Source organism: Balearica regulorum, chromosome 9, assembly GCF_011004875.1.
Source record: "Balearica regulorum gibbericeps isolate bBalReg1 chromosome 9, bBalReg1.pri, whole genome shotgun sequence".
NCBI lineage: Eukaryota > Metazoa > Chordata > Aves > Gruiformes > Gruidae > Balearica > Balearica regulorum.
Window position 1 is genome coordinate 15,502,250 of NC_046192.1, and position 248,367 is coordinate 15,750,616.

The 248,367-nt window shown below is 45.0% G+C and overlaps 1 protein-coding gene across 4 annotated transcripts; it reads left to right on the plus strand.

The window, feature by feature from the left end:
• Nucleotides 1-10,029: 10,029 nt before the first annotated feature.
• Nucleotides 10,030-236,909, plus strand: FGF12 (fibroblast growth factor 12). Of its 4 annotated transcripts, XM_075761237.1 has the most exons (6): nucleotides 10,030-10,186; nucleotides 10,306-10,465; nucleotides 157,308-157,418; nucleotides 164,635-164,738; nucleotides 227,766-227,964; nucleotides 236,449-236,909. In XM_075761237.1, exons 2-6 carry the CDS (start codon nucleotides 10,453-10,455, stop codon nucleotides 236,565-236,567), a joined length of 546 nt encoding a protein of 181 aa, XP_075617352.1. In that variant the 5' UTR covers nucleotides 10,030-10,186; nucleotides 10,306-10,452; the 3' UTR covers nucleotides 236,568-236,909. The 4 variants fall into 4 exon arrangements, with proteins under 4 accessions (XP_075617352.1, XP_075617353.1, XP_075617355.1 ...); XM_075761238.1 differs by lacking the exon at nucleotides 10,030-10,186 and having other exon boundaries at nucleotides 10,244-10,465; XM_075761240.1 differs by lacking the exons at nucleotides 10,030-10,186; nucleotides 10,306-10,465 and adding an exon at nucleotides 92,288-92,414.
• The last annotated feature ends 11,458 nt before the right edge of the window (nucleotides 236,910-248,367 follow it).

Sequence of the window (248,367 nt, forward strand, 5' to 3'; positions counted from 1 at the left end):
GCGTTTAAATATACGTGTGTGGTAGTGCTGTGTTGCCACTGGCACTGCAAGTGGAGTCTCCTGTTGTTTCTCACTGTTTGTAGGTGCGAAGTCAGTTACTGAGTGGCTTGAGGTGACAGATTCCTGCATTTGTTTTCTTTGAATTTTCACAAAGTGTGTGTGAGGGAACTGATATGTGATGCCAATTTAAACAAATTGGGATGGCAAAGAAAATGATTCAGTCCAGTAAGAAGAACGGATGGTGTTAACCTGCCTGTCAGAGGCAGGACTCCTTGTCTACTGCTACGGGAGGGTTGGGTAAAGTGATCCATGTCCTGATCCTGTCTCTATGAAAGGCTTCTCCAGTGTGGGTTTGGAATGAGGCTGCTCAGGTGTGTGTTTGTGGAAGTGCCTAAAGAGGGGCTGTGTTTACATCATCTAATCTGGTCCAAAAGGCAGTGATATTGACTGTCTGACACCTGGAGCACCAGGTCCTACAGAAAACTGGTACTCAATGTGTACCTCCCTGAATCTCATGTGAATTAAGACCTTATCATGAGAACCACCTAAGCATGTCCACATGGGAAAAAGAACTGCTAAATGCTATGTAAAAAGGCAACTTTCTCCATGTACTCTGTGACCTGACTCTGGCAGTGTCTTATTTGAGGATGACTGGTAGTGCCTTAGGATCTGGGATGTGTGCTAGAGGATAATGGGTGCACTGGGAGCAGCCCCATTCACAGCCAAGTGTCACAACTCACGTAGCACTTTTACCACAGTGCGTATGTGATCTATTGGAAACGCATTTGAGCAATGCTAATATGCTTAGAGCTATAAGATATGTACCCTGTGCAGACCTGCAGCTTTGCAAGGGCTGTTGAAATAAGCCTAGAGTCTAAATATTAACTTTTGGGAAATGCTCGTGCTGTGTACAGTGCAGAGGATGAGGGGGGAACCGAGCTCGACATTTCTCGTTCCAGCCAGGAGAGGGCAGAGGTTCATACGCAACCACGTGTGGCCTCGGGAGCCTGCTGATGCTTAATGATGGCATTTAATCGTCACTGCCACGGGGCTGAGCGCTTACAGCTGAGGTGGTTTCCCCTCCTAGATCATGACATTGGAGGAAGCGTGGGGCAGCTGCGAGACAGGCAGAATGCTCTGCTGTGTCTGGGGAGGGGGTCATCCTAGGGTGGGGATGAGCAGAAGCGAGATGCTGAAAGCAGGGGAAGGAGGAACGAAAAAACCAAGGGAGAGAATGGGTGCTGCAGGAAGGGGAGGAACAGCAGGTGGCAATGGCAAGCCGGGTGCTGGGCAGGGAGATGAGAGCTTTCCTCCATGTGGCAAACATGGCTTGTGTCTGTGTGCAGATGCCAGAATTGCAATGCTTTGTGCGTGTAGGAGGGCTGCAGCTGGGGAACAGGGGAGATGGCATAGCTGGAGCTTGCAGACTGGAGGGCTGCCTTGGGAAGGAGTCTGCATGCACTTGCCTGGGATGTTTCAGGTCAACATGACTCCTACCTGGTACTGTCCCCTTAGAAGTGACACCCTGAGCACCACACTGAGGATGCACTCTTGTTGCTCCCATGACATAGGGAATTTTCAGGATCAAGCAGTAAGTGATTCCAGCAAATGCTTTTAGTTTGGAGTTGTTCGCCAGTTGGTGCTTTCTTGATGCTGGCAGGAAAACATCTTCCCACTGGAAAACAACTCCATTGCTTTTTCCACTTTCTGTTGCTACTGGCTTTTTTTTTTTGCTGCCAGTTGGCTGCACATACCATCACTTGGTGTTTCTGCTGCTCTCAGCCTTGATGTTGCATCTTCTTTCCTTGCTGTCTGTGCTTTTGATTGCTACAGCTGATCCTCTGGCACTCTGAACCTCTTGCCTTCTTGTCCCACTGCAATGTGGAGCTTGTTGATTCCTGGTCCTGTTTGCTCCAGCCTTGGCTTCCTCTGCTCCTGTTACTTGGAGGGTCTCAAACCCTATTGCCATGCTGATTGTGCTGAACTCGTCCAGTTTTGCCACACTGCTGACTAAATAGTTTTACTTCCTGAGCTTGCTTGCTGGAATGAGATTCAGTCACAACTGGCTTCCTGCCACCTTGAGTCAGTCCAAACCTTCCTCCTATGCCTTAATTTCTTTTTCTGACCAAAATCTCATCTGCTTCTTTAAAGTTTAAAAAGAAATGCAAGATGTTATGGTCTCCTTTCTTGTCATTGCCTTCTGGATGTAAGCATAGGCACCTTCTATTTCCAAGACTCCCTGTATCTATTCCTATCCATGCTGTTTTTCTTCCCTTTCAGTCCACCCTCTCTTCTGGCAGCTCTTCCTTACAAAACAAACTTGCTATTCAAGCCCCCACATGTTTCTCTAAATACAGCCCATCTCTGCACCTTGACTTGCAAAGTGCCTTCATCAAAGTCAGCCCTTCTATCTCCTGATGTCCTTACTCTTATCTGGGTTATGTTCCTCCTCTTCCCTTCCTTCCCTAGACTGTTTTCAACAAAGTTGCTTGGAGTGTGCTGTTCTTCCCTTTGGCCTTTTCCAGCCTAAATTTGTGCAAGCATCCCATATCTCTCTGTTCTTGGGCCCTTTCTCTCCTCCCCTTACATGTTATTTGACTGATCTGATCCAAGCAGTGAATTGCCTTTGTGGATGCCTGGTCACCTCCTCTCAGTCTGAGAAGAGGAGGAAACAGGTATATCCTGAAGACTTCTGTGCAGATCCAGCTATCTGCTCAATCAGTCTAGATCAGAGCTCTTCACTTTGCCCTCACCTCCAGTCCATTCTTGCTTCCTGCTTTTCCAGTGACAATGGACATCACCATCAGGCCCTCAACCTGCATGTCACTTATCTTGGATGTGCCACTGGATTCTCAGGTCACACAGTAGTATGCATTAAATAGCTGTAAGGTTCCCTCTCCCATACCACACAAACTCTCCCTGGCATCTTTTCCATTACTGGCACAGTTTCTTTCCCCCTAAATGGGAGTGATCTCAAGTGGCTCCTGTCTATCCAGAATGTTGCTTCCAAGATAGTCTTTTCCCTAGCTCAGGAAAGTATCTCTTGGAGTTGGTGTTTCTGCAAAGCCAACCAGTACTGCAGCAAATACTGTAAAACTGCCCAAGGAGCTGGGTTTTTTTCTTCCCACTGCTCATTCTCTGTGCAGCTGCTCCTCTGACAAGAGAGCAATGTCCCCTTAGCACTCCTTGCTAAAGCTGCTGCTTAGTTTTGGTATTTCAGTTTTGAAATATAACCACTTTGACTAAAACAAATACACTTTTGCCTCATCAGTCAGCTAAGAAAAAGGTTCTAGAAATGCAGGGGAGGAAAAACATTTTTATATGCAGTAGAAAAAGAGATCTTGGGAAAGGGCAATGGTGATTCCATGCTGACCCTCCTGAAGCATGTGGAAATCAGCTTTGGGCATGGCTGGGTAGTAGCAGGGCTGTGCTCCTTGATGTATCCTCACAGCTGGCTGTCATGGCCAGCTCTGGTCTGCATGGCAGATGTGTGCAGCACTGACACAGCTAAAAAGCTCTGCTGTTCCAGGGCTTCTGGGCCAGAGCAGGATCTTGAAGAGCAAGGCTGGAAGATGGGCAGAGAAATATGAGTCTTTCTGATCCCATCTACACAATAAGTTGAGTGCTTTCTGGACTTGGTTCTCAAAGAGACTTCTGAAACTGAACCCAGACAGTTCTCCATGAAGGGAAAACCAACCTTTTAAACTTAACATGTGTTGGACTCTAGAGGAAGAATCTGCACAGGAGCATATGGTTCTTTCAACTCAGTGCTATGCTTGCTGCAGTCCATTTGAACATCTAACTGGCAGCAGGTTACAAATGCTGCCTGTGTTCTCAGTCTTGCTTCATCACTTGCTGAAAGGTCTGCAACAAAAGCAGAGATGGAAAACTGCTGTGGAGTGAACAGGATTTAAGTAACTTGCTGGCAATACTGAATGTAATCCCTGATTCTTCCTTGAATCTCCACTATTTTCTACATTTATATTTACCTGTCACTTGGAAGATGCCACTGCAAAGTTTAGAAAATACTATAGGTTGCTATGTATACTCCACCTACAGCAAGAAGGAGGGTTGTACTCACCAGGTAGAGCTGAGCACCTTCTAAGCAGTCATGCTTTGCAAGCCTTGGATTAAAGGTGTGTGGTTTGGTTGTGCAGATGGGTGATGCAGCTGAGCTCCTCTGCACCTCTTGGCCATGCTGCTAAGGGGAGAGCAAGCAAGAGTCTCCAAATGGTGTTCATTTTCATACTGCTTGGGATGGTTGCAGCCCAAACTTCTGGGATGGATTCAATGAGATCCTATCAATCAAGGAAGGCAAGGCTTAAAGAAATTGCTATTTATATACATAAGTAAAGCAAACAAACCAACCATGCCTTTCTATAAGCACAATCTCAGCAGAGAAGAGTGGAGGCAGGCAGTATCTTGGCAGACTTATAAGCCATTGAAGACTTCCTGTGCCTAATGCCCAGCAGACTTGGGGACAGGTGGCAGGTCAAGTCCATTTCTGGGTGGAAAACAGGGTTCCCTGAGCTTTAAACTAGAGCCATTGTGCATATTGGGGGCCTGACTGCTGCTTTCCTGTTGGTGGCAGACCCCTTGGCCTCCAAGGGAAGTGTTGTTGCAGCTCAACCTGGGTTGTCATGAGTGTTAGTATTCTCACCACATAGTTTATATCCCACTTAAAAGACACTGGAGGAGAAAGTAGCATTACCTCTTTGTACTACAGAGCTGCTGGAAACTGGTGTGAGTTAAAATGGCTTTAGGGGTCAGGCTTTACCAGGCAAGGGAGAACTTAAAATATTCACTTTTAGGATCAAGTTTCTCCTACAAGCATGAAGAGCTGTCTCCTTAGCTTGCAGCCTTTCCTGTCAGGGATGAAGGTGCTCTATGGATGCTGTCTGTTCCTGTGGATTTTGGTTTTGGGGGAAGAACTGAGCCAGATTTTTTCCCTCAATTTCTCCCTGCAAAATGCATGAGTTTGTGCTTAGGTTAAGCATATGAATATTTTTTTGCCTTTACCATGGCTGTTTAAGTGCTTAAGATTTGTCACTGCCTGATGTAATCATCTAGTGTGGAGTTAAATAACTCGACACCTAAGGGTTGGTCTTCCCATCTTTACAGCTGAGAGTGAGCTGGTTTTGTTAGGATTGTCCTCTGCTTCTGTCATTCTCCCTTCACTCCTCTTCCTCTTGTTTTCTATTACATATCTCACTTTTATTTGATTTTTCACTTCTCTATTTTTCACGATATTTGCTAAAAGGAACTCAGGCTCTGAACTGGTCTTGTCAAATGGCTGTCAGTGTTGCTGGTATCAACCAGTACTTATCTGCCTCTTGTATTTGGACAAACTCTGACTTTCAGCTTGAATAATCACAGAAGGATCTAATTCCCTGAGGCATGGGAAAGTTGCACTAGGAATACTCTGATGTTAATGGTCTTGGCTCTGCAGGTTTTATTGCATTTGTTACTTTCTAATGTTCTGGAAAATCATATAATTAAAATGAACAGGGTAAACACAGGTGAGTGGAAAAAAAATGTTGGGGCTGGAGAGGAGATGACTCTTTGTCCAAGGCTCTGCCTGTTGCCTTCCTCAGGAACACTGGAGCAGTCTGGCATGTGCTTAGGATTTTATGGTACTGAATAGCCTTCTTCATGTGCATTTCACAGGACTGGGGTCTGCGGGCAGAGCTCAGTGCTCTAGAAATGGCTCTTACATGGCAGGAATAAGGCGAAGAAATGGCCTCCTGGGCTATGGGTCTTGACAGAGGTCAGTCTGTGATTTCCTGTAATAGCAGATAAAGAATATGAATGTTGCTTGGCCTTGATGGTTGTACAGCAGTGATGAGCTAATAGTTTTTCATTGTAGGAAGTAGGCATAGGCAAATAGGATTTTAAGATAAATAGTCCATTCTCTGTAAGCATTTGAGCACCTGGCTCTTAGGAGGGCTGAGCTGCCAGCAGGAAGCTCCTTCCTGCCTTGTAAAGTGTTTTTGCTTGTGTAAAGCATTCTGAATGCATGTAATTACCTTTTTTAATCAAGTCAAAAAGGGGCTAGTGCTTAAGTAGCTGCATTCAGCAGTTTATTTTCATATTTTCTTTCTATGTGAAAGCCTTAAGCTTTTATAATGGTATAACAACCTGACTTCAGACACCTTCTGCCTTGCTCCCATTTGGCAGAGGAGGTGACAAAGTTATTTATTAAACTGAATAACCAGGAGTCTGTGGTGGGGCTCAGAGGATCTGAGAGCTACCCCTGAAAACACAAAGCATTGTCCTGCAAGGACTGAGTACAGTCTCCAGCTTGCCTGGACTTGAGGAGCTCAGGGTGCTTAGTATCTCACAGAAAACTAAAACTCGGAGTTGGGCTGTTTGGGTATACCAAACAGCTGTTAACTGCCATTAAAGTTGACAATAGTCTTGTTAATGATAAAGGGTTTACATGGATGTTTAAGAACAGTAGCAGAAGAAAGCTGGTGGTACTCTGAGCCCAGTGCTGGTATGCAGAAGGACCTTCCTCTGAGTCTGTCTGAGGATGGTTACCTCTGACTTTCTTCCATAGTAATCTTTTACTTTAGTTGCAAGTAATTGCAAAACTACTCCCTACTTTTGTGACTGTTAGTGCTTTTTCCTTTATTAATATTATGTTGGCTGATTAGTCTCAACAACATTTGATCAATAACTTTATGTATTTAAACTGACTGTGCTTGCTGAAAGGTCATGGCTTGCTCTGGTCTTTATTCCACGCACCAGCTCCTAATACACTTATGCTATGCTTCTAGCAACTACTTGATGTAAGGAAGTGACATCAGCTGATGCAATTATTTTTCTTGTTCATAATCAGAAGCTATGTATATCATCATCAGGGTGATGGATTATGGCTTGTAGAATGTTCTTAGTATTTTACCCTACCTATGTTATTAAAAACTTCTAGTTTGCTAACTCCCTCTTTCCCCCACTGCATTCTTTACTTTTTTAGTAGTTAGAGGTCCTTCCTGCTGCTACTATGTCGTGGCCTACTTTCTTGGAATCTGCTGATTTGGCTTGTACTTCTCTGAGCACAGCTCATGGCATGTGGATATCTTCTGAGCCTGGTGTGGTACGCAGCCGGTTTATTTTCCGTCCTAAAGAAACTTGTTCTGCTGGCTAGCGATGGTAGCTAGCTAATGATGCCCATTGGTTTTTGGGAATAGATACTTCAGAGTCCAGAAGAAAGGACTTCCAGAAGCACTTGGCTGAGTCGTCCTCCCCATTGCAGCTGGTTTCAAGGTTAGACTCACACTGAACATCAAGGTTAGTAGTTATTCCTCCCCCTTGGTTAGAACTCAGTGTAGCTCCTTTTTGATTGAGCTGTTTGTCTTTAAGAAACATTGTCTTGAGCTCTGGGCAGGACAAGTGCCTTTCTGTGACCTGCAGTGAAAGAAGCTCTGTCTCTAGCTGGGAAGTCTTCTGATCTGAGCACTAAAGTTGGCGCCTGGGCAGTTTGGGAACAGGCTGAGACATTGACACCTAGATTCACACTCCCTGGAAATCAAAGTAAAGAACTGAAGCTGGCTTGTGGCCACTTCTGTGTAGAGCTTGGTACAGAAGCTATGTCCCTTGGCCCTTGAGATAGTGCCTCTGTGCTTTGGATGATCACCACCAGAAAATGGCACTGAGTAGATGAAATACCACCACTGGTGGGATTTCTCCCTCCTGGTACATCCAGCCTCATGAAGAAGTGCCCCATGTAGGCATGGCAGCATGTGTGTGGCTACGTGCATGACCTTGCAGGCTGGCTGGTGTCTCTGCCCTCGTGAATGGAGGTTCCCTCTAGAGAAGGAGGCACTGTGCCAGGGTAGCAGATGGGCAGGAGCAGCAGCAGCTGGGAGACCATGTATGATCATCACGTGGGCTTACCGTTTGCAGCAATGTCAAAATGGCCACTTGGCTTTATCATGTCTGTGTTCAGGGTTGCTCCTAAGCCAGCTGCCTCCAGAGGTCGGCTGCAGAAAGGGGTCAGGCAGTGGGCTCTGCCCAGCATTCCCCATCAATGGAGGAAACAGGTTCCTCAGGGACTAGAGGCCTGTGTAATATTGATGGCAATTAGCTTTCCAGGGAGTGCACAGCTTTGAAAGGAGTCTCTTTGTTCCTTGGTCCAGTGTCTGGTATTACAAATAGTGCCTCAAATCATGCTCTCGGTAACTAGTCTGGCTGTACCTTAAAAGTTAGGGTGTTTCTTTGCCCTCACTTCTTCCTGTTGAAAGTTGTTGCTGGCATCCAAGTTCAACATTACTGTTCACTGAGAGTTTGGGTTTTAATCTGTGGGAGTTGATAACTTGAGTCCAAGAGTTTTTTTAGAAGAACTGGCTGAGGAGTTATTGAGTACTCTGGTGTATATTCTGATTGCATTTTGGAACATTAGTAAGAACTAATAGACCTTGAAAGAGTTATTGTTTCATTGCTTTTCAGAAAAAGCACACAGGTTGACCTAGGAGGTCTGGTCAGTTGGGCATTAATGGTGAGTAAAAACATAGCAATGGGGAAATAGTATCCCACTGGTTGATGAAAGAATCTGAAGAAACAATAGTAATTTAATCTGAAGAAACAATAGTAATTTAATCTGACCTTCTAGTCAAATCATAAAGTCTAAGTCTGCTTCATTAGTTCTCTATAGAGCATTTTGACTGAAAGCTCACCTACAATACCTGAATATTCAGTCCTGAAATAAAACAAAACTAGTGTTCATGATAATGTAGGACCTGTAAATGGGTATGAGCCAGTTAATGTGTGAATTTTACATGGTGAGTCTTCATCCAGCTGGGCTGTCTCTAATTTTCAGGGGCATGTTCTTGCACTAATATGGCATCTCTAACTTGCGTGCCCTGCCACCTTGTGGGGTGGTAGCTGAGGTTGGAGCAGGTGTTGTTCAGAACTGCCTGGGCCATGTACTAAGGTGGGATCATGTGCAGAATGTTTCACTTCCATAACCACAGTCAGGGTTGTGCTTTGGGGTGGGGTAGCCTGTAGGCAGTGCCTGCAGGATGGGTTACGGTAGCTTAGAATGAGGAGCATGAGAGCGCCTATGTAACCACGGACTGGTTTGCCAGTGCTGGGTTGCAGGTGGGAGGTGAATGTGAACACCAGGATGTATAAAGAAACAGTGAGAAGAATTATTGTGTTTAGAAACTTAGGTAGTGCTGGGGCTGTCCATCCTCTGCATGTGCAGTTCCCAGCACAGTGGATGCCTTGAGCTGCTTTTTCAGTAGCACAAAGCATAAAATTAAGCACAGAACTGGGTTTTACATTCCCTTTGTACCAAAGTTCAAAAATCTGGAAAAACTTAAGAGCTACAGGAATAATTCCAATGTGGAGAAACTTCCTTACAGGCATGAACTCAAGGAGCTCTTATCCTCTCCAAAGAAGTGACTTGATCCTAGTTTTATCAACTTCCCATTAGCAGGGGACTACTTATTTTTTCAAGCAGTCAAAGGGAGAACAAAATCCAGTGGCTGGATGCAAAAGCAGAAAAGCATAAACTAGCCATGAGGTGGATGTTTTATGAATCAGCATAATTAATCTTGAAGCAACATATCCAGAGAAGGCCTGAACCTGAGACTGGGCATCTCCTAAGAGAGATCCTCTCCATGTCTGCAGGTGTTGTGGGCTCAGCCTGGCTTATATGATACAGGGAGGCTAGGGTGAATGGAGTGATGCCTCTGACCTGACCAGTTGGAGTGTTGCAGTCTGGGGGTTTGCCTCAGACCATGTGCAATGCACCCATCACCCACAGAAATCAGCGGGTGTGTATGCAGCAGCTGGGGTGTGTGTTGCGTTGTGCTGCACAGATGCCATCTCCGCGTACCCGGGAGACGATTTATGTGCGCAGCTCAGGGACTCCAGCAGGACTCCCACAATAAATAAGCGGGCGCTTGTGCCCGCGTTGCATAACCCAGCGCTCCCGCTTGCTGGGCGGTGGGGTGCAGCCTCCCGGGGGAGCGGGGACGGGGCCAGCCCAGCCCGGCCCGGCCGAGCGGCCGCTCCTCCCGCGGAGCCCGCAGCCGGGGGCCCGGCGGTGCTGCGGTGCGGGCCGCGGAGGCGGGGCGCGGGCGGGGCGCGCATGCGGGCGGTGCCAGGCAGCGCGGCGGGCCGCGGAGCCACTCGCCCCCGCAGCACCGCTCTGCCAGGGACAGCTCCCGCCGGCGCCCAGGTAACGCGCTCCCCCCGCGGCCGCGCTCCGCTCCGCGCCGTTTCCTCCGCGCCCCGCGGCGGGGGTGTGTGGGGGCTCGGCGGCTCACGCCGTCTCCCCCGGTGGTTGCTTGCTTGCAGCTTCGAGGCTGTGACGGCGCCGTCCCCACCGCGGAGCAGGCAGCGGCGGCCGGCTCTGCCCGCCGGGCTCTCGGGGCTTTCGGCTGAGGAGGGAGCGCGCCTTCCGGCAACTTCCCGGCAACTTCCCGGCACTCACAAGGCTCCGCGATGGAAGGGAAAGGTGGGTCGGAGCGCGGGGTGTGTGTGTGGGGGGGGGGGGGGAGCGGCGGCGAAAGGACCGCAGTGGCCGGGCTGGGTGCGCGGCACGGGGCCGGAGCAGCCGTGCCGCTGTGGTAGGTACATTGCAGCACCGGCAGGGAAGCGGGCTCGGAGGCGCTTCCCTCCCTGCTCCAGCGGGTGGTATTCGGTCAGTTGCGTGGTAAAGGGTGGTGGGTTGTTTTGGTTTTTTAATTTTTTTTTTATTTTTCCTTTATGGCGAGACAGATGTTAGTTGGTGATTTGTTTTCTTAATGCTACGGATTTGCATAATAAATATGAGGTCTGTCCCGTGTTTTTAGTCAGTCAGTGATGGGGAGGCTTTTAAGAGATGAAAAGCATTTCATAATTAGAATGGGTTTTAAAAAAATCTCAATTTTTTTCTGAAATGAACAGGGCTATAGAGCTCTGCCCTCATTACGTTGCATATTTAACACATCGGAACATCCTGATAGATTGGGAGAAATACGATGAGTATGGTGCTATTGAACTATCCACCCTAGAAAGAGGAAATCATTAAATATTGCCTGCCTAGCTTGTGTGTTTGCATGCAGAGATGTATCTCATCCAAATATACCCCTTAGTGTTGGGCATGTATATTTTGTTTCTATATGTAGCCCTGCATGTTTATTTACCTATCTACCTCTACAATTGCATCAGACATCACACATTCAACTGGTACATGAACTTAAAATCTGTACATGTTAATTGCCAATGAAATATTGATGGTAAGTTAGTCCATGCAGAGGAAAGGCTAGTTGCCATCCTCACCTAACCCTAGCTGCCAGCTCTTCTGTATAACACAAATCTGGTAGCTTTTTAATTGAGAGAGACCAAGGCAGTGGGAGAATATGGACCACATTAATTCAAGGAAAATGATGGTAGTCTTGTATAACACAATACTACATACCTTCAAGGGAGCCGAGCAAGCTATATTTAAACCTCAGGTTTATTTTTATAACTATCTTGTCAATCAGGGCTATAGTTCTCCTGTGTGGGAATATCTGATTATATGCTGATTAAGGAAGGAAGCTATTTCAATCATATGGAGGCAGTATGTCCTATAAAGTACAGTTTCTTGTAGGTGGTGATCAATAGAATTACCAGGGCTTGAGGACAGGTAAGTACCTTGTTGCGGTTTAGCCAGGACATACCTTTTTTAAAAAAGGTGTATCTGCAAAGACTTGACTTAGACTAAAAGCTCACAGCTGTCATGTTAGCGTTGATATATATTTTTTTTGACTATCCACACTGTTTTCGTAGTTAACCTGAGATGGGATATCTTTACCTTTTTGAATGTCCTACTGGTACATGTCCTGATGCGAAACAAATGGACTGACTTTAGTATAACACATGTGCCTTGTCATGCGCTGCACAAGCAGGCAAAAGGCTCTCCATGGAACTTCTGATGGAACTCATGCAGCTGGAGGAGTTGTACAGGGGGCAGAAAGGTAATATCTGCAATAAGAGTCCAGCTAGCTGGTGGCAAAAGCAGCACCTGAGAGGGTCACCTGAATCCCATCTTGTGCAAACACATACCAACTGTTACGATGCAGTTGCTGTCTGAGTTGGCAATGAGCAGACGAACAAGGCAGCCTTTTGGGCTGCTGGTGCTTGGGTTTATTAGTTATGAGACAAGGTTTACAGCACTCCATGTTCCTAGGCTCTTGGCTTTGGTGGAAGGGTTATTGGGGGTGAGACAACCTCAAGTCACTACTTTGTTATCTTTTGCAAAAAAATTCTCAGCAGTTTGCTCTTACTAGAGATTTTCCTTGATGGGGTAGAGGTGAGGAACAAATACTCTTTGGGTTTCCTCTATGCAGAGAAATGGGCTGTTCAGGGCAAACCAGCAGAAATCAAGGTGCTAGAATGGGACAGGTCCAAAGTAAAGATGACCTTAAAGGGAATACACAAGTGACTTTGGCATCTCAATGAGAAGGCGGATGAAGTCTGATCATGGCAGCAGGGATCCAGTTGCAATGGCACTGAAATAATTCTTGAAAATTGCTTGATGTTGCAGTAGCATGAGAAGGCCTATAGTGCACAGATCTAGTAGACTAATTTTGTGTACATGTACACAATGCAGGATGTCTCTCCAGAGGGAAGATATGAGCCAGCCCAAACCCTTTACATCTTCAGCTTTTGTGACTAATCCTAGATGGACTTGCAGCTGCATTGCCTTACTAGGGACTTGTTTACATTCTATTTTCAATACTAGCCAAGCCTCTGCATTGCAAGTCCTGTGTTAAGAGATTGCTGCTTGTATATGGTGTTTCTCAGAAGTCAGCTCTTGTTTTTGAAACGCTTCCTCCTGCAGCCCTTCTCCCACCCCTCAGGTCTTCCTCGGTGTGAATCTTGGAACACTTCAATCTCAGTGTTATGCAGATACTGGGGAAGAGTGCTGTGCTATATTAAGCAACATAAAGTCCGTTTAAGAAAACATACCTTCTAGTCCCTGAATTCAGCTGTCCCTAGTGACTGCTGTGGACATTCCTGCCTAGGATTTGCTAGCTCAGGACAACTTAGTTGTCTGAATGTGGCTGGTGCTGATGCGTTGCTAAGCCTGCAGTCCTTTGCTTAAAAAAAAAAAAAAATAATCTAAAGGCTCATCTCTGGCACTGCTCAAAGCAGCCATAATTGATTGCACTGGTTGGACTCATTCATGAGAATGAGGGGAGAGGACATATGCTAGTTTTGTGCATCGGGGTGCAGGGCTAAGGTCTTTACTGTTGTTAGGACTGCTGCAGTAAGAGTGCAGGCAAGAGGGTCCTGGTGCATACTGAGGGGGTGGTGGTGGTGTAGCCTGTGCCACCTTCTAACAGTCAAACCTGGCTGGAGACAAACATCTCTATCTCCTCCTGACTTCTAAAAGGAAAATAATTGTAGCACTCTATGGATCTGCAATGTTAGCAACACATCTTGGTGGTCTAAAAGTAACATTTGGCCTTATCTAACTTTCAGCTGCTTTGACTTAATCTGTTCTGCGCATTCACTGTCTCCAAACCATTTCCAACAATGAGAAGCTTGAAAGTTGTAGCTGTTCCCAAAGCTCATTAAGGCAATGGGGGAAGGGAGGGCATTGTGGATGAGGACTCTGTTTTGCATCTGCTACCTGATCCCTGTTCTCCGAATCTCGCCACTACAGCAGTTCCTGTAGGCTGCAGCAGTAAGCGATACCACTCCAGGCATCCCAGGAGCTGGGCTTTGCCAAAGCTAACAATAGTTAATGTGGAGGTTAAAGAATACTTGGTTGTTTGCCAGATTCTTCAGTCAGAAAGACACTTAGCAGGGGAAGGAACGTCACACAGTGATGTTCAAACTCAGAGTCTGGGAAAGAAATCAGCCAAGCAAGAGTCAAGCTGCACAATGTGGAACATATCCCTGGGCTTTGGGGCAGAGTGGAGAGGGACTGCAGGCAGGGCTCCCTTCCTCTGAAGGTGCTATACCCTCTTCTGTAGTCCTGAAGACATAGGAAATCCCTTTCTGGCAGTGAGGGAGAAAAGACATATTACTACTATTACCTTATCTGAGGTGGGGAGTGGTGACTTGATGCATCCATATTGCATGGGTGATAGGGTCATACTGCCTGCTGAGCTCTTCTGCAAGGGCCCAGCCAGTTCTTGGTGCTCTCTGTCCTTGGCGGTCAGTGCTGGGGACTGGTGGCCCTGGTGAGGTTTTACCACCTGGGTGCAGGGCAGGCTGCTGCCTAGCACAGGATGTGTGCTGGTAGCTGGGAAATACAGCAGGACTTGCTCTTGCCAGCTGGTCTACTGGGACAGCAAAGATAAAGCATTGTTGGCTACCCCTCTGAGATCTGGAGGTGCTCTTGGCAGTCCTCTGAGCCACGGTCCTGCCTGGTTGGTTAGTAGTGTCAAGTTGGAGAGGCATCCTCCATGCAGTGGGTCTTTGCTCTGGAACACCATCCTTGTGTTCAGAGGGTGGGGTGGTAGTTGCTGGGAGATCTGGCCTTATAGCTCTCTGCTGCTGCTTTGGGACTCTCCAGCAGGGCTTTGAGGAGATGTCTGCAGAGGACACCTCTGCATAGTGACTATCTGAGTCATGTTTTCTTCCAGCATTTATGACTGGAAAGAAGGCTTTTTGCTTTTGCAGGAAAGCTACAATGCTGCTGTTCATAGACATGCAACATTCAGGCTTTTAAGTGAGGTAGAACAGTAGTAAGATCCAGTTTACCTTGGGTACAGAGTTGCCCGTTCTGGGACTGGCAAACAGGTCTGAGCTCTTTGCATCCTGCTGTTTTGTGGATATGTGAATGGGCAGGGTGGTTTAATCTGTCTCACCACTGGTGCTGCTCCGAAGTCTTCTTGGCCAGATTCAGCATGGTGGGCTAGCTTTCTCTGCGCAGCTGTGTGTGCTATGCCTGTAAAGGACAGAATCTTCACCTTGAAGAACTTGTGATCAAAACCCAAGAAGAGCTGATGAATGCTAGAATTGCAGGCAGACTTTGTGGAGAAGGTGAGAGAGGGTGGCAAGTGAGAACATGCAGTTCTGGAGATTACTGTGCACTGTTCCCACCTTCATGGCTTTCTTCAATGATCAAAGAAAAGATCCTGGTGATCCCAGCTGTAGTTCATGTCCTGAAGCTGCTTGGGAAGCTCATGTCAAAACCTATCTCATCAAGCATCTTCCTGACACATTATGTATTTGTTAGAGGTGAGTCTGCCACACACATTACCTGCTTAAACATTTGTGTGTGAAATAATGCAGATTGCTTTGGTAAAGGCTGGGTCACACAAGTCATCTTGGTTACTTCTTTGTAATGGAAATCAAGTTGTGGCATGGTCATTTTTGCTATGAAACTGTTCCTTTTTTGGGGAATATTTGCATCTCTGTCAAGATGGTCAGAGGCTTCTCCAAGAAGTTAGTTTCCTATACACAAGGTAGCTGCATGGTCCCTGTGTCTCATAGTGATGTGCTGTGTGAGATCCAGGACGTGCTACTGAGGCCAACAGTTCTCAAACTGGCTGCTTGGAGTCTGACAGAGAAGCGTGTTTGGGGATGTAAACAAATGGCCTGATTTTTTTTTTTAGTATCTCCCCCTGTGTCCCAGGATGTTCATTTCCATATGGGTACCAGCTTGCTGTATAGCAGGGGAACACTTTGGTTGCCTGACCTTAACACCTTATCCCTGAGACAGGAGTGGGGTGCTGTGAAGATTGCTTTGCTCCTGTGCCTTAAACTCAATCTCTGCTGAAAGACGCAGGAGGAGAGTTAAGGCACTAAGCTAGCACTGCATGCATGCTTTTTCTTTAATGCATTTCAGAAAGCAAGTGAAATATTTGTTGTTTAATGTGACTTCTAATGTAAGAGGAACAGACATGACTGTGTCCTGGGAGGGCTCAAAGATGGTAAGAGCTCAGGTTGCTGTGTGGGACTAGCAGGTGAGCAAACCTTGGCTATGTGCTGCCACCTATAAAAGCAGATAAGAGTCTAATAATACCTTTATTAACCATCAGTTGGTAGCTGCTGAGTACTGTGGGCAGGCATCTGCAATTTCTGGATGAGAGGATGACCCAAGCCTATCCGATGCTGGGGGAAGTAGACATGGTACCCTAGAGCGCATTTGTCCTCTAATGGGCCTCATAATGAGGAGGGAAAGGTGGCAGTGCTTGTATTTCTTCATACCTACAATCCTGCTATGTTATTAAAACAAAGGGGAAAGAGGACCCTAGTGATAGGCTTAAATGTTATAAAAATGGGAGGATGACTTAGTCATGTGGCTATTAAGATATCCAAGAAGCAGACAAACTTCTTCACCCCACTTCCACGAGTTATGTGGGAGCTGTGGAAGTTGCGTTTAGCCTGAATGAAATGCTGGAGTAATTTAAAATTATTTTTTAATGCATTAAGTTGTTCTGCCATACCATTTATATGTATAGTGGCTGGAAGCATAATCTGTGGATACTTTGAGTAATGACCTGCATACAACTGTTTCATCCTTAGTTCATTTAGGGTTCAGAAATTAAAAAACCTTGTTTTTTTTTAAACAGGTTTTTCAAAAGACTTAGCTTACCATTGGATTTTTCTTATCTGCTCTTATCTTTCCCTCTCTATCTACTCAGCTATTCAAATTCTGTTTGAATTGCATTCATTTCTAATATGCCATAAAAATTTATATGCAAAAGCTAGTTATTTAGGGAGAATTGCAGAAACTATTTTAGTCTGTCTTTTGACCTATAAATGAGAACATGATTAATTTTTACGTGCAAACCTTGGTGTTTATTAGCATGGTAAAAGGCATTTTGACAATGAAAAATATTACTGATGGGCATAATTAATGCTTTCACTCAAAGTATAAATATTTTAATAATACTGTTATACTAAAATAATTGAAAAAAGCATTTACTATTTTCCTGTCAGTGATACAAGGAAGCTGCCTTTTTTATAGCTCCTATATCCCTGCTTTTTCTAAGTGTTCTTTATACTCAGTAAGAGTACAAATCATCATGCTAATTCATTGAGTTTCTTCTCCTGGGTCCAAGGTTTGGATGAACCTTATGATTGGATATTTATGCAGGCTAAACATTGAAAGCTATGGCTTTTTTCTTCAGATTGAATTAAACTATTTACGGTGTCGTCATGTTTCAGTAGAGATCTTGTGGCTTGAGATGATGCCCGTTTGCTCAGTAGAGTGCGGAGGGAGCAACACTGTGGTGTGCCTTGAACAACACGGCCGAGGGAGGGCTGTGCATGCATTGGGATGTGTACTTTCCAAAGTAAGGTGTTTCACGTGCTATTTTTAATAGCATGTGCAAAGCAAGAAATCAGGAAAGGATGGGATAGCATTTCCAATTTGGAAAGTTGTTTTTCTTGAGCTGTGATTCTTCCTCTTGTTTCATCCCTCTGTTGGAAGCTGATTTAGATTGGGTTTATCCCCATCAGCCTTCAATAGGTAAGGTTAATCTACTGCATGTAGCTGCTTGGAGGATTTAGGAAGAAAAGCCAGAAGTGCTGAATGTTTTATTGGTATAATGAGGGAAAGTTGCCTTGCTTCTCAGTCACTGAGAATGTATTATTAATGCAAAAACACTTTCCTTGAATTTAATGCTATCCCCAAAAGAGGGTGACAAGCTTCAGGAAGATTGCAGTGTATCTGGTTACTAAATCTCTTATGCCATGCTTATTCCAACATAAAGTGCTGTCACTGATTTTTATTTTTACTCTTCTTTCCAAGTCCAGCCTGCCAAAGGTTATTGGTAGGATAGGCGTGCTCAAGTGTTGTGATAATCCCTACTCAATCAAATGTTGGATTAGAGACCTTGAGGCCTCTTCCAGCTGACATGGGTTTCTGACATAACCCTGCTGAGGAACTTTAAGTCTAAATCTGGTTCTGAATCCTGTATCCTTCCTTGTTCTCCTCCCATTCATATGTTGGTCTATGCTCCCTTCTCCTGTTGAAGTGTTTCTCATTACTTAGGGCATGGAAGAGCTGGATCTGGATGTTGTGGCTGGAATCTGGCTGTGATTTATTGGGGGGGCAGGGAGGAAATTACAGGTGGCTGTGCAGTTTGGAAGATCAAACTTGGATGAAACTCAGCAGTGGAATAAACTTCTGCCTTGAAGTACAGCCCTTGGAGCTTCATCCTTTATTGATGTGCAGTCCTGAATGTGTATTTTGGGGAAGAGCTTTAGTGAGTATAAAACTTGACCTTCAGTTAAGAATATCTTGCAGCAATGGTGCTAGAATGGTAAGAAACAAACACAAACCCCCAAAATATTCCAGATGTCCAGAATTATTTAATTTCATCACAGGCGATATTTTGAGATTCACCTTAGTTTCCTGAAACTTTGTCTAGGAAAAGACATACAGTATGAATTCATTCTTAGTTGAGGACTCTAGCACATGCTGTGCTTGCTATGATGCAAAAGTATCCATTTCACTGTCCCTTTAGAATAACCCCGAGTGGGAAACAGGCGGTAATGCTAACAAAATGAGGAAAAACGTAGAATCCAGCACCTTTTGAGTATATGGAGGGAAAAAAAATTGTGCATAAAGGAAGCTTTGGATTTCCTAATTTGATACTAACAAGCCATTGCAGTATAACTCGGTTGACAGTAGAATAAGCTTCCTCAGCAAGACCTGCTTTCTGTAATATTTCCAGCATATTTGATCTCTTTGAAGGCTGAATCTGAGCTTTGAGATATTTTCTAGCCTTAAATTCATATTCCCTTTTAGTATTGACCAGTACCCCTGCTATTCTGAGATTTGTCAATGCAATTATTTGATAATGTATGGTGTTAGTTAACATGGAGTGTCAGATGTTAATTTTTAAACTTTTTATTCCTATCAGTGTATCCCAGTAGAGAAATTACATACTGTGAATTGTAGCCATTTTGTTGCCATATGAGAAGTGAGGGAGAAATCAGAAGAGAAGTTTAAATATTACTGTCCTGAGTCTCCTCTTCCAGTCAAGATTTTAAATAAAGCCTGTGGAGCTACTCTGGAGTTGTGCTTGTGTAGGCAAATGCATCATTTGGTCATAGGCAAAGGCTAAGTCTTTAATGCCTTACCTAGCTTATTTCTGTTGTGTTTTCATACCAATTATATGGTGTAAGATCTATTTAAGTGCCTTTAGACCTTAATTATTAACTACTTAAGTAGTAAAGGTTTGAAGTCATTTTATATTGGTTCAAGGGAATGTCAAAATAACAAGCAGCTGTAGCTTGTTTACCTTTGACTTTCTTCCTGCTACTGTGAAGGCAGGTATTTTATTGGTTATATAGTTCTGAGGCTTTTGTCTTAGCAACTGCTATTAAAATTGCTATATAGTATCTTCAAAAGTCAGAATATCTAACCCATCTTAAAAATTACTGTTAAGTACACTTATAACAAGTGGCTCTGTGCTGAGACATGTCTCTGCCTTTACCACTGAACATAGCACCAGGTATCAATTACCTGTCAATTTTATTTGTATGATTCATCTCTCAGTAACAGGCATTTCAGGCTTTCCTACCTAAACTGTATTTATAGAGCATTCCCCTCCCAAAAAAAATCACCATCCAGGAATAGCAAGCCTTTGGTGTGTGTTTTTATTTAAAAAAAAAAAAAGCTAGGGTTGAATTTTCCACCTCCTTTGATTAGAAGGTTCCCAGAAATAGTGAGGACAAGCCTGACATACTGAAGCAATGCAAACATGCAGCCGTGGGCAGTATACAGAGACAAAGAACAGAATGTGTTTAAAATCTTAATTATTTATAGTAAGAAAATACTGGGTTTGGTTAAATTGTCCTTTCTGTGGTACCACCGTAAGGTTTATGGCAGCAGAACCAAGTGCAGAATTTAGCCTCGTGTTCTGCTGTCTGTGAAATAGAGAACAAAGTATTGGGGCTGATGCTGAGCTTTGCATGCACGGGGATCTTCTAGTGCAGGCAATGCTCTGTGCTGTTCAAATCAGTCAAATGGTGGGAATTTTGGGATTGATGGCCTGTTATAGACATACTGCTATGCATATGAAAACACATGCAGTTCCTTTTTTATTTAAAGGTTTTCAGGAACACTGAGTCCAGAAGAGTCTCACTGAATCTCAGCACCATTAAAGCTGGCATCACCACCACTGAAATGAGTTTATGCTCATGTGGAGCATGAGTTTATATTCAGTAATCTCAAAGGAAGGACTGGTTCTCAGCTACTTTACTGCTCTTGTCTTCCTCAAGTCATCTTTATTACCCGGAAGCTGCACAGCAATTTGGTCATCCAAACCAAACAAAGCATGTTCCTGAATGAAGCTTTCAATCTTATCTTGAAAGTGGCTGTGGTGGGCAGTTAGCTTGAATATTCCTAATATTGGGAAGGACCGTGTAGGTTGACATGTCCCACTTCTGTGTCTCTCCTGTACCTTCATATCAATTCTGTAAGTTGGACTTGGGCTTGAAGCCCAGCTGGGGCACCCAGGAGGTGTTTAGTGCTTTGCTCTTCTCCCTGGCTCCTCAGACGTGTGAAGGCTTTGTCTCCTGCAGAATACCTGCTTGTGGGCAGCCCTTCATGTCAGGACTTCTGTTGAGGTAGTAGTCAATGGTCTAGCAAAAGGTAATACACAACATCTCTGGGCTGCCTGCTGCCTGTCAGGAACACTGGTGTAAGCATCTGCCTCTTCTCCCTCCTGTTAGCAAAGGAGCTGCCTAAATCAGGTTTGCTATTTTGCAGAAAATCCCATTTCTTTATTTTTTTTGTACTGTATTGTATTGAACCCAATATTTTTTACCATTTGGGCCACTCAAGGGCTTCCTGGACTCTGCACTACTGATAGAATGGAATATTTTCAGTTGGAAGGGACCTACCATGATCATCTAGTCCAACAGCTGTCCTCTCTGGAGATATTCAAAACCCACCTGGATGCCATCCTGTGCAACATGGTCTAAATGATTGTGCTCTAGCAGGGGGTTTGAACTAGATTAGATGATCTCTAGAGGTCTCTTCTAACCCCTGCCAATCTGTGAATCTGTAAACTGCCTGACCACTTCAGGGCTGACCAAAAGGTAAAACACATTAAGGGCACTGTCCAGATGGGTCCTGCCTGCGATCAATGAGAGTTCGTCAACACCTGAGGTATTATGAACAAGACAACTGAGATTAGAGACTCGGTTTTTCTGCTAAACAGTTTCAGTGTGGGCTGTTTTTGTAAGAAGGTATCACAATACTCTTACTGATCTGAGGCACTGTGGATTTCATGTGAAGCTTTTAAGGCCTTTCCAGGTGGAGGTGCATATGGACCATAAAGCTTTATAATTGTTTTTAGTTCTTTTATTATTTCCCTAATCAACCTTACAGCTCTTCTATTTGTTGAAGTATGGAGGTTAAATTGATGGGGGAAATGTTGTTTTCCAGCTTGCCATTTTAACTTCCTTTGTAAAAAAGAAACAGTACTGTTGGCCAGGAAAAGCATGCATATTTTTCTTAAAGACTGTATTCCAGTCTTAAGTAACATGTTTTAAATTGAATTTGTTTTGAATTATTTCATTTAAAAATAATTAAAGAACAAAACACACTTTAAACAGAACAAACAGTAATGCTTCATTTAAAACTCTACAGTTTGTATTTTATCATGGATTTTTCCCAGGACAGTTCAACAGAACTGGTGATGAAATTGCGAGTGTTACAACTGACTATATCAAGTATTTCTGTGCAGAAGATATCAGTGGCAAATGTTCTGCCCATACTTTGCCAATGGTTATTGGCTTGAATGCCTTGCTAAGGCCATGTGAAATTTAGTTCCATGAAGATGGCTGATCTAGCCTCACCTGGATGGATTATCTTGTAGCTTACCAAAAAAACATCACTCAAACCAGATTGTGTTGTATTGGTTTGTGAACCACATGGTTTTCACCCCATGTCCCAGAATAGCCCCAGTTGGCACCACGAGCTATGAACTATGTATATTTATAGTGATGCTGCAGGGTACCAGAAATAGTGACCAAGGTGGCTATTGGCCAATGGCTGCTGAATGCCCTGAGTCTAATGAATTGAAAAGCTCATGTACCTCCTTGAGGGGGAAAATGCAATCAATCATCTCTAATTATGACCCTGGATGATGATAGAGTAATCCAGAAATAGGAAATCATGGGCAGTGGATTCCCTTGATATAAAACAAAACTGGATGGGTCTGGTATTGGATCCTTCCTTTTCACTGAAAGACCTTTTGGACTGTTGGTTCTGTTCCTGGAGAGGCTAGTTACAACTATATGAGGCAATAAATCAGCTCTTACTCTTCTGGAAAAGAAACCCCTTGGCTCTGAGCTCAGCCCCTGTTGGCAAAAAAAGTGTGGGGATGGAGAGCCAGAGCTTGACACAGCTGTACCAAGTCCAAGACACCAGCTTGAAAATCACCTGGGTTCAGCCCCTTATGTCTGTACTCTGCAGTGGGAGAAGGGCTACAGAAACCTCTGGTTAATAGAGTTACTGTGCATGGGGACTGTGGCTCTGTACTTTATGTGAAATGGGAGGTTGGCTGGTGCCTGGGCAGTGTATGTTTATGTGCACACTTTGGGGTTGAGGCATGTCTTCGTTACCTTACGTAGGAATTGTATTAGGAACCAATGTGGTTTTAGTGTCTTACCCTCATTTGAGACCTTGCGTGGGTAGCATTTGCAATTTGGGAGCGTTTGGATCTGGATATTGATGTTGCGTTGGCTAGAGAGCTTAAGGGGCTTTGGAAGGAGGTCTTGTGGTGATAAGGAAATGGATGATATGGAACAGCAGGGCTCCTGGATTAAGTCCTACCTCTGAATTTTCATGGGTTGAAATTACTTTTAAACCCTCTGTGCTGCTGAATGGTATGAAGATTGATAAGGTAACACAGCCCTGAAACCAGGGCACTGATGTTCTGTTTTCTCTTGCTAATCCAAAAGGTTTGCAGCCATTTTACTGTGAAAGCATCTGTTTACTTCTAGCTTAGTGGGGTGCTGTTAGCTTTCCTCTCTTCCTTTTTCTGAAGTTCATAGCTCAAAGATGCTCTCTGAAACATCTCAGATGAGTTTAACTGGAGAGATACATCTCATGCCAACTGCTATCATGACTAGCAAAGTTACTTTACCAGTTATTTTTTAGATGATGGATGCTAATAGTTTTTCAGCACTTCAGCAACAAATAGAGCAGCAGTGTTTAATAACAGAAAGTAAGAGTGTAGTGTCAGGCCTGGAGACACTGTACTGCTGCAGCATCCTAAATGGTGGTCAAAGATTGTAGAAGGAAGAAAGTACACCTGATCTGTTTGACTGGATAGGCAAGGACATTAGGAAACCTCCGTTCTGTTTTTTCTTTCAGGTGATTGCTACTGTAAGGTGTTGTCTTGTTCTGTGCTTTTTTCCTCTTAGCTGTTGTCAGGCCTGTATGTTTAGTCAGTAGTTTGATGTGGATATATGGTAATGTCCCTCCGGTGCCTCAAAGGCCCTAATCTTGTTCCTAGTAAAGATGGTGATGCAGGAGGAACTGGGGAAAAAATAGAGGTTTGAGAACTATTTCTGTGACAGTGTGCTGCATGCTATAGACTGATCTGTGTGCTGTATCCCAGAGGGACATCCTTATAGAAACAAAGATGAAGGGACTGAAGTAGCAGTCCACGTAACTGTTCCTTTTTTGTTACAATTGCTAATCACTGGCACTTCATAATTTCTTTTTCTCCTCCTGTGCTGTCAACTCCAATACCCTCTTTGCAGTCTCACATTCATTGGGATCGCAGAAGATTGGGATTCTATGACTGCTTTATAGTTGGTTTGAGAGACCCAGCAGATAGAAATTACCTTGAATGGTAAATGAAGTTACAAGTGCATGTGACTGAATGCCAGTGTGCATCACTGCCCTCTTCACATTTTATCCTGCATATGTAACGTTTCTGTTAGCGATAACTGAAGGACTTGTATATCCTGCAAAATGGTTCAAACAAATGAACTAGACTTCTGTCTAAAAGATAGTCCTAATACTTTTCCTGCTGATAAGGCCTGATTGATAGGTACTTTCTGGTGGGATCTAAGTCCTTCAGTATAAGAGACATTTCACTTACATAAAACATTCCATACCTCTAAATATCAGTGAATCTTTATAGAGCTATGAAATGTTATTAATCTCACATATAATCTGACTCTTAATTTTAAAATCTACAGATGTCTTATAAAATTATTATAGTAACCTTATTTTAAAGTTCAAAATAGTGTAGTTGGTTTAGAGTAATAGTCTGTAAAGTTTCTATGCACAGTACATCTCATTTCTCATGCAGAAAAAGATCTTCAAAGACAAATATTTGCAGTAATAGAAAAGGCAACATGGAGAAATGGTGTCAAATAACATTATTTGTATAATTGTTTCCTTTCTTTTCCTTGTGGATCTTCACTGGAGGAAAATAGCCGGGGCTGTGTGTGGATGTGTGTGGCTAGTTTTAATCCCCTTTCTATGAGGGGAGGGGATTGGGAATTTTGAATAGCAGGGTTTAGAAGAGTTGTGCTGCTTTAATGTTTGAGGTCTCTAAGGTACTAGTTGGCTTGGCTTTGTGGGTGGTGGATGCATTTGAGAGATCAATGGGTCCATGTTGCCAAACCCTGCTGAGGGCACACCACTAATTAGAGATACTCACATAAAAGTGTGCATCCACCATTGAGGACCAAGGGACCCTACTCAATAAGTATCTATATCAGTGGGTGTTTTTCCTGCATTTGCCTTATCATGTTCCTTTTCACTTCTGCTGTGATACCTGTGCTGGCACACCTACCTGTGCCAGTCAGTGGAACTGGCACATCTCAGCCTCTTACGTGTCTGTATTTAAGCTGCTGGTGCTTAAGCAAAGATGCCTGTAATGCTCTATATGTGATATTGTCTGTTTGAATAATGTAGCTATTTTGCCAATACAGGATAGAGCGCCAAGAAATCAAAATCCTGTTCTGAAAATCTTCCATTTTGTTCTCTTGCAAAGGCCAGCCAGGAACAAGCAGTGTGAACTCCTTATGGTGTTAGAGTGCTTTTGGGGTAATGCAGCTCACCTTGTATATTCAGCAACTGTCACAGCAGCCAATTAGAAATATTGGCAAAGGCAAAGCCTTTCAGGCCTGATATAGACTTGAATAACTCTTTGAAGACAAATCTCCTGAGAAGTTTGAGTGTTTCAATATTAACTTTTGTCCAGATGAAGAAAAAAATAGAATGGGAAATTTGTGGGACATGGAAGAAGTCCGTTCAGCAACATTGAATTGCTTTTGTTTTGATACTTCTGCTCAAAACCAGGTCAACATGTCAAGGATGTTCAGGTGACACATGTTCATATGACATTTGATTATTTTTTGCCAAAAGAGTCCAAAAGCTTCATTGTCCTTCAGTATTTTCCTTTGAGACATGGCTTCTGGAGCTGAGTCTGGTAGCTGGACTCCACTCTTTCCTCCCCTCAAGTCAGTGAAATGCCAGCCTCTGTAATGTACACTAAGTTGTTACATAGCTCTCTGTGTTCATAGCTCTTTACATTCATGGCTATCGGGCTACAAAAAGGAAGCCAAGAGTGCTAGGGCAACTCTAATTCTAGCATAGTTAGCAATAAAACACCTTTTCCATGATAGAACTAGAACATCAGAAAATTCACATCGTTAATAAAAGACAGGGGCACTCCTTATTGCAATGTGGAAGATGTAGTTCTCCAGGGAGTTTTCTTCAAGAAGAAAATGGGGCTATGGGCCACAAGTTTGAAGCAGCATTTTTAGTAGGGAAAGGCAGCTGAACTTATTAAAAATACTCTTCAACTATTTTGGGTTAGTTGAACATGGCAGAACATTCTTATTTGGCCCTGTATGATACTTCACTGCAGTTACCCTGATGAGATGGTCTCAGTGTGAAAATGTTTGGTTTTTTTTGCATAATGGGGAGAAAAAAAATCCAAAAGAGTCTCAATGCTGGTAATGAAGGAATCCTGGGGGCTTGTTGAGTGAGCATCTGTGGACCTGGTTCATAAGCAGATGATTCCTCTCTCTGAGTGAGGATGATATTGTTGCCCTTCTTCGGCATAAAGAAATAGTAGGAAGGTCAGCTTGGAACAGCAGTAAGTCAGCACAGTATTTATGCCCACTTCTAGCTCTTGTAATTCCTGAGGTTTAGGGGCTTTGAGGAAATGGGATGCTTCCTGCTGTTGACCCAGGTATGTATTTATCTCAGTCTATACGTAGAGAGATTAGAAGATTTTTTTGCAGACCTAAGAGAAAGCTAGGTCTTTAAGGTGTTTGCTTTCTTGTTCCACCTGCCAGCATCTTACCCATCTTCACAGGACTACTGTGGTCCTTATAAACTGGAGTTCAGTGCCCTACCTGCAAAGCTTTTGACTGCCTCCAAGCATCAGCTTCCCCGAAGGAGTAATGCTGACACAGAAGAGTGCGCTGAGGACAAAATGATGCATTTGTTCGGGGTTGCGAGCATGGGGGTTGTGCTCTCAGAGACATAACCCTGCCTTCAAAGCCGGCTTTTGAACTGCAACTTCAAAAACAAGTTACCTGCTGGAAAATCAGGGAGTCCAGGGGAACAGTTACATAATTCAAACTTAAATGTGTATTTTTCACAGATGGGTGTGAGCTGCCCAGCAATTGAGGTGAGTGCATGTTCTTTAGGATGTGTCTTTCAGTAGGTAGGACCTGGGATCCCAAGAAATTCATAGAAATGGAAACCTACAGAATTAACTATATGTAGGTGACACTGCTGTCTTATGGAAAAGGATATATCAAAATACATAGTATTTATTACTGTAGCCTACACATATAAGGATATACTTTGTAAAAAGATAATATAGCTTTCCTGGTCCCCCAGTTTTTATGAAGTGTAGCAATTTAGTAATTTGTTAGAAAGCCTGGACTTCATTCAGAAAATAACAGATACATCTGGGTGGGTTTGCTTTCTGCTTTTACTCTAAATTCAAACTGTTCACTCAGTAGTTCGGCATCTCATGGTTGATTGCTCTGTATGGAAGATGGATGTTTCTTGAAGATCTGTGTGTAGTGTTCACAATATCAGCTGTTGTCTAATCTCTGCTCAGATAGTATTGAAAAGCAGCAAACAAGTGGGAAGACACTTCTCAACATTTGAAGAAAAAGGCTCAAGATAAGGACTGTTTTATAATCTGTACTTTCTTCAAAAAGCAATGCATGCCAGAAGAAATGATTTGTTAAGTTTATATAAATCTGTCCTGCCTAGTTATCTTCAGACATTGCACCCAGGTGACAGACTGTTTCTTGTAAAGTCTAAAAAAACAAAAAAACCTGTTTGAGTGTTAAATTCAGTCTGGAAACTAGTCAGAAGCTCAGGGTGGACATGAGAATTTTTTGTAGTATATTCCCTGCATGGACTGTTGGTAGGTTGGCAGGATGATGGAGTATTAGTTTAAGCCCTGGATGCTTTCTTTGTGGTGGTATCTTAAAACCAAAGGGTAGTGCTCCACTCTGAGTGTGGGTGGTGGTCCTTGTTGCACAGGGACAGATGAAAACAAACAGGTTTATTCTGGACTACAAACTGAGGTACCTGAGTCAGTGCAGAGCTCCAGGGTGCTCCTGCTGCTGTAGAACTAGTCATGCATATGACATGGTCCCAAAGCTGGTGCAACCTCCCTTTTTTTCTAGGCTTTTGCCTGCCTTTTCCCAGCCCAGAGTCTTGTGAAACAGTGGTCTGTGTTTAGCTGCTGTGGAGACGTATTGCACTGTGGCAGCCCCCTGTTGCTCATGGGAGTACCTGGTTGGAAGCCTCTCCAGCAAAGGCTGGGGTGTGCAGATGGAGATGGGGGTGCTGGTTGGGTTTTGGAGTTGTCTCACTCTTGGTTGGGTGGGAGAACTGGATCCAGGGTTATGCTGTGGAGGCCTTGCCTCCTCCCAGATCTGCAGTCCTGGTGAGACAAACCATGGCTGCTGTGCAGAGCAGTGGGAGAAAAGCTATCAAAAGTGTCAGCTCTGTGATATGTGCTGTGCTACAGTGGAGTCCTGCTTCCATTGCTGTCTTGCCTCATGCCAGTGCTATTTCTGGAAAGCTATTTAACCATGTAGGGACTGACTTAATCTCCTACCTCATGCGAACAACAGAAAAGAGGGTGCTAGCACTCCAACCACTGGACACTAGCATTACAGATTAGCTTGCCTTTGCACTTCATCCTTGTACTTATTTTTGAATATGAAACACTATGTATAGCTATTTATAGATTTGCCAAGCCTTTTCTGAAGCTCAACTGACAAGACATTAATGGATGTTTGTCATCAAGAAATCCCTTCCTCTGCTGGTTACTTGGGTTTATTGATTTATTTTGAACCACTGCTTTTTAGCATATTACGTGGAAGGATTATATTGAAAAGTATCTGGTAGATCTAGAAGTTCTCTCAGTCTTTGCATAGCCATTTGAGGGAACAAGCTTGACAACCCCAGCCATCACTCATCTGTAGGCCATCCTGCGTGCTAGTGTGTCAGGGGATAGCAGGGGTGCCCAGTGGAGTGGGGGACACAGACATTTTGTTTCCTTATCTGTCTAGTCCAAGGCAGTTTCTCCCCAGCTCGGGCTTTATCAAAGTGTGGGAACAGCTTGGCTTGTTTTGGGAGAGCCAGAGCCCTTTGGATGTTCCAGAGGGACCTGAAAGTTACTGACCAAAACCAAACTGAGTTGAGGGTTGTAATCAGTAGGAGAAGGGACATTTCCTTTTACTGTCTATGAGAACCTGCAGGCCCTCACAGAGCAGCAGTGCTCATAAGTCTCTGCGCATGTGGCTTTCCCACTCTCTCTGCCTAAGAGAGGAAAAGAAACTCCAGCTTATATGTCTGAGTGTCCTAAGGAATTTCCAATGAGCTGTTAAAATGTACTTGGGTTTGAATGCACAGAGAAGAGAGATCAAGTTTTGTTTGCAAGGGGCAGAAATCACTGCATTTTCTTATTTCAGGGATTTGAGGGTGAGAAGGTCAAGCAGGTGAGATTTAATGGCACACAAGTCATTGAAGTTAATGGTAGGCTGGAAAAATTAAAAAAAAACAAAACAAAACCCATGTATTTGATGTGCACCTTGAGCAGCTCACAAGTTGCTCTTGGATGCATTTGGCTAGCAGAGTTTTAGCAAAGACTTTCTGACCATTTGAATCCCTACCCTGAGTGCGTATTGCCTATAAGTCTTGTATGCACACATCTTGAATCCTTCTCAGGTGCCTTAGAGGAGCTAAATGAACGATGTACAACTTTGAGGAGAGTAGTGCTAAGTATTTAGGAATAACCCTTGCTAAGGCAAATATATTTTAAGTAGAGTCTCAAAGGTCTGCCTCAGCAAGCACCTTACCTAAGATAATCTGATGGGCAGGTGCTGAGCTCCACTAACATTTTCGTGTGGATATGATGAGACTGCTTAGGTCTGCTGCAATATGAAGTAGAGCGTGGTCAAAGAAATTACAAAATCATTGTTTGTCCAACAGAACATGCATCTCTGAAACCTTATTTTCCAGCTAAGCACTTTGGAGTTTTAATGTGGATCTGAAAATTGTCTTGGCATTGTATGTGTATTTATGCTTTTGCACCCCACATTCTCATTTGTCAAATAGATTAGTGTCCCACAGGTGACTCTTTGGAAAGTGAAGTCATCCCTGAGTGTTCAAAACCAGCCAAAGATGCCCTGAAATATAGGAGAAATCTGTCCTCATTGTTCTTGGATGCTTCTGAGTTTCCTCTCCTCAAACCTCTTTTTGTGTTCTTCTGGAAAGTCCCAGGGACTAGGGTACAGCATTATTGATGGTGACAGCTTGGCTCTTTTCAGAAGGGAAAATAATATTTTAATTGATTTGTTAATTGCAGATCAGAGTCAGACACTGTCTGTGGAAAAGTAATTGGCTTATCTTGATCTGATTCTCTGTTCCAGCATTCATTAGCTGCTGGTACTCCATGTTACGCAATGAGACAGTAGCTTTGAGGAATGAAACTGGGAGGGGTGCATGGGCAGTGCCTATTGCGGATGGAGTACATGGTACCTGCTCTGGCAAGAGGGGATGGACTTCAGTCTCTGCTGGCTGCTGCTCAGGCTTTGCCAGCAATGGATTCACATGTTGCCAAGGTGTTTAGAGGAGTTTGATTACCAGGGATAGGTGTTGCTAAGCCTGTGCAGCTCTGATTAAACAGCTGATGTCAGGACAGGCAGTCACTGCACAGCTGTAGAGAGGAATACAGAAGGAGGATGGGGAAACATGATCAACTGATTTGCTGGTTTGAACTCCCAAAATCAGCCTGAAATCTTTTCTTTTTCTGCTCTGAAAGAATAAACTTGCCTGGGAATTAACATGGTTGTGATGCTATTCCAGCACCTCAAGTTGGATTGAGGCTGTGATGTTCTGTGCCCTGGAGAGTCACTGCCTCAGAAATCTGCCAGAGCTCTGCAGCTGCCACTTCCACATTGTATTGGTGTCCTTGACCTCATCAGTGTTTCAGTTTGAAGCAGCATGGGCTTTTGATTGTAAACCATTTCACTTTCAGGACAGCATGAAGGAAACTGCATTATGCTTTGCTTGGAGGAGAGAGAGGACCGTGGCTTTGTGCGTGTATATTTTTGCAGCACACTGAGCCCAAACCTTCTAACTTAATGGGACAGATTTGCAAATTCACACCTGCAAATTCCACCTTCCCAGGGTTTTTGTGTGCAAGCTCTTTATTCAGGCCCCAGAGAGCAGCCTGCACCTGCTTCATCTTGCTTGTGAGACAGGCAGCTCAGATCAATTGACAGTTTGCTCTCTGGTTAAAAATGCCTCATCTTGCAGCACTGGCCCCCTTTAGGGAGTAGTGAGACTTGCCCAAGTGAGCAAGGGCCAGAAACACAGCCCTGTCTATTCATACGCTTACTGCAAATACTGTCACAGCACAAGTGCAATAGAACATGTATAAAGCGCTGCTGCTAAGCCCACAGATCTCCAAGCTGTCAAGAAAAGCTTTTTTTTGCTGGTGCCTGTGTGTAAAATATCAAGGAGCTGTAGCACACAGCTGCCTGTAAGTCTGGCCTTGTTTCTGCTTCTTCCTAACAGTGGTTTGTGCATTGCATTTTTTCCCTGAGATGGGAAGCTCAGGCTCCCATAACCATGGAAACCTGGTTTGTCTTCCCTAATAGCTTCAGCTATACTCAACATCTGTCTGCCTGGGAAAAGGAAGGCAGCAAGCCGCAGGTTAGCTGGGTGTACCTCTGGGGATGCTCAAACCCTTGAGCAGCTCCAGCAGGCTCCTGGCCCACCAGAACAAAGCAGCAAAGCTGGGGTAATGCTTGAGGGACTCTTAGAGATATGCCAGGCAGGAGGAGGATGAGGGAGTAAAGGAGGGCTATCCAGAGGCAGGAAAGTGTTATGAAGCTGAATAAGAAAATGTTGCATTTTGGCTGTCTTGCTCTGTGCATGGTGGCTTGATATGCTGGGTGTGTGAAGCTTTCTGTTGTGATTTTTAGTTAATGCTTCAAAAAAGCTATTTTCCATTTTAAGTTAACAACCTTTTAAACAGCTTGTAGCAGAGAAGGAAATCTGGGTATAAGCTGGTGAGCATAAATGAGCTTTGAGGTGGTAAGAGCCTCTCTTTGGTAACTGCATGTCTCTATACAGCCCCTCAATTATTGGAAGAATGATTGTTGATAAATGTCTCATGGCTCTAACTTGATGTTAGCAGTGTTGCCAGACTGGTTAACATGGAGAAGAGTGTTTGAGAGGCTTAAACTAATTCAAGAGGGTATTTTCTGCTGCATTTCTGCATAGACATGCATGCATCTATGGGCTGCAAATTAAACTTTCCTTTTTGACTTTGACAGATATGTCAAAAGCTAAGCACAGTCCTGGACTCCAGGCTTCCAGGAGAAGCCGTGCAGACTGCCAGAAAGGCATTGCAGGAGCTGGCAAGGCTGTACCCCTTTCCTGATGTGCCTGCTCCCATGCCCCTGTTACATACAGGGGCAGCCCTGGTGTGCAAGCTTTTGGAAATGCATGGAGAAGTGCTTTCCTGCACCAGGGAGGTGTTTGGTGCAGTGACCTGTGCCAGGGCGCTCTGTAAACTGGAGGCGGAAGCAGAAGTAGAAGCAATCTTGTCCACTGTCAATTCACAACCTCAATGTGTCCAGCTGTGAAATGGAGGTGATAATATTGTGGATGCTTTAAGGCTTAGTTAGTGCTTATGAAACGTTCTGAACTTTTAGATGGTACCTGCTGTAGAGGGCACTTATGGTCCCCAAGTGTCTTTGGTGACACAGCAGGTGCATGAAAACACTGCATATGGTATACAGAAGTGCTGGAATTGCTCAGAAGTTAAAATCGGGTGTTTCTAAATGAAATCTATAATATTAATCTGATAGCTATCAGCTGGAGGTGTCATGAGCATGAAGAAAAAGAAAATAGCAGGTAAACTGGTAAAATCCAGGGTTGAGATTAGTGCCTGAACAATAAAATCTACTTGGGAAATGCTTCGTACCCCTACTTAATATAGCTGTTGATATTCTATGTCTGAGCACAGAGCCACTGATGCATGTGATGGGTCCACATTTCTTTGTGGACATGACAAGCATAAATCTTTCTCCATAGCAGCCTGGTAGGAGGCTTTTCATGCCAGTTGCTGCAGTATTAGACTGGACCAAATCAAGGAGCCAGTACTCCAAGCTTGCCCTCTCAGTAGGGACTCTGGCTAGCACAGCCATGCAAGCTGTAGCCTTGTAATAACAATATGCTTCATAGAAACAGTTTTTAGTTTTCTGGCTCCTTGAGTATTCGAGCAGAGAAACAAATGCCTGTCTCTTGTCTGCAAAATCCAAGTAAAGATCGGAACAGATCCTGCCTGTGTGCGTCCACATACACAGCAACTGCTGTAGGTTATTTTACTGGCAGTTAGAAATCAATGTGGCTTTTTCCCCATAGCTTTTTTGGTATTGTAGATGCTTTCCCACTCCTTGTTTACACAGAATGAAATGATCTTTGATCGGGATACCTGGATCCACATCTGTTCAGAGTACTAATCTCTATTTCCAACCTGGACCTGAGGAACCTTTTCCTCAAGTAAATTTAATCATGATTGCTTCTTCTAATTAAGCTTCAATTAAAAGGCATTTTATGACCAACCCCCCCTTTTTAATGTAAGAGCCAGCTGGGAGCACTCTTTCCCTGTAGGAGCTCTTGGGAGCCAGCAGTTCCAGCTGTTGGCTGTCAGATGCCAGAAGTGCACCAGAAGTACTGAGCTGTTTGTGCTCCCCACCACTGCAGGAAGGTACCCTGAATTGCTCTGGGTTTGCATTTATTTTGTCCTCTTGTAAGATTTCTCTGGTAGTACCAAACAGCAGCTCTGTTTAGTGACTGTGGACTAGAATATACATACTTTGTGCATGCTTATTAATTTTGCCACAACAGCAGCCATTTACTACAATGTCTCTGCAACCAGTGTGATGTAGTGATGGCAAATGTTACCTGAACTGTCTCTGGTAATGTCTCTGTCATTAACCTAATTACAGCAATGTTGCAAATAATGCCTTTTTTGCTCTAAGTTGACTCTGGTGTTTAAAGTAACACAAAAAGTTCAAAGCTAATAATCTCTGTATCAACATTGCAGAGTTGAGATTGCAGCTCTAATGATAATCAGTTGATCTAGCATAGACATTGGTGTGTGTGAGAGAAATAACGCCACCTGGAAGTAGACACAATGTTAGACCTTTTCTGAGTTGTGCTAGAAAACATCTATTTTTCTAAGTCTGTATTTAAGTCAAGATTTGTACAATGACTTTGAGTTGGGTCTTAACAATGGAGATGAGATAATGAGTGGAAGTGCATTCATGATGTACAAGTCAGCATCAGGAACCAGGCAGGTGATTCTTGTAGATCCATTGAATTGAAGTTGCCAGAGGTGACTTTGGTTTGTTGGGGCTAGTGATAGGTGCTGGTTTGGTCTTCTGAATTGCATTTTCCTGGTGACCCATTTCTTGCCAACCCAAGTCTATTTATGGATCACATGGTGAATGAGTGACTACTGTTTGGGCTACATTTCTGGAGCTGATGATCCCAAATGAATGTGAATGCAGAAATGACAAATTCTGTAGCTGCTGAGGAGAATATCTGATGATGACTGCAGCTGTGGTCCAGGCTCCACTTACTATTAATATTTTTGCACAAGTAAGAGATCTGCAAAGAAGTTATAGTTAAGGTTGGCAGGTTGGCAATTGAGTAGGGAAGGAGAACAAGCTGCTGAAGCGGTTTCAGAAGACCCTGGTAATAATCTTGCCTCTTCACCTATTTACTCTGACTTTAGTCAAGTCTTGTCCCTTCACTATGCTTTTGATGTGCAGTCAGGTTTTTTAATTTGTGTTGAGACTGTAAATGCTTGACAGGCACTACCCCTCTTTGTGTCTGTTTTTGATACTAGTGCTTCCAGTCCAGATTCCAATCATTCCTTCAGGGTACTGCTGAGATGGAAATGATCTAGTCGCAGTTATGATATACCAAGGAGCTGAATGTGACCATCTAGGGAAAGTATCGCCCCTTCAGGGGACATCTCTTTAGAGAGGGTGTTAATGACTTACATGTTTCTGTAATGTCTAGTAACAAGCTCTGTAAAGCTGAGGGCAATCTGGAGGCAGCGGGTTGATTTTATTAATGCATGAAAGAGAACATAAAAACCAATAAGGAACTGGGCAAAGCTGGACACCTGTATCTTCCAAAACTGGTGCAGGACTTAGACCTCTTCTACTCTAGTAGACTGAGGCCAGGTAGAGGTGGCTGTGGCTCATTCAAAGCAGCTCGAAGCAACAGCGGTTTGTAAAGGTCTGTATGTGGCTCAGCTCCTCCTTGCAGATGTGCTGTGCCTCCCTTCAGTGTCTTTAGAGCTGCAGCACACTATTACACTGTGGTATCCTGAACTCACTGGCCAAATATTTGCTATCTTGAATTACTGCTTCCTAAATCATCCAAAGAAATTTTGGTGTATAGATGCTAAAGCAGGTGTGTCACATCTAAGCCTAAAGCATGCAGGTGAAGCCACATGCAAGAAGTGTAAACCTGATACTGTCCACATTAGTGATGACTGCAGAGAGCCAAGCAGGTATGTAGGTTTACTTGCACAAAAGCTAGCACTGATCTCAGGCTAATGGGATCAAAACACAGCTTTTCTTAAATATGTACAATCCAGAGATGCTGTACTATGCTCTGTATTGCAGGATAAATGAGATTACTGCAGTGGCTTCTTTTGGACTCTCAAGCTAAGAAGTGATGATCAGTTTGGTGTGTCACAGGCTTTCCTGCTAGGGGAGGATGTGTACTTACTATGTCAACATGCTATCTTAAAAGAGCATCCTTGAGTTGCTAGCAGACCTTTAGCTGGATTCATGATCTGGCTTTTCAAATGATCAGTCTTGATTTCAGAAGATTCAGTGACAGACAACTTAGCTTGTACAACACAAGGCAAGGAGAAAAATGTGAGAGCTGCTCTGCTTTTGCTCTTGGCTCTCAGTTCCCCCAGAGGTTGGAGCTCAGCTGGGTCTGAAGCTGCACCTGTCCCAGGAGTGAGATACCACTGACGGGCTGCTTGCCACTGGCATGGGTGCACGGCTCCTGCAGCACGGTAGGGTCGCATGTGCCACAGGGTCTGTGCTCAGCAGATGCAAAAAGCTGCTTGTCTGAGCAGATGAAGTCAGGGAGTGAACCAAATGGGTCTGAGTTGTGATGCCAAACTGTTGGCTGTTGTGAGGTTTGAATTTTGGATTTGGTTCCAAATGTAGAGATGCTTTTTTAAGAAGCAAGTCTGAACTAACCTTTTTTTAAACTACCACACATGTCTCCATAGGGTTACACAGGGCAGCAGTGACAGAAGTAACCTGGGTGTGAAAATGTGCAATGGAAAGGTGGCAAAGTATGGGCAGGAATCTTCTAGTAGGTGGGAACTGTAGTGCCTCTTTTTAGAAGTGAAGTTGAAGATGCTTTGAAAGGTAATGGTTTTGATAAATGATTACACACTATTTTAAATGCAATTAAAAGCCATATGAAGAGTCTCAATTTAAGGCATCCTCAATCACCAGTCACTTCTGGAAAGTAATGTTTCATCTCATTAGTAGTGCATACAGAGCTAGAGCTATACAACTGAGTCTGGAAAAAGGCCTGATAAAAATCTCTATTGCTTCCACCCTAAATCCAAAAAAGCCAGAAAAATGTCTAAAATTAAAAGGTTCCTCAGCTGACCAGACTGCTTGTGTGTTCTTTAAAATAATAGATTCTTTCCATCTCTTCCTCTGGCAGATGTCTCACTATATGCTGTCAGTACCTCCCTTGCTTTACTCTAAAATGCTTAATATTGGAGAACCAAACTCCCATTTTCCTGTTTGAGAAGGCTCCTACAGCACTTGAAGTTAATAAAAGTGAAGAGGATGTAAACTTGAGCCTGTACAGCTTCCACAGCTGGATAAAAGCTTAGGGTCTATGAATTTTGAAGTATATTTTGTTTGTGTGTTTTAGAGCTTCTAATAGTTATGTTGCCCAAAGCAAAACAGACCCTGAAAGCCCTGGATTTCCATGGTTAGTGTGGGGGCTTCTGCTCAGAGCAGCACCTAGAGGTGACAAGCATCCTGTGCAGAAAGGAGGTCTGTCTCATGTTCTGTCCAGCCCTGTGGGATGTGATAAGGTGTTGTGAGACCTGCATGGATCTCAGAGTCAGTGGAGGGTAGAGTGGGCTCTAGACTGCAGCCCTGCTGATTCAGACCCTCATGAGTTTAATTGGAGTCACTTCTTCTGGCCAGGTTGGGAGTAGGGGTTGATGATTACTCCAAAATAGAGGGAAAAGGATCAGCTCCAGCTGATCCAGTGCAGCCTTCCTCTTCCATGATGAGCTGAGAGTTATGCTGTTTCAGATGACTAACAGGCTCATGTGGACTGATTGCAGAAGCTGAGGCTCATGTGAGCATCCAGTGAGGATGCTCCAGTTTTGTTATTTATGTCTGGTGCTTTGGAAACATCTTTGTGTGTCTCAGCTACTATGGAGTCTTATCAAGGAGACAGATTTAAGCCTAAAAATTCAAGGGCTCTAGAGACTGAAGTCAACCTCTAAGGGAAATGCAGTTTTCCTCAGCTTAAAATAACTTTATAATGTCCTTTAATCTCCAAGGTACCTTTCAAGGCTCGGCCTGGGTTGCATTTTGACTTGTGCAGAGCAAAGCTCCTGTGAGGAAGGAGGGCCAGGAAATTCAGGGAAGGCAGTTTGGGGCAGGCAGGGGAGGGGAAGAAAAGGGGTAAATCCCGATAAGGGTGACAAACAGTTTCACCTTCAGGAGTGATGAACTGTGGGAGAGTTGGCTGCATTGAGGGTCTGGCAGAGCTTCAGCATGCGCACGTGGGGATGGATCAGCTGAGAGAAAATGACTGCATTTATTCAATGAATTTACATGAGGTGCCTGCGTTGCCAGAAAGGGACGGGCTCCCTCCCCCTCCAAAACATCAGTGGCTCCATGCAGGAACAGTAGGAGTGGAGCAGCAGGCTCAGCAGAGGGATGGGGCTGAGAATTTGTCAGCAGAGCCTTTCCTGTGCAGGCTGCTGCATGAGGCACCCACATGCAGCAAGGAGTTCAACTTCCCCCTGCTGTTCCTGGGGCCTGGCTCTTATAAACTGAATAAATAAATGGTTACGCATAGCCAGCCTGCTGCTGGCTGCTCTATAAGTTGCTTCTGCCTCTAGCTGAACTCTCTCCCCTTCTTCCCCAAGCTCCCATCTTTAGAAATCCACTCACAGCTTCTTGCACATCTGATTTGAAGTATCAGCTTCTGCTCCATAGTTGAGTTTCCCTTAGAAATCAGTGCCTATGTGCAGGGTGTAGGACAGGAAGTGTTGACTTGCAAGAAGTGTAAGGGATAGAAGAGGAGGAATAGGTCTGTACTGCAAAAGTTGGAGCCACAAATGCTTTCATAGCATGTGGTAAGAGAACTGGGGCTTGAGGTAGGAAGTCCCAAGGCACCTTGTGCGTCTTCTAGGTGCTCTTAAAGTATACCGCACTCTGCAAAACAAACTCTGCTTGGTTCTGTGCTCTTATTCCTGGCCCTAAGGAAATGTCCTGCCACAAACCTATGGCACACAGGAGTCAGCTTGTTAAGAAAACATGCTGCAGAGGTTAAATCACTTATTCCTTAACCCTGCTGAGCTATTAACAAGGTGACTGTTATAGGCTGCCCAGGCCTGTGAATGGGATGTGTTTATCCTAAAGGGTCCCCCAGGGGCTGCTCTCAGCAAAGCCTATTGAGGCAGAAACAACTGGTCCATGCTGGGAACTAGTGGGGCTCCTGCAGTTTCCAGAACAAAAGAACACTTGAAGGAAAGCCATCTCCCTCAATCCTTCTAAAAAAAAAATTACATAATAAACAATGAATATTTAATCTTAAAATAGGATTTCCTTAAATAAGGATTAGATTCTTCACTTTATGCCTGATTATAGCTGTTGCCTTGGTACATGGTCCAAGGTCCTGCAGGATGGGAGCTGAGCTGAAGCACCATGGGGTTTGGGCTCCATGCAAATGTGCAGTTCTATGCCAATAGTCATATTTTGTGGGAGATGCTGAGGGATGAGGTACTGTGATAAATACTAGCTTGTCAGGGGAATGCTGGCCAGCCCATGGTACAGCAGAGATGCTTCAGTCTTAAACTTTCATTCCTGAGAGCTGCAAGAGTGACAGAGCCTGTCCCCAGAGGTGTGCCACAGTTCCCACCTTGGAGTGATGCTCCTGCTGTAGGGGCCTCATGGGACACACAGAGGGGCTCATGTAAAGTCTGTGCTATAAAAATAATTCCCTGGCTGCTCAGAATTAATTCCTGTTTTAGCTAGAAAGTTGTATCTGACTAGCAAAAAAATAATCCCATCATGTTTTTAATGTGTGATGGACAGCTTTTACTGCTCTGTCTCCAGCCTTACTGACAGGTAGCAGTACTGGTAATACCATCAACATCAGCATTAACTGATAGTTAACCATCATAACCATGTATTGGATTGGGCCTGAGTTAGTCTGGTTTTGTATTGCCTCTTGTTAGACTGGATTTGCTAAAGGACAGAGCTCTCTGATAGAATTTCTGTTCCTTACGTAGGTACTTGGAAACTGTGATCAGATTGTCCTATTAACCTTCTCCCTTCGTTAAGGAGAACAGATGGTGCTTCTGGAGCCTTTCTCTAAGCTGAGCTTTTGGTCCTTTAATCATCCTCTTGATGGTTCTTTGCACTGGATCCAGTTTTTCAATATCCTTCTTGAATTGCAAGCATTAAAACTTATAATTTTGACAGTATTAATGTCTAATGCCACACTGATTTTTTTCCATTTGGGCATCCCCCATCCAAAGCCTCTCTGAGCTCTTTTGACCACAGGACCATTCCAGCACAGTGTGCTTAGCTGCTATTTTTCCATGTTGACCAGGAAGTTCCTGCTAAAATCAATGGCTTTACGGGATGCTGTTCCCATCATTTGTGTTGCTGTGTGTGTCAGTACTGAAGTCTGTACTGTGTTCTTTGGTGCAGCTTATTCAGCCATGCAGACCTGTTGATCTCTTCTCAGTTATTTAGCAGTCTCACACTGTTTGTCGTCTTCAGGTTTGATAAGTAATGATTTTAGGCTCTCTTCCACTCATTAATGTAGGTGTTTACACCACAGGGCCGAAGATCAGCCTCTGCCAAGTCTTCAGGAGGAACATACATGTATACATGTGACTAGTCACCACTGCTTCAGATTATTTGCATCTGTTAATGCATGCCACCTTATTTCCTCATCTTAATCAAATCATCATGTAGTGTGAAGCTACTGTATGGAAAATCAACAAAATTTTAATGAATACAATAATAAAGTATAAAACAACAATTAAACTTTTACTTAAGTCAGTAATGTCTGTTCTGGATATTACTGTCTGTTCCAGTTTAATACAGATTAACTTTATCACTTAGGAGATTGTTTGTTAGGATTTTCTATTTACTTCCTAAAAAAGTTGGCACATCAGCAGGTTTTGTTCCAGCCTTTGCAACTTCTGTGTGCCCAAGATATGTTTAAAATTGATACCAATAATAGAGTATTTCAGGATGTTCTTTTAAAACTGTGCGAGTCATCCAAACCTGCTGAATTTAGGTTCTGCTTAATTAGCTGTGCTTTAAGGTTCTGCTTAGCTGGTAGTCCAGTAGGGTGCACAGAATTGATGCTATAACACGCATACACCACCTAACCACTGCCCCTGTGCAATGAAAAGTGCTAAAAATATCCTGTAGTTTTGACCCCTACCATGTGGAAATGATTGAAATAGCATTGGAGTAATCTTTAGTTACCTCAAAACCCCTCAATATAGTTTGTAATTTTACTAGCTAGATTCACCCCTGTGCCTTTATTTATAAACTTATTGTTCCTAGCTTTTGGCTCCTTGTCATCACCTTTCCCTTTCTCCAGGGTGATGTGTGTTTAATCCTGTGCCTCTAAGTGGCTTAGTGTTGGACACAGCACTTTTGAGTTAGTATGTTATCATCTGGATGGTGGTGTTAACATTTGGAGGGCATTTTGGTAACAGTTTTTCCATGCTGAATTCCACTGCAATATCTCAGTTTTTATTCTTACCTATTCTTGCTGATGGTTAAAGAACATGAGTAAAGTCTCAACTTTATCTTTTTCTGAGGTATCATTTACTCAAGGACAGGAAATACTGAGATTTGTTCCATTTCTTTTCTATTTACCATTCCCAAATAGGTTAAACTCACCGATTTCTCCATATTCCTGTTGTGTGACTGTCTGCCAGGATGCAGCATGGTTGCGTAGTGGAGCTCTCAGAAATGAGCAATCCTTGCTCCTCTGATGTGTTGTAGTCTTGCTTCTGCTGTGTACACAGATAAAATAAATTAACCTAACAGGAGACATGCAGAGAGGAAACAGATCCTGGGGTTTATTTGCTTCAGTATTGGTTTGTGTGGGTTTTCTTTTCCTTGGGTTTCAATGTTTTGCTGTTGGTTTCTCACTTGGCTGGTCAAACCCAGAAGAAAAGATCTTTCTTTTGTGAAGACATACATCCCACTTCTAACAGTTGGTGGAGCATTACTGCATAAAGTCAATGTCCTCTGTGCCCCACAGGGTCCCTGGTTGAACACTTGTGAACTGAGAAGGATACTTTTGAAGAATAGCAAGGAGTTGTCTTCCAGTGAATTGTTCAGATCTGGCTGTATACAGTGAAGCACTGCTAGTAGTCCCTTGGGATATTTGCCAGCCAACTTCAGATGCCCTGAAATTTGCATCTTGTCTTGGATCTGGGAGGACAGCAAGCTGTCCTGTTGTTCTCTTGCCTCCCTGAAGAACACCCTTCCATCCAATGTTCAAAAACTGTCAGTGTAGAGGGCTCGTGGGGATGAAAATCCCTCCCAAATGCATGCGTTATGAAAGGCACCATTCATAGCTAAAACCAGAATTTTTAACGCTTTCATGAGGACAGAATAGTGTATTCTTCTGAAAATGTGGAGCCTTGAACTCACCTGTATGCATAAGTTAGCATGGCACATGGTGCAAAAATTGGCTAATCCATAGCATTGACTAAGTGCTCTGCCTTTGGGGGCAGAGAGTGAATGCAAAGCAATTCAGGCAAGCTCAGCTTGCTTTCAGTGAAAGCTGAACTACTTTGAGTTGTCTTGTATTGGGCTTAAGCTCAAGATTTCCTCACCTTGGTGTAAGCAGTGTTCCTTGATTATCTTGCTGCTTTGCTGTGGCTTATTTGTCAGTCTTACTCTTTGGGAAAAGAAGGAATTCTTTAATGGTTTGTGGACCACTCTATGGGATTCTTATAACAAGAGTCAGCTGATTTGTAGAAACAACTAGAGAAAACATTTTTAAAAGGCTTCCTTTGAGAAAGCAGTGTCTAAGTTATGAATGACCTTGATATCAAAACAATAGATACATCACATGGCTTCTAAGTTAGCCTTTCTGAAATCTCATCTGTACTCTGCTTTTGAAGTAGTTCTTTCAAGGATTATCTCCTCCACCTTCGGCCTCTTCACTTCATAATTGAAAGTTTATACGGCAGCCATGTGATTTCAATATGGGGAGTTTGCAAATGACATCTTGAATTCTCTCCCTGTGCTGTGGGAATGAAGATGCGTGGTGTTACACCAGATAACTGTGCAAAGAGTGTTAATGTGGAACAGTGCTGTTGCCAGATGGAATGAGTGCTCAAAATCACATGGGATTTTTCCCCTATTGTTTTGACCTTCCTACCTGAATTGGGTGGAATTGAGATGAGCTCAGTTATTAGGCCTATCTGCTTTTAACCTGCTTGGTGTTGCAGAAGGCTAGCTGTAAGTCTAAATGTCCCAGGCTCGGAAATTTCAGTGCTTGCATGTGGTGAGTGGTAGGTCTCTGTGGGGTGGTTAGTTCTGTATTATTGGTACGTATGCTTTCAACAGGCACTCTGCTGTAATGTAGCTTTTAATCAGTAAATATATATGGAATGAAATATGGCCCTTGTCGATGCTGCTAATAAGGTGCACTTGCAAGTCAGAACCCTTGAGAGTAACTGTAGGTGTCACCAAGCACTTGCTGTATGTGCAAAAGGAAAGATGTCCTTTGGAAAATACAGCTCAGATTGTGGGTGGTTAGGAACTGATGCTTTAAATCATGGTCTAGTGCAAGTGGAAGTCATAAACGGTGTTTTTCTTTCCTCTTGCTCTTTACTGTTTTTTCTGTGTTGTAAGTCTGCTTTATCTGTATGTGCCCTAGACATTCAAAGCAGTAATGGAGAGGGTAGCTACAACTGTTCTGTCTCCTAGCCATGGACTGGAGGTACTGAATCTTTATTAGAGAAGTGTGGCAGGATATTTTCTTTCCCTGAATAGCATCATGCACAGTAGTATGCTGTTGGAATCTCTTACCAAAGACATAGCTGCAAGCTCTAGCCTTTACGTAGCAAAAACAAGACTTTAAAGATTCTTTGGAGGTCTTGTTTGTTATTGATGATGACGCCTCTGGTGTATGATGATTTCTGTGAGATGGCTACATTCTGCTTCAGAGAAAGTACCCTGTGCCCATGAGCAAGTCTGTCCCTGGCATGCTCTTAGCAGTGGGGTGTGAATTCATTCCAGGGTAGATGTTATTTAAATCATCTCAGAAGTGACTTATGGTGAATGATCTTGAGTCAACATCACCTTCAAGAACTGTATTTTCCCCATGCTTAATGTTATGTTTGAGATCAGACTTTTAGGATGTTTCCAGCTGGAGCTGAGCACTGCCTCTGTGAGCAGGGCAGAGGCAGAGTGGTGGTATGTGCAGGACATGTCCGGGGGCCAGAAGCAGGAACGATGGCTGTTCCTGGGGTTCTGTCTCAAAGCTGCTGTGTGCTTGGTGTCAAAAGCTGCCCAACATTGAGGTCCAAAGGACTCTGTTGCTGGAGTAGCTATCAGGTCCAAAGATGTCTCCTGTCAGCAGAGTGGCTGACTTTGGGGGTGACGCAGGTCTGTAATCCTATGGATAGAGCGGATGTCTCTGAGCGTCACCAGCGCTCTCACTGCAGACCTGTTCCAACTATGACCTGGAAACTTTACTCCTGCATTTTGTCTCTGCTCTGCTTCTAAATCATTGATACTACAGGGTGATGTTGGAGTTGAGATCCTGGTCTGAGATTTTTCTGGGAAATGGCTCAGGAAGGAAATTCAGATGTACCCCTGAGCTCCTCCACAGAGGGATGTGGGGCTCACCTGTGGGAGGTGATCTGGTGGTGGCTGCATCTGTCCCAGGGCAGCTGTGTTGACAAGGGAGATGTGGATGGGGTTAATGAACACTGTGGATCCTTGAATTCCCTGAGTGTTGTTAAATAGAAATAATTGGCTTAGGAAACCCTGAAAAGTAGAATGATCAGTGAATATGAGAATATTAGGGGCAAGTAGCTAATACTTATGGTGTGCACCTAGATACCTTTTCCCTGGCTCTCTGCTAATACCCTGTAGGAGATGGGATACTGGTCTATGCAGCCCATTGTTATGTTGAGAATGGAGAAATCTAAACAGATGTTTGTGGCAGTTCACACTTTCACTTAGACTTAATGTTCCTCATGTAATCATTAAATCAAATACCATGATGCTAACTCTATATTTTTAAGTATACCAATATCTCAGTTCCTTCTTAGTACTTCTCCTCTTTTGTTCAGAAAGACAGTTCTTAGTGTAAAAGATAAATGTATTTGTTCTCATTGTTAATAAACATCTAGCTATGTTCAATGACAAGACAATAAATCAGTGCAGCAACATGCTGAATAATCTGAGGTTACTTCTCAGATAGGTGATGCTGCAGTTCACTATGGACCAAGCACGAGTTCCTCGTGGGTGTATTGTTTTCTGCTGTCCAGCTCAGTAAAAATTAATTAGAGAAGATAAAGAGAACTTTTTTGCAAGCTACACATGCTGTGAGCAGAGATGAATGGAAAAAAGATTTTGAAAATACCTGAGTCCTCACTTTGGAAAAGTGGAAAAATGATGTTAGTTAATTCATCCCTGGTGGGATTCTGCTGCTATGGAGTTAATCATAAGACAGATTTGTCCTTAGTGTGATATTTCTGTAATAGCACTAACTTGCTTATTTAGTGCATAAAAAGGTTTTACAGCTTAGCTATTAAAGAGGTGAGAACCAACCTGGCTGTGCTATGGAAGAGATGTGCTAATGTGATTTCTGTGTGAAATGATCCCAGACACTGTGCTCCATGAAAATATTTTAAAGTTTTGAAACAGTTTGTAGTTTTAGGATTTGAGAGGAAAAGGTGAAATTTTTTCACCTAAGTTCCCCTTTCTTTCCTTTTTTTGCTTTTCACTTGAAATAGACTGTAGAAAAAATTAAACTTACTTGCTTTGACAGACAAATCTCTCTTTGTAATAGACTTTTTCTTGTTGTTTGGAGTAATTACATTTATTTTTGTCTCCAGGCTAAGAATATTCTCCTGCTGCCATCACAGTAGATGAATGTAGGTCCTGGAGTATGTGTCTGGTTTTTTCAGCTTTTTCCCTATGGGCAGACTAAGCATCAATAGGCCTTTCCTCCCCTGTGCTACTCTGATCCATACACAGGTAATGATATCTAGGGCTCACCTCCCTTATAAACTGGAGCTTCTCTCTTCACAGAGAAGAATCCAGAGAATTACTCGTAGTAGGGAAATAAATTCTGTGGGGAGTTTCATGTCTGATTTCTTTTCAGCTGTGCAAATTGTTATCCTAGCAAAATTGAAGTGAATATAATTTGTTCTTAAAAACAATTACTTTAATTATTTTTTGCTGTGCTGCACTCTGCTGATGGCATATGTGGCCAGTGGGACCTCCTTAAAATATGTATGCTCTTAATATCAGCTAAAAAAGAAAGATCTCAGCTGGAAAAAGTTAATGTAATGTAAAAAATTGGATTATTTTTTTCCATCTGACCTTGCCTCTATTTAGTTATCTCTGCTTTTGATGTTGAAATTTACAGATTAATAATTGTAGCTGCTTGAGCAAAGTCAGGGCAGATAACAATTACTGACTGCAAACAAATCTCTTCTGCTCTGCCTTTCCCTTGGTTGGAGTGCAGTGTCTACAGCACTGCTATAACTGTACACACAATTACTCACTTTCCTAATAACTCAGGGAAAACTAATTACTTTTCAGGGCTGTTTGCTGCCAAAGGAGAGTTTTCAGCTATCTCCTGTAGCTGAGGTCTACAGGGTATGTTTACACCGCATCATCATGATGTCAGACCCCAGTTCATTTTAGCAGAGCTGTCTCTGGTGGCAGCAACAGCCCAGCCCAAGCAGTGCAGAGGTGTGGTTAGGGCTACACGTGTTTCCCAGGCTGGCTTTGCAGTTTGTGCTGAATTTGACTCAGTCCTGGCTAACCTGCTGTCCGTGCCTGAGCGTGGTGCTTTGGAGCTAGCTTGTCTTGCTCTGTGATAATCACAGTCAGGCTTTTGGTGCCGTGCAAGCCCATGTCCTTGCTGAGTTGTGCAGTACAGCACGCTGTGACAGTACTGGTGATGTCAAGCCTGCCTCATCCTCAGAGGTGTGTGCTTTGTCGTCATTGAGCTCTCAACTCATCTCTGCTGGGCTAAGTTTGGCAAATACTCTTGATTCAGGAATGCTATGAGATGGTCCAGTTTGTAGAAATAAGTCACTATTGCAGGTGCTGGCATGCTGTGGTTGAGCTATGTGTGGATAGTGTTTAGGGATTGAAGTCCAGAGATACTGCAGTTATTGAGGCCGAGTAAGAGCTATAAAGGTCAAGTTTGTCAGACCCATAACAGCTAATTGCATGTGACTGTAGGCATGACGTCTGGAAGGTGTTGTTTCAGACAGTCCTTGCAGTGTGCAGCATGTTTCCAGAGTACATGCTGTTCCTGGAAACTAAACTTGAAACTGGCTTTGCCTTTAGGGTTTTGTAGTAGAACAGCCTGTTACAGCATAACTACGTGAATTTTGGACTTGAAGACTCTTAATCATCTCAAATCTAATCAGTGCTGTAATTTTCTGAAAACTCAAGATTCAGTTTGGAGCAGAAGCAAAGTCATCTTAGGATCTAAATCTGTTGGAGAAGGTGGATCCTTAAGCTAGAAGGCTGATAGTCCTTGCCATTGCTGACAGCAATTGAAGAGCTGTTCCCCATGCTAAACTGTTTTTGTTTTGCATTTGTAGGTTTGAGGGTGCTTTTAACCCAGAGCACTGCTCACCAGATCAAAAGCATGATTGGGAAATTAGATGTTTAATTATTGTCTCATTAGATATATGGATCTACTGTACAGACCCTCCCTCCCCTGCCTGCAAAGTTGTTTGTAAACCTCAAACCTTCAAATATAGGGGTCCTCTGGCTACTTAAGACATTTTTAAGAATTAAAGATCAACTGATTTGCCTGTGCAATTTGCAGCCCAGCTGTCTGTTCAAGGCTAGTGATGTTTGAGAGCTCAGTGCCCTATCCAAGCAGGAGTGAAATGCTCTCTGAGTAAGGGGACTTCTCAGTCTTTCATGCCTGCCTCATCTCATCTCTCCCTGGATTTCCATGACTCTGAAATATCTGATAAATTGTGGAGCTGTGAAGATGTAGGTGCAAATAACTGTAGTGCTCTTTGAGAACCTTTCCTGTGGAGTGGTAGTGAAAAGCAGTTATATGGTTATTGCTCCTTTGTGTACACCAGTTAGTTACCACTACACCACAGATAGCTGCAGTGCTGCTATAATTAGCTGATGACATGGTGAGTGCTGGTGAAATAAACTTTCCTTGGGAATACACAAGCTACTTAGCCAAACACATGCTGCCTTTTAAAAGACATCGTTAAAGGGGCTTACTTAGTCACAACTAGCACTATTTTACATGTTCTGTATGTTAAAGGATTTCCATTTTCTAATCTAGTGATATAGCAAATGAACCACCTCACTAATAGAGCAGAAGTGAGTTAAAGCAGTGAATTTAAAATATCCTTTAAAATTATTTTTGTCTTAAGTCATTCCAGGAGCTGGATTTTGCCATATGCTCATATTCCTGTTCCCACCAGCAGCCTGTTCGATCTCACATAGATGTGGCTTTGCATCACATCATATTCTGTCACCACATATGACCCTTCTCTGTACTCAGTCCTATCATTGACTTCAATGTTGCTTATTCTTCTTGCAAGGGTGAATGGCTCAACATGAAGGAAGCCTTGGGGATGGGGACAAAACCTGAACAGAAGGTTGCCCCCTCTCTTCAGCTACTGCCAGCCAAGCCATTAGAGGAAATACAATGATTATTCTCTGTTCCTCTATTTGCTCTGACTTTGCCTGCACTATTTCAGCACAGCTGATCCCTGTGCTGGGTGTGCAGCCCTGCTCTGCCTGCATCTTGCCTGATGCTGCTGGCTGTGCGGGGTTTTGGGGCTGTGGAAATGACTGGGCTTTGCTGGAGGGAGGCATGGGTGCTGGCACAGGGACAGCGTGTCACCTGTGGAAGGCTGGGGGTTCAGGAGGATAGAAAGGTAATGTCAGCCCTGAGGATCACAGCACTGTGCTCTGCAGGGCCTGGGAGGATTCCCCATAGTCCTGCACTGTCCACCTTGCTCATCTGAAATGGGCCCTGGCATGAGCAGCAGCAGCCCTGCTGCCCCTTGACTGGGTCTGAGGGCAGAAGTGAGCTTGGGCATGAAATTTGGGTGGGAAATCCCAGAAGTGCTCATAGGGCAGTTAGCATAGCTACCTGCACCTGAAAAATACTTGATATTCACTTTGATCTACTTCAAAGTCTGTTTCTTATTGAAGAGATAAACATGTAAAAAACATTGCCATCCTGGTCAGAGGTCCCTTATCGTATGCAATCAGGAGATAACACTACACATGGGATAGAATCCCATTTCTGTCAGGAGCTGCTCAGTTCTCAGGTCTGTATTACCACCCCTGTTTCTGTAGCTTCTGCAAGCCCCAGTGGAGGCAGGAACTGTGGGATGCAGAGGTGCTTGTGTTGGCAGGCTGGTAAAACACTTGAGTTAAACACTTGTTCCTTTGTATGGTCCAGGAGAATCTCTAATTTAAATGCTGGTGGCTGCAGAAAAGACGCTAATGAAGCGAACCTAGCAGCCTCATTTACCCATATGAAATCATTACCAGTGGATAATTCGTTCTCCTGGAAAATACAATAATAGTAATGTAATATACAGAACACAATACTACCTTCTAATAAGTCTGACAGGCAGATTGCAGTGTCTATTTAGACTGCATTAGCCAGCCAGCAATTTCAAATGCTTTTATCTGCAGACCCTTGTTGTTCAACTCCTGCTCTTTGCTGGTTGAACTAAACTAATTAAAGAAAAATGTACTATAGCTGAAAAGTCCAAAAAAGCTAAAAACAACCTTTCTAAACAAAATAACCCTCCCAAATGAACAGCTTTCAGTTGCTTTTGCAGAAATGAAAGTTGCTTTGTTTTTCTTTGGAATGGACAGGGCAATTATGTTTAATTTTGTCCAGGATCTTGGGTTCATAAATGTGGACCTTTATTGCAGACTACAAGCACTCAAAAAGACTTGTATTACCTGGCTTTTTTTTGCTCTTAGAACATGAGGTGACAGGTCTGTTGAGGCAAATGGTACTAGCCATTTAGTGGATAATATATGGACTGTAGCCTCTGAGCACCAGCACTTCTGATGTGTGTTTAAAGCTCATCATGGCTGAAGCTTGCAGTGCCTGAGGGCTGCCTTGATAGAATACTTAGAGCATGTAACTTACGGAGGGCTCTCCTGCTTCTCCTTTGATGTGCATGCAAAATGCTACCCCTCTGCTTAGGCTGATGCAAGCTGCCAGGCAGAGAAGGTTCGGGTGCTGGAGTGCTGCAGCAAACACATAAGGGGTTTTGTGAAGAGTGTGTTGCCGGTGGAAGTAATGCCAGTTGTTGGAGAGCTGTATTTACAGGCTGCCAATCAGTTTGAAGCCTTTATGACTATGGGAGATAAATAAGTTGTAGACCCTGAGGCTTTCCTCTCCTCACTTGCATGGCTTCCCAGGGAGCAGATATGGGTAAGAAGCATGGGTAGGGTTGGAGTCTGTGCACCGAATTGCTCAGCAGAAGTGCCATCCTGATCAACCTATTTGTGAAAGAAGGTGGTGGTCTCGCTGGTGCACCCACAGCCCTAGAGGAGTCCTTTCTGTGTCCTGTGCTAGCCCATGGGTTGGAAGACAACCCAAAAATCCTAATCTCATCTATTTACATAAAGATTGTGATTGCTTGTTTCATTTTTGGATATCTTGATCTGAGGAGCAGCTTATCTTTCTGAAGCACTGAGCTTGTGCTTTTTGTCTGTCCAGATTGCAAATATCGCACGTAGCTAGGGCTGTCCTGATGCATTCACTGTTAATCTGGGTTAAACCATTGCAGAGAAACTTGGGCAGGCTTGGGCTTTCCCTTGGTGTGTTTGAATTTGACTCGAGTAGCCTGTTCTGATCATCTCAATGGTGAAAATTGGTCCCGAGCGGGAAAACTTTTTGTCTGTGCGTGTAATGTAAAGCCAATAACTGGTAACTATCTTGAGCAACACTTGAAGCTGAAATTCAGAAGCTGGAGTATTCAGCCTGTTCACTCTACAGCCCGAGTTTGAAAGATGCATACCTGTTTGGCGTTCGAAGAAATACTGGCACAATGTGCTGTTGAATGCTGGCCCACTTCAATTACTGACAGAAAGATAAAACACATTTTGCTCTTGGCTGGCTTCCTTGCTTGCTGATGCTAATAACATCACGAGCTCAGCATTTCAGGGGTCATCTTGAGCGAAGCAGAGAGCTGAACCCCCCCAGTCCTGCCTTCCCGCTGCTGTTGCTGCTGCAGGGAAACATTGCTGGGTCAGAGACCAGCATTTGCACTTCAGCAAAGCAAGTGCCAGGTGACTGTAAGGGCTACTGTGCAGTGGGAGTCATGATCCAAAGCAGGGTGGCGGTGGTTCTCCTTCTGACTGGCAGGTTTCTCCATGCACATCTCACCTTTTTGTTTTGTGCTTGTGCTAAGGTCAGTCTGAAAACCTGCAGGACTGCAGCTTTTACAGCCACTTTGTACACCTTTGTAGGATACAAGGCTGAGGAATGCATGGTCATGTATGTGTATGTACATCTTTCTTGTCCTTTAGGAAGTTTTGTAGTCTTTTCATCATTCTGTAGCACCCCAGGGAGCCTCTGTCTCTGCCAATTAATTTGCTGTGGTTATTTCAATTTTGTTCACAACCTGCTTGACAAACTCTTTAAAGCTAGACTCTTCACATGGGAGAGGGGGAACATGAAGCTGGTCTGGATCACAAGTAATAGTAGGAGACATAACGCTTAGCCATAAAAACTGCACACATGCCTATAAGCTGAGGCATGGAAAACTCAAGTGCTTCCTCAGCTGCCTGCCACTGTGAATGATAAAGATGATGGAAATAAACTTAAACTTGTTCATTAGTGTGAAAATCAAACAACTGCAAAGCCAGCTTTTACTCTACCTTAGAGTGATTTTGCTGCAACTACTTAATGCCAATTATTGTCCCATATGAAAAAGTGGGACATCCCACATCCTCTGCATGTCATTGTCCCACACATGATTTCCAGCCCAATCATGGGAACTTGTGCTTTTAGCACTTGATAATGGAGATTATTTTTTTCTGGATACCCAAGCAAGATGGAAGAGAAGGGGCAACACATGTGGCGTAACCAGTGGGGAAGAATTCATTCCTGCTGAAGTATGGTGATAATTCTGAAAACATCTTTGTTTTCATTTCACAACAAAAAGTGTCTAAATGTTCAACTGAATCTGTCCACTGTCTCCCTTTTGTCCCTGAAAGAGGAACCTTGAATAAAGAATTACTCAGGAATTCAGTATCTATGTTGCTTCTAGCTGCTGGATGAGCCTGCAGGTAGCAGAGAGCTGAGGATGAGAGCTGCTGTGCAGTGCTCCGACTTACCTTGGAGAGGCTGCTTCCTCTCTCCCTGCTCACACTGTCAGGCAGGCTTTGACTCATGGATGTTAATTAACCCAAAATTGGTTTTTTTTAATCTTCCACCATGGAATTGTTCTTTCTCAGCATTTAGACTTCTGTGTGGAGTTGGTTTGTTTATCCCCTATCGCCCCAGAGTGGAGAATTTTAATTGTAAGCACCAAATATCTCTTCCCCCACCCCACATATGGCCTTTTATTAGCCTGCTGCTGTAGATCAGTAATTAGCTACACAAATGATGTCTGCAATCATGTTTTCTACCTGGGGAGGTTATGGTAGGCACAGGATGGCAGTGATTCAGCCAGTCCATATACAAACATCATATTGCCAGCTCTGCTCCTGCTAATGCTCCATCTCCTGGCAACTTCCTTTAAGGGTGCTGCATAATTGCTCTGCTGGAAACATTTTCATTAATAATGGAATTTAACTTCTTAACATGCTATTTACTAGATTTCCTCTTTTTAGGTTGACATTAACTATAGTGTTCCAGGGGGGTTTTCTGTGCACACAAATGTAACTGTGTGCAGAACTTGGTCCTGTCACCCAGGGTGATGATTCCCAGGGCCCCCAGTGAACTTGCCAGCTGATCTGAGGCAAGGCACTTGGATCCTGCAAATCTAATTTCTGCAAAAAGACTTCATGTTGTTGAATTTAAGTGTTGAAAAAAGCTGCTCTGGGAAAGGGTGGATGTCTTGTACCTCAGTTTCCTCTAGTTTTAGTCCAGTTGATAAAATAATCTGTTGTCTGAAAGTTTTGACACTTCAAGCTAATCATAGTGATTTAAAATTATATCACCTCTGAGGATTCACTATTATACAAAGATCAGCAAGCATGTCTCCCACAAAGAAAAGCTGGTTTGATAAAGTTTTCCCTTGCAGACCTGAGGAATGGTGAGGATGACCTGTGAATCCAAGGGGACCTTGTGTCCCTTCCTGGGAGAGCAGCAGTAGGGGACTGTCCATATCTCAGCTCCTTCACTCAGTCCCTCAAGGGGAGTCAGTGTTTATCAGAGAGCTAAGAGCCGTATCAGCTATGCTTATCAGAAAAGGGATTTTGACTGGTTTTAAACTCCTTAAATTTATTAAAATATGTTTTCTTTCTCCTGGTTGTAAATTAAGGTGATGCTTTCAAGACTTTTTAATTTGGGTTGTAACAAGGCTCATTGTACCTGGCAATGATGAATAAAGGGTTTGACTGGAGCATATGCTAATGCACAGAAGACAATGACACTTAAAATAAATGCCCCCAAAGTGCCATGTTTGGCAGCGACTGCAGGAGAAATGTAGTTAAATGATGCAGCGTTGCCACTGTGCTTATGAGGGACAACAGCATCTTCTGGCTGGTTCAAGGATTTAATTCTGCTGAGCTCCAGCAGTTGTGTGGGCAGTGACCTGCAATCAGTGTCTTGCAGCCACTGATTTGAGCCAAGAGGCTCGTTGTGAATCTCCCTGCAAAAGGCTGTGAATGCAAGCTACCTGCAGCACCAGATGAAGGGACTCTGGAGCTCTGGGGGCTCAGTGGCTTTGAAACCTGGGCTGGAATTTTATTATTTCTTTAAGGTTTCCAGGCTGAATGTGGTCAAGGTGCTGAGTGTCTACAGCTAGAATACAGATCGCATCTCTGCCCCTGCTACAGGATACTACTTACCAAAAGGTGACCCTGTGTGTGTATTTGTATGTGTGCTGTGTAGCTTAAATCATTTGGATGGAAGAGCAAAGTGCCATTTGCACTAAGACACAGCTTTTGCAGTAGCTGGGTGATTATACCACAGAGCTATTTAAGCATAGCAAATGACACTTCTTTTGCAAGATTGCTCTCTTTCTTCTTTTTTCCTCTTATGTCTTCTGCCTTAACCTGTAACTGAAACAAAAAACAAATATGTTGTCATTTGCAAGAGTTTTGGTAGTAGCAGTACGATGCCCTGGAAAGGCACATGTAGTAAAAGCTTGAGGAGTTGTACACTTATTGATTAGTAAAAGCTTATTTCTTGCTTGTGGGCACAAGTTTTGTTACACCAACTCATTAATAAGCTTAAAGAAAGCCAACAAAGTTTTCTAGCAAGCATAGTGCTGTTTTGAAATGAAACAAGGTTGGGGGATGCACAGACAATTAATTCATGTAGTAAGCAGCCTGTAAATTTCACCAGAAGGCTTGTGCTTCCTAGTGCTCTTTTCATTTTAGGAGACCAAAAAAAACCTCTAAACACCTGAAAGCACAGGTAAAGTCTGTCACCTCGTGTTTCCAGAAAGTGGTTAACACAGGACAGGGCAGCCCAAGATAGAGAGCAGCACTGATTCAAGTGTGTAGGAGTGGTCACCTTCTGCTCAGAGAAGCACATGGGCCTTGCAGGCTTCCTGGCTAGTGCATCTGGGGAAACATCTGGGCACCGGAGCTGTGGGGCTAGAAGCTGAGCCAGGGAGAGGGCTGCGCTGGATATCTTGGGGGTCCATGCTATGCAGCAGCTCCATCGTGGTTGGTTTTGCCCTTGCATAATTGTGTGTTTGCGCTTGCAGCGTGACTGAGGCACATGTTGGGCTGGACATGGGCAGGCAGCTCTGCTGTGGTGTTGGAGCAGCTCCAGCATGCCCATGGGAAGTGGCATATGGGACAGCATGTTGTTGGATGCTCTCACACAGGGTGCTGTGGCTGGGCCAGGGTCCCATCCTCCCAGGGAAATAAACATTGCAAACTGCATGCTGCGGCTTAAACAGAGCCTGCTCAGAGCTTGTGTTCACTGGTGTAGTCAAGCTTTTAACCAGACTGTGCAGGGGCATGTGTGAGGGTGCTGAGATCCAACTACACTTCTCAAGCAAGCATATTGTCATGGTTTAACCCCAGCTGGCAACTGAGCACCATGCAGCTGCTCACTTGCTACCCCCCAGTGGGATGGGGGGGAGAATCAGAAGGGTAAAAGTGAGAAAACTCATGGGTTGAGATAAAGACAGTTTAAGTAAAGCAAAAGCCACGCAAGCAAAGCAAACCAAGGAATTCATTCCCCACTTCCATCAGCAGGCAGGTGTTCGGCCATCTCCAGGAAAGCAGGGCTCCATCATGCATAACAGGTACTTAGGGAGACAAAATACCATAAATCTGAATGTTTCCTCCTTCCATCTTCCCCCAGCTTTATATGCTGAGCATGATGCCATATGGTATGGAATATCCCTTTGGTGAGTTGGGGTCAGCTGTCCCAGCTGCATCCCCTCCCCAACTCCTTGTGCACCCCCAGCCTCCTCGCTGGTGGGGTGGGGTGAGAAGCAGAAAAGGCCTTGGCTCTGTGTAAGCACTGCTCAGCAGCAACAACACAAACATCTAAAACATATCCTCATGCTAGCTACTATGAAGCAAATAACTCTATCGCAGCCAAAACCAGCACACACATCCAAGCCTTGTGGCAGGAGCAAGAAGTGTGGCAATGTTTCTTCACCACGGTTGCAGATGCTGTGGGAAGCTGGGTCGGAGAAATATCTGCATGTCTGTGCTGGGGAGCCCTTTTGCTTAAAGGAGTCAGGGGTGAATTTTTACCTGAAATGTCTACAGATATAAATTTACAGAGTTAGGGAAACAATTAGTATCATTACCTTAAAGAACTACTATGCTGTGGTTGGGAGTAATGGCAATTTAGGATATTGTCAATAATAGAAAATAAAATTAAAAAAAAATAAAAAACCCAACCTGGCTGGTAGAGGGATTTTGGTTTCCAAACCTCAGTTGAAGGTGTTTGCACCATGTCTCTAGTTGCTCCACATTCTGGGAGGGCTTATTAAACCAGCACAGTGCTGCAGGAGGTCTGGCAGACGGGTCAGATCACCCTGGACCAGTTAACTCAGGCCAAAAGTCACAACAGTTGTGACAAACCCTGCCAGACCTGAACTAGCCTCCTGGGAGGAATCAGAGGTGCTGGTGTCATCTGTCTGCAGCCTGGGGAGCCTGCCCGTGGCAGCGGTTGGGTTCTCCCCATACATAGGTGTATAGGTGTGCAAACACCGAGGAGGCAGAGGTGCTATTGCTTAAGGTGATCTAGAAAAAGAGACTTTTTTCCACTTTTCTGAAAATAGATCTTCCCTAAACAAACTCATAGTTTAAAGCACACCTGACAACCAGCCTGGTTTTTTCAGTGCACTGGGAATTAATGCTGAGTTGAAGGCTTGGTTTGCTTTCAGTAGTTGTTTTCTCATTAGAATTGTGCTAGGGAAACACACTGTCAGTTCAACAGGGAGAGAAATTAGACTAATCCTTTGGGAATTTTCTCATTTTTACTCCAAGATACTGCTTTATTAATGAAACAGAGGAAAATAAGGGATTCCAGAATTTTTTACAAAAATGCTGATAAAATGAGCTTGTAACAACTTTTACTTTGAAGAACTGATATGAATTTACCACGATATTTGTTCAATAGTCTTGATTTTTTGATCTGTGTGGGAAAGGTAACACATTATGGACCTATCTCAAGGCTAGAAACCTGAGCTGGAAAATCACCTTTAAGACAAAACTAATTTGTTCCCCAAGTTACAGCTTCCCACCCACCAGGGCTAATTAATAGCAGAAACATGAAGATGTGTTTGTACTTGCCCACCCAGTTGCCTGTCACCTGTAGGTATGACACCTGCTGTCAGACAGTTGCTGTAAGCTAAAATCTCTGGTTTTCCTCGTGCTGTTTCTAGTGCATAGCTTTAAGCAGGCTTCAATGTCGACTTACGTGTTTAAAAGCTTTTGCTGTAATTTATCTTCAGTTGTATTAATTGACAAAGTTCTTTGGGCTCTTGCTAGTCTTTTGCTGAGCCTGGGCTGCATAAGAAGGAAATGAATGTCACTGCTTTCTCTAGGACAGCAGGACTTTGCGAGCTCATAGTTGAACTGAGACGTCCCTTGAGATTGCCTTACAGGCAGAAAAAGTCCTACAGGCTGCATATTAAACTTCCTATTTTTAACTTTATGTCAAGTTTGGAGAGCATAGCAAAACAACCCGACTTTCCCCTGAGGATTCAAGTAGAAATATCAGTCTGTCATTTCAGTTCACTACTTGGGGATTATTAATTACTGCTGAGGACAATTAATAATTTTAAAGACATTTTCTTGAGAAGGACAGGGACAAATATAAAAGTCGATGGCTGACCCCACACGAGGCCAAGCTAAGGCACTGTGATATGTTAAATATAATAGTTATTTGCTGCCCCGAGCCTTGGTGATTCAGAGTGCCTTTGGTGGTGTTTGGTGGCTTGGTCCTGTCATTGATGGATGAAACCATAACTCATTTGGGATGGAGGTTTTCTGACCAGTTTGTTCAGTAGTGGTTCCTGATTTCGGGTGAGCGTGGGGAAAGCTCAGCCTGTGACGGGAACCAGCAGGGCTCAACACTGTATGAATGACTTGTTCCTGCCGTGCTGCGTGGCCAGTTGAGGATGAACGGGCCTTGTGCCTCCTGGCTTTCTTCTCTGTCAGGCCAGCACCACGCACCTATCTAGGAGGAGGTGTGAGCAGCAGAGGTTGGCTGAGTGTCCTTTCCTATAGGTGTGATTGGCTCCGAACTGAAAGATCTGAGTGCTTAAACCTGTCTGATACCAGCTGCTGCTCTCCTGCCTGTCATCCCAGCTCATACTGATGGCTAGATGCTCTGTGCATTGCAGATCCAGCCTCCTAATGATATAGTAAAAAAAGAGCTTGATATGAACTGATGTTCCCCAAGTTTAACTGTTCTCTCTGTGGTCTTAGCAGACCTCATTGCCATGATGTTTATCCCCACCTTTATGAAAACAAGGGAGTTGATTCTTTTCAGACACCAACCTTGAGAGACCCAGGCCCCTTCCCCGCACCACCTCTGAATGTATGTTTGATCTTGGCAAAAGCATCTTTGCACTGGTTTAACAGAGGATTTACCCAAGGGTGATGTAAAACTGGGAGTATCAAGAGCTACGGTATACATAGAGGAGAATGGAGAAAAGGAAAAGGTCAGTGAAGCCAAACAGTATAAAGACTTGTTTTGTTAAAGCAATGTTATACTTTATATAATTTTTAAACCATTAGCCCAGATGAGCACTGGTCTGATCCAGTAGTGCATCTACAGTGTTTCAGTGCATGGCCCAGCTTGTTGCTCCCAGCCGTCCATGTTGTGAGCTCATCCCAAGTCTCCTACTGAGGAAAAACATCATGTCTCTCGAGTGAGAGAAACCAGGTGCCTGTGGCACTTACCCAATAGGCCTGCCGTGCCTGTGGGTGCTTCTTTCCCTCCTTAGACCATGGTGCAGGTGTTAACATAAAACCGCAAGTCTCTCAACAAGTGTAATAACAGAACTTCTGTAGGTATGCACAGGGCAATTATATGTATTGATTTCCAATAAACAGATGTTTCAGAGCTAAGTGGAACGTATTTTGGAAACAGATCAAGTATGCTTTATAAATAAATCATAGCTGTGATGGTATGAGACTATCTTTATGAATAAATTGGACTGCCTGGGGTCAAGCACACTTTTTTTAGGTCTTTGTAAATATGACAGAGAAAAGTCAGTTTTATATCTATACTGTAACTTGTCTAGAAAAGTGGGGCAGACTCTACAGTGGGAAGGGTCACCAGCAAGTTGCTAGTTGGAAAGAAAGTAGTTGGACAACATTGCCCTGACTTTTTTTTTTCAGAGAAATTTCTCTCTGGAGTTAACAGGCAATACTTTAGTTTCTCACCAGAAGTCCCACAGGCTATGTCAGTGGTCAGATAAGCTTCTTTATCAATTCACTCTGTGCCCAGTTAACCTGGTTTTGTCCTAGTCTGGCTTGTCTTAAGGAGAATTGAAATAGAGCTGTCTGATGGCTTAAATGTTTTCTGCAAGTGAAGACTGTTGTGCAGCGAGATCAATTGCAATGGATATTTGGGGTTTTGAGACCCAGGTGTTTGGAATTGTTTCCTGAGGAAGCACAGAGAATAAATGTAGTGTGAAAGCATGTCTCCAAGCAGAAGATCCCTCATCTCGCAAGCACTTAAGTAGAAAATATGGTATCCTCTCTCTCCTGGGGAGTTCTTGGTAGACCAGAGTGGTGCTTTAGCATCTGACCTGAGTTAGAGGTGAAGTGCTCCATGGGCAAGGACAGTGTCAGATCGGGGTCTTTGCTTCGTTCATGCATCAGAAGGCTGGTGCAGCTCTTTGTGCTGCAGATGACTTCCTTAGCCATGGCTGCTGTGCTGCTGCCTGCCTGTGTTTTGCCCAGGGCCTACAAATACCGTGAACTTGATGCAGCAACATTTTTTTTCCCTGCACAAGATTGAGGACAGATGAACTTCTACATAAGTAAAGTTTACTCCTGCATGCATGCAAGCCCCAGTGCTGGCTCTTACTTGAAGCTGGCAGGTTTTGGTTCTAGCCTTCCATTAATCAAATTTCTGAGTTCCTGGTTTGTTCTTTTTCCTGTCAAACTTTCACTGAGCTAAATGGGCATTTAGCAAGAGTAAATCTGTAAGAAACCCTAATACAGAGCAGCTGTTACTATTTTGAGAGAAACATCAATGTGAATTTTCCCTCAAGGTATGTGTTTCAAAGCAGAGAAAAAGTTTTGACAGCAGCTGGCCTATAGGTGGGAAACTGAATTGTGCTTTAAGAGAGGGGACTGATTAAAATCCCCCTCTGCCTTAACAACCTGCTATTGTACCAGACAAGGAGAGGCAAAGACCTCCTCGGCCAGTTGGTCTGGCTTCCTCCCATTGCGGAAAACCACCTTGTACAGCACATTCATGAACTTCAAGTGCCCTCTTAAAAGCCGTATTTCTGCTGGGAAACTTTCAGAGCCTCCCTGTGCTGATCAAACCTCTCCAATTTCTAGGTTATGTGTATTCTTGGCCATGTTTATCTGTACTGGGCTCCAATGCTGTCCTATAAATACCTCAGGGATGATCGTATTCCCTCTTGTATTTGGTTTTCCTAGGTTTAAATGGGCCAAGCTGCTTTAGTCTTTGTCGCACACAGCTCCGTTCGTCGGCCGATCCTGCTGACCCCGCTCTGTACCTGTTCCAGATGGACTTCATCTCACTCGAATGCTGTAATGCAAGCGAGCCGCTTTCTTTAAATATAAAAATCTTTCAGGTTGACAAGCTTAAAGATCAACATCTTGTCTGGCATAAGGTCGGAGTCTGCAAAGTCAGCATTTGGACTTAAATAGTTTTTCATTTTTCACACATTTAAAAAAATGCAGTATACACACTAAACAGATGATGCTCAGCAGGGCACTGTATAAGCTGCTTTCTGTTGTGTATTGCTCTCAGTGATGGATGAAAATTAGGCTTCAAGAGTCACTGGCAACCTTTCTTCTGGATGCTGTGTACCCAGATCTATGGCAGGGGAGGTTTTTTGGTGATTTCATTTTCAATTCTTGTGCCAGCACTTCTTAAAGTGCCTGTTTAGCTCTGCCAACCTCCAGAGAGGCTGAGGAAATGTAGAAACATTTGGATCCAAATAACTTGAAGGGTTTATGAAGTTCACACCCAGCTATGAGCCTGGCAAGTGCCAACTAATGGAAGCTATCACACTAGCTAAAACTTATGGTTGGTTTTCTCCGTTCTCTCTCTGACGGTATCCCAGGGCCAATGCTTCACAGGGATCTGTCACACAGCAGGAGCAGATCAATGTTTCTGTAGGAAAAGCTTCTTCCCAACCTCTGATAACTGGCTTATTCCCTAAAGAGGGAGTGTTATATTCCTCATAAAATGTGTCATCTAGTACCTGTGGATGTTTTTTTTTATTATAAATAGATGATCCTTTGTGGATTTGTCTTTTCCAATATAAGGTACTTTTACAGTAAGTTTCAAAGGGTTTTATAGCTGAATTGTGCAAGGAGAAAATATTGCGAATTTTGGAAATGCTGGGATCCAGTTAAGTCAGACTTCTTTTTATGAATTGCATGGAAAACACAGTACTATGCAACCCATTCAGTGAAGGTTGAGATTTTTGTAATACAAGTTTTTCTCTGGTCTTCTAATAGACAGTAGGAATTACATGAATTTATTAAGGCTTGTATTAATACTCTTAGTTCCACTTTGTTACTGAACCTTAAATTAAGCTCAAATAATTGGTAGAATAAAAGATTACCAGGAACATGGGAGTTAAATGATTTCTGATACTTTTTTTGGAATGAGTATGGATGTGAATGAAGCAGCAGAGCAGCAGTTTTGAGGTGACTGGTTCCTGAAGCTGGTGTAACTGTGCTGTTAATTAACATTTTTGCAGTGCTTTGAAAATGTAAATTGCTCCAGGAATGTTAAGTATTATTATTATGGCGGTCTTGAAAAGTAATAACTTAATCTATGAAATTATGAGTCCATTCTTCGGAATTACAAGTGGGACCATGATGTGGCTGCTAGAGTAGCAAACTGCAATTCGGAACACTGGGTTCAGCTCTTGGGGCTTTATAGTGGGGTCTGTCTGAGGTCAGCTCATGGCTGTTGGCTGCTCAATGATGAGTGACCTGGAAGAAGGGTAAGGAAGATGAGGACAGGTCATTCATGGAGAGCCATCAAGTTGCTTGTTGAATTAGCACAAGCAAATGGTATGTAAAGTGTTACTTGTAAAAGCAGGTATTTGGGTACAGAGAATTGAGAGGGTGGCCTATTTCTGAGAAGCAGCAAGTCTGAAAAAGTGCAGGGCCACTGACTAGTCACCTGAACCTGAGCTCTCAGGATTTACTCGGAGCAACTCCTTGTTCCCATCCATCGTGCCCACACTTACGGGTGCGATAGGGGTGTAACTGCTTCCCCAGCAGTGAAGATCCAGCCTGGGCAGCTCCTTGCTGATAACTGAGTACAGACAAATGCTGTCTGTGGGAGAGCACAGAAGTTTGGAGAAATAGTAAGGTGATTATGTTTTGCCTGAAATTAGCACTGGTGTGATCTCTTGTAAAATACCTGAGGCAGTTTCTGATACCTGTAATCAAAAAAAGATATTGGGGGTGGGGGAGCACATCAGAGAATAGCATGAGAATGACCAGAAAATGTGTCTTATTATAATGAGAGACTCCAGGAATTTGATTAATCAACATGTGATTTGATCTATTTAGTGTCTAGATGGAGAACAGCTCTGTAATGTACAGCAAGATCCAGTGATTGGAAATGAAAGGTGGGCACATTCTGACCAGAAATAAATTGAAGTTTAACTGTGAAGATAATTAGCCATGGGAACAGTATCTGATACTGAGGATTATGGTGAACTCTCTGTCACTAGGAGTGTTAAAATCAAGATTGAATGCTTTTCCGCTCCAGCTTTCATGGAAATTGATTCAGGACTATGTCTTGGTCTGTGTTACGTAGAATACCCAAACAGACAATAATAGCCGCCTTATTCATTCCCTGTGTGACTTTGGGCAGGTTTAGTGGCGATGTTGCGATTCTGAATACTATTAATGAAGTCCCAGCTCTAGGGGTGTTCAAAGGCAAAATTATGACTGAATTTCCCAGGGCCAAGCTTTCCCTTATGCTGACTTTTAAGAGTGTTGAACAGTCCAAAGCCTATTCATTTCAACTGTAGGTTGCTCAGCAGCTGTGAAAATACAGCAGTCAGGTGGGAAAGTGAGTGTCCCCAGAACTAGGGGGCAAGAAGAGCCATATCTTCAAATTTTGCCTTATCCTTGCTGTGAGGATGAGGTTAGTGTCCTGTGAAACAGGAGTTAATATTGACCATTATCTCCCAAGGACACGTATGTCACCTAATGAGCTTTTGGAACAAGTCTTGCGGAAAGGTGCATGCAGTTAAACCTGTCCCCCCTGGTGCTGCCAGGCGCCTGACGCTCACTGTGCTGCCTGACGCAGAGCGGCTGAGCTGACCTACCGTCTGCCCAGAAAACACGAGGTCTGTCTTGCAAAAAAAAAAAGTCAGGATTTAGTGTGTGTCTGTATCTGAAACTTTTCAAACTCCTTTGTGTAAAACCCAGAGGAGAGGCTGTGCAGGTGATGCATCCAAGTGCTGCTCCGAGCTGGGCAGAGCAGGACTCTAAACAGGCAGTGCTGCAGGAGGAAACTTGAGCATCACCTCTCTGTTTTTTGTTGGTTTTGTTTTATTTTGGGGGTTTTTCTTGTTGTTTTTTTAACAGCAATTCTATTGAAACAGTGTTTTCCAACAGGAACATTTTTACCTAAGCAGTTCTTGGTAAGAGCAGAATGCTCCCTGGCCAAGAAGGACCCTTTGAGGTATGCTGCCTCTCACAGGGATGGAGATGGTTTGATGCAGGTCAGCTAGATGGGGATGGAAAGGTTGTTCCTTGCATTAGTGTGCATCTTCTCCAGTGTCTAGGGAGAGGATAAAGGGGATTTGTGTTCTTGAGGTTTCCTTGATTTGCCTGAAATCATCTCTGTCATCAGGGTATCTGCTAAGTGGGGGATGTTGCTTTTACTGCTCTCTGGTGGGGTGCAGCAAAGAACTAGTCACCAGAAGATGACAGTATCAAAACAAGACCGCTTGTGCACAAAATACTTATATTTGCATACAAACTATCTAACCCATTATTAATAGATACATCTTGCATATAAGGGGTAACTAAGCATAGCTAGTTACTCCAAATGAACAGGCATCAAAATTTGACCTATCCAAAGTCACACATTGAAGCAGGAAGCAAAAGCCAAGAATAGATTCAAGGTCCTGAACTTCCCCAACCTCTAGAATGGGAGCCAAATTTCATCTTTCACTTGTAATTATGGTCAAAGCCTGGGCTGGAAATGAGAAACACTGATTTCTGTTTCTGCTCTGCAGTAGATTTACCATATGACCTTGGAGAGAAATATGTCCTTCTGTGTCTCAGTTTACCTTCCCACTAATGGAGATAATTGTACTAGTATGCAGTAAGCTTTAATGGACTTCGTTCCTGCACCTACTGATGTTAATGGCTCTCCTTGCAATGGGAAGATGAGATGTACCATTTTTAGAGTGTCTGGATGAAAGGATGTTGTAGAAGTGAGACAGATATTATTTGTTTTAACATATGGACCCAAATAATAGCCACAAATGCTTGAGTTGATTGCTCACATGGATAGTAAGGGATAACAATTCAGTCTTGGGAACAACAGCTGCCTCAACCCTCCTTGTGCTGCTGCTGTGTGAACACATGGTCTTACCTGGCCCAGGTGCTACTGAAGCACTGGGAAGCTTAGGAGGGGATTTGTAAGAAATCCAAGACCCAAATCTGTCAATAATTCACTGAGCCAGGTGAGTGCTACACTGTGATGCTAATGTGTGGTTGTAGTGAAAAAATACAGTGTGCGGAGAGTTCCTGGCTGTGCAGGGCTCTGCCTTGAGCCTTATTTTCCTCTTTAGGAAAACCAGCCTGTGCATTCCTCCAAGCTAGTTGTTTTTCAAGTATACAGAAATGGGACAACTACTTGCAAATATAAAGGTGACACAGACTCACCATGGTTTATAATGCTGAGCTAGAAAAGTTAGCAGTCCCAGAACCATGGAAATGAGTGCAGCACCACTTACTGCTCTGCATTCCCTTCTCAGCATTGCGGTGGTCTGGGTGGCTCTTCCAAAAAAACTAAGCTAATGTTGCAAAGCGTGTGTGATGTGTTTCCTGGTAACTGGTGTCACCAAGTGGAATATTTCTGGCATGCATAACAATGTTTCTCTGTTCTTCTGTTAGTAGATGAGGTCTAAGCACTACTATCAGTTTATACCTTTTGTGCTGATTCTTTGTTTCCCAGGCCAAGGGGAAATAAATCACCATTCCATCTGCTGACCAACCAAAAAAATCTGTTCAAGTAAATGATCCCACAAAGACTCTTTCTGTACCTCTTACTTTGAAGTTTCTCAGAACCTGATTTAGTAGTCCATATTTTGAAGTATCTAGGTTGGTCAGGTTTGTGTGTTGATATTTCTTCAATACTAGCACTGGGATACCTGGAGCGATCACTTATTGATGAATACTTGGTTTCCATGCACAGTGTGGGACTGTGGTTGCCTGATGGAGACGTGCAACTACATCCAAACCTGCATTGTTGCTGTAGTTTGTCAGTAACTGCCATAGGTTCCTCTGAGATTTTGCCAGGTGAACAGTTGCATGCTAAAGATTTAAGTCTCCAAAGTTCTTATGTCAGGTCACAGCAACAATGCTCTCCATTCCTCCTATCCAGGAGCAAGGGCAGGATCGTTTGCTTGCCATTATGAAGCTTTACACATTCGCGTGCACCCTCACCACCACTTTTTTGATTATAAAATGATTTTCTCATAAAAGTGCCCTTGATCTCCAGCCTGAGACTCTGATGCATATTTATAACCCTTCCTCTGTACTTTCTTGTCACTTGACTTTACCAAATCCCAGTCCTTGTCTGAGCTGACAATATAAAGCACAAGCTGCAGCCCGAGTGGGGATGAGGGCTGGAAGGACTCTCTTGCTTTGAATTACTCTGTTCTACTTTGAGCTCTACATGTGTAAGGGGCATCATTTTGCTGCCTGCTAATGAAGACATCCAGTGGGATGTAATCTGTGCTTAGTCAAATCCCTCCAAGACACCTGGTTGACTTCCACTGCACAGCTAGCTGAGGTCCTCTGTGGGCAAGCAGTAAGCGGCAAAATCCCCCGACAGAGTTCCTCTGCCCCCAGATCCTTTCCAGATATATATCCCTATGACACTGCAAAGCAGAGGCCAACTCTTAGCCAGTGTTAACTGTCACAGCTCTGTCACCTGATTCAGTTTGCCCTCACCAAGGATTTGTGCCTTGCTGTTCAGCAACAGCCAAGAGAAATCGGGATTTGTCAGACAGCTCCCAATCTCTGGAGCCATACCGGGGAAATCGGGCATCAGAATTCTTGCACCTCAGCACAAGCTGTATGCGAAGCCTGCATGCAATCTCTGAGGCTCAGGCCATGGCAGTGAGGGTCCTGACAGCCTCACAGCTGGTTTCCTCTTTTTCCCTGAGAAGCAAAGCACAAAGCAGGATGGTGTTGCATCGCCAAGCCCTGGGGGTTATAATTCAGCAATTCAGTCCACCATGCACCGTAATCCTGGGGACTATTAAGACAGCGCAGCAAGTTAGGGGAAAGGCTGTTGGGAAGAGCTGTAAAACGGCAGTGTGTTTTACACTCTGTCCTTGGATGTGAGTCATGGAGATCTCCATATGCTGAGAGTAACGAGCGTTTGTATTCAGATGATTTTCCAAGCTCTGTTGTTGAATGCTGGGGAAGAAAAAGTATTTGCTGTTGTTTTTCCAGGCAGGAACAAACTGCAGGGTGGTCTATTGAGCTGCTATCTGAAAGCTGCTCTTAGAGATGCATTTATTGGGCTCTTTTGCTTGTTCTGTGCTTGCACAGAGGCAGAGCTCTCCGTGCTTTCTTCCACCCACTGTTGGTGCGAGACAAAACACAATTCTCTGCACAGGTCTCAGCAAAAGGTCTAGTTACGGTTGGACAGGTGGGTGCCTACCTGCCGGTCTTTATAACAGATACTTCTGGTGTCTGCTAGACATGAAGCATGTTCAGACACAGAGAAACACTACCTGCCTTCAAGGCTGTTTGCTTTTGGAGTTTTGTTGGTGGGTTTTTTGTGTTTGGTGGGTTGGTTTTTGTTTTTGTTGGGTTTGTTGTTGTTTTGTGTTGTTTTTTTTTAAGCTGCAAAATAAGCATTTGCTGTGGCTTAGTGAAGGACAAGTCATGGCTCTATCTGACCTGTCAGGGTCCTGGCATCCTGTCTTCTGGGGATGAGAGAAAAAGTCCCTTGTGAGCTGTGCTGCAGAGCTGTCAGCCAGGAGTTGCTGCATGGGTGTCTTCTCCTCTGCTTCTTTGTATTGCACTGTGATAGTGCCCCAGTAGAGTTTCTCTTCCTGGCAAGCCTTCTCAAGAAGTGCTGAAAGAGCAGGGAGGTCTCTGAAGGCATGGAAGGCCCTTTGTGTCGTAGGCTTTATCCATTGACTCAACATGTCTTTTGATGATGCTGTGACAATTCAGGTCTGGCACTGAATGGGATGCACCAGTTGGTGCCGTGGGTCAGCTGTTGACTGCTGGCTGAGAGCACAGCTAAGGCCACTCTACTGAATTCACCGGCTGTATCAGTTAAATGACTGTATGCTTCATCAGAAGCTGCTGCTTTATGAAAGCCATAGAAGCTATCATCTCCACTGGGAAGACTTATTTCTACAGGAGAAGCTCAGAGCAGGTGTGAATTTTAAAGAAGTGGGGTCATCTTTAGTTAAGTGCCCTCAGCATCAATCAGTCACCAATATTTCAGCTCCCCTCCCTGGTGCCTTTGGAGGCATCCGACATCCATCAAATAAAGCAGCCTCCAGATGGCCCCAACATATGGTCCATGTCTCAGAATAGCTGAAGTCTAAATGCTTGCCTCCTTGGGAAGCTGTGGCCCCTTGCTGAGTATCGGCATCCAAGGGAGATGCCTGCTGCTTTAATCAATGTGTGTTCTGTTTTTTTCTGCTTTGTCATAGTCATAATAATAAGCAAGTCTCGCTTCGGCATCCTTAGCTGCAAGAACCTTTCTGTGCTTGAAATACTAAATGCCTGTCAGTCCCTTTGTTTCCTCTTGTCTTTTCCCTCATCGCTAGGACCCTACTGATCTTCTCAATCCTGACAGCACTAATTACCCTTCTCTTCCCTCCTGCTATTGCTGCCTTTCCTTCCTTCTTCTAATCTCTTATTTGTATAAATCACCAAGGGTGAAGGAAGAGTAAATATCAATAAAGCAATTCAAGGTGCTTGTGATGTTTCTAAGGGCTGCCCAGGCTCCTACCTGGGGAATGGCAATTAGTGATGGTAGTTATTGGTCTGTCCCACTTTGCACGGAAGTTTGTCTTGGTCTGTCATCTCTTCATTCCTTTGTCCTCGCTCTGCTTAGCGCTGTGAAACAGCAAAGCAATTTCTGAGCCTCCCGGGATATGCCTTCAAAACTTGTGGTCCTTTAAATCTTCTTCCTGCTGTTGATACTGTAGTCCTACCATGCCTACGAGTGACACAGTGTAAGTGCTAGGAGCTGGGCAGGACCCATGCAAAAGTGGTGTTACAGCCTTTAGTCGCTGTTTTCCTTGTCCCTACTGAAACCTGTTGGTGAGGGAAAGTCTCCAGAGGATGATGTGCTTCTGTAACTTCTGCTCCCTGTTAAAGTAGCAAGTCATTTAAAAATAAGTTAAATTATTGGAGCTGGATGGAAAAAAGTGCCTGCACAAAAACTTCAGATGGAAACCTTCCACTAATTCTGTAAATATATTTATAAGATGAAAATATGCCATTCCTCTAAAAGTGACATGTGACTAAGCGTGTGATGGTGTTGCCACATTTAGGATATTGTAAGTAGTTATGATTTGTACCTATTTGTTTTGTGTGTTGAAGTATTTGTCCAAGACTTACCTAAATAAAAATTTTGGTAAAAATTCCCATTGATGAAAAGGCCTGTCTCCGCAAATACAAAAACTGCGGATGAGTTGTTACGGCAGTGGTAGATGTTTGTCATTCTGCAAGGTTCATAAACTTTACGAAGTTTATCTTGTGAGCAATGTAACTTTGTGTTGCAGATGTTAAAGGCTGAACAACTTGCCTGGGACTCCAGCCTCCAGGTCCCTAATGCCATTGACCCGCTGAGCTCTGCACAGGATCATTATTGCAAAACTGCATCCACGTACCCTCCAGACTCTGAGATTGCAATTCAAATGGTGCAATCTACTGGTATGAGACCTAGCCTTGTGTGCTTGTCTGTGTAATCTATGGCCCAATACATTTAGCCTGTGGCATCCACTCAGAAGACCATTGTTTTTTATCTAGCTTGGCAGTAGTTCTCTGCCCTGTGTTTGAAAATCAAGGCAGATGCTCCCCAGACTGTAGCTTTGATTTAAGTTTTTGAAAGTGGAGATGAGAATGAGATTCTGCAATGCAGGAAGGAGTTACTGGTACCATGGTTTCTCTTTCACTTTTTGTGAACCTTCATGCTTTGTGGAGCTCAAAATTGAAAGAAAGAAGTCTCGCTTTCTCCAGCCCAAGCTAGTCTTGGCTGCACAGAGGTGTGGATTGACAGTCCTGGGGCTTCATGTCCCACCACTGTGACACCGAACTGACAGCAGGTGATGTGCAGCCTGTGTCTGGGCTATCTCTTGGGATGAGACCTTTCTTTAATCTGCATGTTTGCTGATGCTTGTCCTCTCTGCTGCACCTGCCAGCAGGGATTCCTGTTATTACCCACTGCGTTGATAGGTTAAATTGGATATATCAAGTTTGTTACCTAAGTCACCAAAAAGCCATCACATAGCAACAGCTGCCCAGCATGACCTTACAACTGCCCCCACCTCACCACTTCCCTTCCCCAGAGGTAGCAACACATACACGCGTGCTGTGGAATGGTTCCTTTGTGTGCAGATGACAGCATATTCATGTCTCTTGTAAATTATTTACAAGTTTTAATCCTTATGTGCAGGTGGTATAGGGCCTCATATTGTGCCAGTATTGGGATTACACTAATGAATTTAGGCTTAAAGTTAGAAAAGAGTTTGTGATGAGTAAAAGAGCAACATTCTGGAACGGCTTTCAATAGGAGTAGTAGCCTGCCTGGTTTTTTTCAGATGTCTTTTAAGCATTTATGGTGAGCCTATATGAAGTGATGATTCATGCTAGTGGGTGTGTGGGGACAGGGCACTTGATGTTTTGGGGCTGTAGCAGTTGTCTGTGGGCCTCATTCAACGTCATATTTGCAATGGCTTTACTTACTTTCTCTTTCTGAAATGGAACTTCAGTTATCTGTGATCACTTTGTCCAGCTCAGAGTAACCATGTCTCTGATGCAGTCACTGGAGTGGCTCTGTGCAGAGCAGCAGGGCTAGAGCCTGGCACAGCGCTGTGCAGACATTGCCGTTTGGCTTTGGAGATGCTTTTGTACCTGGAAGCATCCCAGTGATGTGTGTGTGAGCAGGAGGCACTAAGCTGTGTGGGCCTGTGCTGATGGTCACCTTTGTGCTATAGACACCTGGGCAGGTTTGGCTTCAAGGAGCCCCTCCTTGGCTGTGTGGGCAGGCAGGACTGGCAGGGTGGCTGCTGAAGCAGACCAGGAAAGTGTCTGGGATGTCTCTGCATCCCAATCCCATATTTTCCCTCTACCTGAATCCCCCCTCACTTCCCCCTGCTGCTCCCAAATACTCCATCCCTTCCCCCTCCTTCTCTTGCAGCTCAGTCACACCTCTCTACCCCGCACCTCCCTACCCCATACCTCACTGCCAGCAGCAGAGTTGTGTAGGTAGCTCCTTTAAAATGTGTTGGTGCCCCCTCATCAGTGAGCAGTGGGAACTGCAGTAAGCATGGGCACCTTCCTTGCACCTCATCATACCGGTTCTGCTTCATCATTGAAGGCAGATGCCTTTTATAATTGATGCTGATAATGGTCATAAGACACGTCGTTTACAAGATGTGAGGTGGTAGCTAGCAGAGGGAGAGAAAAATCTTTCTAACCAATATGGTTATATCAGCACTAGTTTGATGCCAAGGCTGGCTATTGGTTAAATTGGGACCCCACTTTGTGTGCTTATGTCTACTGGAAGAAAAAAAAAAATCTTAGTGTTATTTCTATGCTCTTTCTATATGCAAAGCATACAGCATAAAAAACATTTCTAGGTGTAATATTTTGCACTGACTGTGGTGCTATACTAAGACAAGTCAATTCATTCTGTCTCCACTGAGAAGTAGAAAGAAAATCTCCACGTCTGTCATGCTCCATCAGCTTTCCTAATCACTTTGAACATGTCTTTCTGAAGATGCCATCCCTGTTGTCTCACGTGCCAAATAATTTATACTGTGTCTTGAAGACCACTGATGGTATACGGGTGTAAGGGAGTGTGTTACATTTCCAGAAGACACTTAGGAAGGTTTCAAAGGTGGTAATCTCCTTATTTCTGTGGTTATTCTCTGTGCATTTATTGGTGGGTTGATGGGTATGAATAAAAGCTTGTGGTTTTTCATTGAGGCCTTGTTGGGTCTGTTCATGAAGATGATGCATTATGAAAGAGTAGCCTTTGTTCTTTTACATTCACCCTTGAATAAGAAAACATAAGAAAGTTGTTTGTACGAGCAAATACTGGAAAAGATAATGTTCTGGAAAACCTTATGAGGTAAAGCTGGGACCTGGGGAGAAGGGGTGGTGGGAGGTGTGGAGGGACTTCTGACACAGCTTATTCATGTAGGTGTGGGGTCTGGGACCAATTTCCCTGTGAACACAGTGCAACCACAAAGTGCTTTTCCATGGATGCTCTGGGTTGGTTTTATGCCCACCATGTGGTGTGCCAGACTGGCTCAGTATTCCTGGGTGGTCAGAGGTTAAACTGTAACTCACGCTTTAAGTGATGCAGAGCCTTTTGCCTGCGTTTGAGACCGCGTAAAGATGTATGGATGTAGCCAGTGTGTGTTTTTGTCAAATTTTGGATTTAGGACTTTTTCTGCCCCACTTTCTCTTTAAAATCTTCATTTACAAAGCTTCATTTTACAGTTTTTACCAGTTAGAAAGTTATATTAAAAACAGCTAGAAAAAGAAGAGACTGTGAACTCTCAGCACACCTGAGATGGCATATGCTAGGGATACTGACCAATTTAAGACAAAAAAAATTTAATGTGTTAGAAGAACTTTTTGAGTGTGATCCATCTCAGCCTGTGGCTTCTCCACTGCATGATGTGAATGCACTTGAGGACTGGTGCTGAAAACACGCTCGCAGCATGATGTTACTGTGGAACCTGGAGTCATTGCATACTCAACTCGGTATGTGGATAGAATGGTGAATTGGACTTTTTTTTTCCTTATGATGTTTTATATCTTCATTAAAAATACATAAGTACCTAATAGCTGTAAATGGCAAATGTGTGAATCAGAAGCTTATAGATACTATATTTTGAGGATACTCCATTTCTTATGCAGCAATTAATCTGAAATACCATAAGAAAATCTATATTATCTCCTTTCTGAGAATCTGCAAGTAGGGCTTTGAACAAAAATAGAGTTTTAGTGGAGGCAAGTATCAGTTCTCCAGGTAATCTGACAAACCTTTCCTGTTATGCCACGTGGTCTGCAAATGCTCTTTTCCCACACAGTTTTTCTTAGTGGGAAATGTGAACTTTTTTCCCCAAGTAGTCAGCCACACTACTGCACTTCTTCAAAACTGGGAGGGGGAAGGGGGGAAAAATCAATGGCATCTTTTTCTAGAGAATGTCATAATGAAACAAGTTGTGTGCAGAGGAAAAAAATGTTCAACCCATGCTTGCCTACAGGTATGGCAGAGTGCAGGCAGACTAGGGACACATCCTTATTTCTCAGCTTGTGCAGTCCCCAGACTGGCATCCTGGAGCTCCAGCCCTGAGACATGGGCTGTGCTCTGCTCTTTGTGGATACCAGCTAGACCATGTCGGAAATGCTGGACTAGTAATGATTACAGAAAGGAGATTCCTCTCTGGGAAACTATTTCAGGCATTGCAAGGTCTCTCATTTCTTGTGACTGCAGAAGCCCACCAGCAACATCTATACAGGTATGATAGAAGCCAGAAGGGACCAAACTGAGTGGAGAAGCAGGAGTGGCGGTGGTTGTTCACCTGTGGTGAAATGGCAGGAGCAAATGGGTAAAACCCCACCAAGCCACGTAAACACAGCGCTTTGTGCTTATGTACCAACTTCTCCCCCCAAAGGTCTGTAAGCCATGTATGACACTCACCAGTTCTCTTGACGCACTCACAAGGTTACCTTACGTGGTCCCCAAAGCAGAGGTGTGTATGCATCTGTGAACACAAGCGATGGAAAATACCTCTTAGGAGAAGAGGGCACTTGCCCAGCCTCAACTCCCAGCTAATCTCTGCACCACTACTCTGGTAGGTGAGAAACAAACCCTGTCTTTCCTGAACAGCTCTCTGGGGCTGAATATCCAATAAACTGAAAACTCATTGAAACACATAGCTTTGTTTTGTTTTTTCTTGAACCGTAACTGAGTCTGAACTGCTGTTTTCAGACTCTGTTGAACTCTGTCTGCAGCAACATGAGTCAAAACTGAATCTAGAACTGCAGCAAGACATCATAAGCTGGTGATAAGAGTTTTACTTGGAGAATCTTTATTAGTACAGTGATGCAAAGGTGTAAAGACCAAAAGAATTGAATGAGCTGTCTTCTTGCTGTGTGTTATTTTGGGATTTTTCTGGTCAGATAACTTCCATTGTGATGGGATCTCAGAAGTTTTACAGGAGGGAACTCATATCTTCCTAAAGAGCTTACAGTGTAAGGCTCTAGTCCTCAGGACTTGTCCATACCTGCTAGCCCATGTGGGCTGAGCTGCTTCATTGCAGGCTTTAGCTCTGTGTGTTTCCAGGATGGGGTCTAAGGGCTGAATGGGGAACGTACAATGTTGTATAGGCAGTGCTGTGTGTTTTATCACAGTCATTTTTTCTGTACTGAGGCTTCTTCTCAACCCTCTCTGTCTAAAATCTTGTGGCCTTAGCCACCCAGGCAGGCTCCATGTGAACATGTGCAATCTAGCCACTGTTAGCAAGCTTTTGCTTTTATTAGCCTTTGGTCCAGATTTTGTATAGTTCTCACTTTTTCAGATCTGAAAATAAATGCCTTTGTCTTCCTTCTGTGCATCTTCTGTCTGTGTAAACTTGGATTTAACTCCTTTTCTTCTTCTGATTTGGTCATCTTCCCCTGCACTGCCTTATCTATATTTGCCTACTATTGATTTTTCCACTTTGACTCTGCAAGAATTAAAAGGAGTTTAGGGGGAAAAAAGGCTCCTAGAGTGGATGTTTGAGTGAGAAGCCACAGCTAACTGTGTTTATTAGGATATGATGTATATCCCAGGCAAGGGGTAACGTCATCTCCCTGTACTCCTAGAAAGCCAATATGTCCAAGCTTGAGCTATAAAATTGCCAGTCAGTTGCACAACAACACATCCTTGATCCTCTATAGAAAGGGAGTGTTTTGCCAAGAGAGGGCATCTGTTGGGCAAGAAGGACTTATTAATGAACAAGCACCTTCTGGCCTCTGTCCCTGCCTTCAGGGCTTGACGCAATGTCCTGTAGAAGTCAGTAGCAGCAAGGCTGGAAAAGGACTCTGGACCTCCTGACTGTTGTTCCCTGAGCTGCCAGGGCTCCTTTCCATCACTGTTGTAATTCTATGTTTGTGCAGACATGTCAGTGTGGGGAAGGTCATTACCTTAATTTCTTTCAATTGTTACATAAAAGACTGTCAATAAGGAGCTGTAACTACTCAGGAGTTTTAATTATGACCTGACATGATGTTATTGTCCTGGCCTTGCACACCTCTGTGGGTGTATTTCTGAAGGAGGTGGCTTTTGTTGCTCCAAGCTGACGACTCCTCCCTAGAAGTCGTTCCCTCTATCAAGGTGACATTCAGGAATGACAGTGTGACATGTCACTGAGGAGGAGGAGAAGTGCTTGACTGGGAACTGTGACTTTGATGTGGTTTCCCCATATCACCACAGTCTTTTTTCCAAAGGCCATATTAGTGATACTCCATTTTTTTCCTGTGGCATCATTCCCCGTAAAAATCCTCTTGATCATGAAGAGAAGTTGTATCCTCCTACGCCACTCAGCAGCCATAAAAATTGGTGATGTGCAGCTTCCTTATTGCAGGTGCATTACTAATCCAGGACTCCAGATCCAGGGAAACAACTGCATCAATAAACACCTGAACTGCAAAGAGGATGAATGAGGGGCTGAGAATGGCACATGGAGCCCCGTGCTTTGGTTAGCTAGTAGCATCTGTCTCTGTTCTCTTTCCCCTCACTAAGCAGAGGTCCAAATCACATGTAAAATGTGATGCAAAGTAGTATCTGCACTTCCCCTGTCTTGGACTGCTCGGTCTCTCAGGTTGTGTAAGTCAGGACATTCTTCCCAGAAGTTGCATAGAGCTGCTGTCTGTATTCACACAATAACTTTAATGGGGCTCCCCATGGTTTGGAAAGTAGACAGTTAAGACATGGGTTGAACATCTCAAGTTAAGATGAACTGGCAGGAGTACTACAGATAGTGTCCTAACAAGACAGTAGCCAGGAGAGGACTTGGAGGGCTGCCCATCTCTCAAAAAAGGAAAACTTTTGTTTGTGTGTTTTGCAGGCTAGACAAGGGAGAGAGTTACCTTGAGTGGGTGTACTTAATCTGGTGTAGCAAAAATTAAACAGGTAGTAGCTTCCCACAGATGGGGCAGTGCCAGTGACAAGAATCAGCATTCAGTGAGATCAATGCAGTGCGACTGTCATGCGAATGTATAGCAATGAAATGCAGCCTTCCTTTTTTAAACAGGTTCTGCAGCTTGTTTTGCCAAGTGTTTGTTATGTTTGGACTGTCAACAGCTTTCTTGTGTGTTATGAAGCACCCAAGATTACTGGGGCAAAAATGAAGAAAAGGAGTGATTTTGTAGTTGGAACCATGCACACCGAACAGTTAATTTGAGGAAGGGTCTTGTTTAGCTTATTGTCTTGTCCCACAATGTCTCAGAATGAAGGTCAGGGAGAACTTGGTTGAGTGATTTCTAATAACAGATTAATTTATATTAAACATCCAGATATATTGGATGGGCAGTGGGGAATCTCAAACGGAGGTGTCCATGCTCTGACTGTCCTATCAGGGATGCTCAGTGCTTCCAAAATATGTTGTCCCCTTGAGGTGTCCTGACCTCAGCTACAAGAAAATGAAAAGATCCTCATATATTGGATACTTTCCTTAAAAAGGTCTATAAATGGATCTTGCCCAGAGTGTGTGCTGCTTCATGTTTGTAATTCATGCAGAAGATGTAATGGAGTGAGCTGCTGGACTGGATTTAGATGATGCTAGAAATTTTTTAGAGCGCTACAAGAAGGTGATGCTTCTGATGTCTTTAGCTTTGGTGTCTGCTTCAGGGAGCCTATGAGCAAATATGTGTCTCTACTATTGATGGGGCAGAACTGATAATCAAGTTATCTATAGGGGTAGAAGCTTTTCCCTAGGACTGGAAGTCTGCAAGAGCCTTCCCTCTACCTCCCATTGCTTCCTGACAATGTGGCAAAGGGCTGCGGTGCGGCACAGCACCTGGGTAGAGCAAGGAGGGTACTCCCATTTGAGGTACAGTTTGCAGAAAATGTATTTAATGACTTCCATCCATCTGTAATAGTCACTGAAAGCAGCTGCACCGAACAGATATACCTTGACAATCAGTGCAAAGTGTCAGCAGCACTACAATGTTAATCTACTGGGGAGACATACCTGTATTAAACGAGTAGGATAGATAAGGGAAGGTTAGTTTGTCTTATTTTTTAGCAGTGGGCAGATATGAAAGAATTCCTGATTTAGGGGCTTGAAGGTTTCTATGAACTTAAGTCTAAGTGAACGGAAATTTTCAACTCTGCAAGTGCAGCTGGATGAATAATTTGTAGTGAATAATATATCTGGCTTTCACCGCATTTGGGATTGACAGCAAACACATCACAATTTTAATTATTGGGAATGATTTGCTGAAATATTCAGGAGCTATATTTGGTTCCTGCAGACTATGCATGAAAAAGTTAGCTATTTAAAATCCAGACTCTTCTTCCTTTTTTCTTTCTTTCTCCCCTGAGCCCCTGGCTGGTCTCCTTGCTCCATACAAGCTTCTCCAAACAGGGCAACAGGAATCCTTGCATCCTGGCTTGAGAATGTAACATAGAGGAACCTTAAAATAATGTAGTAATAAAAAAAGAAAGTTATTGCAAGTCTTCCTACCCTAACACTCAACAGAAAGCATGCGAGAGTTATCCAGGAAGGGGTTGGTTCATGGGCTTCTTGAGGCACTTAAGGAGCTGAGGGTTTTCCTTGTAACTGGTGTGGGAATCTACAAGGTGGGGAATGGAGACTTTTGGAGAGGTGAGGAAAGCGTTACAAAAATGTTACGTGTGTCTCCCTCTCCTGTACTTGTCATAGCTTAGTAACAGTCAAAACCTCAGGACTGGCCATCAACAATTCAGGCTGGGTGTTATTTGGATGTTGCATAAGCAAGACTGTCGGGGTAATCCTGACTCCTAATGTAGGGAGTTACTGACATGGCTGGTTTCCCCAATCTGCTGGAAACAGCTATTTGTGCTCCTCACCCTTTTCCCCTCCTTGCATCTCCCCATCGTGTGGTACCATACCATCGTACTGGTGTGCCACCCTGGCATGATATTTTATGCTGCCCACTGCTGCAAGGGAGAGTTGGCCTGGGGGATCATGCAGGCACTATGAGGAAAATTAGGGAGAAACAAACTTCTTCCCAAGGAGCAGGGCAGAAATAATGGGAAATATAAATTTTCCTTCTCATCTGTAAAGAAACGAAGGCAGCATTTTGAAAATGGAATGGATAGGCATGAATAAATACACAACTTTCCAGAAGAACTGAAATAGCAACCAGAAAGTAAGGAGGGAGATGCAGGTACAGATTGCACTGGTTTGCCTGGGCTTCTGTTAGCTGCTCTCTAAAATGTTTTGCTACCCTCTGGTGGCTTTCTGAGGATTTGTGCGGTCTAGTTTTCATTCCTTGTACAGTCCCCTGCCAACTTTTTGAGATGCACTGAGAATCCCAGATCTGCTGATGGAGATTTTTATTTTCTCTGATTCCAAAGCAGCAGTATGATGATAATGGAAAGGCAGTTTTGGTTGTGGGTTTTTTCCACTTTCTTTCCCTATTGTTCATAAGAAGTCTCTTTTGGTGCAGAGTTATAATCACAAAGACAGCTTGGTTGGGAGGTTAAAATGAAAGCATAACAACTTTGTACCTAGGTTGGCTTTGTAGTGGGGCTGTTCAGTGTTTGGGAATGACACAGGCTTCGCAACCCTGCAGAATGCAAACCAGTGTCCTCTACTTATCTGCAGAGGACACAAAGCAAGTACCAGTGAAGCCAGTAATAGCAAAACTCCCATGATCTCCAGGAGCCCAGAATAGGTTCTATTCAGCCTGGTGCAGGGGCGATGCTCAAACCTCCGTCATCTTTTCACTCTGCCTTGGTCTCCATCATTCAGTCACTTCTTTTTTCCCTTTTTCATCTTCCCTGCTCATTAATTGATTCTACATTGTGGCTTCATAGCAGAGGAGCTGTAGGTGGGGATTTAAAGGGCAGTGGTTTGACAGATTTTACAAGAAACTCCTCCCAGGCATTAATTCCTGGGTTATGGGGTCAGAGAGGCTCTTGTGATCTTCTCAGTCTGACCTCCTGCAGAGAGCAAGTCACAGGACTGCCCTCAATTGACTTCTGCTTGAAGTGTGCAGCACTGAATATAGAAACCATCCTTGCTTGGTTTAAAATTTTCCAGCGATGGAAGATTCACCTTGTTAAATTGTTCCAATGCTTTATCACCTTCAACATTAAATACTTCTGCACTTTACTTTGTTTAGTTTCAGCTTCCAGCCTCGGGTTTTCTTCTTACTTTGTGGATTTGAGAAGCCATGTGTTGCCGAAACTGTGTCCTGCGTAGGGACTCATGGGCTTGACTGAGTTGCCAACCAGGTGGAGCTCTGAGAGGCACCTTGGTTGTAAGAAATGAAAAGTTGTTAATGTTATGGACGGAGTTGTGAGGTGTGATGTGAAAGCACAAACTCATTGCACAGAAGGCACAAAAAAAAAGCAATATGATGACACTGCTGGAGGGAGTGTGTGCTTCTCCTGAATGCATGTCAGCACTGGATATTTCTAGCGTTCACATACTTAAAACATAGAGTTAGTAAGGGAGAATTTATACAGGTTTTCAAATGAGATCTAATTGCAAAAAGTTCTGCAGAGGCTGAATTTCACAAGAGATACATTATATTTGTATATATCTCTATATAGAGAGAGAAATGAAAAAGCATTTGTTGTTTTGGGTGCTTTTTTTTTTTGTAAGTTAGCTGTGCTGAGGTCCTTTGGGATGTAGGCTGCTACATTCAGCAGAATGATTGTTGTTAGCGTCTTATGCTGTTCCAATTCACGATACGTTTTAAAACCAGCTCCATCCGTCTTACAACCTGGCAGAGGTTGGGAGTGGAGAGCAGCCAGTGCCTTTTGTGCTGGTGACAGGATTAGCCTACAAATGCCATGAGAGAAAGACTGCAGGTGTAGTGGGGCAGCAAGCACAGCTAGAAGGCCACCTTAAATGAAAAAAAAACCAACATTTTTTTGTGGTTCAGGCAGGGGAAAGGGCTGCAGTAGATTTGGATTACCTCAACCACAGAATAGGCTGTGACAGCAGATGACCCAACTCTTTCTGTGGTTTGACCTCCATCAAGCCAAACTTGCTGTTTTTAAAGCCACTCAAAACCCCACAGATGATGAAAAGGCAGTAAGTGTGGACACATTGGATATGCTTTTAGGTTTCAAAGTCTTGTCTCTTCTTGGCAGGCTGTCTGAGCCCAGCATGTGGGACCAGAAGTCCTGAGTGCAAAGGCACTTGTAATATAGTTCCTTTCATGATCTTGTGGGCTGCTTGTGTCAGGCTCTACGAGCTGCTTATTTCAGTCCTGCTGCAGTATCCCTGCTTGTGAAGAGGGGACAGAAATGCCAACTTCAGTGTCACTGCCAAGGTGTACTGTAAGGATTTGTTAACATACATAGCTGCTATAGGAACAGCTCTGCTCTTGATGTTCAGCATCTCCAATCCATCTACTGGCATTGATGCTTTCTAAATCAAAGAAATGTTTTGAGCTGATGCCAGTAGTCATGGGTATGTCTTACACAATCTTTTGCAGTCAGATGCAAACTTGTTTGGGCTGTGTTTTGGACTGGCTGGACTCAGTCTAGTTCAAGACTACAGGCTGTGTAATTGCCTGGGTGTCTGAGCTGATAAATCCAGTCTCCCAGCAGACCTAAACAGCAAAGTGTAGTGCTTTGCTGACATGGTTACAACACTTTGGGACTGGAGACAGTTTACATCCATCCTGCTCAGGGAAACTTCTCACCTGCCAAAAAAAGGGAGCATAGACCCTTCTGAAAAGAGAGCATATGTGCCAGCCTTTGAAACCCCTGTACCCTCTTCCTGGGTTCAGTGACCAAGTAGATGGCAGAGAATGTGAAACTGAGAAGGCTTCAACTGAGGCATTTTACACTTCAAAATAACTTTTTACTTCCAACTTCCACCTTGATCCTGTCAGACCACAGTTAGTTCTGGAGGAAGATAAGATGCGAACTGACAGCCCAAAGTAAGGCAATAAGGGAGATGCCAGGGATGTGTATGAAGACCTCTGCAGCGAGGACCCCAGACTGCTTCATGCTCCTTGTCTATGTAGTAACAGGAGATTTTTCTGCAGGAAATTGGGATTCCTGCAGGATCAGCAGGAAAGCGCTTTGCAAGTTGGGGATGAGGGTTTATCTGTGATCACTGGGAATTCCTGGAAGCTATTGCATTGCTATGCACAGAGCCCCTTTTTGTGCAAGGTAACCTTTTCCACAGCTGCTTATATAAGAGGGCATCAAAAACAGAGGTGTGAAAAGCCAGAAAAAGAAGCATTGCATCACCTACCACTCCAAAAGGAGAGGGAAAGAGACAAAGGGAAAAGAGGGCTCTGTGTCCTTGAAAGCCAGTCTTTCCCATCAGTTTTGGAAACAAAACTGACAATGGTTAGGAAAGAACAATCCCATCTAAAAGCTTCGTTGGTGGGGTTTGGCTCCTCAGTACGGAGGAAAAAAATGCACTCTTAAAGCTATGTTCCTCCCAGCTTTCCAGGGCACTGCACCCTCAGTCTGTGAGTGCATCAGACAACTTTCCCAAAAAGGCACTTTGGGGATGTAGCCTACATCTCTGGAAGGAACTGAATGGGGAACATGTCTCTGCTAATGAAAGCTGCAGCCAGAAATAAGAGTTCTGGAGGTTGAAAACTAGGTTAAAAGCAGCCAGCAACGGAAAGCAGCTGAAGATGGAGTGGGTTAAAGAGCTCTCAAGTGTTAGACAGTGGATGGTTTTGCTTCACTCCCCAGTCCTGGGTAGTGCAGTCCTGGCAGACTGACAGGGCTTCTGAGGTGAGTTGTCACAAGATGCTTCAGCTTGTTGGGTTTTTTTCCCCTTAGGTTTTTATTTTTAGTTGAATTCTCCCACTTAACGCATGCTACAGTGACCCCTACTGCTGCCAGCAGTCAAGGGCCCATCTCAGTGCGATTATTAAACTATGGGAAAGCGTTGCCTGTAGTCTGATAAACAGATAGTATAATTTATAACCCTTAACTATGCAGAAGTCTGCTGCTCAAGCCTACACGACCAAAGGGGGAAACTTCTGTAAACCCTTGTGATGCTTAAGCTGTGGTCATAGTGTTTCTGTAAAGAATAAGAATCAGCCAAAACCCTAACAATGTATCTTTTCTCCCCTTTTCAAGTAAGACTGGAGAGGAAATGCTGATCTGTTGGACCTCCTACACTATAAAAATGCTGTACTGCACCACATGCAGAAACAGCATCCTTGTTGCTCCTGCCTCATCCCAGCCACGAGAGCCCTCTCCCATTTTTCAAGAGCAGTTGTAGGGTGGAAAGATCCTGACAGCAGTACTAGCATGAAAGGATATTCAAGGCTACTGCCCTTGCAAAAGTGGATGGCAGCTGCTCTACCTTCTGTAACTTCTTGTCATGCGTTAATGGAAGAGCCTTATACTGGTCTACATGTAGCATGTTGTGTCTGCGTTAACTGCCTTGACCCTGTCTGAACCATCACCTGTTTATTTAATCTCACTCTTTTCAGCATTTTTCTGGTGGATGAATGAGCTCTTAACAGAGACATGGAATTAAAAGACATCATGAAGGAATATGAAACATGCAATGTGGAATAAAAGGAAGTTGGAATATTAAATATAAATAGCAGGTCTGGGTGAAGTGCAGTGCAAACACAGCTGCTGTGCGGCAGGCTGGCCGAGTCACCACGTGCCCATCTCCATCAATCCTAGTCAGTGTAAACACCCCTGAGAGAAATGATAACTGTCCTTGGCAGATAATCCTGCATGAAACCTCTCTTGGTGAGAATGGCACTAAGGAAGAAATCATGAGGTACCAGAGACATCACCCAATGGTTTCTACAAGGCAAGAACCTAACTGGAAAAGCAAGCTGGGGAAAAGCAGAAGAAAGAAACTTTAATATGAGATTATCCAGGCACTGCATCCCTGACAGACCAGTGCAGGCTTTTCCTTATTACTTGTTCCCCAGGAATTGCTTTGTTCTAGTTTTAGCTGCTCAGAGACTATCCCACAGGCTGGAGCAGACGTCAGCTCAGAGATTGTTCCTGATTATTAATTTACTCTGTCTTAATGTAGGCCCATTACCAGGCGCTTCCCCCAGTGGTGTGCAAGTAAAGCTGGTGTCTGTTCTGCCTCTCATCAAAGGCAGCTGCCTATTTTACCTGGAGACCAGGCGCTGTCATGTTTTCTGTGCTTGCTGAGAAAAGTTCTTTTGGTCTGGATAACCAGGCAGAGAGGCAGCTCCAAGGCTCTCCCACCTGAGAGCCCAGAGGTGCTCTGCCACGGGGCATGGGGGTGCCTGAGCACCGGGAGGCATCCATGGGTCTCCCTGTGAGTGGTGCCTGCACCTCTGTGTGAACAGCCTGACTCACGGCCACGCTGCGTCCTGCACGGTCTGCGGACTCTGGTGGGAAACACCCTTATCCCCTGCTGCCTGAGTCAGCGATGGCACGGGTCTGGGGAAAGGCAGACGAATTACTGCAGCTGCATGGAGGCCCAAGAGTCCCACTTATGCACTCTTTCAGAAGTTATTTTGGGCGATGTGTCCCCTGAGAGCATCATCCTGAGAACAATCCTTCTCCTTTTGTCTGCTTTCCCCCATGTAGTTTGCTTTTGGCATTAACCATCTTGGACATTTGTGGTTTTGCCTGACAGCTCTCGCTGTAACCAGGAGGGTGACTTGAAGGAGCAGGGTGAGGAGTAAGGCTTTCCTCTGCCATGCCTTGCTCTCGCTTGCCATCACTGCTGTTCAAGGAATGTAGCAAATAAAAATGGGGAGCCAGGCTCTTGGTATCAGACTCTGCTTCCTGCAGCACTGCACACTATACAGTCAATCTCTGCAGAGCTGAACCTGAGTGCTTTTGTACACTGCTGAGTGATGCTGGATTCCTTATGGTTTCATTATAGCTTGACAGTGGGCACAAGGGAATGAAAAATAGATGATGTGACCATGATGCTTGCTGTAACTCAGCAGGGAAAAAGGAAAGACGCCTCCCTGGGAACCTGCATTTCCATTCCTCACGCCTTCAAACATCATGTGCTGCCTCATAGCGTACCTGGTACTGCCCTCAGGAGCTTGTGGCTCTGCCATCATGAAAAGCAAAGAGTTAAACTTGTGTTTTACAACAAGCTGCTCCCATGAGACTTAAGTAAGGTTGAGCTGAGACCGTGACAGAGGGAAGCAGCAGAAACTGTGGCTTGGGCAGTAGGTCCTCTGTTTTTCCTCGCAAAACAACTGTTTCTTCCCTCTCCCTGGCACAGCAGTCCCAGTCCAGACCCATGAGAACCTTCTGGAGATAGGCAAGGATTGCTCTATAGCAGGAGAACGTGGAGCTGGTATTCCCTAGGTCTGAGTTATCCTGCTAAATCTGTGCATGTAAGCTGGGTGAGAAGGGGAGTGGGGGGTGGAGATCCCTTGTGGGAGCCAGGATAACAATGAAGGAATCAAAGTGATGGAGAAAGGGCTAGTCAAGCCTGAGTGTTGGGATTTGAATGTGGGGCTGGCCTTCTGAATAACTAGGTAGAGCCTCATGGTTTCTTCCACTGCTCCCAGGGAGGTATGTAATATCCGAGGAGGGATTATGTGAACCCCAGTACTGCATAGTTTCAGGTTGTCTCTGTGTTGGGGGTTAAGCAAATGCCAGATGGAAGGAAATCATTTTGGCAGTAGTCTGGGGATGGTTATGTGACATGTGAAAGCTTGCTCAGGTGATTTTTGCTTTAATTGACTATTTCTTTAGCAAAACTACTGTTTTGCTGCTGAATTGTAAGAGGCGGCTGTTTGGGAATGGGAGTGATGGCTGTGGTTCCACTCATTCATGAGCGCAGAGTATACCTGGTAGGACCACTTGTGCAGGGACAGAAATGGTGTGTGGGGCCTGACTCAGGACGACTCAAGTCTGCACTCACGGTTTTTGATTCTGCGGGGACTTTCTTGTTTGGTTACAAAGCACTGGACACACTTCTTAAAATTTTGTGCTGCCATTGTGTGGCACTTGTTTGGACAATGACTGTGGCTGTCCTGATGTAAACAGGCAGAAGGCTAATGCAGGACTGGCTGGAGGTCAAACATGTCCTGCAGCAGAGTTGATGCAGTGGCTCTGCCAATAGTCTCAGCAGATAACATGCTGTGGTGACTTTTCTTGAGTAGCTGGAGAAGGTGCATTGGCCACATGCCATTCACAAGCTAAGGTGAGAATTAGAAAAGGTGTGTTTTAGTGACTCATAAATAGCTTAGCACATGCTGACAGAGCAGCAGCTCAGCTTTATCGTTCCAGCTTTGAATCCCTAAAGTGCCTGTAAAAAAAAAAAATCAGTGTCTGAAACTTATGGGCTAAATTCAGACCTCATGAAGTAGTATCAATTTATGGCAGGTCTGAATCTGGCCCTCGCTCTCTAACGTTATTGGTAAATCCTCTGCAGCTACTTCTTTCTGCTCCATCCCTTCCTTGGTCCATTACTGCTGCTGCAGTTACAGCTTTAGCTTGTGCTGAGTTGCACTGTGTGCTGTGCCAGGTCCATCACATGTGCCTTGTGTATGGTCCAGGTTTGGAACTTTGCTTGTGGGAAGTGGACAGCCACTGCAGGGATTGACCTTCAAGGCCTTTGGTAATGCCTTGTGCATGTTTTCCTGCTGATAAAGTAATATCTTGCTGATTTATCTGCTTGCACACAGAATTGTTTCCTTCCCATGTTTTATTTCCCTCTTGAAATTCCACCCATTGGTGATTCATCTTTTGTGATTTCCTCTTTCTTGCTGTGTTCCACAGCAATCTTCACTAGAATGATGCTTTATCTTTCATTTGAACACTCTTCATTCCTCCCCAATTTTGCCAGATTATGCATGTTTTGAGATGGGACTTGCTGGAATTTGTCTTCCAGCATAAGTGAAATATCTTTATCTGTTGAGGAAAGAAGGATTTTTACCTTCTCATAGAGGAGCAGAACTTCTCAGGGGCTGATAATCAGCCTAAGCCACTATCGGGGCTGGCACTGTTCTGTTTTCAGCAGAAGCAGAGCAAGACCATTACTGAGTATGTCACCAGTCAGCAATGATTCCTGTCTCTGGGAGCCAGCCGTGTTACCTGTCACGGTGTGATTATTGCAAACTGGTGTTGCTACCTCTTAGAAGATTTGGGGCCTTTCTTAAATCCCCAGGCCATTATGTAAGAATCACAACTTGGCATATTTAGATATTTTCTGGTTCTGATGGCTGCAGAGAAAAGCTAACACCAGAAACCTTAAAAGAAACCTCGGATTCAATGCAAGAAAGAACCCCAAACATGTTACTTAGATTTGTTTTTACTTTCATAGCAGAGGATGGAGGAGATGGGTCTGCCTTGTAGTTGGCAATGTCTGAGTCTGGTAATATTGACTACCTTCACTGTTTGTCCTGAAACTATGAGCAGCAAAAAAAATCTCTATCCTGTGAAGCCAGTTTGATACATCGTGCCTGTGGTGCCGTGTCACTGTGCATCGGGCCAGGGCTGCAGCAGCAGTGTGGAAGGTAAAGGTCTTGTAAATCCAGTCTTCAATTCTCTTGAAACATGAACTTTACATATATAGTTACACTATAACTACTCTATAATATTATTAATGCCTAGCTTTTGTCATTTTTTTGCCTTCAGAACCAACAGGGACAAATCTGTGTATGGGTCTGGTAAAGACCCTGCTGCTGTAGCAATGCTATGCTGGAGGAGCTGGGAGTTACAGGCTCCAGAATAGCACTCTTGCCAGTGGAATTTGTGTTTCAAACGTGTCCTCATGTGCCCTTCAGTTACAGTGGCCAGTTACTGAGTGAGGGTCTGAACCGTAGTGCCCCAGCAGTAGCTTTACTGTGATCCAAGGAGCTGTGAATTAGAGCAGAAAGCATTTCTTGTACCATCGTTCCCCAGGCAGGGACTTAAGCAGGCAAGTACTTGCTTGTCTTGATGAGACGGTGCCACACGTGTTGTATTAGCATGCCAGAATAAATACACTTCAGATCTGGATGACAGTAAAAGGCTCTGTAAGTGTCACTGGAAGTAGGCAGGTGGGGAGGTTTGTTCTTCCACAGAAGCTGCTCCCAACCTCAGATGCACTCTTGAACATTAGGAGTGAATTTGCTGGAAGGGAAAAGGGGTTGGCTTCTTCCAGAGGTGGTCTACCATACTTGTCCTCAGAAAAATCTCCTTTATTAAGCCTCACAACTTTTTCCTGTGAGATGGATGGATTAATTGCACTATTAGATGAGGAAAGCTAGTTGTTCATGTTTCATGCAGCGAATTGGAGGGAAGCCAAGAGCCAAATTCCTGGTCGAATTTGGAAGATGTACCGGTTCTAGCGTTGGCTTTGCCTCGGCAGCTGCCTGCTGAAAGCAAAGGAGCAGAGGTGCTGTCTGATGGGCAGTGCCTGGCAACCCCACTGGCCAGGGAGCTCACTTGCCTGCCCACATCAAAAGCCTGGCACAACTGCAAGCTGTTGCCTTCTAAGCTTGGGTCATGCCTCAGGCAAAGCCATTGTTGCCTACCATAGATTAATAACCTAAATTACCAGGGCACCGTGGGGCGGATCTTCCCCCCGCTGGCTGCATTATGCCCCTTTAATCTGTTTTTGTCTCTCATGACCTCTGAGGCTGGAGGGATCAGCAGACAGGGGAGATCTTCTGCCTTCTGGCATGGTTTTCCCTTGTGAGGGGCTGCTGAGACTGATCAGGTGTAAAACAGCAAGCAGAGCTGGCAGAGGAATCACATCCACTGTGGAGGTGCCTCTGGAAGATGATTTTGCTACTCTCAGGTGCAAAGGACAAATGTGGCAACATCGGTGGGTTTGCCCTGAAATTCAGCCACCTGCAAAAAATCACAGCCCCCACCCCATGGGGGTCTGGCAGCCAGGTTTGGCCATCTGGGGAAGCTCTTACAGAGGAGATCATGCCTACCAAATCTCTGGGTATCCCCTGAGCATCTGAGTAAAAATGATGTAGATGAAGTCATGCACTTGAATTTCTAAAATGCTTCCCTCACTGGGTGTTTCCTTTAAAGAAAAAAGGTCAGGTCTTATAAGCAGGAAAATTGTCAGTGGAGAGGGATGGGACTGTGCAGTCTAGCATGCTCCCATAATGGTCTTGAGGAGCAAGGGGATGGAGAGGAGACAGAGTTTGCTGAGCAGAACAAAGTCATTTGGAATAAGAAAAACAGTGCACAGGAAAGAGTTGCAGAAGAATCTCCTGATACCAAGTGTCTGGTAAACTAATGGTAGTATAAACTGAGGAATGCAGGGTAATGCATCCATAGATAAAAACAACAACAAAAAAATATTTATGGTCACTCCTGGTAAAGGGTGCTACTGGACCCATTTTCTCTTTGGATATAAGACCTCAGAGACAGTGTGGATCTCCTTGAAAGTGCTAGCTCAGCAGAGGCAAGCAGAAATTATTGGGAAAGGTACAGTGAGCAAATAAGACCTATCATCCTGCCATGCTAGAAATCCCTGGTGCATCCGCACCTTGAGTACTGTGTGTAGCTCTAGTTACCCTGTCTCAAAAAAGAGGTGATAGAACTAGAAAGGCACAGGAAACAGCGACAAGGTCAGCAGAGCGTGCAGAATAGCTGCTGCCTGCAGAGCGATGGAACAGATTTGGCGTTTTTAAGTGTCTTCAGAAATGAAATAATTGAGGAGGGAAATACGACAGAGGCGGATAAAACCATGACTGTCACGGAGAACATAAAATTACCATTTCACAATATAACTGCTAAGGTGAGCATTAAATGGAACTACTGAGAAGCAGTTTTAAACTAATAAAAGCATTTCCTGGCACATGATTAACCTGTAGAACTTCTTGTCAAAAGATAGTGAGGAGACCAACAGTATTACTGGCTTCAAAAACCAATTATAAAAATTTGTTGTGGAGAAATCCATCAAGGGTTCTTAAATATATTGCAAGACATCCTGTGGATGAGGAAATTGCAAAGCTGCAGGGCACTGAAAGTGAGTGGAAGCAGCAATGTATAGGCTGCCCCTTTTTCCAAAGTGTCTGTTCTGAGCTGCTGGTACTACTACCAAAATAGGTTTGGAGAAGTCCTAGAAGTTCCAGCTTCTGAGGAAGCGTCACTGTGCTGAAAAATATCCAGAACAACCACTTCTCACTAATTCACGTTGGAGATATTTGATATGCGAAACCTTCTTTACATGTAATATTAGATTTCTTCTTAATATTTGGAAATGAAGCTACTAACTACTCATTACTATGAGCTTTTTATGTGTCTGGGGATAAGCTTATTAAATGATCAAGGCTATGGGACATCTTTTTCTCATGAATCTGCTTCAGTGAGCTGAGAGGAGACTTGAGATCTTACAAAGTCTCTCCACCAGGAGCTGGACTTTAAGTGGTTTCTGTTCCCTCTTGTTCATATGGTAGCACTGCATTTTGACCACAGAAAAGCAACCAAGGAATTGGTCTTTCTTGTCTGATGTGCAAAATCAAGCTATGTCTTTTTTTTTTTTGTCTCATCTTCCACTTGGTGTCAGAAGATGTGTGATATACTGTTCTGTGGTGGAGTTTCCAGCACAATAGCTGCAATCTTTGCCTTACAATGAGTGCAATTTTATACTGATTAGGAAGAGGCTAATCCTCTCATTAAATCACCAGAACGAGGACTGACAGATGATTCCCTACTTGGCTACAAATTTATTGTGTGACCTTCAGCAAACCCCTGAACTTTGTGCTGCAGCTCCCACTGGCTCTGGTCTGAGCGTTCTGTGCTTTGGTGAACCTGGATGCAGCAGAAGCTATACATGTCTCTGAAGCAGACCCTGCCATCCCTCTTTGTCAGCAGTGCTCTGCTTCATGAAGAAGGGGCAAAGAGTAAGCAGAAATACTCAGAAAGCACGGTGATCACAGTGGGGTATTTGTTTGCACTCAAAAGGGCTATATTTTTTGGCCTATTCCAGGGTAGACTTTGCTCAAATGGTTCCTGCGAAGAAAGGTGCTGAGAAGTGGTTATTTGCCATCACCAAGGAATATATCATCACTGATCACAAGGAGATCCATGGAGTGAGTGTCAAGAAATAAGCACCAGGTGCTTCCGTAGGAGTGTTGTAAATTTACCAAGAGGGGCAAGGTCTGAGATCTGCATCAGCACAGCCTGAACAAAGCTATCGAGGCTAATGGGCCATTTCTCTCCATATCTGACTGTGTTTGGCCAGAAAATATAACAAGGGCAAAGACTTACAAAAAAACCCAAAACAACCCACAACTCACCTGCACAGGGTGTTTATCTGTGTACCAGTTGAAATATTCCAAGTACTACAGGTAGGCAATACGAGTGAAAACAGAAGCAGAATGGACCCAGTGCCTTGAAAGATTATTGCCTGCTTTTGTATGAACACAAGGAGATTACCTGTCCTGACTAGTCTCTTCTTTGAGCTTTTGTAGATTTTCTTTCTTTTTTTGGCTTTTGTAACTGATGAACTCATGCACATTATGCTATTTTAATACCTAGCAAAGAGCCTTGTCTGCTAAATCACCTTATTTTTCTCTGATCAGAGCACAGTGCATTCCTCTTTTTAGTAGAAGGTATTAATTTAAATTCCATAATCCCAAACATATTCTCGTTTCTGTTCTGTGCTTCAGAAGGCCAATGGCATTTTAATTTAATAAAGGAGAAACACACATGACACTGTGTTCCCTGTAACTGTCTTCTGACCTCAATGAGTCTTTCACAGTTTTCTTTGTGTTCCAGCAAATGCAATCTCTGCTTTTATTCAGGAACACTATAATTTCTAATACCCATGTTCTACTGATTGGGAAAAATTTAAATATCTGTAGCATTTTCACAGTAACTTTTGAGATGTTATTTGCATTATTATTTAGTAGTGTGAGCCCATCGAGGGAGCCATAGCAAGATTTATGTGCCACTTATGTTCCATTGAAATATTATTTGTGTACATGCTGTCCCTTTGCAGAGAAATAAATTTTATTTTGGTTTACCTTGTTTTTGGATTAAAATGAGTTAACTCATCTAGCAATATCTTGATTTATGTCAGCTCCATTTATCTTTCCAAGTTCCATAAGCTTTGTTTACTGGGTTAAGATTTACCTAATTGGGTACATGATATTACTGAGTATTTTGTGGCATGTAAACACTTGAGTCATATGCATCACAGTTCCTAAAGAATCATCCTTTGCCATTTTTATGCTTCCATTTTGCTGTTTAAACTTACTTAAACCTACCCAGTTTGCAAGAACATGTGCTTGTTGCGGTCCTCATGGCCCTTCTTTGGAAATGTCAGGTAACACTCACTCATTCAGTCCTAGCAGGTTAAGCCTGCATCATCGGGCTGCAAGGTGATGGGAACCCCCACAAAGAAATGGGGATTATTTTATTAGTGTTTTTGTGGGTTATTCTGAGTAGATTTTCCAAGAACAACTGTGTTAATTTAATGAACCAGAGGTCTCAAAATTCAGCTATCTGTTCCATTCTCATTTTTTTCCTTCTTACAAACATCTGTATTGTCTGATACACTTGTCCTTGCATGTCCAAGTGATAATGCCTGCCTGTTCCTATACTAGCTTAATATGTAGAACATCTAAGTGCACCTCCTTCCTGATACCTGGTGCTGCACTTCAGTGCTGGCATTTCTAAATCAGAGCCCCCTCATTTACAGCTCCATGTTGGCTGCTGAGCAAAGAGGGCACCTTGACTTCAGATCTCACTGTACTGTCCTTGATCTGCCACATCCACAATTGTTCTCATCTCAGACATGCTGCTGATGCATTTGCAGAAAGAGGACTATTATATTTTGTGCTATTATAGAAGTACCCAAGAACCACCAGTTGTGTTTTAGGGCTTCACTATGCAAACTACTTCTGGCTCTGTTCTGGAGGGGCTACAAGCTTGGTTGCTGATCGGTATTAACAGAACAGAAGGACAACCATGGGTGAAGAGGAGAGGTAACAGCTGTAGTCTGTCTCATCTGCCCTGATATTGCACAGTAGTCTTCTGTGATTGCTGTGGAGGAGGTATTGCTGAGGACTGTAGCTGAACGATGATCCTGGGTAAGTGTGGACATGTACAGAGGAGGGAGGAGGGCAGTTTCATTTAGCTTTTTGTTGTGACTTCCTGCATGTGCAAGGTCCTGTGTAAAATAGCTTATGAATTAAGACATACAGAGTGATGATTTTCAGCATGAGTCACAGCAGACAACAAAAACTGAGTTTAGCATGGATCCCAGGGATTAGTTTATTAATACCTTGCATCCTTTTGACAGTCCTGAACTGTATGTTACTGGCTTTGCTTCTAGCTAAGTGCTGTCTTCAGTGTACTAAGTAGGGCTGACTGGAAAATAAGAGCTTCTATTTCATGAAGCATTTGTCATTTTAAACATTTTTCTTTTTCCTATTCTAGAGGAAAACTGAAACTTTAGGGTGTTTACTTGAGGGTATGAAAGACTAGGTGCTCTCACAAATATTGATTTTGCCACAAATCCTCAATAGACTCTCACTAGAACAGTGTTTCTTTTGCTATGGCTGGTTTATGCACCTTGGTATTCTGCTCTCTATGTATTTTATAGCTTTTACTAATCTATTGTAATGGGATTCCAGCAAATGTGTCGCATCCTGTGTCATGCTCGCTGTACCTCATTCTTTTTGTTTTGACTTGAGAGACATCCTAGCAAGTGTTTAACAACAAAGCCTGTATCCCCACTCTCACGGGAGTACATTCTAAAAAACTTCCATCTTGTGCTCGTTTGAGAAGCCTGCACACTTTTGCCAGGTGCCAGGAGAAGCAAGAGCTTTGAAAGGTTGTGTTTGAGTAGGTAACCCTGCTTAAGCACAAGGTAATCTAGGTAGAAATTCACCCTGGTGCAAGGTTGGGATTTGTCTCGGAGGCATCTGCCTTTCAGTGGATTATTAGTCTACTCAGGTGCAAGAGATCATTTGAGAGGTTTTTGTATGTACTATTTCCTCTGAGGAGCTTTCTGGCTTTGTGTGATGGGTTTTGCACTGGGTAAATTAATGAATTGAGAAAATCTTTCCCCAACCTTCCTTGCATATGAAATACCGACCCTACCTTTCTGCGCAGCACAAAGCTGAGCCTGGACCTAAGTCTGCAAGAAGTGTAAATAAGGAACCTTGCTCGTTTAAAGCGTGTGGTTATAGGAACACGCCTGCTTCTAGGCACACGCTCCTACTGGTGATTTAAGACAAGAGGTGTGTCGTCTTCCCAGCCACGTTGCAAGTCCCGTGGTTTCTGCCCGGCCGGGAGCCCCGGAAAGGCCGCGTTCCGTGCCCCCTACACGTGGTGCCCTAGCTGGCTGGGATCACGGCGGCTCACCGAGCCTGCCCTGCCCCGGAGAGCAGGGGCGCGGGGCCGCCTTCCTCCCTTCTTCTCCACCGCGACTCGGACAACTTCAGCGCGGCGGAGCTGTGCGGGGACCGACCACTCCACGGCGGCGGGGAGGAGCTGCGGGAGCAACGGCGAGAGCCTCCGCCCGCCCCCCGCCCGCCAGCCGAGCGGCGCGGCCGATCCTGCCGGCAGTGAGGGGGAGCGGGGTCCCGGCGGCGGGTCCCCGCCCCGGCAGGGGGCTGTGCCGGCAGGGGGCAGGGCTGGGAGCCGGCCGCTCGTGTTTCTGGGGCTTGACGTCCTTCCAGCTAGCCCGACCCCCTTCCCGGCAAAGCCTGCCCTTCCCCAGCGGAGAAGTCCCGAGAAGTGGCGGCGGGGTCCCCCACCCTTCCCCCGGGCGCGGCGGGGCCGCGGCGATGGGCCGGGAAGTTTGGCGGCGAGGGGGGCCGGCGCCCCGCCGCTGAGAGCCGGCCGCTCCGGAGCCGGTCCCTTTTCCGAGGAGCGGGAGGGCGCCACAAAGTGAAATCCATGAGGATTCTCGGGCTTCTCCTGGAGAAAGGCTCGCATATGCTGCAGTGTCTCTGTGGAAGGCGCCTGAGATCCAGCCACAGCCCAGGTGGGGAGCGCGCGTCCTTGTCCCCGCCGCCCTCGCCTCCCCGCCCGGGCGCCGCTCGGCCCGGGCTGGCCCCGTTTCCTCGCCTTCCTCCCCCCACCCGCCGCCGCCTCGCCTGCGCCGCGCACAGGTGGCCGGGAGGGACCGGGCGCTGTCCGCGGTGCTGACCCCGCCGGGCATTCCCCCCCCCGCCCCGATCCCGGGTGCACATCAACCGGGGATCCCCCAAACCCGGGGCCCATCCGCCCCCAGGTTCCCCACCCGTGGCATTATCCCCAATCTGAACCCCTGTCTACCTGAGGCCTCCATCCCACCTGTGTTCCCTGCCCAGGTTCTACACCCCAGCTGCAGCCCCCAGTCGAACAGAACCTCCACACAGGTTCCTCTACCCTAAGCGGATCTCTACCTCGTACGTGGCCCTCACTAGTGTCCCCCATCCTACCTGCAAACCACAAGGAAACACGCCTCCCCCCCACCTTCTCTGTTCTCCACACGAGACCTCTGTATCTCTCATCCTGCCTGAGACCCCCAACCATGTTCTCCGTTACCACCTGGGCAGGGTAAGGATGACTTTCCCCAGAGTGCGTACGGCCCTGTGTGACTCTAGGGTTGAGGTTGGGCCCGCTGTAAGAGCTCCCTTTATCCTGTGTTTGTAGTAGTAACGTTGTAATGTTTTTCTGGTGGAGGGTGTTAAATGCATTCTTAAGTGGGGATGCTCCTAGAAGCAAAGGGAAATCCTGAGCTGCTCCTGATGGGGCCTGGGAGACTCCCAGCACCTATCTTGGTTCCCAGCCTGTTGGAGAGGGAGCATTGCTCTAGGCTGCACCAGAATGGGGAGTGCAGTGGGGTAAAGGGCTGAAGGATGCGTTTGATCTTAAGCTGAATCTGAGCGCTTTTTGAAGAGGGGAATAAGTGCATAAGTGCCTTGGCTTGGTGTGGCACTGCCTCTGAGTTTTAGGGTGATCTTACTGGAGCTTTTTAAGTGATGTCTCTGCAATTTCTTTTGTACTACATGTATTTTACGAGTCTGACTTTCCCTTTATACAACGCTAGGTAAACATCATGTTTTTACTAAGATCTGCAGAAGTTACAGCACTAACTTTACTACTTTGAGCTTGGCTGGGTTTTAGCTACTTACTTGGCTTTTGACTAGATCTACTTATCAAACCCTGACCGTTGTGTTCCTTGTGCACCGGATGCTTACAGGGATGTCTTTTAGAGTATTGCTTGCTAATGCTTGTGTTGTTTCCTCACGTGAGATCTTGGTCCTAGAGGAGAAAAATTTCTATGCCTCCTGGTATTGTCCATTGAAGAGAAAGGCTGTGCTTGGGGGAACGCTGTTACTGAGGTAGCCTGGATTCCCTTTTGGCCCTGCTAAGGAGAATTTGTTAATGGTTATAGCTCTGTTTATGCCTCAGTGTCCCCTTCCTTCCCACGAGACTCACGTGTGCAAGTTGTTGTCTGTGACTGGCTCATGGCAGTAGGAGACGTGCTGGACGTCGTTGAGAGAATAGGCTTGGCTCCCTTGAAAGTATTTTCTGCCCTGCTTTCAGGAAAGATATGATCATACTAAACAGAACAAATTGTGGCTGTGCTTGGAAGTGTTACGTACAGTTGTCTTTTCAGTGAAAAGCTATACTGGAGTTTTCTTCATAGTGCTATGTGTGAAAGTGTGTTTTGTGTCATTTAGAAACCTGGGGCAGTAAAGAGTACAATAACTTAGTGGTAAAAATGGGGTGGTGCTCAGGTCATAGGGCGTGCTAGGGTGTAACTTCAGTGAACCAGAAGCTGACGATAGTGTCTAATAGTCACTCTACTGAGCTGGTTTGGCTTTACTGATGGATCCTGTGCTCCAGTATGCTTGATGTACGTGTGGTGATGGAATCTTTCCTGATCTCTCCCGCTCTGACATTGTGTAGTCTTTGTATTTCGTAATGTGGTGCTTTAAGGAAGCAGTCCATGGGAATGATCTCCTGTGCTACCACGGGCCTGAGCACTCCAGATGTGGTCTGTTGCTTTGAATCAGGCTGCTAAAATACATTCCTCCTCCTTGGCTGCGTTTGTTCCTTTTCCAGTAAGATTGGGCTTTATGTTCTTGAAGAACATGTAACACAAATGAAAGCTTCCACCTATAAAGGTGTCACTGTGGGTTAGGCCTGCTGGAGGAGAGATCTCCTTGCTACTTCTTTGAAAGGTAAGCATGCTTTAGAAGATAGGCGTATACTTCTGCAGCAGCCCCGAAGGTGTAGTGCTGTGCCCAGGTTGGCACTGTGGGGGCTATGCCAGTCAGAGATATAAACCAACAAAAGGATTATATATTACAGGAGAGGAAGGACCATGGTAACATGGGCCACAACAACAGTGGCATAAAGTGCTGAGCTACTTACATATCCTTGATCCTCTGATCTGAAGAGTTATCCTGATAGCAGGTGATTTACACCAAACTATTTGGTACTTGGTCAATCTGTCATTCAACTTAAGTGTACTAAGCCCTTTGCTTTCCTACCTATGTTTTCTTTAATGCAAACTAGTCACAAGGATGCAAGCACGTTTAAAGTCAGATTCATACTCGTGTGTTGTGCTGACTCAGAGCCTTAAACCACTCCTGATTCTGACAGAAACTGATGCGTGATACTTCAAAGAAAAACAAAGATAGTTGTAGAGTACTGTGCAGCTCTGTTGTGATGCTAGCAAAAATATTACCAAGATTTTTGTTATTGCTATGCTAAGACCTCCCACATTTTTACTCTTGGCTAACTCTAGCCTGTTGGGGTTTTATGCTCCACTTCTGAGGTCTGCTGACACTTATCTTAGTCTGTACAGGGGCAAACTTCTTTGGTTGTTTGAGCAGCACCTTGCAAAATGGGGTTTAATGGGTCTCTAAGGCACCACAAAAATGCAAGTAATTTGTAGCAATACAGAGCAAGAGATTTATTGATAGTCCTTTATGTATTTCTTTGAAAGTATTTTAGCACGGCAATGTCCTCCTGTATCATCTTCTAGGTGCTTCAATTGTTGTCTTAGTTTCAGAATTTGTAAGCTGACTGAGGGTATTGCATGTGCAGAAGTATTTCCCTTCTGGGTGGTGCAATCATAATTAATTTTGTTATGTATTTTTTAGTGAATTTATTGTCTCCGCTAACACCTTTTTCCTCTTTGCTTGGGAGGTGTGGTTTGCTAGTCCAGATTTTGTTTTTTTGCTTTTGGCTTGCTAATCAACATTATGAAACAGACAGCTACTATACTGTTAAGTTCAAGGTAAAGATCAGATAATGATTGTATTGTTGATATAACTGTGAATGGAGTTGCAAAAAAAAACCTTTCAGGTGACCTGTACTTGATTTGCAGCTACTTTGATGCAAAAGGCTGTAGACTACATTTAGAGCAGCATGGAGATTTCTGCTAGTGAGTGTTTCAGTTCTTCTCTGTAAAGACTTCTTAACTGGCTGTGTAAGTGGTTCTGTCTAATGCCTGTTCTGCCCTTGGCTCCTGAAGAGACTCTCCTATCAGCATCATCGCTGAAACCACAGAAGTTTCTCACATCATCATATTGACTAGCAACAACATTGGCCGCAACACATTTTCAGCTTTGTTTTCAGTAGTACAGGCCTGGTTGTATCCAGAGACTGACCTATTCCCAAACATTGAGATAAGACTACCTCTCAGTTTAAATCACTATTTTGCAAATCAATGCCTTCAGTAAAAATTAAGCTCCTATTGAAAGTAAACCCTGAGCTTGGCTTCACTGTGACTGTCACACTGGTAATTTGGAGATGCTCCTGGAAATATGCTGATTGATGCTGGCTTTGTGGCAAATTAAAATGATGCCTGGCACAGTAGGTCTTCGTGTTTCTCTAGGCTTCACAGCACTAAGTTTGATGTTTGGGGCAATAGGAACAAGCACTCTGCCTAGGTAGGCAGGGCCAGATTGTGGCTCTGTTATTAACCTGTCCGTTACCACCAATACATATCTTAGCTTTTGTCCTGAGACTATCCAAGGCATGGTCATTACATGTCTGCAGTGTCTGCACGTGCAAGACATCTCATCTGCAGATGTAAATGGAATCATACACATAAGATGTATAATTGCATAATCAAGATTAACATTTGGCTTATGAGCACAACAGGGATTCTTTGTTTTGCTTGTGCAGTGATCCGTGCATTTGTGTACGCTTTCCTTATGCTAGTTTTAGAAAACTTTCCCACTGCTGTTTTTTCAAGTAGACAGCAGGTTATAGTGTATAGCCCATACTGTACGGTCAGCTTCAAGTTAGTGGAAGCAATAGCTCTGTGTACGTAAGTGACAGATAGTAAAACTTGTAATTCCTTGCTGAGTTTAGAGACCACCGAGAGCCCTTCTGGTCCGTGGCAGTTCGGAGCATGGTGTGTGCATTGTTGGTGGGAGATGGGAAAGGTGGCTTAATGCCACTGAACTGGAGATGGGAACAGGTGACACGGCTGAGAAGCTGTGGTGTTGCACTGGGGGTCATCAGCACTTTTTCCTTCCTGCACCAGGTCCCTTGCCTGCTGTTTTCTGCAGAGTGCGTCAGTGTCCCTGCATACATTTTGCTCAGGCTCTCTGTTCCTGTTGTGGGTCTTTGGAAAAGTAACGCTTGTGGACCAGTGAAAATTAAGTACCCGTGCTGTTCCAGGATAATGCCTATTGTTGACACTCATATGCTAGCAGAAAGAATACCTTTGTCTGATTTAGTTTAATTCACCTGGGAAATGAATTAAGCAAAACTCTGAAAAATCTTTTTTATTTTGTAATAGGAGCACTCCTCTAGGGTATTATTCAAGAATAGCTTATAGCATTTTAAATCCACACTTTCCTTTACTCTGAAGTAACCCTCTTGTGTAGACATATGCTAAGCATCTCTCCTGGAAGCCCAGAGTGCTTGTACGTCTTTGTTAAAAAAAAAACCAAACAAATAAACAAAAACCAACAAAAAAAAACCCCAAAACCCTATTTTGGCTGAGCTAGAAATGATGGATTTGATAGAGTTTGCATTTGGTGCAGTTGTTTTGTTTCTATTATACAGAACTTCAGAAATACAGATTATCATGAGCTTAAAGTTATACGCATATAACATTTTGAAGTGCCTGCAGCCGGTTCTGTGTAGTTACGTGAAGGAAAGTCTTTGATATTGTGCAGGATTTTATTCTTCAGTTTGCAATAAAATATTTCAGAAATCTTCAAAAGCAAATGCAGGTCTAGAGACTTCCTAGGTGTAAGGTAGTTTGGCAATTGCATAGTTGTCAGCCAGATGTCTGGGCTTACAGAGCTGGGAGTCTGGAATTGTGGGATTTTCATCCAGTCTTCTGAGTCTTGAAACTTGTCTGGGTCCTACTAGAGCATCACTGATATCAAATTGTATTTGTGAAACGCTTTACTTGCAGTGAATGAGCAAAATGAGCTTCACTGGAATTTTTTTAAGTAGTTGTATCAGGACGATAAATAGATCTCAGAAGTAGAGGTTGGCTGGTTTATGGTACTTTTCACCTGGAGGTTTACATGGTTTTGCAAAGAGATAAAGTTTAACTTCCTTCACTTCCCAAACTAAACCAAGGAAGAAGGAAGAGTTTGTCTCAATTTAAACACCATGTGCAATTGTGACACATTATAAACTGTAAGTCTGAGTGGGAAATGTTAACCAAGAATTTAATGAAAGATTTTTCTAGCTTTTCCATCTTTTTTTTTTTAATAACTGTATACAAAAAATACGGTCTTTCGTGTTATTGTTTTTCCATTTGAAAAGTAACAAAAGAATCCAGGTTCATAAGCAGATATTCAAAGCTGATGACTTTGAAAGCAAACGCTTTCAGCTTAAGAGCTCTGTGAAGATCGTTAGGTCACGTCCACTCAAAGACCAAGGAGTATTTCCGGAGGTAGGTCTCAGTTCAGCGAACTGTCGAAGTGCACATTTAACTCTACGCATGCACCCAGTCCCATTTTAAGATGATCATGTGCTTGAACGCTTACCAGAATCATTTTTTTAGATGAGTGGCTTTCAACCTTTTTTTTAACATGCATCATCCCTAAAATTGTTCTTGTTTTCCCTGTCCAACAGATCATTGATGGCAGGCTTGTTTTCTGTTTTCAGCAGACTCCTCTGGAGGTATTCTCAGCCATCAGTTCCCAGTTGAAAAGCCCTGTTCATTAAAGAAACTTTGATTCTACTGCTTTGTTTGTGAGAATGATCTACTAGCTTACTGAACTTTGTCTCCAAACCAGTCCACTGATCCCACAGCCCTTTCTGCCACTTTCCAAAAGTAATCTGTTCCTTTTTTACCAAACTGATGCTAGTTGTAAACATTTTAAGCCAGGTGGTACAGATATCATCAAAAGTTCAGCAGGCTCTGAAAGCTAGATGAGATTGCTTATGCGATGGTAGTACATAAAGCTTTCAATTGTCTGAATAGATGTTTGCTTAAAAGGCCTTTAAATAGATTCTTCCCCTTGGAGGAAAAGAGATGTGTAACATTTAATAATAAAAATAGCGTTCCTTCCCATAGCCTGAAATGGCATGGAAGGAGGTAATCATGTTTTGTATGGCAAAGCATTTTTCTAAATGGCATGTTTATGCTTTTCTAGTATTGTGGCTGCGATTGGCTGCTGGGCCTATTTGCATGTGCTAAATTGCAGTCCTGGAGATCTGTGAAAACAACCCAGCAAAGCCAGTCTCAGCTGGGAGCATGGAAGCTGCTGCTAATTTTGTGATGAGCCACCCACAGGCCCAGCGTGAGTCATTATCATTGTTTTGTTTTCCAGAATTTGGCACCAAATGCTTCCAGGATCCAAAGTGTGGATTGTCTCTGGAATTGTATTTATTCCCTCATAGCTTTGCTTGTTTCAGATAAGAGGAAAGAATAGGAAAAAAAATCCATTCTAAAAAACATGAAATAATCAATTGTTTCCTTATTAGTGTCCTCTTCCTGCTTTAACGTGCATTCCCAGCCATTTGTTCACTCGAAAGCTCACTTGTATAGCCCGGCAATCGCGCTGCTCAGTCCTAATCAGCTTGCTTTGTGCCACTGAGGGGATGGGTCGGCAACGGTAAGTACGGTGAGATGAAGCGACTTGACTGAAGTCATTGCTTCGCTCTGGCAGAGCTGAGACGGGGAATTTCTGCTCTCCGTTCTTGTATGTGTCCCGCTAGTTTCTCAGCAAGTCTTTTTATAAAGTCACAGCTGAGCCTGGGACCAGCTGGGGCATCCCGTTTGCTGTAGGTCAGGAGTCTTTCATCTGAGAAACACACTGGCCTCATCCCCAGGGTCACAGGCCTGATACCCACTTGCTGAGGTTGCTGGTCCTCCTTGGAGATAGGACAAGGGGTTGAGAAGTCAGGAAAATCCCCTGCCCTGTGCTGGGATTGTGACAAATGTAGTCAATTTTGTCCCAGTTTATAGCCCTTCTTCCGAGTTCCTTCTCAAACAGACTTTGTTGGTGTGCCAGTGAGTGTGCAAGTGTACCTGCAGGCACCGTGGGCAGGATGCAGAGGAAATGCTGGGTCCTTCAGGGGAAAGGTCCAGGAGCAGGAACATGTGTTGGGGGGCATACAGGAGCCTAGAGAAGTGTTTTAAATGCAAAACTTGGATACACAGTGGGTGGGAGGGCTACATGAGCATGGGATTGGAATGAGGAGTTGAGAGCACTGAGGAGGAGGGATGGAGAAGGGGGACTTATAATGAAACGGGCTTAACAAATGTAGCTAGACGTGCTGGGCGTTCTTTGTGGATGAAAGTACCCAACACAGTGCTCCCTGCTCTGCCTTAGTCTAGTGACTTTTCAGAATGGGTAAGTCTGCCGGCATGACCCAGGGTGCGCTAGGAGGGAGGGACGGGTCATAGCAGTCTTCCTTACGGGGCTTGGGGTGGAGCTGGATGTACTCAGAGCATTCAAACTGGAAAAGCACTGGGATCAAAAGTGTCTGTGACACTCCCACAATGACACTTCTCAAGCGTCTGTATGATGTTGGTTTGTCTACAAATGACCACTGGAAAGATATTGCTAAGTCCTCCGTGCTGCAAATTCCTTCTCAAGTTCTGGATTTCCTCTTCTGTTGCGATGTGAAATGAAAACCAAACAAAATAATGATTATATTGCTGATAGGACCAGGCGGCCAACATGCTGTCACTGGTTTTCTGAGTTCTTGTGACTTACTGTTGCCATTGCTTATTTTCTGTGCTTGTTTTTTAATTGTGGAGACAGCAACTTTTTATTTTCTACGTGAATAGCCCTGACACAATGGGGTCTGTTCTCTTGCAGGAGCATGCAGACCGTGAACTTGTTTATAAACAAAATCTAATCACAGTCAGAGCATCTTTAAGTGCATCTGACCCTATGTGGAATCACAGCAGTGAAATTCAAGTACAAACCCTGACAGTCTGGGGGCACCTTCCTCTGCCCCGGTGCACGGTGCTCCCCTTGCTCCCAGCTCTGTGTGCCCAGGCCGTTTACTTACCCGCTGCTTGAATGTAGAAACAGCTTAGGGTTATTCCAGGTGGTGTGTTGGGGAGGCTGGAGGGACTCTTAGGTGTTGCCTTTGAAAGCTTGAATTCCCCAGGTATTTATGTTCTGTGTAAGGTATAATCTGTGTAAATATTTGGTTGGTTGGTCAGACAAATATGTATATAAATATTAATGTACAGCTCAACATCCTGTGGCTGTGTTCAGGTGTTCCTCTCCAGTAACTAGGATTTACTTTTTTTATGGAATCGGTAAAGAAACTCGGTTTGCTTTTTCCTCTGTTTCTGCATTTGCTGGAGTTTCTGTGATGAATCCTTTACCGTTCTCATCCTTAACCTGAAGAGGCAATTCTGGGGCTATAATTCATGTCTCCCAGCCGCTTGCAGGCTGCTCAGCAAGTGAAATGTTCCTTCCCTGCCTCCACCTCGCCTGGTAAATGGCTGACGCGCATCTTACAACATCTTGCTGGAGATCTGTTACTGCCCTGCAGCTCATTCATAGCACCTCGACCAGGAAGGTGATATGACTAGTTTTTTAGGGTTGGTTTGTTGGGGGTTTTTTTAGGTTAGAAAAGGTGAATTGGAACAATTAATTTTTTTCAGAGGGTTTGTCAAGGATGGATAAGGAGCACAGTTAAGTGGGAGCACGTCCTTCTCTGAGGAAACACTTTTGTGAATGAATTTCACACTTGTTTGACATTCCCGGCAAGTGGTGGGTCTTGCCTAGAGCACTCCAGTGAGACCCTCCCTCCTGCCCACCCACAGCCCCTGCCCTGTGGGTCAATACTTCTCTGTCTAACACACTGGCTGCCAAGGCAAGCTCTCCCCTCCAACCTCCCGGAGAAGGTCAGGAAACACAGTTTCTATATGATAGTCTGCTAAGTATATAAATACTCAGAAAAGAGCCTTTTCTTTGTTACTAGTGAAAAAACACACAAACAACTGGTGAGCTCGCTCAGGTGAGCTCCAAATTCAGTGCAAGTCTCAGACCCACCAACTTTTCCCCACTGCTTTGTTGCTCCCAGGCTGCAGAAGGGGAGGACAGCACAGTGCTGAGGAGGAGAGAAAGGCGTCGCGTCTCTATTATTTATGGGAATGTTCATTTGGCTGGTAAAACACTGCTATGATTAAATGTTAGAGAGGAAAAATGTGCTTGCTTACTGAGTGAGCACATGTTGCCCCGTTAACTGCCAAGGGACAGTCTTCTGTTATGGCATTTTTATAATTTCTCTTTAAGCCTGGAGATCGGGAGCCAGCATGTCTTACTCCCTATTTCAGCCTCACTTTATCCACAGCACTGTTGTGTTACAGAGCCACATCTTCACCGGGTTTGATATAGACTGGAGAGCATTATATGGCAAAAAAGAAGCCTCTCTGACAAAAGTCACCAAAAAAAAAAAAAAAAAAGACTTATGGAGTGTATCAATTAACGGAAAAATATGAGAGCAATTAAACTGGGCCAGAATGAAGTGTCCATCTAGCCCAGTTCTTTCTCCATCCACATTAAACAGATAGAAAAAAGGTAAGAAAACAGCAATATGATATAACCCCCAAATGCTCTCCTAGCTGCTAGCTATTTTCAGCTTAGGAAATTTTCTGGGTCAGACATAGTTCAATGTACTTAGAAATTCTCAATGGATTTCTCTTCTATGTACTTGACCAGACACCCCATGAGTTCACGTACATTTTTAGCATCAGTGTCCTGCAGAAAGGATTTCCCCAGACCTGTTGCAGGAAGAAGCCCCCCCTTTCCTTTGTTTTAATCTTGGTTCCTACTAGCTTGGGTTGATGCTTTCCTGAGAGCTAGTACAGAACGAGCTGGTGAAGAACTGATCCTCTCCTCTCCTGCCACTTTTGATTTCGTGGACCTCAAGCCTACCCCTCCTAAGCTGTCTCTCTCACAGTCTAAAGAGCCTTTGATCTTCTTTGTTGTCTTTCTCTAAACCATTCCCACTTCTAGTAAGTGTTTGTTGCAGTGAGAGGAGCACAACAGCACGCACAAACTATTGCTTGAACATTGGAGGGCTAGATGGGAAAAATTAACTGAAACCTCCTCTTGTGTGTCTTTGTAATTTTTTTTCCTTGAAATGATTTTCTGATTCTTGTACATGGAAGGGAAATAGTCCTGGGTTTACTGGTGCCTCAGGTTTGCTGTTCATGTTCTTCCCTGTGATTTCTCCCCTCTCTGTGGCTGTCAGCTGCATGCCCAGCTCTCCAACAGAGGCTGAACTAGAGCTGAAGGAGAAAGTGGTTGCACTGTCAAACAGCCCATCCCTGTATTACGCTTCCATCAAAATCTCAAGCAGACATCTCACACAAACCAGTTTGCCATGGAGGAGAAATGAATCCTAGATAAATCCAAGTCTCCGCAATTACCTAAGTTCAGTGTGTGCTCCAGAGCAAGAAGTCCCTTTTTGAAGAGCAGAAGGACCTGAGGCAGACTAGCCTCCATGGCATGCCATGTGCAGTGGCACTCCCCATGCTCACCTGGCAGTGCCTGCTGACAAAAGCAGCTCTTCCAGTTGTTTCCTGGGGCAGACATCTCGCTTATTCATCCCCTTATTTGCCTCAAGCACCAAGAAAAACAAGGCAAGATGTCTATCTGCTTTGCTTTCATTTACGATAGACCAGATGGGACCGCACTCCCATCCATTGGAGCTTCCAAACAGTAGGGTCAGTTCAGCTGGAGAGGTGGTAGTTGTCTTGTGGGCTGCAGAAAGGAGAGTAGGCTGGTGAATAGGCTGTCAAGGCCAAATGATGAGTTTTTGTGTGTGTCAGTCCCTACAAGCCTGTGATTAAACTGATACCTCAAGCCGTGTGTGGACACGGCCTCAGTCAGCTGTTTAGTCACGTCAGGAGATGAGGATGGCTGTGCTGAAAGCCGTGTGTGTGACGAAGCGTGAGGGATCACCTTGAGACATGGTTTCATCTTTTGGGTGCTTTGAAGTCCATTCTGCCTGACGAGCTGCAGTGGCGGTTGGCTGCCCACAGACCAGAGCAAGAGCGGGGAAGCTGTTTCCATGCTGATGTGAGATGGTGGGGCGAGGGGCGAGATGTTGCCCCTCCTGTGCAGATCTCTGCAGCTGACCCAGGCTTGCCCCACAGCCAGAGGAGAGGAACCAGAGTATCTGGGATACAACTGAGCTCCTCTGTAGTATGCATCTCCTGTGTGGTGAGATGAGCTGCAGCTTAAACCCCATTGATTGTATTGACAAGATCTCCGCTGAGCGTAAGGGAAGCCAGGGCGAGTTGCTCAGTCTGACATTTAGGCTGTGGGTGTCTACACGTAACTCCACCTCCACGCCTCCTTCTGCCTTGTTACCCATCTGTATGATGGAGACGATACTGCCTTCTTTGCAAGGTAGCTGTGGGACTCACCCAGGACCTGTATGGACCACTAAAGAACTGTAAGTTTCGAAGTAGTTTACTATTGCTCTCTCTGGACACTGGAACTGGGGAATGGGTTAGGATTTTAGGTATTTTGCAGAATGTGCACCATGAGAATTTTAGACTACAGTTGTGCTGGTTTTGGCTGGGATAGAGTTAATTTTGTATTAATTTCACAGATTTGGATTTGTGCTGAAAACAGTAATGATAATATAGAGATGTTTTTGTTGCTGAGCAGTGCTTACACAGAGCTAAGGCCTTTTCTGCTTCTCACCCCACCAGCGAAGAGGCTGGGGGTGCACAAGGAGTTGGGAGGGGATGCAGCTGGGACAGCTGACCCCAACTCACCAAAGGGGTATCCCATACCATATGGCATCATGTTCAGCATATAAAGCTGGGGGAAGAAGAAGGAAGTGAGAGAAGTTCAGAGTGATGCCGTTTGTCTTCCCAAGTACCTGTTATGCGTGATGGAGCCCGGCTTTCCTGGAGATGGCTGAACACCTGCCTGCTGATGGAAGTGGGGAATGAATTCCTTGGTTTGCTTTACTTATTAAACTGTCTTTATGTTAACCCATGAATTTTATCACTTTTACTCTTCTCATTCTCTCCCCCACCCCACTGCGGGGGGAATGAGCAAGTGAGCAGCTGTGTGGTGCTCAGTTGCCGGATGGGGTTAAACCATGACAACAGTTGAGATTCCTCATTTGTGGTTTAAGAGGTATTTGAGACTCCCAGCCATTCAGTAAGCGTCCATTTAAAGCCCATGCATTATAAATTTCTCATGTAAAAGTATTTAAAGTTCACTAGGAGCGCAGCTTGCCAGGGAGAATACGTTGGCTGCCTTTAAGAGAAACAAAGACAATTGCTTTTTAAGGGTTGTGTGACCTATAAGCCAAGGCCTGCAGGGTTAGCAAGTGGCCAGCCAGCAGCTGGGATAGCGCAGGGATGGACGTGAGGATAACAAATGCCCTGTCCTTCTATCCCTCCAAAGAGAGCCTTGCTCAGTGAACGTTTCTATCTAACACTGAATCAGCAACAGCACCGATTTTGAAGTGCTCAGAGTTACGGCTTCTGCACGCTAAATGTTAATGGAGATGTCCCAGGAGGTAGATTTCAGAGAAAACAGGGTTTTCTCTGATGTTTGGGGCTTGCTTATTCTCTCTACATCACCTGCAGCAGCATGCTAACGCATAGGCAAAGTGGGCTGTGACCTCAATCAGCTAGTTAATTTTAAGCCCGTGCTTAAGTGATTTGCTAAAACTGTGCTTATTCAGAGAAGGAAAGCAGACTGTATTTTCATTGCTCAAGCTAGGTGAATTATAACATGTAAGTGATTTTAATGATGAAAGGGTAAATTATGCTTTGAAACAATTATTTAAATTTCCATAAAGAATATTAGTAGCAGTCAGGATGTCAGATGGTAGATAGTCATGTTTATATTTTGATAATAGTCCCTTCAAAGTTACTTGAAACACTTTATTGTGCATTTACATTTTTATCTCTGTATTTTTAAGATAAGAGGAGCTCATTAAACCAAAGTCTTTTTGCGGCTTGTGTCAATAGAAAACGTTCTTTTAAATGTTCAGAAGGAATTGTTTACAGAAGCATGGGAAAGATAGGGAAGAGATCGTTTTCCTTTCGTGTTCAGTATATTCTTTGTCCTTTTGCTTTTTGATGACTAAGCTGTTCTGTATTTGCAATTGAAAACTGTTGATTGGAAACTCTTGTGAGAGTAACACAAATGGGGCTTGATTTTGAAAAATGCATTCATGATTGTTTGCCTAATTTGTGTGTGCAATTAGTGTGATTGCCACTGGAAATGGCCATCTGAGAACAGACTTTTGGCGATTTCTCTCTTTTTCTGATCTGTTTTCTCTTTCTTCTTCTTAAGGTGCCAGCTTCTATGATGTCTAAATATTACTCCTGGAAGTTTAATTTGGTAATATGTTTATTGATCTCCTTTCATCTCTTACCTCCCCACTTTCAGATGTTTGTTAAAAGACTGAGGATGATTATTCCCTTCTGCTTTCTTCTCAAGTCCACTTGACGCAACATGAGAGCTTTCTTCATCCAAGTGGTTGATCTTGCAATTTAGAGAGTCAGGTCCCCTTGGGGTCTCAATAGATTCTTAAATGGCCATAGTAATATTTAAGCAGTTTCCAAGCATGCATAAAGGATTATGTCTGTCATCTGTCAAGTCTCTTACTCCCTCCAGAGGAGACTTGTGCATACAGGGGACATTTATTGGTGACAACGTGGGATTTTTTTGCATGTTTTGTTTTAAACATGTGATGAATTAAGAAGGTAAGATAGATGAGTCTCCAGAGTATTCTCTTCAGAGCGGCTGAGAAACCTGGTTTAGAACAGGGATTTGCAGGGCATGTTCAATCTTTGAGCTGACTTGGAGGTTGTTCTTGTAGGAGCATGGTACCGAGGCTGCAGTTCCTCAGTGGCTTCACTGTTGTGTAACGGAGAGGGACAAGCCATACTCCCATCATCTGTGGGAACATACTCTCATTTCCTCCCTAAGCTGATGCTGGTGCTGGGTGGTAAGCCAGAGCAGGCAACTAACTTTTTTTTTTTTTTTTTTTTTAATTATGTGGGTTTGAAGTGATGGGGTGCTGCACCCCTCCTGGTGACATTTGCCTCATGTTCATTGCTCCTGAAATTTTCTCCGCCCTGAGATACAACTAACTCAAATCTAAAGATTAGGTGGTCTCGGACCTATAGTTGCAGAGGTGGGAGAGCCATGGCAGTGCCGCAGAAGACAAATATCCCCTGGATCATTAATCACAGGATGGAGAGCACACTGGCTGATTGCTTATTGGCTGTGGTCTTTCATTAAGAGTAAACTCAATTTTCCCAGTATTGAAAGCTGCCTGATGGAGGGGCCGTGCTGTGTGACACGCACTGAACTGCTGGAAGCAGAGACTCAGATGTAACCATACGTCAAGAATGATACCAGCAATGTATTTTCTTCTTTTCCTCTGTGCTTGCTCCCCTTCTTGAGAAGAAGCAACTTCTAGGGATGAGATGTTAAATATGCCAGTCCTGGCCTGTCTGCTAGCTAGGAAATGCTGGGATGTTAACGTACTTTAAGTGGGGGAAGCTGGTGCTTGTTTGTCCTTGCTCATCTTGGCCTGAGTTGGGACTGATTTAGTTACAGAAATACATTACCATTGCCAAAAAGTCCCCCAAGCCAAACGAAACCTTTGTTTTCTTCCTGCCTAGTCCTTCTGATCCTTCCCAAAGCATGTATATATTTCCCATTTATTGTGCTGGGAGGAAGAACTTTGGAAAGAAACAAGCAGAGCAATTTTTGCCAGGGAGCATCAGTTTCTGCTGGCCCCAGCAGTGCTCTTCCCCCTGCCTTGTCCAACCAAGGGCCCTCTCCATCAGCACGGCTTGCTCAAGCTTCTTCCCTCCTCATTCCGAGAGCTGCTCCAGCACCTTCCAAACGTATAATTATAGACACGAAAAAATAAACTTGCTCTTATTCAGTGCCTGATGAAATGGTGACTCAGGCATTTTCATTTTGCATTGGAAATGCAAGTTCTCTCACATTCAGAGTGCTCACAAGCATGCCATCTGAATCTTAAAAGGAGCTGTGTCTGCCCACTGGAAAGGCAAAACGGTTACAAATGCAAAAGGCCACGTGGAGGCTTTCATAAGTAACTTCATTTGACCACACGATGAAGTAAACCAAGGTCACTTACCTGTCTCTGCACTTACCCTGCAATGTCGTTATCTCAGCAAGACTGTACCTAGCAGTGGGCTGTGGCGATTTTATCGTCATGCACGTAGCCGTTCCTGATAGTCAGGATAAATATCCTGCCCTTGATATCAGACAGCCTGCGGTGGGTTTTTCCAGGCATAGCCCTGCTAAGGGGATCTATATTTTGCCAGCTATACAGGAAAGCAAAGCAACTCGGTGTGTGCAGGGAAATGTTGAGACTCTCGGCCCCTTGCTTTACTCACTAGACAGTGCTTGTGCAGTGCCATTGCCTTGGCAGGAGGGAGCACAGCCTGAGGCATGGGAGGGCTGAAGAGCATCTACACTCCTGGGTGATCTTCTGGGCAGTGGGAGTCCATTAAGTCCTAACAGTGCAACATCATGCTTCAAAGAGAGATGCCATATAAAGCAGAAAAGCAGGAAGGAAAAGTTTTGGAGAAGGCAACTCCTGGCTTGTCCCTGCAGACACCCTCATCCAGGCTTCTGAAGGATTTACTTAAGGCAAACCTGCATGCAACTCGTGGGGCTTCATATAGGACTGCCCGTGTGCAGCTGTGTGATCTTTTGATGCATTGGCAATCAGGTTAAACACACAGGAACAAATGAGAGGATTGAACCAGGCCAGCCTGACAACTAGGAGCTCTCTGGCCACTGGGGCTCCAGGTCCAGCCTGGGGTTTGAGACAAATACTGGAGCAAAGATACCCGACCAGGTTTAGGGCGGCCCTTGTGAACAGGGTGATGAACAGGGTTCCTAAAATAAAGATTTTTCTGTGCTGTGTCAGGAGAGCACTGGTATACAGGATGGAAGCAAGGTACTTGCTGAAAGGCATAAATTTTTCTAACTAGCTTCCGTTGAGTTATTTTTAAGCTCAGGGCAGGCAGTGCCATGAATCCCATCCCATTAAGGCTGGAGGAGTGGTAGCCAGCAAGACGGGCTCTCTGGAGTGTGAGTCCCTTCTTCCTCCTGCCCACGTGCCAGGTGTCATGCAAAGTCAGTCCCCAGGCTGTGACAAGGGCGAAAGGATAAGAGGGACAGCAACTGAAGCAGCCGTGCCCTATCTCTGCCAGGCTTTGGGAGGGAGGACTTGAAAGTCCTCCTGGTAAGCTGGGTAGACACAGCATGTTGTTTGATTTTGGTTTAGAATGAATTCATTAAATAGTGTTTTATTGTGCATGTCTAGAGCAGTCAGAATTGTAGGATAAGTACATAGAACAAGTGCTGCGTTAAGGAAAGAGGCAACGGATGTACAAATAGATGGTTTTGCCCTTACTTCTACCTGAAGGTCTCTGAGGACTTTGCTGGAATCAATTATTTCTTATACCCCTTCTGGACATGAAGCTTTTCTATATTTTCATATAATTCAGAAAACAAATGAGGCAAAATCCAGGTCCATACCTGCTTCTCCTCTGTCTTGTGCCCAAACCTAGCACTTCCAGGCAGCTTTTCACAGGAATATATTGAACCAAACCCAGATTGTTGGCTAGTCCCTCTTTCTCCAAGCATTTACACTTGCATCAAATGCTGATGTAGCTGAGTAAACAGGACTCCTTATGGGAAGGCCTGTAACATCTTTGAACATGAGCCAAAATCCTTTAATCATAAAGAGATAATCCACTAAGTAATTTGAACCCAGCAGTCTGTAGGGCATGGGGGGATGCTTTCTGGCTTTGCTCCCAAAGATTCAAAAAGTTCGCTAGAAATCACTGCCCTAGTGAAGGAAACAAAGGGGAAAGCCAGTAGAAAAAGACATTTGGATTTGGGTTTGTTTGTTTGTTGTTTTTTTTTTTTATGATAACATAACTTGCTAAGTAAAAATAAAAAAATTTAAAAATCTTATTTTGTTCTTTTTTTTAGTGTGTTGGGGAAAAGTTGCTATTTCTTGTAGAAAGAAGGACCTTTCCACTTGATATTTCCTACATCTAATTCTCCTCTGACAAAATGTTGGTGCATTTTTACTGGTGAAAAAGTCTTCTCCTAAATGTTCAAGGATGTGGAAGCAGTGATGCTTTACAAATCACGCTCTGTCATGAAATGCGTGCATGTATTTGTGCATGCCTTCCCACTGCCTGGGGTGAGCTCTCACCAGCTGTGTTGTGAGCCCAGCAGCATTAGCAGAAATGCCTCCTCAGCCCGGGCAGGGAGGGGATATGTTTTAGAAGGAGCCCAGGGTATCTGTCGTACGGTCCAGTCCAGGTTAATGGCACGCAGGTGATCTGCCACTGTGGCTTGTGTGATATGGAGTTGCAATAAATCTGTTGCTTTGGCTGTAGCGATCAACCACAGTTCCCTCCTTGTTTCTGGGAAGTTGTTTGAGGCTCATAGCCTGTGATCCAGCAGCAGGTGGGAAGTCCTTGGTCCCTCTACAGATCTCAGGTGGTCATGCGGGCTTATCCTATGCAGCAATTCAAAGGAGGTTTCTGCCTTTTACAGGGCCTAGAAGGAAATTTTGCAGGTAGCCTTGCAGGAAAACTACATTGCAGCAGGACTGCTATGTCCTTTGAATGGCATACAGGGTGGAGGAGAGGCTTGTCAGTGGCCCAGTAGCAGGATGTTTGCCAGACCTACGGTTCTTGGCAACCAAGTAGAGTCCCTTGAACTGCTAACAAGAGGCTCATAATGGGAGAAGGGATGGAGACTTGGGATGGTGCTGTGGTGGAGCAGGGCCTCCCTTGACCCTGAGCATTGCTGTGGTCCCAATAGGGGAGCAGGGCACAACAGGGACCTAAGGGCTACCTGGAAGCAGTCACGCCTCTTGGTTACAAGACCTTGCTATTTCCCTCTGTCAGAAGGGTGGAGGCAGTTGTGGTGGTCATACCTCTCTCTGTTGAAGGCTTTTTGTGTTATGCTGCTTTGGGCGATCTTAGGTCAGCAGTGACAGCCGCCTCCTGTCCCTGAGACCTAACAAGCCCCTCATGGTCCGTGGAGTACAGCATAGGAAAGGTCTCAACGTTCGGATCTGGCTTGCCTTCCTCAAGCCCACTGCTGCGAGCAACCTGCTCAGCACCACATACTGCCTGCTGCCTCTTGGATCTTGCTGGCATCTTCCTCCTTAAAGCAATGAGCTGTGCTCCTGGGGCTGTGTGGGCTGTCCCACAGGGCGCAGAGCTGGGACCTCTAGCCTAGGACTTTTGTGAGTAACGTCTCACTATGATGCAGTCTCCTGGAGTGCCCATTAGCAACTGCTGGACTCGCTCCTCTCCTCATCTTTCTTGTAGTAGTAGTCCTTTATTTTTTTCCTTTAGGATGCTTGCACTGAATTTGGGGATGTGCAGAGCAGAGGTTTGCATAATTAGCTTTAATCGAGCTAGGTCCAGCAGCAATAGCAGTGTTGATGTGTTCATCACGTAAGCACGTACTCAGAGCAGCCAGTGTGCTGGTACAAGTTACGCTGTAGCTCAAGCATTTTATTTTCTCTGCTGTTTTTATTATCCAGGATAAATGGATTATAGTTAATGTGCCTGCCAGTACCTCAAATACACCTTCAGTGCACTAACACTCCACCTCTGACCAACGTCCATGGGACTTTCCAGTTATATCCTGTAAGAAGCACCAGGATTACTCTTGTCTTGGACCATAGTTAGTATTCTTCAAGTTAATGTGCTCATCCCCAAAACAGAAAAATTTTGAGCAACCAGCTATTTTCAGTCAAGCCCCTGACGTGCCCAGCTTCTACCACTTGAAGGGCATGTCAGATATTTTCACCTCTGTGATAGAAAAGCATGGGCAAATTATTTTCTAAAAAATACTCCTAACTTTGTGACTACTGTTTCTTCTGTACTGGATTTCAATTTCTACTTATTCTTGAAACTAGTAAGAGGTACATATCTGCTAGATAGTTTTTCAAACTATAACCTACTTTAGATGCATGTATGTGCCTTTTATTTTAATGATAACCCTCAGCAAGCTGGAAATTAGTTATGGATGATAGCTATTCCTGGAGGCATTCATAGCCTCAAAATATCAGCCCATGTTTCTGTCTTGTATTTACTTGGGTTTTTGTCTGTACTGTATTATTCATACAGTGAAGCAAAATAAGGAACTGAAAAGGGCATTTTTATGTAATTTGTGATACCTGTTAAAGTGCTTTGTGTGCTTATCTGAATGAATCAGTTGTGCAAAATTCTGTGCTCTTTCTGCTTTTTTCTGACACTGGGCAAATAACTACATCATCAGTGTAAGGAACCAAAGTAAAACGTGGGGAGTAGAGATGTAGATGGGGAATATCTGTTATGAATTCCTGATGGTCAGGAAAGAGGAGCCCATCAAGCTGGTTTTGAAGAATGACCTGTCAGAGCCAGACTGAACTTGAATGTGTCCTGGTATATTTCCATAATGAAGCAAAAAATCCTGCAGCGAGGCAGGCTGATGGAATCCTGCCGACGGCTCGCCCAGCCCGCTCGGGAGCAGCCTCCGCACCTCCCGTCTGCAAACTGGGGCTGATCAGGGGTGGGAGCAGCCACGGCTTTAAAATGTTCCTTGCCATATGTTACAGTGCTACTTGTGCTTGCCAGCCTAACCTGCGGCTGCACATGACACAAACAAAATCCGAGTCCAAAAGGTACATGCCGGGCAGAACGTGGAATCCTTTTCTGTCTGCTCTCCAAAACACTCGCCGCACTTTCTGCCTCCGTGGTTTCCAGTTTTTCATCACCTGCAGGTCACTGGTGTTTTCTAAAGTCTGGAAAGAAAAAGAAACAGCCACCTTCGGATTGCTGGGTGTGCTGTGGCCGCCGGCACCCCGCGGGCCTCCTCTGGGCATTAACGCCAATGTCACCCCCATCATTACCCAGCCGGGAGGCAGCTGCTGGCAGGGGCAGCCGCTTTCTGCAGGGCAGGGCTGGGGCTTCTCAGTGCACAGATGCTTTCCACGAACATAGACTTAATTAAGAGGCAAACTTGCTGCCTGCTCTGCAGCATGGATATCTAGGCTCCTTTCGGACAGGTATTTGCTTTGCTGGGCACTTACGCTTCTTAAGGGGTCGAAAGCACTGGTGGTTGGTTGTGCAGCTGCGCTTCAAACCCCGCGTGTCAGGTGCTGTTAGCATGCAGAGCTGCCAGCTTCATTAAGGTAATTGTGCCCCAGGCCTTTCCCTCATTCTCCTGGTTTAACGAGGAGCCAGAGCATCCCCTTGATGCCTCCCTGTGGCTGCTGGGCCAAACGGCTTCAGGGAGCTGCAGGCGGGTGGGAGCTGGAGCGGGTTTGCCCTCTGCCCCTACACCCGCTGGGGCTGGGGAGGGTGTTGCTGCTGTCACCGACAAAGCCAAACACTGCGAAGGTGAAGGTGAACCCCTAAAAGGATGTTTTGCTGCTTAAACCAATAGCTTGGCTTCTGAAGATGCAAAGAAATTTGTTGGTCTCTCTTAAAAAACGCTCACCCCTATTAGAAAGCTGCACAGGTTTGTTCTTGCACCGTGGGGACAGGAACCCCTCGTCAGTCCTTCCCTAAGCCTTGGTCTCTCAATCAGCAGCCAAATCCTCGGCGGACCTGGCAGCGCTGCGGCGGCCCTGGGAAGGATAAATGGGCCATGCACTCTGCGGCGCGTTGGTGGCACGGCGGCAGGGACAGATTAACCCTCTTTTGCAGAGCTGGTGCTGGAATTGCAGCTGGCGGGTGGCCGAGACCCCGCTCCTCCTGGGGAGAGACAGCCTGAAAATGGGCACGTGGCTCGGAGAGCTCCAAATACCCGTGCTTAAACAGAAGTCGCTTAATGTATCTGCCAAGCCCAGCCTGTTTTCTTTCTCTCTGCACCTGTCACAGGAATGCCTTTTCCACAGGGAAATGCGTTTTCTGTGCCCCGTTTGTGATGGATGTGACATCTTTAGTGAAAATGAACATTTTTCCTGCAGCATTTTCAGGCTTCAGGGTTCCAAGAGGAGATAACGAATAGGGATTTCAACCTGCAGCCCCAGGATCTCTCACTAAGGGATTTCAGGGAACACCTGCAGAAATGCACATCTGTGCCCCGATCACGGAGCTGTGTTCTTGTGCCCAGCAGGTTTCCAACATTTTCATTCATTAAAGATGATCCAGGATGATGACAATTAATTATTCACTAAGAGTCATTTTGAATTTTCACTGACTGCAAGAAGGTGCCTGTGGGACCACAGGAAAACTGGCATGGCAGCGAGAAACGGGCTCGGTCCATGCCGGCACGCAGAGTCAGAGCCCCCGAGAGCCTGCCAGGTCAGCAGCTCCTGCCAGGCCAGTACCCCACTCCCCGAGGGGCAGGCAGGCGCTGGGGGGGCTGAAGCACCGTGCCAGCCTGCCATGAGCTTGCAGAGGTGGTGACAGCTGAAGATGGTCCCGCTGGGGACCCCAGGAGCCTACTTGGGTTGCTGGGCTGTGTTGGAAAAAGCAGAGCTGTCCTGGACTCACGATTTTCTAGCTGTGCAGGCACCCAGAGGGACCAGGGGCTTACTGCATTGCAAGGATGCGTTCTTCCCCGCTGTGAGACAGAAACCACCGGCTCAGGTACTGTAAGGTGAGAGGAGGAGAGGGAAGCCCACAGCCAGCTTGTATTAAAGGATGTGATAAAGACTCCACAGTGGCTCGTACTGAGTTTTAGGCACGCTGGTTTGTGTACTGTGCGCGTTCCAGCTGCTGAGGGTGATACCAGCCTGCAAGGCTATGCTGAGCTGCAGGCTGCGTGCTGGGTTGTCTCCGGGGTTGCGCCAGATTTCACAGCATGAGAAATGTGAGCAGGGCTTGGCTTGCTCCTGGCAGCCCCCCTGTAAGCCCAGGGTGCCTCCCCAGATGTCAGCGTTAGTAGGAGCAGCATTTGCACCTCCTTTGCTTTCGGTGGGGCATCCGGTGCTAGAGCCAAGGTCCTGCTCAAGCAAAAGTGGCTTCACTTACTGCTGCTCACATTGGTGTAACAGGCATTTTTGCAATTACTTAGCACCAAGAAAAGTGGAAGAATCTTATGAAATGAAACTATCTGATGGAACCCCTGATTACTTCCCTTAGTATAAAGCTAATAAGGTAGAGCACTAGTGGTGTTCTTTTTGGGTCATTTTATTCCAAATAGCGTTAGTGCTCTTACACCTGTCCTGTACCCAGGGCTGTGTTGCAAATACACAGGAGGCTGTTCTGGCTGTTCTTACACCTTGTTCAAAACAAAACCTACTGGAAAAATTGCTAAGAGGAGAGCTCAGTGTTGGCCCAATGAGACTTTGTAGCATCCTGCGTGTACTTATTATTTGCTGTGATCAATGACGCTGCAAAGGCTGTGTCCCAGGGTAGGAAATGCCTAATTGTATAAACAGTCTATACTGGGAAGGAAAATAGTACCCAGGAGAGAAAGCAGTGTTGCATTAGAAATAATGGGCTCTATCAGTGTGATTTTGTTGGGCAAGGTAACCTCAAAGATTTATTTAAATAGGCCAGAGATGTGAGTGACTGCTACATTCTCACTTTGCAATAGGTTTGCCAGTTAGAGAGCAGCTAGCAGTAAAGCCATTGCTTTTTACAGCATAAGTTCATTTAAAGCGTGGCTCTGCAGTACTTGTTCTGTGGTGAGCTAAAGCAATACCCAGCACATTTCTCTGTGTAGGAGAAATCGGCATTCAGATAGGAATAGCTGCATTTGTGGCTCCTCTCTGTTCACTTTCTGCAAATTTTGAAGATCTCCTGAAGAACAAATATAGAATAGATCTGTTTCCTGAGAAAAAAACTTTGAATATTTACCCCTGTGATCTATTCTAAGTTCTTGCTGCGGAGTCAGGATGTGGGACCAAGAGGACTGTGGAAATTTCCTTTTCCCAGGCAAGCAACTAGCCAGTACAGCACAAACCCATTTTATTCCGTTAAAATAGAATATAGTGCTTGACATTAATGCTGCTGTGGAAAGCTGTATGCAGCCTCTTTCCTACATTAATTTCCTATTTTACAGGACAAATTACAAATGCTGGGCTTGCATGACTGGCAGAGCAAGAACTGCTCAAGGCAACATAAACAAATAGCTATGAATAACAGAGTGAGCGGGGACTTTCACAACTTGCTTGCAGACAAATAAGCAAGCAATACAGCTAAGGCCAAGCTAGTTAGTTAATGTGTTTGGGGGTTTTTTGGTAATCTATGCACCTACATTACCCTGCAGATTGTAATACCTAGAGCTGATGTGGTAGTACATCTGTGTGAGCAGTGTCCCTTACTGCTTGGCAGTATACCCAGAGGTACTCCCCAGATTTTGCTGGACATATATTCAGACAGCTAAAGTGCAGAATCTAAGTTTCCCAGCTCTCACCATTTGTATAGAATGACTATGCTAAAACAGATGGTAAAGGGGGAAAAGCTGCCTCCCTTGTGAATTTTGTGTATGAAACAACTGCGGCTCCAGACTTGGGCAGCAGCCTCCTGCTTCTGAGTGAGTCCTGGCTTGCAGCGACTGGGACCAGGCAGGAGGGAAGGAGTGCGTAAGAAACTGTTGCGTACCACTTCTGTGATAGAAAAAAAACACTGAATCCTGTATGGTCCCTCTGATTAGCTGTAAAACAAGGCCAAAGTGTTTAATGTTGCCCGCTCCGAGGCTCTGGTCAGCTTCTGACTTGGCTGCCTACGGCTTGCTCGACAATCCCCATCTCCTTCGCTGTGCTGTCCCCTGGCCGGTCTGGCAGGGACATTGCAGGGTGTAGCTCTGTGCTGTTCAACGGGTGAGTTGGTCCACCCTGTTGCTGGTTGCATTTTCAGTGGGGAGTGAAGGTGACCTTGGTCCATACTCAGTTTTCTGGAGTTTGTAAAGCAGAGAAAGATCTGTGGAGGCAAGTAGGCGTTTCCAGTGTAAGTTACAGACCTTTGCATTTAGCAGCAAGCAATTCTAGCTTAGAATTTGGACTCGGATTCTCAGGGTATGGAGTACAAGGGCTGCGTGCTGCAAAGGGGAGAGGCACTTTAACCTAGTGCTGGGAGAACAACAGATCTGGAGTTCTGTGCAATGCCAAAAAGTTTGGAGGGAAAGAATGAGATTTGGAACAGTCCAAAATTCCAACAGAAAGAAACATGCTCTGTTTCTAACTTGTTAAAAATACTTTGAATAAGGCACCCTGAATAAAAGAATAGGCAAGTGTTTGACTTGCAGAGAAAAACATTTCCATTGCTTTCAGTCTTCCAAGTTTTTTTTCAAACTAGCACTGTAAAATGGCACAAATTCACCAAATATTCTGGTCAGACTACACGCAGATGTCTTTTTTTAAATGTGGAGTTGATAAGACATGTCATTTCATTGACCTGTCGCCTGCTGCACAGGGCACCTGTGCTTCTGTGGCAGAGCTGCCAAGAGCACAAAGCCTCAAAAGCCACCTGTTAGATGAAGGGAGAAGTCCTGCTAAGAGCAGTGCAAAGCTGTAACGCTTAAACAGGAGCAAGTGGGGACCCCAGGCAGGCAGAAGAGCCAGGGCATTGCTGGAGAAACTCTTGCCTTAGAAAATGGCCTAGGATAGATGGGTTCATCTGCGCAAGGTCTCCGGTGGGTTGCAGATGGGTTGCTGGGCAGCTGCTGAGCAGTGCCGTGGGTGAGTTGGTGTGTGTGTGTTTGTGAGCAGTGCCGTGGGTGAGTTGGTGTGTGTGTGTTTGTGTGCCCGTGTCCCTGTGAGCACCAGGTGGCAGTGCTGTCGCAGGGAGAGCCGCTGCGGTGGCAGCAGCTCCCCGGGCTCTCGGGGAACGGCCCGGCTTCCCCGGCAAAGACCCTCAGCCCCCTCCTTTGAAGGTGCTGAGCATCCCTCCTTTCACTGATTTCCAGGGCATGTGTATTTTCCAAATTTGACCCGAAACTGTTTATTTCAAGTTTCTGTTCAACAGAAAGCCCCCAGTTCGCAGGGCTTGAGTCCGACCAGTTTTATCTGGGATGTGGCAAAGGTGCCGATTTGCTGCACGCAGCGAACCGGGGCTGCAAATTCTGCTCGGTGGAAAGCGGGGTGATGAGCTGCCTCGGCTCTGCCCCGGCTGGCCCTGTGGGGCTGGAGCAGATCCCTCATTTCCCTCACTCCTCTTGAACGTAGGCATTTAGAGGAACATCTCCTGGCTGCCAGCAGCCCCATCTCCCTCCAGCTGACCCTACAGCAAGTCTGGGCTCCTGGTAAAATCTCCCAGGGCAGCTCTGCTGCCTGCATGAGACCCAGCTCCTTCCTGCAGAGCAAGCAGGCAGCGGAGGGGTGCCTGGGCCCAGCAACTGTGCTGGGACATTGCTCAAAGGGTGAATGCTGTCAAGCTCCTCGTACGGCTTGTGTGAGGTGTGTGGAAGTCCCTGTTTAAATGAATAAAAGTCTTCCAGACAGTTGTAAAAAACCTTCCGCTGCGTTTACACTCTAGTTGAGTGTGTGTGTGTTCTGTTTTTGTTTCTTTTTTTTATCTTTTCTATTTTATTTTTTTCTCCTTGTCTTCCCCCCCTTCCCCCCCCTTCCCCCCCCTTCCCCCCCTTCCCCCCCCTTCCCCCCCTTCCCCCTTTCCTCCCCTTTCCTCCCGTTTCCTCCCATTTCCTCCCATTTCCCCTTTTTCCCCCCTTTTCCCCCCTTTTCCCCCCTTTTCCCCCCTTTTCCCCCCTTTTCCCCCCCTTTTCCCCCTTTTCCCCCTTTTTCCCCCCTTTTTTCCCCCCTTTTTTCCCCCCTTTTTTCCCCCTTTTTTCCCCCTTCCCCCCTTCCCCCCTTCCTCCCTTTCCCCCCTTCCCCCCTTTTCCCCCCTTCCCCCCCTTTCCCCCCCTTCCCCCCCCTTCCCCCCCCTTTCCCCCCCTTTCCCCCCCTTTCTCCCCTTTCCCCCCTTTCCCCCCCTTCCCCCTCCCCCCTTTTTCCCCTGCTTCCCCCCCTTTTCCCCCCTTTCCCCCCCTTTCCCCCTCTTCCCCACCCCTTTTCCCCCCTCCTTTTTTCTTTATTTCCCTTTTTTCCTCTTCTCTTTTCCTCTTCCTTTTTGTTTTTCCTCCCCCCCCCCCCCCCCCCCCCCCCCCCCCGCGCCTTGAGACGGGGCGGGCCAAGCGACTCTCCTGGAGCCGAGATGCTCTCCTTCCGTCCGCGGTGAATACGCGGCTGCGGAGCGGCAGTGGCGACCAGCGGCGGCTCAGCCGCCGCTGGGCGGCACTGCCGCTCCGCAGCCGCCCGCAGCTCCCCCCCCCCCCGCTCCTATGATACCGGTAGATTATTTTTTTTATATATATATATACTGTTTATATATGCTGTTTGATAATTGGTGCAGTTTTTGCAAGCGTTTGCGGAGGTTAGAAATGATAGAACGAAGGAAAAGATGGGAGAGGGATACTTCAAAAAGGACGTGGTTTAAAAATCAAAATCACGAGTTGGGTGGCTTTCCCAGGTAAATTCAGGGGTGCATGCAGCTATCTGGACTTGATGTAAATTGGTAGTGATTTTTTTTTTTTTTTTATCCTAATTTTCTGGGAAAGCTTTGGCTTAGATGTGGTGGTGACTAGGATGCTCCCAAACAAAAAGCAGTGTTGGATTTAGAGGCCAAATGAGATCTTTTCCCAATTTTAGAAAAAATACATAAAACTGTAACCTGAGATCATCATCTAATTGCATTTCAAATTTTTCCATGAGCAACAACTTCCAAGATACTTTGCAATATTCCCCCTCCCAAAAAAAAAACCCAAAACATTGGAAAGTTTAAAAAATTTGGGGTTTTCCTCAAAATTAATCTTTTGATGGTTAAATCATGTGGAATAGAAACAAGATTAATTTCAAGCAAAATAAAGTAGTTCTGTAAACCCAATATTGTTTTCCAATTTTTTTAATTCATTGTAGGAAAAAAAGATGACTCAGCGCAATGCTATGTATTTTTCTGATTTTTCACTCTCCTCACATGCACAAAAAAAAATAACAACCCTGAAAAATTTCTGCAATTCCCCGACACCCATGAACAGTGTCACTTAGTAGTCAAAATGATTTTGTTGGTGCAACCCCAAGGCCCGCAGAGGTTTGGGTGGGATTAGCAGGTCCTCGGTGGCTGTTGGGGCACAGGGTCAAGTGTGCCCCAAGCCTTGCTTGGCATCTCCATCTTCTTCCCAGCTTCTGGGCTGCTGAGCTCATGTGTCACGGTACTGGGTGTAGAGGGACTGTGGGGCTAAAAAATGAAGTCCTGGTGAAGCAAGGTGGCAACCTTGTCAATTATAGCAGTGGCACGGAAATCCTGCGAGCTGTGTAAATACGCTGGAAGAACTGGTGAGGGGAGGAGAGCGTGGCTGGTGGGGCCAAGGCTCCTCTGCAGCAATGGTGCCAAGCCCTCTCCTTATGGCCTTGCAGGGGGAGGTAAGATATGACAGGGTGACAGCTCATGGTGGAGAGGAGCTGAGCTTTCAAAAGGGGGGCCCCTTACTGAAAGCTCCAGCTGTGTAAGTGTGGGGAAAGTGGGGGCTTCTCCGTCAGCACCCCTTGTCTGCACTGCTTGAAAAATCCCAGCCTGAAATCCATTTGACCCCCCAGGAAAGTATCTTTGCAAGCTTTCCTATGGTAATGGCTCACAAAGGCAGTATCATCGTCCTCATTTTATGGGTAGGAGGAATTTGAAGCATGGGGAGGAGGGTATACACCTGTGGTCACTCTGTAGGTTGGTGGTGGATGTGGGAGTCGAAGGGAAGCCTGTCAACTTGGTGCTTTGCTCTTGGCATTGAGGATGATCTGCAATTTTTGTGTCTCAAATGCTTCAGTGCTGTGCTTGTGAATCAGGCAGAAAGACTGCTTTAAAAACAGGCAGTCTAGTTTTAGAGCTGGCATAATCATAATTCCTACGCCACTAGAAGGGCGGGGGGGAGGAGCAGATAAAAATCAGAAAATTAGAATTTATTACAATAAAAGTCAAAGTGCTAGAAGCCAAAACTGTCATTGTAATGCGAGCTCTATTTTGATAGTGTCCTATTACATCGTATAAGAGGTTGAACACGCGTAAGAATATCTTGGTTGGTAATTATCTGATTTGTGATATGTAGCTAATGTGTATTTGTTGTTCTGCCGTACATTATGCAGCAGCAATTCATTTCTAAACAACATTAACTGGCAATATAGCAGTTCAGTGCAGAAATTACGGGCATAAACATAAGTTTTACTTAGGCTGAGTAGTAGCTAAGTTGAGAGACCAGCAATCCTGGTCAGGGGAGATGATCTGGGGTGAAGAGCTGAGGGTATGTCTCTTCCTAACTCACTTTACCAACGGAATCCCACCATCACCCCAGCATCGCCCCGGCCAGTTGATACTGGGTATCCCCAAAGCATCTGGCAAGCAGAAAAGACACATGTGAGTATCAGCTGGCCAGGGGACCCCACACGTGGGAGCTGACAGCTTCCCTGTTCTGGACTGAGTTTGTAGAAAGTGGTGTCTCTGCAGACTGCACCAATCAATAGCAAAGATCCGCAGGAGTGGCTTTCAAATTAGATAAGCTTTGGAGCTGATGTCTGAATGATAGTAACAATATAAACACTTGACTGAATGCCCTCCTGTCATTGCGTCCCTAACAACACTTACATAAGGCCGTTTGTATTTTATGGGATCTTATTTTCTTTCGCTTTATTTAACAACGCCACTAAATAAAAGCACTCAATAATTGCTGTTGCTTACTTTAATTCATCAATTAAATGAGCAAGGCTATTAGGATAGATATATTTTAAGATGGAACAATTAGCAAAGGTTAAAGGGACAGCGCTCATTAAAAAAACCTACTGAGTGCGCATCAAACGTCTCCCCATTCTTTTAAAGACCAAAAGTATTGGTGCTACAGATGACAGAAAGGGTCTCTTGGCTGTGTTATTGCAGGCTGTGTCACACCGTCTTTTCACAGTGCCCACTGCTCCTATTGGAAGTGTCTTACTCCTCTGATCGCTAGAAACCATGTCTAATTCCTAGTCTAAATTTATTCTTGGCCAGTTTCTACCCATTTGTTCTTGTGCCAGCATTGTCCTTCAGCTTATCTGTCCTCTGGCTGCTGTAATTTATGCCCTGTTTACATTTCTTTCTGCCTGGGCAATGAAGATCTATGAAACATGTCCATTCTGCTTTAGTTTGTAGCCAGTTTCACTTTCTTAATTGCTCCGGTGCCAGGGTTTCAAGCAACACAAGGGAGCATCCTTTGTTTTAAAAAGAAAAGCTTTCATTCAAGCTGTACAATATTGTGGGTATATTTTCTGTTTGATTGTTCATGAATGCTCCGTGTTTAAAATTTTTTTTCTTCACAAAATTGAGAAGCTGGGCCAAATTCAAGCTGACAGAGTCCATGTGAAATGGTTGAATAAATAAAAACAGAAAGAAGACTTTTCAGGCCCTACATCGTGCCAGGGGTCAAGAAAGAAAAGTGAGAGGATTGCATTAGTTGCTGGAGCCATCCAAGTGCAAGTAATAAGGCTGGGAGTAGCATGTGGCCTTTTCTAGAACGAATGCTCGGTGCCTGCTCCTTACGTCAACTGGGGCTTTTTTGAAGGGGAACTTTGCAGGAGTCAGTCTGGCATGTTTAATTGGGACGAGAGCTGGTGCGCGCTGCGCAGGAATCTCTTGCACACCCCGCATTCAGCACGGAGCGTGGGTAGTGCAAGGGGCTGAGGCTGGAGCTTGCGGGGGGATCCCTGGAGCATCAGTGAGATCTGGAAGTCTAGCTCGTTTATGTCCATTTTGATAAACACAGCTCACATTTTTTGTCTCATGACAGTTAAGACTTGCTGATGAATAAACAAGGACCTGAAAGTTGTTGAAGGTAATGAAGTGTCTATGAAATATACTCCTCCACAAGGACATTCATGTTGCGTATGCTCCTTTTACTGCTACTGTCTTCAAGCTTCTTTACCTGCATCTTTGATGAGGAGGCAGACACTGCCCTGGTAGCTACAGATCTTCACACTTAATTTCCTAAGTGCTTGCATTTGTCATGAGGAAGTTACTCTATTTCTCAGTCACTTCATTGTCAAATCAGTCTTTTCATGTGAGGGCAACTTCTTGCACCTCACTTTTTACAGCATTTGAGGAGGGCTGGAGTAGGTATTAGAGACACCAGTTTCTAGAAGTGTCTGCTGTAGTGGACTGGAGAAATATTTGGCTCTTAACACTGAGAAGAGAACATGTATCGTTGGCTTTCTTTAAGAAACAGAAAGATCCTAAAAGCCAAGCAAATGGGAGACAAGGCTTGCAAGAGTCTTACGAAGTCAGGGAAAAGAGAGAGAACATTCTTGGAGCCAGGTCACAACTAACCTGCCCACACCACTGACAGGACGCATAAGCCAACTTTCCTCAGGGCTGGAACTGCCCATCACATTTTGCTTCAGTTTCTTTGGATGGGGAGGTTTTCCAGGAATTCAGGGCCTCTGGAGCTGCTGAAGATGGAGGCATCAGCAGGACCCACTTCTGCTGAGGAAAAAGGACCTCAAGAGCTAGGTGTCTTCACAAAAATAATCTTGCGCATACTGTTTCCTGGTGCAGAGGATCTGAGATTGTCAGACAATCAGGATTTCAGCCCCTTTACTGCCCTGGCCCTCTTTCAACTCTGAAGGATGCTCTTTGGGCAGAAAATCCAAACATGCCTCTGCAGCTAATGGATGGGTGGTCATCTCTGTGTGGAGTGCTGATGATCTCTGTTGTCATATTGCCACCTGTACCCAGTACAAAGCCATGTTCTCCTTAATTACTGACAAAAATCTCTCTTCAGAAGCCTCCCAATAATTACTCAAGTACCCACTTAAGTGGCTTTTAATTTAGGCTCCCCACCCCCACACTCGTACATTTTCCAATTGCCAAGCGCAGCTAGTCTTATGTAGAAGCTTCTGCCAGAAGAAAATGCAAATAACTTGCCCCCTGGTTTATACTACCTTTTGAACTTTGGTGAGCCCATAGTATCTCAGAAGATGGTATTTTCAACAGGCTAGAGCAGGAGCATTCAATCATAATGAAAGATGAAAGCTGTTATTGTGAGTTTCCCTGCATCCAACAACACTTGGCAACGCTACAGCACCTTTTGGAGTTGGAGTGCTGCTGGCTGCCTTGCCAGCTCGACTCATTACCAGAGGCTGCCCCTTGCCCCTGCACTGGGGTGGGAGTGTCGCACAGCAGACAGCTGCCCCAGGAGTGCCCGTGGGCTCCTGTAAATGCCGTGGGGCAGGTGGCAAGGATGAGCCATAGCCATCGTGATGAGTGCCAGAGCAGGGGGCAGCTGACACTGTCTCTAGGGTGGAGGGGACGGAGCATTCCCAACTTTGCAGCCGCCTTTGTGGAGGTAGAAAGGAGAACTCGGGGGATCCTGTCCTGTCATCCCGAAGGACCTGGCTGCATTCAAAAGGGAATGCTTTAGGACATTACTTTGATGGGTAAGCAGGGTCCGTGCCTGTTTCTCCATGCCTGATGGAAGGCATTGCTCTCTCCCCTTATTTCTTCTCTTTTACAGGGGTAGTCTCTGGACACTGAATTCAATCAATGACTTGTCTGTAGCAGGCTCCAACAGCCCTTTAACTGAATAATATTTTTTGTGTTACGTGATGGAATAAGACCAAAGAGACACTAACTCTTTCCCTGACGTGGGAAAAGAAACATGCATATGAAGGGGAGGAGAGGCAAGCATGGCCAGAGAGGAGGAAAGAAATCACACTGTACAGGAATTCCTTGTCCAAGACAAGAGCTGTAGAGAGGTCATGAATAAAGGAAGCAAGGAAACAGGGTTGCCCGTGTCCAAAAGCTATTCTTGGAAAGCCCCAGAAGAGTCCTACAAAGTGGTTAGAGCAGCTTTTGCAGCTTCTGCTTTAAGCATTTCTAGAGTTCAGCAGTCTGAGGGCAGAAAAGGCCAAAACTAATTTGCTTCATGGAGACACCTATGATACAAGTTGGGAGGCTGTGATGGGTGCCTGTAGAAGCAGCAGCCAAATAATCGGTAGTGGTTGTGTTTTCCTTTGGAAAATGCCACTTTACCAAAATTGTGGGAGGGAGAAAGGAAATAGTCATTTCAGAAGAGCCCATTGCAGAGGGATTTACAGACCCAGTTTCATGCCCCTGCTCTGTCCAGTGCAAAAGAGAGACTTGAGTCTTGATCTTGAAAGTGGTGAGACCACCAGTTCTACCAGAGCAGTGAGCTTTCTTGCTCTTGTGGCATTTCATAGTGAGCTCCAAAAGGTCTCATTTTCATTCCTTATAGGGAAGAAACGTAACTTTGAACCCAAGATTTTCTGCAAAGTGGATTTCTGTTCATCTTAGCTGTAATACTGACTGACACCAGGTGACTCTCAGAAGTCAGGCTGAAGGGACTATTTGTGACTGCACCGTCTGGTCTCCTGCTTCAGGAGTCAGGACTACACAGAGCAAGCCCAGTTAAGTCCCCTGTGACAGGCATATCAATAGGGCAAGAAGCTTCTAGATAAGCAGGGTTTGGACTAGATGCTAGGAAGAGCCTTTCTCAGCTGAGGGTGGTGCAGAGCTGCATTCCCAAGGCAGCTGTGGGATTTCCACTGCTGCAGGTCCCTAGGCAGGGGTCGGACCAACCTTGTCAGTGATGATGAAGGTACTGCTGGCACAGTACAGTGGTGACCTCTCCAGGGTCCTTTGTGCCCTGTGCGCTATGATGTCAGCTCATCTATTTTTGAAAGAGGTTGGCTCTTAGGGTGAAATGATAGAGGATCCATCACAAGTCCTGCCATATTGTTCTCTTGATGAATTACCTTTGCTATTAACAATAAACATGAGCCTTGCCTTGACTGATAGCTTCCAGATCTCATTCTGACTTTGCTGGATTGAAAGAGCCCCTCCTTTTGAAAATGTTCTTACTGAGAGGTGAGAGATTTATCGGTCAGGGCTAAGTCTCCACTGTCATTCTCTTGGATACAAAGAATCTCAACCATTTTTCTTCTGTGGCCAGATTTCCAGCAACAGCGAACTATCAGTGGCCACAGTACTAACAGCCTAAATACAGCTGAGTACCAAAATAATTTTCACAGAGTGACCCTATGCAAATCCCCCGTAGATGTGTTTATTACTGCAATAAAGAGACTTAACTGCTCAAGTCTCTTGCTATACCCAGATTCTTTGCAGATCTCAGGTCCTCTCGGAGCTACATTCTGATCCCTGCCACTTCTGAAGTGGCAACCAGACTTTGCCTTTTGTGGGACTGGTGTTTGCTACGTTGGGTACAAATGTGGCAGAGCATTTCTGCGTCTGCTCCCTATTGCTCCACACGTGCACCCAAGGGTAGTTTGGGCTCTCCTAGCTGCAGTCCTGTGGAGAAAGCTCCTGTTCAGCTGTATCTCTCTCATGATTCCCAATTTCCAGTCACTGCTGTCTGGGGAAGAAAAAAAAAAAATAAAGCCCAATCTTGAAGTAATACAGGCTGCACAATTTATCCTCAGAGGTTTGATCTGGCTGCATTAAAATGAAACTTGTTTCTGTGAACTCAGTTTCCATGTCAGTTCAGTTTAGTCTCTTCACCAGACCTGCTGCAATCATTAATTACTACTGCATTAGTCTTTGTATCCTTGGCAAACTTAGATTTGCTTCCAGACCATTGATATCTTTATTGGTGTGTGGATTGCAGTAGGTGTGAGACTCCAGGGAAAGAAGACATGGGATTTCATTCTGCTGAGGAGATAGTAAAGTTGATTTATTGCTGGGGAGATAGAAAAGTTGATTTATTGCTGGGGAGGGAAATAAATTACAATGCAAATAGCAAGAGATGTGTTCAGAGGCCAGGGGTATGTGAGGGAAGTGATGTATTCACCTGGATCCTTTTTACATAGCACTTTAGGTCAGCAGGGGATGAGGGAGTCTTCAAACCTTGTCCTAGCTGTGTGACAGCTGTAATCTCTTATTTACATTTAATGTTGAGTATGCCCTCGTAGTGCGTGGGAGAAATAAGCAGGTTTGGTTAAATAAGATGCAATCTGGATGCATGTAACTTCAGAAGCATCCTGAGGGCAGGATTAACGTCCCAGCACTCCCGCTCTGCAGAGCTCGATGGCAGTGCGAGTACCAGGTTTGGTCAGAGTCACTGCATTTCCCACGAGCTCTGTAAACTGCGGAGTCTTTGTGTGGTGAGAGAGCAACCGGCTGCCCCTTTGAAGCATTGCACTTCTGACCCGGCAGGATTTGAGATACGACCTGGCTCAGGATGCAAGTACTGGGCTTCTTATGGATTTGGAGGATGGATGAAGGGACAAGCAAAGTTTGGGGTCAGGGAATTTTCCAAGGCTTCTTTAGGACTGGCAGAATCCATTGTGTGCAGATAGATTTATGGGTCTGGAGGGAGTTTGTTATTTCTCCTTGACAGTTTCTCTCCTTTCTTCCTCCTCTTGGCCTATGCCAGTGTGACATAATGTGCGTTAAGGAGGTTGATGTCTCCAAGCCTTCACTTGCTGGGGAGCAGGCGATCCCACATCCCTGCTGGAGGAACGCGATAGGGGTTTCATTCTCCCTCCCTTCTTTTTATCGTTCTCAATCACATAATCGGGCTGTTTTGCCTCAGCCAAGATCTAATCAGGAAGGATCTGTTTGACTTTCAGCAAAGTCAGCTTGATGGAAACTTAAAATTGAAAGGCTTTTCCCAACATGCTTGAAAACAGTTTTGGTTGGAATCAGTGCCTGGCTGCATGGTTACAACATAAGGAAGTTTCGCGGCGTGAGCAGCTTTCCTTCCTCCTAGGGAAGGGGGCAAATCATGGGCAGCCCCTTAGACCTCCTGAGCCCCGGGGGTTTGGAGGCCCTTCTTCTGAAACTGCACTGTGGGGTCACACTCCCCTCTCCACCCAGACCACATCACCTTCAGGCAGGTGAGATATAAAGCCAGACACAACCAGTTCAGTGTCCCTAGGAACTGGGCACCTCTTGCATTGTTGAAAGTGTAGGCACAAATCGGCTACAGGCTGTCATTAAATAGGATTCAAGGACAGCAATGGGGATGGCTGACCTCTCCTAGGGAGGGGAAGGTTGTGGGAGTTGTCTTGTTCGTGAAAGTGCAGCTACCCTGAGGTCTGAGGACTAGGTCTCTGCGTCAGACAAAGAAGGGCACGATGTGTGTGTACAATCGGGGTTGTTCTGTGGTGGCTATTTCACCTATTTCGGCCTCAAGCTCCTGCTCTGCGTTAAAAGCACGAGGATGTGGTCTTTTCCTCTTTCTTGCCTGCTGTGAATGCAGATGTAACCTGGGATGAAATTTCAAGTCCGTGCTCTCCCTCCCCCTTCCAGTTCTTTGCAGTTCCTGTGGCTTAGGGCCTTTAGATGGGTGACCATGGGTGAAAAAGTCCCTAAGGGGGTGGATGGAGGGAGTTGCTGGATGTTGGGAGGAGACGAGTGAGGAAGAAGAGGCAGAGGGAGGAAGGGAGGGAGGCAGATGCCAGCAGCTATAGTACAGGCAAGAAGATACGCTTAGGTGGATGCTTCTAAGCCTGGAGCAGCTGGTTGGCTGTGTGTCCCTCACTCAGGAAGAGAGGGCTCTTAGCTCTGCCTTGCACAAGGTTATCTGCAAGTAGAGTACCTATCCTTTCATTGCTTCTTGATTGGAGACCCTTCAGTGAGGCGTCCTCCCTGCATTGCCTCAATGACTGAAGTGCTGTGTGGGAGCTGTCACCGAGCAGGTGTTTGCAGGCCCTTTCCCTTGGACTCCTGCCACTAATGAAGTCGTAACTGAAGCACATCACTGCAAGGACAGCAATGTTTCATGCCTTTATCCCACTGGGGAAGGCAATGGCAGAAGAGCTGATGAACAGGGCTGTTGGGGTGGGAGCAGCTTTGAGATGAGCCCATCTTGATCAAGCCCCAGGTCTTGCTCTGGCATGTGGGACAGGCACTGACCTGTCTGCAGGGAGGTCTCTCTTCATATGTGGGAACAGTTTCAGATGCCCTTCTGCTACTACTCCTTTTCAGGCTTCATTTCAGGGAGACATCCTTTGCAGCAAGGTGTAGGCAGCAGAATCAACCCTGGATAGTGTCCCTTCCTGCCATTTTCAGCAGATGCTTCCAGAACCCAAGGGATAAAGTCTATTCAGCCATACAGGAGGCTTCTTGAAGAAAAAGGCATCATGGAATTTTCATTCCTAGACAGTCGCTGTTGCCTTCAGTGAAGCAAAGCTTTCTTCTGTTCCCCTGCCTCCACTGGCTATAGGCAACAAGTCACTGAGGAGGAACAAAACCTGTTAAGTAGAAGTCCTCTCTTATAAAGGAAAAAATATGTATGAACATATAAAATCTGAGTAGAATTTTTTTTCTGGGCTCCAGTTGGTTTTGTTGTGTTGGTGCTACTTGTGGCCCAGTTTTTGGAGCAGTGGCTTCATTTAGCAATCTGCGTACCTGCTTACCTGCCACTCGCTTTAAGACACAGACAAGCCCAACTTCTCCCCAGGCTAGAGCTGTATTTAAATACACCAGGTAGGCTAATGAATATTCCTCGTGATGAGTTGCAAATTTTGTTTTAATTGAATCTTTGAAGCCAAAAAAGGGTGTGAGGGGCCCATTAAATAAATTATTTTAATATAGCAATCAGATGATGCAGGCTTTTCGGAGTTTATTAAAGGGCCTAGTCAGCTCAGAGCTCAGCTGTGCAAGAAAAGCCCAGAAAGCCAGCCAGTTTTCCTATTCTGCTGCTCTTTTAGGGCCAGATCTCTCTCCCCAAACAGCGTATTTTTAAGTGGCCATGTGAATTCTTATTAGGTATCCAAACATACATATAAAACCATGCATTGTAAACAGAATTACCCTGCGCACAAAACGAGCAAAATACTGTAAGGTCTTTTCTTTATCAGGTTACCCAGGCATGTTTTTTAAAAAAGTCCACCCACGCAGAGAGACTGGGGAATGCCAAAGCTGCATGAATTTTAATTATGCTAGACATGCAACAAGGGGCTACCTTGTAAAGAATAAAGTTAATAAAACACGGATATGGGCTTAATTCTGCTTAATAAGCAGCCCTGGCAATGCACATTTTAGATGTAATTTACACAGCGTGGAAATTGGGTACAATTCTTAAGAGGTGTCTGCGTGCAGACTTCCAAACTCAATAGTGCCTTCCTATTGGAAGAGATTTGTTGCTATGCTGCTGTAAAATGGTGAATTAGGCCATTCATAATTATTGGCCAGAGATGGGCGTCTTTCTTTTCCCCATTCAACTATAGCGATACGCATATACATTTTAAAGCGGTATTAAATTTAAATCTCTTCCTTAACTTTCACGCATGCATTTTCAGTAGCTATGCAGCAAAAACCTGCATACACTTCTATCTGTAGTTAGCTCCGTGTGTACAGAATTAGGAGAGCAGAGATATGCCTAATGACTGAATCTACAGAACACAGCCCAGGGCTTTTGAAGGCTCTGTGAAAAATAAACAGGATATTCTGTTAGCAACCCTGCGGGAATTATTGCACTTCACTAAGGAAAGATGCCAATAACCTCCGTTTTGACCTAGATAGATCATTCTGTTTAGGAAGGTAAGGGAATGCAATTCTAGATCTCTTCTCTGTTCAAGCCACCAAAGCCCTGGCCTTCATTTTAAACCTCAGCACTGAGGACAGAGGAGTTTATTTATGAAGTGAACAAAACCTCAGAAATGACAGCATCTTGAAACGTTTAGATTGGCCTCCTTCCATAGCGAGTGTCTCATGTATAGGCTGCTGCATGCTTAGGGTGGGGTGGGGATATTTAATCAGCATTGTGAGTCTGATTCTTCAACAGCCATGGGGGGTCTGACCCTCTGCCTGCTCCTGTGTGCAGGGTGGGGCCTTTCTCCATCCACAAACTGCAGGAGGAGCATTGACAAGTCTCTCCAGCATGATCAAAACACTGTCTTGCTTGTTCATTTTATGAATCAGTGCTATTCTTTCCTTCCTTCTTCAAAGTGCGCACCGTGCAGCTTTCCAGAATGGCACTGGAGGTGAGGAGGGAGCCCAGGGGAGAAGAGGCAGGGGAGAAAAATTGCCTTAATAATTATATGATATAGGGATATTAATATAACATATTATATTATATTAGTTTTTAAAAATGTGCCTGAAGGAAAAATGCCATATTGGCCCAGTTTGATCAAACAATTCAGCTTCCATTGGCAGCAGCGAGGGGTGAATGCAGCCCCTGGGTTCAGGACGGGGTAGATCGTATGGAATAGTGTAGGCTGCACTACCCTCAGAGAGGAATAGCTGATACAGATGAAAATGGGAGATGTTTTGAGCCCTATTTACCCAGACGGAAGTTGAAGGCGAGAACTTCCACTGGCAGAAGCCAAAGCACATGGAGGCTTTTCTGTTTCACTTGGCAGCCCACCTAAGGTAACGTTTCATCTGCAAGAATGACGGTGCAGGAGCATGACGAGGTTGGCCTTCAATTTCGCAGTTCAAGACTGCTCTAGGCTTGCTTGATGTTTATAAAAGCTTGGGCTCTTCAGAAAATTTTGTGATGTCAGGGCATGATCCAGAGTGGTGCAGAGCAGATGCACATGGCAGTAATGTCACCAGGAGTTCATGGCGCTGTGCCTGCATTCAGAACCAAACCCCGTGCACTCCTTGGACATCTATAAATAACAACAGACCTGTGTGTTAGCAAATGCAACATTATATTCAGTTTCACAAACTCTGCTTTAAATTAATTCCATCACTGCAGAAGCAGAGACACCTGGGAGAAGCATTTCCCGTCAGTTGCAGGAGCTCTTTTCAGATCCACAAATCACCAGAAAAAAAAACCCAACCCAAAACTGTGACCAACTTTATCACTGATTAGGATCATTTTTAAGTGCAGAGCTGCTACTCCTAGTTTACAGCTACACAAGAAAACAAATTAGCTGCATGTCAAAATAACTGAAACTTAGCTAATATGGGGGGGGGGGGGGGAATAAAACAGCATTCTTTCACCAGAGATTTGAACACTACAGTCAAAAAAGTATCTTTATATATAAAGGGAAAACCTCTTTCTTGGGAAGATGTCAGATTTGCTCACATCCTTTGAAGATGAAGCTTTGGATAATTCACTGGCAGTTCAGACAGTGATTCTCTGTCTGCAAACAGCTTTCTTTAGGCCATGCCTGTACCTTGTACTGCAACGTTCTTTGATGTCAAGTGAAATAATCCAGCAGAGAAAATTAAAATATGAAGCACTTTAGTTACAGGAAATGGAAGAAAAATCTTTATTGATTGGGACAGTGAAATCTGCTCAAAAAAGTTGGCAGCAGTTAAAAAGAGATCAACAGCCAAACATTTATATCTCCCAAATGGTTTTGAACATCTTCTTGCCCTGTTCTCTCCAGGAGAACCTGATTCCACCTCATTTTGCCATGCACAGGGATTAAGAGTGAAAATCAGGAAGTAATGCCAGAGTTTAGTTAATCGTTATGGATGTAGGTGGGTGGTTGCTTCAGTTGCCTTTTTTTATAGTAGTTTAGAGCTGAAGTTCTTGCTGTGAAGTAGTTACAAACATTGTTTTGCTGGAGTTGGTAATTCCCAGAGGGGCACCCCAATTGGTTTAAAATGCCCTCTTCAGCTGGGTAGATGCGTCACCCCTACAACTTTGGGACTGGGTTAGTCTCTTGCTGCCACTGGTACTCGCCAAGGTATAGCTGAGGCAGGTCTCCTCTTCCCAGCCGAGATCCCCTCTCCCTGCACCCTCCTCCACGTACCTTGCTCATCACCTCCTGCACGCAACTCGTTAGCTGTTAACTTGAACCTGAAATCTGGAGAGCACCATTCTTACGGCAGCAACGGCAGTTACTCAACTGGATAACCAGAGACATATTTCTGCATCTTAAATTTTGTCCGGTGCAGTTTTGCGGCTGTAGATGTGAGGGAGCCCGCCCAGCTCCTGCGGGCTGGCCGGGGCAGGGCACCTGCTGATAAACCGGTGGTCTGCCTTCGGACCTGCCTGGTGGTACCCACCACTGCAGTCGGCTCCCCAGACGAGGCACCGACACCCCCCCGGCAGCGCAGCCCTTGGGGTGCCGGGGGCTGTCGCCCTGTCTCTGCTGGCAGAGAGAAGCGGGGAAAGCCATGGAGATGCTCGGCTGCTGAGGCTGGGTGCTCGGGCATCCACAGCAATGGCCGAGGAGGTGGCCGCGGTGGCTGCACAAGTCGCAGGCGGCTCGTCGGAGGGGACGGGCGGGGCTGCGGCTCCGGGGAAGCCCGGTTCCCCGCGGGGGGCGGCGGGCCGGCCCGGGGGCTGCCCGGGCGGAGGGGCAGAGCCGCCGCGGAGCTGCAGTTGCCTCGCTCTGCCTGCGCGATTATTCTCATCCAAACCTCGATCACGTAGGATTGCGTAGAGGAGGGCGAGCGGGAGCAGCTGCAATTCTCCCCGAGCCCGGAGCCCAGCTCCCGCCCGGCACCGACCCGCCCGGCCGCCGCGGTGCTGCGGGGCTCCCGGCCGCCTTGGCAGCAGCCCCGCGCGGCGTGGGCGTCCGAGGGGGCTTCCCCGGCCCCTCCTTCCCCTCTCCTCCCCCCGGCCTCGCGTCGGCCGCCCCTCCCGGCTCCCGGGCCGGGCCGGAGGATGCGGACGAGCGGCGGGCGCGGCTCGGCTCCTCCTCGCCCCGTCGCCGTCGGGCGGCACCGCGGAGCATCCTGAGCTCCGCACGGAGCAGCAGAGCAGCCGCACCCCCCCGCCCTCCTCCTCCTCCTCCACCTCCTCCTCCTCTTCCCTGCCTCGCATCGCTCCTCCCGCCGCCGTTTCCGCCGCGGCAGCCGAGCCCGGGGCCGCCCCGGTGCCGAGCGCTCCGCGGCTTCCCGCCGGGCCGGACGATGTGGGTTGCTGCCGTCGGGGAGAGCTGCTGCCGGGGCAGAGGCGGCGAGCAGGGCTGGGAGAGCTGCGCCAGCCATGGCGCTGTGAGTCCGGGGCGCCGAGCTGCGGCGATGTGAGCTCGCACCCGCGGCGGGGCGCTTCTTTTTTTTTTTTTTTATATATATATATTTAATTTTATTGTATCGCCTCTTTTTTGTTTGTTTGCTGGCCTGGTGCTTTTTCTCGTGGCTGCTTTTTCCTTCCCCTCCCGCCCTCTCTGTGAGCGGAGTGGGGAGGGGGGGAAAAGAGGAAGAGGAGGAGTGCAAACAGAAATGCAGCGCGGCTCGCCCTGAGCCCGGCCGCGGGAGCGGAGCGGAGCCGCGTCCATGTGCGCGTACTGCCGCGCCGCTCCTCCGAGCCACCGCGCTGGGGCCGGGGCTGGCCGCGGGCCGGGGGGGCTCTGACTCGTCCCACGGCCCCTCGCCGGAGGGTGGCCGAAGGGAGGAAGCGCCGCCGCCTGCGCCCGGGCAGAGAGGAGCGGCACTGCGCCGCAGGGACCCGCGGATCCTCCGCGGCCCCCCCACCCCCCACCCCCTCTTTGGACACAGCTGCCGCCGGCGGACCTTTGCAAGCGGGGCAGCCGCCTCCCGGATTTACAAGGCGCGGGGACGCTGCCAGCCCGGCCGGGGGTCTCTCGCCGACGGCCGCCTGCGCTGGGATTTGCGCTCCCCGGGGACAGACCCATGGGCGGCGGGGTCCGGCGGCCAGCCATGGTTGTTAGCCCGGGCGCCCTGCTCCGCCTGGCCGGCTGAGCCCTCCCCGGCGCAGGGACTTGGGGCTGCAGCGCGTTAAGCGGGGCGTCCCCGTCCCCCGTCCCCGCGGGGCGCGGCGGCGGCTCGGCCCCAGCGCGCCCGGGCGGCGCCCCCCGGAGCGGAGCGGCGTGGGGGGCCCATGAGCGGCGATGGCAGCGGCTATCGCCAGCTCGTTGATCCGGCAGAAGCGGCAGGCGAGGGAGTCCAACAGCGACCGGGTGTCCGCCTCCAAGCGCCGCTCCAGCCCCAGCAAGGACGGGCGCTCCCTCTGCGAGAGGCACGTCCTGGGGGTCTTCAGCAAAGTGCGCTTCTGCAGCGGCAGGAAAAGGCCGGTGAGGAGGAGACCGGGTGAGTACGGCGGTCCGGGGCCGTGGGGACCCGCTCCGCGGGGTGGGGCAGCCCGGGACCCTCCGGGATGGCTGCTCCGGGGGGGCCGGCCGGCTCCGGGGCTCTCTCGGCACCGCCGGGTGCCGTCTGGGGACAGGCTTGCGCCGCGCTCAACTTTCGCCTGGGTCCTGGCGGCTCTCCTTCCCCGGGCTGGTGGGATGGGTGGGCACCGACCTGCCGCCAGCATCCCTCCGTCACTGTCCGAAGCGTGAGTGAAGTGGGTGCTCCGTCAGGAGAGACCCGGCGGCTTAATCCGTGCTAGTTTAACCCAGAATTGTATTTTTCCACCTCCCTGTAGGTACGCTTTTTAAACAGTCTCCTGTTATTTTCTGCATAGTGACAAGGAAATCGATAAACTGAGGATCAATTAGAATTGTGGCCATTTGATAACTAGATCCATCAAGTGCTACTTCTCGAGCAGAGTTGCATAGGGAATTTCATTAGCTCAGAAAGCTTTCCAGATGGCAGCTGCACGACTGTTACACCTAACAGTGAGCTTGCATGGACCCAGAAATGCATTTCAGGGTAGCCTTTTTTTTTTTTTCCCTTTCTTTCCTTTATTTTTGTGTGTGTGTGTGCTTAGTCTTGGTTCCTTGTGGAAAACTTTAGCCCAAGTGTATGTGTTGCTCGCATTTCCACGATGAAGTCCCACCACCTACAGTTTCAGTTTTGAGCAGTGCTTTGTGCTCTCAGCTGCCCTTGGTAGGCGTGAGAACTCGGCACCTGTCAAGAGTAGCCCCTCTGTGATTTCTCAGTGGAATAGTATTTACCTCTTCCTTTAGTTTTTTCACTGCTATAAATCACCCCTAAGGCAAGAAAACAGCAATTGGTTTGAGAAGCTGCTGTGAACATGTGCTTTTCTCAGGTGTCTGTTAGTATCATGGTTAAAAATGAGCTATACTCATTTACTCAGTTCTTGGTGGTGTGCCATCAACCTGTGTAATCCTCCCATGTTTCCCATATCCGTTAATATTTTGCCTGTTGATTAGTCTCTTCATGAAGCACCTTCTCCACTTCTGAAGTCTGTCAATCGTGACTCTACAGCAAGGTGTCAGAGCTAGCTGAGGGCTGCTCTTCTGGTCTTCAGATTGAGGTACGTGACCTGTACTCGAGTGAGGAACAAAAAGAAATAGGGGGAAAGCCTCTCACCATAGAAGGCTGCTTACTGCTTACTGTTGTCAAGAAAGGGGAAGGAATAATTACTCTGTTAAATTGCTGTCAGTGCCCCTGATTCACAGGCTGTGGGGCAGGGACTATATTTAGCTAGCAAAATGCTTCAAGACTTGCAGATGCACGGGGTTAGGCTGTGAAAACCAGACACTTTAATGGTCTGTTTTGAAGCAGTTACCAAAAGGCGATGCAAAATACCTGAAATACAGCATAACTTGAAATATTCAAAAGGAAAAAAGTTGCCTTTTTTTGTCTTATCAAGTTACAATGAGTGGTAGCTTGCTGGACCATCCTATATATTAGTTATCCTATGAGCACAGACGAAAAGATGGCTCTTGCCCAAAAAGTGTGGTCATTTTGTCTCAGGAATCACTCTTTGTAGGATCAAGAGTGGGACCTGGGAGTCTCACTGATGAAATCTTTTCCCATTCCTCTCTACATCTCCATCTGCTATTGAATGAGATCCTTCAAGGACTAAAAGGACTGGGAAATCTTGACCTGTTACCTAAATTTCAAGATGCTTTGTCTCATTAAAGTTTGAGTGACTTTTGGAGCAGGGTGTGGTTGGTGAGGCTTTTTGTTGGTCCTACCATAGCGCTCCCAGCTGCACGGGTCCAATTCTGCTTCCTTTGGACTCACTAAATTCCTGTGAAGAATTGATGAATTCTAAGAATTCCCTCAACTTGCATGGACTTTCATGCTGAGGAAGGTGTTGAATAACTTACAGACCAGAGTGATTTAAGGAAGAATTTTTATTGACTTAGGAGAAGGATCAGTGCTACTCAGTGCTGTAAAAATAGAGCTGTTCAGTCTTTAGAGCTGTCAGTCAATCACTCGTAACCAGTACTGTATTCATTTTATAAAATTAAAGAAGCAAAGGAATTAAGTTGCTCTGAAAGAAATTGAAGCGTTCCTAGGCTATGGACTGCGTCTGCTTTAGTTCCCTCTGTCCATCTTTTAAATAGAGATTTATTTCACTGGTGCATCCTATTCCTGGACTGAGGTGTGCCGCTTAGAAGGCGGCATGCCACTGGGTTTGCTGCTACTCAGATTGTTTATTCAGGGAGTGTATTGTGCCCAGATAACTTATTCATTGCAGAGTTGCTCTTCTGCGTAGAAAATGACATGCAAATGAATTGAAACTGGTTTAAAGAAATGTGCAGTGACCCACAACCCCAGTGATTATGTGTACTTAATGATACGCTGGCTCAGTAGTTTGCAAGTCAGTGAATGGAACGTGAGAAACATCCATGTTCAAAAGGGGTACAATCCCATTTGCAAATGGTACAGTGCTAGGGGAACTATCTTTACCTTTTAAATCATGACCTTGTTTTATGTCTATGAGGAGCAACTATCAAAATACTTCACATTTACAGATTGATTTTCTTCTGTAGTACTCAACAAGCTCTACCAAATGGAGAGGATTATCACCATCTGACAGAAGGAGAGACCAAGGCACGCAGCAGTTACCTGACACAGAGACCTAATTCCTGATGCTCGTTCCAGAACGCCGCGCTTTGGGCCCCCCACTGCCAGCGGGCTTACGATGTGGCGATGGTGGAGCTGTAGCAACTAACACCATTACAGAAACATAACTCTGATGGTGGTTCACGTTCCCTTTGCTCTTTGTTTTGTAAAAGCAACCGCGTGAGCTTACGTCAATTAAGTGGTTTTAATATGTGCTGTAGCTAAAATAGTAAAGATGTGCGTGAGCAGAGTTACTTTGCAGTGGTTGGCACCTTGTACTCCACTTCGCAGCGTGTATGAAGTGAGAGTGGAATACTCCTGCTTTCTTATGGGAAGGGAGTATTCGCACCCGGGAGCAGTTCAGGCTCACTCGGCAGTGGGCACGAGTATTCCGCAGGTTTTGGCAAGCTATGGAGAACCAGGTCTGTGCAGAGACATCTTGTATAATCAAAGCTATGAGCTCCTAGGGAAAATAGACTGCAGAAGTATCTCATTTGTCGGTTGCAATAGGCACCATGTTGTAAAATGAGCACTTGTTTCATCTGCCTTTTCGATGGGCAAAGGCAGCTCTCTCACATGCATGCTCTATGTTCTTTTATATCTCTTGCCTGTGTTTGGTTTTAAAATATGACTTATCAGTTTAAGACAGGCCAAATAAGGATGCTGAGTGCTGTGGACTAAGCTGAAAATTTGGACACATGGACTTAATCCTGTTATCGTGAATTAATACAGGTCATTGGCCACAATTGTGTAGGTGCCAAGCAAATATGTGTATAGTGAACAGCACCTGTACAATTGTATGTATAAAGTACAGCTAGGAAAGATTAAATTATATATTTTGCTCTGACCTAGTAATTTGATAGATGATTCAAAAGAAATTGCTGTATGGCATGACTTTTTGGTGCAGGTTCAAGAGATGGATCCTTCGATCAGAGAATGATCGATCCAAGAGGTGAATGCAGAAGACTAGACAAAGCAGCTCTCTGAACATGACCTCTGCCAACAAATGGTTGAACCAAGTAGTTGCATCCCCTTTGCAGCTTCTTCATCCTCTCTTCAGCTGTTTTGTAACAGGCTGGAAGTCCTGGGCTGGTGGGTCCAGCTTCTTTGTGAAAGCTGTGGCCGTTGCTTCACTGACCGTCTTCTCAGGCAGAGCTCACCCTGGAGAGCTGGGGTGGAGTTGGCCTTCCATCGTGCCGTGGCCACCAAACGGCCAGGCTGAGGCATCTGGGGGCCTGGCACAAAGGGAAACAGGCTGGAACATCAGGCACAGCATCCTTGGGGGTGGGTGGGGACTTCATCTAGGTGAAGCCCACTGAAAAGGTGTCATTACTTGGGGAAATCACACTTGAATTCAGGCAGCTTTGGGTCAGGCAGTGCCAGGCACAGTGTAGCATTGTCTCTGTCCCTTCAGGCGTTGCTTCTGTAGATGAGTTTACAGCTCAGAATGTGGAGCTCAGCCTCAAACAGGTTTTTTACCCCAGGAAAAAGAAAAAAATTCTGTGTTGGGTTTTTTGTTGTTGTTGTTTGTTTGTTTTTTCCTCTGTCTGATATATATTTTGTGCTCCTCTAGGGAAAGGATGCTTTTCCTTAAGGAGATCTAAAAGCTTCTTCCAAAGCGAAGGAAACGGCTCAGACATAGACAAAAGATCAGTAACTTAAAACATGTTTGCCCTTTGTGGTATTTCTCATTTTGAATAATAAATGGAGATTTGGAATTTAAAATATATGTATGTAGATATTTTTGCAGCAGTATAAGTAAAGTATAAGAGCAACTTTAGTTGAAGGACACAGAAGGACTTTGTTCATTCGGAGATTCATTTAAAACATTTGAGAAGTCTGTCATCTCTGTAAGCTGTTAAATTCCCCGAGTTAAATCCTGAAGTCCTTTCTGATTTCATGCAGGGTGAAAATGATGATTGAAGCTCATGGAAAAAGAACCACCTTTTTAGCTCTCTGTTCAATTTGTCGTAGTCCTTGCCTGCTTTTATGGAGTGGTTCATTTCAGAACAGCTGTAGTACCTGCCTAACCTGTGGAATTTGGCCCCTCCGTTGCTACAGTGTCCTGATGCCGGCTACATTATCTCAGCGCATAGCTGCTGTTTGCAGCAGGGTTCAGGCTGGATCCCAGCACTTTTCCATAGCGTGTGTATGCGTGTCTGGGTGTGTGCCCGGCCAAGGGGGTTCCATCGCATTCTTCTGCCTGCTCCTCTGCAGTATTTGGTGCTGTGCCCCATCTCTGAGGAGTGGCTGGAAGTAATGGAAATGCCTGGATATCCTGGTATCGCCTTGCCAGCAAGAGCTGTTGGAAGTACTGAGATGAGGGCGTGTATGCCCAGTGCCAGCCAAACGTGAGCCCAGATGACATCAAGGGGAAGGGGCACAGCCTTGAGGATGCGTGTCCTCCTTGTTTGGGGCAGTCTGTCGGTGAGGTCTGCCGCTGGTGCCGTAAGCTCCTTCTGTGCCCGCTGGTGCTAATGAATGCTGAAATAATCAGGAGGGGGGGAAAAGGCTCCCTCCTGCTCGTGACAGCTTGGCAGATGGGTTTCGTTTTATCAAATTGATCCCTGGGGGTGGTATTGCACATGTTCGTGACTTGCAGATGTGGTGACTGTCACGGTGTGTCTGTGCTCAGTTACTGTGGGGGGGATCAGATAGCAGCCCTGCGTTCTCCGGCTCTAAAATCTGGTGAAGAACTGGAGGCTCCTGGCTTACTCCAGAGCACGGAAAACTCAGCGGCCAGCCTGCTTTACAACACAGCTTGCGGGTGAGCATGTCAGTCAGTAAGCCACTTTGTACTAGTTCTGGACTGGCTGATGCAAAAAAAAAAAAAAAAAATCCCTGGAAGTCATCCAAGCTCCTAGAGGGATGGATATCTTCTCTCCCCATGGCCTCAGGGGTAGCTGTGCTTGTGGGAGCAGTGAAAATCATTAGCCAGCAGAGGAGGCTCACCATTAGAGCAATACAAATGATTGATTCCTCCGTCACCAGCCAAATGGAAAAAGAGGTTCATGAGTGATTATTTTCCCTCCCCATAAAATAAAAGATCCATATAAATCAGTTTATCATTGACTGATATAACTGGGTTTTTTTGGGAAAAAAAGGTGCAATTTCATTTGGGGGATTTTTATATGTGTATATTTCTTTAACTTTCAAGTATACTTCCAAATGAAATGTTGTTTTGAAATAAAAACCTAAAAGCTTGAGTTCCAAAAATACCAAAATAAAGATAAGATCTCCTTCCCTCCTTCCCTGCTTTGTTGCTTTGCTGCATTCAGAATAGTTTCTGCTGCAAGCAGAATAATTTCAGTTGACCAGATACTGCATATTTTAACAGATATCTATTACCAAAAAAATTTACCAGCTTGACTGGGGCAGTATGGAGAGCAGAGCTGCCACAGGAGCTGAAGAGATTGTAAGAATCTCAGTCCTGTGAGAGACAAACAGGATCATGAGTCTCACTATGTTGAGGACCAAGTGCAGACTCCTTTGGGCTTATCTTCTTTCTTTCTCCTCCCCAAATGGGCACACCATGAACTGCCAGATAGCGCCATGGCTAGGTAGGCGTTTGTTCCATCCCTCTGGCATTCGTTCCATTTGATACATCCCTCTGAACAGTCATGTGCATATTATTTCTGGGAGTTTCCTACTCCCGCACAGTTGAAGCCAAGCTGTGATTTATTATTATTAAAATCAAAGCAAGAATTTTAACAAGCAAAACATGTAAGAGATTGACATCCCTTTCCTATTTGCAAGCTCCATGGCTTGGCAGAAGGTGACCAAGAGTACAGAAGAGAAGGTCAGGGAAAGCAGCTCCGAATAACTAGCCTTTAAATACGCGTACGTTTCCATGTGCTCAGTGTGCTGTCATAGCATCACTGCCATGGCTGCGTCATTGTTGTGCCTTAATCTTGGAAGTCTCCTGTAAAGTGACCTGTACCAAAATCATCTACTCTGTACCTGGGCTGCACTCATGCAGTCTATCAGGGAATGGTACATTTATACTCTGTTTCCCTGTTTAGTACATAGTTCGTCTCTATTCTCTAGCTAACACAATATTCTTCATATTAATCCCTTATCCTTTCTGAGCATAAAGCAAACTACTACATCTATTGTTTTACCTTTACCCTGTTCTGACACATGGCAGAATCCTGAAATAACTGGGCTTTTCCGGAGGCTGGTTTTACTTTGCATCTTTATTAAATGCAGTAGTAGAGCCACAGCCATGCTTTGAGCCCCATACCCAGCAAACACCACTAGCGGAGGCTCCTGGAATTAATAATTTTTGAAGGGGGGTGTTGTATTTTGAGGGGAGTCAGTGTGGACACTGAATTTTTGCAGCACGGTTGCAGGACTGTAGGGCTACAGCATCCTGACTGTACTGTCTCTGAAAATAGCAGCTACGACACATTTTTAAAATGGTAAACCAGAAGGCAGCTTTCTAGAGAGCTGTGGAACACGACTGTGGTACTCACTGTTCAGGCAGACCACTCTGGCTTTTCCAGCCCCCACGCTGCAGCATAGACAAATATCTGCTGTGTTCCAAGTACTGAATTTGGGCTCTCCGAAACCCTGATGGAGCTTATATGGCTGCTGAGAAAATTCAGCTGATGTGCCCTGACACCTGTCGGACACCTCTGCTGTCCCGTGCTCGTTCTAGGATGTCCTGGCTAAAGGTGACAGAGGGACAAAGCCACAGGCTTGGAGGCAGGGTGGCAGCATGAGCCCTGAGCCCGTCTTGTCCTCAGGGATGAGCTGCTGGCTGGTTCCTGGCGTGATGGGGAAAGCTGGCTCCATGAAGCAGCTCCGGGCATTTCTGCTCTCTGCCCTTTCCCCGTGGAGCGAGCTGAGCTGTGAGATGAGGATTAATGCTGGAAACAGCATCATCACTAAATGGGGCTTTATAGCTCTGTTCTTGCATCTGCTCTGTGGCTTTGGGTTTGTCCCTTTTCCCCAATATCACAGGGAGATGACTGTGCCACTGTGCCGGGGGTCCCTCTAAGGAGATGCCATACGGGGTTGTGCTGCTCCTGGCAGAGCTCTAAATTTGGAGGAGTATTGAGCTCTTGTGCAGACCCTGGTTTGGGTTAGGGCAGGGGGAGGTAGCAAGAGCAGCTGCTCGCTCTTCTCATCAGCATGTGTGTCTGTCGTACCTGAAGTTGTACGTGGGAGGAAGGGGGGATTTTGTCCGAGGGACACGTCCTTCAGAGTCTGCCTTGCATTAGTGCCCCCTTCTCCTTCAGCGTGACTGAGCACAAGAATGAACTCTATTTTGGATGGTTCTTGGCACTGTCATGTTCCCAAAGAGAAACGCTCAGCTGGGGACCTGTGGCATTTCTCTGGCCAGAAGGTGGGCAGCTCTGGCGAAAGGAGAGGAGCGGTTACGCTCCTGCCTGCCTGCGCTCCCTGTTTTTCTTTCTGGGGCCTTTTCAGTGCGATGGTTCATGTTTGGAGTGCTTGACTCCATTGCCAGATGTCAGAAAAGGGGAGATGTGAAATGGCTGGTTGCCTCCAATGGCGGAGGCTGGATTTGAGGATGAAGATCCAGGGCTAGATACACCTGCTATGGAGCACAGAGCTTCTCCCCCATCCTGCAGAAGCATCCATGGAGCATGCTGTGCAGAGGTCTTTCCTTGTGACACTCCTGTCTCACTCTCCCTCCAGCAGCATGCTCTGTTAAGGGGATGTGTTACATCCAGTGGATGGCTACAGGCTGTGAACTGGCAAAATATCCACAGAGAGGCAATATAATTCTGTTACTGGTTCCTCTTTCCCAGCTGAAAGCTGATTGCGGTCATAATAAAGATAAAAAAAAACCCCAAATGTTAATTTTTTTTAAAGCATTGTGGATTGAAATGAAGGAAGAAAAGAGCCAGGTCTTGGGGTTAATAGAACATGCTCACTTAATTGATATTTATCTAGAACAGCATAGTTTGCAGTCCCCTCCCCTTGCTGGCTGCACAGATAGTTTCTTGGCTTAGCAGTTACCACCCCTATTGCCCGAGCTGCCGAATAAATACATTTCCTTCATTCCCCAAAGCAAAACTGTTTGCAAAAGGTCAAGCAGTATGGGACTGCTGCAAGTGAAGCCAGGCCGTAAAAAGTCTGTCCGCATCTTCCAGAAAATTGAAAAGCAGTAAAAATTAGCAAAAAGACACAGTGGTTTTGGCTTCCAGGATCAAGCTCAGGATTGGGAAGCACATGGTGGTTGCTGAAGGATGCTCCCTGGGGACTTGGGAGCTCCTGGGCTGCAGGAGATGTGACAGGATCACAAATTGGCAGGCGAGGGGCTTGGCCCACCTGCTCCCCAGCCGGTCCTTTCCCTGGCACAGCTCCTGTAACCGGATCCGGGTCTGAATTGCTGGCTGCCGGCACCCTCCGCCCCACTTATCGATCTGCAGCCGTTCGTATGGGCATCCTCTGGTAACCGACATCGCGCTCGTGTGGGGATTTTCTGTGACGGTGGCTAAAAGGGCTGGCAGAGCGTGCGTTATAACCACCAGCTCTCTGCTGGCTTTTTATAGTTTGGTTTTATGCTCTGCAGTATGGGGTCTGCCTGCTGGCTAACACACAGCATCCTTATTTAAAAATTTATAAACATTTGGTTTGGCTTTTATTTAATTTCCTTGTGTGCCACTCCTACCTTCTCTGCTTCCTTAAGCATTTCTTCTACAATTTTTCCTTCTGATCTTTCAAAAACACAGTTCTACATTCTTAAAATAAATTTTAGGTTTTAGAGCTAGAGCCCAATAGTGGCTCCTGAACGATTAGAAACAACCAGGTGAAGCTTAAGAGCTCCTGAGCCCTCAGGCAGCGAGTGGCTCCTGGGCACTTGGAGGAGCAGGAGCTGTGTTCCGAGACCTGTTGGAGAGGCAGATTTTCTGTTTTCGCTCCAGCTGCACTGTGTCATCCTGAGCACATGCATCCCTAGGGAGGGAGCACGCTGTTCACAGTTCTCTCCCGAGACGGCAACAGGGCGACCAGTGAACCTGTCTGTCTTGCTGGAGTCCTTGGGCCCCCCCCCCCCATTGGGAACGAGGTGTTTGTACTGAGATATGAACCATGAAACACCATCCTTATTTAAAACAGAGCTTCAGACGGAATGAGGTGGATGATGACTTTCTCACAGTGTGAGTGTTTTCATTAGGTTGAAGGAAACTTCTGGCTCAGATGGAAAATTAAATTCTGTAGGTTAAAAAAAAGGTGTATTTTCACAAAGCAAAAGAAAAGAAGAAAGAACTTTGAGTCGCATGGTGGGTTTTGGCCATCTTTAGCATGGTCTTGCTCTTTGAAGTGTAATGTTGTTTCAAACCAGAGTGGCACAAGCAGCACATTTTCTTTATGCATTTAAGTGTTGTATAAGATTTGTCGAAATTTAGTAATATCATAATTTTGGGTCAAAAATGCTTGTAAATGGCTATGGGAAGGCTTAAGATGCATTAGTGCAACAAGCAAAAAAAATCTTATAATACAACCCAACTGATTCAAGCTTTAATTTTCCCACATCACAGGCTTATTACCTATTAAATAAAAAAGTCTCAGACCTTTCATCCCTTTGGAAAAATGCTGAGGGAGTGCATGAGGAAGACTAGCAAAAGGGGACGTTATTGCCTGGTGTTATTGAATACTTGCAGAGTGACACTGGGACCCAAATTTTACCCTGAGTTGCCATCTAGTGATTACCCAGGGCTGTTGTGTGGGCTGGTGTTGGCAGGACCAGGTACCCTCCCCAAGACTGATAGCGTCTTAAGTGATTAATTTCTGCTCAGTGCTTGTCTGTAGCATGTTCTGTCCATTTTCTATTTTAATGAGTTTACTTTTCTAGGCATGCTGAACCGGGTGGAAGAGTGATGTCATTGTTTCCATAGCGTGTTTCACTTGTGTGAGGGACTTCTGGGTGTTTCTGCAGTATTTCAGGGCTGTTGGATTGATGGCGGGAAGTGGAGAGATTTAGTGTCTGAGAATAGCACAAATCACAGCGCCGTGGCAGGCGTGAACAGCAGGGATGGCTTCTGCTCTGCTCGTGTGAGGACTATTAGTGGTCTGGTGCCCTGCGTGGGGCATTTCAAGGTGAGGGGAGCTGGGCACAGTGTCATGGAGCCCTTCAGCAAACTTGGGGTGCAGAAGTGTGATAATGTCACCAAGTCGTGGTCTCCTAGAAGCAAGGCTGAAGGGACCCCCAAGGTTGACTAGTCCAACCACAGCCCTGCACTGACACCAGACATACATCCCCCAAACAGGTGTTTCTTTAACCTGTTTTTTACATCCTCACATGGAGCAAATTCTAGGTAGAAAGAATTTCGTAATATCCAAACGAAATCTTTGCAGGAAACCAGGAAGAAATCTGCTTAATTTACAATGAAGAAGTTTTATGTTGCACATTGGAGTCAACAAAACAAAACACAGCTTTTCTAACTGTACAAGCAGCAAAGCGCTGCCACAAGATTGCCCAGGATTTCTGACCCATCAAACAACTCCTTAGGACACGTCTGGGTGATGCAGGCATGGGGAGAGGGCAGGGTTATTTTTCCATTTCTCCCTCCTGCTAGCTCCAGGCAGTAAAGCCCAGCGAGCAGCATCTTAGACATTGTCCTCTGAGCCTGCCTTCCCATGTCCCTTGGGGATAGCGTAGCTGTGGCCCCTTCTTTGCTGATGTGAGCTTTGGGCTCCATCATCCCTCAACCCAAAAGCTCTGCAGGGTGGGGGTACTCGTTTGCTAAATTTTCGTGCAGCAGTAGAGCTCCCCGTGCTGGCGTGGGCAAGATGTGGATTTTACTCCTGATGTTTCCCCTTTGTGGACACCGCTTGGGTGCTGGCACAGCCCATGGGGGCCAGGGAGAAGCCCCTCATGAAGGGACGGATGCGTGGTTGGTTCATGGAGTCACGTTTGCATCCAAATGAAATATGCTCTGATTGTGGGCTCACACATAATATTTATGCTATCCTCTGTTTCGCTCTGGGTGAATATGCTGTAATTTTGGCTAATTACACAATATGTCAGGAATAATTGCAGGGTGTTCCTCAAAATAAATAATGTATCTTGTGTGCTCTGCTATTCATACTTGTGAGCATGCTTTAACCTTCAGTAGCCAAGGCATTGACTGTGCTGGAAAATGACAGCTTAGGAGCTTTAGCTACAACTTCTTTTCCATTAAACTTCTCATTTTTTTTAATTCCCTTAACTGAAAAAGTTCGCCCTGCTAAAATTCTGGAGCAGCCCTACATCTCTCCTTTATGCTTTCCCTTTCTGTCAGGCTGTGGTTTTCTCCTCATCAGAGCTCAAGTCAACACAGGTGTAGAAGATTGCTCTTTAAAGGGAAATGTTTTGAAATTTTGACTACTGGTAAAACACATTGGATCAACAGAGCAGCACAGACCATGTCCTGGGGGAGGCAAAGACAAACCCAGGAGTGTAGCTGTATGAAGAATTGATTTTTTAGCTCTCTGGTCAAATAAAAGAGGTTTGTGGGGAGGAGGGGATTCAGATCCAATGCAATATTTCAGTCTACTTAAAATGAAACTTTGGCTTTCATCTCCAGCTCTTTTAACATATTTTTTTTTTCATTAAATTTCCAAACAAAACATTGTCTCAAAAGAGAAAATCAAAACTTTTACCCTTTTAAGATCTCATTTTTGCCCCCTGTTAATAAGATGGAGTTTGTGTACAGCTTCAGCTACTCTTACTCTGAATTTTTAAACAAAGTATTTTGCTAGACAATTTCACTCAGAGGTAGTCAGCAATTCTGTGCCAATTCTGGTCCTCTTCCACTGGCCAACCCATTGCTTTCACCTGTGGTGGTCTTTGAAGACCTTTTTTGGCCCTGTAGTGCTGGAGATGGCTGTCTCATCCTTAGGTTGTGTGCAGGGACTGCTCAGAGCGGGTGGCTCACGTGTCACGTACAGTAGTTTGGCATTTACCTTCTAGGAAAACCCATCCAAGACTTTGGACCTCTTTGTCCCACAAATGCCTTGGACCTCAGGTGGCTTTGGCACATGGGGTCAGGAGCTTGAAGAGTGAGTGAGCTGCAGGGTGACTTAGGGAAGTCCTAACATCCATATGCTCCTAGGAAAAGGAGGGTCTGGGGGAAACATGTAGTAGTGGCTCCAAGTTGCACCCCCACCATTTTCAATACTTTATATGACTCCTTTCTCTGCCCCTTACTGCAGACTTGTACTAGTATCCGTGTAAAGCTGATTCCCTGGATATGGGAGAGCCTGCCTGAACGCCAGTCTCATGCAACCACATCATTTCCACCTACTCTACAAGTGAGAAATAGACTCTCCTGGAGGGACTCATCTTTGTAAGAGCAAAGCAGGCATAGTGCAGACCTTGGCACGTGTCTGCTCCTTGGTAGAGGGGTGCAGGCAGGCAGCTGTGCTCAGTGCTGGAGGGCTAATTACTATTGCTCCTTGCAGGCATCAGCACAGGAAAGGAAATCACTTCTCTGGATGCTCTTTATGCCTACAAGGTGCCATTCTGCTCTAGTGGCTCACTGATGGTGACAGGAGGCGATTGCTTTGATGGGTGCTGTCATTGGCTTGAGCCCATCATCCCTCTGAGTTAGGGAAATGTCATTTTCAGAAGCTTGTCCTTCAAATGCAGAGGCCATCCCTGTCAGCACAGCCTGTTATTTCATGTAACGCATCCTAGAAACACCAGTTGTCTCTCTGTAGTTATTAGCCCTGGGTGGAGATTTGCACTGGAGATGAGTAAATAAATGAGTATGCCATGCAGCCCTATTGTCCCAAAGTGATTTTCTTCTCAAAATAAAATCCCTGTAATTGGAGGGTGACACTAACACTGTAATCACGTTGATCTGGAGCTGGGCATGACTTTCATTCTGCATCATTGGGAAAGGAGCTGGCATCAATGTTTGGTGCGCCCCGAGTCACAGACCTTGGGAATAAATTTCTTAACATCAGTCAGTCAGTCTGTTTACATCTTTCCATCCTACTCACAGGCTGGCTGATGTGCCTGTGTGTTAAGCTGAATGGCTGTACCTAAACTGAAGGGGTTCATGGCAGCTTTGCAAAGTGAGGCTGGATGCCTGGCGCTGCTACAGAGCCCCTCCTGATGCTTGGACAGCTGCCCTTGCCCACCGTGATGTGACCTCTGTGCAGGCAGCCTGAGGAGGCATCCAAGTGCAAATGCCCACCATCGCTGCTCACCTCCCTCTGCTCTGGAGTTCATTTGCCCTCTCCCTGCCTGTTCCTTGGGATGCTGCAGGCTGCATTTCCCAGTCCTCCCAGGCCACCTGTTCGTAGGCTTCCTTGAGGCGGAGCATGTCCTACTCCAAACAATTTTGCTGAGTTTAGCCACAGAAGCTGTGTAAAACATTTTGTGGGGCTGGGAAACATCCTCCTTGCCTCTGCCTGCGTGCTTTTCTGTACTCAGTGACTCCTGTGGGAGCGGAAAATGCTCAGCATTTTGCAGCAGGATTTCCTACCTCCGCACCCGAGTGACACAGTTGGAGTGTCCTCCAGCATCCTAGTGTGTGGCTCAGGAGGCTTCGACCTCCTTTGTGCATGACTCATTGCAGGTGCAGTCACAGACACCCGTGCGCAGCGTCTGCTAAAGGCTCACGCTCCGCTGTGGTCGCAGCTTGGAAGAGTTGGGCAAGGCGTTCGGCGGGGGGAAACGCAGCACTTGTCTTCAAGGGCAGCAGCTCCTGGCACAGCTGCAAGTGCTATTATTCCTGAGCTTCCCAGTTTGGGTGGATTCAGTGAATCGTTGTAGCAAGTTGAGCTATTAAACTTATGCCGACAGTGATGCATTTAATTGGAGACAGGCACTTACTTCATCTTAACTCCAGACACCCTGGCGAACTTAGCAGCTTCTGGATGGGAAAAAAACCCAACGTTTTTCTCCCTCAGCTTTTCATCTTCTCTTTCTCCCTGAGTTCTGTGCTGATGCCTGTCACCATAGTAATCTGCATGGAGCTCACTGATGCCTTTTCATGCTGAGTTAATACAAGCCTTCATTAATACTTCCAAAGGAGGGATTTCAGTGCCCTTCTCTATCTGCATGTGTTTGCATTACTTGGCTTACCGAGTATTCTGGAACCCATCCTTTTCAGGGGAGGGGAATGGCGATTTCTGTGGTGGCACTTTAAACGTGGAGTTAATCTAAGTAAATTAGGAGCAGTTTACACTCTGACTTGAATGCTGGTTTTGGTGCGTTAAGGATTTGAGTGCTGGTTGGTTGAGTCATAAATCAACCTCCCATTATGACAGCTGCAGCCTGAATGGGGGAAAATAAGAATAATGGAATGTGTAAATTCCAGGCTAAAATGTTTAATTGCAATAAACAAATGTTTAAAGAACGTTTAGGTGAAATATGCTCCTTAGATGTATTACAGGTCCTGTGTTTGCAGTCATATCCTCAGCAAAACTGTTGCACAGGCACAGAAGAGAGTCAGCAGTATGCACAGCCATGGTTCAGGTCAGGGCTGGAGATACTTTCTCCCTTTGCCGAACCAATTCCTTAGCAGGTACCAGAGGGGCTGTTTCGGGAGCCTGCCGCTGGCGTCTCTGGCAGCTGTGCTGTGCTAAGGCGAGGCAGAGATGTTGAGTCAGAGCGTGTCCTGCTGCAGAAAAAGAGAGCAAACAAACGGACAAGTCTCCTGTCGAAATTACACAGTGGGTACCTTCCTTCTACCTCATTGCAGGTTGCTGAGTATAAAATGGCTGCTTGCCATCTGAGCTAGCAGAGTCCTCTGTTGTTTGACAGCTCGTTGCACAGAGAACGGTAACCCTTCAGAGTTTATGCTATAACAACACAGAGTGCTGCTAGCACCCAGCACAGTAACTTCTGGAGTGGATTTAAAAGCAGTTCTGCACCAGCAACCTCAAGCAGAAGCCTGCCTGCCAACCAGAACGTCACTATGAGTTGCAAGAATCCTTGGAGCCAGTGGCTCAAATCCCTGAAAGGTCACTAAGCCCTTCATCTTTTCAAGGGATCACTGAAAAGCAGTCCCTCTGACTGGTCCCACTCTCATGAGACCCCACCTGGAGTACTGCGTCCAGCTCTGGGGTCCCCAGTACAGGAGAGACATGGAGCTGTTGGAGAGAGTCCAGAGGAGGCCATGAAGCTGATCAGGGGGCTGGAGCACCTCTCCTGTGAGGACAGGCTGAGAGAGTTGGGGTTGTTCAGCCTGGAGAAAAGAAGGCTCCAGGGAGATCTAATTGCAGCTTACCAGTACCTGAAGGGGCCTACAGGAAAGATGGGGATGGACTGTTTATCAGGGAGTGTAGTGACAGGGCAAGGGGTAATGGGTTTAAGCTGAAGGAGGGTTGATTTAGATTAGGTGTTAGAAAGAAATTCTTTGCTGTTAGAGTGATGAGACACTGGAACAGGTTGCCCAGAGAGGTTGTGGATGCCCCATCCCTGGAAGTGTTCAAGGCCAGGTTGGATGGGGCTTTGGGCAACGTGGTCTAGTGGAGGGTGTCCCTGCCCATGGCAGGGGGGTTGGAACTGGATGATCTTTGAGGTCCCTTCCAACCCAAACCGTGCTGTGATTCTGTGACATCCCTACCATTAACTTGAAGAATTCAGATTAAGGTGACTTCTGTGAGTAGGGTCTTGTTGAGTCCCTTTAGGCTTCCCAGGCCAAGGTAAAGTGGGGTCTGGCTGCAGCCTCAGGTAATCATATAGCTGTAATGAGAGGCATTCTGTGAATTGCAAAAAATGAGGCCATAGCAGACTGCCTTCCACGATGGAGTCTCATCTGGAAATCAGTGTCGTGCCCTATTCCTTGGTCCTCCAGAGCTCAGCATTTGGATTGGATTGAGCCACCTTACAGCACTTGGTGGAGTATAGGACTCCTCACCATGAGGTTTATGCTGCTGCATGTGGCGGGATCGTGTTTGTGCTGCTGCTTTGCTGATGGGAGTAAACAAGAGTTAGTGCCCTCAGTGGGGCTTTGCTACATGCAGTGTTGGTGCCTAACCTCATAGCTTTTCTGCATTAAGGGGCATTATCCTGCTTGTGTGTTCTCCATTTTGCAGTTAGTGAGGTGAGTTCTGTATTCACCTTAAATAGCAGAACTAAAAGAAAAGGTCATTAAAGAGCCAGTGATATTTCTGATAAGAAACATTTCTGCCAGGATCCCTGCCAGAACTCTTGCTCTTTTCCCCATAGCACACAGCAAATAACCTTCAGCAATGCCTGTGGCTTGGGGGTGAGGGATGTGACTCTGTGGGGTAGCTGATTTGAGCATGATCCCCTGGCCTTCTGTGAGCATGCCCCTAGAGATCCAACAAAGTTATGTGTGAACACTCTATACCTATGATGTCCTTAGCAAGCCCCAGGAGAGTGAAAATCACTGTATAGCTGTACAATAAGGCAGGAAGCATAGCAGCTAATGGTGAACAGAGATGACTTTAAGGGTCAGCAGCAGGACAGCTGAAATGAATAATAGCAGCATCACGTTACCATTTGGGTAGAGACAAGGAGATTAGCAATCAGATCATGACTTAGTTAGCCTCAGCTGTGTCAAAGGGCTCAGAAAGTTAAAAGCAGGGCAGGCAGAGGTGATAAGTTTGGCCTGTGGAAAGAGAAGCAAGCAGGATGCCCTTCAGGGGATGTGCAGTCAATTGGTCACTGGATGACTGTTCGAAGAAGGGTCATCAGCTGAGAACTGGGTCTTCAATTTGGGGAAAACCCCTAGCCTGGCAGATGCTGCAGGCCAGGAACAGAGCCATGGCTCAGCTCTTGCTCCCTATTGCTTTTATCAGTCTGTTCTGCACAGTGACTGATGCTTCATGGGGGTGATCTTCTCCTGCATCATCTGGGAGCACCACATGTGAAGGATTTCAGCTCCCTGTGTCAAGACAAGGAGAGGGTATGCTGTGCTTTCTCCAGCACCCCTGGCCCTCAACAGCTGTGTGTGAGCAACCAGGACAAGATCTTTAAAGTAAGCATGCTAAAACATAACATTATTGCTGATAAAATAAGGGTAAAAATATCCCTTTGCATGTTGCGTGGGAATCCTAATAGCATGGGGTCTGCACTGGGAATATGCACTGTGTGGAAATCTCTTGTGTTTAGTTGGTACTTTGGGATCAAGGCAGTTGTAACATCTTTCTTAAATCTGTTCTGAAGTACTTAACTTCATGTTTAGGGAGATGCTAAGTTGGTGCTGAAGTCTTGTCCACATTAGTTCAGTTCCATTTCTGCAGGGAAAGCTGCTCCTACAGCAAAACAGAGGAGCCCGAGTGGGAGGAATAGGTTTATTCCAAGTGCGTTATGCAGTGTTGCTCCTTTAAAAGCAGGAGGGTCTGAGTCCCTAATGCTGTACAAGAATGAAGTTAGAGTGTAGGTTTGACTTTGATTCCTGGTGAATTCTGTGAATTATAGAAAGGAAGTGTTCATGGCAGGTTTTTGCTCATCTGTGCTGCACTCTTTTTTTCTTTTTTTATGGTTTGTTTTGTTCTCTTATTGATTGTAGCAAGGAACAGTATCATTGAGGGAGCTTTAGACAAATAGAAGTATCAAGGTTGTGGGGTTTTATTTTAATTCCCCCCCCCCCGCAAGTGCTCCAGTAAGCACTCAGGATATTGCCTGCTGGAAAAGGTTGTTCTCATCTTTTTTTTTTTTTTTTTTTTTGTTACTAAACTGTGAAAAGTTCTCAGTCTATTTCATTGTCTTCTGCCTTCTGTTCTGACTTACTGGGGTGTCCCACCATCCTTAATTGACAAGGAGACCTGCTGGTTTTGAAATTTTTCTACAAACAGGTTTTCAGCCTGATTGCTGCAGCATAAGGGAGAGCAATGCTGGAAGACTGTGATGAAATTGCTCTGTAGATGGAAAGAAGTGATGTTAAAATACATGATATGACAAAAGTAGGGAAACTCTTAAGTCATGTGCAGTTTTGCCTCTGGGCTAGAAGAAAAAATCTTGTCCTGTGATTATATAGTTCCCTCTTCAGGTAATAACTTTGAGCTTTGGGAGAAAGATAGGTAAATCCTTGTTAAAAGCTGCCTTCACCTAAAATTTTGTTTGTAGGCCTCCCAGCCACATCATTTGCTGTATGAATGAAAAATCCCAATATCCCACTTCATGCCCAGACATAAGACAGGAGATTCCCTGGTAGGAAGCAGTTCTTCTGCTGGCCGTTGTCACCAACGTAGCTGATTGTGTTCGAGTTGGTCCCTTTGTGGGGAGATGCAGATGGTTTCAGGACCCTATGGACGTGGCCTGGCTTCCTTGTTGATTTTTGGGATGCAAAGGGAGCCCAGTTCAGGTGTAGAGATTGCTGTACTAGGTGAGACAAATCACCCATTGCCCAGACAACTCCCTAACTCTCCTGGGCTGTGCTCTGTGTTGGAGAAGAGCTCTGTGCTGGCTGTGTATGTCTCTATACTTGCTTTTGTATTTAGTTCAGATAAGCACCCAAAGGTGTAGCTGCTCACCAGCACTTTTCTCCTGTAGAAAAAGACCTAAGGAAATGCAAAAAACCAGGCAAGGAGAGATCTGTATGTCTCAAAAGTGTTTTCTGACCCTCTGGTGTCTGGAAAAGGCATTAGTTTGCTGGCACTGCTTCTTAAATGTGTCTGGGGAGCAGGGGTGCTCCTGCAGAAGAGGATCTGTGCAGTCTGAAGAGACAGGAACACTGTTGCTGTCAGACTGTGTTAGGGCCAGAGGAACGTGGTGGGTTTCTGTATGGCTTAGAGTGCTCTGCTTCACTCCCCTTGAGTTTTGCTTTGAGTTTGGGCGTGAGCCTCAAACTTCAGCAAAACCAGGTCAAGTCAGAAAAAAAGCACATGTAAAATAAGATTTCTCCTCCAACCTGTTGCTAGGCAGACATTGACTCAGAAAAGCCTGGGATTATGAAGAGGGCAGTTGTTAAAGCTTGAATTAGACCTGACTGTGTGTGTCAGATCAGTAACAAAAAAGGGATGCTGGGGCTTTACCCTGTGTTTTGCTATGGTGACACTTTGCCTTCTAGTGCAACAGCATATGCATCTATAACATGGATGCAGGAGGACCTCAGGGGATCTTGGGTGCTGTTTGGCTAAACTCTAAAAATGATATGAAGCTACTAATGAGAACAGATTTGCTCTATATTTCACTCAATAGGCTCGTTGTGGTTTTGCCCCAGCTGGCAGCTAAGCACCACACAGCTGCTTGCTCACTCCTCCCCCACCAAGGGGAGGATGGGGAGGAGAATGGGAAAAAGCCTGTGGGTTGAGTTAAAGACAGCTTAATGCGGTAGTAATAGTGGTAGTAATAGTGGTGATACACAAATGCAACTGCTCATCACATGCAGAAGGGAAAAAAAGCAGCCACCTGATGCCCAGTCTGTTTCTAAGCAGCAATCCTGCCTCCCTTCCCAGTTATATACAGAGCACAAGGTTCTCTGGCAGGGAATATCCCTCTGGCCAGTCTGGGTCAGCTGTCCTGGCTGTGCTCTCCCAGCTTCTTCTGCACCTGGCAGGGTGTGGGAAGCTGAAAAGTCTTTGAGTTAGTGTAGAAACTACAAGTACTTAGCAACAACTAAAAACATCAGTGTGTTATCAACATTGTTATCATCCTAAACCCAAAACACAGCACTAAACCAGCTACTAGAAAGAAAATTAACTCTGTCTCAGTCAAAATCAGGACAAGGCTATCTAGTAAAATTGGGAGAGGTTTTCATGTCCTTACAAAATCATTTGCATGACCAAAGTATAGTTTGCACCCTGCAGAAGGAAAGGGCCTTCTATTCTATAGCTGAATCATCTTCTGAAGAAAGGGAAAAAGGACCACAGGGTTGCTTTTAATCTTCACTTATCTCCACTCCTCTTATCCTAGAGGGGCTTTAAGACAAGATCTCCCCCCTTCCCCACCACACAGAAAGCCTCAGGCTGCAGGAGCATCTTCTAAATCTCTCCTGCTGGGAGCTCTTCCATTTTGTGCAAAGTACTTAAACATTAAAATTTAACCAGAGAGTAAAAATGAGGCTAAGACTCATTCAGGGACTCAAACGTAGGTCTTGTATGAGAGCGTGCCTATTAGTGCCTTTACTATTGTGGTATTAGATAAAAGGGAGGAAGGGGACAGGCTCGAGGAGGGTGGTGCAGTCAGCTGTGCCTGAGAATACAGCTTTTCATTTCCTCTAGCTTTGATGTGCTTGTTAGAAAAGCAAGTTAAGTCAAGCTTCTGCATTCAACAAAGTAGATATTTCATTTTAGTAGGAAGAAAGCAAAACACTTAGCTTAATCTAAGTCTCAATTTGACATACTGGCTTGACCAATGTCAGCTTTTATAGATGGCCAGTATAATTGTACTTATTTGCTGTCCTGGAGTTGTCTTGCTGGGAGAAAGCCTGCCTGCAGCCTACAACACTTTGGTTGCTATGAAATCACTTTTTTAAGGCAGCATAGAAACCAGCTGATACTGATTTATTCAGTGGCTTTTGTAGCTATGAAATAGTACCTGAGTCTCCCCTGGCTGGTGGAGGGGTTGCCGAAGCTGAAATCCTTTGCACCCGCAGCCTGTCTGCATCCCAGGTCCCCGCTTGCTGCGGGGGGCGTGGGGGGGTTGCCTGTGCAGAAGCGCAGGCGGAGAGTGCCGTCCTCAGATGGAAGTTGTGCAGCGCGGTGCAAAATCGTTAGAGACGGGGGCTCCTAATGGAAACACTTAACGCACAACGTGACTGGAGTTATATAATGACTATGGCTTATTAAACAGCCTCACTAGAGGCATGAAAGACAGGAGGCTGACGAGATTTTGGTATGCTACATTGGATTTTTTCCTGTCTATTGAGCCAGCAATAACTAGGTGTTATTTATTTACTTTTGGTGGGTGGTCACATAAAACTACAAACTCCTGTCATACAAGGAAGATCTTTGCTGTCCAGCCGGTGTGTCTGTTGGTGTGTAGCCAGCTAGCTTGCTTTCCAGAAGCAATGCCTGTGACAAATTGAGACTCGCGTGATTAAAATTGAATTTATTTTTGACTGCTTAATTTGTGTTTGATTGGTTGGGAGACAGGCAGTAATGCTGCAGACCTCTGTCATGTGAAGTTCAAATTATTTCTGCTTTTTTTGTGTTTTCCTTTTCTTCAGCACAGGTATAAAATGTTGTAGAGGCAATAGGGAAGCCCCTAGCCAGTCCATGGCTGGCTCTAGATGCGCAGGGGCTGGGAGGGACCCTGCTAGAGGCAAAGAGTGATTCTCATCTACCAGAGTATGTGGCACGTGTTTTGGGAGGGAGGAACTTGCAGGATTTCAAAAAAGAGGCGTTTTAAGATGCCCATAAATGCTTCAGAGGTCATTTTTGGAGGTGTCTTGCATCTGTTCCTTTCAGGATTTTGCTCCCTGAGTCCCACACAATTGGACTCATGCAGCCTGATTCAGCATTCAGTTACTTTGGTTTTACACCACTATAATACCAGTGATTGAAATAGATAGTCATTGGCATAAAACTGGAACTGCACGATAGTGAATCAACCATACAGAACACAAGCTAGTTGGCTTCACAGGCAGAGTAAGAAACAATAAGCAAATTCTTTGCAACACTGCTAGCAAATATTCTTCTGAACGAGTGCCATATTCGGAATACATAAGCTGTCTAAAGACTTTCATTTGGTAGGTAACTTTCAGTGAAGCGAATGTTCCATAAAACTGTTACTTTCTGCTGCACCAACTGTGCATTGCATTTTACCTGCTCATCTAATCTCAACTTTATTTGCCTGTATGTCTATGTATATATTAATGTTTTACAACTATGCTTGAAAGGAATTACAGAAAGCTGTCTTATCTGCCAAGCACTTCTACATTTACTCAGGGCTTAATGGAGGCCAAGCAAATTGGGTCTCTTGCTACTTGGTGTATCTAATAATAATAATTATTTTTTTTGCAGAACCCCAGCTGAAAGGAATTGTGACAAGGTTATTCAGCCAGCAGGAATACTTCCTGCAGATGCACCCAGATGGTACAATTGATGGGACCAAGGACGAAAACAGTGACTACAGTAAGAAAAATTAGCCTGTTTTGCAACCCAATTACAATCAAATGCATCACCTAGTGGGTCTCACTTGTGCAGCTTTATTTTTGAAAAGATCAGATTAGGAAGAAGCCAGCTGTTTTCTGCACATTTTTTCTATCTAGCCTTCCCCTTTAAATCTTGCCTGTATAGTTTCATATGTTTCCTCTCTGATCATCTTCCCTCCTGCCCCGATTCTGTAACTGCCATCTGGGGGGGGGGGGGGAGAATAAAACCCATGATTTGAATTGCTGCCAGAAGAGAAAGGAGATTATATTTATACACATGCCACGTGGGTAAAGGATATGGGGAATTCTCTCTCCAAGGAGAAGATGGGAAAAATGTTTTCACTATTTTTTCCAGAAAAATTCAGCAAGCATCATGAATTTCCATGCTACAGAAAACCAGCTGTTCACTAAACCCTAATGTAAAGGATGAGGGGATTGAATGACCTTTCCAAAGGAGGTCATCTTCCAAAACTCTGTTCAAAGGGCTCGGGTTCACGCTGTCCTCTATTGGACAGCAAAGTGTAACAGAGCCATGCAGGTTTAAAAATGATGCTCGTGTGCAGGAGCCATATTGGTTTAAAGAAACATAAAGCAGCAGCCAATCTTCCTTTTGCCAAAGTAGTTTTGTTAATACCAAAGCTCCTCTAAAGGTGCACAACATTTTCTACAGCATCTTTTCATTTCATAGGTGTCAAGTTGATGCTTCTGAGTGGGCAGTAATAAGCTCAGATCCTAGGTGCTACAAACTGCATCAACAGAGTAGACTCAAGTCTTGATTTGTCATCCTGTGTTGGTTTGAAGCTCCCTGTGCCACTGCTGAAGGGACATCGTATCTAGCCTGTCCAGCATGGAGAGTGTCTTCCCAGTCATTACTAGAGGTGAACAGAAGTTCGTTTGTGTGGTAGGATTGATGGGAGAAAACTTCATGTACTTTGTGAAGGGAGGAACCTACTTAATTTAGAGACAAATCCTGCTCAAACTCCTAGCTGGGTCAAAGACATTGCTCCTTCAGGAAGGCAGAGCTTGGGCCGCAGGTGGGGGGTGTCTGCAGTGGTGCAGCACACATAGGCATTGATACAAGGGTGCAAGGTGGTTACAGCCCCATATCTGTGGTGTTTGCCCCATCCCCAAGAAGCTGGCAGAGTGCTCTGGCAGGAGCATTGTGCGTGTTGTGGGGCTGCTCTGCTGCAACCAGCTCAGGGCTGGGGTCCATGCATGAGAGAGGAGCTTTGGGAAGATGGCAACTGAAATAGCAAAGCCCTTGTGAAGTGACCCAGGAGGCTGCATTCACCAGAAACTTGGCCTGTAGCAGATGTGAGTGTCAGTTTTTAGCCCCCTTTTTCATATGCTGGCATTGAACAAATTAAATACCACAAATTGCAATGACACAGCTTCTAATTTATGTTGGAGCAGGAGAATCTGTGGATCTCCACACATACTTTTAGTCTGAGAGACTGAGCAGGTGTCCTCTACAAGAAGAGTCTGGCCCTGTGATTTTCTCAGGCAGACACCAACACATGGGATAAGTTCAATTTAGAGGGTGAGTAATGACCCAGTCTTGGGTCATATTAGGTGTTTTTTCTTAAAGAAGACATAGGGTGTTCTCAATCTGCTGAAAATCCCACTGGAGGCCTATTTGTCAATGACATGGGAAGAGCTGCTAGAGATGACAGGGATTCATTACCCTCATCTATCAGTGAGGACTGAACAACAAAGTAATGGGCTTAAATGGAAGAAGGGATGAATTTAGGTAAACAGCAGAGAAGAATAAAATGTAAGAGCAGTTCTGCAATATTTCAGGCTGGCAGGGGAGTTGAAGGAAGCTGCTGGTGGCTGCACCTTGGTAGGTGCAGGGGAACCTCCTGAGTCCTTATGACTGGGGTTGGGCCCCAGTTGCCCAAACAGCTCTTATTTATGTATCCCATTAGAAATGTTAGAGCTCGGCTTGGCAAGGTGCTGAGTACTTGTGAGCCACTTCCACTCAGTCATCTTAATTGGAAATAAATGGGCTGAAGGGCATTTCTAGAGTGTAAATTTATCTGGTGAGATGGCAGCCCTGCCTTGGCAGCCTGGTGGGACAGGAGGCATCTAGCTGAAGTGTGCCAAGCCACTTGCTCAAAGTTATGGGCTATGTTGGGAAGTTTTTAGTGAAGTTTTTGAAAAGATTGAAGCTAAAGAATTCCCCATCCCCTGACCTCAGAGGATATAAAAAGAGGAAAAAATCCAACATGATAATACTTGGCTTCTGAAAATGAAATTAAGAATATGCTTTATTCAGTTCTGTTTAACTTTTTACCACATGTTCTCCTTTGTATATCTTCAGTTTGAGTCAACATTTAATATTATATGAAGCTTCCAGTCATAGCTTCAAAATAAAATCACATTTTTTCACTTTGGAAATGCCATAATAAAACATACTGACTATTTTTTTCCTTTTCTATTCCTCCAAACATCTCAATTTTTGACCAGAAAAAAGTAAAAATTCACTTGTCTAAGTAAACAGCTTACAGATTTACTTCACTGATATTTTATGATTTAAAATACTTCTCCAGAAGTCTCCTGACCAGCTAGTCAGAAGTCTGTGCAGTATTGCTTTGCAAGAGCAAAACTCATCAAAGACTAGATAAATAATATTTCCCTGTCCCCGGAGAGGGGTTGGTTAACTTACATCCACTGGCAGAGAAGGGCAATCTTGATGGCCACCTCAGCATCCTTCCCACCCTGGATGACCATCTCTTCTCCATGCAGAAGCCATCTTAGCACAGTTAAATATGCGGTGAACACTGTGTTCCATACATTGCTCTGTGTTCTGTAGCCGCACACTGATTGTTCAAATTAGTGTTATGAAAGGAAGCTTAATTTTCATGGAATACATTAGGTTGGTTTACACTGGCAAAATAAACTTTTAAAATGAGACACGACATGTCCCTCAGATATGTCTGATGCAATTAAAAGTTCTAATAAAAATCCAGTTATTTATATAAGAGGAACTGCTAATATTTAAGCAATTTTTAAATTAATTATCTGGTGCCCATTTTATGTGTGTTCTTGAGAGGCTGATGGCATTTATTTTCCACCTCCTCTCACTTAAAGAAAAAAAGCCCAGAAGCCAAGTTCTAATGGCATTTGAATGGGCATGAAGCCAACTTCCTGCGAAACAGCGCTTGGGACATCTGTTCCTTATACCATGCAGTTAAAGACACACCATCTTAATGTAAGCAAGAAGACAGATTCTCTGCCTGCTTGCATTGGATTATATGAAGAATTTTATTTTAATCGGATGTGTTTTCTTGGTATACGAGGCCCTTGTTTGTGTTCTTACTAATGTTATATATGAACCTGAATTTGGGCCAGTATCTTTTCCTTCTAACTCTAGTCATCTCAAATGGTCTTTCAGAGCTGACTGTTGCTGTCAGTGCTTGCATCATTATTGCTCTTCCCTGGGCTAAGCAGAGTAATGCCCCTTCTTACAGAGAACAACTGGACTTCTTTGTTTGCCAGCATAATCCTGCTGAATGTCTGAAAAGCTTCAGCAAATGGATGGTACATAAAGGATATGCACTGACCAGGTGGAAACAGTCCACCATATCTAGGATATTGCTTGGGGCTTTCCAGCCAGAAATGCAAAAAGATTAAGGCTGTGGAAACCTTCTGGTGGTCCCCAGTCCAACAACCTGCTTGGAGCTGGGTTATCTTCAGCTGCACAGAACCTTGTCTAGTTGTTTCAAATGTCTTCAGGAATGAGATATTCCATAGCTTCGTAACTTCTCTGCTTCCAGTGCTGCACTATTATCATTGTACAGAATTCTCTTTATATCCAGTCATAATTTCTTTCTGAGGCTTTTTTCTAGTGCCTCTTGTCCTTTCATTGTGATCCTCCGAAAAGAGTTTGTATCTGGCTTTCCATTCTTTGAGCTAAGCAAACCCAGTTCCCTCAGTTTCTTCTCTCGTACATGTTGCACCACAATCTCTCGATCATCTTAGCAGCCTTCCTCACCCCCTTTAGGATCTTAAACCTCCCCATCTTGTGGTACACAGAGGCTGCTGTTGCCTATTGCATCCTCCGTTAGTTCTTCCTTATTCATGTGCAGCACAAATGTCTTGCTCTGGAACAAATCACCTGGTATAAATTAGTTTAGTTCCTCTGACTTAACTACTGTTTAAATTAGCTGAGCATATGGACCACATCTTATGTATGGCATGTCTTGCTTTGCTCTTCCATTTCTGTAAATAAGTTAGCCCAGACCCATAGCTAAGTATATGTTGAGATTTTAAAAACATGTTATGCAGCTGGTAAACTGCCATAATGCAACAGCGAACAGCATGCTCAACGGGTGTTGCTACCATGGTCTGCAGCAGGGTCCCGGGGAGCCTGGGAATTGCTAGTGCAACACAGAAACAACCCTGTTGTGCTCTGTGCTTTCTTAGCATGTATAGGTGGAAAGAGAGAGACTGAGAGACCTGTGGGTGTTTCCAGGTGGAACTTCTCACCCACTAATTCTGGGTATTATCACCTTCCTGCCTAATGAATGCTTTGAATGGTCTGTCACAAGTTTTCTGTGCAAGACAAATTGGCTGTAGGGAATGAATGATGATGCCCATTTTGTTTCATTATTAACAGTAAGATGCTCCGTTTTTCAGTGGGGGAAAAATTAGGGAAGGGGAATTGCTTGTAAATAGACTTAATTGCAGAGCATTTTAGACTTTCATAGTAGTGAGAAAGTGAGAGAAATACAAGCTTACTTTGGTTAGTGAGCTTTTCAATAGTAGAACTGCACTATAATGCAGCTCTCTAATACTGAGTAGCTGCACTGGGATGTGGTTTCATCTGGGGACACTGTCAGAGTAGCACCATCCTTGACTCCAGTTGTTGACAGACCAATACCCAGGCTGGACTTCATTTGCCATATACATCTGTTGACATCCTCCCATGAAATCACAAATACAGGCACTGGCTTTGGTAAGACAGGCTTTGATATTTTACTGAATATGGTGCTTAAAAATATGAAAATGGGCTGAGAGTAGGTTTCTTTTCACCAGACTCAAAGAGCCTCCCTTTTAGGCAGCTCACAAAAGGGAGTTATCCAATCTTCTTTGGGAATTGAGTGAGGAAAAAAAGGGCATTCATGTGAAACTGGGACTTGTGAATCGCTTTTTGGAGACAACCTGGAAACCAGCTTAGCCAAGGCACCTGTTGGATATCTTGAGCAAAGTGGCTTTCTGTCTCCTGTGCTTTTTTCAGGTTTTACTTCTGAAAAGGTATCCACCTCTGACCTTTAAGCAAATCCACCAAGAGTTCAGGTTGAATGTAACTGGTTTCCCATTACATTTCACACACCCTTTGGGCTCTGCTTTTTCATTTAGAAATTGTGAAAATCCTGGGACTTTGGTACAGACTTTGTAGTCTGAACCACTGGCTGCAAAGAAAGAATCAAGACAGTTTTGTTTTGGTTTTTCTTTTTTTTTTTTACCTCTCCTTTCTCTCCATGTTAGCTATACTTTTTTTTTCTTTGGAAAGGAATCTAAACCCTCCCCTCTGCAGTAATTCACAAGCTGTACATGAAGGAGGTTCTTGGTAAGCATCTTGTGATTAAGTTGAATCCATACATTACCTGGCATGTGCTAACCAGTCTCTTTGGGGCGTGGGTTGATGTTGAGCTGGACTTGGATTCCCTCCTGTCATACTAGGATTAACACTAGCCTGGCCTGAGGAGCTATGGCATTTTGAATAGGTCATCTCAGCAAAAGCTGCTTTATCCTTCAGGGCTGATGTTAAATCAGCAGTGGTTTATCTATCAGGGAGGGAGAGGCTGGGAGATGGTGCAGTGAGAAGGACTGTTTCTCCCACAACTGTTATGTGAAGGCCCTTTGTGCTGTGCTTGCTCCAATGTGATGTGTCAGGCATAAAGCTTTGTAAATGATCTATAAAATGAATCAGCTAGAGGATGATGTCCTTAACAGTCAGCTGGAAAATATGAATGCTTCACTCTCTGCTCTGTCCACTTAGGCTTTTTTCTGCACTCTGCTAATTAACAGGTCTCTCCTGAGCTAATTTGAACACCCTAAAGCTCTTGAGAAGTTTGAAGTAGGCTTATGCAAATGAGTGTGTTAAAAAGCCATGAGAAATGCTTGATGAATGTGGAAGTCTAACCTCGTGACTAGGGAATCAGAAAAAAATTTCTTGTTTCAGGGCAGTTGTGTGGGAAGAGACCTTGAGTGAAGTATTTCCATTGTGTCTGCACCCGTGTTTCTGCCGAACCCTGTGTCCATCTCCATATCCTGAGCAGCTGAAGCACAAGGGGTCCTACAACATCTGGACACTCTCATCCTATAAATCTCAGTGGAAGCAAAGTCATGTGAATGCATCAGTACTCAGTCTATCAATGGTTAAAGTCCTCTCCTCTTTGAGCCCATTCTGTTAGAAATGTAGCAAAAGCCTGATAGTATGTTTATGTATATGCTCATGGGAAATCTCCTTCAATGAGATACAGGGTCTACTTGGAATCAAGCAATAAATTAATTGTGAGGAAGTGGTTGCAATCAGTAAGATTGCAGTAGAATTGAGTATTGAAAGGTCTTGTCCTCTTCCATCCTATCTAGTTCTGCTTCTGAATGAGGAGCATTGCTCTGGTCCTGGAGTGGAGCACTATCTTTTCTTGAGGTTCTTCATTCTTTTAACAGCAGGGATCACAGGGGCAGACACACAGTCAAGTTAATTTTCATCCTTCTGGCCGTGGTTGCTGTCTGTATACTCTTTTAGCATATGGCAAATGCAAGTGTGACTAGACTCAAATCTGTTTCAGGATCAACTAAACTAAGTTGTGTTGTTGTGTTTGCCATGGGCAAAGACGTGTATGTGTGCAGTTACCACAGCTCAGCTGGCCCGTGGAAAGCCGTTGAGATGCGCTAGCTTGAGTGTACATCTGAGCCCTTGGCATTGCAAAGGCAGTGATCAGACAGACTGATGGGTGCCTTAAGGCTTCTGGGAGGCAGCCAAATTCAGTACTTTTTGAAATTTGCTTTCACCATTAGCCCCACAGCTGCAGATCTTTCCTGTAGCCAGAAGCAGGACTTTTGATTCTTGTTCAGTATCTTTTAAGAGTCAGGAGTGGGGTGGGCTGGCCCTGGGGCAAAAAGCAGCTGCAGCTGTGCAGGGTGATGTTTCCATAACCTTTGCTTTTCTTTTTCTTCTGCAGCCCTTTTCAATTTAATTCCTGTGGGTCTTCGCGTGGTGGCAATCCAAGGGGTGAAGGCAGGTCTGTACGTTGCCATGAACGCTGAGGGATATCTCTACAGCTCAGTAAGTACTTTGCGCTTTTGGGTTCCTGGAGCGGTTTGGTTTTGAAGGTGGAGAGGGAAGAGGCTGCGCTGGGACTTGCAACTTTTTCTGAAAATGGTCACATATCGGCAAACCTTTAAAAGCAAGAACGGGGCGGGGGGGGGGGGGAGCTGCTGCAAGGCCATGCAACATTCACTTTAAAGTCTCTCTGCAGAGATTTGTGGCAATATTTCCTGACCTGTGAAGATACACTTTGTGTTCCTTTGAATGTAGGTCACATTGTAGAGGAGGTTGTGTGGTTGGCTGGTTATATTCTGGTTTCGCATTTGTGAAATGCCATGGACTGAATGGAATTGCTTCTGAATTGTGCCCGGATAACTGATCATAGGTGGTGCCCCAATGGGTCATGCTCTGCTTTTGACGGCAGTGTAAATCCACAGTAATACACTGACTTCATTAAAATGGTTCTGGACTATTCTGTTGGCAGAGTGCTTCAGCGGAGCAGAATTTCCCTGTATTTGTGTGGTCTTTTTAATGCACGTAAAAGATAAGTGAGGCATTTTTTACTGACTAATTCCCCTATAACTTTCTTAGATGGCATGAAAGGGCATGAGGTTATTCATAAGATTCTCATTTGAAGTAAGTAATTGATTTTCACAGTGAATAATTGATTCAGTGATTTATTAAATATGGCAGCCCTTTGCCAGAATTTTTTTATGCTTCAAATAACTTTGCTCTAGTTCTACATAGTCAAAGTGATAGTTAATAATGCACTTCTCATTTCTGTAGTTATGATATCTTTAAAGTGTATAACTGAGATTCTAATCTCATCTGCTTTTGTGTAAATTTACAGTGCAGTGATTCTGCTCTTGTCGAGGCATTTACTTTGCTTTAAAAGCGTACGTGAGAGTGGAGATAGGACCACTAAAAGGACAACAGTTTGAATTGCTCTTACACATTTTTTTCTGAACTCTTACCATCCATCTTTGTTCCCGGTCAGTTTTAAACTGCTCACGTGGTTGCAATTTCCTGCTTTCCCTCAGGAGGTAGCAAAGTTTTGTCTCCCCAGTGGCTCAGGGTAGAAAATGGCAAGTGGATGTGTTAGTATGCCTGATGAGATAGGTTTCAAAACTGGCTGCTTGTCAAGAAGAGACAGAGAGATCAATCTGGACCTCTGTGGATGCCAGACGCTTCCTGTTCTTTCATAGTCCAGTAACCATAAATGACTGCTTCTAAATAAATTACATTGGTTTACTAACAATGAAAACTTCCTCTCTTTGTAAAGCTATCGGAGTCCTAAAGGTAGTACCAAGTATGGTGCGGTACTGCGTTATTGTGCGTGCTTCCCTCCAGGCACATAGTTGGGGGGGTCAGGACTGACATTTTGCCCTGTGTTTGTGCAGTGCTGGGCATAAAGGGTCCTGGCCTGCTGCTGAGGCTCCTTGTACCACTGGTGGCCCATAAATGAGGACTGCAGGAAAGCAGTGTGTGTCAGCTACATCCAGCTGGGGCGGAGGGGGATGTGTCTTTTTGGAGCAATGAGGGGTCAGCATTTTCTGCAAGGGAGGGAAAGGCATGGGGCTCAGGTAAAAGAAGAGATGGAGAGTTGGAAGCATGATGTTTGACAGCTGAGAGATTAGAGATGGTGCAGAGGAAAAGTATCTCTTCCTAGCAGTAGTGAGGTGATACAAATGGTGGGAGGGACATACCAAGAGATGGTGGGTAGCAGGAGGACCAGGAGTCCAGGAAACACATCTGCTAGTCATATGAAGTGTCCTAAAAGGCACCAGATCATACATATATTCAAATGAGGGTGGTTTAATGGGGCCTGCTTATTCCCAGCAGGTGTGCCTGTCTTAAGTAGGAAGGTTAATCAGGGAAGGCATCATGATGGCCAGTGGCTAACGAAGTGGACCTCATTACATGCCATGACTTGATGGCAGTCAGCTCTGTCTGAACTAATAAGAGTTAAACTGTTCATTTCATCAACGTGATCCAAGGTTTCTGCTTGCAGTAAATGGATGCTACTGGCCCATCTCTATGGGAGATGGAACTCACTGGACAGTATTTTCTTCTTGTATTGACTAGTGGCTTTGTCTCTGTCTTACAGCAGTAAATCAATGAATTCACTGTGCTTTGGAGCAGACCCCAAGGCAAGAAAAAAGAAAATTTGTGGATGAAGCCTGTTAGGAGCAGGGAGCGTGGGTCAAGCCACTCATAACATCAGACAAGGGATGAGACCAGAGTCCTAGAAGAGAACTCAATATGACTGAAGAGCTCAGCCTGTTCAAGCAGTCTTTTTGGGATGCTGCAGCTTGCTTTGTGGGGCCAGGATCCCACTCCAAGCCAGCATTTGGCATGGCTGTGCCAGCCTCGAAGGCTGTGCTGGGGAATTGCTTTGGCAGGACTTGACAGTCTGTTCCTCTCTGGGGCAAGCAGGGCCCCTGGCCGTGCTGCCTGGACCTGATTGCTGCCCACACCAAAGGACACATAGTCCCTGTTCCTTTGCTTAGCAGACCCTAAACTACAGCTTTGCTCTGTCTTGGGCCAGTTTCCTTTGGTGCTGTGGATGTACCTTTCTTTTTCACTAGTCTTTTCTGAGGGATTTCTGAAAAAAATGGGTCAATATTCCCCATAGGTATTGCTCACTCATGCAGATCCATTGATAAATGAACTTTTTTCTGCTGCTTGTGTGCCTCCCCCACTGTCTGTCCCTGGCCTAGCCCTGCTAGGATTTCTTGTAACACCCTCAAGCCCAGGACTGCTTTCAGATAAAGTGCAACTGCCTAGGGAAATGGTGATTTTGTTGCTTTTTTGTGGTTTTTTTTTTCTCCTCTTGAGCCCAGATTGTGGCTGTAACTGAACACATCATCACTATGGGTTTGTTTTGTTTGGTGGGGTTGTTTTTGGTGATATTTAATCTGTGTGCGTCAGCTGAGACCTTGGCTGACAACCTCTGCCCTGGATAAAACCAGAGGCTATTATCAGCCTGGTCTCTGAGATGGTTTGTGCCAGCTCCTTCTGAGTTTGGGCCAATGGGCTCTTGAATGAATGGGTTTAGAATAACCAGCCCTTGGAAAAAGTCTTTCTTGTGCTGATTAGCAGAAAAGCAGGGCTGAGTGGGGTCCTCTAAAGCCAAACTTGGTAAGAACGCACTTTGCAGAAACACACAAGACCCTCCTATGTGCTCAGCCACATTGATACCTTAAACAATGAGTTTCCTCATCTCTTCCCTTCAGTTAGGGATGGTGTGGGGTTACGTTGCTGGGTTGAAGCCAGCCATAGATGCCTAGCCAGCTTCAGAGGCCTAAATGCTCTAGATGCCAAAGCCTCTTTGCTTGGGAAGCAGCTGTCTGACTTTTGTGTGTTGTTTACTTACGCTTGATACCTGATTATTTTTTTCCCTAGACTAGCTTATTGCTTCTCTGAGGTCTGCTGGGGAATTGGGTGCTTAGTAAGCAAGAAAATCACATCTTGGTCTGAGGCACCTGGCTTTGCAGACAGTAGGATGCAAAACACTGTCTTCATAGCAAACTTGCAGAGTCATTGGTGTGCTCCCATTTGAGATTTCTTGTAATGTAGAGCAGCTGTAAATTCCCTAATGGTGCACAAAGGTTTTTATCAGCACCTGTTCTGGGGAGAGACATGCCTCTCCTGAGGATCCACTGTTAGCATTTTATGCCAAAGTAAAAATATACAGAATGAATGAAGGGCAGCGGGTGTTACTTGTACTATCTTAATGCTTGGGAAGCTGAGACCGAAGGCTGGTTGTTGCAGAGGAGAGGGAAACACAGAATAAAGAGATACGTCCTGCTCCAGTGAATTTACAGCCGAATTGTAACAGGAGAAGACAGAGAACATGCTCTCCTGTCTCTGTCTGGAGTTAATAGTTCCACCACCAAATTAATTCCTACTCCTGAATAACCTTTCTCTGTGAAGTTTCTCTCATCAGTGCCCAGCTTTCTCTCCATTACCCCTGCTGCAACGACTCACAGGAATGTAGGGAAGGGAGTGCCTGTGAAGTGTTTTGCCTGAGAGGCAGATGCTCATCATGGGGCTGTAGAGCCTCTGCAGGCCCACCCAATCACTCCAAGTATGCTGAAATTACAGCTCTCAATACGATGATATGTATAATTCAGTGGTGTTACAGCTGGGATTGGTTTTGCCCCAAGTGCATAACACTTCTCTTCTAAACATACTGCTCTCGGATATTCCTTGTTGTTTAACTCAGAGTTCTAATTATTTTTGAAATGGCAAATTGTGATACATAATTTATTGGAAAGACTGAGAAAACCCTAGCAGAGATATAGAATACAGTGGGGAAAAAAATGGGTCGCTTACAAGAGCTCAGTATGGTTTTACAGTATAAACCTGTGAGTTTGAAATGCTGAAATTAGAGCTTGAATCACTTCAAAGATTCCTGCTAATAAGGGGATGATTATGCACAATAAAAAAACCTAAACAGCATTGAAAAAACCCAAGTCACATTAAGAGCTCAGTGTTTCTTTGCATTTTCTTTTTCTCTGCTTTTTTCTGCTCTATCATTTTGCATAATAAACATGTCTTGAATAATAATAAACAAGCATCTGGGGAAGTATGTATATTAACTGTATTTTTTAACCTGCTTGCAATGCTATAACTATTTTGCTACAACTCCTCTAGGGTTGCTGTGCTCTTATTTACATCATTTCAAGGTCAGGAATCAATAATGCTGTATTCTCTCCCCTTATAGGCTCGGGGGGTTAAACCTGCTCCTGCCAATGTTGTTTCTCTAATTCGTATTTGATCTCCAGTGGTGCTAGTTGATTCGGTCAGAAATACAGATAGGCCAGGCAAGTATCCTGGACTTCTCCCTTTTGCAAATTCTGCAAGCAAGCACACTTGCTGGGGGGATTCCCTAGTTTACATGCCTCATTAGGGAGCCAGGTCAGTGGAGAGAGAGAGAAATGTCTCCAAAGGCAAAGCACAGCAGGAGCCCAATGTAATGTGCTTTTAATTTCCCTCCAGAGTATCTACTTTTCTTCACTGGCTGTTTAAAGGGGCTCTCTGAATGAAGGCATTAACTGGGAGATGTAAAACTCCTCCTGTCCCCTGGCTTATTCATAAATATGGAGGAAACAAAATGGATGCTCAGGGAAGCAGCTGTGCTGAGGAGAGCCAGCCCCTGGGAGCAGATTCCTGCCTTCCATCGAATGTTCCTAAAATACAGCTCCTGGCAGGCACCCTGTAGCATGGAAACTAGTAAACACAGCTATCAATAGCAAAGTGGTCCCTTGTCCCTTGGTGAGGTGCTGCCACCCACGTTGCTCTGCTTGGCTCTCAGGAGCTCTTCAATGGTCCAGCTTTCCTTTCATCCCAGCAGAGCGAGCTCCCCTGTCCTGTGTGACACCAATGCAAGTTGGGCAGGACCGGTGCTGGCCCACACTGGTTCAAGCGTTATTCAGGATGTTTTAAGAGCTAGAAATGGGTACAACCTCACTTGGCACGAATGCCTGGACTGGTTGTCAGATGAGGAGAGCTGGGACAGTGCAATACTGTGGCCTTTTTTTTTTTTGGGGGCAGGTTTCCCATCTGGCATCCTGTTGAGGGACCTGAAATTTCCTAGCACAGTACCACGGTGGGGGTCCCATGGGGAGGGTGTTGCTCTGTGCCTTGTATCGACATCTGGAATGAGTTAGGTCAGGCTTAGCTTTTTGACTATTCAAGCAAGAGATGGTTCAGAGTAATCAGTAACAGCAGGACCAAATCCTGTTTTCATAGCTAGCTGTTCCTTGTCTTACATGATAGCAGTGCAAATTATGAAGAATAAGTATGCTTCAATAAGAAATGCCTTCTCTTAGCCTTGGTTGTGCTGGATATTTAGGAATGTGCTATGTTCCACCTAACACCATCTGGAGGAGCAGGGATGGGACGTTCCCCTTTGCGAGCAGTGGTCTGTCAGTGTTGGGATGCGTTATGATCTTTTGCTGAAATTTCATTTTGGAAGACAATCGGGGAGAATGCTCCAGTGGTGCTGACTCATCTCATTTTGACACTTCCCCAAAGAAATGTTAGATTGCCATTTTGAAAGAACTTCAGAGTTTTTTTATATTGCTTTACCACTCCTAATAAAATCAGAACAAAATGTTGAGATTTTGGTTAAGCATTTTCATCCAACATGATTTCCTTGAAGTGTGGAAGGGGGAGGAGGTAAAACACTGGCAGGGGGAGGGGTTTCCCTAAATTGTGAGGGAGGCAAGAGTAGAAATTGCTGAGATGAATCAGTCGTAGCTGCCATCTTTTGCACAGCATTCCTTCTGTTGATTTCCTTGTGGCCAACATAGACCTAACCTTAGATAAGCAGATAGACAAAGTCTTTAGAGCAGGTACTAAGCAGCAAGTAGCATTGCGTAGAGCTGGCCCATTTTCCTCTTGTGCATTGTGTGATCAATTAACCACTGTAGGGGAAATGATGAGGGGTTGAAGCAGAATGGTTGATGGCAATACAATGTTTGAGTTGGATTTTGGAAGAAAACTTTAGGAAATGTCTAGATTGAGGTTGGGACAGTGTGCAGGAAAGCCCCTAGTTAGCAGAGAAGACATGCAAGTGGAGTGCTCATCCCAGCAGACAAGAACCAAAAGCTGACTGTCACAATGTCGCTCTGGAGAGGCAGTCACAACAGAAGTTCCTTTCATCGCCTTCCCTTTGCATCCTCTTGGCTGGGGGATGCAGGACTGGCCAGTACCTGAGCTCTGCTCCTCTCCCTAGGCTGATATTTTGCTTTTCCTTAAACTCTCTAGCCTGCTTTGCTTGTTTTTAATACCATTTATCCAGTATCTGTTTTCCATAAAGGAAACCCAGACAAAACTCCAGAACATCAAGGGTGACAGTGGGACTATTAACATTTTATTTTGTAGTGGAGGGAGAACAAATATTGTCCTTCATGGCTCCAGGACTCTGATATGAATAGAAACGAGCAAGGATGTGTTTGGCTGAGGTCAGGTGTATGTTAATAAAGCGATTCGGATCTCCTTTCTGATAAGACCAAACTCAAATATAGAATGGATAAAACTAGTGAATGGTGTGTCTCTGCCAAACAGTGACTAATGGCTCTGGAGGCAAAAGCAGGAGATATGACAGTCATAGGCTAAGAAAACCATGAAAAAAAACTTTACTAACTATGTGCATGTAATTTTAACTGGGAGCCAAGTGATAGAAAACTTTAAAAATGGGGAACACTGAACTGGAAGGTGGTTTTCCAGGGTAAAGGAAGAGAGGTTCAAAGTACCTGGGCTATTTCAAGCCACACTGGCTGAATCAGTGGGGAATGTAGTGTACTGCAGTAGAAAGGCCTGGATGGGAGCCTGAACCATCTCTGCTTTGCTGTGAAAGGGTACTGTCCTGACTAAGCACTTGCAAAGCAAAATAATTTCTGAAGTCTCTGAATCACTGAGTTCAGGTCCCACAGCTTTTTGTTACCAAAGTCCCAAGATACAGGACTGGCTTTTGGCACCTATAGTTACATGGCATGGTGTCTCACAGGAGCCTCCTGAAATTGGAGGAGTAGGAGTGCTCGGCGAGAGTTACGAACCTGGCCTGAAATGTGCTCATACAAGATATAGTTCAGCAAAACACCTTGATGAAACTGTACCTCGATGCTTTGCTGAATCTGTGCTTCCCCCACCGGTCTCCCCTGCTGCAGGGATGTGGGCCCTGGGGATTACTGGCCACTTTCAGTTGCCTCTTCTGGCATCTTTTCTGAAAGAGCCACTCCTTACTGTGAGGAAAACTCCAAGTCTACCCAACTTGTCTTGCTGTGAATTCACCTGTGAAACTGTGAGTGGGGTGGAAAGGATCTGTTTGTACTACTGGCAGCCAGTCATTGCTGTGATGTGTTGCATGCTGACAGCGTGCTCAGCTCTGCAGAGTGTGTGGGATGGCCAGCGTGCTTGTGCCAAGGAGCCTGTAATCTGTGCGTGAGTGGGGAGGAGCGGAGGGCACCTTGCCAGCAGCATTGTCCAAAGGCATCCTGGCAGCAGGGCAGGCAGGACGCGGCTTTGGACCTACTCCAGGGCCTCCTGAACCATGCCTGGTCTTTGCATCTGGCCTTATGGTATACGAGGTGCACCAGAGGCTCTGCAAGGCCTGTCTTCTGTACGTGCTGGCTGAGGCTGAGCCCAGTGCTGGCCTTGTGACGGGGTTTAGAGAGCAGCCAAAAAGCAGCCTGCATAAAAGGCAGAGCCCGTCCATTCTTCATCACCTGCTGCGTCTGCCGACACAGGGGCTGTCTTCGTTTTAAGAATGTGCCTGGCCCTCATGGAAGGCTGAAAACGTCAGCTCCGAGGGGCAATGGCTGAGTGGTTTGGATCTGCTGGTTGTTTACTACTGAAGTATTTTATTATCCAACTTGTAAATTTTGATTGAATAAGTATCTACTGTAAGACCTTTTGGTTTTTTTTCTGGAATGGTACAGGAGGCTCTAGGATAAAGCCCAGAGTTTTGAGATGCTGCCACCCAACACTATGGAGACAAGCAGGTTCTTTAGTCATACTCAGCAGAGTGGTGACGCGATGGTGTCATCATTGCAATAAAAGCTTTATTTTAACCTGGACCCTCTGCCAAGCGCATTGGTTTAACAAATATCGGAAAGCCTCTGCAGAGCAGGTTGCTTTAGGTGTTGACTGCGTGAGCTCAAACGTGCGCACAAAGCTCCCTCAGTGCTCAGGGGCCACAGCAGGCCCCAGGGGATCTCCGGCCCTGGGCTTGTGGCCCTGCCTCACAGCAGCCGCCATCACCCCAGTCCACATCCTGCCCTGGAAGTCGTGACTGGCAGGGGTGATGTGTGTGCTTACGTGCCCCTGTTTGCAAAGCTGGTGATTCTGATTGGCCCGGGACCCCTTTAAAGGAAAAGTGGGTGCTGACCAACCTGCCCACAGCTAATGGCCGCCTGCTGCACAAGATGGCGTAGCAGGGGAGGAAGTGGAGGGTGGCACGGTCACAGATGCAGGATTATGAGAAAATGGGAGGTTTTGAGAATTCTGGTAGTAATGTCATGGCCTCTTCTGTGTCATGAATAGGATGAGGAAAACCTTGCTTTGCTGGAGGCTGAGCCCAGGTGGGATGTTTCAGAGCAGAGTTTGGAGTTGTGGCCTGGCCATTATTTTCCAAGCTTACATGAAACCACCTCCATTGCACCAGCAGTTGCCTGTAGACTTCTTATAGCACTAGAAAACCAAGTATTTCTGGTTGGAGTGGTACCCCTTAGTCCCTATATGGTATCATCGCCTTTCTGCCTGCAATTAGGTTGCATGCTTGATCTTTTGTGACTAATTTCACTTGCAGTTTTGCTGTTCTTTAGTTACACCTTCCAACAGCTCCTGCTACTCACCTTGTTGCTGCCATCCTTTTTCCTCTTCCTTAACCACTTTTTATTAATCTCATATCAGTGTGTTTCAGACAACATATCCAGATCAAAAGATTCATCTTAGTGGGTGGACGCTACATAGACTTATGCCTGTGGCCTCCCCTATAGCTTTTACTTGATTAAAAAGAGGACCTTATTTCCTGCTGATGAACTACAGATTGCATCTTTTGTTGTGTGGAGGTGACTACTTTTCTGTGGAAAAACCTGACAAGCCCTGAAACTTTTAAATGACATTAAACGTCCCTCTCTGAAATCAATAAATCCCTCGCATGCACACACGAGTCACAGAGTAATTTGGTGGTTTGACATCTCAGCCATCAAGAAGGCAGTAAAGAGAATACGAGTGTCCTGCCATCTCTGACATACCAATGGCGTCCAAGGTGCAGAGGAGCTGTGCTTTGGGAGCAATGGTAGCCTTTCATGCAGCTCTTTTCTGCAAGTTAGCCAAATCCCAGAAAGTTGAAAGTATTTTAATATTCACAATGTGCTCTCTAATCCTCCAAATACATAGCTAGGCACCAGCCCCATGCTAAAAGCTTTCTGAAATGTGAACACCCTCTTGACATAAATAAGACATGGCATGATGATGGTAAGTCTTCCTATCTCCTCACCACTTTCCTCCTGAGAAGACCAAAGGATTGACTTCTCTTTATAAGAAGCTTCCTTGGTCAGCTCATGCGAAGGCTGCACATCAAATGCATTATTGATAACAGCACTTGGGAGATACATGCACACATTACAGACTCCCAGATGCTGTCTGGAGCACTGCAGAGGAATTACTACAGCTGGACAAAGATTGCTCCTCTCTAAAACCTCTGAGATAGAAATCAGCATGAACCTCCTGCATAGCCTTTTCTCTTCCACCACTAAATCATTGTAGGCATGAAATAGAAGAGAGGAAAATAGAACCTCAGGGATGTTGAACAAGGCAGGTGAGGAGGCACCAAGAATGATAACAGCCAACTTTTTAGGCACATGCAAAGTGAGATGAGGAACAAGGCTTAGTGTAATTCCGACATTCCCACAAGCATGGTGGCCATGCTGGGCTTTTGTTTCCCCCAGCAGGAATCTCTCCAAGCAAGCAGGAGCCAAGAAGGGCAGTTCTTGGTATCCGTGTTGCAGTACTGAAAGCCTGTGCACCTGTGCCAGACAACATGTGCCTTTTAAAGCGACTTGTTTGCTGTTCCTGGTGGGTTGAGGAGTCACCATATCGTCCCATATTGCTCTAAGTTGGTTCGTGTGCACTGGAAAGAAGTGCTCCCCTTCCTCCTGAGGCTGGATAACTACTGTTAGCAGAGCTGGGCCAGCTGATGGTTTTGAGTTTTGGACTGTTCTCAGTGCCAAGGAGAACCACCCATCTGCAGTTGGGGAATGCCATTTATTTCCTGTAGCCCCTTCTCTTCTGCACTGTGCCTGTTCCCACATCAGGCACAGAGAGCCCTTTGCTTTCCAGTAGGACAGAGCAGAATCTGGCTGGAGGAAGGACCTTTGGCAGTGATCCAGCCAGCTCAGAAGAGTTCTGTGCAGGTGTGCAAACAGCCAACTCCAGTTGGGATCCATAATGTTGGTTGTCGTCTTCCTAGTTCCCAGAGGAAAAAAGCTCGTAGATGTTGTATTTGCTTGTCCAAAGCAACTTCCATCTTCTTGCACCTCTTACTGCTGCTGTGGGCATTTTGGCTGGGCAAAACCCTTCCTTTTCCTCCTTGCCTCTCCTGACATGCTCAGGGAGCTGTAGCTGAACAGTACTGGCTGTGCTGTCTCGAGTGATGCCCTATGTCTTTCTTAGCTCCTGCCTATCTATATCTGTGCAGAGGCTTAGCAGGATCTTATTCGTAGAGGATGTCTATGGATGTCCTGTAGAAACCTGGTGTGAAAGGCGTCTAAAATGCCACTGCCATCCAGTGCTTCTCAACTTGTAGATCTGTCTGGGAACTCACATGCTTTTTTTCTGGCTTAGCATGGAAGAAACTTGGAGACCTTGTGTAGGGACTTCCCTTCTTCCTTCTTTTCCCCGTCCTCAAGTGCAATGTGGTGTTCTGCCCTACCAAGCAGTCTGGAGGCATTGAACCTGAAGGCAGACATGGTGTCTCCAGCTGGAGAAAGTGGAGGATCACTGCAGGAGTCACATCTTTTGTTTAGAGGGGGAAAATAAGCACCTCTAGGAGCAATCCACAGCTTGGCCAACCCAGTCCTGTTACACTCAAGATTGTTTCCAGTTTAAACCCTGTCACCTGGTTTATGATTTACATTTACTGCCTATAGCAGAATTTACCTGTGCATGCTGGGGAATCCTGCCATACATCGTGGTGAGCAGGAAGAGAACAAAGCAAAGGGAAAGACTCTAGAAGTACTTGAGGTGAAGCCAGAAGCAGAGTAGTCTGGTGATAACTGTCAGTGTTGGACTAGGAGGAGGAGCGAGAGCTCATGCTGAACACCAGCTTTTGATGGGAGGCCAGGCAAGAGAGGTGCGGTGCCACTTTAATCTCTGATGGGAGTACCACACAAATACTGTCAACGTAATGCAGGACCCAGCCTGTGGCTTTCATGTGTCTGGTAGAGTGCCGTTAAAATGCAGGTTTTTTGCCTAAAGCTACATGCCATGATTGGCCTTCAGGGATGTGCTGGTCTGAAGGTGTCTGGGTCATCTGGATCATTGGCAATGGGAGGAATTAACTTAGCTGGGGCTGCAGAAGCCAATGATGTGGGCCCCCAAAAGAATCTGTTATCGCTTATCTGTGAGTTGCTCCTGGGCTTTCCCACGCTCTCAGATAATTTTCCACTCGTGCTGGGAAGCTTCATCACGTAGTTAAGGAAACTGAGCATAGAGGAGTGATGTGACATGCCCAAGGTCATGTGTGGAGACCGGAATAGACCTTCTGTTCTTCTTGATCCTAATTCTTTGCCTTGATCACAAGCTTTCTTTTGTATCACTATGATTATTCGGGAAACCTGTGCATCAGCAGCAGCGCAACTTGTTTGTGTAGTATCTTGTGGCTGAGCAAATCAGTTTGCTTTGAAAGCTGTGTGCTGTGTAGGCAGGGCTTGCTTTTCCCTCTCTGTCTTCCCATTTCACTTCTTTTCTGGCTCCTCAGCATTTATGTCCCTAGCAATCTTCATTGAGGATAATGGGAGGCAGGCAAAAGAACCACAGGAGAGTCGTACTCTGCCAGCCATCTTCCCTTGCACATCTTAATACCATATGTCAAGTCCAGTTGCTCAGGGCTCCACAGATATCTCTTTTTCAGCCACCCAGGGAGCTGGGGCTGTTTACGGTGTTGGCTTCACAAGATGGCAGGTGGAGAATTGGAAACAGCTCCTGGGAAGTTTGGGATTGCAGCAGTGCTCTTTAAGGAAGCACTTGTAATGTGCTGATGCCCTCAGGAGCTGAACAGCCAGGTCTCGCAAGAAAACCATTTGCAGTAACAAAATCAGGCATGGATTTTCAGACATTTTAAAGCCCTGCTTTGGGCACCCTGTACGTCCCCTTGCTCTGGCTGAGCTAAATGTAAGAGTAGCCCTTGTGGGTCTGTTTAACTCGGTGTCCAGCTCTAATAGGTGCTACTCACAGTGACAGCTAGGAGAAACCAGTAACAGAGGCAGTAGCTTTGCAAGCTGTCTGACCACTGAGAAAACATCTGCTTAGGCTGTGCAGAAATACTTGTTTTTTTCAGAGCTAGATTGGGTTCCAGAAACCATCCAGGTGGATTGCTGGGTAGTCTGTCCAGCAGCGATTGTGCTTCAGTAGTGCTTTCTAGCCCTGGTATGGTACCATGTACTGTGTCTTCCTCTCTCCAGGGCATCTTGTGCCATCCAGGCATGACCAAGGACTAAATGAGAGCTGTGGGCCAAACTCTGCACCGGCAGTTTTGTTTGGAGGTGAACTGGTTGTGACTCAACAGAAAATAGTTTGTTCCATAGTTTTTTTCCTAGTGATGGAAGCATGGCCATAAAGCATCACATCGCAAAGCAACGGTGGAAGGAATGGTACAATTTCTGTGGTACTGAGCGATATTTCAGTTTCTGACTTCTCTGGCACTGGGTTATATCTAGAGCAAAGCAATTGATATTTATGTAGTCAGAAAACTGAGGTGAGTGTATTTACACCAGCATACCTGAGACTGTGGTCTGCTCAGTCATTTGGGTAATGTCCAGTCAATGTGTGCATGCTCATACTGCTACCTATATAGGAAATCAATTCCTGAGGCATAGGAATATGAATTTTGTTAATAGTGTTTTAGTATTTTAGTGAACAAATGGTAATCTCTTAGAAATTGTGCCTGCTTTGGAAATTGGAAATCGCCATGTCTTTCTGTGAAGTCATAGCAAGACCTGCTTTTCTACCAGAAAGCTCAAAGTGGTTTCCAGAAAAAGTAGAGAATTATCTGCTTGCTTACACGAGAAAACAGAGATGTAGAAAAGGGAAAGATACCTGTTGGTCACGCCTCTCTTTGGTTTGTAACTCCTTAGTTGTAAAAGCAGGCAAAGCACTGAGATTCCCATAGCCTGTTTCTTGCGTGGTACTGGCTAATTTCAAGTGTTTTTTCAGATTTTTCTACACCTCCATGAAAGTATTGGCCACTGGATTCTGAGTGTGAATGTCTCAAACTTTTTACTCTGCAACAACCTCTATTTTTGTAAGGAGCTCTGAGAGATGATTTATTAAAATATTTTAATTACAGTTTCTTGCATCTCCAAGAGTTTCTTGCAAAGAAGTTTTTTGTGAAAGTTTATTATTCAAATTTGGAGGGATGGAAAGAAATCAATTTCCTCCTTCAAAGCTAGCTTTTTTCACCTACTCTATTTGCTTATCACTCTCTGCCTTGCCAGGATTATTCTAATCAGATTTCACATATAAAAAAATAATAACATAAAAATAATTCTCCTCTTTCGAGTATTTGGGAGGCTTAAATAAATTAAGACATCGTTCAGATTCTGCTCCCTGGTGCAGCTGTGAATACAATGGAGGGTACCTGGTGTGGCTGGGGAAAGAATTGTGTCTGATGTGTGTCTTTTATCTTTGGAGAGAGGCCAGAAGGGAGGATCAAAATCAGCCTTGTCCCTGGGGTTGTTTGGTTAAAACCGTGTTTCTGGGTAGCTGGGATGCAGACCTGCAAGGTGTGTGGACACAGCCCAAACTAATGGGAGCAAATGGCAGAGAAGAGAGACTTGCGTGGCTACAAGTTGTGCTGCAGGAAACTGCTCTAGCAACCAGACCGGCTAGGCTGGTGCTCCGCCACCACCTCTTTCACTGAGCTGTTTCAGAGGGGAACCAAATGTCCGAATTGCTCGAGTGGTTTTGCAAATCTGTCCTCAGCCTAATGCACCAAAATAACAGCCTGCAGCGAGGCCAGCACAGCTTCTCTGCATACAGCTTATTTCTGATTTGGCAGCTGTTTGAGAACCTTATTTGCTGTACATGTCAAGACTGATAGCGCTCCTGTGGGGGGCTATGACCTTGACCAGCCTTTTATTCTTTCTCAGTAAGCTCATTACAAGCTCCTAAATCGTCATCAAGGTTTTGCCATGAGCTACAATAGAAGTGTCATTCTGTAAATACTGCCGCAAGGAGATAGATTCGCCTTTCAGCGTGAAGTCTGGGCTTGTGGACATGGTGGAGGAAGGCCACTCTGATACTAATTCTGGCTCCCTGTATTACAATCCAAGTGTTTCTATTGAGTTTGACAGAAAAAACCCTCTGTATTCTGTAGGTGGGATCTTCTTGATAGTGGTTGAAAGATGAATGTGGATGTGTGTTCAAACTCAGACAGGAAAAAGACAATACATAAAACATAAAAAAATAAATCGCAGACAAAAAAAAAAAAAAGGTTAAGTGTCCCTCTGCAGATGGAAGGCAATTCTTGTATTTAGGATGACAGCAGGGCAGTTTGTAGGGTTCAGCTCCCTGCTCTGCCACAAATGCCTTGCCTTGACTGCAGGATTCAGTTCAGTTGTCTAAACCTAGACATACATCTCCCTCTGCAATGTGCCAGCATATCCTGCCTGACCTCCAGCAGACCATGGATCTCCCTTAGGTCCTGTGTCCCACCTGCCAGCCCTGTGCATGTCTTACATTCCCCAGGACATCTTAGATGGCACTAGAAACTTATGTTTAGGTAACTAGATCAAGCCCTTAATTTCTCTGCCTCAGCTGCTCATCTATATGGTGCAGATAAGATTTCTCTCCTACTCCCACAGAGACAGTGTGGAGATAAGTGCATTGGTGATTGACAGGCACTTGGATGCTGTGTTGAGGGCACTGTGTAAGAACTTGAATAGATAAGAGAGTGACTACTTGATGGCATGAGGGTTTTTTGCATTGTTTTTTACCTCAAAAGATTTTCTCCTTCACACGTCCTTTTCCTATCAGGTTGTTAGTGCTGTGAAAGAGAGATGAGCTCACATGAGCCTCTCACACCTGAAGCCTTCCCAGGTTGACATTGCTCCAGATCTAGCTGCATTTCTCTCTGAGCCCAGGCATCCTGGCCCTGTTTGACCTATTTGCCCCACGTTACTCAACCAAAGAAGTGTGCGTATACCTCAGCAGCATTTGGAGGCAGCTTCCATTTGGGATGTCTCTATTACTCATTTAAAAAAAAAATGCAAAAGGAAGCTCTCAGTTTTCAGGTCTGCCAAGTTGGATTGGCGCAGGGAAGTAGGGAAATCACTGTTTGACTTCAAAATGGAATAAATTGGCCTGGCACCACCTGAGAGAATAAACCCAGAATCTAGCTATCTTATTTTTCAGCTAAATCACGGTTCTGGCACCTAGTTACTTCATTGCCAGTGGTGCTGTAAATACTTGCAGCTCCCTGTGGTTTCAGCGGGATTTCAAAGTAATCACCATCCCTGCAGTTCTTTCCCTTTTTATTTACAGACTTCAAAAGCTGAGTTTTATGCTCATTATTTAGGACTCTGTTTCCTGACATCCATTTGGAGACTGTCCGAAAGAAATTTTCTATAGCCAAGAGATCTTTTCAAAGTTTTCTCTAAGGGAACTGAATACTGGAAGTCTCTGCAACATGAGAGACCAAACTAGCATAGGTTCTTGAGATAGTCACAGCTATAGACCCCATTGAAATCTAGGGCAGGGTATTAGGTCATCTCCTTCCTCAGGTTTCCCCTGAAAAAAATCAAACCATTGTTCTCTGCAGCAGAGGACTCCCATGCGCAGTGGGAGAGGTGAGTGCCTTGAGGGCAGCAAGAAGAAGCTGTGAAGACCTCCATGCTCTGCAGTGCAAACTTTAGCCACGCAACTCTCAGAGAAGAAACTGAGTAACCATGTACATTTTTCCAAAGACCTTGTGAGAGAGTCTGCAACGTGCAGTTTTTAGGTCATTACGTCCTTTTATTTATCTTCACTTTCACAGTGCCCCCTTTCTTTGTGCCTGTAGTCATCAGTCACATGTTCAAATACTTGGGTATAATCTGCTCTCAGTAGTGTCACTTCATATTGTAAAATTCTTTATGGTTAACAGTTTCTCAGTCTCTGTGAACAATACATTGATGTAATTATCAACAACATACTTCCCCTCCTGCAACTCTTGAATCTCGAGTCATTGAAACCTCCAGAAAGTGAGCAAAAGCCACCAGAGACCTTCTGAGTGTATTTGTAAGTCACTGGTGTTGCATAGATTCTCCATTCACTTTTATCCTTTAGGTTTTTACAGAAAACATGCTTAAGAGAAGGCCATGATGGCCATTGCTCCAATTTCTCCCATATATTGCTAGCACTTGGAGTCAGGAGCCCTTCATGTCCACCCAATTCTTGCTGGATATTGCTCTGGGTGGTTCAGTGGCCTTATGCAGTAGTTAAGTCATCAAGGACATGAGCACATCCTTTATTCAATGGGAAAGGTCTTGTGTCTCCAGTTACTCCTCTACTCAAGTACTTGGCTGAACCGAGGAACTATTTTCCTCCAGAAGATCCTGGGGGAATAGCTTTTGATCTAGACCTCAGGGCACCTCTTGTGTCCTGCAAAACTTGGCAGCATCCATCTGGTGAAAATATCCCTCTCTGCATCTTTCTAACTCATCTCTCTGTAGGAGCCATCTGTCTGTCTAATCTTCCCAAGCACTATTGGATGGCTGTGCTTAAGAGTTTGACCATCCAAATAGAGTCCTCTAATGATGAAGCAGACAATGCAATGATTGCTAGTGCATGGTGAGCTCTGTGCAGCCTTCCTACAGCTGCCTTCTCGCACTCTTTCACCACTCGAATCTGCAGTGTAATTTTTAAAATTAACATCCTAGTTGCCCCTAATCTTGTGATTATAATGCAAATATTGACCACTTTTCCTTTGAAAAATTTGTGGAGGAAGGAAGGAGGAATGCCTCAGTGGAACTACATTGTCAGCTGTACAAAGCTAAATCCACATTCACTAGGACAAAGATGACTTTACATACTCAGAATGGGTAATTGCATAGCAAAGAACACAGTGTGCATGCTAGGTAGGTAAATTGTAATACTCTGAGGCTATTGTAACGATAGTGTTGAGGGGACAAATCAGATTTACATATTTGAAAAAGTGCGTTTACATATGATTCTTGTTCATTTAGATAAATCAGCTAATATATTAGCTTAATACATGGTGGAGACAATAGTCTGACTCTTCAACTATATATATTCAGAGAAAAATAAAGATTTGGAAACTATTCTTTCAGGAAATAGGGGGATTATCCACAAATCCAATAAAAATCTGCAGTTTTTATTTCCCCTGTTACTGTATTTTGTGGCTTGAAAGCATTTGAAATTATGCTATTTCCTGATTAGATACCTTTTTAGAATTCCCTATCAGCTTTTTTTTTTTTTTTGAGACTTTTCTAGTTTCTAGGTAATAAAAGCCATTGAATAGTTCTTTAGTGTGTGACTGTGGAGTCAGCAGAAAATAACTGTCCAGGCTGCAAAGAAGAATTTGTTTAACCTAGTCTTTAGATTATGGTGAATAAATGAGGAGGAGAAATGTGCTCCTGCATGTTTTCAGCCTTCAACAATTCAATAATCATGCCTTTTTCAACCTCACCTGACTGAAATACACACTCCTAAGGAAGTTATGACATTCAGGTTTTTTCGTGTTTGGGTTTTTTTTAGAGGATCTTTGTTGCCCAGAGCAACAGTATCTCAGTAACTTTGTCAGTCCCTTTTCTGCTTAGGACATCCCATCACCTTTGGTATTGGAATACCTGCAGATTTCTTTGAGAACGCAGTTGCAATATAGAAAGTGTGATTGAACCAGCCGGTTTGGCTTTCTGTGGAAAGCAAGCTGTGAGGCCTCTGTCAAACTTGGTTGACTCATTTTTACCTGGAGCAATATTTTAATGAAGCGACTGGGCCAGGACTGGAGGGTTTTCATCCATCCTTTAAGGAGGATGGTGTATGCTGAGTGACTGCTTGTATTCTCACAGCAGTTTGGAAGGTGCCTGGAAAGTTTCATGTGATGTGACAGAACAGAGCAAATAGGAGACTAATTAGAGGTAGGCAGTGAGGCAAAGCAGGTCCGAGAGTCAGTGGAAGTGTCATGTATGTTTGCGTGCAGAAAAGAGGAAGAGAAGGAGGAGAAAGGTTCAAGCCTCAAGGTGAGTCCTTGGAAACGCAACCCCACTGAGAGTTTCAGAGGAGGATAAGCCTCATTCTCTGAGTATCCCTGCCAACATTTTCCAGGACGACATTAGCAAGTTTAAAAGAGAGAAAAGGAGTATTCTTCACATCATATGTGATGGCTGTTAAAGACAAGAATACCACAGAGTGCTAGAGATTCAGGGCTGTAGGCTGTGTTCCTACACTCTTCACTAGTACATCCATTACCAATCACAGCCAGCAAAAAAATACTCATCTAGATGGACCTCTGGCAGAATGGAACCTGTGTTCAAGAGGGTCTAGGAACAGAGGGGTAGAAAAGGATGCTGTGAATGTACCTTTACTGTTCTATAACCTCCAAGTACCCCTCAAAAACAGTGATGGGGTATCCGCAAAGCTGTCTCTGACAGAAGGGCTCATGACTAGGACCATTTGAAAGCAAGACAGCAGTTAGAGGAAGTTCATGCAAGTCCACCAATGGCACATGGGATGTCTGTGGGAAGACCTGAGCATTTACTTAGCATCACGATGAAAATTTGTCAGTATCCTGCCTTAACTGTCAGACCTTCCTTCCTCTCTATCTCATCATGTTTCATACAGGCTTTTCTCTCAACAACATGTATACTGAGGGGATTAGCCTACAGGCCTGGGAAACAACAGAGTAAACTTTTTTGTCAAAGCTGGATTTTTCAGCTGGGTCCAGGGCTGGAGGCAATGGGTACAAACTGAAATACAGGAGGTTCTGTCTGAACGTCAGAAAACGCTCTTTTACTGTGAGGGTGACTGAGCACAGGGACAAATTGCCCAGGGAGATTGTGGAGTTTCCCTTCTTGGAGAGATTATCTTCATCTTTGATTTCTGGCTTCCCCGGTAAGCTTTGCAATCTTTGCAGATGGCTCTGGAAATGGTTTGTAAGATTCAGCTGAAGTGGCTCTCTGGCTATGGAAGCTAATCAAGGACCACAGAGTAGAATAAAGCTATGGAATATCTTTAGATGGCTTTAAAGTGCAAATGCAAATACGTTGCCAAAATTAGACCCAGTGAAACAAGTGCAGCAGCAGAGCAACCTGGTGCAATAAGCTAGTGCATAAATATCCCAGCAGAAAGGTTCAGAGCCATCTGCAAAGACCACTAAAACTTACCATGAGGCCAGAAATCAAAGAGAGAGGTAATATTCAGTATTCAATGTCTCAGAAGCATACGGGCATCTTTCCACATTATGCTACATGAATGTCTTTTGTATTGCAGTGTCAGCTTTTAGGTGATAAAAAAAAGAGGGAGGCACAGCAGTTTTAATAGAGAGCTCAGATCTAGACTGAAGCTATTAACTTGCTGAAAGTCCTGGTTGTTCTGAAGAAGCAATCTGGTTACCATTAAAACAACAACAATAAAATAATCTCCCTCCCCCAAAAATTTTGCATATTTGCATTTGTGTTAATAGTTTCCTTTTTCTGCACCTTAACCTGCCTTTTTTCCAAGAGGTAAGAAAAAAGTGGCAGGAAGGACGCTTTAATAGGAATGGTGGAGAAGACTTGGGTAAGGGAAAGTGGATGGCGGAGGAGATTCGTTATGTGATGCAAAACCTATCACCTCCATGTCCAGATTCCTCTCTGTCCAATTCAATACCACCCTAATAAATCTCCACCTCTTGGCTAGTGTCCACATCCAGGCGGTATCATTAGTCACTGGTGACAATTACTGTTAGTCATTATTGCATGTATAGAAATTCGGTCTGAACGGGCTGGCTGAGATGGGAGAGAAACCAGTCTCTGTGCGAAGAAGTGTTTGCTTGCCAGCGATGTGTGGTCTAGGAGTTGGTGCGTCTGACTGTTGCCCAACGCTATCCATGCTGCATTTCCACATCTTGGACAATATTTGCTGTTCTTGTGTAACCAAGTTTTAATGAAAAACATGTCGCTTCCCTTAGTGTGCACCAGACACTCCAGAAGCTCTGAGATGATCCTGCAATCATTGGTAATAGAAATGTTGCCACTTAATTTGCACTGTTGTTTCAGAACGAGGAGATAACCTTCCCAATGATCTTTCTTTAAAGGGCGCTCATTTGTGGCTGTTAGTCAGCGAGAACCCAGGGAGATTATCTTGTTCGGTTTGGAAACTGCAGTGTTAATTAAAAGGTCTCCAGAAACCATCTGTGAGTTTTTATTACAATTTGAGATTTGTTCCCACTGATTCCTGTAGTGGGGGGAGAGCAGGGGGTTACATGCTGATGGCTTGTAATTCCGTCCCCATTTGTGTATTGATCGCTATGGGCACATTCGCAGTTATTCGAAGTTATTAAGGTCAGTAGTGCCGTCTCACTGTTTTCCCTCTATGGCATTTTCCCCCAGTCACCCAAGTTCTCCCTGTAAGGATGTTTCCTGCTGCTATGTATCTGACATTTCCGCAACTGTGAGTTTATTCAGCAAAATTCCTCCAGACATGCTGTCATGGATTGTTCCAAGCCACAATCCAACAGGACAGAAGGTGCCTGAGTTAACTTCAGCAGTGAAATTATACAGCAGAAGGCATTATTAAAAGTGGATCTTTAGTCCAATAAATCCTCCTTTATGAGTCAGAGAAGGAAGGAAGGAAGGAATTCAGAGAAGGGCAACAGAAACAGTTACGGGGCTGAGGGTTGGGTTAGAAAGGATGTGTTAAGAGAGGGAAAAGTATCAGCATTTGATAAGGGAGAATATTGAGTATGTAATGTGCTGTACCGACTTAGAATGGGGATGTTTTCAGGAAACCGGCAATGAACATAAAACATTGCAAGAGTTACATAGGAAGTTCCAGCCTGGTGATAGGAGTGCAGTAGTTCAGTGATTTTTAACTCTGCAAAATGGAGATTTCCAAGTGTGTAGTGAATATAGGTGCAGGTATGTGATTTAAATCACTGTCTTTGCACTGCTAGGGATGTGACTTTTGACGTAGCCCGTAACCAAGGGTGGGAAGGGCAGGGGTTGCTAGTACCCTCCCTTTTGGTACCTGTGTGCAAGGGACATTTTTGTTCCAACAGAAGAAAAATCCGTCTCATTTGCAAAGGATAACAAGTAATTTGGGAGCCGAAGAAAGCTTTTCTTTTCCAATGAGTGTGTGTTAATTAACTGTCTGTCTCACAAATGAACTATTAGTAGAAGGTGCTTAAGTAAAATGCCCTGAAGCTGCCACTTTGCTTCTTAACCATCTTCTCTGGAAAATGATGTTGGGATCTGCCGTGAAGCCCAGTCACAGAACTGAGGAGAGCCTGCAGCAGTCCTCCTGCAAGAAGGATGCTGGCAGCCTTTCCATCCTAGCTGTTACATCTCTTGGCAGCTTTTCATTTCAGTGATGAGAGTATTCTTTTAACCCACCTTTTATACCTGTTGGGTTTTCCTGGGAGCACCTTCTCTGGTTTCCGCTGCATATATTGTAGGCTGCTGGATTTTGGATTCATTGTGCATGTCTAGTGTAGGTGCATCTGATCTTAAAAACTACTAGTTAAAGGAGTTTCTAGACTTCTGGCTCTGAGGTGATGCTGATGTTTTCCCAGCACGTGCTGGGAACAGCACGTGCCATCATCCTGACTTTTGACAATTGGGCTCCAGTGCGGCAGGAACGTGGCTGTTCTCCTTTTGCTCTATTTGTGACTGAAGGTCATGAACACTTCCATGTGCTGGCTCTCTGGCCTCCATTTACAACTTTGGATTAGGATTTTTTTACTCTTCTCCTTAGTTATTGCGTGCTACTTACCTCCCATGCCACTTCTTGTGAAAGCATCATGCTGACTGAGGCAGTGGGGTCTGCTCTGCGAACATCCCCTCCTTCCCTTTGGGGGACAGGGCTTCTCTGTTTGCGGCGCATGGGAAACGTGAAAAAGGCAGCAGGGATGCAGGCAAGGATTTGTCCCAGCTTGTCAGCTACCCATCAGAACAGATGTGAGCAGTGTGTTTTAGTCTGATGTTTCGGCACCTCCTTTCTTCATCTCCCTGGGAAGGCAGAAAGGACAACCCCAGCTCTATTTTCACCAGGGGAAGGTGAGAATTACTCACCGCAGTGCTGTGCGAGTCAGTCTGGATTTGTATTGGCGTGATTGAAGTGTGCTCATGATAACATCGGGGAAGAAGGGGAGTCTGAATTGCTTCGCTTCCACCGTAGGGTGGCCATACCGTGGAGCAGGTGCCCTTGCCCTGAGCCTCAGAGCTGGTTTCCATCAGCAGCAGGAGCAGGCAGGGATTTCTGGTGTGGGGTGGGAACCTCTCCCTGTGCTCCTGGCAGGACTGTTTGGTTCCAGTGTTAGCAGCCGAAGGCACCAATAATACTACCATGTACAGAACTTTGCAAGGGCACAATAGCTTGCACAATTTAATTATTTTAATTTGAATTAGCAGGGAAAATAATTCCTTCTTTCAACAGGAATAAGCAGGATATGGACTGTCAGAATTTTTTTAAATGAGCACTGCTGAAGGCAGAGGTGCAGAGATATGTAGTCAGCCTGCTTTAATGAGATTTGCTGTAATTCTGTGATGAAATTATTCTAGGTTAAACTCAATCATAAAAAAATGTGTTTCATTGTATTAAGGCATATTTGAGACTCAAAAATCTCATTCATAGTATTGGTGAGATAAAAACTATCAGAAATTATGTCATTTTGAGAGATTTTAATTCTCCAAATAGATGTTGGAGAACAAATACTGCTCCTAATGCTGGGCCCAGATATACCAGAATGTGATAATTCATGGATTTCTTTTTCAAATAGTTATTAAACTAAGAAAAAGCAATGCAGATTTGCAAAATATTGATATTATTCTAGAAGACTTAGATATAGAAAGCGACCTTCAGCTGAGAGATCATGAGTTGTTTCAATTTAAATTAAATGGAAGGCTAAACATTCAACTGTAACTAAGATTTATTATTTCATAAAAGTGAAGGAAACTAGTTATAGAGGCAAACTAGGCTCTGGAGCTCTGGACTTGAATGCAAAAGTGGCTTGGATTTTTTTTTTTTTCCTCTGACAGAGAGGAAAAAAACTGTAGAATTAATATACCAGACAAAGGAAAAATCTCATAGGGAAAGTCACTTAGTCTAACAGATTAAAAAAAAAAACAAACAAAACCACAAACACCAAGAAACCTAAAAAAGGGGATATTTGGTGCAGGCAGGAAGTCCACAAAAATGCAAAATGTGGTGCAGCGAATAAAGCTATTGCTCTGTGGTCAGAAAGCATAGGGGACAAATCAGAATTACAAATATGAAGAGGATGAAGAGAAATGAGACAAAAAAAAAAAAAAAAAAGAGAGAGAGCAAGAGGAAGAAGAAGAAAAAAAAGAAAACAGATAGTAAAATGCTGTTAGCCATTAAAACCAAAGCAAGAAAGTGGCATGATTTGCAGTGAGGAGCCAGCAGGGATTGAAGGTGATTTAAAGAGATCCCCAAATATGTGAACAGAAGGGATAGCACTCTTCATTGCTTAGCAGGGAGGGTGCTGCCAGAGAGGATGGAGAAAGCTACTTCCTAGAAAGAAGAATGAAGCAACTGCATCTAAGGAGGAAACGGTGCCCCAGACTGCTGAAGGATTTGACATACCAAATCGCGAGTCTGTTGGCAAACAGTTTTACAAAGGCTATGTGGAAATGTACTTTATACTGAGGAGTGCAGGAATTTTATTTAAAAATCGGCAGAATAAGCATTATGGGCATACACAGGCTCATCCTTTTGAGTTCAGTGTTATCCGAAAAGGGAAGAATCATTTAAAACAGTGGAGATAATGAGATAAAATGTAACCTGCATTTAATAAAGGTAGATTGTGCAGATCACTCTGTTACTGGTCTTTGTAAAATAACTGACTTATCATCTGATTTATCTGGATTTCAGCAGAGCATTGGCTATCATGTCACACGTGTTACTAGTCCGTTTGGGAAATGCAAGATTAGCAGAAGAGAGGATTCCAAAGGGTGTGGAGATGACAGCAGGTTGTGCGGCAAGGGTGAGTCTGGCCTGGCTGCAAACCTGCTGAAGTTTGGGTGAGGGAAGCACGTGGTGAAACTGGATCTGGGAGATGCTGTCACTGCAATGAGCAGCTGGAATATCACATAGGAAGAACAGAGTAATTCTGGGACACTGGAGTTACAGAAACAGCAGTTTCACAAAAAGTTGTTGTATTAAGTGGATATTAGAGAATTTGGCCAAGGAATAATAGTTGTGCTCTGAGTTACTAAGTTTGCTGGAAACAACAGCTTAAACCTTGGCTGTATTATTTACATCAGGCAATTGTAAATCATTAGTGAAATGCAACTCGGAAAATGCCAAATGACGGTGCAAGTTGTAATAGGCACAGATTACCCACAGAGAGCTAAGGGCATACTGAAATGCTAAAGAAATCAGCACGGAGACCCAGTCTAACTTGTGCATGCATTTCTGATTAATTGTATTTAAAAAGCTTGAGCAGAACAAGTTCAGAGGTCTTTTCATATGATTCAACTGATTCGTTTAGTCCTTAGCAAAATGGAAGATGAAAATGCATTATAATTACTATATAAATTAACACCAGGGGGTAAATACCAGCAATGTTTATGCTGAAGGCCAAAGCTGGCACAGGAACAAATGGTCACTGCCTGGCAGTGAATCCAACCCAATAACTCATTTAAAAGTGAAACTTGACGGACTTATGAAAGGGATGATGAGATATTGCCAGAAACTGGATGTTGTGAAACCAGGAGGGTACTTTCTAGTAATCTTCCTCTGTCTTGGAACAGCAATTTTTTATAGCTAAAAGTCCAATTATGGTGAGATTGTTTTTTAAATGGAAGTAATTCATAAATGACATTGAGGAGCAAATTACAAATGGCGAAAGCCCTATAAGTATTCCCTTGGAAAATTGCAGAAGTGCTTATAAATGCACCTTTGTAGGATGCTGCCTGTGAATTGGAAGATGCAAAAGGAAGGGAATTATAAAACATGGGTCATGGTGCTACCAAAGGATGTTGCAATGTAAGCCTCTGTAAATGGTTGAAGTTGTTTTCCTGTTGTTAAACATATGTATCACTGAGGGACTTTCCCGGCCACACTTTGCTGAGAGATGCAGATGTTTATGATGTTTTCATCTCACTTGTGGCTCGGTGATTAATATTCTGCAAGTTGCTGAGCTTATGGATACCAGCGATTTCCTGCTCTACTTAATGTACTTAAGTCAGCCTGGTTTGTTTTTCTTCCTCTTGCTAATATCCACCTGGTGAGTTAATTGTGTAGGAAAGCAGCCAGTGAAGACAGAAAATACAGAAAACATGACATCAAGCTCAGCTGGGAGTATTCTGCAGTTCAGACTTACGTGCATTAGAGAAGGGAGTAAGAGGCTGGATAGCAAAGTTTGCTCTGCCAGAGGAAGCTGTTTCTAGTGATGTTCCCTTGGTACAGTCCTGAATTGTGAGCAGGAGTGATGGGCTCTGTCCTGATTTGACTGCAGGGAAGGGCAAGCCATGCATGGATTGTGGCCTTCCTCCCCAGAATCTTGTATAAGGGATGAGTCTCATTCTTGAAAGTGAATAGATACTAATTTAAAAAAATTGTCCCTCTCTTCCTCAATATCTGTTGCCATTCTGTGAATTGATGGGAATTCAGGCTGTTCCTTGGTTTACCAGACATGGAAAAAGATTTTACAAGACTAGATTAAAACCAAAATGCTGGAGGAGAAGCATGTGACACTGTTCACTTCTTGTTGGGTAACTCAATATCAGGGTAAGGTGGACCCTCATCTACTGAGAGTGTTGAGACTTGTGTCTCCAAGCAGATCATGGGAAACAGCAGCAGTTGGGAGTGCTGGATCCAGTATTTTGGTTGCACACCTCCACTTTGTGTAAATAAGTATCCAGGGTTTTGAACAAAGGCCTCAGGACTCATGGCAGAGTGGCGTAACCACGGGGCAGTATGCTGTATTGAGGCTGTGCTGTATGGTGTCTCCTGGGGAAGGTGTTCCAGTTCATAGAAAGCATCAGTGGATAGACTAAGAGAGACAGTGGTCTTCCCCTCCAACCCAGCCCTGCTTTCTTCCAGGTCTGGTTTCTTTCATCCTAGCAGCCTCTGTACTAATTCTTCCTTCGTGTTACCCTCTGGAATTGGATAATATCAGTAGCTCCCTTTATTGATCCCTGCCCAGTCGGTCCCAGTTTACCTCTTGCCTTCCTCTTTTTCCCACATTTCCCTTTGTGTCTCTTTCTGCTTGCTGGTCCAACTTTCTCTCATTTGTATTCAAATTGGCCAACTCCTCCATTTTGTCAGGATCCAGCAGAGAAGATAGATGAAAAGAAATCTTTCTGCTGTCAGTTCAGAGCAGTCCTGGCACAGCCTGTAACCATCCAGATTTAAAATTGCCAGGAATTTGTTCACTGGAATGTATTCAGTTTGGACAGAATCAGTAGGAAATAACAGCTCTTGAACTATAGCACATCTCCCCTGTACTCATGTGTGAACTGCTCGTTTTCACAGATCATCAGCTTAGCTAAAGCTTGGGTGAATATTCTTTACTCCGAAGGATGAGGGATGTTTCTGCAAGAAAACTTCACCAGAATTAACGTATTTTTTTCTTACTATTTTTTTTTTTCCTGGAAATGTATGAGCTGTCATAGCTGAAAGTTTCCAGGTGAATTCATCTTGAAATAGTTGAAATTATCAATCAAATGGTTAAAACTTGGCAAAGTTGTAAGCATTTGAAAACAGGGGGTTATCATGGGATTTGTCAGACGACCTTAATAATAGTTCCACCTACAAGAGTGAAATTCGGTAATGCAATGTAATTCTGAGGCATCAGCACTGCACGGATGAACACCGTTAGATAAATGGGAACTACGAGAGTGCAGAACACTAGTACCCTGGCACTTAAGGCTGTGGTTCGACTTTTATATTTGTAAGGGTTATATGAGCATAACAGCAAAGTGGAAAACAGCTTGTTAACTCCTAAGATGCGAGTGTAGCAAAACCCATGCTGCGGGCAGTTCCCAGCACTGCATCACTCCTTAGCCTCGTCGCCTGTCCCACGTTTCCACCTCGCGGCTCAGGTTTGAGCGAGATTTGTGGCAGTGCCAAACTGATGGATTGCCATCCCATTTTCTAAAGTGCCCTCCCTGACAGCACAGGCTGTGCCAACAAATCTGACCGAGAAAGTCCAGGATAGCAACTCCAGGCCATTTATCAATTCAATTTGAGGCTTGCAAGGTAGAATTTCTCACTTCTCCCAGTGTCAATACTGAAAGTACAAGATACCCATCCCCAGCAGGTTTTCTCCTTATGTACCTTTCTCCTTTGCTCAAGTGTAATGAACAGATTAATCCTGGAGCCTTAGTGTCAGTTTAGCCTATCTTTGCTGAATAGACAGAAGAGAAAACACATGAGACAAAGGGAGTATATGCCTCCTAGTTGTGCTCACCCTCTCTGGCTCATTTTCTTGACAGTTTATTTTGTTGCCCTTGATCTGTCCTGTTACAGAAAATATTCACTCAATATGAATTTGGTTTCTGTGTTCCAACAGGGCGCATCTGAAAATGTGAAAATAGAAAAGTGATGGTGACTCTAGCAAAGAAAAAGGACTTTACAAGTTTCTACTAGCTGGGGAGCTGCCCAGGGCTGTAGGGAGGTTGTTTGAGACTCTTCTCAGATTTGTCAAGTCCAGTTTCTGCTTATGAGCTGAACTAAGAAAGACCTGCTCTGTGGACTACTCAGTTCCACGTAGCAAGATACTATGAAAGCTCTTTGAGCTTTAAGGCGTTCTCTAACGGCTAGAGATCAGGATGAGACCACATACAGGGTACTTCCCTTTCTGATTGCTATCAGAGACCTTGGCTGTGGCCAGCTCCCATATTTTCCAAAATGTTCTGCAAGGAGGAGATTCCATGAGTCATCCTGGTCATGGTGATGAGCCGAGCCCGCACAAAAGTGTCAGAAGTACTGTACTGTGACATTAGCTTATGACTTTCTTCTTGCTGCAGGGAACCAGCGTTGCAGTGGGACAATGTTAGTGGGAAATGTGGGGTTGTTTTGACTCGTTCTCCTCATTAAATGGGCAGAATTGTGCAGTGTGGTTCAGGGAGTTCAGTCCAGGCTCTCCTTCAGCCGGTCTCCTCTTTAGAAACATTGCTGCCTAGACAAACTAGACAGCTTCTGCATATGTCTAATGGTTTGGGAATGCAGGCAGTTGTCATGGTTATGGATGCTGCAGAAGAACCAAAATAGATGTATAGAAAGACGGTGATAGAAGTTGGCACAGATCCTGTCTTTTCTGTACATGAGCTGACAGGATGTAACATGGAGGAACCACCTGTGTCCTGGCTCCCTCCTGCTCCCTCAAAGACAGGGCTGGCCACATGGTTGGCCTTGACAGCTGCAGACGGCAAAAGAAGCCGAGCTGTCTGAAAAAGGAGAAGTCATCTCAGTGAAAATTTCTGGTGAGAAAATAGACAAGTGAAGATGTTAATTTGTTAGAAAAAACACATTTCTTGAGTTTTAGATTGCAAGGAATGAAAAATATCAGTGTCTGAGAGTGTCAAACTTTCTCTTTCCTTCAGTTATTTCTCTTCTCCCTCTTAGAGGGAAATATCAAGACATAACACTGCCTTTCCTCTTCTCAAACTGGTTGCCAAATGCTATTTGGTTTTGGCAATATCATTTTTAATGATTCTCATAATCACAAAACATTTCCTTGAGCTTTTCTATACAAATGCATCAAAACTCAAAGGTGAGGGGAGTTCCGCTGAAGACGGTGAGCTGCTCCTCAGTGGATGGTTGCTTCAGGTGGCCAGCTGAGTGCAGAGGGGAAGCAGGGCACCTCCTTGGCTCCTGCTGCAAAGGTCCATCAAGCCCCTGGAGAAACCAGCCCAACCTGTGCACCACTTTGTGCATCATGTGTAAACCACTGCAGGCTGTGAATCTTGGCCACAAGCCTCTGAGAACTAATGGGCAGAGTGGTTTGCCTTTGCAGCAGGAAGGTAGGTAAGCAGCCGAGAGATTGCATGAGTCCATCTTCTCCTCCGGGTTTGCAATTGCACCTGGAAGGCAAGGGAAGCTGGAAGATGGAAAGCAAAGGCACTGGAAGGAGGTGGTGGAGAGCTTTAGTCAGTGGTGGTACAGGGTTTTGGACAGAGCCTTGGTTGAACTCTGCACCCAGGTCCTCACAGGATCCCAAACAACAAGAATTTTGATTGAATTCAGGCTGCTGGCATCAGGTCCTGCTGTATCATGCCTTACTCCAGTACTTTTCCTCTGTCCTCTTTCTGCTACAAAGCCTAAAACTGCCTGGACATTTGCTTGTAACACCACAGGATAAAGGGTTAAAGCAGAGGGGTTATGCTGAATGCTTTTTAACCCAGTTCTCCCTTTTGAAAGCCTCTTATAGTAGGGTTTTAAATTGGTTTCGGGACAGAGCCTGAATGTGATAAGATGTTAGTTAACACGATGGGATAATCAAGTCACTTTGATTTCTCCCCAGGCAAACCTCTCTGCAGTCTATTAAAATGAAATATGATGCCACTGCCATTTCCCTCAGCTTTAGTCAAGGAGATCCTTGTTTTAATTCAGCACAAGATTGCCCCACAGGCTCCGATTTCTACTATCCATATTGATGTTTGTAATTTATTGCCCTTTTACAATACACACTAAAAGGATGTTGTATTTGCCAGGCTGGCTTTTGAGAACTTCATCTCTGAACCAGTCTGTACAGGATACACCGAAATTGTTCTCTGTCGTTAATGTACTGTGTCATACAGTATTAACACAGGCTCCATTCGTCTTTTAGGCAGCCTTGGGTTTAGTAAGGGACACAAATAGAATATAGCATATTCACAGAATATAGTCATATTATCCTGGGTATGATTAAAACAGAGGGGCCCTCTTGTCCCAGCTTGTATAAATGTTCAACGTGTTTCTGATTAGCTGGCACTTCACCCGCAAATATAAATGACCTGAGGAGGTACAAAGAACCAGATCATAGATGATAGTATGTGTTACTGTCATGTTTCATCCAGCAGAGATGCAGTTTATTAAAAAGTGTATAATTTATGAGGCATGTTGGTACGAAAGATGCTGCAAAATTGCAAAACTGTGTTTTAAACTGCCAGTTTAAGCAAGCCCATGAGAACTGGAACTATCTGAAGGTTACAGGCATGGATGCCACGTGAAGCCGTGCTCAGGTCAGAGTAGGTGATGCAGGCAGCTATTTCCACTCTTTCATCTAATATATTTTCTGCTTGGGAATTCTGAGTTTCATAGAACTAGACTTTTTCAAAGGGAGAATGACAAATCGACAAGATGTTATAATTTTTCAATTAGATGAATTGAAACAAAAAATTCATTTTGGCATTGATATGTCATAACATTATGATTTGATTGAAAATGTCCTTTCTGCTGTGACTGATTCTACTTTCATTTCTCCCTTTCCTGATTTTTTTTTTTTTTAAAAACTGGTTAATACATCAATATCTTGTCCTGCTCTGAACCAAGAACATTCCAGACATTCCCAGAAAAAGAAACTTTTCCTAGCAAGGCTGGTGGTTTATTCCCACTGTCATGTACGTGGTTGTTCAGCCTGCAGCCTCCCATGTTGTGTTACATTCTGGTGGTTACATATCTCACCGTTTTGTTTCTTTTGGAGAGCAAAACAGTGGCAAAATTTGGTCCTGCCACATCCCTGAAACCAAAGTAGTATTGTGACTAAATACTGTGCAGCGTTTTATATTTCTTAAAGTGAAAGAATAAAGTGAAAAAAAGGTAAAAGCAAAATTGCTGGATGGAAAAAGAGCTGTTGAACTAATTCAAACGAGATTCCTTTGGGGCATGGCTGAGGATTTATAGTCGGATCTCATTGTATCTCAGTTTATTTGAGATACTTTAGTGAAGAATCAAGGAGATGCATGAAACCCCTTCATCTTTCCTATCCATCTCCTCTTACTCTTGCCCATCTCAAAGGCTTGGCTTATTAGAAAAATACAATAAAAGACTAATTGCAAAGAATGGGGGATTTTAATGACTTCATTAACATATAAAGAATTAGTGTCAGAAAGCAGAATTAGCTGAATGTTTTTTCTGGGTTTTCATATCAAGGAAATGTAAGTTTAAGCAATGCAGTCTGGAATACTCTTTGGGATTACTTTCCACTCCGTTCCCTAGCAGCTCATCCTCATTCATTTCAAGACTCTTTTTTTCTCATGAAAATTCAAGTATGATGGGAACTTTTAATGTTTTCTTTGTGCTTGTGGCAAAAAGCTGGCCATTTTTATCTGCAGATCCTGTTGTCAGATGACATCAGGAAGGGATAGTGCTTGTGTACTGAGAGCCTGAAGTCAAGGCTGAGGAGGAAATGCTGAAATACATGTTGACTGTTCTGGAGGAGCAAGGTTGTCTTCCCTAGATGTGGCCATTGCTGGTACCTAGAGAGGCAGATAGACACATCCTGAAGACTGGCCTCAATAAAACTGTTGCAGTTCATCTTTCGTCACCCTGTGAGCAGTACCTGGCTTAAATTTCCAAAGTACTATGGAGCGCCCCACCAGTTGCAAAATTACGCATTATTTTAAATTGTCTTTCTCTATTGCAAAAGCTGTTGTAATAGACTTTCCTCTCATCAGCATGGGGCTCTGTCCCCGTCCAGGGTAAAACCAAGTGGCAGACTGATGTGCTGTCCCAGCTGCAGGACACTTGCTGTGTCCTGATGTGGTGGGCCAATGCCACCCCATTGATCCTTCTTGCTGAACCTGGAGGGCAGCCAGCTCCCCTCCCTGCCTCAGTGCAGGACAAGCTGTTGTTTGGGTCTGGTGTCTCTTTGTACCATATGTAAAACACCATACATGGTAATACCACTGCCTCAATAACAGTAAATTCCTGTAATTCCTGTAGAGGTCCCAGGAGGCTTTTTACTGCTCCTGGAAGGGGCTGCTGCAGTCCCTGTACTTAGTTCCAGTGATAGAGCCCCTAGGACAGGACGTGTGTTTTCTCCCTGCTTTGTCATCTTGGCAGCAACTCTGGTTGCTCCATTCCTTCTCGTCCACTGCTAGCTGAGAATCCCGATTTTCCATTAAAACTACTTTCCTGTTTAAAATACAAGATTAAAAAGAAGCCATAAAGAGCCTAGAACTCCCACTTGGTCAGATGCAGTGGAAATGGGAGTTGTTTTACATAAAATATAAAAGTGAATGGATGAAATGGAAGGGAGAAAAGCCTCAGTGACCTCAAATGGGTAACAGAAGTCATTTTGGATGGTCAGTGATTTAATTTTCTTCCTGAGGCTTGATACAGCCACTGGATTTAGAGTCTCCTTGTCTGGAGAGACATTCAGAGCAGAGGGAGTGGATCAGACTGTTACGAACTTTCAAAAGAAGGAGCGCAAGGAACTGGTTTCAGTTTGGGTGATATGTGGAAAAAAAATCTTGCCAAGTACCCCAAATAGACTTACTAAGGACCCACAATGTCTGTCCTCCTGCTGTCTCTCTTCTCATACTCCACTTGCCCTTCACACTGCCTCTGTCCCCCAGCGTGGTGGCGTGGTGGCCTCCCATGGGACTATTGTATTTTTGGCACAGTGCTGCAAGTGGGAAGAGCCCTCCAGCTTCTCCCTACAATGTGAGCTTTGCCTACACTTCTGAGAGATGGGAATTAAAATTTCACTGGACCACATTTCCCCACCTTCCAGAACTCAAGCAGCCATCTTGCATACATCCATTTGTATTCAGTTCTTGCTCCTGGATTTGAAATATCTGTGGGGGATGAAAGCTGAGATTTTGGAGAATGTAAAGGCATTTTTAAAAAGTTGCCATTCCATTTTAGTGTTATTGATCTGATCTAAACTGAGAGATGTTGTGGTTCTGCGGAGCTGTTGCTATATAGAACTTGTATAGCCCTCATTTGTAAAATGTGAACGTGGACCCAGATGCTGAACTCCCAGATTTCTGCAGCACTTTGACCCAGCTGTGCAGTGCACATTTTTGCAGGACCCTCTTGCAGCCACCGATGAAGTTCTGTTGATTTCAGATGGACAATATTGATTTAGATTCATCATGCATTTCAAGAATGGTTTCCAATCCTGATACATTCTGGGTTGGTTTTAAATTATCCAAGCTTATAAAGAAAAAATGTCTTAAACCCAAAGATATTTATTTAGTTGTACATCAAGAAGAATAGTTTTTCATCCTGTGTTAAGATTTCTCCCGATACATACATAATAAAGCTCAGCAAAACAAAACAGTATCTCTTTTCATGTGTGCTGATTCATCACTGACACGAACGTTGTTCCCCTTTTTGCCAAGGGAGTAGATGGCTCAGACTTTGATCTTCAGAGTGACTGGGGACGGAGTAGCCCTCAGATATCCATAATCTCTCTCTTTTTCAGCCTTATCTGCATTGAGAGAAGGGTCTTGCAGGTTTTTTCTATATCAAAATGCCTGTTAAGCTTGGTTGAAGGTTTTGATTTCCCTCCCACTTCTAGAGGTCTTCCTACTCTGTGGTGGATCTACATGTATCCACACATGGGTGTTCCATGTCAGGATGAAAATAGGCATATGTAAATTCTTCAAGAATGTTAACCACAAGTCTAAGAAGAGTCAGGTGGTTTCTCTTCTGATCTCCTTACCTGGACTACAGCTCATGTGGCTGATGGTGACTATGGGTTACCCATTAGCCACCACAGTGGTTTAGCCAGGCAGAAATGAGTAAGACATCTTGAACATCCAGGAACAGGAGTGTGGCTTGTCTCCAAGTTGGGAATACGGACATAAGGTGCTTCAGTATCACCTCTGATGAGGCATTAAAGTGTCCTAGGAACAAATGGTGGGGAAGGATATACACCATGTTCCTCATGTCTGCCCTTCTACAATTACAAATAACTATGTCATTGACTTTTATTAAATACAGATTCACAGAATATCCACCCTGAGTCCCACAAAATGCTTCTCTAAAAAGCTTATACTTAAAGGACATAATATGAAATGCCAAAGGTCACAATAGCAGTGTTAATTTTATGACTACAGAGGATAGAAATGAGACATCACGTTCGAACTTTGCATAAAGATACGATATTTATATATAAATGGAGATCAAAGCTCAGAACATTTTGACTGAATATTATTTAGTGGCTCTTGTTCTCTCCCAAACAGGATGTTCCAAACACAGACAGATCCTTTATCTAGAAGAGAATACATCCATCAGAGAATCCACTTGCCCGCCTCTTCTGTTGATAAAATGTGTAATTCCTCAGTCATCATTCACACGTACTATTACATTGATTTCTTTGTCTGTAGTTGATGAAAATGGCTCCATTCAGGCTAAATTTGAGAGGAGGAACAAGGGTATGCATGTGAGGGGGAACAGAACTGAGCTCATATAGTGAGCCATAAACCACATTAATGCCCAGAATTTTCTAGCAATACAGCTAAACTATGTATGTGTGGACCAAAATGATGCTAATAGTTTAGTTAATTAAACCATTGCCAGCCTCCTGTTGTTATAATACCTATTAATCCCTAATACTAAAATAGCTGAATGTACCCAGACACTGCAAACAGCTTTATGAATTGAGAATTAATTAACCCTCAACCCACCCTATATAGCTAGGAGGAAATTATCACTTCATCTGTTCTGTATCACCCATGTCCTGAGTCGTGGTCCTCTGCACTGTCAGTGGACAGGACACCATTCATCACCTGTTGCTGACAGGTACATGAAAGCGTAAGTAAAACTGGTATGTTTTGTACTGGGAAAGCCCTTAATAGGTGTTCCCAGTAGCTGTTGGCTAGGTGAAAAAAAGAGTAAGGAAAAGTAACCAAAAGTATCGTCTGAACTAACAGTTTGTGTTGAAGAGGAGCTGCGTGGCACACAGGTACAATCCTTTGGGACTAAATGATGTCCAGTGGTTGCTCTCATGGTCAGGACTGGTTTTGTCTCCATTTTTCTTGCCCCATCTTCCAGGCAGTAGGTCAGGTTAAGTCTTTGCCTGGAGCATCTCTACTATCCGCAATCTAGTGTGGGCTGTCCTTGTCTGTCGCTGAGCCACTTGCCAGACTTCAGTAAGCAAAGCGATAAGGGGTGGCTGGAAAATCATTCTGTTCCACGGAGCTCTCGGTGCCACACAGTCACGAGAGCTTGGGAACAGTGTGGGGAAAGTGGATGAGATTGGGGTGTCCGTTCTTTGCTGGAGCACTCAAACCCAGGGAGGGTACAGAGGTGCAGACCCACACCTCAGACCTCCCACTGGAACTCTGTACAAGGCACAGATATTTTGATTTTGATGAAGCACTTTTCAATGGTAGAAGTTTCTTTTAAGCTTTGGGGGTTTTTTTAGGCAATGTTCTGCTTTGCTTATTTGTCATTCATTAGCTCCACTGAACAAAAGCCTGAGAAAATGAGATGTGTATGCACGTTGGAGATTATTGTGTGGTCAAAGTCAGTCATACAACTCCCTTTCTTGAGCAGGCAGGGCTGGCTATAGCCATGGTAGGGGTGGGCATGGGGACAGGAGCGTGGATGTACAAGTGAGGAGTGTGCACTGTGGGGGCTTGCCAGGTGTGACCTCCCTCCTTGCCAAGTTAATCCAGCCCTGCTGTCTCCAAACTGGAGAGCCCATCTGGGGAGCTGCCCCTTGGCCTGTCTCACCAGCAGATGGAAAGACTGAAAAGGGAGAGAGGATCCTCCTTGCAAAGCCCCCGTGGAGCTCCAGGGGAGGGGGAAGAGGAGAGGGTTTAAGGCACTGGGAAGGAACAAGGTGCCCTGCCAGCACATGTGGATGTTCTCCTGGGACGATTTGGGAAGATTTTCCATAGGTGACAACCAGCTACCTGTGCAGGCTGTGGTTCTCAAACCCTTCCTATCAGTTCTCAGACAGGAGAGATCACAGCCAGTTCATTTGATGTTTGAATCAAATGAGGCTACATTCCATAAAGCAAATCCAGGGAGCATCGTAGGCCCCCTTCTGCTGCTGCTGCTGCCTGTGGGTTTGTTGTCAAGGTTGTTTAACAACCTTGACAAATGTTCTTAATAAGTGACAGGCTGCCTTGGCAGGGTTTCCATGCACATCAAACGTGCTGCTTGAGGTTGATCCAGCCGTCCCGCTCCTGCTTGGGAGGGATGGGAGAAACTCCTCAGGCAGAGCCTCGTGTTTTGCGGGATAGGGGCCACCCTGCGGTGGGAATGTCCACGTGGAGCTGTGGAAGTCATGGACGCAAATGGCAGTTCTGATGGGGTGGTAACATTTCTTTGCTTATTTATATTTTTTAATCCTCGCAGCTGCAATGTGTCAGGGCAGACCTGCCAGTGTCATTTTCCGTCCTTGGTCAGTGTGTGACATTTTTTATGATGGCCCTTTATAGGCCACATTATCTTCCCTTCTATTACTTAAAAATCTATTACCTTTTTATGCATCAGTTCAATCTCCTTTTCTGCAGTGAACTGCTTTGTGATAGGACATGGAGGTTCAAAAATGCTGCGGCTGTGGATTTGGCTTCCCCAGGAGCTGAATTGATGCAATGACTTTTTATTTAAGCCAACCTTTAAATTTTGAGGCTACAGAGGAAATTTTCCTTGAGGCAAGTTGTGCCATTACTGCCATGGTGGGAGCTCTTGCACACTCTCTGAAGCAGCTTGTGCTGCTCAGAGAGGGGATGTTTTATTGGACACCCCCCCAGTCCATTCTGATGTGGCAACTCCTACATATAGTAAGAGAACTTGCATGCAATAAATGAAAACTGTGGCTGGAGTTGCCTGTGTTCAATACAGATGTTAACTGGGACTCGCTGATGGCTAATAAAAATAGGGAAATACAGTCTGAAGAAGTCCTTGATGATTTTGACAGTTTGTGCCCTTTTAGACATGGGAAAGATTTTCTGGTCTGTCAGGATCAATATTGAGCTGAGCTCTGCACAACTGGTTGCACTGTTGTTCATTAGCACAGCACCCAGAGGCAGTGATTTGAAATTACTATGTCACTAGATTTTTGCAAGTATTTTTTCCTTCCTTCCCTGCCCTTGGTTCAGTAACCAATATCCTCTTGGTCTCAGCAGAACGCAAATATTAGTTGCAGATAGTGGTAAAAATCATCAAAAGCTCAAAGGGCATGCTTTTCCCTCTCTCCTGCCCTGACAGTCGGTGTCTGGAATTAGACACTGTTGTCCCAGCCGAGGGCTGAGACTGCTGGAGGATGAGAAACAGGATCCCTGCTCTCCTCTCTGATTGCAGAGCCCTTGGATTGCAGCTCTGCAGTCTTATGTTTAATAATGTAATTTCTCTACTATGTAAGTCTGCAAGACTTATGCTGAACAGAGGCATTGTAGTATGTATTTGCCTGTGTAAATACACATTTTCATGCACTTACAGGTTAAATTTTTAGTGGTCGAAGTTGGTGTAATCATTTCATTGGATTTACAGCCGTCATGACTAGTAGATAGTTGTCACTGTGTGAGCGTCTGTGTAGCACATGCATGTATCCATATATGTTTCCCTGGCTCACGTGGAGCCTGTCCACCTGTATGCCAGTGATAGTTCCTATTTCAATCTCAAACAAGGATTTAGCAGCTGTGGCAGAGCAGCAGTGAGGATTCCTGTTACTGAGAATTAAATTACTTTTCAGAATAAGCTGCAGTGGAACAGTCCCCAGCACCCTGTGAAGCAGTGGCATGCATAATTAAAAACCAAACTACTCGTGTCAAATAAATGAACAGAGCATGTCTTGTCAGCTTCATCCTTTGCCTTTTTATTTTTTGTTATTGTGTGCCAACCTTTGCTTTGGAGTTCGCAAAACTCAATCATTTCTGGTTCCTCTTGCATCATTAGTATGGCAAACACAGCAAGAACCAGCTTTCTTGTGATAATAAAAAAACAAAGCACAGCAACTGCCAGACTAGGTCAAACCTGTATTCCCATCTCATCCTGTAGCTTGCTCATTCAGAGTAGACAAAAAAAAATTTTTCCATCAGATAGGATTGAGATAATCTGCCAACCCTTCCCCGTTTGAGTGCTGTCAGGTAATTTAGCTCCCCATCGTGCTCCCTGGCCCAGTTTCCCCAGTTATTCACACTGAATGGATGGCAGCTCACTCCCAAGCTCCTTTTTGGAGTGAACCACCTGGTTCCTCCAGGGCTGTGGGGATGGCAACCATTCCCCAGGAGGCAGTACGGAGGAGAGAGCAGGCCAGGTTTGGTTTCTTCCAATCCTTGTACAGTCCTCCAAAATTATCCTGGCAGATCTTGTATCCTCTTACATCTCCACAAGCTATAACCCAGGGCAGGCAACGCTCTGTCCTGTGCTCTAAAAACATCACCACTGGGCTTCAGCATGACCCTCTCATTATTTCAAGGGCTTTGAACTGAAGAAACGTGCAGCAAATAACGATTGTGTGACAGAGCCACAGGATCATCTTGTACAGCCCAGACCATTGGGCCAGGGGCTGTGCAGACGCAGCAGTGTGCCTTTTGCAGGGGGTTGCCACAGCAGTTTGGACACGAGCCCTTCTCTACAGATCTGGGTGGACTGGGTACATCCAGCATCCTGCCTGCTACCCAGGCTTGAACGCTCACCCAGATTTCTTCTACATAGCTCTCAAGAACATGGCATCTCTCTCCTGTGTCCAGTCCTTCTCCTCACCACATGTGTGCCTTCAGCCCTAGAAGAAGGTGAAACTTGGGTCCAGGAGAGAGAAAAGTGCAAATACAGGAATCTTAGGTGCTGGGTGGGGGAGAATCCAAACTGATCAGCGGTCCAGCATGTCCCCTAAAATTGCTCAGAATCTCACGGAAATTTCTCTTATCCTGAAAATCAATAAAAGCCAATTAACTAGACGTTACAAAGGTTCCTTGCTGATAAGCCAAACAGACACTTGGCTTCTTCCATTCACCTGCCAGGCTCATTAACAAAATCTGAACCAGTTCCAGGGACCTGCTTGCTGCTTCCCCTCTGGGCTTGCCCTTCCTCCCAGCTCTCATAGCCCACCTCTATCAAACAGAGCACTTTGGGCAAATCACTTAGCTAGGCAGCTTTCAAACCTGTTCTCAAAGGAGAGCTGAGTTGTGAAGATTTAACTGAAGATGGGTTAGAAAAAAGCCAGAGGAAGCAAGGACACAGAGGGGCTGTTCCAAGGGGAAATAGTTATTAAGCAGCTGGAGAATACAGCAAAGAAGGCTCTGTATAAAGAATTAGCTGCATGACAGTCCATCCACTTTTTATAGACTTACCTTGATTTTTTTCACACTCCAGTACCATTATTAACTGCCTGAACCCATATTTCTGAGCAGAAAAGATTTATGTATAAGTTTGAAAAGCCCAGGCCTTACTCTACTCTCAGTCCCATTGCATCGACACAGTGACTGCAGTCAGGACGCAGGGTGATGAGCTCTGCTTGCTTCTTCCAGGACTGTGATCTTACATTAGTATAAAGCACATGAGATGCTACAGCAGATCGTTTCAAACCAGTGCAACTGCTTTCTTTGGCAGAGCAGCTAATTGACCTAACAGACAAAAGGGCAGGAACGGGGATGTGATGCACTATGATATTAGTAAGCCTTCTGAGAACTTTCCACAAGGGACTCCTATCTGGGCAAAAGGTGGGCTGGATTAAATTAATATAAGGTGGGAGGACACATACTTGCAAAAATCACCCTCAGTGCATAGCAATGTTTTGCAGTTAAATGGGGAACAGACTCTAAGGAGTCTTGAGCAGTTTGGCTTGAGTCTGGTTCAAGCCAATGTTTTCATTAGCAGTGCATGTGATAGGAGACCATACTCATAGAAAAATGTGTGGATTGGGCCAAATTGGGATTCACTTTGGAGGTTTATAGTCAGAATTCAAGTATCACCTTGATACATTGGAGTAGTCCAAAATCAATAGAGTAGAATTCAGTAAAGATTAGTTTCTCATGAGTTACACTCTGGAAGTAAAACCTAAGTGCACAGATAGAGAATGAAAAATATTGAAAGCAGGAATGCTGCAGGAAAGAAACAGGAACTTACAGCGGACCACAAATTGAACATGAATTAAGGTTGCGTGGGAGGCTTATAAAAAAGGGCACCTTTCAGTCTGGCTCTGAATGGATGCCGTTGGGGAGGGGTTGTTATTCTGCTCCTCAGGTGAAGGACTGGAGCCAGTTCTGAGCACTGTGCTTAAGAAAACCAGAGGAAAAATGTAAAAAAAAAGAAGGAAAGGAGAACAAAAGAGGTCCAGGGGAAAACAGTAGGATTTAGAGGGGAAAAATATGAAATATTTGGAGGATGGACTGCATTTATTTTGTTTTTTCTTAGAAGAGAGAAGGCCAAGTATGGCACAGAGGTGTGAAGGATGACAGGCAAGAGAGCAGCATTCACAGACACAGAAATTGTTCTTAGGATGGTTGTGACCAATTGTTCTGTGTGACCATTGTGGGAATGGCAAAAAACAACAGGTTTAATTCTCAACAACAAAGGAAGGAAGAACTTCAGTAGCTAGGGGAGCACTGGACCAAGTAGTTAGGAATATTGTGCATGTTTAAGACCACGTTAGGCAAATATCTGTAAGGATTGGTTTTGGTATATTTGCTCCTGCCTCGGAGCAGATAGACAGATTTGAGGTCTCTAGAGATACTTCCTGGCCCTGCATTCAGTGATTTATATGACAGCAGTATTTTCACATTAAAATGATGTTTGACTGCTCAAGTATCTTCTAAGCAAAGACATTTGGAATCATATTCTGTCCTCATCTGTACATCTGCAGTCACTGAATTAATTTCCATGTATGCATAGCGGGCTGTAGACACAGGCACGTCGCTGACCCGGGATGGCGAGCTGTAGACAGTCTGTGTATTTTAACTCTATTCAATTCCTCTTCTTCCACTTTTTGAGACCTGTTTGATTACCAATGGCATTACAAGTCATTGAGCACTGTTAATAACCCCAGTTAATCACAGAAGCACATTTTCCCTTGAAAGAGTTCAAATGGTGAGAGCGAGCACAGCCAAGTTTAATGCCTCCGCTGCAGAGGTGATGTGCTCCTGGCCATGGCTGCCGGGCTTTGCTGCAGGGCCATCAGGACCAGGCAAAAAAGAGCTGCAAATGCTTAGTGCCTCTGCGAGATGGCTCTTCTGTAGACTGTTTGGCTGCTCAGATGAGGCTGCAGATTTTTATATGGTTTTGGACCACGATAATAATTATGATCCAGTTTTGCACGCAGAAATGTGTTTACTGAATGGTTTTTGTTGCATTAGAATTCAAGCCTCTTCCCACATCCTGTCGTTATTAATAAGCCCTGTGTATGTAACATATCAGACCCACTTGTAAGTCTTTAATAGCACTAGCAGTTTGATTACTTATAGATCTTTATGTGTCTTCTACATTACAACACAGATTTCCAATAGTATTTTGATGTGGAAAGATGCTTACGGAAGCTTTGTGGGATTTACAGATGTGCTTAAATGACTTAGGTGCCTAATTCCCTTTGACGCTCAGTGGGAGCTAGGTGCTAAAGCTGTTTCATAGCCTTAGTAAATGAACTACATGTCAAAACTGCTAAATACCTGCCTTGGGAGATGGGCATCCAAGCATGTACTGTATTCTGGTACGGTCTGTCTCTGATAGTAATTAAAGTAGGGAAGACTGATGCTTTTAGGTCTAAAAATCCAGGGCCAGATTTCCACATGTGGTTATGCACTGTGATATTACCTATACAGATCTGAAACCATTAAACCTGGGACTTGTTACTGAACTGATGACAAAATTCAAGGAACCACTCAAAATCAATTAATTTTAATGCCAAGGGCCTCTGACCCTCAAACCTGAATCCACATCTGGCACAGAAAATGTCATGGATTGGTTCTAGGCCAAACTTAAAAAGGTATGAGCTGCTCTGCAAAGTAGCTATGGAGCAAAGGAAAAGAAAATATTATGTAAAAACTGAGGTGATTAATATTCATGCTGGTGCTAAGGAGTGACATTTTGATTCCCTAACACCAGTATTAGCATTTTGCTTTTTGTCAGCAAACCTGAATTGATTTTTGGCTCAGTTTTGCCCTTTGAGGTAAATCCATGGTAATAAAGTTGTACTTTCACAGCTTACTGAGTGTGTATGCATGTGTTAGAAAAAGGTAGCTGTTTTGATGTAAAATGAGAATCTATATAAAAAGTAATGTAGCAAGAAACCTTTTTAGTAATAGCCATTTCTGTTAGCCACTGGTTTGTATTTTCATGGTAGCTGGATAGCCTGGGGCCAGGAACATGCAGGATAAGGAAAAGTCCATCTTCCCAAATTCAGATGGAAACTCTAACAGGTAGAGGGACTGTGGAAGGACCAGCGGGATGCTCGGACAGGCAGCTCCATCCTGCAGGAAACGCCAGCTGCAGGGGCTGTGCCTGGAGCACCTGCGGGGCCGTCACAGCACAGAGGTCCCTGGAGTAATTACTTGGGAGCCACGGTTGTGAGAGGTTATTTGCCCTGCTGTTGAGGTTATTTGTCTCGGTTTAAAGACCTGCACAGTGAAAATATCATTATTGGCAAAGGATCTCAGAAGAATGAGTACCTTGCAGTGCAGCTGAGCATTCACTGCCTGCTGATCAGTTGCGGGACCTTTACGCTCTGATTAGAAGCTGAGTGTGACACTTTTTGTTTTCAGAAACTCCCAATTTAAATTAATCAAGCACAGGAGCACACTCTGGCTGGCAGAACACTCAGGAAATCAGCTGGGAGCCAGGGTTGATATCTCCAGCTCTCATCTTGTTTCACTCTTATTGCCATTGCTTGGTGACTCTTGATTTGAAAAATATTGGCTTAGCAGAAATGGGCTTGTCACCTATCCAAATAGCCAATCTCCGATACTCTGAATGTCTAAAGGATTTTCACTAGGTGTGACTGAAGGGTTCATCAATAATATAGAAACAGCATTTAAAATACAGAGGAAAGTTTTGTCAAGGGATCTTCAAGGTCAAGGGAGACCAGAAAAGTTTTACCCATCCATAGGTAGTGTATTTGTCTTCTTTGAAGGCATATAAAAATGCAATTAGCATTATACCTGTATTGACAGAACAGCAGGGATATCCTGCTGTCATCCACAGCCAGCCACAATGTCCCTGTCAGAAGTAGAGGACTTCTAAGAATGACCTCCAGTGTGTTCACCTAACACAATCAGACCAAGGTGGACATTCAGAATCTGATGAGGTCCTTGATGTTTCCTTCCAAGATGGAAACAATCACTTAGGTACCCAGGGTTAGTTTAATACATGTCAGTGTTTTTTCCAGTCCCACACCATCAATAAAATACTCAGACTTTGGGAATCATTGTCCTAAATACCCCCTTACTTACAAGAGAGATAACTCTGACATCGTAAATTCCCTGGAGAGTCTGGTCCCTGGTTCCTGTGCCCACAAGTGTTGAAGCGACACACACACTGCAATGAAATTCTTGCAGACAGACCAAACCGCAACACTTACTTTCTCTCAATGAGTATATGAATGTGGACAAAATCAAACCTAAAAAGCTCAAACCGTGTAACCCCTTGGCACCAAACTTGCTGTCTGTGCAGAGCGCCTCTATTAAAAATGTGCCTTTCTCCTGGAGCTGTCAGGTCCCCTGCTTTGTCACAGAGCCACCCTGGTGTGACGGGACATGGAGACTGCGGCTCTGCCAGCCACACTGCTTTCTCTGTTGCCTTTTCCATCCACCATCCATATCCATACCAGACCCTGCCCAGATTCTTTTTTAAGATTTTTTTTTTGTGGCACATGGCTGTATCAGTTTTAATAAAGGGAGGACAGGTGGGAAGCAAGGACCTGAATGCATCTACTGGACCCTGAGCTGGGTTAGGACTTTGCTTTCTCTTGCTTTCTCTCACCAGTGGCGATGTTGCCTTTGCTGAGGCCAAGGTTTAGTAGTCTCAGTGTGGTTGTCCTGGGAAGTCTGTTGTTTGCATAAGGTGGGAATTGTTGAGCAAGAGTTACTGAAATCCTCTCTTAAATACAGGGATAAACAGAAGAGAGGACATGCTTCTGTCTGCTTGCGGTGGTCCAGGACATGATGGACCCAGAGCTGGGGGGCGATGATTATATGAAAGCAGTTTCCTACTCGAGAAAAAAATGCTTTTGCTACTCCATGTGTACCAGTGCCATGGGGTAGTGGATATAAGTCCACACTGCCAAATCAATGGGATTATCTTTTTTTTTTTTTTTCTTTTTCTTTTTTCCCAGAGGAGGCAGTGTTTTTGAGGTTCATTAGTGTTTTGATTTCCAATTATTTTTTCCATGTCAGCATGGGGCTGCCCGCAGTGCACTCCCAGCTCTGGGATTGCCATCAGTGCGTGCTGCAGAGGAGAGCAGCCAGGCCATAGCAAGGGAGCTCTGCTCTCCTGCTCTTTCCTTTCCTCCTAAGAGTGGAGACACCCTCCTTGCACTGGGGCCATTATGTGCAAACCCCATTCAGTCCTGGTGATGCACTCAGGGTCTGAATTTCTGAGTATGGTGGCTCCTGACTGTTGATCACTGCATGCTGCCTCTTACTCTTCTTTCCTTGGAAACAGCTTTTTCATGGAAATTAACTTGTTTGGCCAAAGATTCTCATTGTTGTCTTTTGGATTATTTTCAACAGAGTAAGTTGACAGCAACAGCAATAAACTGTCACGTGTTTGGGCAGGAGAAGCATCTCTGCACCACTTACCAGCTGTTGCGAGGGTTGCATGTGGTGTGGAGGAGTTGGGGGTAGACCCAGGGGTTCCTGGCTGCAGGAGTGCAGCCGTGGGACAGGATGCTCCTTTTCCACACCAGAATTTCCCCCAGGCAGAAGCAGAGAGGTTTGGCCGTTGCTGAGGTTTCATCTAGGGTAGCAAATCTCCAGAAATCCCACGCACGCAGCTGCTGCGCATGTGTAGGTGGCACAATATATACGACTCAGCCTGGTGTATCTAAAATGCAGAATGTGTTGAACTCATCCAGCCTTTTTATGCAGCGCCTGTACAGTACTGATGCACTAGGACACACTGAATATATACGTTTGCTGCGTGTGTTTCTATTTCCCGCAGGGGAGCGACGGGACTGGATAAGCCTTAGCACAGTGTGGCAAGCACTCCCACGTCCCACGAGGTGTAGGGATGGCATGTCTGCGGGGCCACCCTGCTCACCTGCGGGTGGGCCAGGGCTGCAGGAAGGATCCCCCAGGAGGATCTCTGCTGGCTCTCAGGGTGGTTTGAGAAGTGCAGAGCCTGAATATCTGCTTCTTCAGTCTCTTTCCCAAATTCCTGCCAATAGAACTAAGGGGAGGTGATGATGGCTGCTTTTGTACCAAGGGCTTCATGTATGAGAGCAAGAGGGGGACGGGAAACCCCTGTGCCATCCTGTGGTGGACACGAGGTGCCCTCTTAGCCCGGGCTGGACCAGTTCACAGCTCCTAGCTCCAGTGTGGTCCCGTGTGATTAGGCTGCCAGCCAAGGGGCCTCTGTCTGTCACTGCTCTGTGCTGTGATGCAGGATTGCAGCAGAGAGAGGGTAATAGATGTGCTGAAATCAGTTGCATGAAACTTATTTCACACGTGCAGCACTTGGACATTTCTTGCTGACTGCCAGGGCTGAGGCTCTCTGTGTTGGGATGAGATCTTGACGGTGACCTTGGTCCTGTTACTTTCTTGCTCCATCATGCCAGCAAAGTTTCCTGTGAGAGAACAATATATCCCTTTCTCGTTACACTTTAAAAGCCTTTTTCCTGTCTCACTTTTCTGCACCATGGAAATGACCAAAGAGGAGTTGTTTCTTACAGTCAATTGAAGGTGAAACAGAAGGGGGTTTGTGTCTGAGTGTTTATAGAGTACAGCACAGGGCGTGTGACCTGTGCCTGAAGGACCCAACGGAGCAGCTGAATTTCTGGGTGATCTCATTTTTTAAAACTGTGGCTCAAGAACAGAAGGTTGCTGTGGTGAAATAAAGTACCAGGGAATAAAGAAGGAGGAATCAGAAGTGGGAAAAAAATAATGTAAGTTATGAATTGAAGGAAGGGGAAGAAGTTGGTGTGATGCCCATATTGTGAGACTGAAGAGACAAGTTGTTTGGGGATTTTAGAGCAAACTGGTATCCTGAAAAGCATGGGAGAGAGCACATCCCTTTCCCAGTCCAAACAGCCCTAAGAAGAAACACCCTGCAGGGTCATCCTTGAAAGGGCTATTGTCGGATATGATGAAGATGAAATCACTGTGCTCCCCTGCTGTCCCCAGCACAGTTCTCCTGAAAGTGCACTCAGTGCAGTTGTTCTGCATGACCTGTGAATGCGACACATCTCCCCAGTGCCCTGTCCCTGAGTGCACACCTTTAGCTTTCAAATGGCTTCTGGAGCTGCGGGATTGCCTGCCGCACCTCAGGTATCCCCAGCTGCTCTGTGGTATTCAGATTTTTCATAAATTGTCTGGTTTCAGCAATTCCCCTTATACCCTTCCTGAGTATCTGGCCACAAATTTTCCTAACCCCATCATATTCTAGTCACTGTCTGCACAGGGCGTGTGGAGCAGCTAATACAGCGGGAATTTGCTTTATGAATGATTCATGCTAGGATGACCCTCATCCTATTCAGTTCAAAATAAACAGCAAGAAATGGCACAATTAGAACTGGGACAAGAAAAGGCCCTTGAAGCACTGTGGCCGTCCCGCACTGCCTGTCATCAGGTTTGTGTCTTCACATGGAGCTGAGGGAAGTCACAGCACCTCATCTCGGGGCCTTTTGAGGAGCCACAGCTTAGAGGGATTGTGCTGGAGAAGCTAGGAGCTGCATCCAGCTCTGTTTTGGCTTTTGATCGCCGGGAGATGCACGTGTCGAAGTGCAGCAGGAAGAATGACAGTGCGCTTCATTCTTTTGCCTACAGGGACAACAGCCCACTGCTTGAAGCACATGGTGTTCAGGAGCTTGCCACGTTGATTAAGGGAAGGCATATCAGGCTTTGACAAGTTACACTGGAGGCTGAACATTGTCAGCTGTAGAGTACATGCTAGCATATATACTGCATACATAAAAAGCTATTTATCTTTGCAAAGGGAGAAGCTGCTGCTGACGATAGGGAATACATTTCCATGGACCTTTTGGGGCTTTTTGATGTGTGTGTGCTCGGCAGCGCTGCTGAACAACTTTATGTTTCCCAGACACTGATGCTGCTACCGCTAGAGTGAGAAAAAAGAGACGGGCCACAGCAATGGTGTGCCTCGGTGCCGGGGTTCTTGGGCTCAGAAGGTGGTGTAGAGCTTTCCTGCAGGCTGGATATAAAGGGCAGCATTTTGTGGCTGCAGTGAATCCTGCATGCCAGCACCTTCTCATACTGGCCTGAATGGGGCAGAGAAAAGCTTTTACACTGAAAGCATTGGGCTGGGATTCCGAAAATCCAGGTTCTGATTCTGACACAGCCTTTCCAAGGATCTTATGCAACTGACCTCGTTTTTCTGTGTGCTTTACCTCCTCATCGTGGTGGGACTTCCTCCATCCCTCACGGGATCCTTGTGTGAGTGAGGTAGCTGAAAATACTCAGTTGCTCTGCTGATAGGCACCATTTGGTTCCCTAAAGGGACAAACCTCCACTGTTACTTGTGGCGTTATGGGGTTGATCTTGCTTCTGTTCCTCTGAACTGCCTGTGTGTGTGTGAGTCTAGCACCACACAGCCAAGTATCGCAATGGTCAAAGCCACATTTGGCAATTTCTTTTCTCCCTAAAATACCACATTTTCTTCTGCCATTTCCTCCCACTCACCCCCAAATCTAATGCAACACACACGAATTCTCCACGGGCTGAGACCTGACAGCATCACAGCCTCCCCAGAGCTGGGCAGCAAAGTGCTGTCCTGGAGCTGCTCTTCCAAGCTGAGCCCCATCAGGAAACCTCCCTCCCATCCCATTTCCCTGACGCCTCTCCTGGCTCAAACCCTCCTTGCCTCTCCTTGGGGAGCTATGTCAACTCCCGCACCCTGCCCTGAATGCACAACGCCTGCCACACTTGTGCACTCCCACGGGAAGCCGGATGCTTTCCCTGAGCACCAGGGCACCGTCACCAGGTCTGTCAGGCACAAGCTCCCCGCTGCTGGGAGGAGCGAGGAGCTTCCACTACAAGTTTGCACTTGTTTTATACCTTTCCCTCCGCGCTGCTGCTGGCCGCTGCCAGGCTGCTGGTCTGGCTCAGTACAGCTGTTCTTAAGTCAGTTTTAATAAGCGTGTTTGAAGCAGAGATGACTCGCTGGAGAAGTTGGTATCCTCAGGAACGCCGCCCGGTCGCACAGCATGCCTGTCGTGAGCGTATGTCTGGCGTCAGGATGAAACCCACAGCCCTGGCTGTGAGGCTGCAGCATAGAGAAGTTTGCCAGCTGCCCGTGAAAAGCAGCTGATGGATCAGTGTTGCCAGCGGACATTGTCCCCTGCATCATGGCCAGTAATTGGTACATGGGGCTGCGCTGTCCTTTTATAACAATCGCTTCCTTTATCGCCCTCTTCAAAGGTGGCTTTGCGTACAAGACCAAGAGCAAAACCATAGCTCATTACTTGATTGCATATTTACATTCTGCTACAGTGTAATTTGGTTATGGAGGTAATTAAATGGATCAAGGTCAGCAGTAGGGCTCAGGTCACAAGTGGGGGGAAAAAAAGGCTGAGAACTTTTTAGTGCAGAATACCACCTTGTTGGTTGGCAGCTCAGGTTTGGTTTTGTGGCCCTGCTGCTTGTTCCTCTGTCCTCACAGGCCAGATGTGATGCGTGGTCGTGAGGTGGCCAGCAGCAGCACCATGCCAGGCTGGCTGGTGGGGTGTAGGCGGTCTGTTTGAAAAGCCCTGTTTGCCTTCCTTGCTGCAGAGCCTTTCCACAGGACTCCCTTGAGACCCCTGAATGTGACAGCTGCGTCACCGGGGCTTTGGGCTAGATTTTGTGTGGAAAGCAGAAGATTTGTAGCTCATGCAGCAGTTGGCTTAGTGCCATAGCAAGGACTGGATCAAATAATTCAGGGAGCTCCTTCCACATTGCCTGCTCTCTGTCCTGCTGCGTTGGAGCATGGGCTGTGCTGCATCACGGTGGGTGCTGCCTGGATATGGACGGTACTGGGTGCACAGAAATTTTTTTCCCCATTCACAAAATCAAGGCAAGAAGGAAAAGGGGCTTTTAGCGTACATCAAGAGTTGTAAAAAGGACTGTGCATCCCTAAGAACGGCAACTGAAACTAAGTCATGCCACAAAGTTTATGGGAGTTGAGCCCTTCAGAACAACCTAGTCTTTCTGCAGGCTTCCAGAGCCTGATATGAATAAATAATTTAATGGCTATTAATGTGAATGCTGCTGAATTTGAATCTCAGTTCCTATCATATTAAACCCTACAGCCAGCTCTGCCCTTAAGGAACATTCTTTCTGCAAGGGCTTTGTATCCATGCAAATGTTATCTGCACCCTCTGAAGAGGCTAAAGCTAAAAAATGGCTTTTGGAAATGTGTAGCGCCAGGATTATCACGCCTGGTTTTTTATCAAGTTTACGCTAACGAAAAAAAACAAAAGAACAAAAGCCAAGACTTTTCAATATCAAAGTTAAATTTAGAAAGCAGACTTCTTAAAGCATCCTTGTCAGTTGAAAGCTTATTTTTTTATGACTGGCTTAAAAAGTAAAATCTCACAGCTCTCATTATTTTTCTTTTGTGCCTCACATGCCTCATATTTTTTTACTGCCCTCTTCACAGTAAAATGATCCCCATGGTGCTCTTACTTTCTGTGTGTTCTGAGTGCACAGGTTTGTTCCATGTATTTCTGTGTATATTAGCAGTTTGCTAATATGCTTTGGTTAGGTCAGTAGAGATACAGTAGTGTAAAACTAGTAAATAAAGTCCAGTGATTTTATAAGCATTCTCCCACTTGCCTGATTGAATTTCTGCTTCACAGATTTTCACTTTCCAAATGCTTTCATGTTGTGAAATACGCTGACAGTCGTTCATGACTACACTGTTTGTTGCCCTGCGCGACAGATTTGGACAGGGTGGGATCCTGTGTGCCGGTCCTGACCCCAACACTGTAGACTATAGGGGTAGAACTGATTGTTCAGGTCCATTAGTACAAATATGTCATCAGATAACAGAGTTTTGCTAAATCATTCTGCTTGCACGAAGTCCCTACCTTTGGTTGAGTTAAATCAGACACTTTGGGACAGGTTATCTTTAGGTCTTTTTCTCCTAGCACCAGAAGTTATGTTCCCACAGGACTTCTAATCTTCTCCTTCGTTTCCCTTGTTATGAAAGTGATCATATCCATTATAATTGAAATATTCATGAATCAGTGTTTATTTCTTGAACATATTGCGTAGTGCAGCTTTAGTGATTCTTAGAGGATCCAATTCTGCTCTTATTGCTGCACTAATGATTCAGGACTTAGCATTGATGAAAACATGAAAACTATGAAATATTGTAGATAGTAAGAAAGGACTGTTATGGTTCCTCTTTTGTGTTTTTTTTTGTTTTGGTTTGGTTTGGTTTTGGTTTTCTTTGTCTGGTTTGTGGTATTTTTTTCCCTCCCCCTGTTCTGGAGTAGCGCAGAAGAAGGCAGGAATGGCAGGTTATTCTTCAGTGATAGTGTCAGGACAGCCCTGAGGTGTCCCTCCGCCTCTCGAAGTGTTTGCTAGAAAAGATGAACAAGATTTCTTTAAAATTTATCATGCTAAGAAAAATATTTTCAGACCTCTGACACATAGTAAATTCCAGGCTTTCTGCAAGTAAGGTACTGAGATTCAAATAGGCAGGCTTAACAACTGACCTTTTTCGTTATTATTGCTAATGTGGCTGTTTTTCTTTGTGGATGTTGGTGGTAAGTGCTTTTTTGAAGGCTTCTTGTTCCTATACCCAGTGTGGCTATGAGACATTTCAAATTGTAAAGGAACAATCTGAAGTGCAAACTCTGCCTGGCAGGAGAGGAGGACCTTGTGTCCAGCCACCACCCAGGTTACAGCAGGCTGCTCACATCCCTGTTTTTCCAGTGCATGTTTAGATCAGAGTGCACACAGGGCCCCCGGCTCCTTTTAAGGATCACCAATGTGCAGTAGGTTGTTGACATTTCACATCCATCACGTGCCTGCTTTATTATACTCCGTTGCGGTAAGCCAACTATCCCAGCCATCTCTGGGATTAGCGTTTTAGTTCAGACCAGGAGTCCACTTTTGGAGCAAGTCTTCCAATCACCCTCACATACAGCTCTCTGGTATGCACCACAGAGTGGTCTTAGGCTGTGCAAACTGGATTCCTTTTGGAGGATTCCTCCTCCAGAAGTGCCCTTAAAGTGCCAGATGTTCAGGCGATGGGACCAGGTGGCAGCTAGACCAGCCTGAACCCATTCTGAAATGTGTACGTACAGTGCGAGTGTCCGGCCCTTGCCACCAGCGGTTTCACTCTACACATTTGGTCCTGCATTGTAGACACAGCTTCTGTAAACTAAAATCAAATGTGTACGGATCTGCTGGTAAACCCTGGATCTCACGGAGATTGCATGCTGCAGTAAGTAGCTATGAATAGGAAATAGCAATTTTTAACTCTAGATTGCTTTGTTGATATATTTTGGGTCATATAATTTAAAGACAGTTGCACAGTCTTCTATATGCTAGTAATACAATAAAATGGTCTCCTGCTTTACTGTGCATTGTGCCAAATAGAGTTACTGTATTATATTACTCTCTCTAGAGTGACTATATTATCTTAGATTGGAAGTTGCAGTCATTAGTTGGCTTCTGAACAGGATCAGATGCCAAAGCTAATCTGAGTTCTCTAGCAAAGTGTGCAACAGAGTGAAAAATTTCACTATAGCCACTACTGCAAAATCCCTGATGATATACTTCCATCTGTCTGATTCCTAGGAAGCAAAGCATCAGCTACGATGGGTCACTTGGCTGCATACGCTGTAACAGTCACATCTAAACTGTGACATAGTTTGGGTCCATTCAGAATGTTTGTGCAGTGTCCACGGGTTATTTCACATCAAAAGGAAACTAACAGAAAAAGAGCAAGTCAGGTTGTCAGCACATACGTATCATGGAAATCCATTCAAGGTATAAATAAGCCCAGACCTCTCTGCGAAGTTTTTTTAGGCTGTGAGATTTGTCATCTCTTTCAGGCTATGCAGAAATACTGTGGTCAATATGTGGATGGGACTTCTACCACAGCAAAGTTGGCTGATTTTCTGAATTCCCAGGAAATAAATGAACAAAGGGCTGTCTGCACTTCATGCCAAACACTTTCTTTCTCCTCTTTCTCTCCCAAAAATGTTCTGAGAAGCTGGAAGCTCATTCATTCCTCAGGCTGAATGTCCCTCTATTGTATACAACCAAAGACAGGCTCTTCATACACAATGAGCAATTTAAAGAATATTAGATGAGACACTAGCCCAAACTGTCTGGCTCAAGGACACAGAGCCTGGAGGAGTCAGGACCAGCAGAGGATCCTGCTCTCAGGAATGAAAATCCAGTGCCTTGGTTATGTGACAGATGTTCACCAACAAGCTCTCTCCACTGGCAGTAAGTGATGCTTAGGATCAACAGAAATGGGCCTGCAATCCCTCTTCAGTCTTCCTTTATAGCATGTACCCACCTTCATGGGTGGTTGGGATGATGAACAGAGGGATTTGAAGTGTCAGGCACATAGTTTGCTTGGCAGCGGTAAAGCAGCCCCCAGCAGAGATGGACAGACACCTCAGGGTCACCCCAGCAGATTTTAGGGAAGCACCATTGATCTTTTTTGCTGGCTTTGTCAGCAGAAACAGTGCTGGGACCCAAACTTTGAGGCACAGATCTGGGTGGGTTCCCTTTGGCTCTCCTGGTGGGCAGCAGAGCTGGCCTCCACCCAAGAATATGCCGTGAACCTTTCCTTTTCTCTGTGTAGGCGCTGCAGCAGCTGGTACAAGGGGGAGGGAAAAGCCACATAACTTCTGACACTTCATGACATTCTGTCTTGGTTGTAAGATCCTGCCTGTCCAACACCAGCTCACCCAGCCTCAGTGGATGCTTTAGACCACAGGGCTTGCTGTTAATTGGCCAGTTGTAGCCAACCTGTCACTAAGCTGTCAAAATACTAATAATCTAGCACCACTCATTTTCAGGATGGAAGTTTTAGCAGCAAAGAAATTGAATTTCCAGCCCTGGTCATGACAGCTCTGAAATCGGTTTAATACAAGAGAGATCTTTCCAACATTAAGAAAGATAGGAAGAGTGTCAGGGATGGTGTGTTTCCACTGAGTCTTGCGGTTTGAATTTAAGAGTCAAAGCAAAGAGGCTATCTCAGTACATCAGCAGCTTATGGCTGTAATAGGCCTGGTGAGATCCTTGGCAACTCCTCTTATCTTCTGCCCACACGACGTGTTATTTTAAAAAATGAACTTCAGAGAAAATTGGTCTAAGGCCATTTTCTTTCCTCAGACCTGCACTCCATGCCCAGCTCCGTACCATTGGGTAAGAACAAGCACGGTTTTGTCTGAGTGCTAAAACACCGTCCTGGAGATCTGCCTTACAAGGACTGGGACTCGCTTGCAGTCCCCTTCTCCCTGGCACTGTTATAATTGCATTATTTCATTTATATCAGAAAGAGAGGGCTTCTGCCAAAGAAACTGAATTGAAACCCAGGGGAGATGAATTTTTCTACTAGCTCTTACACTTCTTGTTTTACAGAACACCCAGCAAGTCGGTTGGTCTTTCAGTGCTCAGGATCTCAGCACAAAAAATTTCTTCTCCTGTCATGGTGAGGGCATTTTTATTAAATGCCCAAAGCATTCATACTCTGGTTCAAGCCTTTGGGGATAATTTTAATAGAAATAGGAGCATGATAAATCTAATATTGACTGCTAAGAGGTTTATTTTGACTATCAGAAGAAAATAGTGTCATGTTTATAAATGCATAATCATTATTTTCATTTATACATTGTTGTTGTTGTTATCAACCATAATAAAAATAGCAATATCGCAAAAGTAACCAAAGGCCACAGATCAATTTATTGTTCAGACTCAAATCAATGCCAAGAAACTCTCTCTGGCCCCATAGAGAGACCACAGGTTCAAAGCATCCTATCTGGTTTTGTTTCTAGGGTTATTATTATTTTTCTTCATAGTTATTTCAGGCTTTAGCAGATGAGGCAGTACGATGCTAATTTAGGAAATCTGCTTTTCCTGTATGCAACTAACATATCTTCATCTTGTCCCATCTTGTCTCGTGATCATTGTCCCTGAATGCAAAGATGTATTTCTGGATACTGTTTTGGAGTAAGCAGAGTTGATAACGTTGTTACCAATTTCAGACACTTTGTCAGGAAAACAGAATGTAGAGAAGACAATGGATGAGTTGGGATTCCTAGGTTAGAAATTATCTTGGGGTTTCACCAGATCCCCAGGCTGCCAGGAATGCAATACTAGAGACAATGCTGTCAGAAAACCCCTCTTCGCAGGAAGCAATTGCTTTCTTAGAAGAGTAATGCTGAACTGGATCGGCCAAGTGCCATGTGAATGAGCTATGCTGTGATCACTACTCCAGTTCATAACAGCTCCAAATTTTAAAAGGCTTTAAAATTCCAGCTTGAAATAAGATCCAAAATTTAAAAAAAAAATAAAAATCAATCAATGAAAATCTGAATATACCTTATATTTTTAAAAGAAGGGCTGAAAATTTATTCCATCCAGCCATGAACTTGAATTTAGGGTCCATCATTAAGAAAAAGTGACAAAGCAAAGGACAAAGTATGTCACTTGCTCTGTGTGCCCCATCAGTGAGTTGCTTGATGTGCAGCCTTCCCTGGATAACACTGTGCACAGAGCTGTGCAGCTGTTGGTACCCAAATCTTACTCCTGGAGCCTGTTCTTTAACCCAGCCTACCCCGCCTCTCCAGGGAGGTATGGAAGTGAGCAGCCCAGCTTGAAGTGTCATCCTGAGTTGTGTTCTTGTCAGCACTCATTAAGTTGAAAGCTGTGTTCCTATCAGCAGCTCGCCAAAGGCCAATGCAGTGAATTTGGGCATTTTTATAAAGTACTTGGTAAAAATGTGACTGCATGGTGGACAGGCCAAGAGCTGACAGCAGAAGAACACAATACGGAGGTATGGTGAGATGGACAGGTCTGAATTTGGATCCCCAAAACTCACTGGCTTCATCTGCTTTGTAGGCAAATGTGAGACCGTAGCTTGTGTGGATCTGCACGAGGTCGCTTTGATCTAGGTAACCGTTAGCCAGGGCAGAATGGAGCTCGGTACGTCCTGCAGAACCTGCCGTGGGTTTTGGTCAATACTGTGCTATGTGCCCAGGCAGATGTCCTTGCTGCTGCGGGGTTACCTTGAGCACGTCCACGCTGCAATCACACCTTTGTCTTTAGCATTCACAAACTTCCTCTGCGGTGACACGGATAATTTAATCAGTCCTTGAACAGGAAAAGGTTCTTTAGGACAGCTTGTGTCCGCATATAAAAGATCCACAGCATAATTACAGAGGCTCATCCAGCACTTGATTTTTTTGCTTGTCTGGGAATATTGGGTCAACTTGCAAGACTTAGCAGACCTGCACTCCACCTCTGGCTTGGGTGTTTTAAAGTGAAGCCAACTGAACAATTATGTCCCTTGAGCACAGAGAGTTCCAACAAAAGTGAGGGCAGGTAGCCCTCTAGTTACATTTTTCAGAGACAGTAAGTTAGACTGCTTGGTAATGCTGCTTCTCAGCTCCCAGAGCTGGGGACCAGACCTGCATGGATGGTGATTTATTTGAAAATGTGCTCTCTCCAACCCACAGATGGTCCAGGCAGAGTCAGAATACTTGCAGATACCATATTGTCTCATCAAGTGAATCTCTGCTCTGCAGCCCGGCTGTACACTCCCATGTAGCAGCTTGTTATTTTAAAGCCTATCTGCTCTCTCTTACTTCTAAAAGGCCACCGAGAAGACTTGTCAGCAATCTCTTATGGAGCTAGAAGGGGGAGGAAAAATGGAGTGTGAACAGTAGAATATCACCTGCCATCTGGACAAAGATGTGATGAGATGTAAAGTTTGGATGCACATTTGCGGTTCTTGATCACATGCCAAGAGAGAGCTCAGCTATGATTCGATTCTTTTAAAGCATTTCCAGACAGACACAACCCTAGGTCATGGAAGAAGCTACGCTGAGGCAGGAGGACGCTGAACTCGATCAGGCTGTACACAATGCATCATTGCCTGTGGGAATGCTGCTGTGGTCTGCACAGGGCTTATCCTGTGAACAGGACCTACATGGTTCAAAATCTGTCCTTGGAGTAAGAGTATGCGAGGATCAAGTGTTATAGTATGAGGTCTGTGGTCACAGATTCTTACAAAGCCATGTTTAGTCTCTGAACTTCCACAGGTTTAAATGGGAGTTGGGCATTTGCATTTCATCTGGGAGCCTAAATGTCTTCAAGAATCCAGTGTCTCTGTTTATCACACAGGTCTATGCACATTGATACCAATGCTGAACTTCTCGGTGCTGTTGGCATCAGAGGGGTGTTGATTAAACCCTGCTCTGACTGAGGACAGTGAGGAATGTGGAATGGGCTTTACTGGGTAAAGAGCACCATAAAGCAGATGCTCTTCTGCAATGCTTTCCCCTGGGATGAAGCAGCACTTACACAGACACAGTGAACACGATCCGCTTGTTCCATGGTCTGCCTTCACAACCACAGTGAAATGCCACTGCTGATAGCTGTGATGATATTTATGATTCCTACTTAATATGTTTTATGAGCTCTAACTAGTAACACCAACATCAGTAAGTATCCTGAGCCAGATTCTCTGGGAGGGAAGCCTTGCCATGCTATAGGCTTTGGTACAGTTTAGTGCTTTTACCCATCTGAAGATCTGGCTCAGTAATTGTGCAGAACATAAAAGAGAAACCCATAAGTGCTGTAAACAAAGGAAAACTGTTTCTCTGGGAGTGTGTGTGTTAGATATCTCCACACTCATAATTAACATCCCTTTCCTAAACCATGGCACAAACTACTTGCAGAATGGGCTTTTTCTTTTATTGCTGCTAGTTTCAGTGACTAAATTTATTAAGTCATTAGGTTTGCGTATGGATGTGTATATTTGCTATTCTCCTTTGGGTTATAATAAAAGGAGATCTCAAAAAGAAAAAAAAAAAAGGAGATCTTTATTTATCTGGCAATTTTGAGAATGTTTGTAGGAAAATGGCAGGCAATACAAGTGATCCAGTCCAGGGGGACGCTGAGTGAGCAGCTGGGTTTGGGTACAACAGCTAGTGACAGCCTTCCCTCTGGCTTCCTTCCTGTGCCTGAGCATTGCACAGACAAACCCGTCACCATTTCTGCCATGGCCTGGGGACATCAGGGGCTTCTGTCCCGGTCAGAGCTTGGTCTAAACAAACCAGAGAGCAATTTGCTCACTCTCATGATCAGTATGCAGGAGCACTGTGCTGTTGCTTATGGGGGACCCTTTCTTTGCACCTCCTGGCTGAGAATGCCAGTGGCAGCGATGCCCCCAGCCTGGTACCGGCAGAGGCTGCCGCTGCTCTGTCTTGCTCGGAGCAGCACCGTGGCTGTGACACCATTGGATCTGCATTTTGTGAAGGAGCTGAGACATCCAAGGATAGCAGGGTACTCCCTGAATACCCTGCAGCCTTACGTCCACGGGTTTGACAGCAGTGCTTCTTCACTGATGACTGTGGAGCTTCTCCAGCTTTACAGAAGTGCAAAGGAGGGTCCAATCAAACTTTCTATATTCAGGACCAAGAGGCTGGGTTAGATTTACTGGACCAGGGCAGGTGAAAGCTGAGGTAGACTAGAAAAAAAATCTGTCCTCTCACAAATCACCCCCAGCCTGTGCTGCAGGGGCAGGGGGGCAGATGGGGCCAGACATTCCCAGCACCTTCCTGAAGGACCAGACTGACCCAAGTGATACAGAGATTGGCTTGTACCTGGAAATCCCATCCACATTTCCATCTACAGATGGCAGGAGACACTACTGGGATCAAGCATAAATGAAACATCTTGTTTTTCCAAAACAGAAATAGCTTCTGTGGCAATCCATGGTCCCTTATACCCTCCCTGAGCAGGTCTGACACACTGAATACCCCCCAAATGGCAGTTGCATCTGCTTAGCTCCCTTCTTTGATCCCAAGTGTCATTGAATGGGGTCTCCCTAAGTTTTTGTCTGATAGCTACCATTTTATTTTTTTCGAGACTCTGCAATTTCCAATAAAATTAGAGTTAGCACAAACCAGACCTATGGTTGTTTTTCAAAGCAAATCTAATTACTCTTCTTACTCAAATTGCCTTTTGTTCAAGGGATGGGATTGAGATACAGAAAACAAGTTGCAGGCAGATGCTAATCATTTTGCATGTAAATTACTATCATTTCTTTACAAATATTTCATGCAGGTTTTTAGTTTAACAATTAAAAAAAAAAATCTACTTTTTCAAACCACTTTCAGTAATATCTATAGACATTTAACAAAATGCCTCAGGCTCTAACTCTCCAAATAGTATACAAATAAATGTATTTATTTACTTTGTATGCAAAAATAATTCAAAGACACATATTTCACATGAAGATAAAACCAGACAAATTTCCTTTTTTTTTTTTTCCCTCCAAATCACAAGCATACTTTTTAATGAGGAGAACTGGTGGGTTTACTGAGTGAGCTGAATTCATGACAGTGACAACAGGGGACTGGGAGCTCTGTGGAGTTTGTACAGAAAATAAAGTCACGATTTATTTCTTTGATTAAAGACTGAAAAAAGACTGGTGATTAAAAGATGAAGCTATCTGTCTCGTACCTGGTCATGCTCTTTCTGTCAAGGAGATAGTTGGGAAAATAATTGAGTGAGGTTCGTTATAAGTCTATTTCAAAAGGTCCCTATACCAAATGAGAGAGTGAAGTGGGTGCTCTGGACCCCAGGACTTACCATACCATTACCTCTGGAGGAGGATGTCCTTACATCCCATCAGAAGCACATGGGGGACACAGCCTGAGGATCCCTGTGCTATTTTACCCACTGTGTGGGATGAAGAGAAAGTATTGGACTCCAGGGCTGCCCATCAAGCACATTTCATCAACACTGAATTCATCTTAAAAAAGCAAAACAAAGAAAGGAGCTTGCGTACCCCAGAGGTCTGGCCAATAGATCGGTGATTTTCCAAAAATACCTTCAGTTATCTCAGATTTCAGTCTGTGCAGCACTGGCCACCAAGAACTGCTTTAGTAGTGTGAAACCTGTTAAGCTCACCTGCATTTTCCTCTTTCCTCCCAGCTCTTCTCAAGAAGATATCAATGAAGAAAAACATAAGGGTTTGCATGTTAAATAGATTTAGAGGACACTCTGAATATCCCCAGGCGATGCTTGGGAGAGTGGCCCACGTCTTCTTTGTCTGTGCCATCTCCCTTGTGGTCAACTGGTTTTTCCTTCTCTGTCTGCTTGCTCTTTGTGTCACGTCTGCACGTGGTAGTGCCTGCACCGAAGATTTCTGGTGCTCAAACCTGTGAAGACCCTGCGGCACGTCAGTGTGGTGGTAGGATGAATTGCGTCCTAGTGTGCATTTGTCTCTACATGGCACAGTGGGACGCTTGCTGTTGCGGATACATAAGAAGGATGATAATAATGAATAAAAATAGCATTATTTAACTAGAACTTAGCTGTCAAATCTGTTGTTTTTTTAAACTGCCGAATGGACAGAGCTGGGATGTTTCTTGGTGGTGTTGCTGTGGTTAGTGTCCTGAAGTGCTATTTCAACTGAATTGTGGGGGATGAAGAATCAACCAGCCAACTCACAAAACCAATGGGACAGTTTTGTTTGCTTCTGAGGGAGTTTAAACATTTAAAGGAAATCACTTTTTTTTCTTTATTTTTCTTAAATCTTCATTAGGTGGATGACTTTATATACCTTTGCTTTAAAATAAAATAATAATTTTGCTGGTTTATTGGTACAAGTGTACATACAATACAGCATCTGCTTTTATGAACTACTTCTGCATGTCATAAAATACCATACTGCAGTAATTTTAAAATAGACATTTATCTGAAAACTTGATTTTCAATAACTTTTAAATAAAATCTATTTTTTTTTTCTTTCTGAAACAACATTTTCAAAATGCATTAGCTTTCATCTTTCTTCACTGAAAATAAAAAATAGCCTTTGTTCCACACTGAAATTAAAACAGATGTTGAAAATCCAGGTATCTCAGGCACAGTAAATTCCATGTTTTGGTCAAGTAGTTAGCTATCCTTCACAGCCTACCAACTTTTCAGTCTCCCTAAAGGGAATTTTCTTGATAAGTTTTTATTGATGGGGTAACAAAGGCATGGGAAAAAGGATTGAGTTGTCCAGTTTGGTTTTAGAGATGCTCTCCATGGCAGGGCTTGCTGCCTGGCTGGGCCTGATGCCAAGGAGAACCCCCGAGGCAGCCGGTCACAGGCAGGCGCTGCAAACCGCCGGGCTCCAGGGTGAGCTGCCTCTTCCCAGGCAAGACAAAGCCTGGAGATAAAGAGCAGATTTAAGGAGCGCTTAAACACTGATCTTCTGGGAAGCTACTTCAAACACTGTTTTATAGTGCTCTAAGTCATCTAGATCTCTCTTAACTTGTTTCACTCTCTTCTTAAAATATTTATTTCTCCAGCAAGGAAGACTCCCTCAGAGAGGGCAAAATGACCCGTTAGGCTGACAGTGTTTTTATCTGTGTGGTGCTAATGATTGATGCAAACTTCATGTGTGCAGCACAGTTCCGCGCTTTCTGCTGTGCTTTATCTTCTGTGGCTTCAAGCCTGCCTGGCTCCGTAGGTCTGTTGCGTGCTGGATTTATTGTCAGACCAGCAACGCTTTATATAACCCCCAAAGCGCTTGGGAACACATACCTGAGTGTTGCTGAATGTTCAAAATGTTTGCTCTTAAATGAGGTCTGCAGTAAATATATGGCATTACTCCAGACGCCTTGCTCAAATGTTGGTCATGGGTTTTCCATTAGCAAGGTTGGAGAAGCTCACAAAGACTTCTGAGTGGCAAGGGCTTGGGAGAGAGCATCGCTCGCCTGTAGCAACACCTGCCTTCACTCGCAGGGCTGAGATACCTTGTCTGGGTCCTACAAGAAGGGATTTTGTTGTTAAAACAGTTTTTCTTCAGAAAATGCATATTCATTGTGGCTTGAGCTTTTTTTTGCAAGAATGTCATAGCTTTAAGAAACCCAGCGGGAGAATTTCTTTGGCCAGGATGAATCTTCTGCTCAAAACCAGTATCTGGGGAAAAAAGCCAACCCACCAACAACCACAGCTGGCTCAGTGAAGGTTTGGGAGCCCACTGCCAGAGTCCCGTGGCCAGCGCACCCTTTTAAAAGAAGTTTAGTATTTCCCTGTTGTTAAAATCTTGAAAAGTTACAGGGACATGATAAGTTTTGGTGCATAGCTGAGCGCAGTTTCCTCCTTGAGACCTTCTGCAAAGCCACACAAGTGGCAAAGGCACAGCCACCCCCGCAGCCGGCACAGGCTCAGGGGATGTCTCGCACAGGGCCATGTGTCCTCTTTTCCTGGGCAGGGGTGGGACCAGTTCTTGGTATCTGAAGAAATACTTGTGTCAGAAACCTTTAAAATTACTTCTTTCTCTTTAGTGAAAGACTTCCAGGCTTTGTGCCAGCATTTCCTCCTGTTGCTTTTGAAAATAAATAAATTGTTTGCTTGCTTTTGTACTCCCATTTCTCTGAGTCCACTTAATAAACCACCTGTTGCCCTTAAGAATTCAATGTTTTAGACAACAACCATTGCGCGTTTCTTGCCCAGCACAGGCAAGGCAAGAACAAAGCCAGGGGAAGGCATTGGGAGCACCAGATGAGCAGCATCAGGCTTTCTCTGCTTTACAACTCTCTTTTTTATTTTGCTTAGTATTTCAGTCTAAATCCTGGCAAATTCCTGAGTTTTCCTGCATATTTTTCATGCCCGTTCACTATAGACTGCTTTGCAAACCAAAGCTCTGCCGGGGAAGGAGAGCCCCCCCTTTCAGTGGGGAGTTTTCTAGATGTGTGTTATTGCTGGGAGCTGGTATTGCTGATGCCTGTTGTTTTCTATTGTTAAACTAACTGCAATGCGTGACCGTCGTGTATCACTCAGTGATGCCTAATTTAGGAGATCAGTGATTAATTCCTTCCACTGCTTTTTCTTCTCTCTCTCTCTTTCACTGCAGGATGTTTTCACACCAGAGTGCAAATTTAAGGAATCTGTCTTTGAAAATTACTACGTTATTTATTCTTCTACGCTGTACCGGCAGCAAGAATCCGGACGAGCGTGGTTCTTGGGACTCAATAAAGAAGGTCAAATTATGAAGGGAAACCGAGTGAAAAAAACCAAACCCTCATCACATTTTGTACCCAAACCCATTGAAGGTATGGAATCTGCCTGCTCCCTCCATTGGTGGGGTATGGGGAGGGTGAGTTTCCTTCTGCAGATTTGGGGCTTCCTGGATGTGGGTGCTGGGTTGCAAGACCAGAAATGAAGGACAATGTTTGTACAATTTCAGAAAGGTGCTGGGCTGCACTGTTAGCATTTCATCTGCTTTTTTTCCCACATAATAAACTTTGCACATCGTCCCAAAGGGTTTCGCAGCTTTGGGGTGCTAAAGGATGAATTTAAAAGCCCAGTAGCATGGGAAGTTACTGGGAAAGGAAAGCAGCCCTCGAGTGGTCAGCGGTTCAAAAGTGACCGTAACGGGTTCTCTGTGAGGATTCTCCCAACACCATTCAGTGGGTTTCCAGTCCCATGTAGAGTCAGTAGAGATAGGATTTGTTTCACCTGATTTTAGATTTTGACTTTACAGTAACAGAAGAGAAATGGGTCCTACCAGTACAGCTGTGGGTGTACTTTATATGTCTACCCTAATATGACTTAAATCTGTTTTTTCTCATATGTAAGGACATAGTCACTGGGGGGGTAGAGAAACCTTATCATAGATGTCCAAAGTTAGATGAGATGCTGCCACGCCGTATGTTTTCATTGCAGCGTGAGGCTTCGGTGAAAGTCATGGAGCTGAAGTTTTGCCCTCCTGCTGCTGGCTGTACACTACTGAAGTGTGCCCCAGGCTCGTGCCAGGTCATTTTGCTTTTTATGGGCTGGTCCCTGATAAATGGAGAGATGTAGTGTGATGAGCCTAGTACTTAACAGGTACTAACTTCATTCTGGAAACAAGGAGACCTCTTTCTTTCTGTTGCTTGGAAAAAGCACTACTTTTCGATCCCCAAACTAGGTACACCTTTCTGACCCCATCTCAGACCTGCCAGTGGCCACCTCAGGGACGCAGCAGCCTGGGGCTGGCCGTATGGCTCTGTGCCCCCTCTCGCTACCCCCATGTTGGCTGCGGGCGCAGGGCTGGACACGTGGAGAGAAGGAATGAACTGATGCTTTCCCAACAGGTAACACTCACAAGTGGTGGAGGCTACAGCTAAGTCCATGCACTAATAGGTATTTTAACAGCTTCCCAGCTAAGGTGCAGGGGTAGACAAGTGTGTGTGTGGGGGGTGTGTGCATGAGTGAAAGGCCAGTTCAGGAAGATAGACTGAAATCATCTGTTGGACCACTGAAACAAAGCACGATGAGAGAAATTAAACTCAGTATTCTCAAACTATTTCTGGCCTTTGCACAGGAGATGGGGATGTTGGAAGAGCAGAGAATAGCCTGGAGCCTCTTGTCCTATGCTTGTTTTCAACAGCTTTTTTGCAACTGGGAGCTTTTTCTTGTTTATCTGAGGCATTAGTGGGATCGGCGCCCTAAACTCTCATTGAGTTTTGCTAAGGAACAGGGCCTGCTTCAGGCATGGGGTCGGTCACCAGCTTCTCTTCTGTCTCCTCCTCTCCTGCCTTGGCTGGGAGGAGAGTCTTTTGCAAGTGCTAGATTTCACAGCTGGGTTTCCAGCTCCTTCTGGTATTTCTTTGCTGCCTGGCTGGGTGTTGGCACTGATCAGTGGGTTCCTTTGAATCCAAGCTTCTTTTTTGATGTAACGTGCGTGGCGTCTGCTGAATGGCTCAATAGTTGTCTTCTGCGTGCATTAAACTAGGCCATTCCTGTGGCTCTCCTCATGGAAAGCCTTGCCTTAATAGAGGTGCCTGACCCACAGCGGAGTTCTCACTGCAGCAAATGCCGCTCTGGCTTTCATTTCGAAAAACCCAGCCCATCCCGAGAGCTTCCCTTTCCTGCAGTTGCATACTCCCACGCTTGCTTCAATCACAGCTGTCACATAACCTCCCGAGCGAGCGAGCGCTTTGGAAGTTGGCAGCCAAATTAAGGGCTCCTCCACCCCTTCCCTCCTCCACATGCTTTGCAGTCAGCCTCTGTGAGCGCTGCTGCATCAAAGAGCTGGCAGTCTCCCAAGCCAAGGCACGTGTCAGCTTCCCAAAGCATTCAGCTGTCTGGGACTGTGACTCCAGACGGAGGACTCTGTGCCCAAGCCGAAGATTCGTTGTGGGATAGCAGAGGCTTGTGGGGAGGGTTGGAGTAAAATGCGCTCAGCTCCACATGACTTCTCTGTGCTGCATCCATCAAAGTCTCCGCGAGCAGAGCTTGCAAGCAGAGGTGTTATAGAGAAGGGGCAATTCCTTCCCTGTTTTAACAGCTTCTTTCTCTTTGTCATGACTCTAAGGAAGTATTCAAAGCACTCCCCTGCTATATTTGCACGTCCCTTCTGCTAAATGCTGTGGTGTGCCCCAGGGTGCGGGCTTTGCTGCTTATTCGGGCCAGTACTTTGCAGCTTCCGTCTGCATTAATGCACACAGGTTTCCTTTTGCTCCAGTACCACCACCAGCATTTGCCTTGCCACATGACGGCTGACACAGTAACGTATGCAAGGAGGAATCTGGTCCTCTGGGAAGGAGAGGTGTTACGTACATTGCTAGGAATCACTTCACCCACCACTTCAATGGCAATTATCTCGGAGATGAAACTTCCCAGTTGTTTGCCATGTGCAGAAAAATTATGCAGCAGCTTAGTGAAGAGAGCGTTCGCAGGGAAAGGCAACTCAAAAAAGCCCAGATTGCTCCCGGAACTCATTTGACTCCTGTTCGTTCATACTGCTTTCTGAATTCAGAAGTCCTCTCCTTGGAGTTGCAAATGGGCAGTAAACTAATAAATAAATATGAAATATCCTCCCAGATAATTTCTAAGGACAACATATATGTACATGTGCATATATATACAGTGGTATCTGTGTATGCATGTGTGTTCTCTATGGCTTTTAGCAGCTACAGCTTTATGCTGTGCTATTCCCACAGAGTGTTTTGACTCCTGTAGATTGCCCGGACGCTGGAGGTGTTCTGTGTGAAAGTCACTAGATACCATTTGGAAAAGTTTTGGGGTTTGGTTGGTAGGAGGGTGTTTTTGGTTTAGTGTAGATAGGATTTGTTTGTTTTTGGAAATCGCATTAAGCTTAATCAATATAAAAGCACAAAAAACTTACTAAGTAATAGCAGGGGAAATGTTAAGTTCCTCTCCCATCTGTGCACAGGCAAAGCCGAGGCAAACAGCCTGGCAGGCAGCAGCTAATGTACTGTGTGGTGCCAGTTTTCATTAAAAACACACATACGCAACACATTCCTTTTGATATTTTTATTTCTGATCACTGATCATTCAAGCTAAATGAGCCCTTCAAGCGCAGACATATAGATTGAACCAGACTACATAAGAAATTAGCTTGAGCATAATTGTCACCAAGCAATCTTTTAAAGCAATTTCAGTCTCTTGAAGTGTCTGTAGTGATTAGTGCTGGACAAACACTACCATCCATGGTGCCTCTTGTTCTTTGAAATATCCAAACCCATCTCAAACAACAGGAGACTTTTCCAGTCACTTGAGAATTTTATCAGATGCTTATTGTGGATATGCTCTGTTATTTATATTTCCTTCTCCTTGAAGACACCATTTCCAGATTGCTCTTCCAAAAGAGCTACATTTCATCTCTCAGCTGGCCCAAGCCAGAATGCATTTGGGGTGGCAAATCTGGCCACCGAAAGCAGAAGACAACTTCCTCCATCTGAGTCAGCAGAGCTGCCCCTAACTCCAAACTCATGGTGCTTCCGCCCTTGTGACATGAACATGTCTCAGATATGAAGGTGACCTGTTAACGACTAGTCTGATGCATCTGCTACTACTGGTGAACATCGGTGCACAAGGAACAGCAGCCAGATCTTTCCCAGCGTGTTTTCCCAGGAATGCAACATCCCAGTTTTGTTAAAGCGGAGTCCTCAGATGTTGCAAAGAAGTACAAGACACGGTTGAGTAGGAAGATGTGGTAGGCCTAGTAAAAATGCTTCAAAAGTGTCACCTTAATCCACAAAACAGCCTAAAAAGTGTTCTTTAAGAAAAAAAAACCCCAACAAACTTCACACTCTTTATTAGTCTTTGTTAACACAGCTCATCTTTTGGGTCTGTCTTTCAAGTGGGCAGACTTTGGTATGTTTTCAATCCCACACTAACTCACTTGGTCATCTATCAAACTCCTAATCATCTTATCAGATGGGAAATGCAATGTATTTTAACCGTACTTTTGCTTGGCTTTTTGTCATCCTATGCTGTGTCTCTTACCTGAACAAACTGTGATTCCATCTGGCAGCATCCTGCACATTTAGCCGCCAGATAGACGGCGAGCTCAAATGCCTCTGAAATGCATCAGCTGGGACCGAGTTTAGAACACAGTAATTAGAGGCAGAAAATGAGGGTGCGTAATCACTTGCTCCCTCCTGCCCCTAGCTGCTGCTCAGACAATTAATTCTCTCCACTGAAGCATTAGCTAATGCAGCCACTACTGCAGATACCGACACCCGGACCTGTGGCATCCGTCAAGGGACCGAGCCCGTCTCCCGGGTTGCCTGCTGTGTGCCCAGCCCTGCCCAGACACCGGTCCAGGCTGCCATCGGGGCACGTTGTGATCCTGCAGGGCTAACTACGTGCTAAACAGCAACTTGGAAAATGTTTGGTTCCTCCTAACTCACTAGGGTTTGGGGCAGGGAAAGGCAGGAGTGAAGCTGAGTGGATAGGATATATCTGAGGTCCTTTATTAAGCTTTTCCCTGTATTCTAGAGAAAGGAAATGGAGTTCATTGCATCTCCTTAACTGGCAGCGATGTCAAGTGAGAAATGCTAGGATCAGGACACAAAACGGTGCATGCTTCCCTAACTCAGCCAGTCCCTGATGCCCAGGGAAGCTGCACAGGGCGATTTTGGTTTCACTGTGTGGGTGGTGTGCCAGTGCTATGCCTTCACTTTTGGGGAAGGATGCTGCCTGCCACCCTCTTTCCCTTGCTTGTAACCCCAGTCTCCTTCCTGCCTAATTTGTGAGTTGTTTCTTTATGCAAAATTGTTTTCGTGTGCATGAGAACAGCAGGCACTGCTGGTTAGTGGGGAAGCAGAGAATCAAAAGCCGCAAGAACCGGCTGTGGGCACGGCTCCACTGCTGCTCACCACCTTCCATTTATGCCTGTGGATCTTCCGCAGATCAAGCTAACGGCGCTTTCCAATTAAAGCATGAATATGGATGTGTTGATTAGAATCTGGGACATAGGAGCTGATTATCTGATTGAAGCTCCAAAGCATTAGCTTGGTTTTCAGACATTAAGGGCTGTATTTGGCTTGGTGTGTGGGTGTGGGTGGGTGGGAGAAGCAAGGCAAAGCAAGGAGGGGACTCTTGTTCTAGCCAAATTGCTCATCCTTCCAACGCTGCCTTGTGCTGTGTGCACCAACAGACGCCCCAAGCGTCTGGGCATGCCAACTGTCACCCTGCTGCTAGTTTACCTTGATGCAGGTGACAGGGACAGTATATCTTCCCCTACACCCACACACATACACACATAGGGACCCCAAACACACCTGCCAGTGGCTGGTTCTAGTCCTGAACCACAAAGATGTACTTTAAAGCTGGGAAGATCTGAGCGCTCACAACAGTCCATTTGCAAACACCCGCCCTCCCCGGTCCATGACTAACATCTCCGCGCATGAGTCACGCTCAAGCTTCCTCAGTACAAGGAGTAACAAACTGCAGTCCAAGAGCCTGTGTTGCACAACATGTCACGCTGTCCTTAAAAGGACCGTGCGTGTGTCTGCACACACACCTGCGTGTCACGGTGCACGCGGGTTTGCAGCCGCCGCTGAGCGATGGCCATAGCTCAGCACACGCGCACAAGTCTTTCATGCAGGGGAATATCCAGGCATTATCTTGTGCGTGATGCCATATAAATACTGTGTACGCTGTTGCTGTAGGTGTATCTAAATACTGAAATACGCTTGTCCTATGCTGCTACAGATTTTCTGGCATGGTCTGTTGGCACAACCTGTCTAGTACAGAAGCTTTGACAGTTCTGTCTGAAATGCACAATGTGAGCAGCCTCCAGCCATGCTCCACGTCAGTACTTGTATCGTGCACTAGACGGGAAGATGAACTTATAATTCCTGCCCTATTTGCTTGCTAGGTACAGGGTTTCCTTGATTTTTTGCTGCGAATGTTGTTTACTTCTGTAGCCTGATTTATATTCATTACTCTGTGGGCCTTGTTAGCAGCTCAACATTTTTGCCCAAAGGCCATAGCGAGAGGCAGGGAGCTGAGGAAAGGCAACGTGTCATGGTGCTGCTGCTGCGGGCTTTGCTCAGGCTCAGCCCTTGTGGTTAAGCATCTGGCCCAGCCCAATGGGGTGTTGGGGGTCGATGCAGGTTGAGATGAGCTTAGTATGTGCAGCTGCCTGGGGGAAGAGCTCATGGAGGTCGCTTCACAGCTCCAGCCTGGGACCAGAGAGGTCAAGGTGAAGATGACACTGCACTTGAGGCAGAATTTTGTATATGGGATGCCAGGGGCACTGGGGAAGAACTGGCACAAATACCCAACTCTGCTGGGCAAACACCACGTCAGAGAATAAGGTCAGTCACAGAAGCGATGTGCGTCTTCAGTGTCATCAAAAGGCTCTGCAGCTCAGGCTAAGAAATCACAAGGGCACAGGTGTTTCTCAGGCGTTAACCTTTTCATAGTTATTCACGCTTTTTCGAGGTGCTTCTCCACAGCAGGCAAATTCACTGTCACCAGGTTGGTGAGTGACACTCACCAAGGTATGAGGTGCTGCTCAGCAGCCGAAAGGGGATGTGGGATCCCTTTTTCTTCTGTTACCTCCTTGCTACACGCTTTGTCTGCACCATTCAGACAGCACCGATAGTCTGGGCAGCTGACGGGCAGTCCTGGCATTGCTCATCCTGGCCCAGACCCATGGGACAAGTCATTCATTTTCTCTTTTTTTCTCATTGTCATCAAAAAATGGCTCCAGTAGCAGTAACAGTTTGCAGATTGGTACCTGCCTTGCAGCCACGCTGGGAGGCCCAGCTAGTGTGTGTGTTTAAACTGCTTTGAAAGCCTTGCATGAAAAATGCTCTATGGGAAAAGTAATATTTTTTCACTGCTGATATATTCAATGCAATATCCGTCCTATTAATACACAGTTGACTGCACTTTATCTCTGTCCCGTATTGTTGCACACTGCTATAACTGTTTATCTAGCTAGGAGTAAAATGCAGAGCAATAATATCATTTGCAGCCTGCCTCTAATTGCCAGGATTTATTTGCAAATCAGGGGAGGTTATAAATATAAGCGCTTACATTGCCTTTTTATATATGGGGTATTTTTTTTTTCTTTCATCAGATAAATTTTGAAATTTTGTTCTTGTTGATTACCTGGAACCAAAACCTGATGGGCTCTATCCCCTGTGTTTGAGTTCTATGCTGTTGTTTGTGACGTGATGGCTTTACAAAATGAAGCAGTACACAATCGTTTCTTTCTATCCTAACTTTTACAAAGATCCGGGCGTGACATTTGCAGTCTGGACCTACTTCACGTTCTCAACTTCAATGTGCCTGCCCTTGAGATGCCTCACTATTTCAATCACATCTACACCCCACCACATTTGCAATGAGCTCATCAGAAATGTTCCCTTTGGTGTGAGACGCTGAGCCGCTCAGCGTGTGCCCCTGCTCTGGCACACCTCACACGGCACGAGGACAGCCATGAGGACTTAGTCCACCTGGTGAGTTAGATAAATGCTTTATGCTGCACAGGACATGGGGATGTGCCATGTCTTGGGCAGATGCCGCCTTCCCAGGCTGTCTGGGCTCCAGCAGGTACATTTTTACAGGGCACACATTGCTTAGCCAGGGTCTGGAGAGAAGATGCCCTCCATCCACCCCGTTCTCAGGTGCTGCTAGGTGACACAGAGCTGAGATGACTCCTGGCTTACTGTCACTGAACTCATCCCCATGTGTCAGCTCACAGCTTTGGACTTGGCTGGCTGTCTTGATTTAGAGGGGAAAAACTAAGAAGTGCTGAGAGCAGACCTCACCTCTTGGCCAAAGGAGCCAAATGGGCTTGAGTCACCACTTCCAGATCCAGAGCTTCACACCCAGAAGGCTTGGATGGCTCAGATACAAGCATAGTTTTGATTGAAGATTCTCAAGGGCTTCTTGTTGGAGGTTAAGGACTGAGGACCAGGTAATTCTTGGACCTATTATTAGATGATAATCAGCATCTCAAGACAATACACGGTGTGTTTTATATGTATGAATATAACATGAAAAAACACAGAAAGCCTAGAAAAATTTATCTGTGTGACATTCCCTGTTTCTGTCTGTGTCTTTGGAAGGATCCAGAGACAGAAGGAGGATCTGACTGGCAGCAGGGGCAGGTAACCGATCCTGCTTGGTAACAGGATCTGTTGCTGGGTCACTGAGGTTTCTGTGAGTGGGGGTGTGTTTGCATTGGGGCTGGAATTTCAGCCTCATATACAAAGAAATAATTCATTATAGTCACTAATGTCTGTGACTTCACGGCTGTTAACGGGTGTCTTTTCTGTTTGCAGTGTGCATGTACAGAGAGCCATCGCTGCATGAAATTGGAGAAAAACAAGGACGCTCAAGAAAAAGTTCAGGGACACCAACCATGAATGGAGGCAAAGTTGTTAACCAAGACTCGACATAGCTGACAAATACCCTCCCTTCTTCCAACTCCTCCCCTCCCACCCACCTACCCACCCCACCTGGCGAAACCACACTGAGACGACAACTGAGCAAGGCAGGACCTACCGGTAGTGGCTAGGAGTCCGAACTCCGGAATCTTTCTTTGTGTAGGACGAAGAAATCGAACCCCAGATCCTGCCTGTTGCAACGTTTTAAAAAACAAAAACAACAAAAAAAGTGAAGAAAAAAATGTTTTAAATCAGGACTCCATTAACATTTTCAAAAGCAAACTGTTTGCTCTGTGATCAAAGGGGGAAAAAAAAATTCTCATCTCTGCATAATAATAATAATAACAAATAATAAATATTATAATAATAATAAAGATGTTACCTTTAAAAATAAAACAAAGCTTTTGGAAAATTGAACTTAGCATATGATGTGCGAGAAACACGTGGGAAACACAGCCTGGGACTGTGCTTTCTGTCTTATACTTTCACCTCACGTTCACACCACTGTTTCTTCCATCCTGGCTTCCCTGGGGATGGATGGGATTTTTCACAAAGCAGGAAAGGTAGGGATGGATTATGACTGTGTTTGCTCTGCTATCAATAAAATATGGCCTGTCCGAATTAGGAGTCTGACAGTTATGGGCAACAAACTAGCTACTCTGTATTCAGCTTTTTCCATCTACATTCAAACACTGTGAGGTTATTTGTTGCTAGTGTCACTGTGTGAGTATGTTTGACCCAAGTCTGGCATTTTATGCCTTTTTATCATAATTATTTATATTTATAGGCTTGGTTTATTGTATTAGTTGCCAGGGGAATTTTGAAAATGGGTTTTCGGGTCTTGCAGGATGAAGTGATCATATTTATTAGGGGAGAGTTAGAAGATAAAGGGAAGGAAGGATGGCTGCTTGCTTTAAAATATGAAATGGAGCAAGAAGCACTACTGAAATCCTTGCTGTCAAATGGAAAGGATGAGGCATGTGCTATGTGAGGGGGTGGTAGGGATTTCAGCAACGGGAAGGGAAGAGGGGGGTGGGGGGAGTAGGTGGGGTGCACAGAGGAGGGGGCAGCTGCAGGGGAATGTGGGTGGTTGTGCGTGTCCAGCTGTGCCAGGGCGAGGAGGTGCTGCTGTTGCCTTCTAGCAGCTTATGTGTTAAGGCTCCACATGCAACCCATTTTATACATGTTCAAAGCCAAGACTACAAACCCCTCTAAAGCCTTACTGCCATGGAGCCTGTCAGGGGCTGAGAACCCCCGAGCTGTTGCAGTGACCTGGGTATGGGTGTGGGTATGTGTCTTGCGAGTGCTGGGGCTGCAGATGCTGGAGAAGAAGCACTTTGGGGGTAACCCATTTGCAGGCAGATGATAGGCAAAGGCAAGGAAGAGGGCAGTGGGGTGAGCGATGCTCAGCATTGAGCCCACCTGCAGCAAGTAGGGCATTGGTGGGGATTTGCAAGTCTCTCCCTGTCTGGCACTTTCTCTCCTCATAGTTTGGGGGTCAGCAGTGACCCACACCCCCTCGCTCCCATGGCTGATACTGAAACAGGGCGATACGGGGAGATGCCCTTTCTCTGCCCACACACATTAACTAACTTCAGTCTCTGACCTCTTTGGGCACCCAGGGCCTGCAGGCAGGGCAGAACATCCCAGAGGTGATACAGTTGCTGTTACAAAACCAGGCGTTGCTCTGGCTGAGGTGTCCGGGAAGTTTTTGCTGCTCAGACTGTGGTTATAGCTCCTGTGAGAGTTGAAAAGCAAATGAATAAGTAAATGTCCAGGGGTCTGGAGAGGGGTAACACATTGGAATGGTCCATTATACGAGGGGACACAGCCCAAAGTGTTGCTGTTACAAGTCACTTGGGGGGTGTTTGTGGCATTCATAAATTAGGAGCACACATGAAATGCCAAATACCGCCTAAATTCTTGAGGTTTCTTTGCTGTCGTGGCCAATCCCTCAGCTGGCCAGTGGCTACACACTGCAAAGCTGCTGTGGCTGTGGGAGACGGGGAGTGCCTGGGCTGACCATGATGCTCCTGCAAAGCGGCTGCTGACCCGGGCACCTCCAGCCCCACGGCACACGCCAGCACTGGTGTGCGGCACGGCTCGGTGGGCAGCTCTGTACAGGCACAGGAGAGAGCCAAATTTCAAGGTTATGGAAGGCTCCCAGGATCAGCATGAAGGAATGAATTTCAAGCATGTCCTTTTGTATTTTGAAAAGCTGAAATCTTGAAATAAAGAGCCTCTTACCATGGCTCTGTGCCTATCGCTGTACCTGTGGGCAGCCCCTCCGGGCAGCAGGGACACAGGGCACCAGTGCCTGCCAACAGCAAGCACCAGCTCCTCTCTGCAGAGCCTCCCGTCCCACAACACTAATACATGGTCAGTTTAGGAATACACTCCTCACCCCAGCTGATAGAATCCACTGCTTTTACATTTCAGCTCCCTCACAAACTAGCGAGCACCCCAAATTAAGGGGTGGGGGCTGCTTGCTCTCTGGAGAGATGCAAATTCAAAGAAATGGAGCCTCAAAACCAACATGTTGAGCTAGCAGGTCTCTGAACTAATCAAGCCACCAAACACCCAGGCCATGGTTTAGGCATGGAGCCACAGCCTTTCTCAGCTGCCCTCCTGGGGGGAAAGCCCAGCACCTACTGCAGCAGAAAGCATCCATGGCACATCTGTGTACAAGGCATTTCTGGTCCCAGCCATGGGCAACTTGCAAGGTCACTGATGGCATCTAAAGCAGATCCAGCATAAAAGACCAAAAATTGCTGTGACCTTGTGTGCAGGACACCCATTGCCTAAGGCCCCAGAAAGCCATGGGCAATAGCAGATCCAGTCCTGCCATGTGCTTATATTTCTATCATGTGTCTCATACATCACTTCCCACACTGGGCTTTTGCCTTGGTGATTTCCTTTGGCCAAATCATTGCAAGAGTCCCTGGAAATGCCACATTCAGACCGAAATGTCAAAATAATCTATTCCTTTGATCCATTATGTTTGAGTTAATCACCACCATGCAACACTCACTGAGCTGGCCTGTGATGAGAGCTAATTAATCCTGCTCACACCCAGAGTCTGTCTACCTCAGAGCAGGTCTTCTGCCACGTATTGTGCATACGGACTGGCTTTCCTTGCTGCCTCCTTGGGCCTGGAAACTGTCAGCCACATATCGTGGCATAAACTATGATAACACCCCTCCCCCACACCTTAGGAAATACAGTGTGCTTCATCACCACTATTGAAGAGGCAAAAATCAGCTCAGGGACTCCTGACATCAAGATAGCCAAAAAAACCCAGGGAGGTTGCACAGCCCAGCTCCACAGTGTCCACCTGCACCAGCTCCTGACTGGGAGCTGCTTGGCTCTGGGTGCCCCAGATCCCTCCAGATGGTTGGGATAGCCATAGCTTGCAGGCCTTCAAGCTTCCCCCCCGCCCCCCCCCCCCCCCCCCCCCCCCCCCCTTTGTTTCTTTCTTTTCTGTTCTGGCAGTACATGCTCCTCTCACCTATGTATCAAGGGCAAAACCTGATAACATGGCTCCAGTTTGGACCATCAGGAATTTACTGGGGAGGAAAAAAAAAAAGGCAGAAAAAGATAGCAGCATGACAAGCATGCCATACCGTGCCAGCAAGTTATGCTACAAGTGTCGGCACTGGCATGTGACAACGTGCTGTAAAGTGAAGTTGACACTCAACAAAGCAATTTATGAAAGTTGTCTGTCAACAACATTTTTTTTTGTTGTTTCTGCTGAGGTAAGGTCTGGCTGAGAGAGCCCCATGCAATCCTCCTAGCTGTCGCGGGCCTCACTTTACACCTTTACATCTTAAACTGCACTGATTGTGCACCATGAGTGTTACTGCCCCAGAAAGACATCATTGTTATACTCTCTGAGCAAAGCTGAAGCAGGTGTTGGTATAAGCTCCCCAGGCTGATCAGAGCTAGCAGAAAATGAAGTGTGCCATCCTTCCTGGTTTCGTGCCAGCAAAGCTGTGGCACATATTATGGTAGACACACCCAAAAAAAAAAAAAAATGTTTTTGAGGATTACAGTTCCTTAAAAAAGAAGGCGAGTCAGAATTATCACTAGTTACAGAAAACAAAACCAACCTTTGTTAATGGACATATACTAAAACCCACTACTTTTACCATGGGGGGGGACATTGCCCCCAAAACATGCCCAACAGTAGACCTCTGTGAACTGTGGCGTACCTTAGCCCTGGTCCTAGATGGCAGGGCTCAGTTTGTATGTCATTTTGCATCGGGGGGTTGAGGGGTGGGGTGGGGGGGGGAAGACAAAAAAGACAAAAGTGAGTGTCTTCAGGGCCAGATTCCTCCAAAACTGGAACAAAATCTTTAGTTGCTGCTATGGGATGACCCAATGCAAGCACTGCAGCAACTCACTGCAAGCAATGAGTAAAAGCAAAAAAAAAAAAAAAAAAAAAAAATCACCACTGCACTTCCTCAGCCAAGCAGAGAGGTTTCCATAGCATTCGCATCTTCCCTCTCCCACCACCAATGCTTCAGCCTTCAGGGTGATTGAAAGCTGTTTCCACAGAGGAAAAGGCAGCAAGGCTTACATTCTCCTCACCAGCATGGAGTAAAACTTCACTGCTCTGCTTTGACTGCTGAGCAACAACCAGGGCATCAACCAATTTCCCCATGTTCTTCTTAGACACCTTGATTAAGGATCAAAAAAAATCCCATAGCCAGGCTGAATCATTTTTAGCATCACATTTAAGCATATCAACATCCTAAACCTACTCAAACCTTTGTGCCCACAAAGTTAAAGCTAAGTACCATGTCAGGACAGAGCATTTCTTTTCATGATACCTGCATAACTGCTGGCTGCATGCACAGAAAGTTGGACATCTTCCCAGCCTGCCTACCTCTTGGACTTCAGGCACCTTCTCTTTGGCAAAGGAGGTCTAGGTCAGCATGGCTCCAAGGCTCATTTCACCAGTGCAAACACTATGCATCATTGTTATGGTGCAAGGAGCCCACACAGGCTCCAGAGCATTCCCACCTGAGGCAACTGGAGGATCAGCGCAGAAAGATTTGACCTTTTTGGACTTCTGGAAAGGACAAGAACTCTGGTCAAACAGCTGCTTGGAAAGACAAAAGGGGTGTTGTTTTATTCAAACCACACTCTGGTGCAGGCATGGGGATAATTAATCTTTGGGAAACGCCATTAATATTTACTGAGCAATACAAATTGATCTGGGCTCTCAAAAGAAAAAAAGGCATTACCAATTATGAAAAAAAAGTGTCTGGGTATGGGATCTGAGGAGAAGCAGAGGATAACCCTCCCAAGAGTCTATTAAGAATGGGTTATATATTGTTCCATTTTCCATGCTCATTACAATCACTGCCCCAATAATAGCTGCATGCTGTGCCTTTTTCTATTCCAGTACAATTTTCCCCATGGGAACTAAATATCTCAGTTTAAATACTGAGCAGAACCGATAGAAGAAGGCAGTATGCTTCTGCTGTGCTAACCCTGTGTGTAATCTGCATCTTAGGTAGCTGGTTACTACCCTTCTTTCTCATTGCTTGATATAAAAATGAAGGGGCAGCACAGGGGAGGATGAAAATATTGGTCAGACAGTCAAGCTAAATGACATTGTGAAGGTCAAAGCACGTCAGACTTAATGTCTTTCAGAAATTAAGGGTTTGGTGAATTTTAATTCCTTGAGCCCTAAGAAAAACTGCAGGGAGAAAAGGAATCAGTGGCTCCATCTTAGTGCCAGTGCCAAAACTAGGATTTTGGTGACATTTAAGTCTCTGTACCCAACTCCTGGCTTGGCTCCTGCAGGCAGTGATGCTTTCCTTTCTCAGGGGTCAGAGTTTCCCTGGGATCTTGTCCTCACTGAGTCCTCAGGGCATCCCAATCCAAAGAAGGCAGCACAGTTTCTGCTTGGGCAGCGGTGGGATCCATAGCCAAGTACTCTGCTCAGGTTTTCAGTGGAAGGCCCAACCCAGAGGGGCTCCTCACAGAGTCCTTCCCATAGCCCTACACAACTCCTCCAGACATGCCAGGAAAGACAAGAAAACAAGGCTCAACATCCTGGACAATTCTTCTTCCAAGGACCCTAATTTGTGCCAACCCCATAGTGAGAACCCCAAAATCTAGACACAGAGATGTCAGCTCTCTTGTTACGCTGTTCCTAGTCTGTGCCCATGGTGCCCGAAGGCTCAAACCGCCAGCAACCAGCGCTGCCGCAGGAGTGTCATGACGATCACAACGTTTTGGCTTATGAAGCGGTCTGATCATATGATAACAGATGCCTGCAAAGGCAAAGAGCTTCCAATCTGACTGTGCCTCGGAGGGGTCACTTACACGCTGTGACTCTGACACTGCCTCTTATTAATTTTATTTTCCAACTTACTGCACAACCTGGCAAGTGAAATAGTCCCACTCAATTCGCCGTTAAACAAAGAGGCAAGCCAGTGCATAGAGCACAAGCTTTGCTTGACATTAACTCAATTTCAAGATCAAAAAGAGGTGTGTTTAACTTTGCATTATCTTAATTTTTAATTTCCACTATTTTCTATGCTTCCTGCTATCAGACAGAACAGAAAGCAGAACTAATAGGGAGCAACACACTGGGAAAACATTGACTTCTGGTGCAGAAGCAGGAAACATTATCTCACTAATAGATGGATACTCTGGTGATTCCCAGCTCAGTAATACATCTACAAAAGTTCCTCTGGGCTTCAGATGGGTATTTTTTCACATGAGTATGCAACGAACTTTCACAAGCTCACATTTAGGGCACTGCAAGACTTGCCCTTGGCCAACAAGTTAAGTGATTGTCCTAGCAGGGTCAATGGGCTACAATGTAGGACCTAAATCTGAATTCAAACTGTGCAGTGAGTGTGTGTAACCACAGCTCGCCAGGGAAAGCTCCCCATGGGGACTCAGAGACCTAAATTTGCCATGGAAGAAAGTCTAGTTCAAATTCACCATCTTTGGATTCCTCTTCCATATTTTTCTCTATTAAACCAAAACCAACTTCTAATTCCTATGCTCGCCTCTCTTTTCTTGAATTTTCAAATACAAAACCTGGACTATTTCAGAATTTTGTTCTGTCTGTAGGATTGATTGGGACTTTTATAAAGTGGTAGCATTTAAAACAAGAAAAAAGATAAGTATTGGATATATCTGATTACCATGGAGCACAATAACGTAGCCCTAGACATGTCCAAACCTTGCAGTCAACATCCATGTAGAAATTTAACTTCAACTGTTCCAGCGCCTCTATTATTAATTCAGTAAAACCATTTTACTGTCCAGAAATCCATTCCCTGGGAGAAGCTTCTGCAAACATATCAGCAGGTGATGGCTTCAGAGAGAGACCGAATGGACGCACTTCTGAAAGTCAAAGCTGGGGGTACTTTGGATAGAAAGAGAAGCTCATCAGTGAAGTGAAATCTTTCCAAAGGCAGCATGAGCTGGTTCCAGGTGAAGGCTTTGCCTTGTCTTTGTAAAACAGTTGTGTGCTCCTGCAGATCTGCAGGAATAAGTTTTAAGTCATGGTAGCTTTTACTAAAAAAACTGGCAAACAAAACAAACAAAAAAGCCCCATCAGTTCCATATTGCTGCCCACCTGGATTTTGCTTTGTTTTGAAAACTTTAAGAAGAATCAAACTCACCCTCAGGGCAACTCCAATGAAATCAATGTGCAACCCTGGGAATTAATCTGGCCCAAGCCTCATTTTCTCTTTAACTGCAGGAGCCAAGGTCATTTTCCCATCTGGATTTTGCAGATGCTTCTGCACATACTGATGAGTTACACCTTTTACAAATCTTGACCATCATTTTCAGAGCTAGAAAATGATTGCACAGTGTCAGAGGATCACAGCAAACAGCATGACTCTTGGTGCTAAAATCCAGACCTTATATTTGCTATGCACCACTTTTCCTGCATTCCCCAAAGCCATATACAATATCTTTCCACAGGGAAGTGCAGGACTCTGTCCTCCTTTGTCTCCAAAATCTCTCCCTTAATGCTGGATGACACTACTCATCTTCTGTCTTAAGGGAAGCTCCTTTTTTCCACATCTGTAGGATTTTTCTGTGTGACCAACATTTTTCTGCTGGTTGAAGGACTGAGAAGGACAAACTGTAAGCATAAGTTTTTCTTTTTGGAGGGACAGTATGTCTGTCTGTCTATCTGCCCATCTATCTGTGCCTATAGCCTTGTTCCCCTCTTACCTCCTCAGTAATACACCTTGTACTAGTGCATGTGATATCTGGATGTATCTGACCCTGCAGGAACCTCTGATGATAACAGAGCACCTTGCAGTCAGGCTGCCTTAGACCTTGACTTGGCCAGCACCTTAAAAACTGCTTTTGAGTAGTTGAGAGCAAAGACCTAATGTGAACATGCAATTAGGGCAATTATTCCATGGTCAAAAAAAGTAGATGGGTCAAAAAATGTGGCAGGAATTGGCTGCAGACACCCTCTCTATCACAAGGTCACCTGTGTCAGACATTCTGGCCAAGGCTCTGCTTGGTACATCCAGCAGTACCTAGCCCCATTACAGTGAAGAAGACATGCCAAACGTGGCAGTGACTATAAGTGAATATATTGGAGAGACTGTGTCTGCAAAAGCAATTCCTGCCTGGAAGCAGACTGCACAAGGCTATCTTGTGCACCCCCTTTTACCCTAGGCTTAGTATGAGCATGTCACCTCCTCAGTCTATAGACCAGGGTGCTAAAACACACAGATGCCAGCTACAAACTCATAACACTGGGAAATTTGTGGTTTGTGATATTTTAATATCCTGAGCAGAGGATTATTTGCTGTTTAGTGTGCTTTAAAATGTTCTCCTTCTGCGCAATTGATAGCTTGACTGCTCCTGGACAGAATAACAAACAGCTGGGCTGTTAAAATAAAAGAGATCCTTTGGATCATCTCGGGGCAGCATCTCGGCAGCCCTGGAGCCACGCTGACTTATGGAAAAGGTGAGTGGTTGTGGGGCGGTTTTGCCAGCTGGTGCAGGCACTTGCTGCTGCTTAGAGTTCATGTAAAAAAGATCTCAGCACACATTTTTAAGGGCAGAAAGGACAGTTATAAACTATAGAGTCTTACTTTTTGTATAACAGAGACTAGTAACTTAGGACCAGAAGTCATAGATGAGCTTGACCAGAGGTACCCACCTGGGTAATGGAAATGCTGCTGTAGGTCGCTGAAATTTCACATGCCAATGTTGTATTTACATGATGCAGCAGAGAGTTCATCCAGGGGCTGGAGACCAGGTAATCAGATTCTATACATGTTTACTTCTTAATTGTTTATTCAATAAGGATCACATCAAAACCCCACTGGAGGCAGTGAGAGACTCCTGTTGACTTTGCAGCAGTCTGAATGAGACCTGAAGCATTCAGAGTTTTAATTTGCACAACTGGAATTTGGTACCGATGCTTCTGAAGGTTTGTATCAAATTATGCACTCCCTTTGGAGTAATGTGTTTATCACACATCTATACTTGCCTGAGGGTAACCTCTTATAACCTGTTCCAAAAAGCTGTCCTGCCTGGATTGACACTTCCTCGGAAGAGCTATGAACCAGGATCGCCTACTAACCTCCTTCCATGCAAAAATGGTTTCTTGGCCCAAGTGGAGGAAAGCATGGCTGGCAAGTCTGGCAGAAAAGACGGAGCTGCAGCTCAAGAGAGTTGGGAGCATTTGGGGCAGAGCTGTAGAAAGGGCTCCAAAAGGCTTTGTGTGAAGTTTCAGCTAATGTTGCCTGGTCCCTCTCTTCTGTCTCCCCTTCAAGACAGGACACCACAGCACTCCTTCCTCCTGCACCCCCGCTGCCCTCTGGCAATACCTGAACACTGCCTTTTGCTGCAGCTGCTGGGGTCCCTGCAGCGCACAGCAGAGCGGAGAAACAGCTCATATTGGTGAATCCTGGGGTAAAACCTTTCTGCATCCAGCTCCACACAAGCCAAATAAAGTGAGCCCTGTAGCGGGCAAACCTTGCTACATGTAAAGGCATCAAAGGAATGATCTGTCAAGGTTTGGACATATCAGATGTGGAGCCAGAACTGGTTATATTATCTGTTGACTGCATGATAATGAAGATCTTTTTCCCAGTCTATATGAGATTGAAAATCTAGATCAAATTTTTTGGTGTAACTGTATTCCTCCAATGAGAAAAAAAAAAAACAGTCTCTGATTTGTATTCCGCTGACTTGAAATCATTCATTTTAAATGACTGTTTGTTCTGCTAATTTAGAATCTGGGCAGGCATGGAAACAATTTATTTTGGTTTGTGAAAGGATCTGAGCTTGAGTTTGTTAAGCGCATATATACTTTATTGCTATGGGATGCAATGCAATTCCCTGCTAGCATAAGATTTCTTAAGTGGCAGGAGCTCCATAGTGAGGTCTGTGATGATACCCTCAGCAAAGGGACCTGTCCTTCACCTTCTCTGGGCTTGGAACAGACCCAGGGATAGCTGGGTTGGTATGGCTTGCCTTCAAGGAACAGCTCCACACACCCTCCGTGGAAGGTGTGAGGGTGGGACTTGGCCCTACAGCACTTCAGGGCACCTGAGAGGTGACAGGCTGTTTAAAAGCAAATGGCCGTGGTCCCCTGACTGCCACAGCAGTGGAGCAGCGCGGTATCACGTGCCCTACATGCGTTGGCCAGATGCAGTGGCAAGGGAGTGGAGGTGGCTTTGCCCTCTCCCTCCCTGACAGTTGCACAGCAAATGGCCCCACCAACTGCTGAGACATCACGTTTTGCTCTCGCCCCTCCTCAAACCAAAGCATCGGTTGGTGTCCAGTCAGAGGCTGCTTGCTGCAGGCTCTTCCCTGCAGGCTCAAGGCCTCTGATGAAGCCAGAGGTTCTTTGCAGCATTTCTCCCACCTTCCATCTTCCTGATTAACCTGCCCGAGGAAAACAGATTGAACGTCAGATCTGTTGCATCTCGCCTTGTCTCCTCTACAAGAGTTATTGTCCAACAGCCACTTAATGCACTAAACCTTTTTCAGATGGCCAAAGTGACTTTCACACCCATCCCTACATGATGCAACTCAGCTGATGTTCACACAGGAGTCCGGTCCGGCTTGGACCTTCTGGCTGAACTCCTCAAATGGGGACTACTCATCTCCAAATCCCAGCGTGAGCTCTCCTCTCCACTGCAATGGAGAAGTCCTTGTGCTTCTCACAGCCTCATTGGGAACTTAGAGTCTCACTGCTGGAAACATGGAAACTCTCTCAAAAAGCCTACTTGTGCAGATGCAGATAAAACAGGATTTTGACATCTCTAACAATGCTACTATCCCAGTAAATAAATTATCAGCATTCGCTTATAATTACTTTTGTTATACTTGTGTCTGCCTCACAGCGAATTTCCCAAGACAGAGTTCTGCTGTCTGTTAACTCTATTTTCCCTAATGTCTAAGTAAAACCCTTTTTTTTTTTTTTGAAAAATGCTCCTTATTATTTGAAGCAGAAAAGTAATTGGTATTGAACAAAAGCTGGATAATATTGTCTTTCGTGATATGCTGAGCAATGACTTGGACTACAGCAACGTTACATGAAGCGAGGATTTGTTTAAATAGCTTTCATTCTGGTTTGCCACTAAACCTCAGTAATAGTACATTAAATACATGTATTTCAGTAGCCCAGCACAGACATTTTGTTCTGTAACTCAGAATGTTTCATCTTACCGCTCTGAGGATTCTTGCCAGTTGGCAGCTTTGCACGCGTGCTAAATTGCTAAATTTTTAGCATTTACCCACTTATCTAGTTTGACACAGCATGCTTGCACGAGGCAGAGGGACTTGGGCCTGGGA

Excerpts from the sequence above, each read along its gene's own strand:
- FGF12 (XM_075761236.1), top strand. The coding sequence starts at position 134,588 with ATGGCAGCGGCTATCGCCAGCTCGTTGATCCGGCAGAAGCGGCAGGCG. Across the intron at positions 157,419-164,634 it reads GGACGAAAACAGTGACTACA|CCCTTTTCAATTTAATTCCT; the intron begins GTAAGAAAAATT and ends TTTCTTCTGCAG. Across the intron at positions 164,739-227,765 it reads AGGGATATCTCTACAGCTCA|GATGTTTTCACACCAGAGTG; the intron begins GTAAGTACTTTG and ends CTTTCACTGCAG.